At 39.3% G+C, this 288,358-nt stretch overlaps 1 protein-coding gene, 1 non-coding gene and 1 pseudogene across 3 annotated transcripts; 1 reads left to right on the top strand and 2 right to left on the bottom strand.

Annotated features, from left to right (window-relative positions):
- Positions 1 to 15,964: 15,964 nt before the first annotated feature.
- LOC100138612 (large ribosomal subunit protein uL4-like) lies at positions 15,965 to 17,783 on the bottom strand (annotated as a pseudogene).
- A 28,339-nt stretch (positions 17,784 to 46,122) lies between these two features.
- Positions 46,123 to 46,229, bottom strand: LOC112445289 (U6 spliceosomal RNA). The gene has a single exon (XR_003033646.1). It is a non-coding gene; the product is annotated as a U6 spliceosomal RNA (small nuclear RNA).
- Positions 46,230 to 64,473: 18,244 nt separating this feature from the next.
- Positions 64,474 to 272,966, top strand: GLRA2 (glycine receptor alpha 2). Of its 2 annotated transcripts, none has more exons than XM_005228450.5 (9): positions 64,474 to 65,335; positions 67,434 to 67,567; positions 108,223 to 108,290; positions 116,868 to 117,091; positions 136,618 to 136,700; positions 141,081 to 141,218; positions 143,126 to 143,340; positions 236,735 to 236,884; positions 271,410 to 272,966. In XM_005228450.5, the coding sequence occupies exons 1-9, from the start codon at positions 65,268 to 65,270 to the stop codon at positions 271,686 to 271,688; spliced, it is 1,359 nt and encodes a 452-aa protein (XP_005228507.1). In that variant the 5' UTR covers positions 64,474 to 65,267; the 3' UTR covers positions 271,689 to 272,966. The 2 variants fall into 2 exon arrangements, with proteins under 2 accessions (XP_005228507.1, NP_001179843.1); NM_001192914.1 differs by lacking the exon at positions 108,223 to 108,290 and adding an exon at positions 108,386 to 108,453 and having other exon boundaries at positions 64,899 to 65,335; positions 271,410 to 271,802.
- Positions 272,967 to 288,358: the final 15,392 nt, after the last annotated feature.

Here is a 288,358-nt window from a genome sequence, read left to right as displayed (position 1 = left end):
TATATTAAACAAGAGCAGTTTTTTGTACATCATTTATACCTCAATGAAGCTGTCAAAGAAAAGAAAAGATAAAATCAAGTCATCCTCTAATGAAGTGAGATGCTCACAAATTAAGATTCCATTACTGTAATGATTTTTAACCTTTTGGGGAAAGGTGGAGAAGGCAATGGTACCCCACTCCAGTACTCTTGACTGGAAAATCCCATGGATGGAGGAGCCTGGTGGGCTGTAGTCCATGGGGTCTCTAGGAGTCAGACACGACTGAGCAACTTCACTTTCACTTTTCACTTTCAAGCACTGGAGAAGGAAATGGCAACCCACTCCAGTGTTCTTGCCTGGAGAATCCCAGGGACGGGAAGCCTGGTGGGCTGCCGTCTATGGGGTCGCACAGAGTCAGACACGACTGAAGTGACTTAGCAGCAGCAGCAGCAGGGAAGACAAAGATTCCTTTAGGAACCTGATGAAAGCAACTGAGCCTTCTCCACAGATAAAAGCACACAATTCGTTCACATGAATTGTTGCGCCTAATCCCAGAGGTTCTGCATCCCAGCTATGGCCTATTCACTGACCTCATTAAAGAACACCAGAATTGTCGCTTGCTCTCAGGGTTGTTCCAGGTTTCCTCTGATCCCTAATAGGTGTATAAGGTGGTACCTTTGTGTTGTGAACATCTCTGTGTCTTGTCACTTTCTCCACATGCAACTTATCTCTCATTCAACAGTTTTCCACATCTACTTTAGAATGATAAACCAGCTGGCTCAGACTTCATTTCTGTACACAGGGGAATGTGCAGGGATATGATTTCCTTTTTTATGTGACCAATACAGATATTTGTGGATATTATGAAAGGAAACTGTTTAAGATTTTAAAAGGAAAACTTTCCAAATTGAAGGAAATATGGAAGAGAGATTCCCGTTTTTTCCCTTCACATTTGATGGCATGATAAGGAGTACAGAGTGAAGGGAAATTGCCACTGGAGCTTATCTGGTTGTTTCCTGCTGCTCTGTTACATAGGAACACATTTTATGAATGGTTTTGCACAGGATCCAGATGGGTAATAAAACACTGAAACAATTCTTCACAACACATGGACTGTAGCTCACCAGGCTCCTCTGTCAATGGAATTCTTCAGGCAAGAACACTGGAGTGGATAGCCATTCCCTTCTCCAGGGAATCTTCCCCAACCCAGAAATTGAGCCCGGGTCTCCTACACTGCAGGCAGATTCTTTACCATCTGAGCCATCAGGGAAACCCAATTATATCTTCTAAACATGCATAGTTTTCTTAATAAAAATAGCCCAAAACAATCCTTCAGCCAAAGAGGCTATGTATTTACAATGAGTGCCTTCATTACAGCAGTCAGTCTGGAATTTTTGTGCTGTACCATCTATTATGCATTCATTGAGTCTGATCTCATCATTAGACCATCTAATTTCCCAGTTCAGCAGGCTCTTCTTGAGTCATTTCACTCTTTCATGAATGACCAGATAGACAGACTCTAATTACTCTACCAGGCAGAGATTTCTTGGTGGTTATCCTGCAGCCTGGGCTTCCCATGTGGCACTAGTGGTAAAGAACCCACTTGCCAATACAGGAGACATAAGAGATGTGGGTTCAATTCCTAGGTTGGGAAGATCCCCTGGAGGAGGGCATGGCAACCCACTCTAGTATTCTTGCCTGGAGAATCCCATGGACAGAGGAGCCTTGTGAGCTACAGTCCATAGGGTCACAAAGAGTTGGACATGACTGCAGCCTATAAAGCTTAATCTGACTTAACATAGTTTGCACCTCAGGCTGTCATGTGTAATGGTGCAGCTTGTGTCCTCCACAGACTGTTGGGCTTGTGGGCTTGAATAATGAAGGACTGTTTCCAACTAGAGATTACTGTCTAGGTGGCTCATTGCTGTGCTTAGTCACTCAGTCATGTCTAGCTCTTTGCAATGCTTTGGACTGAAGCCCGCCAGGCTCCTCTGTCCATGGGGATTCTCCAGGAAAGAATACTGGAGTGGGTTGCTATGCCCTCCTCTAGGGGATCTTCGAAACCCAGGGATCGAACCCAAGTCTCCTGCATTGTAGGTGGATTCTTTACTGTCTGAGCCACCAGGAAAGCCCATTAGGTGGCTCATGAGTCTTCATCAAATACCCAAATACTTCAAACCTTGGTGGTTTAAAACAGTAACCATTATTTTTGCTCATTATTATAGATTGGCAATCTGGGTTGGGCTCAGTTGGGTGGTTCTTCTAGGCTTGGCTGATCTTGGCTAGCTTGCTTCTTCACCTATAGTCAGTTAATGAATGGGCTGGAGCTGGCTGGTTTAGGATGGCCTCAACTGGGATGGCTGGGATGACTGAGACCTCTCCCCTTATAGACACTCACCATCCCCCTGGCTAACCTGGATGGACTCTGCATGGTAGGAAAAGTTACTGACAGCAGCAAGAGGGTAAACTCCAATGTATAAACCTTTTTCAAGTCTCTGCTTGCCTCATGTTTGCTGATGTCCTGGTGGCCAAATCAAGTTTTAACAACAGTCCAGAACTAGTGGGGAAGGGCAGCATCAAAGAGTATGGGTAGAAAGAATGTTCTGTGTCCCACACAGAACTATGGTGGTGGTGTCAGAGCCTATATTAATATGGAGGAAGGGACAAGTCTTTCTAGGTGGTCCACCCATTAGGTGTGTTTTCCTAGTTCATTTACCCAGCATAGGTACCCCTTTTTACTACTCACAGAGGCACTATACGTGCTGGCAGAGACTCTGATTGGCCCAGTATATTTGTTCTTGCTAACTGAATTGTAAGTGGCAAATAATATCCCCAGGGATATTTTAGCCTTTTTGTCTTTTGCAGACTTTCCAAATCAGGCAGGCCCAACAATAAAGACTGCTTCTTTTTTTATGTCTTTGAGGGAAGAATCCAGGTCTAATTTAACTTTACACACTCCACAACCTTTAGCCTATCTTTAATTGGGACTCAAAAATATTTACTCTGAACTGTTCATTTTTTTCATTAATGTCAGTTACAATGTCTACCCTAGAAACTTGTTGTTCAAAATGGATCTGCAGACCACCTGAATCAGAATCACCTAGGGCACTGGTTAAAATGCAGATTCCTGGGTCCATCTCAGGTCTAGTGTACTACATTCTCTGCCTGGGGTCTGGAAATTCATCTTTAACACACTTGGGTACTTCTTATGTACATTAAAATTTAAGAATCACTGTCTTAGTCATAGGGTAAGGGGAGGGGTGAGGGAAGGATGTATTGGGAATTTGGGATTAGCAGATACAAACATATATAGGATGGATAAACAACAAGCGCAGGGAACAAGATTCAATATCCTGTGATAAAACATAATGGAAAGGATTATGAAAAAGAATATATATATATATATAAATCTATTTGCTGTATAGCAGAAATGAACACAACAGTGTAAAAAACTATACTTCAATAAAATATATTTTAAAAAAAGAGAATCTCTGTCTTAGAAAAGTGGCTTTTGTAACATTTTGACCTTTATCCAAGATAATAAATATTTTTTACTGCACACACACATACATACATATACACAAAGAGAGACGACTAAAAAGAAGGTTTTGAGAAGAAAATACTCTAAATTCAATAGATGTTTTCTAATCAAGTTTTCTACATGCTGATCCATGACTCAGATATATTCATGACCCAACAATGTGTTAATGACCTGGCTTTAAAAATCAGAACTCTAGGGAATATGCATTTATTCAAACATTTTTGTTTCTCCTCCTATCCATACCTGGAAAATATATAATGTTTCTCCCTCCATGCTCAATAAAATGCCTCTTTTTTTTTATAATGAGAAAGATTCACTTTCTTTTATACACATCTCCTCAGTTTGGGCTCATCCAAATGAAGGAACAGTCCATGAAACTTGGTGGATGCTGTGGTAGAGGGAAGCAGCTCTAAATGTTATCATGAAATATTCAACCCCAAAGGGATTCATATAACTTCCCCTTACAACTCATTGGCCCAAATTAGTCAGATGGCGAACACAATGGGGCCAGGAAGAACAATCTCGCTAGAAACCTGGTATACTGAGAGGCATCTGGTTTCTATCCCAACTACCCCCCTAGATTTGTCATCACCAATGACAAATCAAGTGAACAATATACATGCCTCTTCATAACCATTCACCTGGAGTACCTGTTAAAAATCACAACTTTCTGAGTCCCACCCCCAGAGCTTCTGATTCAGCAAGACAGGGACAAGGCTAAGAAATTGCATTTCTAACAAGTTGGCAGACTGATGCTGCTCCTTTGAGAACCACTGCCCTATATATTCCAATCTCTTTTATTTGGTCCACAAGTCCTAAGAAATCCCCAAGTTCCCTGACTGATTTTTATTACTGCTTTCTAACCACATTCACCCCATTTCCTGATTTTTTTTTTTTATTACTGCTTTCCAACTACATTTACTTCAGCTGGGTTTCCACTTGCTCAGATTTTGCTTGCATTGTGTAATGAACATATTGGATTCAGCTGGCGTTTCCCTAAAGCCTGCCAAGTGCACTCCAACCATTGTCTTACTGGCAGGTTTCCTGACTGCGATTCTAAAGCTGTTCTTTTAGTTCCTCCATTTTTTCAGAATGCACTAAGATGGCTCAAGTCCCAGTCTAGTGGTGCTGTTTGTTCTGTAAAGTTAGATTATTGTTGTCTCAGAGATAGGAGATCAGCTTCTCAAGGATGTCATTCTGATACTATTAATCATTTTTTCCTCCAAGGGTCTGCTAGGTCTCAGTCTGAATCTATTGGCCTGTTTATTACTGTGCCTTGTGCTTTTGGAAATTTCACTACAAGCACAGAGTGAAACAGTTTTGGGTATTTTATACGTTTGGTGGGAACTGGACAAAGGACAAGTTATTGATGTATTACCTTCTTTCCTCCCCGTGCATTAATGTGACTTCTATCCAGTTTGTTTTTTGGCTGTAAAGAAAGAGGAAGGGGGACACAGATAAGTCTGGACCTCCCTGAAAATTCTGTTGTCACCCATGGTAGGAATGAACCAGCTTTGACTGTTTTACTATATGGGGATAGGGGACTGACTCATTCCTATCCTAAGAATGCTGCATTCTGGCCCAACTATACACAATTGCCATCTCTTGGTTACTATAAGCTGATTTAACACTTATGTCATGAATGCTTTCAAGGGAAAGATATTTGGGAATCTGATGTCATCACATGTTTTCTCTCTATCACCTGTGACCCACACAGTCCTTGGGACCACAAGGCTGCTCTGGTGCTCATGGCAGTTGACCCTAACACCTTTCTAGTAAAACTTTCATAGTCAAAATCTCTCCTATATCCTATAATCTGTTTATCTGAGGTATGGATGGAATCTCTGAGTTCTCATGCAGGATTCAGGGTGGATTTTAAATTCTGTTCTGAGAAAAAATTGGACTCTGTGCTCAAGTCCATCTGAGGCCCATTTCCATTTAAGTTCAGTTCAGTTCAGTCGCTCAGTCACATACGACTCTTTGTGACCCCATGGACTGCAGCACGCCAGGCCTCCCTGTCCATCACCAACTCCCGGAGTTTGCCCAAACTCATGTCCATTGAGTTGGTGATGCCATTCAACCATCTCATCCTCTGTCGTCCCCTTCTCCTCCTGCCTTCAATCTTTCCCAGCATCAGGGTCTTTTCCAATGAGTTAGCTCTTCACATCAGGTGGCCAAAGTATTGGAATTTCAGCTTCAAAATCAGCCCTTCCAATGAACACTCAGGACTGATCTCATTTAGGATGGACTAGTTGGATCTCCTTGCAGTCCAAGGGACTCTCAAGAGTCTTCTCCAACACCACAGTTCAAAACCATCAATTCTTCGGCACTCAGCTTTCTTTATAGTCCGACTCTCACATCCATACATGACCACTGGAAAAACCATAGCCTTGACTAGACAGACCTTTGTTGGCAAAGTAATGTCTGTGCTTTTTAATATGCTGTCTAAGTTGGTCATAACTTTCCTTCCAAGGAGTGTCTTAATTTCATGGCTGCAGTCACCATCTGCAGTGATTTTGGAGCCCCCAAAAAATAAAATCAGCCACTGTTTCCACTGTCTCCCCATCTATTTGCCATGAAGTGATGGGGCCAGATGCCACGATCTTAGTTTTCTGAATGTTGAGCTTAAAGCCAACTTTTTCACTCCTTCTTTCACTTTCATCAAGAGGCTCTTTACTTCTTCACTTTCTGCCATAAGGGTGGTGTCATCTGCATATCTGAGGTTATCGATATTTTTCCCAGCAATCTTGATTCCGGCTTGTGCTTCATCCAGCCCAGCATTTTTCATGATGTACTCTGCATATAAGTTAAATAAGCAGGGTGACAATATACAGCCTTGATGTAGTCCTTTTCCTATTTGGAACCAGTCTGTTGTTCCATGGCCACTTCTAACTGTTGCTTCCTGACCTGCATACAGGTTTCTCAAGAGGCAGGTCAGGTGGTCTGGTATTTCCATCTCTTTCAGAATTTCCCACAGTTTGTTGTGGTCCACACAGTCAAAGGCTTTGGCATAGTCAACAAAGCAGAAATAGATGTTTTTCTGGAACTCTCTTGCTTTTTCAATTATCCAGCAGATGCTGGCAATTTGATCTCTGGTTCCTCTGCCTTTTCTCAATCCAGCTTGAACATCTGGAAGTTCATGGCTCATGTACTGTTGAAGCCTGGCTTGGAGAATTTTGAGCATGCCTTTACTAGCATGTGACATGAGTGCAATTGTGTGGTAGTTTGAACATTCTTTGGCATTGCCTTTCTTTGGGATTAGAATGAAAACCGACCTCTTCCAGGCCTGTGGCCACAGCTGAGTTTTCCAAATTTGCTGGCATATTGAGTGCAGCACTTTCACAGCATCATCTTTTAGGATTTGAAATAGCTCAACTGGAATTCCATTACCTCCACTAGCTTTGTTTGTAGTGATGCTTCTAAGCCCCACTTGACTTAGAATACCAGGATGTCTGCCTCTAGGTGAGTCGTCACACCATTGTGGTTATCTTGGTCGTGAAGATCTTTTTTGTACAGTTCTTCTGTGTATTCTTGCCACCTCTTCTTGCTATCTTCTGCTTCTGTTAGGTCCCTACCATTTCTGTCCTTTATCGAGCCCATCTTTGCATGAAATGTTCCCTTGGTATCTCTAATTTTCTTGAAGACATCTCTAGTCTTTTCCATTCTATTGTTTTCCTCTGTTTCTTTGCACTGATCACTGAGGAAGGCTTTCTTATCTCCCCTTGCTATTCTTTGGAACTCTGCATTCAAATGGGTATGTCTTTCCTTTTCTCCTTTGCTTTTGGCTTCTCTTGTTTTCTCAGCTGTTTGTAAGGCCTCCTCAGACAACCATTTTGCTTTTCTGCATTTCTTTTTCTTGGTAATGGTCTTGATCACTGCTTCCTGTACAATGCCATGAACCTCTGTCCATAGTTCATCAGGCACTCTATCAGATCTAGTCCCTTAAATCTATTTGTCACTTCCACTGTATAATCACAAGGGATTTGATTTAGGTCATGCCTGAATGTTCTAGTGGTTTTCCCTACTTTCTTCAATTTAAGTCTGAATTTTGAAATAAGAAATTCATGATCTGAGCCACAGTCAGCTCCCAGTCTTGTTTTTGCTGACTGTATAGAGCTTCTCCATCTTTGGCTGCAAAGAATATAATCAATCTGATTTCGGTGTTGACCATCTGGTGATGTCATGTGCAGAGTCTTCTCTTGTGTTGCTGGAAGAGGGTGTTTAAAGGTAGGATGAAATGAACTTATTTACAAAACAGAAATAGTGTCACATATGTAGAAAACAATCTTATGCTTACCAGAGTAGAAAGGGGGGTTGGGATGAATTGGGAGATTAGGATTAACAGATACATTCTACTATAATAAAATAGATAACTAATAATGACCTACGGTATAGCATAGGGAACTGTACTCAATACCCTGTGATGACCTATATCAGAAAAGAATCTCAAAAAGAGTAGATCTATGTATATGTATAACTGATTCACTGTACTACACAGCAGAAAGTAATACAACATTACAAATTAACTATGCTCCAATAAAAATTTTTAAAAATTAAAAAAAATAAAGGTAGGATGACTTTTTATCTCAGTGAGAATACAAACCAGGTTCTTCAATTAAAAAAATAATGTTTATTTAAATTTTCCACATAGTCATTTGAAAGCAAGATCATAGGGTCTGTTTCTTTAAAAAACAGAATGTGTATACCTATCAGACGCCCATTGATAAGCTTATTTTTGTAAATATGCTGTGGCTAAAATCATGGGTTGGGAAGGGTTATACTTGCAAGAGGTGATCTGTTTTCCACCAGTAATTCTAGGATCTCTTGCTTCTAGCCATGTGTTAAGTGTTCCATCCACTGAAAGCAATGAATTCAATAATATTATCTTGCCTGCCACAGAATCCTTCCTTCAGGACACCCACTCCCACCTGAAAGGTAAGAGTAGTCCCCTAGCAACCATTTTCTCTGATATGGCCTTGGCTTCCTGTGCTGTTGACTGGTCCAGACTTGAATGTCTGACTAAACAAAATAGAGCACGTTCTCTGAAAATTTGGAATTTGGATTGAGATTCCAGTTTCCACCAGGATGTCTTATTTAAAAGGAGACGATATAAACCCATGATTGGTGGGGGGGGGGCAAAATTAAAAAACAGAGGATCCCAAGAAGAGGAGAGAGATACAGAAACTTTGAGAAAAAGAGAAAGAAATGAGGAAGACTTGCAGAATGGGTAGCGATGAGAAAGGCATAGAATGTAGATGGTGTCTTTAGCTTTCATTCTAATCTATCACCAAGGCCTTTGAGGTCCATATTATTGTATCTTAATAATAAATGATGGCTTTTAGTTTATATTAGTTTGGGTCACTTGATTCCATTTTTGCTATATAGCCAAAGTTGTTGTAAGCAGGACTAGAGCCTTCTCTGAACTACTATCTCACGTTCTCTCTCAGCTAGGATCAGAATTCTTACAGAAAAGATATCCACATTTTGTATAGAGATATAAAGTAGCCCCTGTTGTATTGCTAGTTGGATGAAAAATGCTCACATTGACTTATATCTTATTTGTGTGAATGTGTTTGTCTGCATGTGAATGTGGTCTGGGTGTTTCTGTGTTACATTTTCTCCATGAAACTGTTCATCTTCTTTCAGTTATCTGACAAATGTTTACTGAGTACCTACTATGTGTCAAACATTATGATAAGAGCTGGCTTTTTAAAAAATGACAATTTCTTCTATTAGGGGTGGCAATTTTATGATCTTTAATGTTTCCCTAATTACCTTGCCTGCCAGGTAAATTACATGTTATGGTGACTATTTCATTTCATTATTTTATTCCTAGTATAGTCTCAGTTTCTTTACATGATTCCTGATCATAATTTAAATTCCTTTTGCCTAGCCTGGATTCAAGTGTCTATGCATTTTTATTTTAAGTTGACCCCAGTACTTTTTTGAGAAGGTGGGGCACAGATTATTTGGAATTCATACTAAGAAATTTGGCTCCATGTGGGTTGGTCTTTGCAATAGAGATATTAACTTAGGAGTTAAGTCATGATATGGTTATGTTACATGGATGGGGAGGAGAGCATATCAGTCAAGAGAGAGACAGACAGAGAGAGAGAAAACATAATAGTGAGAGAAGACAGAAGTAGGCATGCAGGAAAACAGATAGACAAAGCGGAGGATGTAACACTAAACTGGCCTTTCAACACTCACATTCATTCTTTCAGTTATCCTCCAGAGATTTATTGGGTGCTTAGAGGGAAGTATGCCAAGTACCAAATATCAGAGACAGAGTTTGTTCTCAGTTTTTACACCACTGAGGGATCATCATTTAAAAATCTTCTTTAACTGAATCAGATTTAATATTGCTATATCCAGGAAGGTTTTTTTGTTTGTTTGTTTCCAGACTAGTTTCCAGTGCATCTTCTGGCTTTACTTCTGACCTGTGTTGCTGGATTCCACTCTTCACCTACTGGCCTAACTGATGCCTGGGTGGGCTCTCCTAACCTCAACTAAGCCCTCAGTATTTGCTGTACACCCCAAAGCCAGGGATAAGTCAGTATTAGGCCCACGTCCGACGGTTTATCTCACTGAGGTCAATGACGAGTCATGAGACAGAGATGAACACTTGATACTGGGAGCTGGCAGTGCATGCAAGCTAGCAATTTAGAGTGAAAATCCAGCTGCCTGTCCCTCACGCTCGTTCACATCTTAACAATGGAGGTTTACTGGCAGGGGAAGTGAGGCCTATGCAGAAAGAAAAATTTAAAGACAGAAAATCACCCAATCTTCATCACTAAAATTAAAGCTATATTACTTCTCCCCACTATACACTCTAATATGCTGATCTGGAGAGATTTTCCTACACGCTGTGACTGTAAATGAATTACATGAGATCCACAAAAATAGTCTCATCATTTTAGACTCTGAAGAGTGATGACAATGTTTGGGCATAAAAATAACACACACACACATGCACACCCTCTTAGTGGTGAATTTTTCTTCCAATTCAATGAAATTTGGTCCTATTTATAAGTCTGCATTTTAGCCCCCTCTCGTATCTAAGAATACACTGTAAATATTGCTTTGGAGAGATGAAAGAAAAAAAAGTAACTAAATCCTTCTTTTTTATAGAATTGAATACAAATAAAATGCTTATATATGCACACAATAGCAAGTAGGACTAACCATTTGGTTTAATTATATATTTCAGATTTTTTAAAATGTGCTTTAACTTTCAATTAGTATTCTAGAATCTGAGAGCATACTTCCTGTGATAGTGAATGGAAGGAATTCTGGAATCCGAAGAAGCCTTTCTTGACGTCTCATCTCTAATCACAAAGAACACATAATGCTCAGTGAACACAATTATAAACTAACTTAGATAAAGAATGTCCAGGGAATTATTTATTGAAAATCAGTGTGCCTGGTTACAGTGGACAATACCGATTGGAAGTAGATCTATGTATAGCATGTATAATGAATTAGGTGAGATATTCCATTTACAGGCAACATTATCACACTATTTCTTTTATCTCCAGAAATGTTCTAATCTGTTTACAAGATTGTTCAGAATCATGTTCTATAAATTCTAATACTCGGGCAGAGGGGGCAGTGGTGGAGGGGTAAAGAAACTTTCATCTAAACAAAAATCCTCTCACCCAGTTTTGCTCAACTCCAGTTAGGGTAATTGGTAAAATTTTCTTTTAAATGCTTTTATAAGATCTCAGAGAGATGGCAGAGATTAAGCATGTGGAAGTCATTAATGGATGATAGAAGAACTGACTGAAGGATAATTTCTATATTATAAATATTATATTCATAAGCAAAATACATAGAACATCTCACCTCAGTGTCCTAAAATTTAAGATTCTAAAATCTGGCAGAGGAACCAGAGATCAAATTGCCAACATCCGTTGGATCATAGAAAAAGCAAGAGAATTCCAGAAAAACATCTACTTCTGCTTCACTGACCATGCTAAAGCCTTTGACTATGTGGATCACAACAAACTGTGGATAATTCTTCAAGAGATGGGAACACCAGACCACCTTACCTGCCTCCTGTGAAATCTGTATGTGGGTCAAGAAGCAACAGTTAGAACCGGACATGGAACAACGAACTGGTTCCAAACTGAGAAAGGAGTACATCAAGGATGTATATCGTCACCCTGCTTATTTAGCTTATATGCAGAGTACATCATGCGAAATGTCAGACTGGATGAGGCACAAACTGGTATCAAGATTACCAGGAGAAATATAAATAATCTCAGATATGCCGATGACACCACCCTTATGGCAGAAAGTGAAGAGGAATTAAAGAGCCTCTTGATGAAGGTGAAAGAGGAGAGTGAAAAAGCTGGCATAAAACTCAACATTCAAAAAATGAAGATCATGGCATCCGGTCCCATCACTTCATGGCAAATAGATGGGGAAACAATGGAAACAGTGACAGACTTTATTTTGGGGGGCTCCAACATCACTGCAGATGGTGACTGCAGCCATGAAATTAAAAGATGCTTGCTCCTTGGAAGAAAAGCTATGACCAACCTAGACCGCATATTAAAAAGCAGAGACATCACTTTGCCGACAAAGGTCCATCTAGTCAAAGCTATGGCTTTTCCAGTGGTCTTGTATGGATGTGAGAGTTGGACTGTGAAGAAAGCTGAGTGCCGAAGAATTATGTATGGATGTGAGAGTTGTATGTAAAGTAAACAGTTGGATGTAAAGAAAACAGCGCTGAAGAATTGATGCTTTTGAACTGTGGTGTTGGAGAAGACTCTTGAGAGTTCCTGGGACTGCAAGGAGATCAAATCAGTCAATTCTAAAGGAAATTTGTCCTGAATGTTCATTGGAAGGACTGATGCTGAGGTTGAAACTCCAATACTTTGGCCACCTGATGCAAAGAACTGACTCATTGAAAAAGACCCTGATGCTGGGAAAGGTTGAAGGCAGGAGGAGAAGGGGATGACAGAGGATGAGATGGTTGGATGGCATCATGGACTCAAAGGACATGAATTTGAGCAGGCTCTGGGAATTGGTGATGGACAGAGAAGCCTGGCATGCTGCAGTCCATGGGGTTGCAAAGAGTTGGACATGACTGAGGTCGATGTGATAAGTTTGATTAGCTTTCTGTGACTGTGGTTTTCATTCTGTCTGCCCTCTGATAGAGAAAGACAAGAGGCTTATGGAAGCTTCCTGATGGGAGAGACTAACTGTGGGGGAAACTGGGTCTTGTTCTGATGGGTACGGCCATGCTCAGTAAATCTTTAATCCCATTTTCTGTTGATCTCTGGTGGCTCAGAGGGTAAAGCGTCTGCCTACAATGCGGGAGACCCAGGGTCAATCCCTGGGTCAGGAAGATATCCTGGAGAAGGAAATGGCAACCCACTCTACTACTTTTGCCTGGAAAATCTCATGTACAGAGGAGCCTGGTAGGCTACAGTCCATGGGGTTGCAAACAGTCAGACACAACTGAGCGACTTCACTTTTCTGTTGATGGGCGGGGCTGTGTTCCCTCCCTGTCGTTAGACCTGAGACCAAACTATGGTGGAGGTAATGAAGAAAATGGCGACCTCCTTCAAAAGGTGTGTCTGAACTGACTGAAAATTGAGCCTGCCATCAGCAAAGAGAGTTTTATCATCATCACCATCACTATCATCATTATCATCTTGATTGTCGTTATCATGGAGTATTTTTTTATGTGCCAGGCATAAAGTTAAGCATTTTACTCTCAATAGCTCATTTAATACTTACAAAGACCCTATAAGGTAGATACCATTATTCTCCTTTTACAAGGGACCAAACTAAGTCTTAGAGCAGCTAAATATATACCACTAAACTCCAAATTGTGCTATTTATCCAGTTATCTGCCACTATGGAGCAAGCAACCTTCAGTGTTTTTAATGTGGCATTCTTCCTAAGATAACACATCTAAGGTTTGAAGCATGCAAGAAACATTTGTAGGCTGAAGGGCAACCCTCTTCCAACACAGAACATGAAAGAGATATCCAAATGTGATTTAAGATCCTTTTACCACTACTTGACTAGTCAAGAAGCAACTATTTTTACATTATCATGACTCCTGCTTTCCAAATTTGTAGAAGTGGTGCACAGACAGACCAGGGCACAAAATAAAAAGTTCTCTCTTTTCACCCACCCTTTGTTACTACAGTAAGTGGTAAAGTTGATTTTCCCACTTTGACATCAAAATGGTAAAACAACACAGAGGTTGTGATGCAGATTCTGAAACAGAATTTCTTCAGTTCTTCTAGATCCCAGCTATACCACTTGCTACCTGTATGCCTTGGGAAGTTACTTAACCTGACTGTACCTTTTCCCTGACTGCAAAACGGTGATACAAATAATATCCTACTTCATAGGGTTGTAGTAGAGATTAAAGGAGATGTTACATGGAACACAGAGAACTATGCAATAAATCTGAGTGTGTATTATTATCTGATTAATAGCATTCATTTCTTATTCACCAAGAAACTGTCCCCTGGAAGTGATCATTGGGCCTTTGCTGTCTTTAAAACCACTGGCTTCCAACTCTATCTCCCCATGATAATAAACTCCTTAATGGTGGGGGCCATTTTCTATCTTTTTATACCTCCTAGTCCCTGGCACAATTGCCTTTTAATGTAAAATAACTCCATAATGTCTTATTCCATTAAGAAGGTACCAGTGACAGGGAGGACCTTTTATTTTGTACCCTGATCATCTTTATACTAGTTTTACAAGTTTCAAAGGCTAGAGTCATGACAATATAAACATAACTATTGTACTTGACTGATGATGCAAGTTGAAAAGGATCTTCAAATCACTTTAAAGCATCTTATATACTTGGTGTTACCTTGAAGGAAAGATTTTGTTTCAATCTAGTCAATGTTTACTGCTAATTAACATCTTGCATTTTTAAAAATGTCTTAAAAATAACACCCAAGTTAAGAACACAATGTTGCTGACCTTATATTAGCAATTAACCCAACTGAATGGAGAATAGAATCTGGGCATAATTATATGAGTCTTTAGGGATATGAGTGATGACAGGTACAGGATGCATGAGAGTGACCCAGAGGAATGTAGTTCTTGACCAAGTCTTTTGTTTACACATGTATTATAAACACAAGAAAGGAGAAAGCATGGATTCTGTAGAAACCACACATTAATTTGGTGTTCATAATGTTAACCTGAAAACAAATGCCTGGTCCTGGCTTTGCAGACTGAGATGTGTGGGGAGATACTGTGTCAAGCTGGTGACGGGTCTGTCATCTCTGAAAGTCACCTAGTCAATGAGGTCATATCAAAACATCCATCTTAAAGGGCTAATACAATCAGAAAAACATTTGGAAAGCCTTTCACTGGTCAGCAGCAGAAAATAGTGGTCAACTTGGTAAATACCTAAGCTTTCTTCCAAGGGGCTCAAAAGTTCTATTTATATCCAGATAACACAGAAATCTCAAAGCTCTCTACTGTAAACATTCACCCTCAGGCACACGCTAAAATAGCACTTGGTTTTTTTTTTTTGTTTTTTTTTTTTAAAGTCCTGTTGGAAGCCACATTATTATAGTGACTCTTGTTTACTCTGATTATTTCCTAAGATGGGCATCATTGTCTGTGCCCATCAAATGCCTAAGAATCAAGGCTTACAGACATCACTCTTCCACCACCACTCCATTATCAGGCAAGCATTACTCAGGGTTACCACTTAAGTGTGAGGGTATCTCTACCTTTAACGAACTGGGATGTCCTTTATGTCTATGTCCCATGAGGGAGAGAGAGGGACTATGTGTTAAACAAAAAACATGCACACACATATTTATACACGTGTGTGTATGTGTGTGTATGTGTATGAAAGTGAAGTTGCTCGGTCATGTCCAACTCTTTGCCACGCTGTGGACTGTAGATCTCCAGGCTCCTCTGTCCATGGGGTTTTCCAGGTAAGAATACTGGAGTGGGTTGCCATTTCCTTCTCCCAGGGATCTTCCCAACTCAAGGACAGAACTCTGGTCTCCCGCATTGCAGGCAGACTCTTTACCGTCTGAGCCTCCAGGAAATACACACACACACACACACACACTCACACACTCACACACATATATATATCATGTCCTAAACCTGTACTAGGCACTGCGTGTGTGTGTGTAGCTTATGTATATTCCATATATGTGATATATACAGTATATATATGTATATATATAATATATCCTTACAATTGCTCAGCCAAAAAATTAATGTATCATTTTTTTTAAAAACTGAAGTAGAGTTCATTTACAATGTAGTGTTAGTTTCTTTTTTTTTTCTTTCTCACAGGCGGGAGGCAAAGTCCCTCTCCGAGCCCAGGGGAGCAGAGTGACTCACGCGCTTGGTGCCCGCCTCTCGTGCCGCGCGCCTCTCGCGCCGCGCGCCCCTCGCGCCGCCCGCCCCCTGTAGTGTTAGTTTCAAGTGTACAGCAAAGTGATTCAGTTATACACACATACATATATATACATATATATATTCTCTTTCAGATTCTTTTTCATTAAAGTTATTATATTTTTTCTTACTGCCTCTTTGATCAGGTCTTTATTCAAAATCAGCTGTCCAAAATGATTTGACCTTTACATGATAAACAAATTGAAGTTTATGCAGCAGCCTTCTTTTCCTCTATGGTGGGTTTCTTTCCTGTGGGCTTCTTTTTAGCTTCTGGTTTCTCGGTCCTTGCAGCTTTTATACCCACCTGTCTTCTTCCCCTCCTTAATGCCAACAGCCTTCTTTCCTGTGTTTCCCACTACAAGCTTCTTGCCTCGAACCCTCCTCTTATCTGATTTGGCTTCTAGTGCTGCTGCTGTCCTATTCATCCAAATTTTGTGGTTCTTGGCATGATTTTTGCATATGGAGTTAGCTTCAACATGATTGTCAGGTTTTTCAGTGGCTTCTTCTTTAGGACTCTGTGATGAATCTTATTGCATGGTGTTTGGAGGGCTCTTTAGATTTCTGGCTTTTCAAGATCCTGCTAAGGTCTATATTGAGCATCTTGTGCATGGGGGAGGTTGTGGTGACTCTTGAGGGAGGCTGCTTTATGTCAAGTGTCACACAGCTCATCTAACTTGCAGAAAGCATTTCCTGTCCAAATGCAGAAACATCCCACATGACTACCAGGAGCAAGTTTCAAAATGTTCAGTTTGCTTGCATTAAGCAGAGTAACTCCAGGGACATTTCTGAAGGCCTTGATGATACCACCATCCTCATTATCAGTGATGGAAGGTCCTGTGTGCTGGATATGGTGATGGTTTTTCATCTAACCTTTGGCAGCTTTCATTCTCTGAGAGGCATAGAGCTTTTTTATATCATTTCAGACCTTAAGTCTCTTGAGACACAAAACAGCCTCCATGGTTTTCTTGTAGCCTTCAACCACCAAAGAAAGTTCGGGAGCTTCCTCTAGATGATAACCTTTAGCCATGACCAGCATTGATAAGGCACTCGCAGCCAGTGCAGAGCAAGTGGCATATCACTTCTGTGCTGTATTCACTCTGAGGTGCCAACATCACCAGGTCTTGGTTGGCACAAACATGCAATCCCCACAACACCTGTTTCCAAAAGCACCCTAGCCAGAACAGTGAATCCTGCTACCTCGAACCCTGGGGATTTGAGCCACAGATCTGCCAGTACCCCAAGAATCAGCACTGATTTGATCACCTGATAATTCACAGACAGCATAGGGCTGTTTGTTATTTTTGCACACGTTAGTGTGGACAAAGTTAACAATATCTGGTCAAATGAGAGCCTTGAACACAGCAGGCAAAATGACTTTTTTGCCAGAGGACTCTTCCCTTTCGGAGTACACTGATATCCGTGGATGAGCACACACCATGGTGAGGAGAGGAGAAGGCCACACTCCTCTCAATCTGGTGGCTCCCACAGGAAAAGCAGGTTATCATAACATATTGAGTACAGTTCCAGGTGCTAAAACACTAGGTCCTTGTAGTTTATCTATTTTATATGTAGTGGTGTGTATCTGTTACTCCCAAGCTCCATATTCATCCCTCCTCCTCTTCCCCTTTGGTAACCATAAGTTTGTTTTTGAAGCCTATGAGTCTGTTACTGTTTTGTACATAAGTTCATTTGTATCATTTTCTTAGATTCCACATATAAGTGATATATGATATTTACCTTTGTCTTTATATTTATCTTACTTCACTTAGTATAATAATCTCTAGGTCCATCCATGTTGTTGCAAATGGCATTATTTCATTCTTTTTTTTTTTTTTTTTTTACTAATGCATCATTCTTGATAACTCTCTTCTTCTTTTGATGCCTCTCCTATCTTATACCTCACAATGGATTCATCAGAAAGTATGATCAGCCTGGTCTTCATAATATACCTGGAATCTGACCACATGTCTCTACATTTACTGCTTCCACTCTGGTCTTATCTGCTATCTTCTCTCACCTGGTTTGTCTTCCTGCTTCCACTCTTGCCTCACAAAGGTTTATTCTCAGTTAAGCTCCAGAGTGATACTTTGAAGACATAAGCTAGGTCACGTCACTTGAAAATCTTCTAGTGGCTTTCATCTCACTCCCAAATTGGCATTTCTATGATTTCATCTCTTGCTCTTCTCTATGCCTCACTGAAGAGAATGTGAAGCATTCTGCTTTGAATTTTAAAAGTAAATGGAAGTATAGATCGGTTGTTATTTTCTGTCTGGTTCCTTTATTTCAGCATTGTAGTAATTAAGAGATGGCTGTATTGTCTCAGGAGTAGACAAACAGACCAGTGGAACAGAAGGTAGTGTCTGGAATTATGCCCACATACACAAAGGAGAGATGAAAAGATACACGGAAAGATGAAGAGAGATGAAAGCTACATGAAAAGAGAGGGCCTAGAATCGGCCCACTTAAACAAGAGTTGGCATGAAAGATAAGTAAGCAAACAATCCACCTATTCAATAACTAATAGTAGAATAGCTATCCCTAAGGAAAGAAATGAATTTGTATCCCCATTTTATATCATAAATAAAATCAGATCGATCAAAGACATAAAGGCAAACAGAAAACTAAAACAAAGAAGAAAATATAAGAGAAAGATGTTACAACCTTGGCAGTGGGGAGGATATTTTAACAATAACAAATGCACAAGCAAAGGAAATATATGCTAAAGTTAACCACATTGAAATTAAGAATTCCGGTTTAGTAAATAGACCATAAAATAAAAAGACAATCCATAAATAGGGAGAAGATATTTGCAGTATATATGACTGGCAAATGGTTAATATCTAGAATGCACAGAAATTTTGGTAAAAACATACCAAAAAACTAAGGGAACAATGAACAGAAAATTTAGGATAATAGTTAGCTCTGGAGGTGTGATGGGATACAAAGGGATTGGGCCGGGGAGGGGCACTTGGGGAACTTCAGAGGTTTGGGTAATATTCTCTTTCTTAGGAAGGGTTGGAGGGCATGTGAATTATTTCAATATTATTTAAACTGTATACATTATATATTCTTTTATGTCTATGATATATTTCATAAGAATATAGCACTCATGAATAAAACAGTTCTTCTATAACTGTGTGTTACAATATGGTCATCTCTAGATACATTTGGCTATTTAAAATCAAATTACTTCAAATGAAATAAGATTAAACATTTCATGCCTCAGCCATACTGCCACATTTCAAATGCTTAGTAATCACACATGGCTGCTAGCTACCATATTGGAAAGTATAGCATACTGGGCAATACTGTTCTAGAACGTTCTTGTCTCCTTAGAGTTAGACACTGCTTTTATCCATTTTAATAAAAAGAGGCAATTCATTGCTTTTCTGCAAAAAATGAAAAGGTCTCCATAATTCTTTCAATAACAGCAGTAGGAGAGGAAGCAAAGATTTACTTCCTACAGATTTTGTTTCTCCTCTTGATTGAAGGAAATTCCATGAACAAATTTGTCAGACTTCATACTTCAGTTCACTTAACTCATCAAATGCCAGCATGAGCCTGATTATTTCTTTTGCTTCAGGAAGTCAAAGACTGTTTCCATGCAGTTTCTTGTGCCATTAGGGTTGTGAGCCGATTTCATCTGCCAAAAAATTTCATTGTGTGATTTCCAAAGTTAGGTATCCTCTGGGGTGGAGTTCATAAGAGGACAGTGGCCTTCTAGAATGAGAAAGGAGATCTCTTCCTTCTTCCTGTCTATTCTGTAGGTCCTCTCCAAAGCATGTGTTGCTAATCTGAGTGGCTGAGACTCTGATACCTCAGTGTGCGTTTCACCCTGTGTGTTAGAGGGTCAGAAATACAGGTGTACTTCTCTTTTTTGCCTCCATGGAGGAGAATCTGGCTTTGGGCTCTGGCTTCCTTTCCTTTTTTTTGTTTCTATCTCACATACAGCTGGATATTCTAAACCCTGGCCTTACTTTCCTAATACAGTTTCCATATGGGTGGTAAAATATTACAGTGTGCTTTGCAATTAGAGGAAGGTTGAGCTCTCAACCCCCAGCCCGGGTCTAAGTCATGGATTTTTGTCTAGCTACCTAGAAAGCTCTGCACTGGAGTTTCAGGCACAGGCTCACTGAAAAGAAAGAAAGCCTTTCTGCCCTTGCCCTTGTCCACGGTGGGCAGAGTGACCTTAAGGACTTGAAGGAGAAGAGAACGGACGGACCAAGATAAGATTCAGGTGATACTTTATCCTTGGCTCAAGATTCCATTTAATGGCACTTGAAGCCCCATCTTCATCCTCAGAGATCCCAGATGGGGATTCATGATTCAGAGTTGAATGAGGAGGTAGAGAAGTAGGAGTCGTGAGCCTGCTCTTAGCTGTAACACTGCTCTGTGAGGAGCCGCCATCCCTCTTTAAGTAGGTGTCTCTCTCACTTTATAGGTAATCGTCATTGCATCAACACTAGAGGCAGTACAGTAGGAGGCATCAAGTTACCTTCTATCCTTGATCAGGACACTTGGGACATTCCTATCCTTCCTGGAAGTTATATCTCAAAGCCATGAATGTTTCCATGCTCTGTACTCCTGAATCCCTGAAGATAAAACCATCTTTAAAAACCATTTTAATAGCTAAAATCTACTTCTAAAGAAGTCTTATTTTTATCTGATTTCTCTACTAATATAGTTCGATTACCTCAAAGCAACAAGTACCCCTAAATTCACCACAGATACTCAGGGTAGTAACAAGAATTATCACAAAATAATTTCCCATTTACCAATCAAAGTAATTCTAATTTCAGAACCAATAGAAATCTGCTTCTTTCTGTTTTACTTATAAGTCAAGGTTTGTTTTTTCCCCCATCATTTATTTTTTGTATTTATTCATTCATTTGTTTATTTAATAGTATTTGTTGTCTAAGTCATTGCTTTCAAATCTGTGCACTGTGGACGCTCAGGAACTTTGACTGCTCTGTGAAAGGACCTTTAATCCTTCTGCTCACCAAGTATTGACTACATAATGAATAAAAATAGATGTTCCAATATATTGACTACTACTTTCAAAGGTCTTCAGGTCTTGTTACTGATCAAGTAAGAATCATTTAAAATTGTTTTTGAAATGATAGCCACTTCTTTTCCTAGTACAAGCATTTGCTCCATCAACTAATACTAGAAACATAGGTAAAATTATATGATGACTTGGAAATTTTCCTGATGGTATAAAGGGTTCCTCAAATTCATAAGAATTAGCAAACTCTGGTCTAAGACATGCAAATCTGGCTCCTCCCCCATTTAGAATTAACATCTGCAAATGGACTTTCCGAATCCTTGATCAACAGAAGCCAGTTCTGATCCCTGATGACATTACAATATTGTTGGAGCAGAATCTGAGACAGATGTCTGTAATGTTAAAGGAAAATGAGCAAAACCCTCTCACAACCAAAGGAAAAAAACCCCTTTGCTGATATAAAGTGATTGTTTCCTTCTTCTTTCTGAAAAATCCTTTAACACCACAATTTCTTTTCAAATGGAAGGGAAGAATAGCACTTGGGGGGAACACGATGAGAAATAAAGGGACCCCAGAACCTGACCATTGAGTCTCTCCTACAAGCACGCCCTTGTCCTGTTTTGGACTTCCCTAGGTGTTCCCAGATGGAGGCAGTGCCCAGTTAATGTGTTAGCCAGCACCGTCACTTTTCAAATAATCTGGCTCTTTCTCAGGCTACTCATTGGCCTGAGATTCAAGCTGTAGGCAGATGAGTAGTCAGTTATGATTCCTTCAGACGCAGCACGTGCAATGTGCCAAATAGCTCTGTGGTTCTGGTTAAACAGTCACTATCTTCAGCAAGCTGCAGCTGAAGTCCAGGGGGCAGAGTAAGCACTAAAACCGCTGGTGAACCTGAGCTCCAGTCCCCAGCTCAAGAGAGAAGATGCCATGATTAATTCACTTCTGTTGGATTTTTTCATAGGGACATTAATTGGAAAAACAGATACAAGAATTATATGATATGTATCTTTTGCTTGAAGTTCAAACAGCAGGAACTGATAATTCTCAAAAAAAAAAAATAAATTCCTTCTGGATAATAACACTTCTTTTAGCTCGTGTCCACCCTTTACCCCTCGTATTTCACTTCGTCAGCTTGCAAAAGGTGTGTTTTTTGTTGGAAGAGGGAGGGTGAATGTTCATGGCTGGATGAAACAGAAACAATGGAAGTGCCCCTGATGCTGACTCAGTACTAACAGCTTCCTGTGGAAGAAAACATAACTCAGTAAGGGGTGGGGAGATTGCAGAGGAGTCGAGGAAGAGTACAGAAGGAAAGAAGAAACCTTCTTTGCCTTCTATTGCCTACATGGGTTTGGTGGGCATTTTATAAGGCTAGCTGAGCATACTTCCAAATTGGTAGCATACTTCCAAACTGGTATAATGATGGCTGGCTTCAGCATGAAGCACACATTCCACACATAATAAGCACCCAATAAATATTTATTAACAGCATCTGACCAATTCGAGACCAATTTAGAAGACTGCGTCTGTCTTTTTTTTTTTTTTTTGCCAGCTTCCCATGCTATCTCTACTTGATTTCAGCTCTCAGAATTCTTTTAACAAGGCTCAAGACTGAGAATCAAGTTTGAATTACTCTAAAACTTGCTCACTTTGCCCTGGTCTTATGCTCAGAAAATAATTTCTTTCCTGAGGGAAGTACACCACCAATAGCTTTGCTTGTTTTCCTGTTTTCTGAATATTATTTTTTAAAACATGAATTATAAGAGAAATAAACTGTCTTTGTTTTAAAATTACTTTATTGTGGGCATTTACTCTAAAACAGTTTAAAAATAAGTTTTTTTTTTTTTACCTACATTGCACAATAATATTTTGCCACCTATAAGTGTAAAAGGAGTGCCTCATACTCTCCTGTAAGCTGACAGTTTTGCTAACTGCTATTACTGAAGTCATTTTAGTTCTTCTTTTAGGTTTAGGGAAGCCTGGCCCTAAAAGAGTAATAAACCAACACTCAGAAATTTGAAAATATTGGGAGAGGCATCTCATTTCCTCTTACCAACTTTTAAATTCAGCTTTGTGATAAGTATAAGTGAATAAGCAGTGATTCTTGAACTTTAGAATGCAAAGAGTACAATGGAAAGCTTGTTCAAATCCATATTCCTGTGCCCACCATCAAAGATCTTATTCAGCAGTGGTTGCCTGGACACTGGGGTTTCTAATAGGCTTCCAGGAAATGCTGACACTGCTGGTCTGCAGGAACACTTTGAGTAGCATTATCCTTATGGCCTGGATGAGTACATACAGCCATTTGAAACACTCAACATCCTGCTAGAGGATTATGTGTGGGTTCAAGTAATCCTGCCTAATAAACTAGAATGGATAGCAATATTTGGGCATCTTAAGTCATAAGCTTTGGCTATACCAGAAACAGTATGTTTTGAGACCAGCTCCAGTTTGACAAATGTGTTGCCACCATCATGACCCGTGCCTACCAATTCTGTTGTTAAGGCAGCCTAAGAAGCAGGGGAAAGCCTGCTTCCCTACCTTGAGAACTACTGAGTCAAACCAAACATGAGATCATTACAATAGAACTGTGGAAAAGGGAGAAAGCGCCTAAGCAGATCCAGTTACTTTCTATGATAGCAGTTTAAAACACCATAAGCAGAGAAAAATGGAACTGGAGGAATCAACCTACCTGACTTCAGGCTCTACTACAAAGCCACAGTTATCAAGACAGTATGGTACTGGCACAAAGACGGAAATATAGATCAATGGAACAAAATAGAAAGCCCAGAGATAAATCCACGCACATATGGACACCTTATCTTTGACAAAGGAGGCAAGAATATACAATGGATTAAAGACAATCTCTTTAACAAGTGGTGCTGGGAAATCTGGTCAACCACTTGTAAAAGAATGAAACTAGAACACTTTCTAACACCATACACAAAAATAAACTCAAAATGGATTAAAGATCTCAACGTAAGACCAGAAACTATAAAACTCCTAGAGGAGAACATAGGCAAAACACTCTCTGACATACATCACAGCAGGATCCTCTATGACCCACCTCCCAGAATATTGGAAATAAAAGCAAAAATAAACAAATGGGACCTAATTAAACTTAAAAGCTTCTGCACATCAAAGGAAACTATTAGCAAGGTGAAAAGACAGCCTTCAGAATGGGAGAAAATAATAGCAAATGAAGCAACCGACAAACAACTAATCTCAAAAATATACAAGCAACTCCTACAGCTCAACTCCAGAAAAATAAATGACCCAATCAAAAAATGGGCCAAAGATCTAAATAGACGTTTCTCCAAAGAAGACATACAGATGGCTAACAAACACATGAAAAGATGCTCAACATCACTCATTATCAGAGAAATGCAAATCAAAACCACTATGAGGTACCATTTCACACCAGTCAGAATGGCTGCGATCCAAAAGTCTACAAATAATAAATGCTGGAGAGGGTGTGGAGAAAAGGGAACCCTCTTACACTGTTGGTGGGAATGCAAACTAGTACAGCCACTATGGAGAACAGTGTGGAGATTCCTTAAAAAACTGGAAATAGAACTGCCTTATGATCCAGCAATCCCACTGCTGGGCATACACACTGAGGAAACCAGAAGGGAAAGAGACACTTGTACCCCAATGTTCATCGCAGCACTGTTTATAATAGCCAGGACATGGAAGCAACCTAGATGTCCATCAGCAGATGGATGGATAAGAAAGCTGTGGTACATATACACAATGGAGTATTACTCAGCCATTAAAAAGAATACATTTGAATCAGTTCTAATGAGGTGGATGAAACTGGAGCCTATTATACAGAGTGAAGTAAGCCAGAAGGAAAAACACCAATACAGTATACTAACGCATATATATGGAATTTAGAAAGATGGTAACGATAACCCTGTATACGAGACAGCAAAAGAGACACTGATGTATAGAACAGGCTTATGGACTCTGTGGGAGAGGGAGAGGGTGGGAAGATTTGGGAGAATGGCATTGAAACATGTGAAATGTCATGTATGAAACGAGATGCCAGTCCAGGTTCAATGCATGATGCTGGATGCTTGGGGCTGGTGCACTGGGACGACCCAGAGGGATGGTATGGGGAGGGAGGAGGGAGGAGGGTTCAGGATGGGGAACACATGAGAAATAAAGGAATAAAAAATTTAAAAAAAAATAAAAAAATAAAAACTATTTCCAGCCTAAAAAAAAAAAAAAAAAAACAACACCATAAGCAAAGGGGAATAGGTGAACTTGCTTCTGTGGGAAGCAAAATGGGGGTGACAATCAGAAAAGTGTGGAGTACATTTAAAATTAACTCACACCAGTTCTTTTGCCCACTTGAATTTTGTAGGAACTTATCATATAGAACAGCAGGCTCTCAACAAACTGGCAGACATGATTCAAAGGATAATAGGTGTCCTTGAGTGTCGTTGAGATGTGTTTATATCATCTGGAGTCCTCGTGCTGTTAATGGTCCATTTATTTGCTGTGCTGGCTGTGAGACTAACAGAAAGCACATTCTCTGAAGCATATAATAAATTAAATTCAAAAGATATTGAGGACTTCTGATCTGGTTGAAATGAAGGAAGCACAATTCACCCTATCCTCCCATGAATTACAACTAAAAATACATAAAGTAACTCTCTGAGAATTGCAAGTAAACACACAGAAGTATGGTCAACAACATTAATCATTAAGGAAATGTAAATGGAAACCACAATAAGAAATCATTGCAAGAGTATCAGAATGGCTTATAAAGTAACCTGACAATACCAACTGCCAATGAGGATGCAGAGCAACACGAACTCTAATATATTCCTCATGGGAACTCAAAATGGGACAGTCATTGCAGAAAACAAATTTGCTGTTTCTTATAAAGGCCAACAAAATACCAAATAAACCATTCCTAAGTGATTATCCTAGAGAAATGAAAGTTATATTCACACACAAACCTGTATGTGAATGTTTATAGAAGCCTTAAAAAGAAAAAAAAAAAAATGTCTTTCAACAAATGGATGAACTAACAAATTGTGATCCAAATAATGGAACAGTACTCAGTAAATAATCTGAATGCAGAGTTCCAAAGAATAGCAAGAAGAGATAAGACAGCCTTCCTCAGTAATCAATGCAAAGAAATAGAGGGAAAAAACGGAATGGGAAAGACTAGAGATCTCTTAAAAAATTAGAGATACCAAGGGAACATTTCATGCAAAGATGGGCTCAATAAAGGACAGAAATGGTAGGGACCTAACAGAAGCAGAAGATATTAAGAAGAAGTGGCAAGAATACACAGAAGAACTGTACAAAAAAGATCTTCATGACCAAGATAATCAAGATGGTGTGATCACTCACCTAGAGCCAGACATCCTGGCATGTGAAGTCAAGTGGGCCTTAGAAAGCATCTCTACGAACAAAGCTAGTGGAGGTGATGGAATTCCAGTGGAGCTATTTCAAATCCTGAAAGATGATGCTGTGAAAGTGCTGCATTCAATATGTCAGCAAATCTGGAAAACTCAGCAGTGGCCACAGGACTGTAAAAGGTCAGTTTTCATTCCAATCCCAAACAAAGGCAATGCCAAAGAATGCTTAAACTACCGCACAATTGCACTCATCTCACACGCTAGTAAAGGAATGCTCAAAATTCTCCAAGTCAGGCTTCAGCAATACGTGAACCATGAACTTCCAGATGTTCAAGCTGGATTGAGAAAAGGCAGAGGAACCAGAGATCAAATTGCCAACATCCACTGAATCATCAAAAAAGCAAGAGAGTTCCAGAAAAACATCTATTTCTGCTTTATTGACTATGCCAAAGCCTTTGACTGTGTGGATCACAATAAACTGTGGAAAATTCTGCAAGAGATGGGAATACAAGACCCCCTGACCTGCCACTTGAGAAACCTGTATGCAGGTCAGGAAGCAACAGTTAGAACTGGACATGGAACAACAGACTGGTTAAAAATAGGAAAAGGAGTACGTCAAGGCTGTATATTGTCACCCTGCTTATTTAACTTATATGCAGAGTACATCATGAGAAATGCTGGGCTGGAAGAAGCACAAGCTGGAATCAAGATTGCCAGGAGAAATATCAATAACCTCAGATATGCAGATGACACCACCCGTATGGCAGAAAGTGAAGAGGAACTAAAAAGCCTCTTGATGAAAGTGATAGAGGAGAGTGAAAAAGTTGGCTTTAAGCTCAACATTCAGAAAACGAAGATCATGGCATCTGGTCCCATCACTTCATGGGAAATAGATGGGGAAACAGTGGAAACAGTGTCAGACTTTATTTTTTGGGGCCCCAAAATCACTGCAGATGGTGATTGCAGCCATGAACTTAAAAGATGCTTACTCCTTGGAAGAAAAGTTATGACCAACCTAGATAGCATATTCAAAAGCAGAGACATTACTTTGCCAACAAAGGTCCGTCTAGTCAAGGCTATGGTTTTTCCAGTGGTCATGTATGGATGTGAGAGTTGGACTGTGAAGAAAGCTGAGCACCAAAGAATTGATGCTTTTGAACTGTGGTGTTGGAGAAGACTCTTGAGAGTCCCTTGGACTGCAAGGAGATCCAACCAGTCCATTCTGAAGGAGATCAGCCCTGGGATTTCTTTGGAAGGAATGATGCTAAAGCTGAAACTCCAGTACTTTGGCCACCTCATGCGAAGAGTTGACTCATTGGAAAAGACTCTGATGCTGGGAGGGATTGGGGGCAGGAGGAGAAGGGGACGACAGAGGATGAGATGGCTGGATGGCATCACCAACTCGATGGATGTGGGTGTGAGTAAACTCCGGGAGTTGGTGATGGACAGGGAGGCCTGGCGTGCTGTAATTCATGGGGTCGCAAAGAGTCGAAGAAGACTGAGTGACTGAACTGAACTGAATAATCCTAAAGGAAATCAATCCTGAATATTCATTGGAAGGACTGATGCTGAAGCTGAAGCTCCAATACTTTGGCCACCTGATGGGAAGAACTGACTCACTGGAAAAGACCCTGATGCTGGGAAAGACTGAAGGCAGGAGAAGGGGACGAGAGAGGATAAGATGGTTGGAGGGCATCACTGACTTGATGGACATGAGTTTGAGCTAGCTCCGGGAGTTGGTGATGGACAGGGAAACCTGGCATGCGGCAGTCTATGGGGTCACAAGGAGTCGGACACAACTGAGCAACTGAACTGAACTGACCCAGTAATAAAAAGGATTGAATTAAGACTTTACAGTGAAGGACAGGGAAGCCTGGTGTGCCGCAGTCATGGAGTTCCAAAGAGTCAGACATGACTGAGTGACTGAACAACAATATAAACAAATGAATCTCAAATACATTGCACTGAATAAACCAGTCTAAAAGGGGTTACATACTGCATATTTCCATTTATTAAAAAAACAAACAAACAAACAAAACTTTTAGAGTGATCAGTGGTTTGTCAGGGGAAAGTGTAGGTTAAGGGTTGACTATAAAGGAGCAGCATGATGGAATTTGGGGGGATTTTTTGCTGTTTATTCCTGATTGTAGTGGTTATAAGAGTCTATTCATTTAGAACTTCATGCCAAAACAAAAGTGAATTTCACTGTATGTAAACTTAAAAATAAAAAACAATTGTACTAACGCTGAACGTATGCATATTCCAGGATCCAAACATTCTACTTTTTGGTTTATAGCCAACATTTATTCACCCAAAGACATGCATGAAAGTGTTTGTTGTAATACTATTCACCATAGTTCAAATCTTAAAAAACGATACAAATGAATTTATTTACAAAAGAGAAATAGACTCACAAACATAGAAAGCAAACTTATGGTTAACAGAGGGGAAAGAGAGGGGAGGAGGGATAAACTAGGCGTTTGGGATTAACATATACACTCTGATATATACATATATAAAATAGATAAACAAGGAACTACTCTATAGCACAGGGAACTATACTCAAAATCTTATAATAACCTATGATGGAAAGGAATCTGAAAAAGTATAGATTTCTATGTATATATAACTGAATCACTTTGTTGTATATCTGAGACTAACACAACATTGTAAATCAACTATATTTCAAATTAATTAATTAAAAAATAGCCAACAATGTAATGGATAAATAAAATGTTGCATGTTAATCTAATGGGAGTTAATGAATTGCAACTACACATAATAATGTGGTCTACTCTCACAAATATAACACTGAATTTTAAGAAGGCAAATATTAAAGTGTGCATACTAGAAGGTTTCATTTATATGAAATCCTAAAGCAGGCAAACACTAAGGTGTTAGAAGTTGTGGTTAACATTTACCCTTGGTGGGCTCATGACTGAAAGGGGACACAAGTCCTATTGGGGTGATGGTAGTGCCCTACTTTCTTTCTTTCTTTTTGTTTTTTGGTAATGCTTTATTCTTTATCTGGGTGCTGTTGATATGGGTCTGCTGAGTTTGTAAAAATTCATCAAGCTGTGACCTTTTGATTAGTATACTTTATCTATGTTATACTTCAATATAACGGGAATATACATAGGGTGGGATGTATGGAGAGAGTAACATGTAAACATGTACATTACCATATGTAAAGTAGATAGCCAATGGGAATTAGCTGTATGACTCAGGGATCTCAAACCTGGGCTTAGTAACAACCTAGAGAGCTGTGATGGGGAGGGAGATGGGAGGGATGTTCAAGTGGGAGAGGACATAGGTAAACCTATGGCTGATCCAATGCTGATATTTGGTAAAAACAAACACAATACTGTAAAGCAATTATCCTTCAATTAAAAAGAAATTAAACAAAAGAATATCCCTGGTGTTCTGAGGATGAGGGTCACCGAAGCACCCGGCTTTAATCAGTCCTCTGTATGATCTCTCTTTTCATCTCCCACACTAGGTACAGGGACTTGGTTTCCTGTGTCACTTCAGCTGGCTGCAATTTCAGCGGTGATTTCAGGACAAGTGATTAAATGAATGTTGTTCAGAGTCCTTGCTGGTGGATCAGATGTAGTCAAGGCAATCATGTGTCACTGTACAATGCGTTCCCTAATGCCCAGAGAGCAGGCACAAATGGCCCTGGGGGAGGGCTTTCAGTGTGGTGCTTTTTCTCCAGAACTGTGAGTTTTGAAGTTTTTCTCTTGTAACAGGTAAACATCACTTAAAAATATTCTAAGACAATAAAAACTTGTCTCCCTAAGATAGGACCAAGACACGCTTCCTTTTTAAAAAATAGGTGGTCTCTTTGCCTTATTTCATAACCATGCTTTTTGCACTTGTGATTAACAAATGATCTCAGCATGGGGTAGAGGAACAGACACAGTGGTTGGAGTCTCTAAAATTGTAGAAAATTATAATGCAGACTACTGGACATTACAGGCTAGCGGGCATGTTTTACTTTTTAACATGGTTTTAAACCTCCTCCAAAGGAATACATCTACAAGTGGATTTTGTTAGGTGATGTAGGGTCCAACTCTAGCCTCTGGAAAAGCTGCCATGATTGGTACAAGAGCTAGAAAAAGGGCAGAGAGAGAATATAGTTGATAACAAGCTTGCTGCTGCTGCTGCTGCTGCTGCTAAGTCACTTCAGTCGTGTCCGACTCTGTGCGACCCCATAGACAGCAGCCCACCAGGCTCCCCCGCCCCTGGGATTCTCCAGGCAAGAACACTGGAGTGGGTTGCCATTTCCTTCTCCAATGCATGAAAGTGAAAAGTGCAAGTGAAGTCGCTCCATCGTGTCCGACCCTCAGCGACCCCATGTACTGTAGCCTACCAGGCTCCTCCGTCCATAGGATTTTCCAGGCAAGAGTACTGGAGTGGGGTGCCATTGCCTTCTCCAAAAACAAGCTTACCGAGCACTGAATACTTATAAAATTCCTGACTGTGTGTGTTGTGTACCTATATAGATATCTGACCATATATGTCTGTTTCCAAGTCTATATCTGTTATCCTTACACATATATACACATATAAGGATACATATGTACACATTTATTACATATATCCTTATTTAATCTTCTCAACAACCTTTGAGTATATTATGATCTGTTTTAAACATGATAATCTAAGAGTGAGATGAAGTAATTTGCCTTAGGTATGCACAGAAAACAACAGAGAAAAGATTTGAAGCCAGTTCGTCTTGGTTCCTGGTGATATATCAGGGGCTTTATGACCCATGTGGGCCTGGGAAATGAAACAATCCATTTTACAAAGGAGCACTTGAGCTGGGGTTTTCAGGATAATTTTGTTTCAGATCATTCAATAGGACTATGAAAAAAGGTAAAAGGCTGAAAACTGTGAGCCTTGATGTTTGCAACTGTGAAGACTTCAGTATGTTTGGGGGGGGGGCGGGGAGAAATAAATCAACATGAGCAAAGCGCAAGGTCTGCCTGTGGTGATGGTGATGGGAAAAGGGAGATGCCCAGATTCCAGGGGGGAGGAGAGCAGGCTTGAACCCCAGCTAAGGCATATTGGCTCAGATGACCCCAATTTCCACCTTGGCATTGATAGAGGTGACTGAAACCCAAACGAAGCCATTTTATATTCTATTTGTGGTGCTATATACCTTTATCCCGAGCTTCTACCCTTTGAAGTGACAGACTTCTCTAAAATTAGCCAAATTAAATGTGAGTAAATCCCATATATGTGTATTGACCTCAGACATCATAACTCAGGTAGTTTTTGAATACTTGGATTCATTTTCCCCTCAATATTCAATGTATTTTTCACTACTTTCCATCCTTGAGATGTGTCCAGACAGTCATCGCAGCTAGAAGGCAAGCATAGATACTGATACTACTGTATTTGTCTTAGAATCTTGGAAATCAGTGATTGAACTGATCCTGCTTCCCAACATTATCTGCATGTCAGCACCAAATTATCATAAATCCAACATATTTCCCAAGTACATTTAGTTTGAAGGATTCAAACTGTTTTCTGGATTCTTTATTAACCCTCACAATATATACAGGAGGTACCCGCTCTCAAATGTCAGGCCCATTTTACAGATGGAGGATTTGAGCAGCTTAACCAAAGATGTGTCAGCTGCATACTCAAAGGAGTGCAGATCCAGCCCAGCCATGAGCCTGGGCCTGTTCATTCCTGGTTGTTGCTCTTTTTATTATTGAACGTGGCTTCTCTGGGTTTCACTCTGGTGCTGGTCTTTGGATGGTTACTAGGCAACTTGAGCTGTCACAGCCTGGCTGGTTCGAAATACCAGAGCATCAAAGTCCTATAAAAATGAGGCAAAATCTTCTCATTGTACACACATTAAATTTAGTTTAGTACAATGCCATTCCAGTGAGGATAGGCCAGGAAAAATGAAAAGCTTTGAGGAGCAACCAAACAGTGTGCATCTGATGGATTGGATTAATTTTGGGCTGATAATTATTACAGGTGTCAGCACACAGGAGAGATGAAAAGAAAGTAGAGCTGCTTGCTGTAGAGAACATCAAGCCCAAGGCACTCAAATAAATACTTATACCACATGGAAAGATGATGTAAAGGGGATGGTGAGGGGTCAAGGTGGAAGACAGAAATCATCCAATAACCCAGGTGACTTGATTTTGCCTGCTCTGAGCTTGCCTGGTGATTTCAAAACAGTGAAGCAAAAAGGTGAGTAAGAGGAGGAAAACAAGCTCTGTGCAGTCGTGTAGATCCACACAGGCCTGGTTATGGGAAGTGGGTTTTGTCTTTGGGGAAAGAGGAGGGTGTGAGACATGGTCCTGGGCCTTGCAAACAACAGCAGACCACAGGCCGGCAGCACAGTCCTTACATGTAGGCAGGGAGGGGTCGACTGAACCTCCAGCTTCCCATCGGCTCTGCATATGTTGCTGGCAGTGTTTTCACTCCAGTCTGTTTAAAGAGGGGGCATTTTGACCAGACCTCACAAGTAAGAAGTTCAAATTTTCTAAATTTGTAAAAGTGTGTCTACTCAAGTCTTATTATAAAACTATACTAATCAAGACAATGTGGTATGAGTGGAAACAATGAAAAAAAAACTATCCATGAAAAAACATATAGATTCAAGAAATATACTCAGACATCTATAGATGACTGATTTGCAACAGGGGTGCACAGAGAAAGAATAATCTTTTTCAGCAAAAGTTGCTGAAACAATTGGAAATCTGTATGCAAATATGTGAACTTTGAACAAGGCTTCACACCATCCCCTAAATTCACACAAAATACAGCATAGAGCTAAATGAAAAGTCTAAAACTATGAAAGTGCTAGAGGAAAATATACAACAAAAGTCCATGTGAGCATGGGTTCAACAAAGATTTCAGAGATATGACACCAAATAAATTTATAAAATAAAAATTAGATAAATTTCATTTCACCAAAATTAAAAACTTCTGCTCTTATTGTCAGAGAAGGCCCCATGGACGGAGGAGCTTGGTGGGTTGCAGTCCATGGGGTCGCTAAGAGCCAGGCACGACTGAGAGACTTCACTTTCACTTTTCACTTTTCACTTTCATGCATTGGAGAAGGAAATGGCAACCCATTCCAGTGTTCTTGCCTGGAGAATCCAGGGATGGGGGAGCCTGGTGGGCTGTCGTCTACGGGGTTGCACAGAGTCGAACACGACTGAAGCGATTTAGCAGCAGCAGCAGCAGCAGCTCTTATTGTATGTTAACTATACTTCAATAAAGCTGTTTAAAATAATTTTAAAAATTGTGTGGGACAATCAGTCCCTGAGATGTAATTCACGCCTGCCCGTGTGCTCCCTTCCCCAGCCCCACTCAACCTCACAGATAGGCAGAACTCTGTCAAAATGTGTCCGTTAAAACCCCTCTGATTCCATGTGGTTCTGCCCAGGGAGGCACTCTGACTATGCAATATCATCCTGATATCCTGCTGACAGACTGCAGAAGGGATTACAGACAAAGTAACTGCTGTCACAATTACAACTCATAAATAATAGCCAGTAGCTTATGCTTGCTCAAGAAAGAAACGCTGCTATTTTTCATTTCTTCAGAGTTCTAGCTAATGCAATAAGCCTTAAAAAGTAAAGAAAGTCAAAGTGAAGTCGCTCAGTCGTGTCTGACTCTTTGTGACCCCGTGGAGTGTAGCCTATCAGACTCCTCCGTCCATGGGATTTTCCAGGCAAGAGTGCTGGAATGGATTGCCATTTCCTTCTCCAGGGGATCTTCCTGACCCAGGAATCGAACCCGGGTCTCCTGCATTGTGGGCAGACGCTTTACCGTCTGAGCCACCAGTGTGGTAGTCATACTACCCTGATTTGCAAATGATATGATCATTTCCTAGAAAAACATCAGGCACAATTAAAAGTAAATTATTGGATTGCAGGTAAAATAATTTAGTAAGGTACTGGTTACCAGGACAAATATTTTAAAAATCAATTCATTTACTAGTAGAAACCAGATAGAAATGAAAATGGGAAAAAAAATCCCATATTACATGTATTGTTAATACATCCTATTAACAATAGAGACAAAAGCTACAAAATATACAGGGGAAAATTTAACAAAGAAATGTAAGATTTATTTGAGAGAGAGTTATAAATTTTATTGAGCAACATAAAACAAGACCTGAATATAGAGATATACCATGCTCCTGGATAGAAAGTCATAATGTAATAAAAATGTTAATCCTTTTCAAATAAATATATCAATTTCATATAATTTCAATCATAAACAAAACAGGCTTTCTTTTTAAATTTAAAATAATTTAAGAATGTATAGGAGCTTCCCAGGTGGCGCTAGTGGTAAAGAACCTGCCTGCCAGTGCAGGAGACATAAGAAAGAAGGGTTCGATCACTGGGTTGGGAAGATGCCCTGGAGAAGGACATAGCAACCCACTCCAGTATTCTTGTCTGGAGAATCTCATGGATGGAGGAGCCTGGCGTACTGCAGACTGTGGGGTTGCAAAGAGTTGGACACGCAAAAAGAATGCATTTAATAAAATAAAGTATGCAATTTGCCAAGAATGTTTTTGAGACGGTAGTAAATAAGGAGAGATGTATCCTCCCTATTATTAAAAATTATTGTAATCCAGAATCTTCTTCTCAGGGTTTGCTTCTGGGGAACCCAACATGATACAGTTATGAACAGTCTGTCCCTCAACCATATTTTAATGGGGATGCCAGAATTCAATTTCAACACTGGCTTTTATACAGGTAAGAGAGCATGAAAGGAAAGTGAGTTTAAGCTTTTTAAAGCTATGTCATTGGCCAACTGGGTCTCAGATGGGCTATGGACCCAGGAAGCAGTCCCTATGATCCCTTTCCCGTTGTCTTTTACCTGGGCTCTGCTTTTTAAACATTTGCCTTTGTGACCTGGTCCTCTTTCTTGGCTGGATCACTTGGCTTGTTTCTCATCCAGCACAGCTCCTCCCCATTTTGTTTGTAATTCTGTGAGCTGGCACCCCTCCTGGTGCTTTGTTCTAGCTTGGCCACCTTTATGTCCCACTTGGTTCTGGCCCAAGATCCAGCACTTTTTCTCCCTTGCCCCATTCCTACAGGCAGTTCCAAAATTCTAGATTTAGTCACAGACTCATTCACAATCTTCCTCCTCCTTCCCTGGAGAAAACTGCCTCCAGTGGATTCTGACAGGTGGCTAGACTCTGAGTGATTTGGAGTCTGGGGCCATGTCTTATTTAGCTGTCAGGCACTGGTACTGTTAGTATCACTATAGTTGTATTACCTTGTTACTACCACGGTCTAAGTGGCTTAAACAACAGAAATTCATTTCCTCATGTTTCTGAAAGGTAGAGGTCCAAGATCAAGCTGTCAGCAGGTGTGGTTTCTTCTGAGAGCTTCTCTCCTGGGCTAATAGACGGCCATCTTCTCCTGTGTCTTCACGTGGTCTTTCCTCTGTGCATGTCAGTGTCTTCTCTGACACTGACATCTTCTCTTCTTATAGGGACACCAGTCATACTGGACTATGGCTAACCCCAATGATCTCATGGAACCTTAATTACCTCTTTAAAGATGCTATCTTCAAGTAGTTCCATTCATAGTTTCTTCAGTGATGCTTACTGTCTAGCCAGTAAAGATATAGGGTGGTAAGAGAGGAGTTCAGTGAATGACCTGCTGACTTAAGCAGTTGACAGGAATGTTCTAATTCCTGAAATCCTCTGGAAAGGAAAGGATTCCAAGCATGAGCCTCCTGAAGGAGCTTCTCCATCACTCCATTTGCTGAATGATTAGTATCTCTTTCCAGTGGGTACCACAATCAGGGTATGACACTCCTGAAGTCCAAGCTATCTAGCATGTCAGCGTGTCCTGTGTATTATGTGTCTCCCAGGAAATGCTTGCAACTGACTTACATGGAACTAGCACTCTCCCTCTTGCTCAATTCCTGGATGCAACGCTTTCCTTCTCTTGTGTGGCCGTGACTCACCTACTTTCAGTATTATCTGCAGTGCCAACAGCCGGCATTCTGCAAGGAGACAGCGTGGGGGCAATGCACCCATCTCTGATCTGGGCTTTGTTCTCCTCCATTCTGCCACTGAACTTGAAAACAGGGGTTCTGGACACCGGCTGTGCATGAAAACCACCGGGGGGAGGCTTTTTAAAAAACCATCAGTGTGATTCAATATCCACAAATCAATCAACACTCTATACCACATTAACAAAATGAAAAAAAAATCACTCGATCATCTCAATAGATGCAGAAAAGGCATTTGACAGAATTCAACATCCATTTATGATTAAAACTGACCAAAAAGTGAGTATAAAGGGAACATACCTCAACCTAATATAGGCCATATATGACAAACCCACAGGTAACATAACACTCAATTGTGAAAAGCTGAAAGCTTTTCCTCTAAGATCAGGAACAAGACAAAAATATCCACTATTGCCACTTTTCTTCAACATAGTATTGGAGGACCTAGCCATAGCGATCAGACCAAGCAGAGAGAGAGAGAAAAGAAAAGGCATCCAAAAAAAAAAATAAATAAAAATAAAAAAAATAAAAAAAATAAAAGGCATCCAAATAGGAAAGGAAGAAGCAAAGTTGCCACTATTTGCAGATGACATTATACTATATACAGAAAATCCTAAAGATTCCACCAAAAAGCTATTAGAACTAATAAATGAATTCAGTAAATTTGTAGGATACAAAATCAATATATGGAAACCTGTTGCATATCTATACACTAATAGCAAACTATCAGAAATTAAGAAAGCAATATCATTTATGATTATATCAAAAAGAATAAAATAACTAATAGCAGAATAAGATATTTGCAAATGATATGTCCAATAAGGAGTCAATATCCAAAATATATAGAGAACTCATACAACTCAAAATAAAAACCCCAAACAATTCAATTAAACATGAGCAGAGGACCTGAATAAACATTTATCCAAGGAAGACATACAGGGAACCAACAGGCATGTGAAAAGATTCTCAACATCACTAAATCATCAAGGAAATACAAATCAAAACCACAAAGAGATATCACCTCACACCTGTCAGAATGGCTCTTATCAAAAGATAAAAATAACAAGAGATAGAGAGGGTGTGAAGAAAGGGGAACCCTCATGTACTGCTTCTGGGAATGTAAACTGGTACAGCTATTAATACTATGGAACCATAATACTATAGAAAACAGTGTGATCGTTCCTCAAAAAATTAAAAATAGAACTACCACACAATCTGGCAGTTCCACTTCTGGGTATTTATCCGAAGAAAAGGAAAACTAACTATAATTCAAAAAGATACATGCACCCCTATGTTCATAGCAGCACTGTTCACAGCAGCCAAGACATGGGAACAACCTAAATGCCCACCGATAGATGAATGGATACAGATGTGGTACATACATACAATGGACTACTACTTGGCCATAAATAATAATGAAATAACGTCATTTGCAGCAACATGGATGGACCTAGGGGGTATTATGCTAAGTGAAATAACTTGGCTATACAAAGACAAATACCATATGATTTCATTTACATGTGGAATCTAAAAAACAAATAAAACAAAATAGGAAAAGACTCATAGATACAGAGAACAAACTGGTGGTTGCCAGAGGTGAAGGGGTCAGGGGTTGGGCAAATTAGGTGAAGAGGATTTAGAGGTACAAACTTTCAGTTACAAAATAAGTCACAAGGATGTAATTTATAGCAAAAGGAATACAGTCAATAATACTATAATAACTTTGTATGGTGACAGATGATCACTAGACTTATTGTGATCAATTCATAACATATTTAAATGTTAAGATATGGTGTACACCTGAAACTAATATAATATCATACGTGGACTATACTTGAACCAAATTTTTTAAAATAACAATAAAAGTTATCAATGTCAGGCTACATCCCTGATCAATCAGGTTGGCTTTAGAGGTGGGGCACAGACACCCCTGTTTTCTCAAGCTCTCAGCGAGATTTCATGTGCAGCAGAGTGGAGAATCATCACTTTGATCTGGATCTCACTTTCCTCATCTGTAGAAAAAGATGTTGGAATCTGATGACTCCCAACACAGTGTGCTACGAGCTACAATCCTAAACTCTATTTCAAAATTACCAGGGCACATCCCCCTCCAATATTTCTTCCACTGTTATAGCTACTAAGATTTTCTTCCCTATGGCATGATTACAACATCACTGATGTCTCTCTCACTATTTAAGGCTTGGTATAAAGTGAAGTGATTTTTCCCTCTAAAGAAACTAAAAGTGAAAGGGCAAAAATATAACTCTGTGTTTACTGAATGGGAAGAAAACTACTATGATCTCTCACATGCTAGCTGAACTTGAACACTCTATGGTGTGAAGTTCAATGCCATTTCATGTCTCTAATCGCATCCCTTGAGCACAGAGGTCTGAGTAGCATCACTGCAGCTGGAGAGAGCAGGAAACACACAGAATTGAGCCAAACCAGTTTTTTGTTTTTTGAAAAAGAACATGTCTGGGACTCAAAAAAATAGTTCAGATCAGAATCTACCAAGTAAGCCTAGAATAGATACGAGTAGGCAGATGAGCAGAGCAGAGGCCACAAGGTTCTCCCCGCAGGCCAAACGCTGAGCACTTTGGTGGAGTTATCAAATAAGATGCTAAAATTCCATGCTCGAGTTACTTAATAAAATCCTCCTTGGATGATATGTAACAGGTCTTCTTAAGGTAAAACTAAGTGGTGAGAATAATTTAGATATACTGATCAACAGTGGTCTGAAGAGACTCTTTCTAACTATTTGAAAAATGAATTAAAAGAAAATTATCCTCTGCTAATCTGATAGGTCCAAGCACTCAGGTCATGGACTGCATGAGGGATAAAATCTGTAGTTGACCTCCATCAGCCGAGATACAGTGTTTTCCAAAATTGTCAGTACTGAAGAGAAAAGCTGATGGAATGAAGCTCTGACAAAAGTCTGTGTGTGGGTCTAAGATCTTCCAGAATGTATGAGAAGCTTAACAGACTGATTAGGAAAATAGCCAGCAGTTATTGCAATTTGCATGGACAGCAAATGGCACTCAGTGACATCTTCAATGATTCCATGTGATCAGACCCCAGAGGGGAAAATAAAATCAAGGCTAGATAGAGGGTTTTGTCCACGACAGACAGAAGCAAGCAGACAGAATGCATCTATCTGAGTAAGAATCAGAAAGCTTGGGATCAGAAGGCATAATTGAGAAAGCTAGGCTCAAAGACCGGGCTCCAAAGGTTGAAGGACTCTGTGAGACTCTAAAGTGAGATAGAAACTTACTCAGGATTCTAGCAACAAAAAGAGAGCGGTTGGTAAAGAAACATCTGGGCATCAGGGGCTTTCTGATAGGGTGACCAACTGTCCTGGTTTGTCTTGGACTTTCTCAGTTTTAGCACTGAGTCCTACATCCAGGGCAATCTCTCAGACTGAGGATAATGGGGACAGTATAATACCCTATGGAGAAGGCAATGGCACCCCACTGCAGTACTCTTGCCTGGAAAATCCCATGGGCAGAGGAGCCTGGTGGGCTGCAATCTGTGGGGTTGCAGAGTCGGACACAACTGAGTGACTTCACTTTCACTTTTCACTTTCCTGCATTGGAGAAGGAAATGGCAACCCACTCCAGCGTTCTTGCCTGGAGAATCCCAGGGACAGGGGAGCCTGGTGGGCTGCTGTCTATGGGGTCACACAGAGTCGGACACGACTGAAGTGACTTAGCAGCTGCATAATACCCTACAGCTGTATAATACTGAGCCCAAACCAGTGGTTTTCTGAGTAAAAGGCGGCCTATTTTACAGAAGATGTAAAACGACTCAGCTGATTTCAAGGCAAATGTCATAGAAGGGCTAGGGGATCAAGAATGCTCCTTATAGCTACCATACCAGACCATGGGGCCTTTTAATCCTTTCATCTCTTTGGATTTCAGTTTCTTTATCAGCAAAATGATTACTTGGCTTTCAATCATTTTTATTTTCCTCTTTTAAGAGCAGCAGAATCATTTCTTCAAATGAAATCTTAGCTAGAAAGGAATATATCCGGGAGCTAATGCAGAGCCACTGAGTTGGAAGTCAGGTTGGGGACCTATAACTCTGACCACTTTTCTCTACACTCAACCTTACCCACTTTTTACCAGACAGCCCCTGATACATCTGTGTGGAACCTATACTGCTCTGAAGAACAGACCTTTAAAATCACCAACTGGATGAGCATCAAGTTCTCTCTGGGTCAGAAATTCCATGATGCCTTGGCCACCTGCAACATTATCACTGTTTTTCAGAACTGGATTAGCTGCCCCTCTTTTTCAGAGTCCTGGCCTCAATATCTCTTTCTCTCCAACACATACACTAGTCAGAACACAGTCAAGGAATCAGCTCAGTTGGGCTTTGCTTATTCTCCAAGTCAAATAGTGTACAGAAAAGATCATGTCTGGATTGCAGGAATATGGGCAGCTGATTGCTTGTGGTGTGTCTGTATGTGTGCATGTGTGAGAGTGCCTTTCTATATTTTCTATAACTTGAATGTAATACTTATCTCTGGGGCTCGGACATGTTTTCACGTGGGCTATTACATTTGACCTACTATCTCCCCCTGCTCAGAGACTTTTTCCTTGGCCCCTCCCCTTTGTCTTACATCCCTACTTTGACAATGCACTTTCCTACTTTAGCTTGCAATGTGAGTTTCTATTATTAGCTTCAATGTCCCCTGCTTTCAGGGGACTGATCCAGCCCTAAGACACCACACTTGCTTTCCAGTGGGTATCTCCAGGTGCTAATAACCTGGTGAAGTCCTCTTGTTTACCTGAAAATAGCTTAGCAGTCACTCCCAGCCATAGGGGGTGACCTACTCCCAGTTCTGTTGTGTTTTACTGTAAAGAGGATGTTCTGATGAAGAGGAGACAAGTTCTTCAATTTGTGGACTCTAAATAGTACACTATTTGGTCTCCCTGAGGATAAAGACCCTTCAATTGAACCTCTAACGGTGCCAAAGGATGTGTTCTTCCCTCTGCCATGTAAAGTGTTGTGGATAGATGTTGATGACCTTATTGCCTTAAAAGAACCAGGACCACTGAGTTATAGTGAGATCCAGATAGTATGTTGGAAGGTGGTAGAATAATCAGGTGACAGCTGTTAATAAGTTTCTTTTTTACTGGGGTAGCTGCTTATGAGGAACATTCCATACCCTGGCAGCCAACTCAGTTTCAATCATTCTTATCTTCAGTCACCTAGTACCTGACTCATGTCTGACCTGGTTCTCCTGGTCTTTTGCTTCCAGTATTATAAGTAACAATAGTTTATTATAAGTAATAAAAATTTATTATTATAAGTAATAATAAATTATTATTATAAATTTACTTCCAATTTATGCCCTTGGCCTATTGGATCCAATCCTTCTTGGTGTCATTATCTGTCAATAACCCTTGCATATTACAAACTATCCAACCTTGCTCCATGCTGATCCTTAAGGAAAGATGGTGGTGGACAGATGTGACTCAGGAAGAAATATTTCACCAATGATTGATTTTGAGACTTTCAGCCTATAACCTAAACTCTCTAAACCTCATTTTCCATATGCAAAACAGAAAAGAAGAACTGCCGCATAGGATTGTTGTGAAGACTAAATTTTGATATTTATCAAATATTTGGCATAATGCCTACCCACGAAAAGGTGTTACCTATTATATAGAACAGGGCTAATGAAACTGCGATTTATGGACCAGGGCTAGTTTTTTCATTGCTGGTCTGTGATGGAAAAAGGAGTACAAAAATTGAGAGTTACCATTCAGAAACTTTTAGACTAGAAAATTCCTTTTTAAAAATGATTCAATTTCCAAGTCTATTTAGAGAAGCCCTGATACAAACAAGACCTCAGTTGAAGAAATATCTGATGTACAGTTTCGCATACTGCCGGCCAATTACCTTCATGGTATTGTTGATCCTTGAAAGTCCTCCTGTAACACCATTACATTTGCGAAGAACTTTTTTCCCTTTTCTGCTCATTTGTTGGTGTCTGTTAAAAAAACACAAATGAACATTAACATTTGTTCAAAACATAACTCAGAAAATCTGTTTCAAAGCATGCAGGACGCATTCCAAGGCCGATTGGCATTTCTGATTTGTGTTACCCATGCCATTTCCCAAAGCTGTCAGGGGATAATTAAAAGTCAGAGGGGAAATTTAATTCTCTTCATATTAAGGTATAGTGGCGGTAGTAGAGAGAAAGCATTAACGTTTCCAAGGCAGGAGGAGAGGAGAGCTTGATTAAATCCAAAGCAAACAATCAATCCTAGGCGTGTGCTGTGGTCACTTTATCCATTGGCTTCAGGACAAGAGTGGCATTCGGAGCACAGTCTTTTTCAAGGCATTGGCACCAGGCCATTCCTGAAGCACAGTCATTATGGAGACATTTAATTAGTGCATTTTGCATGATTGCCTATGGCCACAGGCGGGACAATGTGCCATCTAGCCCTTTTTAGGGTCAACTGATGGCTGGAGAGGGGGCTAGCCTCCAAAGTCATGGTAAATTTGGTGAGGTTAGAGACTCCATATTACTCCCAGTTTTTAAAATATATTCCATGTCCAGAATAGAGCCTGGAACATAGTAGGCACTCAATAAAATATTTGTTGGATGAATACATAACTCCAAGGTCGCCAAAGCTAGAATCCCTCCAGAAATCTGGTTCCACCCACCATGTCTGGTTCGAATAAATGACTGAAACAGGATTCAAACATAACCATAGAGTTCAAGGCTCATTCTACTATAGCATGCGGCAGAGATGACATCAGAAACAATTGCCATGCCCTCCATAAATGCTGTGGCCCCACAATGCCCCCCTCCCCAGACTCCATGGGACTGAGTTACCCCTTACTGCTCTCACTCTTCCCTAAAGCGGGGGATATAGTGGTGCCTCTTAAGCTTATTACCATGAGAATAGAATTGGACCCTTCTCCTATGGGCAAATAGGTCCTCCCTCTATCTTCCTCTACAGAATGTGTTCTGGCCATGTCTTGAAGAACCTAAGCTGACTCTCAGGAGTACGAAAGGAGACATTACTGCAATAGATTGAAGTATAAAGCCAAAGTGGAATCTGGTACTAAAAATCCATTCCAGTCTCATCTTTATCCTCCCTGTTTCAACAGCCTCATGTACTATATGACCCTTGAGCATCTTTCACTTGAATTTTTTAAAATACAGCAAGAGAACTAACAACAGTGTTTAGTTTAAGTAAACATGAAAGCACTTTCCAAGTAAGTTGACCTCCTTTCTTTGATCAGCCAAAAAGAATGTCTAAGATGAGCTCTATGCTGTACCCTGAAGGTTGAAAAATTCAGACTTTGTTATACTGAGAAAGCAAAGGACTTGCAGACTCATAAACTCTGAGTCCTTTTGTTTGTCATCAATAATCTAATTTAGTGGCTTTAGAAAGGGATGCTGAGGACTTAAAGGGTTAAGAATTGGGTTCAGGAGAAAAATAGGGATGAAAGCATTGGTTAAGATTGGAAGAAAATAAGAAAGGCTAGAAAGGAAAAGAAGCAAATCAAGAAATAATGAGCTAAAATTTCAAATCTTGCTCCTAACTAATGCCTCTTTCTGGACTAAAAGCTATGAAAAGTATAAAGAATGAATTTCTCTGTCATCTTTACATGCAATATGTCTTACACCTAATTAAATAATATTAATTTAAAATCAAGTGCAAAGTCATAATACAGCATAGAAAACATGTACTAAAGCTGATAAGGAAGAAGAGCAAGTACCTTGCAAAACAGTTCCCAGGAACTCTGTGTGTGTGTGTTTGAGTGTGTATGTGTGTGTGTGTATGTGTGTGTGTCCTTTCTGTTCATGTACTTTAACTGATATAAATGATACATTTTTCTTCATCTGCAATTTTTATGTTATGATTTTTAATTTTTTAGTCTTTCCTCTTTTGTTTATCCATATTTTTTGTTTTGTGCTATAAAAGTTTGGTTTGCAACTTTTCTATCCATTTCTTATTGAGGTATACTTAACATACAACTATGTGTCCAACTTCATGTGTCCAACATAATAATTCAATATTTACACACACTGTGAAATGATCACCACAATAAGTCTAGGTAACATCTTTTACCATACATAGTTACAACATTTTTTTCTTATCATGGGAATTTTTAAGATCCACCCTCTTAGCAACTTGCAATACAGTATTATTATTATAATAGCAAATATGTAATATACTAGTGTTAACTATAGACACCTTGCTGTATATTTTATCCCCATGACTTATTTATTTTATAACTGGAAGCTTGTAGTTTTGACCTCCTTCACCCATTGCCTCCTCCCCCCACTTCTGGAAACCACCAATCTATTCTCTGTATTCATGAACTCGTTTTTTTTTTAATTCCACATGTAAGTGACATCATATGGTATTTGTCTTTCTCTGTCTGACATTTCACGTAGCATAATGCCTTCAAGGTCCATCCTTATTGCTGCAAATGGTAAGATTTCATTCTTCTTTATGCCTGAATAATATTCCATTGTATATTTTCTATCCATTTTCAATTGAGATATAAATCACACATCATAAAATTCACCCTTTTGATATACACAATTAAATGGCCTTAGCATATTTGCAAAGTGTTGCAACTATCACTACTATCCAACTCAAGAATATTTTTAGCACTCACCAAAGCCCCATGGTGATGGACAGGGAGGCCTGGCGTGCTGCGATTCATGGGGTCACAAAGAGTCGGACACGACTGAGCGACTGAACTGAACTGAACTGAACTGAAAGCCCCATATGCATTAGCAATCACTCCCCATTTTCCTCTCTCCTAAGTTGCTGGGAAACACTCATCTATTTTCTATCTCTTTGAATTTGGCTTCAAAAAAAAAAAAAGCCACTAGCAAATTTCTGCTCAGTTTGGAGGGGGCTGATGGAATAAATATTCCAACTCACTTTGCTTCCCAACTCCGATCTCCTGCTGATGCCTATTGGCTGAAATCACCTGGAAACCAGTTGTCAATAAAACCTAATTTGTGTAGCCCATTGTCAACAGTCTCCAGAAGCTGGAGGGACACACAAGGAAAAGAGAGTGCCCAATGGCCCTATAGATTCTTGATGAGGAGATACTGGGAAGAGAATGGATTGCCAGACGGAAATGGAAAGTAGGTGTATGAAATCCTGGTGCAAAAAGCTATGACTCCATGGTGAAAGGACATGCCCCTGAGGATAATAGGTCTGTTCAACACAGTGGAATCAAGGGGTCTTAAGTCCACATTAAGATTGCTTTCAATGTCCTTATATATTAAATATTAAAAGATTAATCATGGCAGCCTTTCATTTCAATTTTTAAGTGGCTTCTGGAGACCAAAGAAAATGATTTACCATCCATTATTCACATTTTATTTTCATTTTTATCTGTATCAATGTGACTTTGTATACATGACACTGACAATTGCATTTACCCTTTCTTTATGGTAACCTATAAATAAACAGAAAAGCTTATTTTCTAAATATATGATGGGAGCCTGTGCAACTAGATTTTTCTAGTATTTACTTAAAAACTGATTTAGTTTTACAATATAATTTGGCCTTATCTTGAAAGCACTGCATTCCATAACAAAAACAGTTTTCCTTAAAAGGAGAAAGAAAAATGGTTACTCAATTGTTTCCATCTCTTTAGTTGATTACATTTCTTGGTGTGCTGGTCAAGAAGCAAACACAACTCAGTATTTTCCAGAGTCAGTCTTATGATTACATTAAATTATCTCTAGCTCTCTTCACAAATTTTTCTCTGACAAGAAAATCTTTCCTTTGTGTCAATTTTTTTAAAAAAATATGGAACGCTTGACGAATTTGCGTGTCATCCTTGCGCAGGGGCCATGCTAATCTTCTCTGTATCGTTCCAATTTTAGTATATGTGCTGCTGAAGCAAGCACCCTTTGTGTCAATTTAATTCTCCCCTCATTCATATTTAGCAATTGATCCAAGTCATTTGGCATGATTATTCAACATGCTTTTATTATTAAAGTTAGGAACTTTAAAGTTGAATTAGGTTTTCTTTTCAGAAGCTCATATGATAATTTCCCATCTGAAAAATAATAGGATCTTGCTTTCTTCACCTACAAATATTTTGTATACACTATCCATCATCAATGAAAAATATCTTTTTTTCCATGTTTTCCTAAACTAATGTGAAACACTGAATACAAATTATAATCCTCTCCTTGTGCTCAGTTGCTCAGTCATCCGACTCTTTGAGACCCCACGGACTATAGCCAGCCGGGCTCCTCTGTCCATGGGATTCTCCAGGCAAGGATACTGGAGTGGGTTGCCATTTCCTTCTCCAGGGGATTTTCCCCTGACAGAGAGGTTGAACTCACATCTCCTGAATTGGCAGGCAGATTCTTTACCACTGAGCCACCTGGGAAGGCCACCATCCTCTCCTCAGAATTAAGTAAACTATTATATATAAATGGCCTCATGTGACTGTGATAGTGGAAGCATTTATTCAAGAATAACAATAGCTTACATAGCTGGAGTCCTCAAAGTTTATATGGCCCACTAACCCAAACAGGGGTGGTAGACAAGGAAGGTGACACATCTCCTATTTTATTGAATGGAAAATGGAGTGCAGAGTAATTTGTCTATGATTTTAGAGCTAGTAAGCAGGAACTAGAATTTGGATATCCATCTTCTCAATTCTCAATATCACGTGCCATAAATGTACAAGCCTGGAGGGAAATAAGGTTTATGACTGACCCACATGTTTTTTTGAAGGTTCTCTTAATGGAGACTCCATCCATTTTTTCCATCCAATTTACCAGGATTTCCCATCATTTATGTATCCTAGATCCATCCATGGCTACTATATGACTGTCCTAAAACACAGAGATAAACCATCTCTGGCATATTTTAGACAACAGACTTTATATTCTTGAGGGCAAGAATTACATCGTCCTTTTACATTCTTATATGAAGTGAACTAATTCCAGCATCTTGGTCTCTGAGAACCTGGAGTTAAGTGGTGGAGTGGGGTGAGAGGAGGAAGAGAGGGAAAAGGGAAGGATGATGAGGAGGAGGAGGTGAAGAGAAACTTTTGATGACTATGTTGAATACATTAATCCTATTTAACTTTTTTCCCCCTAGCATTTAATAACTTGTCAGGATGCCCCTCTGACTTTCTACTTCCTTTATTAACTCTGCTCGTCTTCATCTTAAATTTTCTTTCTGTTCTATTCCAGTGGGGTGTCATAGTGTAGCTTTAATCCAGATGATATGGGTACTATTCCTGGCTCTCTGTAGTAAGATTTTTTTTCACTTTAAAACTTACTTTTGTCTCAAATTAACATTTGTTGTTGTTGTTGTTCAGTCACTAAGTCGTGTCTGATTCTCTGTGACCCCATGGACTGCAGCATGCCAGGCTATCGTGTCCTTCACTATCTCTTGGAGTTTGCGAAAATTCATGTCCCTTGAGTCAGTGATACTATCAAACCATCCCATCCTCTGTCACCCCCTGTTCCTCCTGTCTTCAATCTTTCCCAGTGTCAGGGTCTTTTTTATGAGTCAGTTCTTCATGTCAGGTGGCCAAAGGATTAGAACTTCAGCATCAGTCCTTCCAATGAATGTTCAGGGTTGATTTCCTTTTGGATTGACTGGTTTGATCTTCTTGCTGTCTAAGGGACTCTCAAGAGTCTTCTCCAGCACCACAACTTGAAAGCATCAATTCTTCAGTGCTCTTCAGCCTTCTTTATGATCCAACTCTCACATCTGTACTGGAACAACAATAGTTTTCATTATATGGACTTTTGTTGGCCAAGTGATGTATGGCCTAGAGGTTTTCCCTACTTTCTTCAATTTAGGTCTGAATTTTGCAATAAGGAGTTCATGATCTGAGCCACAGTCAGCTCCTGGTCTTGTTTTTGCTGACTGCATAGAGCATCTCCATCTTTAGCTGCAAATAATATAGTCAGATTTCGGTATGACCATCTGGTGATGTCCATGTGTAGAGTCGTCTGGGTGTTTGTTATGACCAGTGTGTTCTCTTGACAAAACTCTGTTAGCCATTGCCCAGACTAACTCTGTTAGCCTGTTACTCCAGGTAGCTCCTGACTTCCTACTTTTGTATTCCAATCGCCTATGATGAAAAGATAATCATTCAGTTGTGTACGACTCTTTGCGAAAACACAGACTGTAGCCTGCCCGGTTCCTCTGTCCATGGAATTCTCCAGGCAAGAGTACTGGAATGAGTTGCCATTTCCTTCTCCAGAAGATCTTCCCTACCCAGGGATCAAACCCAGGTCTCCTGAATTGCAGGCAGATTCTTTACCAACTGAGACACTGGGAAATCCCATCTATGATGAAAAAGGACATCTTTTTTTGGTGTTAGTTCTAGAAGGTCATGTAGGTCTGGATAAAACTGGTACTGATATTATTTATTCATATTTACCAATCTATATAGCAATTTCTATGTTCACTACTTTTACTTGTATCTTATACCTTCCTTCTGCAGTCATTTTCTCTTTTTTTGAAATACTATTTACCTCTACATTTTACTTCTCTTTTATCTCTTTTTTAAATACACACACACACACACACATTTGGCTGACTGGGTCTTCAGTACAGTTCAGTTTGTTGCATCAGTCGTGTTTGACTCCTTGTGACCCCATGGACTGCAGCACGCCAGGCTTCCCTGTCCATCACCAACTCGTGGAGCTTGCTCAAACTCATGTCCATCGAGTCGGTGATGCCATCCAACCACCTCATCCTCTGTCGTCCCCTTCTCCTCCCACCTTCAATCCTTCCCAGCATCAGGGTCTTTTCCAACGAGTCAGTTCTCTGCATCAGGTGGCCAAAGTACTGGAGTTTCACCTTCAGCATCAGTCCTTCCAATGAATATTCAGGACTGATTTCCTTTAGGATGGACTGGTTTGATCTACTTGCTGTCCAAGGGACTCTCAAGAGTCTTCTCCAACACCACAGTTCAAGAGCATCAGTTCTTCAGTGCTAGTTTTTTTTTTTTCTTTTAATTTTTATTTTTAAACTTTACATAATTGTATTAGTTTTGCCAAATATCAAAATGAATCCGCCACAGGTATACATGTGTTCCCCATCCTGAACCCTCCTCCCTCCTCCCTCCCTATACCATCCCTCTGGGTCGTCCCAGTGCTCTAGCCCCAAGCATCCAGTATCGTGCATCAAACCTGGACTGGCATCTCATTTCCTACATGATATTTTACATGTTTCAATGTCATTCTCCCAAATCTTCCCACCCTCTCCCTCTCCCACAGAGTCCATAAGACTGATCTATACATCAGTGTCTCTTTTGCTGTCTCGTACACAGGGTTATTGTTACCATCTTTCTAAATCCCAGTGCTAGTTTTTTTTGTGGTCCAACTCTCACATTCATACATGACCACTGGAAAAACAATAGCCTTGACTAGATGGACCTTTGTTGGCAAAGTGATGTCTCTGCTTTTTAATATGCTGTCTAGGTTGGTCATAACTTTCCTTCCAAGGAGCAAGTGTCTTTTAATTTCATGGCTGCAATCACCATCTGCAGTGATTTTGGAGCCCCAAAAAATAAAGTCTGACACTGTTTCCACTGTTTCCCCATCTATTTCCCATGAAGTAATGGGACCAGATATCATGATCTTAGTTTTCTGAATGTTGAGCTTTCAGCCAACTTATTCACTCTCCTCTTTCCCTTTCATCAATAGGCTTTTTAGTTCCTCTTCACTTTCTGCCATAAGGGTGGTGTCATCTGCATATCTGAGGTTATTGATATTCCTGGCTTGGAAAATTTTGAGCATTACTTTGCTGGTGTGTGAGATGAGTGCAATTGTGCAGTAGTTTGAGCATTCTATGGCATTGCCTTTCTTTGGGATTGGAATGAAAACTGACCTTTTCCAGTCTTGTGGCCATTGCTGAGTTTTCCAAATTTTCTGGCATGTTGAGTGCAGCACTTTAACAGCATCATCTTTTAGGATTTGAAATAGCTCAACTCGAGTTCCATCACCTCCACTAGCTTTGTTTGTAGTGATGCTTCCTAAGGCCCACTTGACTTCACATTCCAGGATGTCTGGTTCTAGGTGAGTGATCACACCATCGTGATAATCTGGGTTGTGAAACTCTTTTTTGTACAGTTCTTCTGTGTTTTCTTGCCACCTCTTCTTGCTATCTTCTGCTTCTGTTAGGTCCCTACCATTTCTGTCCTTTATCGAGCCCATCTTTGCATGAAATGTTCCCTTGGTATCTCTAATTTTCTTGAAGAGATCTCTAGTCTTTCCCTTTCTGTTGTTTTCCTCTATTTCTTTGCATTGATCGCTGAGGAAGGCTTTCTTATCTCTCCTTGCTATTCTTTGGAACTCTGCATTCAGATGCTTATATCTTTCCTTTTCCCCTTTACTTTTTGCTTCTCTTCTTTTCACAGCTATTTGTAAGACCTCCTCTGACAGCCATTTTGCTTTTTTGCATTTCTTTTTGATGGGGATGGTCTTGATCCGTCTCCTGTACAATGTCACGAACCTCCGTCCATAGTTCATTAGGCACTCTGTCTTATCAGATCTAGTCCCTTAAATCTATTTCTGTGGTGGATTCATTTTGATATTTGGCAAAACTAATACAATTATGTAAAGTTTAAAAATAAAATAAAATTAATTAAAAAAAATCTATTTCTCACTTCCACTGTATAATCATAGGGATTTGATTTAGGTCATACCTGAATAGTCTAGTGGTTTCCCCTACTTTCTTCAATTTAAGTCTGAATTTGGCAATAAGGAGTTCCCGTATACATATATCCCCTCCCTCTCGAACCTCCCTCCCATCTCTCTCCCCATCCCACCCCTCTAGATTGATACACAGCCCCTGTTTGAGTTTCCTGAGACATACAGCAAGTTCCCATTGGTTATCTATTTTACATAAGTGTAAGTTTCCATGTTTCTCTCTATATACATCTCACCCTCTCCTCCCCTCTCCCTGTGTTATAAGTCTGTTCTCTATGTCTGTTTCTCCATTGCTGCCCTGCAAATAAATTCTTTGGTGCCATCTTTCTAGATTCTGTATATATGCATTAGTATACGATATTTATCTTTCTCTTTCTGACTCACTTCACTCTGTGTAATAGGCTCTAGATTCATCCACCTCATTAGAACTGACTCAAATGGGTTCCTTTTTATGACTGAGTAATATTCCATTGTGTATATGTACCACAACTTCTTTATCCATTACTAATAGCTATTTTAAACCATAAAAGTTTGGGGGTACATATTATACAATCACACATTATCAGAACAACATTTAAGTCTTTTTTGGATTAGCAGCCATTTTATCTTTTTAAGTGCCTTTGCAAAATTGGGCTATGATGTGCTATGCTAATATCATAGGACATTTTAATTTCCAAATCCTTAGAAGGACAGCATCCAATTTCTGTTTTCATATATGATCTACACCCATCAATTAACAACTAAATGTGCATGACAGTCACATAGACAATTAAAATAGACAACATTTGCTCTAGGTATTAATTATTTTAAGTGTGCATAACATTAGAAACTTAGAAGATAATAGAAGAACACATCTGCATTATCACAATATTGATACTTGTAAGCCAAAAATAACAAAAAGCATAAGGGGAATATTAATAAATTTATATTAGTAATACAATAACCCCTTCATAGATCACAGGCTTGTCATGGCAAAAGGGCTTGCACAACTCAGTGAAGCTATGAGCCATACCATGCAGGGCCATAAAGGTTAACGGAGTTTTATCAAGAGAACACACTTTTTTCCACAAACCCAAGAAACAACTCCACACAAGGACATCACCAGGTGGTAAATACCGAAATAAGATTGTTTATATTCTTTGTAGCCAAAGATGGAGAAGCTCTATACATTCTGCAAAAACAAGACCTGGAGCTGACTGCAGCTCAGATCAGCTCATTATTGCAAAATTCAAGCTTAAGCTGAAGAAAGTAGGCAAAATCAGTAGGCCATTCAGGTATGATCTAAATCAAATCCCTTATGATTATATAGTAGAGAAGATGAATAAATTCAAAGGGTTAGATCTGGTGAAAGAAATAATTGCTCAGTCATGTCCAACTCTTTGCAGCCCCATGGACTGTAGCCTCCAACATCCATGGGATTTTCCAAGCAAGAATACTGAAATGGGTTGCCATTTCCTTCTCCAGGGGATCTTCCTGACCCAGGGATCATACCCGGATCTCCCACATTGCAGGCAGACTCTACCATCTGAGCCACCACGGAAGCCTTAGGTCTGGTAGACAGAGTGCTTAAAGATCTATGGATGGAGGTTTATAACACTGTAAAAGAGGTGGTGACCAAAACCATCTCCAAGAAAAAGAAATGCAAGAAGACAAAGTGGTTGTCTGAGGAGGCTTTACAAATAGTGGAGAAAAGAAGAGAAGTGAAAGGCAAGGGAGAAAGGGAAAGATGTATCCAACTGAATGTAGAGATCCAGAGAATAGCAAGGAGAGATAAGAAAGACTTGTTAAGTGAACTATGCAAAGAAATAGAGGAAAACAACAAAATGGGAATGACTAGAGATCTCTTCAAGAAAATTGGAGCTATCAGGGAACATTTAATGCAAGGATGGGCATGATACAGGACAGAAAGAGAAAGGACCTAATAGAAGCAGAAGAGGTTAAGAAGAGTGGCAAGAATACACAGAAGAACTATACACAAAAAAGATTTAATGACCTGGATAACCATGATGGTGTGGTCACTCACCTAGAGCCAGATATCCTGGAGTGTGACGTCAAGTGGCCCTTAAGAAGCATTACTATGAACAAAGCTGGTGGAAGTGATGAAATTCCACATGAGCTATTTAATTTCATAAAAGATGATGACTGTTTAAGTGCTACACAAAATATGTCAGCAAATTTGGAAAACTCAGCAGTGAGCCACAGGACTGGAAAAGGTCAGTTTTCATTCCAGTCCTAAAGAATGTTCAAACTACCATACAATTGTGCTCATTTAACATGCTAGTGTAGTTATGCTCAAAATCCTTCAAGTTAGGTTTCAGCAGTTTGTGAACCAAGAACTTCCAGATGTACAAGTTAGGTTTACAAAAGGCAGAAGAACAAGAGATCAAATTGCCAACATTTATTGGATCATAGAGAAAGGGAGAAAATTCCAGAAATTCTTCTGATTCATTGGCTACACTAAAGCCTTTGACTATGTGGATCACAACAAACTGTGGAACATTCTTAAAGAATTGGGAGTACCAGACCACCTTACCTGTCTTCTAAGAAACCTGTATTCAGGTCAAGAAGCAACAGTTAGAACCAGACATGGAACAATGGACTGGTTCCAAATTGGGAAAGGAGTATGTCAAGGCTGTATATTGTCACCCTGCTTGTTTAACTTATATACAGGGTACATCATGCAAAATGCCAGGCTGGATGATGACAAGCTGGAATCAAGATTTCCAGGAAAAATATTAACAACCTCAGACATGCAGATGATACCACTCTAATAGCAGAAAGTGAAAAGGAACTAAAGGGCATATTAAAAAGCAAATACATTACTTTGCTGACAAAGGTTCATCTAATCAAAGCTATGGTTTTTCCAGTAGTCATGTATGGATGTGAGTTCACTTCAGTTCAGTCACTCAGTCATGTCCAACTCTTTGCAACCTCATGGACTGCAGCACACCAGGCCTTCCTGTCCATCACCAATTCCCGGAGTTTACCCAAACTCATGTCCATTGAGTCAGTGATGCGACCAACCATCTCATCTTCTGTCATCCCCTTCTCTTCCTGCCTTCAATCTTTCCCAGCACAGGGTCTTTTCAAATGAATCAGCTCTTCACATCAGGTGACCAAAGGATTGGAGTTTCAGCTTCAACATCAGTCCTTCCAATGAACACCCAGGACTGATCGTGAGAGTTGGAGTATAAAGAAAGCTGAGCACTGAAGAATTGATGTTTTTGAACTGTGGTGTTGGAGAATACTCTTGAGAGTGCCTTGGATTGCAAGGAGATCAAACCAGTCAATCCTAAAGGAAATAAGTCCTGAATATTCATTGGAAGGACTGATGTTAAAGCTGAAGCTCCAATATTCTGGCCACCTGATGTGAAGAACTGACTCATTGGAAAAGACACTGATGCTGGGAAGGATTGAAGACAGGTGAAGGGGATGACAGAGGATGAGATGGTTGGATGGCATCACCCACTCAACATGAGTTTGAGCAAGCTCTGGGAGTTGGTGATGGACAGGGAAGTCTGGCATGCTTCAGTCCAAGGGGTCACAAGGACTTGGACATGACTGAGTGACTGAACTGAACTGAACTGATGAGGGTGAAAGAGGAGAGTGGAAAAGCTGGCTTGAAACTCAACATTAAAAAAACTAAGATCATGGCATCAGGTCCCATCACGTCACAGAAAATAGAAGAGTTAAAAAGGGGGAAACAGTGACAGATTTTATTTTCTTGGGCTCCAAAATCACTGCAGATGGTGACTACAGCCATGAAATTAAAATCCACTTGCTCCTTGGAAGGGACGCTATGACAAACCTAGACATCATATTAAAAAGCAGAGACATCACTTTGTGACCAAGGTCTGTCTAGTCAAAGCTATAGTTTTTCCAGTAGTCATGTATGTATGTGAGAGTTGGACCATAAAGAATATTGACAGGTGAAGAACTCATGCTTTCTAATTATAGTGCTGGAGAAGACTCCTGAGAGTCCCTTGGACAGCAAGGAGATCAAACCAGTCAATCCTAAAGGATATCAACCCTGAATATCCATCGGAAGGACTGTTGCTGAAGCAGAAACTTTAATACTTTGGCCATCTGATGCAAAGAGCTGACTCGTTGGAAAAGACTCTGATGGTGGTAAAGATTGAGGGCATGAGGACATGGGGGTGGCAGAGGATAAGATGGTTGGATAACATCACCAACTCAATGGACATGAATTTGTGCAAACTCCAGGAGATGGTGAAGAATAGGCCAGCCTGGTATGTTGCAGTCCATGGGGTCACAAAGAGTCAGACACAACTTGATGACTGAACAACAACAACAGTGCAATAAATGTGAAAAGCCAGAAACTGGAAAAAGGTATCTGTAAATATTTGGCAAAACTAATGCAATTATGTAAAGTTTAAAAATAAAATAAAATTTAAGAAATTTAAAAAAAGATATCTGTAACATATATTACTAGCAAAAGATTGCTAGAAAATAGATTTTACACGTAAATAAGGAAAAAGAAACAACCTAATTGAATAGTTTTCAAAAGAAAGAAACAGATTTTTCATAGATATAACACAAATGGTCAGTAAACATATTGAAAAGGTATTCAGGCTCATTAATAATTAGATAAATAAACATATACAGACTAAAAGCACAATGAGATGCTATTTAACATTGGCAGAAATTAAGAAGTCTGACAATGCCAAATGTTGCTGAGCATATAAAGAAACCAGAAACTTTCTCTCCTATGGTGAGAGTACCAATTATTAGAACACTGTAAGAGACAACGTGGTATCAGCCAATGAAATGAAGTTGTGTGTACCTTAGGATTCAGTAACTCTCCCTCCAAATATGCACATGTACGGGAAAAGAAGTGAAGAAGAATATTACACAGCAGTATTTATCATAGCAAAGCACCTGGCAACAACCCAAAAGCCCATCCATCAGCAGTGGAACGGATGAATAAATTGTGAAACGCTCAGAGAACAGAGCAATATGGTGTGAAAATGAATGACTTCTTGCTACGTGCAATAACATAATATGGACCAAACAAAATAAGTCACAGAAAAATACAATCTCATTCAATTTACGTATGCATCAAAACATGAGAAACTACACAATATGTGTGTATGTGTGTGTTAGATAATAAAGCAAAGCAAGAATATGATGAGATCTTAGATTAGCATTCAGGGGGCTTCAGAAGTTTTGGTTTTCTATGTCTTACACCATATGTGGTTACATAGAAATTTGTTTTATCATTATTCTGCATATTCTATGAATATTTCACATACATATTTTAATAAAAATGTAATACTTCATAATATACCATTTTCAAAAAGCAACTTAAAGTATTAATCAGCCTGGCCTATGAGTGAGAGCTCAGTCGCATCCAACTCTTTGTGACCCCATGGAGTGAAGCCTGCCAGGGTCCTCTGTTCATATTTCCCAGGCAAGAATACTGGAATGAGTTGCCATTTACTCCTCCAGGGGATCTTCGCAATCCAGGGATCGAACCTGCATCTCCTGCATTGGCAGGTGGATTCTTTACCACTGCGCCAGCTGGAAAGCCCTATTAATTAGCAGTGGAGTTGATTAGAAACAGAGCATGAAAAAGAGTAGTCTGAGAGCTTGAGATGTCTCCATCAGTCTATTTGAGATAGGATCTACTCAACTTTTTCACATTTCAACCATATGGTAGAGATCCTATACCTCTAATATCTCTAATTTCTGGTTTATCCCTGTTTATCATGAAACTTTCCAGGCAAAGTGCACACAAGAAGCTTACACATCACTCAGTCCACATGGGTTACGTGGCAGCCTGATAGCAACATTTTCATTCTATGTGGTTTCTATGTCAGGTTTATATTATATACAGTTAGTACGTCACATCCTAACATACTTGGGGCACAGAAAAGATTAATCTTGTGAACCAGCCAAGCTAATAACCAAAGTTTAAACTGATGAATCCATAGGCGAATGCCACATTTTGAAGCTCTTAGGTGTCAGTAAGCTGATCTCTGCAGATGATACCCTGACCTAGAGACCCGATTCCATAGTATTTATTTTTCTTACCTTCACATATGGATCATAAGTCTCTAGAGGATCAAAATACTGTTGTATTACTTTGCCTCATCTTCAGAGAAATACACAGTATTTTGTATATAGTAAATGCTTGATTAATATTTGTTGACTGGTTGATTGACAGAACTGTTGATTACCTATATTCTTTACTGTCAGTATCTATACTACACTTTACAACAATAATAAAAATGCCATCATTGAATACAATGAATGGAACTCCATTTCAACTACTAAGTGCTAGATTACTTGCAAATGTAAAACTATTGCTATTGTCCAACTGAAAATAATTCACTCTTTCAAAATCAGCTTCTTTTCAGTCTTCTGTGAACTTAGATGAGGCATTTTATATGGGTGGGGGCAAGCATCATCAAGTCAATAATGAAAAGTTAAAGCCTGAGAACTCCCCAAAAGAAAATTTCAGCAAGAGTATAATAATAACTAAGGTGATGTCGAAGTGGTTTTTGCATCAGTTGCAGAACCAAACTTAGGAAAGTCTAAGACAAGTGATACTGCAGCAGTCAATCTTATTGTTATTCATTATTTTCATTTTTAGAATTGTACCAGAGAAGGAACCTTTCTAATACATTCAAGAGGGACTATATTTGATTTATCCTCCAAATTATTGTTTGCCTTCTTCATGTTTATGAAAAGAAATGCTGTATTTTTCACATTAGCCAACAGAGAAGCAATCATTTGTATGAATCATCACTGGAAATAGAAATTGTTTCAAGTGCTGGACACATTTGTGGTCTGTAAACATTGAGCACTAATAAGCAGAAGAATTCCAATCATAAAATGATTTTTCTGACTTCTAAGTCATTTTATCCAGAAATGCTCTGGACAGACATCCAATTGTCTGCATGGAACCAAGAGCAGTGATTTCACATTTACACTTCATGGTCTTGAAGCCTGCCTCTCTGTATGTGGGGCATCTTTATTCATACCACAAGATTAAGAAGAGAGAATTTAGCTGGATTTCTAAAAATTAAAAAGAATAAATGTAGGGTGACATCAGCTCTTTAGGCATCCTTGCTCTGTAGACAATGTTGGACATTAAAAACAGCTTTAAAGTCCTGAATACTAGTAGCAGTGCGAACTATGCTTCATTTTTTTACCTCCATGCTAAAATTCCAGCCCTCCTATCAATTTATTTAACCCAATGCAATGGGCTCTACAGTGTGCCTTTGATTTCCGATATAACCACTGCAAGGGGATGAAGGACATAAAGGGCCAGTGAAGGACCATGCGAGTTGAAAGCCAGTTGCTGACTCTGCAGTGGTAGCTTAGAGATCTAAGATTTAAGAGACAGACTCTCTATCTGATCCCTGAGATATTACATATAGCACCCCCCCTCCCCCCCCAAAAAATGGCAGGAGCTTCCCTGGTGGCTCAGTAGTAAAGAATCCGCCTGCCAATGCAGGAGACACAGGTTTGATCCCTGGTCCAGGAAGATCCCATCTAAGATGCCACAGGGCATCTAAGCCTGTGGGCCACAACTATTGAGCCCATCCTCTGGAGCCCAGGAGTCAAAAGTACTGAGTCCACGTGCCATACTACTGAAGGCTGCGCTTTAGAGCCTGTGCTCCACAACAAGAGAAGCCTCCGCAATGAGAAGTCCATGCACCGCACTCCCCGCAACTAGAGAAACACCTGCGCAGCAACTAAGACCCAGCTCAGCCAAAATAAAGAAAGAAAAATTGTTTTAAATGGCAATCACTAATCATTGATCTCACAAGCTATACATTTTAACAAGTATCATAATAACCATGCAGGCTCATGTCAAAAGATTTTCTCACTCAGAAATCTATTCTAACCTAGGGCCCTCTAGTGAGGTCTTTTGGATACAGAAGAATTTCTCCTGAAATTCAGAAGGTGCATTTTATCAAAGTGAAATTGGCTTTATCATTTTCTGTGAGGAAGCATCCTTAAGCAACTAAAGATTTGGTAAAACAACTTCTTGCCCTAATTTACCTCAAACCTCTGCTTCTCAGTTGGTGTCAATTATAAATTAATGATTCCTTTCTTAATCACTACATCATCTTTTCAATGGAAGACAGGATGCTCATATTTGAGAAGGACCATGTCTCTTCATGAAGACCTGTAAGAGTTCATGAGGCAACCTGATGCAGGACATTGATCTATTAGACATCTTTCAACTCTTTTCCTAAGGAAATAGACTTTGAAACTCTTAATAATGGGTTTTTCATTTGACATTCGTGTGTATGAATTTAATGGAGACCAAAATTCCATCAAGAAAGGGGCATTACTGCAATGGAATTATAAACATAGTTTTAAAATAGTTGGGTATATAGTAGCTTCTCAGTGACTTGAAAAATATGATAAGAAATAAGTCTGTTCTCTGGATAGGGAATATAGAAAGGATGACTTTGTCACTTAACAGTCATGTGGACTTGGGAGAATTGATCAACTTACATGAGCTTTACAGGGAAGCCCAGCATGCTGCAGTCCATGGGGTCACAGAGTCAGACACAACTGAGAGAATGAACAACAACAACAAATTCCTCACTGGAAAAAATAGTGAGAAATCATTGTTCTGCCTACACATGGTATGTATGTTTGTGTGCTACAAAGCACTATGTATGTTAGAAATGTATCAATGTCTGTAAACAATACTTATGTTCAAATGATACTGATGTTCATAAGAAACATCTCTTTGTTTACATCTATTTAGAATCTTTAAACATGTAGTATCATATAGACCAAATACTGTGTATTGATCCTTATGATGTTATAGGAAGGGTCAGAATCTTCTCATTTCTCTGATGAGTACAAAATGAGGGTGCCACATGCCTTAACCAGCTGTGATTTAGTGAATTAGAACCATAGGTGGATTTGACTTCAGGATTCCATTGCATTGCAAATATGACCTTTTTCAAACTCCAGAGACTTACTCTCCTTGAAAGTGGAATTGTCCAAGGGACAGAGTGAAAACATGAATTTTAGCAGTCAATAGATGCTAAGAACTGAGATTAAGAACCCAAAACACACAGTCAGCTATGATTTCATAAGACTTTCAAGAGTATTCTATATTTTATATAGCAATATTATCATCCATATTTTATATATTATGACAGTGAAGCTCAAATGACTTGCCTAAGGTCATGTAACTGATCAGTGTTAGAGGTGGTACCTAAATTAAGGACATCCGGTTCATAGTCTCCTACTTGTATTTTCATTTCATGCTATAGACCCCCGAGCCACTGAGCTGGCTTTTCTTTCAAATAATTATATTCTCAACTTGTTAATCCCTTAACAAGTAATTTTTGACAGAATGATACATATTTAAGTATATTGGTTTTTTCAAGCAGCACTTTTGGGTGCTTTCAAAAAACTACATTCTAATCACCATCGATACCATTATGATTCCTGTCATTAACATTGAATGGATGGATATACTATGGTAGGAAAAAAACCAGAGGCCCTCCCCTCCCCCATCCATTACAAAGCTCACTGAGAAAATGAAAGTTGCTCAGTCGTGTCCGACTCTTTCTGACCCTATGGACTATACAAGTCCATGGAATTTTCCAGGCCAGAATACTGGAGTGGGTAGCCTTTCCCTTCTCCAGGGGATCTTCCTAACTCAGGGATCGAACCCAGGTCTCCCACATCACAGGCAGATTCTTTACCAGCTGAGCTATCAGGGAAGCCCCACAAAGCTCATTATCTAAGCAATAATTGTACACATGTATACATGCAATGGTGACAAGCTCTTTGAATCAAAGTTGCTGAGTAGTAAAGAAATCTGTAATAGGGAGAGTTGACAGAGTCATGCAGGTTAGGAAAGCCCTTCTTGAGGAAATGACATTTGAAAAGAGATTTGAGAAATAAGATATGCAAAAAAGACAAAATGAGAGGCATGAGCACTCTCTGGGATTATGCAAAATGGCAAATGTGAGGGACTAAAAAAAGACCAATATGGTTAGAAGAGAAGGAATAAGATGAAGGACAATGTGCTGCTGCTGCTGCTGCTGCAAGTCGCTTCAGTCGTGTCCGACTCTGTGCGACCCCATAGACGGCAGCCCACTAGGCTCCCCCGTCTCTGGGATTCTCCAGGCAAGAACACTGGAGTGGGTTGCCATTTCCTTCTCCAATGCATGAAAGGGAAAAGTGAAAGTGAAGTCACTCAGTCATGTCTGACTCTTAGCGACCCCATGGACTGCAGCCTACCAGGCTCTTCCATCCATGGAATTTTCCAGGCAAGACTACTGGAGTGGGGTGCCATTGCCTTCTCCGGAAGGAAAATGTAGGCATGGGCCAGACCATGTGGCACTTTCAGATCACGTTAAGTACTTTACTTGTTCTGCCCAAATATCAATAGAGAGTCATCATGTTAATCAGAGGGCATGACATAATCAGATTTTGATTTCTGAATAATTGTTCTGGCTGCAGTGTAATAATGAAGTGGTGGAGGATCTGCTGTTGGTGCGGGTAGAGAAGTAAGGTAACTATTGCTGCAATCCAAGCAAGAGATAGGATAGCTCTACTAGGGTCATGGAGGCTGAGACAGAAAGAAGTGGACAGACTTGGTAAATATTTGAGAGAGAAAATCAATAGGGCTAGGTAAAGACTGAATACGGTAGGTGATGGAGAGAGAGTCTTAGAGTTGATGCCTTAGCTTTTGTTTGGTGATAATGAAATAGGAGCAGCAGAACAGAAACAGGATTTGAAGGAAGTATTAAAACCTTGGTTTGGACATGTGGACTTTATGGAACCTTTGAGACATTCAATGGGAATTGTTTAGGAAGAAGTTGGATGTGTAGGTCTGCATGAAAGTGAAAGTGAAAGTGAAGTCGCTCAGTCGTGTCCGAGTCTTTGAGACCCCATGGACTGTAGCCTACCGGGCTCCTCCGTCCATGGGATTCTCCAGGCAAGAATACTGGAGTGGGTTGCCATTTCCTTCTCCAGGGGATCTTCCCAACCCAGGGATCGAACCCAGGTCTCCTGCATTGCAGGCAGACGCTTTAACCTCTTAGCCAATATATTTGTGTGTCATCTGCATAAAAGGAAAATGCAAATTATAGATGTATATAGTATTGTCTAAGAGAGTGTAGAATGAGAAGATGAGAGGACCTAGAATACAAACTTTAGAAAATCCAACTAATATAACCCAGGAGGATGAGGAAACGCTTGCCAAGGAGACAATACACTAGGCAAGCCAGGGGTGTACTGTGTCACAGGGTCTAGAGAAGAAAGCCATTGAAGACAACAGAATGGTGGCTGCTAGGGGTGGAGGACAGGGAGAAATGAGGAGCTGCTAATCACTGGGTATAGTTTCAGTGATAATAAGATGAATAAGTTCTAGAGATGCACTGTATAGTTCTGAGCCTACAGTTAAGAACATTGTACTTTACACTAAAAAATCTGTTGAGAGAATAAATTTCAAGCAAAGAGCTCTTTCCACAATGAAATAAATATAAATTTAAATAAAAGAAGGGAAAAGAGATGTTAAGTGCCATGGAAATGTCAAGCAAGATGACAACAGAAAAAATATCCTTCGGCCTTAGTTACAAGGAATTCATTGGCAAACTCAGGGAGAGCCGTTTCTATAGATTGACAGAGCTGGAATCCAAATTGAGGAGAGCTGAGAAGTATAATGAGGAGGTTACATTAGGTCTTCTCCAAAGTTCCCTCCAACTCTAAAATAATATATACTTTGATTTCATGCTGCTAGCCAGAGTCTCCCTTTGTCACAGGTTTCCCTACTCACTCTACTCTCGGTTACTAACATTGAAAGAAATGACTGGCAAAGACTTTATTACTTGAAGCATCATTACAACCTCAAAAGCTTTTTGGATAAATAATTTTCCTATACTTTTACATATATAGTTTCGCTTTTGGAAAGAATCTTGAGCACAAAAAAAATCTTGTATGATTTTTCCATAGCACCAACTGAAGAAATATATTTCCAGGAATTGATTTTATTTTTTGGGTCAGGACTGCAGGGATAAAATCAGGTCTAGAGTTTCCATGTGGATGAATTTGGAAGTGAACAGATTCAAACTGCAGTCCAGGGATGTCTCACTTTACACTAGACTGTTTTTCTTTTAAACTGAATCAGTTTTTCTGGGTTTTGTGAGTTAAGAAAACACTTTCAAAGAACTGATTTTGTATGTAAACAGAATGCTTGCGCACTGCTGCTTTTCATCTAAAGAAAGGTCCTATATTCTCACTGTCTTGGTGAGATAGAAATCTGATAAAAGGGCATACATAACATTGCCACTCAAAGTGTGATCAGTGGGGCCAGCACCATCAACATCAGCCAGGAACTTGTTAGAAATGCAGAATCTCAGGCACCACCTCAGACCTACCAGATCAGAATATGCATTTCAATAAGACCATCGTGATTTATGTTAAGATTAAAAGGTAAAAAGAATGTGCATTTTTTCTTAGAATTTCCTTTTTGAAATCACAGAATTCCTTGTTACTCTGCTATGATATTTAAACTTATCCATGCACATATTAGTCATTTATGGAATAAAAATTAATCATCTTATTTTATTTTAAAATCAAGACCTGCAGTGGAGTGCCAAGGAGACGGACAAAGTATATTTTGCAGACAAACAGTAGGTTACTCACCCAGCTCATGGCAGAACATGAATTTTTCATCTCCCCTTGCCAGAAGTTGATAATTACTTACATTGAACTATTTATCCTTCCTCTTTTTTATTAATAATATTTGTAAGTTTAATTTGAAATAGCAAGGTTACCTGTCATGCTTTTTGTACAGGATTTATAAACTTGCACTATTTTCTGTCTCTTTAGCCAATTTAGGAGAAGAACATTTATACTTTATGACTCATCCCTGGTGATTAACATCTGTAATGGGCAGAAGAAACTCAACCTGCAGTCTCACCCTTCCTTGCTCCAGCTCTTACTGGGAGCCCTAGTCTAACCTTTAACCAGGGCAGGAAAAGATTGCTACTGCCCCCTGCCGGCCCATTTTGTTTTTTCTTTATTACAAATCCGTGACTTGAAGAGGATGCCCAAGGATTTTGAGCCGCTAAAGAAAGCTCAGCGAAGGGGCTTTCCCTAGTAAAGAAGTAGAGAGATTCTTTGGGAACAGGCAGCTAAAATCAAATGAAAACACTCAAGGGGCGAGGAAGGTATAAAGGGCTTATAAATTAAATTATCGATCCTCAAGAATCATTTTCTGCATATGGGTTTCTCTATGCCAAGGAAATGTCCCCTCCTTTCAGCACAGGATTCCTCTTTTGCCTCTAGGTTCCACTGATAAGGAGTAGACTACCCACTCCCCTACTGTAATTTCAGTACTATCGATTCTGTTCTCTGCTTCGCCCAATTTTCTTTTCCCACGCCTAGATCGTATTCCCTTCTTTTTTCAGCCTCAAACTCCCGTCCCGCCCACCCACCAACAGACTCGCATTTCCAGGAGCTCAGACCCTAGCCTCCTTCACCCTCTCCATCTATCCTGACCTCTGCTCCTCTCTGGTCATCACCGCACCCCTTCAGCAACCCTTCGCTGAACAGCCAGTCACTCCCTGCCTTCAAATAGCAGGCATGTCCGCTCTGGAATGCCTCTCCCCGACCCCCGCCCCAAGCGACTGAAAAAGGAAACATGCGCACTTCAGAGCTAGGAGCTGTCCGAGTGCTGAAATTTATCGGCTGGGTAAGATCACGTCTCCGTTTCTGTAGCCCTCATTCCAGCACAGGATCTCAGCAATTTTGCCCTCTTCTTCCTACCCACTCTAGCACGCAGAGTCCTTTCTTATCCCTCATTTGCAACTTCTTTTAAAAAGAGAACATTTTCTAGAGAAAAGAGATTCGCTAAATAGAAAGGACATAAAACAAAAGCCACTGCAACCGACTTCCAGCATGGCATTGTCACCAGCCCCCTTTGCATGGTGATGTGATTAAGGTAGCAGCATTTTTATTATTCAAGAAAAGCAGCTGGGGATCCATCAGTTCTAAGGCTTTGTCTCTCCTGGGTTAACTGATGGTCCTAAGCCCCCGTTTGACCTGACCATGATGCCTAGTACTGGCACTTTTTGTTTTTTCTCAGCAAACTGTACAAACCCAAATCTCTTTTTGATTTTCAAGGAAACTAGATTCCTGCCAAATTTTGAGTCTGGACAATAAATAGATACTTTGTCCTAGCTTCTTTCTGGAATCATTTCGGGAATATTTTCCACAAGCATCACAGATACAGGAATGAACCGGCAGCTAGTGAGCATTTTGACAACCTTGTTTGCATTTTTCTTAGAGACAAACCACTTCAGGTAGGTGAAACGACTTTGCATGCTGATATTTTCCACATGAAAACTGTTTGAAAGAGAATGTGCCATGTAATTTTTATCTATTTTCCTATGTCCTGGACCATATTATGCTAATTTTATAAAGGAGAGTTAGAGTTCTTTTGTTCTTTTAAAAAGCTTAATTATGGTGGGAAGGTGGTAAATTTTCACAAAGGCAAGTTTTACGATGCATAATCCTACTTTATGCACTTGAATGCTTTTTCACAGCCAATGTGGTATTAAGATACTCTGATGAGTTGCATGCTCTTTATATTTCTATATAATGGTGATTTTTTTTGTTTTCAAATTCTTCTGCAAGTCATTTAAAGGGATTATTGAATGCAATGCTTTTCATATGGTGCAACTGATTGAATTAATTTGCTAGGAGCATGCTCATTTTATAGAAAATATAAAAGAACCCAAATTCTTAGCCAACTTGGGACTTCTATTGTATTTCAATAACTAGATGCATACTATGAGAACTACAATTCAGGAAATTTCTTGAAACATCAAAAACATTTAAAAACTCATGCTATCACTGTAGTCTACTGTTCAATAAATTCAGAAATGTTATTGCCTATCAAAACTAAATTAATATGACATCTTTGTATTTATCCATGCATGAGAAATGGACTATGCATAATTAAAATAAGCAAGAAATCATTATTTGCATGCTTGCATTTTCTACTTAATTTATAAATCATTTAATCAATTGATACCTCAAAATATCAGATTATTAGCAGTAAGTGAAATAGCCATCCTAATAGCTAAGAGGTTCTGAGACAAGATAGAGATAAGAGATGTTCGTACAACAAAGTATAGGACTCTTCATTTAATTTTCACCAAATTTTATGGTATTTTTTCACAGAACCAAGAGAAATGGAACATATAGCAATAATGCTATGAGTACTGGGAAAACCCTCTATGTTCCTTTCAGGTTCACACCTCCTACTATGATTAAGAAAAATCGTAGGCTGGGTTTTATTAGAATCACCATCATCATCATCTTCATCACCACCATCACCATTATAATCAAATAATACTTGATTAATCAGATGAATCTGCTTATGGGAATGTGAGTATTTCTAGGTGATTGTATCAATTTTAACTTTTACCAAATGTCTGTATCATCTTTGCACTTATATTTAATATTACTTCTTTGAAAAACTGTCAAGAATGTGGTATTTTCTTAGTGATAAGAATTAACAAGATTATTTGTTAAACTATTGAAAATAAAGCTTGAAAATACATACTTTGTCGAAGAAATCAACATTCAGTCAACAACTATGTATTGTGAAAGAATTCATTACATTACAAACCAAATATGCTCTTTTTATAAGCCTTTTAAGGAAAATAGAAATCTGAGAAGTTGTCCAATTACCATTTAGTGTCTTAACAATGCAAAAGACAAACTGATTTAGAAGTTCTTTTTCATGAACACTTTACTAGAAAGTCAACAATTTAAATGCTAATATATAAATAACAATGATAAAATAGAAGTACAGACATGCTCACTGTTGACCTATTTTAGAAAGAAGTTAAATTTACAAGTGAAGATTTTCTTTTAGACAACACATTGAAAATAGCTGAAAGTTGGAACAGAATCTAGCAGGTGAGAAAATAAGCAATGGGATAATTAGTTCACGGTTTACTTTGTTCTGCCCATCTTATTATATATATGTAGAGGACTTACATTAGGGGCTGAAATGCTGGAAGAATATTTTGAAAGTCATGGGGAAAGGAGACAATCACATAAATTTTAGAAATTATCATTATTTCCCTGATGACACTAGAAAGAGCTTTATATATCCATAAAACGTATAACCTAAAGCTATGCATGCTGTGTCATCTTAAACATCTTATGGCAAAGTTTGGTAACTTAGGAAATATGACTCAGGATTTATACCACTTAAAGTTACCTCAAGACCATATACAAGTTAGGAAGTTGACCAAAAAGTTTATAATTTTTTTCTTATTAACATATCAAATATATTTATAAAACACAATGTCAAACATTGTGTGAACATTAGTTCTCAGGTGATAAGAATGGAATTGTTGCTAAAAGAGTTAATGATGTGTTTAGGGCGGCTTTCTGCAAAGACCATGACTCCAGGTCTGGAAAACAACCTTCACAGACCCTATCTCCTTCAGATTTCTTGGACAAATTAATGGGAAGGACATCAGGATATGATGCAAGAATCAGGCCAAATTTTAAAGGTAGGTTCCACTTAAACTTATGTTAATTAAGTCTATGGGAAGTCCAGATGCTTGAATACACTGAAAACAAGTTTTCAGGACTTTTTATTACGAAATGAAAACAAAAAGCACAGTATTCATTTCATTTTCCCATTCTTTCAAACTAGTTGATTTAATAGCTTAAATTTTATGTGTTGTTTGCACACAAACACATAAACTTGCAAAAACTTTCCTCATTTGTGTTATGTTCCACAAGGAAAACTAAAACCTGAGATTATTGCCACATTCCCTATGTTATCTTGAGTGGGAGTGTGACCAGAAACGAATATAAGAGCAAATGATGGATGTGATTCATATGAACGACTACACCAAGGTCTTTGGTTTGGGTTTTAAATACCTACTCCTAAAATGAAGTTTAAAATTCAATATATAACATGCCATTATATATACTTTCAAGCCCTCATTTTTAAACTTTGTAAGAAAAGGCTCTAATTGAATATATTACAAACTATTGGGTCCTCTTGTTTAAGCATTCTCATTGTTTATTTGAAATTATTTATCAGAAATTAACAAAGAAGATCATAGAATTGTAAAGTGCATATGTCAAAGATGGTGGATACTGTCTTTGTTTGATTAGAAACAAACCAAAAACTTTGGTGTTTTTGTATGTTTAGCATTACAAAAATGTAATTAATAGTCTGCAAAAATTACTTTTGATATATTTGATTAATTTTTATTCTGAATCAGAAAAATACTGAAATAAGAAAGAACCAGTTATTTATTGAATTGTTTTGATGTTTTAATTTTAAAACATATTTTAAATAAGTGCGTTTTATTTTGTAATTTAATTTAAAATAATGCTGTGTGAAATATTTATAATATTTTATAAAATGATAAACCTATCTAGGTATTATGTCATAATTCATGCATTGCTTTGGTTTTGCTTATTAACTATTTAATTGGATTGCTTTCCTTGAGGGTTAATTAATTTTTATTATTGGCAAATATGAGCATGAAAACTAAATTCTAAATTCCTACCTTTTTTAAATGTTGCACCTCTGAATATACCCAGTGAAGGGCACATTACTTAAAGAAACATGTAAGATTTTTGACAAAACATTTTGATTTATAGATTAAATATAAAAAAGAGACAACAGAACTTAGTTCAAAGCTCAATTTTCCTAAAAATTTTCATGTTCACCCCATTTCATATTAATTTTATGGTTACTGGAAGTCAATATTTGAAATGAAATCCTATGAGTAACTAGTTGAGAATCAGCTTTGTCAATGAGACTGCTCACTCATACATTTATTCACTGAGCCATCTAATAACTTTTTAATCTGAACTACATACAAAAAACTACTGCATGCTTTGAAAACTTGAGAGATGTAACAGGTTTGGATGCTACCACCACAAATTTCAGTGGAGAGAGCAGATGTTACATAAATACATGTATAATAATATAATACATAATACTAGATAGAAAGAGATATTAGGAAGTACAGAGAAAATACTACAGGATTCCAACAAAAAGAAAGATGATTTTCTATTAAGCTATTCATGGAAAATTTCATAGAGAAAGACCAGAGATGGAACTGTTTCAAGTTCATGAGAATCCTGTTTAATAGTAGTTATTAACATTATTTTCCAGAAATAATTTTTTGAAAGGGAAGAAAAGTACAAAGAGTAATAAAACAAACACCCATGTTGCTAGTGCTACTTTCAGTTCAGTTCAGTTCAGTTCAGTCGCTCAGCTATGACCGACTCTGCGACTCCATGGACTGCAGCGCGCCAGGCTTCCCTGTCCATCACCAACTCCCGGAGTTTACTCAAACTCATGTCCATGGAGTCGCTGATGCCATCCAACCATCTCATCTTCTGCCGTCCCCTTCTCCTCCCACCTTCAATCTTTCCCAGCATCAGGATCTTTTCTAGTGAGTCAGTTCTTTGCATCTACTTTAAGTGACCACAGAGAATAAGCAATACTTTCCACACCGTTTTTTTCTGGTTCTTTTGGGGATGTCACTCTTTGGAAATGACATTTCTCATGATTCTAAAGAATAAAGAAATGAGGAGAATATCAAGTATAGCAAAGCATGGCCATATTTTTTAGATCTGTCCTAAAGACCCAAGTACAGGATGTTTCAAAGACTTATCAAAGGGAAATAGGTAAATATAACTTAGGACTCTTAACATTAATGAACTTTACTGACTTTTCTCTCCCTTTCCCTTTAACTCTCACTTCAATGAACCCTGATACTCTTTCCTAAATGTTACTTAGATGGACTGTTTATATCAGAACAATTATAGAACAGCTCCCACAATTCTCTTTACTGTGAGGATTTTGGTTTTTCCTGGATGTAAAACATTCCCCACTATTTTAGACAGATGTGATCTTCCCTCATTAGTGTTCCCATGGAAGTTTATATGTCTAATATAGTTCTATTGCATATTTATGATTTATCAACCCATTGCCATACCACACCTTATTTTATATATATATATATATATATATATATATATATATATATATATATATATATAAAGAAACCCTCCTTTTCTCCAGAATGAGGAAATAAGGACCAAGAAAGAAAGGAAAATGCAGATCAATTTTTGAAAATTAGTGCTTACAATAAATTGTAGTAGAAGTTGAGGGCGGAGGGAACCTTTTTAAGAAATGAAGTATAATTCACTCATGGTATTTGTTAGTTTTAGGTGTACAGCATAGTGATTCAGGTTTTTTTGCAGATTACATTCCATTATAGGTTACTATCAGATATAGGTTACTATCAGATATTGGCAAGGGGTGGGAACTTCTGAGGAACCTACCAGTGGTTCTAGTGGCCAGCAAAGATGATTTTAGCTGAGTTGAGGAGAAAGAAATAAAATAGATAATAAGGAACTTGTAGCAATAAGGAGACTAGGAAAACAATAGTACTTACTATAGCTGATTAGCAATGTATCAATGAGAAATTTTATATAGTAGATAGATAGATATGAAAGGTGATTAGGAAATGTGATTGTATCTGGAATAGTGATAGACTCCCTGTAAATGCCCAAACCAAACTATGATCACAATAAACATGGTGACAATGAAGACAATGATACTGAAAATAACAATAATGATGATTAATAAGAATACAAAAGGGCAAAATCTGACCACAAGAATACAAGCAAAAGCCAAATATGGGCTGTTGAGGAAAAGGGAATGGCTTTTCTAGAAGCTGTAAGAAATAACAGCATATGTCTCTGTTTTCTTTGATGCCATGTACTGGCATGGGAAAAAAAGTGTATATGCACAATTTTTCTTATTGGAAGAAATTTTTCCTGCATACTTTCAAGTCAGTAAAATACTTCATGTCTATTCCATATCCCTAATGGGCTCTGAAAGATGTCATAATGGGCATATATACAAGAAAGGAAGATGGATGTATGCTAGAAAAGGGAGCCAGAAATGATTCAGACTTAGACTCTGTAATTGAGAGCCATTCTTAGAAACTATCAAAAAAAAAAAATAGCTTTTCTGATGTGCTGAAGCATAGTGTATAAACAAAGTCATGAGTCAGAGCTGCCAATTGCATTCCATCTATGAGATCCACAGAGACTTGGGTCAGATCTCGTCAAAACATAAATTTTGAAAATCCTCACTTCAGATAAAAACACAAGCTATATCTACTCACAGTTACCTGTGTTGAAACCATGGTAAATGTTGATTCTGTGTCAACAGAGAAGCCCTTTTCCCCACTTGGGTGATTTGTCTCATTCTCAGTTGATTTATCATGGTGTTATTCCATCATCCTATCAGATATTCCTTTGTCAGTATTATTGTATCTTGAAAATGCCACTTTAAACATTAAGCTTTTCAAGAAGCCAAATGAAATGCTCAAACCTGGGCAAAATGCATTAGTTCTGATTTTCTCTCTTTGAAACAAAGCCTTTATCTATTTTAACAAAATTTTCTTTGAAAAGAAAATTAACTTAGAGTTATATCCTAAGTTTCATCCCAATGTGAATAAATGCATTTCACCAGAACATTCATTTTGGGATAGGATCTGGAATAGATAATGCCAGGAGATAATTATTCCCTCCACTTTTTTGTTCATGCCATGCACACTGATTTTTTCCCCATATCTGGAGACCTAAATTTGAAAGTGTGATGTGTGACATTAAAACCTACATTTGCATGCAATATGGTTTCCTTTATTTCCCAAGGAGTTATCAGCTCAAAAGGTGTTTCAGATGCAAGTAAGAAACAGATTCACTTCCAAAAACCTCGAGGTCTTCAGGTTTCTCCCCTTGAAAAGTCTCTTGTCTGTAGCCAACAGGAGCTCACATCATGTGTTGTGCTTATCAACCCCTGTAGGGCATGGCCTGAGCATAAATGTCCAGCAGGGACACTTGGAAAGAGTGATTCTCTCAGATGGTGGTAATGAAGCCCTAGCACAATCATTTCTTTGATCACCCTGGTAGATGCAGGCATCAGATATTACCATGGATTCTGAGAAAAAGAATAGAATGCTTACAAGCATCAGAAATATTTTTTGCAGAAGTATTTGACTTGAATGCAGAAAGCAATCAAAACCTTCAGACACCTAAAAGGGTACAGCCATATTAGAATCACACAACAGGAGATAAAAGGGGGAACTGGTTACTGAAAGGAAAGTCTGGCTGTATCAAAGAGAAATTTATATATGATAGTTTTATTCAGGTATGATGTACATGAAGATTTTTGAATATCCAAAATCTACTAGCCGTGTCACAATTTAGTTTAGCTTCATTTGTATATACTACCCAGAGAAGGCAATGGCACCCCACTCCAGTACTCTTGCCTGAAAAATCCCATGGATAGAGGAGCCTGGTAGGCTGCAGTCCACGGGGTCGCTGGGAGTCAGACACGACTGAGCGAGTTCACTTTCACTTTTCACTTTCATGCATTGGAGAAGGAAATGGCAACCCACTCCAGTGTTCTTGCCTGGAGAATCCCAGGGATGGGGGAGGCTGGTGGGCTGCCATCCACGGGGTCGGGTCGCACAAAGTCGGACACGACTAAAGCGACTTAGCAGCAGCAGCAGTATGGGCCTCCAAGGTGCTTGTCAGGAATTTGAGGTAACATCAAGAAGGAGGCATCTACAGTATTCTAACACACTCAGGCAATGTCTACTCCAAAGTATAAGTTCATTTATTGAAGTATGTCTTCCATTCCATGGTGACAGAGTAGTAGAGTGGGAGGGGTCTTGGACTTGGATCCAGAAAACCCAGGTACATGTCCTGGTTCAGCCACTTTGGAGAAGAGATGTCTCCATCTCTCTGTGACTCAGGTTTTATTCTGACTTTGCTCGCCTCATTTGGGTTGTTCTGAACATCCAAAGAAATCATAAATCTGAATGCTTTGCTTCTAACTATTAAAATTATAACAAGTAATTTGTATTATTATTACCAGTCTTCCATTTCTCTTTTATAACTGACACTGACTATGTATTCTCAAAACTTACCCTTCATGGTGATTGGGTCCTTAAAAGTTGTTTGAATTTGTTTTAAATGGGGGAAAAAAAAGAGTCAAAGAAGTTCTAGCATTTTAGAGTCCTACCACAGTAACCAGGATGTAGATGTCATATGTCTCAGCTGGTTCTTTTTTTTACTAGTCCAGTGGGAATATTTTCAACCTGAGAGGGCTATTGCATATTCCTAAATATGAAACAAAGAGGGAGCCATTTGTGTGAAGGAATTATCTTTATCAAATCTTTATTCAAATCTTATCCTTTATTATTTTCTTAGATTCATTTTTTAAATGAACCAAGTAAAAGACATAGAACCAATTTTGCTTGGTCTAGAAAGGACTCTGATGAATTTGATGCAAGATATGTGACTGTCCTTTCTGATGTATTTTCTTGTCCAGTTACTGCAGTTGCAAGGGTCACTGCACAAACGTGCTGAATTGATTTCCAATTTTAGAATAAGTATTTTAAACAGAACATTTAGTCTCTGCAACATGGCAGGTTAAGAGCACTGGAAATGGAAGCCCATAATTTAGTTTTTGAGAATGTATTGCTCCTTGGTTGATTCTGTGTGACTTCATATCCTTAATTTTCATTATTGAAAGAGCCTAAACATTTTATCCTGAGTTCTATAGTGCTTTCTGTTACTCCCCATGCTGAAGAACAATCAGTCCATTTTGTTGATAATCTGAGACCTTGTTTTAAGAAATAATGGCATATATATCAGGGTGTCTCAGTACTTAAAATGTGGACATTATAATGTGTCTAGTTGATATAATCAGGTTTAGAGAAAAATAGTTATCACCTTGTTCTTGGTGCTGTTGGATCAGACATGTTTGGTCTTAAAAATGAAAATATAGTTGATTAAGCCTCATTATAAGGTCTTTGGAAGCATTCTGTGTTCTCCTCGGAGTTAACACCTAAGAGGCTGTCTTGACTGTAGGAGGCAACGTTTTCTCATTGACTTTTTTCTTGAGAGGACTACTCTGAACACTTGTCACTGATTGCAGATACTTTAAGCCATGTGAAGCTCACTACAAGAGGGACATGAGTAAAAAGAATAGGTCTCTAAACTGGTGTTCTTAACTGTGAAGGACCTGTAGGAATAAAGTAACTAGATCTCCATTTTGGAGTTCTAGTCTGGCTAGCCAACCAAATGTGGTCGGGGGCAAGTACAAGAGGGAAACTGGACACTCTCTCTGACTCATGTCCTGGCTTATGCACCCTCCACTCCTTTATAAAGTACATGAGTACACAAAACGGTGGCTCTGTTCCATTAACATATCCATCCAAGAGGGAAAAATCAAATCCCGGGTCACGTCAAAATGTGGAAACCGAATAGGCAGTTACCATGAATGTGACTGAATAAGTCTTGTTTTCTATTTTTTTTTTTCTGTTGGGAGATGGCTCATACTTTCTTGAGGAAAAATAAGCTACACCTGCCCATGCATTGTCAAAGCAACAGAATAAATTTGCAGCAAGGGAGCACAAAAAATTACATGTAAAGGTTTTCCATCTTTATATTTCTATCTAAACACACAATTCTTTTGTTTATTCCTTTAATAAATAAGCAGTGAGCAGTATCTATGTGCCAGGAACCATGTTCCTTGCTAAGTATACAGTGGTAAACAGAAAGTTAAGCTTTTAAATGTCAGTTCTCACTTTTGTAAAAGCTGGAATATAATTTGTAAGTTTAATGCTGTACCATCCAGGATCTTTGCAGGAAAGAGACGGCACATTCCAACTGGGTGTGGGAGAGTTTGGAAAAAACCAATCCCTAAAGGGAGAATGTAGTACTCTGGGACTGTCAACAGTAGACCTGAAGAGGCAAGAAAGGGAGTAGCTGCCAGAACCTCGAGAAAGTGGCTCGAAAGAGAAGCCACGCAGTGAGATCGAAGGCGCAATGGAGCCAGTCTGTGCTGGCTTAGCAAGGAGGAAGCTGTGGATAAATATTCTGACCTCACTCTCCTCCTGCATTCCATTTTCTTGTGGACCCTCTCGTTGGCCAAATCCAACTAGAAGTCTGAAGGCAAGGGAGCTCAATGATGCCAACCCAGAAGGTCAGCTTCCCAGAGTACAGAGAAGAACAAAAAAGAGAAGACAGAATCTCGAGATGGGTGGGGAGTGGAAGGTAATCAGCATGAAGTCAGCTTATGAGCAAAGCCACCCTTCAACTTCGGGTGACCAAACAGACAGTTCCCAAACTGACAATAGGTTTAATAAGCCTTCCTTTGTCACTCTCGGGAAAGGATGGAAATGAAAACGGGATGCCACCTGGACATATTATCCCGATAGATACATGATACCTCCAAAAGCAGAGAAGAGAGAGGAAGATAATGGAACGTGATAGTTCTATTTCCTAAACAGATGAGTTAAAGAGGCGCAAAGGGGTGGTGGCAAAGAGGGAAAAAGGGAGGAGAGAGAGGTCTTCCTGTGGAATATACAAAAATAATTAATATTGTTTCCTTTCTCTCTGATTTGACATGTTTATATGTTTGCTAATATTGTTGTGTTTGCCCCTCAGTAATCCGCCCCCCTCCCCTGCCCCAGGCTTCCCACGCTGGAATGTGTTGTGGGCTTAGATTTGAAGCACAAGATTTAAATGCCAAGTCTCTTGGGGCAGCATTTCTGAGACACAGCCTTTCCTCCTTGCTCTTCTGTCTGTACAGAGCTGAAGAAGAAGTGTTAGATGCCTAGGGGCAGAGAAGTGTGTATTCTGAGGAAATGGTGGGTCTAAGGGACAGTTGCTTGTTTTCCACTCTTGGTTGGTTTGATTACTGCACCTGAAATACAGCTACTTATCATGGCAATTCTAACTACTTTAGGAAAACCTCAGAACCACTTTACCACCTAATTTTTCTTTCACTTTTAAAACCCAAGTGTACATAGAAGATAATATAATCTATCTTCTTCTGATTTATTTACATTTAAATACTTCAAGATGTGGGTTTCTAAGAACAAATTCACGCCCGACAAGGCAGCTGAGATTTCTTTTATCAGGCTTTCTCTTAGCAATAGATAAAGCACCCTTCCCCCTTAAATGTATTCAGAAAACAAGGAGTCTGTTTATTTAGCTTTGAATCTCCAAGTCTGAAAAGTGAAGGATACACACATTTGGTAAACCACACTGTAACAACCCCAGTAGGATGATAATTCAGGATAATTTATACATATACTGGAGTTCTCACAGTGAATTTCTCATATTCTACTTTTTCTTTTGAATTAACTGTGGTTTTAATACGTGAATGTTTTATAGAGTATGCCAAGTCAAATGACTTAGGATTTAATGCTAAACCAAACTGGCAACCAGTCAGATGTGTTTCTCAAACCACGCTTTTCAGAACACCTGCTTTAGAGCCCTGTGAGTACTGTTAAAAGGGCACATGGCTGGTCCCACCTTTCCAACTCTACCTCTCTAGAATCAACGAATGATGGGATGTTTAAACACCCACTTTAACAAATTCATTACTCCCTATAGTTTAAGAACTACAGGTCCAGAGTGAGAAATTTTGCTCCCGTAGCTGAAGAATAATATCTTCCTTATAGTATTTTCCCCCAAGATACTGTGTGCCAGTATTGCCTTACCAAATAAAGGTGGGGGACATCCTACAAGAAAAAAAATCTAAACTGAGACTCATGATGCCTTGTTTTAATTACAGTTTTGCCTGCTGTGACCTAGAGCATTGCCACCCAACCTCTCTGGGATTAATTCTTGTCATCTCCAAAATAAAAGACTTGGACCAAGATGTCTGTTTCACTTCTAATTTGGATAGTCCCTAGTCTTTACAGTCTAAGTGAATATTTTTGAGTATGTCCCTTTCTAAATTATTGATTCACCCACAGAAGAGCTTGGATGCAACCAATCTTCCCAGAGAACTGGTCTCTGAGAAATTGTTCTGCCCAGAATTCTTTACAGTTGCTTATATCTTATTTCAACTCGCAATACTTCAAGGATGATCATTATTCTCCAGAAGACTCTGGAAGCTTCCAAGAGGATTAGTGAAGGAATCAGCCATTCACAACTTTTTTTCTTGCTCTTAAAAGGTTTGCATGTAGCAAATTCATGTACAGAGGCTGCTTCTAGGAAAAGTAGCTATCGTGTTTCTTTAGTTCAGCATCTGGTCAAAGATGTTTCTCAAGACACTAGTTCCATGAAATGTTCTCAGATATAAGGTTTAAAATGTAAAATAAGAATGGAAATTCTGCAAAACATCCTCTAAGAGACTCTAATATTCATTAGCATGTTAAAATGTTTTGAAAAAAAGCTACAGTAAAAATATACAAATAAATATTTTAAAAACTTTTATTTGTAACACAAGGGCTTATCCTTCACTTATTTGATCATAGATTCCTTAAATGAGTAACATTCTCAGGAACTAGTGTTTTACAGACTGTACTTTGGAAAATGTGGTCTTGGTAAAAACTATGGGACCAACTGAAATTTTTTTTAACATGAAAATAGCTGCTGCTGATGGGAAACCTACTTATATATATATATAAAATATGATTATCTGCTAGAAAGATAATATTCATAAGAGTAGGAAGGCCCCAGAATTCAGTAAACATGGCTTTTGTTTTGATACATGGTCAACATTAGCATTCCGATGCCACAAGAGAATTACGATACAAGTTAGATTATTATTGCAGACTATTTATCTCCTGCTTCATTTACATGAATAAATAAGCAAACAGTAGCATTTTGAAAAAACAAACATTGAAAACAAAAGAAAAGACATTTGTCAGTACAGCAAAATACTTTGATCTGATAATCACCTTCTGTTTTAGTCTTTATGATTCTTAAATGCTGAGTGACAAATATACACTTAAATAAGTGACCTTTAACCTTGAACTAAAGACTTTTTTTTCAGCAGAACATAACAAAATTTCATGGCTACATGGAAAATTTCCTTTTGGATTGCCATTCTCTTTCAGGCAGTTTTCCAAGATGAATAAATCTCGTATGATTTCCATTCCACTGTTTGTTAAGAATTTTTTTCCCTATTACTTCTTTGAAATTAAAAAAATTTGAATGCATACTATAAAAAAACTTCTTTTAACAATTGAAATTATGCAGTATTTATCTCAATGTGTGTAGATTTAGGGTTAAGGTATTCATAGTACTAAAATATATTCTAAGTTGGTCTGCTCAAAATTGATGCTTCATGTGCTGCTGCTGCTGCTGCTAAGTCACTTCAGTCGTGTCCAACTCTGTGCGACCCATAGATGGCAGCCCACCAGGCTTCCCGTCCCTGGGATTCTCCAGGCAAGAACACTGGTGTGGGTTGCCATTTCCTTCTCCGATGCATCAAAGTGAAAAGTGAAAGTGAAGTCGCTCAGTCGTGTCCGACTCTAGCGACCCCATGGACTGCAGCCTACCCGGCTCCTCCATCCATGGGATTTTCTAGGCAAAAGTACTGGAGTGGGGTGCCATTGCCTTCTCCGGATGCTTCATGTAGTTAGATATAAATTCCCAGGAAGAACTATTGAAAATTGTTTTCAAAGAAGATAGATGCAGAAAGAGAAATGTCTTTGAAATATCACTAAATGTCTTGAGAAAAGAGTTACCTATATATAAAAGTTTTTAATTACTAGTTCTTCCCTTATACTTTCTCTGAATTTGTCAAATAAACAACTGATTTTTTTCTTCCTGTTTCTTATTTCAAGGTCTTAGTAAAATTTGGAAAACAAAGTAGGGGGTGGGAAAATACTAAACCTGTGCATGTGTGCTCAGGCATATCTGACTCTGCGACCGCCAGGCTCCTCTGTTCATGGAATTTTCCAGGCAAGAATACTGCAGTGGGTTGCCATTTCATACTCCAGGGGATCTTCCCAATCCAGGGATGGAACTCACATTTCTTGCATTGGCAGGTGGATTCTTTACCATTAAGCCACCAGGGAAGCCCAATACTAAAGCTCCCTTAGCCTGAATGGCTCCTGATCCACATCATTTACAATTGACTCTTGAACAATGTGGGGCTGGGGTGCCAAATCCCAGCAGTTGAAAGTCCATGTGTAACTTTACAGTGGGCCCTCTGTTATTCAAGTTCTGCATGGGTGGATTCAACCAAAGAGAGTGGGTTGTATACCACTAGTAGGCTTTTATTGAAAAAATATTGCATATAAGTGGGTCCATATAGTTCAAACTCATCTTGTTCAAGGGTCAACTGTATCTCATACAGTAGATGAAGACACATTGATGATGGAACTGCTACACATTCTATAGCAAACAAGCCCCTTATTTGAAACATTGCTTCAAGGTATCCATGTAATGGCATTGGTGCTGATATTCCACTGTACAACCCACAGATAATGGAACAGCAATTTTTCAGCTTTTCTGGTCATTGAGGGCTTCCCTCATAGCTCAGTTGGTAAAAAATCCACCTGCAATGCAGGAGACCCCGGTTTGATTTCTGTGTTGGGAAGATCCACTGGACAAGGGATAGGCTACCCATTCCAGTATTCTTGGGCTTCCCTTGTGGCTCAGCTGGTTAAGAATCCGCCTGCAATGCGGGAGACCTGGGTTTGATCCGTGGGTTGGGAAGATCTCCTGGAGAAGGGAAAGGCTACCTACTCCAGTATTCTGGCCTGGAGAATTCCATGGACTGTATAGTCCATGGGGTTGCAAAGAGTCAGAAACGACTGAGCAACTAGCAATTTTTCAGCTTTACTGGTCATTGAAGGTTGGTATAAATTGGACCTAGCAGAGGAACTGAGTGAAGATGAAGTATAAAGAAGTGATTTAGCACACACACAGCTTGCTTGCTCTGTCTTCAGATTTTGTATCATATAGCCTGAGTGCCTGACTCAGATTCATTGCTATCATTTGCTTCCAGTATCAATGCAGCTTCTACATTTCTAGGAGGCAGATAGTGGCATTATACTGGGGGATGAGGAGATGGCTTTGCTGAATCCTAGTTATAGAAGTCATGGGATATGAAGATACGGATAACATTTTCCCTAGTATTTTCTGAAACTTGATAGTAAAATGATGTATGTAGTGTCTTCTCAAAGTATAAAAATTTAAGAAGAGATCATCTCTGTTTGAAAAGAAATGTCACAGAGGTCCAATGCCACACCTTGTGAATAGAAAGCCCTGGCACCACAATTTCTATTTTTTTCAGGAAGGTGTTTTTTTAATAGATAAAATGCCACTCTGCTTGTTCTCTCTAAAATTTGAGGTCATAGCTTGTTAACAATAAGGTTGCTATACTACTCAGCATTTATTTTCTCTGGAATATTCCTATTTTATTTTCTTGAGTTAGTGACCTCTCTGTGACCAGTGGCATACTTGACCTGACCCTTGCTAGACTAATCCTATATTATCAGACATGTTTCTCTAGTTCGAAATAGGAGGAATTACCCACAGTCTGGGATATGTATTCCTTTTATTTCCCCCAAGCACCTACATTTCCGATATTCACATTTGTTTATTGTGCACATATGCCTCATTTAAGCTCATCCTTTATTCAAATCTTCAGAGCAAATATTCCCACTTAAAACTCAGCAGGCAGCTTCCTGTTCCACAGATTTGATGCCAACCAAGTTTGTAACATGGAGGGCTTTCAGCAAAATGTATAAATCTCTGACTTGGGGCAAATATCCCAAAGCCCATAAAAAAAGAATTTCCTCAGCAAGAGAATACACTTGTCTCAAGGGGAAAAATTCCACATTTCTACTTGTCAACAAGACTTTGCAAATGGCATAATCACATACACACACAGACACACACACAGACACATTTTTTATTTCCTGCCTATGGCAAACGGGGCTTGCAGGAGCCCCTGGGTGAAAAGGCTTCTTTAGCACCCATTTGCCTCAACTGTATTCATTTAAGAGATGTCAGTGTACAATTAACAGCAATATGGCTTGTGTGAAGGAATCTTGGAAGAACTCAGTGGAAGTGGATGAACATGTGAGGTGTCCATGGCTGAGTTATGTGTCCTTTACCATGAGACCTTCCTCACTCCTCCATACATTGAAAGAGCATAATTATTACATAAGAATCTGAAACCAGATGCTAATAACATCTGCCACAATAAACTGCATATGTAAAGTCTCAAGGAAGCAAGTATCACCTCAGTGTCTAACTTTCCACATACATGTCGGAACAAATTATCTGCTTCAGTGATGAAGCAAAGCAGTTGAAGGTATTAACAAAAAGTATCCATTAGTGACATCATGCAAAATTCCATATAAATCACAGAATAATGCCTCTGAAAAAAGTCACAGACTTTTGAGGGAGATGTGGCAGGTGCAAATAAAGCAAAGAATTATAGCATGAATAATAAATAGATTCTTAAGGAAAGCTAAGATCAGAAATAAACTCTTATACTTTTTTTAGAAAATCCATAGTGCAGCTGCTCTGGGGTGCCTGATTGGCTATGTCTCTATCTGAATGCATAGGAAAAGCAAGCTGAACTGTCATTCGAGGGAGTAAAGAGCTCAAAATACTAGTATCCTTGAATTTCTAGACCCTTCCATGACTCTTAAAACTCTCCTGGGACTTCTCATCACTTCCAGATAAAGTCTATACACCTGTACATGGCTTACTGGGGTTTTCACGGTTAGAGTTTAGACTACATCTGTTTGAGGTTGGGTTTCTGAGAAGCAGATGCTGTGTGGAAGTGATTTATTAAGGACAACTGAGCAAGGGAGACATATAAGAGAGTGATGAAATTAGACAACAACGGGCGGTAAAAACCCAGTTAAGAGCATGATCTCAAGCCAAGCCCAATAGTAGGTGAGTGTGACCTGATCCCTCAAGGGAACTCTGAAGTGTAAGATATACCCCAGAGTTGTTCTGACTAGAGATAAGAGAGCTGACTATTCATATCCCCTCTGTTAGTTATTGGGTAAAGATGGCTCTCAGGATGCGTATGGGTGGGTGGGGAGAGTAAATTCCCAGATAGAAGGTGGGTAAAGTGAGCTTCCCTGGTGGCTCAGAGGTTAAAGCATCTGCCTGGAATGCGGGAGACCTGGATTCGATCCCTGGGTCGGAAAGATCCCCTGGAGAAGGAAATGGCAACCCACTCCAGTACTCTTGCCTGGAGAATCCCATGGAGGGAGGAGCCTGATAGGCTACAGTCCATGGGAGTCTGACAGGACTGAGCGACTTCACTTTCACTTTCAAAGTGAGTTCCAATAGCTCTGGAACAGCCCTCTGTAAGAAACCACATGTTCTGGCTGCTGCTGCTAAGTCGCTTCAGTCGTGTCCGACTCTGTGCGACCCCATAGACGGCAGCCCACCAGGCTCCCCTGTCCCTGGGATTCTCCAGGCAAGAACACTGGAGTGGGTTGCCATTTCCTTCTCCAGTGCTTGAAAGTGAAAAGTGAAAGTGAACTCTCTCAGTCGTGTCCGACTCTGTGCGACCCCATAGACGGCAGCCCACCAGGCTCCCCCGTCCCTGGGATTCTCCAGGCAAGAACACTGGAGTGGGTTGCCATTTCCTTCTCCAATGCATGAAAGTGAAAAGTGAATGTGAAGTCGCTCAGTCGTGTCCGACTCTTCATGACCCCATGGACTGTAGCCTACCAGGCTCCTCCGTCAATGGGATTCTCCAGGCAAGAGTACATGTTCTGGCTACTGGAAGCAAAAGCATGACATTTTGCCACATGCAGCAACATGGATGGACTTGGAGGGTATTGTGCTTAGATAACTCAAACAGAGAAAGACAAATAGTGTATGATATGACTTACATGTGGAATCTAAAAAATACAACAAACTGAGGAATATATAAAAAAAGAAGCAGACTCACAGATCTAGAGAACAAACTCTTGGTTGCCAGTGGGAAGAGGGAACAGTAAAGGGGTAATATAGGCATAGTGGATTAAGAGAAACAAACTATTATGTAGAAAATAAACTACAAGGATATACTATACAACATGAGGAATACAGCCAACATTTTTAATAACTGTAAATGGAATATAACCTTAAAAAATTGTGGAATCCTATATTGCACACCTGTGCGTGCATGCATGCTCAGTTGCTCAGTCGTCTGCGACTCTTTGTGACCCTATGGGCAGTAGCCTGCCAGGCTCCTGTGTTCATGGGATTCTCCGTGGGTTGCCTTGCCCTCGTCCAGGGGATCTTCCTGACCTAGGGGTCAAATCCCGACCTCTTATGTCTCCTGCATTGGCAGGCGGGTTCTTTATCACTGGCACTGCCTGGGAAGCCCTGTACACCGTAACTAATATTTTACATCAACTCTACTTCAATTTTCCAGAAAAAGCATACCGAGGTGAGGGGTGCACAATGATACATGGGATCCAAGGGCCTTGGGGGAGTATCAATATCATCCTCTTCAACGTCATTATTCCGCATCCCAAGCCATGCCTTCCCACTCTGTTCCAACCTTAATACCCTGTTTCCTGTTCCTCACACTTTTCATTGTTGTGCTTGGCACTTTCGTTTCCCTTTACCATGCCTGCCTTTTCACCAGTCTAATTCTTACTCATCCTACAGACTTCAGCATCAGTTCCATTTCCTCTAGAAAGCTCCCTTTAAACTGCTCAGTCCACCCTCTCTTACATGCGCAGTCTACAGTCTCTCTTGTGACTGGCTGCTTCCTTGTCCCTTCCCCTCCTAGACCAGGTCAAGGAGGCCATAGACTGGGCTTATCTCATTCTTCATTGTTTACCTCCAATACATGACAGTAGATAAGGAGCCAATAAACAAGTATCAAATGAATATAAGAATTCATAACACCTATTATTAATCCCAGAATCTGAAGAGGTGGCTGGGTGTGAGCAACGGAACTAAAATAATAAGTTATTATCTAACATTTGTGATTCTTTCAAAATGCATGAAGTCTTTTCCCATATATTATCTCATTTCATTCCTTAGGCATTTCTCATAATGGAAAGCAGCTGTAATTTTGCTCATCATTCTTGCTATTTAGTCGGGGGTGGGGGTGGGGGTTATCTTATTGCCAGACAGGATTTAGATCAACACTGCTCTCCAGATACATAAAGCCTAACCTGGAGAGGAATATCAATGACACTCGTTCTTGACCTGCAATACTTTATTGAATGTATTTGTAACACAGATGTCCCCCCTTTTCTATATTACAGAATGATTCTAATTTATCTTCAAAGCTGCAGGGTTTTGTGTATTTCCTGTCTTTGTAGGAGTTTAACAAATGTTTAATCCTGAATGAATGGATTCATTCGCATATAGATACATATCAAGCATTTACTACACACATGGCATTGTACTAGGTATGAAGTAAAGGAGAATTAAGAATTGTTAATGTACCAGCATTCTTATCCCCAGCCTTTCTATCCAACCCCTTCTACTTTACCACTATTCCAGGACCAACATCCCATGTATAAAAAGCTTTATTTCCTATAACCAATACTGAATAGGGATGTATGGTGGCATTAAGGTTACCCAAATAGAATCCACTGGCAACTCTCCTCTTCAGTGCTAGAAATGTTTAGTAAATAAAATCAATATAACCAATTGTTAATTTCCAACTGCTAAAGTAATGCTTGATGAGGGTGAAAGAGGAGAGTGAAAAAGCTGGCTTAAAACTTAGCATTCAAAAAACTAAGAGAATGGCACCCAGTCCCATCACTTCATGGCAACTAGATGGGGAAAAAGTGGAAACAGTAAACGGAAAAAACAGAAAAAGTGGAAACAATAAATAAGACTTTATTTTGGGGGGCTCCAAAATCACTGCAGATGGTGACTACAGCCATGAAATTAAAAGACACTTATTCCTTGGAAGCAAAACCATGACAAACCTAGATAGCACATCAAAAAGAAGAGACATCTCTTTGCCAACAAAGGTCTGTACAGTCAAAGCTATAGTTTTTCCAGTAGTCATGTAGGGATTTGAGAGTTGGACCATAAAGAAGGCTGAGTGCCAAAGAATTGATGCTTTGGAACTGTGGTGCTGAAGACTCTTGAGAGTCCCTTGGACAGCAAGGAGATCAAATCGGTGGATCCTAAAGGAAATCAACCCTGTGTGTTCATTGTAAGGACCAATGCTGAAGCTGAAGCTCCAATACTCTGGCCACCTGATGCGAAGAGCTGACTTATTGGAAAAGACCCTGATGCTCGGAAAGATTGAGGGCAAGAAGACATGGGGGTGGCAGATGATGAGATGGTTAGATAATATCACTGATTCAATGGAAATGAGTTTGAGCAAACTCCAGGAGATAGGGGAGGACAGAGGAGTCTGGCATGCTGCATTCTATGGGGTTGCTAAGAGTCGGAAACAACTCAGCGACTGAACAACAACAACGCAATGCCAGATTTACTGGCATCGTGGTTATAACATTTAACTCCTTCCAACCAGTGAGCTTGTGGTTGATTCTTCTAAAGAATTCTCCTTTTGGGCTTCATCTGCCATTCTCATCAAAAATTGAAAAGTGGTTCTCAAGCTATGGGATTGTCCCAGATTATGTATTAATGAACCAAAAATCTTTATAAAATCTGGGAAGTCCAACTAAGGCAGCTTCCACTGATGATAATGTTAATATTTCTCTGGAGCCCTTTACATGTAAGAGCTCAATCTACAGAGGAGAAAAAGAAGTAGTTGTAGGCTTCATATACAAGGTGATGTTTTAATTGGGTCTTCAGAGATGAGTAGGCATTCAAGGAATGGAAAAGGGAACTTCAGGTAGGGAACTCTCATGTCTGGAAAGAATTTGGCTAGTTTGGGGGATAACAAAACATGAGTATACCCAAAGAAAGTAAAAGGAGGGAAGTCATAAAAAATGAGGCTAGAGAATAAAGCTAGTTAGAGCTAGAGGGTCAAGTTGATTATTAAGGCATTCAGATCTAACTGTAGGTAACAGGAAGGCACAGCAAGATTTTTAAGCAGAGAAGGGGTATGATTAGATGTAGATTAGATTCTAAGAAGATAATTCAAGATGCCTTTAGAAGGATATACTAGAAAGATGGTGGGTCAGTGTATCATGACAATCATTCACAAGAGAGAAATGATGAAAGTTCAGGCTTCAGCTGTGGGGTTGGAAAGGAGAGGCTAAATTAACAGGATAAAGTGAAAGTGAAGTCGCTCAGTCATGTCTGTCTCTTTACAACCCCATGGACTGTAGCCCTCCAGGTTTCTCTGTCCATGGGATTTTCCAGGCAAGAGTACTGGAGTGGGTTGCCATTTCCTTCTCCAGGGGATCTCTCCGACCCAGGGATCGAACTCAGGTCTCCCGCATTGCAGGCAGACACTTTACCATCTGAGCCACCAGGGAAGCTAATTAACAAGATAAATGGAAGTTAAAATGCATTAAAAAGGATATAGAGGGTACAAGAGGAAGAGTAATGTTTGACTCAAGGTTCCAAGTTAGGCAACTGAGCAGATGATGCTCTCATTTGCTCAAAGAAGAGATGTTAAAGGAGGAAAATGCTGAGGAAGATAATGAGTTCAGTTTTGAGCATGTTTTTCAGATGACCGCCACAAATTCATGTGTCTAATCTGCTGTTGAAAATATTAATCTAGAACTAAAAACAGATGTTGGGGCTATCAATGCAGGGATGGAGTCATCAGATCATGATAGTATTAATTCAGATCACTCAGTGCAAATGTGTAGAATGAAGAGGGGAGTAAGGATGAGACTTCCATGAACATGACCATTGATGGCATGGGGACGAAAGAAGGACTGGACAAGAAATACGAACACATGGTCAGAACATCTGGAAGAGAATCAGGAAAAGATGTAGTCATTGATGTCAAGGAAAGAGAAAGCTTTTGGGTAAGGAAATCAAACCTGCCAAATGCAGCAGGAATGCTGAACAGAAAGAGGTAAGGAAATGGGCAACTGGATTTGGTCAGTGGGACATTTTTAACCTTAGTGAGGGTGATATCTCTAGAGCAGTGAGCCCAAAGCCCAGATTGTAGCTGGTTATAGAGTGAATGAGATCAGAGAAAGTGGGAGGAAGTGTGTGTGTAGATTCCTCATTTAAAAGACTAATGCCAGCCAGAAAAAGGGAGATTAGATATTAATTTACAAAGTTTGAGGGAAGGGAAGTTTTTTGTTTTGTTTTTGTTTTTAATATTAAATGGCCTCTTTTCTTGGTGAAGCAGTGCTCTGTCATCTAGCACAGATGGGCAACCACCACCAGCTGGGCTGGCTGGTCCTGAGTACAGTAAGCATGAAGCTAAAAAAGCGCTAGGCCCTTGGTCGGAGAAGGCAATGGCACCCCACTCCAGTACTCTTGCCTGGAAAATCCCATGGATGGAGGGGCCTGGTAGGCTGCAGTCCATGGGGTCGCTAGGAGTCGGATACGACTGAGCGACTTCACTTTAACTTTTCACTTTCATGCATTGGAGAAGGAAATGGCAACCCACTCCAGTGTTCTTGCCTGGAGAATCCCAGGGATGGGGAGCCTGGTGGGCTGCCGTCTATGGGGTCGCACAGAGTCGGATACGACTGAAGCGACTTAGCAGCAGCAGCAGCAGGCCCTTGGTGCTTTGTCTTGATGTCCTTCTTTACCATCAGGACAGACCACCCAGACATTCAGGAAACACTTGTAAAATTTAAATACATCATAAAATAGAGTTTTCTATGAAAATGTACTTCTCAGTAAGCTTCTTGAGTAGGAAGAATTTTTTCATGTATTTTAAATGTAAGACTCACAAGATGAAGACAGAAGTATCAGATGCAATACTCAAACAGAAGATGAGGGGAAGTAAAGGGGCTCAGGGTCCAAGTTATCCATCATCTTCCTTCTTGACCAACACTTCACTACATCCGTCCATATACTTTGTACCATTTTAATTGTAGAAGCTCAGAAAGCATTAATAATAACGTTATTTATTTATATTATTTGAGTCCTTACCATGTGTTAAGCATTCTTCTAAGTACTTTGCATATTAATTCATTTAATCCTCCCAATAACTTTACAGAGAAGTACATGCATGTTATTATTATCTCTGCTTTAGAGATAAAGAAACTGGTAAAAGAGAGCCGATGTGTTTGCTCATGATTATGTGGGTAATAAGGGTGCAGAGCTAGCTTTCAATTCCAGGCCATCTGGCAGGAGTCCATCCAGTTACCAGTGGTAAAGGCCTAGAAGATTTGTCTATTGTACACCAAGTTCATGAGTTCGCCTTATATCTGTTTCTTAATTACAGAGCTATGCTAGGAGCTACGAGTCTGGAGGCCTGCAAGAGCCTTTGAACATTTTGCTTCAGAATCTGTTTATTATTCAAATTTGCATCCTCAGATTCAAGCACATTATTCATCCTCCATAAATGTTTGATGAATAATTAAATGAATGAGAAAAGCTGATTCCTCTCCAATCACCCAACAGCTTTCTACTTGGAATGTATTGGAACCAGCTTGTAGATCGTTTGAGGGAGAATGGGGGAGGCAGTTAGTGGCTGAGCAAAGGAGATGGGATACAGCAACTGCTACCTTGATGGGTTACACATTCTGTGATTCTGTCTCTGACTAATGGCATTTTGTAATCATTTACATCTCCTTTCAGTACAAATGTGTGAGGCATTTAAATATATTTCAGGAAAATGCTGACTATGACATACCAAAAGCATGTCCTTCCATCTGGCATTTTTCTCTAGTCCTATAGTCTGCTTCCTAGCGCAGTTTACTATCTGGGCTCTAGGAATGTTTTCATTTAATAATCTCAGTCGTTTGGGTGTAGTGGGAGAAAATGCTAAGTCTGAGACCAGAAGCTTGCAATTTGATTCTCTTTATGATTACTTTCCAACATATATGAGGAGTCCAAGCCTGCCAAGGAAGAGAGGAGGGAATGTTCTGAGTGCAGCTTACTTGCTAGGATAGCAGTGTTAAAGAATTGAGACTGTTACCGGAAACAATGTAAATGGCTGTTTCTCAAACAGAGGGAGTACTCACTGCTTATGTACAAAGTCAAGTTTACTTTGTAGCAAGCTACAAATGAACCACAAAGTTTTGTGCCTAATTTACAGGGGCTTTGGGAACTTACTGAAAGCAGTATCAGACAACCCCAGTCTTCTAGCAATGTGATGTCTTGTGGAGCAAATGAAATTGCACACAGAAAACAAGTCTGAGCAACATAAGCCAATTCTTGTTGTATAAACAGGCAGCTACATAGGGAATGATGCCATGGAAACTAGGAGTTCTATGTAAGTGGAGTTCATGGCTCAAGTATAAGGAAGAGGTAGGAAACAAGTGAGGGTGTGAAGTGCAGGTGGGGTTTACAGAGACAACGGCGTGCATCATGACGTGCCAAGTAAATGTTAAGTGTGTTACACGCACGATCTCATTTATTCCTGACAAAATTGCAAAGTACCACTGTTATCAGTTCCTTTCTTCTAAATCTACACACTGATGCTCAGAATCCTTACATCTGGCACAGCTGTGAGAGGCAGAGCAGCCAGTCAAATCCAGGCTATTTGGGGCTGCAGCCTTCACACTTATCCACCACTCTTCCTTGTGGTGGTCTAGGCAGGCTACCACTGTCTGTGCGTGCACATGCACAGAACATCTGCCTGGAAGGGAACATTTATAGAGAGGTGTGTGTTGACTCAGGCTAAACCTCAGAAAGAAGACCTAGAAGGGTGGATGGAGGGAAGGGAGGGAGGCTCATGAGGGATGGGATGTATATATAATTATGACTGATTCATGTTGTTGTATAGCAACAGAAAGCAACAGAACATTGTAATTTACCTCCAATTAAAAATCAATTTATAAAAAAGAAAAGAAAAAAAGAAGACTCTCTTAGAAAGATTCTTGCCTTTTAACTTGAGGGACATGCTCTCTTCCTTCCCTGAGAGTTTGAAAATGGGGCCATTTCTCATCAAGTGATTTTCTTTGCTACAAAACTGCTCTATTGTGTTTGGTACAACACACCAAATTAGAACTTTTTTAGAAGCCTCAACAAATCTTGTCTCTAGTGTGAAAGGATTATGAGTACAAACCCCATTCTGTTTGTACCCCCATTCAAACTCCCATGTCTTCAAATTGTAAGCCTCTTGAGGTCCCAAGGGGATGATGCAGCCCATTGTCATGAGCCCATAAGAAGTGTTGGCATCTTGTAGGAAAAAGGCATTTTTCACTTTAAGCATAAACTCAGCTGTGCTAAATGCAAGGAGGCCACTTAGCTTCTTGACTCTTGGAGGGACAGCTCTACTCAGCTCAGTATCAGAAATCCTGTCACACTGAGATGGAGGTGGAAATATATGATATTAAAATCCAGACATAGGAAAGTTTCCCCACAACTTAAAAAAATCTCTAACAGCAAAATTTGAGGATCTTTGAATTTCAAGGAAGATATGCAAAACAAAGATTAATAACACAGGTAAAACTTTCAATGGCTGATTACACTTTCCTTGTGATATGTACTTTTTATAAAATAGAGCCATATCTCTGTCCTCCTTTGTATAAAGAAATTCATCAACATCCCTACAAAGATTCTCTCTTCTTCTCTCCCTTTCTCCTCTTCCCCTGCACAATTCATTGCCTCTTCTGCGACAGTTTTTTAACATGTTAGACATTACCATGTTACATCATAATTAGTCTAATTCATGTCTTTCTGCCATGACAGATTGTGAGCTTATTGAATTCAAGGATCATGTACATGTTGGTATTCCCAACACCACAGACACACTACCGTTTGCACTCAACCTATATCCCCAACCCCTTCACATACCATGGTACTATCTGACTTCCCAACTCCATCACTTCAATTTCTTTGCTTGAGGGCTTTCTCCCACCTAAGCCACTTTGCCCACCCTTGTGACCAGCCAGAAGTGAAGATGAATTAATGCCCCCAAGAATATTCCTGTCTAATGACTGATGGGTGTTGATACAGAATAGCTTAGAAGAATGTGTCTGCCAGAGCTACTTATGGGATAAAGCTTCATGTGCCTTTGGGAGATAATGGATTCACTAAAGCACCTTTCCTTGGCTTCTTTCCCAACTCTGAATCTCTTCCCTACATCCCAGCTGGTGCATTATTTACCTCCTTTATAAACTACTTTTACCCAAATCCCTGATTCCAGGGTAACCCAAACTAGGTAAGCACCCCATATACAGAAAAAGTCCATTAAATATCATTTTAATTAAACTGAGTTACAAAGCTGGCTAGTATAGCATGAGATAAGAGAGATGGAAGCCTCTGCTACATAAATGCAAAGGGCCCATCAGTCAAATATGAGCACACAGACAGACAAGCACCACGATTTCAGGGCTTCCCTCTGCAGTAAGGAAGTGGCTGTCCTAGTTGTTAGTAGAGAAGAGTGCATGTCAGGAACTCTGGTTTCTATTTTTAGATAGCTTGCTGACATAGAAAACTTCTGTTTCCTCCCAATACAATGGTGACCTTCCTACCTCCGAGAAATGGTGCAGAATGCCTAATAAGGAAACAAGTTCCCATTTGTGAAAGTCACAGATGAGCAGAGGAGGGGTGGGAGAGCTTAGGTACTATTCATTGGCAGACACGGTGTTCTAAGATCTCTTTTGACTGTGGAACAGGAAGTCCTGGGTTGCCTGGCACTGTCATGTCCTTGAGCAGGATTTTGGTCTTTAAGTTTCCACAGCCTGGCTCTGAGTCTAACAATTCCAAAGGGTGATAATGTTCCTAAAAATTCACATAAAAAGATGATTTTCAAAAAAAAAGATAAAATCATAACTCTTGTGCAGATATAAAATGAATACGTGTTAAATATTTTAACTCATTAATCAATGAGAGAACCAGGCAGATGGCATAACCAGTTCAAAATAAAAACCTAAGAAATAGACACATTTATAGATGAAGAATATTGGCCTGAATGTGCAAACAGAGGCAAAAACCAGATGCTTTCACAGTGGAGGAGGGCAGTCACTTGAACTTCTTTGGGACAGCACATGGCAGGATTTGCATGTCTCTAAGCAAGCAATGGCAACCCACTCCAGTGTTCTTGCCTGGAGAATCCCAGGGACGGGGGAGCCTGGTGGGCTGCCGTCTATGGCGTCGCACAGAGTCGGACACGACTGAAGCGACTTAGCAGCAGCAGCAGCAGCAGCAAGCAAGCAATATTTCCCATTGCTATCAGTTATACAATTTAAATAGTTGTAAAATAGCTCCCAGAGAATGAGAAGCAGATGAGAGGAAGGGGTATACTATAGACAATCCACAGTTTTTTCTTAAAGCACAATTTTCCCCTACACTCATGATTGTAAGATTCAGTAATATACTCCATCTCCAAAAAGAAGAGCTCTCTTTTTTTTGCTAGAGATTATTTCAAATCCAGGTATTTTTCTTAACACAGTGAGTAGGGGTGAGCACAATAAAATGTAAAGCAGAGAGATGGTGCTTGAGAAAAGTACATCTGATTGTTAAATAAAGGGGAAAATCTCAAGGTTTAAGAGGGAGACCCTTCCTTGGTAGGGGAAGGAGATGGAAAGAGGAAAGAAGAAGGTGGCATATCACACACAGTATCAGATTCAGTCCTCCCAACAAACCTGTGATTTAGGCAAAGATTTTTTCTTTTATAGATGAGGAAGTTAGGGCCCAGAGTGATTAAATAGCCTACAGAGAGTTACACAAGTAGTAAAAAGCAGAGCCAGGTTTTAAATCCAGTTCTAGCTCTGAAGTTTATGATTTTTTCCCCCATTATTCCATGCTGTACTGGTGAGGGATGTCAGGAGGGAGGGCAACAGGCTAGAAGTTTCCCTAGCCCAACCTCAAACATGGCAGCTCAATAGTAGTTTCAAAGGGCCATGTTGTACTGCTACTTGTTGGTGACTGTGATGTTTTTGTCATAATTTTCTCATTTTGTTGAGTGCTTTGGAAAGACAGTAAACAAAATTCACTTTTGATTTCACAGGCTGAGATGAAATTATTGATTTAAATGAAAGACTTTTTGAATGAACTCCCCTTTGGAGCTGAAAGGATGGAGGCCAACTGATGGGGTTAAAATGCCTTGTGTTGAAAGTAGCTCTGAAATGGAATGGGAATGCAGATTTGTTGGCATGCCACGGGCATCTACTTATACAAAAAGGCTTATATTCTGCTCAACAGCATTCACTGAGAATTTATTGAATGCCTACTACATGCTGAGTACTATAGAAATGCCTTGAGAAACATTACAGTGTATCAGATTTGAATCATACTCTGTCTAGAGCATACTAGAAAGAATTAGACAAGGGTGAAAAAAATTGACTATATTACAATATGGTAAGGGTTATGGGGCTCTAGAAGTTCCCAGAAAGATGACATTAAAGTGTGGAGAATCATGGGAAAATTCACTGAGTAGGTATTAATTGAAGAATAAGAAGATTTGAACATATGAACATATATGTATATATGCGTAAATTACACCCACCAATTTCATTATCGTAACCTCAAACAGAGCATACTTCCTTCTTCAAAAATTAACTAATGCAAAACAAATCTATTTTCAATTTGTCAGGCCCTAACAAGTTGATGAACTTGCTATTCATTTTGCAAAGTAGTAGAGGATTCAATTAATGAGAGAAAGTCCTCTTTAATTCTATTTTTGTTACTTCCTAAAATGAAAGGAAATATCATTTGGGTTGATGAGAAATTCTCAGATCTCCTCATTTCAAAACTAATTCCAAATGGCATTTAAAATTGTCTTCTTCTAAGGCTAAATGGGCCTTTATTTATTATCTACCCTAATCCCCAGATAGCAAGAACCTTGTGTTTTCCAGCAATTCTCCATCTGATGACATTTTATTTATAGCATAAACAGAAATATATGTAGATTACACTTACAAATTATTCCCAACATGAAGGTTTCCACTTAGTATCTGAGATCTTTAAAATAGAAAATGAACCTTGTCACCACAAGCAAAGTGCCCTAAATCTCCCAGAACATAAACTGCTCACTTTAAGGGCACTATGATCCTGCAAAGAACAAAAAAGCAGCAGTTCACTTGTATTAGAAAGAGGCTTAACAAAAATGCCCTCTCTGTGATGCTTGGTTGAGCACACACTTTTTGTTTCATCTGACATTTCTTGCAGAATGACTCAAGGGCTTTTCAGCAAATTGTTTCTGACTTGTCCTTAATGCCCAATTTTCTTATATTTTGTCCCACAATTCACCACCTAAATGTAAAGGATAATTAGTACAAGACCAGCATATAATGGATACTCAATAAATGGTTGCTGATTGAGTGAGTGATGAAGAGGTGTAAGATGGAAATGCACAGAATTTAGCAAATGCCTGCAGAGAGGCACCAAATTTAATTTCTTGATGAACACACCCAACAAAGGAGTACAAGTTGCGTAATACTGCCATGTGTTCATCCAAAGTATGTTTAAATATTTTTTAAAATCCACATTCTTGGTTGAAACACATGAGAAAGATGACTTTCTCATCAGAAAGTCATATGACCAAAAATATAATACATCCCTAGCATTTGCTTGGCTATGCAGCAGAATACTCTGAAGCTCCTTTCATTGTTATATAATAAGTATTCTTGTTAAGTAGCCTTTCCACTAATCCTGCATTTTTACCTGACTTTTATAATCTAGTAGTTCTCAACCAGGAGTGATTTTGTACCCCCTCCCAGGGAGGGGGCACTTGGCAATATCTGGACATGTTTTTGGTTGTCACAGCAGGGGCTGTGGGAGGGGGGGTGCTGCTGGTATCTAGTGACTAGAGACCCAAGATGCTGCTCAACATCCTACAATGCACAGGACAAACTCCCACAACAGAGAAAGATCTGTCCCCAAATGCCAATGGTCCTTGGGTTGAAAAACCCTATCTTAAATAAGGAAGCTAGCAGGAATGACCCCAAGTCTATAGTGCTGTTTAGTAGTCCAGATGCAAAGAATGCTTATGCATAATTCCTGGAAGCAAGCTACAATTTATTTAACAACTATTATGGGCTTTCCTTACATCACTACTAATTCTCATAATTAACATCAAAGTAAGCACCATTATTCCAATTTTACAGAATTAACAAACCCAGAGAGTTTCTATACTCTTTAAAGTTCACAGGTGATAATAAGCAAAGCTAGTGGCAAAAACAAGACAGACTGGTAGTTACCATACTTCATATATTGGCTCCTGTCTTATTCCTTCTTTTTTAATCATGGAGAAATCCACAGTATGCAAAGATAGAAACTTGTCAGCATTCTCAAAGCCCTCTGACATGGATCTGAGCTATGTGCACATATGTCCACTCACTCATCCTTGTGTGAAAGCAGGTGACAACTGGTAGCCATTAGTGGGAAGGCCTCACAGGATCTGCCATTTGCTTCTCTATATTCAAGCTACCTTAGTGGCTAATTAATTGCTTTGTCTGGCAGTTCTAACCTTTTATCAACAAGGCTGGTCCAAAGCAAATGGTTTGCTAGACTATCTCATCAGGCTGTGGGAATCAGCACAGACCTGGATGTCAGCAACCAAACTGAATGCAGGGGAACTGATAAAATCATTCTGACCATGTGTTGGGCAGAAGAATCAACAGTATATAATTTATTAGTGATGAATTTTCAAGAAGATTTTAAAAATGCAATGAGTTAATTTGTGTGACTGTTTCTAATTAATGTCATGATGTTAAAAGAAAAAAATCTTTCTCCATTCTTTGAATTAGATGCCACAAATTACCCCTCACAAAGGGAGTGCCACCATGAAAAGCCATTCCCTCCCTTTGCAACTCTCTCATCCTCCAAGACTCTCTCTTTCATGGGCATCAAAGCACCATACAACACAGGAAGCTGTCATAAGAAACACTGCTTCCCTGTGTTCAAATAAGTCTCTGACCGTTAACTATACATCTTCTTGATTTCTCTATGTGCTTTATTTTTCCTTTATCACTTGAGCTAATGGTGAGACTCTTTTTGCTAGATAAAAATCTTCTTATTCCAAAAGAAATTTAATTTCTATAGATATCAAGCACATAGAGTTACTACTGCATTCCCACCCAGGGGCCCCACGCTAAGTCAACTGTGATACTTGAGGACACATTAAATTATTTAAAAGGAATAAAATGCAAAATCAAAATGTCATTCTTGTCTATTTGTGACAAGAGAGAAAAAATCACATTTTCATCTTAGAACTGAAAGAATGCTGGTTCTCAAGTCTTTTGCCCTAAAATGATGTTGGAAAATAACATAACTGAGGCAAAACTAATGAATAGTGACTAGTTGTTTTGGTGTTACAGAGATCCTCTACTCTTTTCTAGTTCTTATTTTTTACCTATGCTGTGGCCCTCATTTAAATTTTTTCAAGCTTTATTGAGATAAAATTGATATATAATACTGTGTAAATTTAGGGTGTACAATGTGTGGAGCTTATATATTGCAAAATTATTACCATGTAGTATTAGCTAACACCTCTATTATATCACATAATTACAATTTCTTTTTTATAGTGAGAACATTTAATATTTACTCACTTAGCACTTTCAAGTATATAATACAGTACTGTTAACTATAGCCACCACCACTAATACTGTACCTTAGGTCCCCAGAACTTACTTATCTTATAACTGTGTGTATCCTTTGACCAACACCTCCCTATTTCCCCTCCTCCAGCCTCTGGTAACCACCACTCTAATTTCTGTTTCTATGAATTTGGCTTTTTAGAGTTTACAAATAAGTGACATCACACAATATGTGTCTCTGGTGATTATTTTTAAATAGAATCCATCACAAAGCTTTAAAAACAGTATGTATTGTTAATTTAGAAAGCTTTGTTCAATATGAATATATATAATCTTATTTTAATATAGTCACTATGAATAATAGATAAACCTTTCATTACCATGGTAGAAGTTATAAAAATCAGTTCCAGGTTTTAAATATGCAGGATACAGAGTGCTCTTTTCATTGATTCATTTTTATGAGCAAGTCTGAGTCATATTAAATATAATTGCTGAGTCAAATATTTGTTATCCACGTGATCTGTCCTGGCCTCACTTTTCTTCCACACTGCCTCCTAGCTTTTGTGACAACGCAGTGGTCTGACTGGAAATTGATGGTTTTCATCTGGGACCGCTACAGTGCAGCTGGCCCAAAGAATACCATTTCCCATAAATCCTTTCTGCTAAAGTGGATTTTACTCATTCATGCCACAATGCACAATATAAAACTATTTACTCACATAAATAGTTCTACGGACAGTCCCTATGATCCTCCATGTCCATGGCCAGTCCTCACTTACAGGTATGGAAAGATTATGGAATTCCGGGACAATTTCTGTTTCTCCTAATCTCCGACTCTGAAAGTTCAGAGGAAGGCCCAGCAAACTTGTTGTTGTTCAGTTGCCAAGTCGTGTCTGATTCTTTGTGACCCCATGGACTGCAGCATGCCAGGCTTTCCTGTCCTCCGCTATCTCCCAGAGTTTGCTCAAACTCATGTCCATTGACTCAGTGATGCCATCCAACCATCTCATGTTCTCCCACCTCCATCTCCTCTTACTCTAAATCTTTGTCAGTATCAGGGTCTTTTCCAACGAGTTGGCTCTTCATGTGAGGTGGCCCAAGTACCGGAGCAAACTTAGCCAAATCTAGTTCACCACTTGTTTTATGAATAAAGTTTTACAGTAACACAGCCACATTCATTTATTTACATACTCTTTATGGCTACTTTCACTACAAAGACAGAACTGAGTAATTGTAACAGAGACCTTTGTGGCCCACAAAGCTTAAAATATTTACCATCTGGCCCTTTACAAAAAAAAATGCTGCTGACCTGTCATTTAGCTCACTGAGTTTTTAAGAGAACTCATCTAGAAATTAATACATTTATAAAATCTGATTATAAGAAGAGTTTGTGACTTGCATCCCTGAATTACACTCCTAGACTACAGGACCATTACATAAATTGAGAGTCTTAGGCAAATACCTGGAAAAGATTAAGCTGATCTTTATTGATTCTTTGTTCCTCTTCCATTACTTCCTCATCCCAGGCACTGACGCTGCAGCCCCCAGTACAACATTCCCTCCTTGTAGGATCACAGGGTTTGATAAAAACCTCTACAATTGTCTTTAGTCTTATTATTATTATCTAATATATTTATTGTTCAATAAGAATTTGTTAATTGAATTAATACATAAATTACTGTAGGTCAACATTTTCGAATGATGTTTTGAAGAATGCGTGTCATCTTCGAAATGTGCTCCATGAATGGGATGGCTTATTCTACATACAGAACAGACTTGTGCTTGCCAGAGGAAGAGGGGTTGAGGAGGGTTGGATTAGAAGTTTGGGACAAGCAGAGGCAAACCATCATACAGAGAATGGATAAACAACAAGATGCTACTATATATAGCACAGGGAACGACATTAAATATCCTGTGACAAGCCATAATGGAAAAGAACATGAAAAACAGTGTGTGTGTGTGTGTGTGTGTGTGTGTGTGTGTGTGTGTGTATATAAAACTGAATCACTTTGCTGTACACCAGAAACTGACACAACATTGTAAACCAACTATACTTCCAATTTTTTTTAAAGGATGATCTATTTCAAAAAAAAACATAAAGTCTCCTATGTTCAAATCAAGTTGGGAAACAACAACACATACTTTGTTCTCCTTTAGAAGCACCATGATTCACATGAATGCATTAAAGTTTTGGGGAGGAAAAAGTTGACATCAACAAAACAGCAGAACAGGCAGCTCCAAGCTCTTGTTCCCCCACAGAAGTGTCAAAAAGTAAGTAAGACCTGTCAGAACTAATTTTGTTAGAGTTCTGGAAAATAGTCATAAGTCTATAGCAACCAAGAAACTACTGAATCAAGAAAAAGCTAACTTGAAAATGGCAGGAAAGTTTTGTGGTGTCTTTACTTGTCTTTGTCCCCTCCCCTCCCCAGTGGTGATTTTATTTTTGAATCAATGGCAACCTACATTTCCAGTGTGGAACCCTGGTCCCTCATTGTGGAGAGGGCAAAGTAAACAAGCAAACATTATTCACAAATTATTCTGTCTGTCTATTCTAACCTGTCTGTGTGCTACCAGAAGGACATATGCAAAAAGCTTGTATTAGTTTGCTAGGACTTTCATAACAAAATAACACAGGCTAGGTAACCTGAACAATAGAAATGGACTTTCTCACAATTTTTTAGGCTAGAAATCCAAGATCTATGTAATAGCAGTATTGGTTTCGCCCAAGGACTCTCTCCCTGGCTTGCAGATTGCTACATCCTCACTGCGTCCTTGTATGGTTTTTCCTCTATGCACACACATCTCTGATATCTCTTTTCCCCTCTTCTTTTAAGGACCTCATTCATGTCAGATTAGGAACTACCTTCATGACCTCATTTACCCTTAATTATCTCTTTAAAGACCTTCACTCCAAATACACGTACATTCTGAGGTACTGGTGGTTAGCACTTCAACATATAAAATTTGAAGGAACACAATTCAGCCTACAACAGTGCTCATCTTTGTTCCACCTAATCCAGTAGAACTCAGGATAGAAAAGCAGTAGATATTGATCAAACACACTGCAAGAAACACTAAAAACATTCAGATACCTGGAGTAAAAGATTATAGTTGAAACATACAATAGACCATTTAAAGGCCTGAGAGCAAAAGCTGAGAAGTTTCTTAGGGAAATCAGGAAATTCAAAATCAGCCATGCATGCAGGAGAATTTAAAAAGCCACAGGCATTCTCAGGGCAAGATGAATACTCAGAAAGGATCTGAGCAGATTCTAAGAGTTCACCTTGGGCTGATCGCTAGATTCAGTTCAAGGCTGTCTAAGTATCAAAGGAGTGCCCCCAGAATAGAGACAATGAATAAAAACTGGGAGAGGTATTTTTTGTTTGTTTGTTTGATTTTTTTTAGCCCTTGGTGTTTAAGAAAATTTCCATCAAAATCCTAGTACAGTACAAGCTGAGAAACAGACTATAATGGCCACACAAAAGTTAAGAAACATAGTCTTTGCAAAAATGGTGTTAGATAGTCACCAAATGGATGGCTTACAATAGCTTTCAACAACAACGTCAAAAGCATCCAGAAAACTCTGGCAAAGGGGAAAAATCTACTTTCCCCTTCTCCCCTTGAGTTACCAGTTATAAAAGTCAAAGGTCTAGTTATCAACAAAAATCACAAAGCATACAAAAAAACAGGAAAATATGTCCCATTTGAAGGTAAAAAATAAATGGACAATAATCATCCCTGAGGAAGTTAACACACCGGACTTACTAGATAAATTCTGTAAAGCAACTGTCTTAAATATGCTTAAAGATCTAAAGGAAAACAAGGACAAATAATAAAAGGAAATTAGGAGATTGGTATATGAATAAAATGAAAATATCAGTAAAGAGCTACAAATTATAAGAAGGAACCAAAAAGAAGTTCTAGAGCTGAAATGTGAAAAAACAGAAATGGAAAATTCACCAAAGGAATTTAATAGTATATTTGAACAGGCAGAAGAAAGAATCTGTGAATGTGATGATTGGGTAAGTGAATTATTGAGTTTGAGGAACATAAAAGAAAAAGAATAAAGAAAACTAAACTGAATCTAAAGGACCAATGGAACACCAACAGACCAACATACACATTCTGAGAGTGAGAGAGGGGTAGGAAGAATCTTTGAATAGAATATTTGAAGAAATAATGGCGTCTCAAATTTGATGAAAGATAGAAATCTACAAATCCACAATCTTCAATGAACATCAAGTAGGGAAGCCCAAAGAGATTCACACTGAGAAACTTTATAATCAAACTACTGAAAGCCAAAGACAATGAGAGAATATTTAAAACAGCAAGAAAAAAACCAAATCATTACTCACACGGGATGTACAATAAAATCATTAGCCAATCCCTCGGAAGAAGCCTGGGAAGCCAGACTACAAGAGACGATATATTTAAAATGCTGAAATTAAAAAAAAAATTGTAGCTAAAAATTTATATCCAGGAAAATTATCTTTCATCAATGAAAGATAAATTAAGACATTCAGAGATAAACAAAGGCTGAGAGAGTTCATTAGAACTAGACTTACCCTACAGGAAATGATAAAGGGAGTCTTTCAGGTTGAAATGCAAGGATGCTGGACAGTAACTTGAAGCCTAACAAAGAAATAAAGTTCTATGCTATTCGATGTATAATAAATAAAGATACTATTTGTGACAAGAAAAACCTAAAAGGAGGATGATGTAACTGTATAAGAGTAGAGTTTTATATGTTATAGAAGTTCAGTTGGTATCAATTTAAACTAGATTGTTATAAATTCAGGATCTTAAATGTAATCCCCACAGTAACCACAAAGAAACTATCTAAAAAGTATATCTCTTTGAAATAAAAGAGAATCAAAATAGTTAACTAAAAGAAAAAATCAACTAAATACAAAAGAGGATGGCAATAGACAAAGGGAAAAAAAATGCTGTAAAATATAGAGATCAAATACCAAATGGCAGAAGTCATTCCTTACATAAGTAATTACTTTGCATGTAAATGCACTAAACTCTTTCACACAAAGGATAGAGATAGGAAGACTGTATAAAACAAACTATGATCCAATTATATGCTGTCTATAGGAGACTCACTTTAGATCCAAAGACATGAGTAGTTTGTGAAAGGATGGAAAAAGATATTCGATGTAAATAGTAACCAAAAGAGAGTGGAGGACTTATGCTAACATAAGTCAAAATCTCTTAAAAGAGACAAAGAATGACAATATACATTGATAAAAGAGTCAAATCATCAAGATGATATTACAGTCCTAGAAACACATGTACCAAACAACAGAATCCCAAAATAATGACGTAAACCTTAATAAAACTGATAGAAAAAATAATACTTTTCCAGTAATAGTTGGAAACTTTAATACACCATTTCAGTAATAGATAGAACATCAATACAGAGATTGGTATGGATATATAGGATATGAACAACACTAAAAACAAACTAGACCTAACAAACATATAAAGAATACACCACCCAACAACAGGAGATACACAGTCTTCTCAAGTGTACATGCAACATTCTCTAGGATAGATCACATATTGGGTTACAAAGTAAATATTAATAAAATTTAAAAGATTAAAATTATAAAAATATCTTTTCCAAATATAGTCAAATGAAGCTAAAAATCAATAATAAAAGGAAAACCAGGGACTTCCCTGGTGGTCCAGTGGTTAAGACTCCATACTTTCACTGTAGGGGGTATGGGTTCAATAATGGTCAGGGAACACAGATTCTGAATGCTGCATGGCACAGCCACAAGAATTTTTAAAAAAATTTTAAAAACAGGAAACTCAGAAAATTCACAAATATTTGGAAAATAACACACTCTTGTATAACCAACAGGTTATAGAAAAAAATCACAAGGGAAATTAAAGAATGGAAACAAAGATGCAACATACCAAAACTTATGGGATGCACTGATAGTGTTCAGAGGGAAATTTTTAAGGTAAATGCCTACACTAAAAAAGAAGAAAGATACCAAATCAATAACGTAATATCACATCTTGAGGAACTAGAAAAAGAAGAGCAAACTAAACACAAAGCTAGCAGAGGAAATAAATAATAAAGATCAAAGTAGAGAAAAAAATAGAAAAGCAATAAGAGAAGCAATACAACCAAAATCTGGCTCTTCTAAAAGATCAACAAAAATCACAAACCTTTACCTAGACTGACAAAGAAAAAAAAGACTCAAATAACTAAAATCAGAAATGCAAGTGGGGGTATTACTACTGACCTCACAGAAGTAAAAAGAATTATAAAAGAAGATTGTAAACAAATTAGATAACCTAAATAAAACTCAACATTCTGAAAACTAAGATCATGGCTTCTGGTCCCATCACTTCATGGCAAACAGATGTGAAAACAATGGAAACAGTGAGAGACTTTATTTTTTTAGGCTCCAAAATCACTGCAGATGGTGACTGCAGCCATGACATTAAAAGATGTTTGCTCCTTGGAAGAAAAACTGTTATCAACATAGACAGCATATTAAAAGGCACAGACATTACTTTGCCAACAAAGGTCCATCTAGTCAAAGCTATGGTTTTCCCAGTAGTCATGTATGGATGTGAGAGTTGGACTATAAAGAAAGCTGAGCACCAAAGAATTGATGCTTTTGAATTGTGGTGTTGGAGAAGACTCTTTGAGAGTCCCTTGGACCACAAGGAGATCAAACCAGTCCGTCCTAAAGGAAATCCGTCCTGAATATTCATTGGAAGGACTGATGTTGAAGCTGAAACTCCAACACTTTAGTCACCTGATGCAAAGAACTGACTCATTGGAAAAAACCCTGATGCTGGGAAAGATTGAAGGTGGGGGAGAAGGGAACAACAGAGGATGAGATGGTTGGATGGCATCACTGACTCGATGGATGTGAGTTTGAGCAAGCTCCGGGAGTTGGTGATGGACAAGGAAGCCTGGCATGCTGCAGTCCATGGGGTCACAATGAGTTGGACACGACTGAGCGACTGAACTGACCTGACTGAGATAAAATGGACAAATATCTAGAAATACATAATTTACCTAAACTGACTCAAGATGAAACAGAAAAATCTTGGACCTATAAGAAGTAAATAAATCTATTGAAAACTCAAAACCTTTCAACAAAGTTTAGGACCAGATGGCTTCACTGGTGAATTCTTACAACACATAAGGAAGAAATAACACCAACCCTTCTCAAACTCTTCCAAGAAATAAAAGAGAAAAGAATACTTCCTAACTCATTCTATGAGGCCAAAATTACTTTGACACCAAAGACAGATAAATATACCACAGGAAAATAAAATTAAGGACAAATAACCTTTGTGGATATAGATGCAAAAATCTACAACAAAATAGTATCAAAACAAATTCAACAGCATAGTAAAAGGATTATGCATCATGGCCAATTGAGGTTTATCCCATTAGAGGAAGTTTGTAAAGTTTGTTGATCTTTTAAGATAGTCAACTTTTGGTTCTGTTGAGGGAAGGAGGGAGGAAGGAAGGAGAGAATAGTGATATGAGTGATTAGATGTCTATATAATTCTTCTTCCCAGTCAAATTCTCATCAAATTCACTTTGGAGTATCTTTGCTGATAAACCAATTAGATGAGTTTAACTACTGTTAACTCTTTCTGCAGTTTATACAACACATTTGTTTGCTGGTGCTCATATCTAAGAATGTGTTACTGTTAATTAGAACACCTTAGTAAAACACAGATGGAAGGTTGTGTTGGCACATGTCAGGATAACTCTTAACAGTGAAAAACAATTCTATTATTCAACCCAAAGAACTTGCAGACATTGTCCCATATTCAGGTAACTTCTATTCTCAGAGTGATTTTATTGGCCTCAGGCATTTTATCCTTCTAGTTAAAAAAGGTGTCCCTAAAGTTAGGCAATTTCTGCCTCTTACAAACTCTGTGACCTTGGGAAAATCAATGAATTTCCTTTGTGCCTCAGTTTCCTCATCTATAAAATGGGAGACTTTCAGTTCAGTTCATCAGTTCAGTCGTGTCCAACTCTTTGCAACCCCATGGACTGCAGCATGCCAGGCCTCCCTGTCCATCACCAACTCCCAGAGCTTGCTCAAACTCATGTCCATCGAGTCGGTGATGCCATCCAACCATCTCATCTTCTGTCATCCCCTTCTCCTCCTGCCTTCAGTCTTTCCCAGCATCAGGGTCTTTTCCAATAAGTCAGTTCTTTGCATCAGGTGGCCAAAGGATTGGAGTTTCGGCTTCAACATCAGTCCTTCCAGTGAATATTCAGGATGGATTTCCTTTAGGACTGACTGGTTGGATCTCCTTGCAGTCCAAGGGACTCTCAAGAGTCTTCTCCAACACCACAGTTCAAAAGCATCAATTCTTCAGTGCTAGCTTTCTTTATAGTCCAACTCTCACATCCATACATGACCACTGGAAAAGCCATAGCTTTGACTAGATGGACCTTTGTCAGCAAAAGTAATGTCTCTGCTTTTTAACATGATGCCTAGGTTGGTCATAACTTTTCTTTCAAGGAGCAAGCGTCTTTTAATTTCAAGGCTGCAGTCACCATCTGCAGTGATTTTGGAGCCCAAGAAAAGAAACTCTCTCACTGTTTCCATTGTTTTTCCATCTGTTTGCCATGGAGTGATGGGACTGGATGTCATGATCTTAGTTTTTTGAATGTTGAGTTTCAAGCCAGCTTTTTCAATCTCCCCTTTCACTTTCATCAAGAGGCTTTTTAGTTCCTCTTCGCTTTCTGCCATCAGGGTGGTGTCATCTGTGTATCTGAGGTTATTGATATTTCACCCTGCAATCTTGATTCCAGCTTGTACTTCATCCAGCCCGGCATTTTGCTGGGAATGGGAATGGGAGACATGGTAGCATGTAATTATTGAAGAATAAAATAAGGCACTTATTGGCATAGAGCAAGGTTTTAATATATGTGAGCTCATTATTAATACATGCATGTGAAAGTTACTTCTTTTTTCATTTCCAAGGTTTTATATCCAAATGCAAATGATTCTTAAGGCAGTGTCCAATGAAATGATCAGATGTAAAGGATCAAATTATCCCAGAAGTATATAAACCAATGAAAAATAACATGGTTTGCAGGTCAGAGGATATTATGCAATGAATCTAGTGCAGCAAAGTGATTGAAAATTTAGGATTTTGGAATCAGAATGATGAGACCTTGAGTCTCAGCTTCTTTAATTACTGTGGCATGACTTTAAGCAAGTTACTTAATTTTTCTAACCCCCAGTTTCCTCATCTGAAAATGTTTATTGGAGCACTAAAACAATTCCTTTTTTGTGAGGATTAAAACAGACAATTTTTTAAATGTGCTCAGTACAGTGTGTCAGTATGTGGTAACTTAAAAATTATTTTGAATTCTAGCAGTATACTCACACTGCCATGTACTGGGAAGGATAAAAACAGATGTATGATGGTATGGCCCAGCTTTCTAATTGGTTCCAAGCCAGTTGGGGAGGCCAGACAATCAGATAATCTACAGTACAAGAAAACCTACATTTGGATTTTCAAATTCCTCCTTTTAAGATCACGTTTCTCTCTTTCCTGTTTCTTTTCCCACATTATTCATTTTCTATCTCATATACAAAAATCCATGAAAGTTTTCCACCCTGAATTGGACCATCTAAAACGAAATATCTTGTTGTGAAGAGAGGAAAAAAAGTAATTTTTTACACACAATTTCTCATGACTTGACTCTACCTTCTCTACTTTATCTCTTACACACAGAGTCGGACACGACTGAAGTGACTTAGCAGCAGTAGCAGCAGCATAAAAATATATTTGTTATAGAATAAAAATCTATGGACAAGAAACAGACTCTTTTTTTTTTTGCTGGTTTTTTTTTTTTTTTTTGAGTAACCTAAATAAGAAAACAAAATAAAGCAGAGCAGGAAGTGACCATGGAAAAGAAGTCATCTTAGCAGATGATGAATAACAAGGGGATAAACTAAAAAGACGTGGAATATTTCAAAGATGTAGGCTGAAAAATGTTTTGGTAATATGGTGATGTTTATGATCTGATGCCCAAAATCACTTTAAAAAAAACTATTTTTTCATTAAAAGCAGATAAGTTAGTTATATTAAAAAGAAAAACAGCTTACTACATCTCTTTTATCCAAATTCTTTGTTGCTTCTTTTATCAAAAGTTTCCTTGCCTGGAAATTTACATTAGCTGTTGAGCCCTTTTCTTTTTTTCATTTTGAGAACTCAACATGGACTTGAGAAGTAAAAATATGGCACTCAAGCATTGCTGCAGCTGTGTTTTACTATCAGCCTTTGAAGGAGGCTTCAAGCCAAACTCCTCCTCATTCAGATCCTACCTGCTTGTTGTGAACAGAGCCAACTGGGGTGTTGCTTGAACCAGGATACTGACACAGGAGAAAGCAATGAGTGAATAGATGGTTCATGGCAACATGAACCATTTCGTATCTTAGAAAGTATTATGTGGAAACCACATGAGGGCAATAAATACATTGCCTAGCATAACATGAAACTCGAAGTCATTGGAAAGTGATTCATCTATGGTCAGAGGGCAAAGAGTTTGTTGCTGTACCCTTTGAACGTGCCTGATTTTACCTGATCTCTGAAGCCAAACAGGGTCAGGCTGGTTAGTGCTTGCTTGGAGGAGAAACAAAGGGCAAGAGGAAAAGAGAGTTGTTCCCTATGTCTCTGGAGGGAAAAGCATGCTCTTTGTTCAAAGTACATCTAGGATTAATAAACCTCCATGGAATTTTCCAGGCAAGAATACTGGAGTGGGTAGTCATTCCCTTCTCCAGGGATCTTCGCAACCCAGGGATCAAACCCACGTCTCCTGTGTCTCCTGCATTGCAGGCAGATTCTTTACCGTCTGAGCCACCAGGGAAACTAAACCTTGCTTTCTACTACATTTATTGATGTAACAATCTGGACATTAAGTGACACTGCTGGGTTTCTTTCTTTTTAAAAAAAAAAAATTGTTTGTTTATTTTTTTACTTTACAATATTGTATTGGTTTTGCCATACATTGACATGAATCAGCCATGGGTGTACACGTGTTCCCCATCCTGAACCCCCCTCCCACCTCCCTCCCCATCCCATCCCTCTGGGTCATCCCAGTGCACCAGCCCTGAGCACCCTGTCTCATGCATAGAATTTGGACTGGCGATTCATTTCACATGTGATAATTTACATGTTTCAATGTCATTCTCCATATCATCCCGCCCTCGCCCTCTCCCACAGAGTCCAAAAGATTGTTCTATACATCTGTGTCTCTTTTGCTGTCTTGCATATGGTGAGCTAATTTTCTTTGGTTTTGTATTTCTATACATCATTTCTCATTAGGCAGTCACAGGGTATAAAGAAGGAATGGGGTAAATTCAGAGGTATCATGAAAATCAAACTAGACCCATTGATTTAAAGGGTATTCCATAAAACGAGGTGGATATTCCTGACCCATCCACCATTCAAAATGTAGCTCCATTTGAACTCATGAGCCAGGCTATTTCATCGTCATGTGTACCCACTGTTGACATCTACAAGGTTGATGAGCCTAAGGTCAAAGAAAGCCACTCATCCAAAAGGCAATTTTGATCACAACTATTGACAATGAATTCCATTTAATAGTCTTCAGCTTATATTTTCCAAGTCCAAAACTCTTCAGGGTAAGTTATCATTGCTTAACTGTCATTATTTGAAATGCTAGTGGGAATGTTATTACTGTGAACCTCTCTGGGTAAAACTTTCTCTTTTTTTTTTTTTGCAATCTCACCATCGTTTTAATTTTGTTTACATCTCTAGTCATTTGCACAGATGTTGATGGAGCTGTATTTTTGCTTCAATGTCTATTGCAACATTTTTATTGCGTTCTGCAGGTCCTCCAGTAAACGTTACTTGCAATATTTTTATCAACAGTTTTGGATCAGTCACAGAAACCACCATGGTAAGTGCTACAATGCCACTGGCAAGAGAAAAACATGACTTGATTATGCCATGAACACAACCTGTCAAATTTTCTATTTATTGTTCAACTTGCAGGACCTCCTGTAAATGTTACCTGCAACATATTTATCAACAGCTTTGGGTCAATAGCAGAAACTACAATGGTGAGTGGGACTGAGCATTGAAGCCATCGTGTGAAGGAATGGGATGTGTGATCAAAGAGCACTGTTGTACATTTGTGGGACATTTACTGAGTGCTAATTTCCAAGTTCATTCACCTCTAGAAAGCAATTAGTTATACTCTTTCACCTTAGGAATTCATTAGTCAAATATTCATTTGCTTAAAATTCAATAATCTTTCATCCATCATGCCAGAGAAATTTTGGAAACACTTGATGTTTGGTTATATTTAGGTAGAATTATCAGTAATGAGCTGGTGCATAATTAAGGATATTTAAATATTTGCATCTCCAATGTTTCAGAAATACAAATTTCAAAGTTTAGGAGATATTTTCATATAATGGGACACTTTAACATAATCAAGCTTCAGACATGCTACATTTAAGATATATGCCAAGAAGCTGACTGTAAAATGAACACACACACACACACACACACACACACCCCAATTTGATGACAGTAGAAAGTTGTTCCAAATCCACAGGAATTACATAACATGCATGACTCCCTCCCCCCAAAATAAACATAAAACTAATAAAACCCAATCATATTCTAAGTGCAGACATGTTTCACATACATGAAAAAGATTTCAGATACTTTAAAATTGAGATATTTTAAAACACTTTAAAATAAAGACTCTTTACTGGTGTCAAAGTGGTATTGTTGCCTGTGACACAGCCCATTAGATCAGTAACCTTAGAGTGCTAGGTACAGGGTGGAGATTACATTTTGAGTGAAATATTTTCTTAGCCTCTATATAATTTAAGTCCACTGACTGGTTCTGATTTTCATGACTATGTAAAAGTATGTTGTTGTATTAAGTCCCTTTAGTCATGTCCGCCTCTTTGCGACCCCATGGACTATAGCCTGCTAGGCTTTTCTGTCCATGGGATTTTCCAGGCAAGAATATTGGAGTGGGTTGCCATTTCCTCCTCCAGGGCATCTTCCCAACCCAGGAACTAAACCAGCGTCTCTTAGTTCTCCTGCATTGGCAGGCAGGTTCTTTACCACTAGCACCACCTGTATGTGTAAAGTACACAGCTGTATTATTGGATGAGATCAAAATAAAATACAGTTGAGTTTGACTAAGTACTATGGTGGCTGATGTCCTAGAAACACTCAAGAAATGAAATAATAAGCATAGTGCCATTGAGAAGTAAAAAACGGTGCTCCACTGTGTTTATGAATTCTCTTTTAGACTATAGGATTGTGTTTAACAAATTACTGTACTTCTTGATGTTCTTGATGTTAGAAAAGAATAATTTACCTCAACATTCATTTCCACTGGCAAGCCAGACATAATACAACTCCACCATCCATTTTAATATTATTCAGACACAGCATTGTCCAGAAAAGAAACTTTTGGGACTTCGACCATATGTAGTGCATTAAGAATTTTACTCAACTAAGATAGTTTTGATAGGATTAGTAATTAACTCATAAGAAAATCTCAACACGGAAACAAGACTCCAACTTTGGACTTGGCATTCAGTGTCTGTCCTCCCCTCTTGGTTTTATCTTGATAACAGAGGGGCAGATATTCCAGCCGCCCAAATCACTATCTCCAGCTTTACACGATGGCATTCAATGACAATACTTGCACGACCTAATGCTGATTGCATTAATTAGACCCCTAAGTTGCTTTGATTAAATTTCCTCATTGCATCTTATCCTCAATCAAAAATGTAAATATAAACCTTTTCAATGCTCATTAATGTAAGATAAAGCTAAACATTTAAGGAGATGAAAATGAAAACTATGGATATCCTTGTTTTCCTGTGTCTTTAAGAGCTACTGAAGGTGTTTAATAAATGGGCTGCCTAGGTGCTTCCTGGCCACTTACTAAAGTGTCCTTTGTCATGTTTCCTATGAGAAAACTTGGAAATCGTTGCCCAAGCGTAATATCAATGGCCTGTCTATTCTGCTGTATGAGATGTATTGAATCGCATGATCAGAAGAATGATGCCTATATGCTTCTTTTATTTTAATTCTTAGCTTCTGATGTAATAACAAACTGAATTTGGCTTTTAAAAAGTATCTTTATTTCCTTCAATCATGGCTCTTGTGTGAAACTAAAAAAAATTTTTGGAAACTCTACCACGCTTAAATCAAAGAATAAATTCTCATGTCATGTAGGGTAGGGACTAGCAAACATTCTCTAAAATGCCAGACAGTAAATACTTAAGACTTTGAGGACCAGACAATTTCTGTCACAACTACTTAATCCCACCCTTTCAGCATAAAAGCAGCCATAAACAACAGTAAGGAAATGGGTGTGGCTGTTCTCAAACAAAAACAAAAACAAAAACACTTTACTTATAAACACAGATTATGGCCAAATTTGGCCCACAGGCCATAGATTGTCAATTTTGGGATGTAAGGCATCATTATTTAACTAGACATTATGCAGGTGATCATAAGAACATGAGAATTGCTTCACCTTGAAAACATCTTACCTTTCCAGATCTTTTAGGCTCTGCCTAGGTATCTACCTGATGCACCCAGAGAGTGTCATCAGAGCCCAAGTTTCCCTTACCAAAACCCTGAGACTCTGTGCTCATGAATATACTCACAAAATATGGCTCAAAAGATGGTCAAAAAAAATTAAACAGAAACAAATTCTTCCTTTAACTCTTTAGTTGACAAGACATCAGACTCTTAGTTTTTATGCACAGTAATGCATGTAGTTACTGAGGATGTTGATTAGTGCTATGAATGGGGGGAGAATAACAGTTTTGCTTTCCCTATGTTTTCTGGAATGATTTTTTTCCAAGAATGTAGCAGAATTTTGAGTTTCTAAACATGTTGATTTCTCTCATATCCCACTCTTATCCCACAACACTTGGCAGCATTATTGAAGAATTTAGTTTGGATGTTTGTTTCTAAATAAAAGGCAATAAGTATCTGTTTTAAGAACTCAGTATGACTTTCTTTTGGTGCTGTCCAGTGTGCCCTATTATGCTTGATGAAATCCCACTAAATTACTGTTGTTACTTACTCCCTGCAAAGAACAGGCTCACACAGGGACTCATATTGCCTCTTACTCCTTTGGTATATTAGTGTTGAAGACATGCACTCATAGGACAATATATTTGTGTTATTCTAAGGAATATTTTTATGGATCATTGTGGTCATACACAGTATTTCAAAATATATACTTCTGTTCATTAAAAGTCACAGGGATCTGTTGATGGTCATTACTAGCTGACCCTGTGTTAAGAGTATTCAGTGGGACAATTATTTGTTGTTGTTTATGATTCCAAAAGACTCATTAGACCAGAAAGGGGTGTATGATGAGACAGGTTATAATTTAGTTTTGGTATGTAAGTTTACCATTTCCTTTTCTTTCTTTCCCCTTTTTCTTTAGCTAGTGATGGCAAGTTAATTTACTGGATGACGGGTGTATTTACAAGCCCCTCCTTCCTAACACAAAGGCATAGTTCGGGAATACTCATAGTGTCAGTAAAGGTCAAGAATATTTGCATGCCATCTGCATGCAGCTGTCCCCAAGGTTGGGCCATTAGAAAACGGAGAAGAGACAGTCTCCTCAAACCTTCCAAATAACTGCCTGGAAGGATGTGGGTGAACAGAATGTGGCTTGAACCTGTGAGTGCTGGAACATTCCCCATGCCAAAGCAGCAGGAAATAGATTGCAACAGCAGGGAGGGGGTAGAAAGAGCTGAAAGTGTACAAAATGTGTCTACTCAGAGAGTATCTCTAGAATATGATTCCAGCTCCCCAGAATCTTCCCCAAATTCCACATCTTCTGCTGGTTACTGCTGCAGGGTGAAGAGTTGTTTTATCTCCAACCTGAAATCATGTTCCCAAAGAACTGGATAAGATGTATGTAGATAGCCCCTTAGGAGATTGTATGGTTGCTGTAACTGCTGGAATGATGTTACAGGCTCCTTTTCATTCTACAGCTGCATATGCTAACTTACCAGGAATAGCAGGTACCTACATTCTTTATTTCTAACTTCTTAAGGGAGAACCAAGAATCAACCTAACATTTTGTTAATCTAAGATGCAAGGTGACCTGGTCTCTAAATTTAAAATGCAATGTTAAAACCTGAATTGATCATAAAGCAACTGCTCCTCCCATAATTTCAAATTCAAAGCTAACTTTCCATATTCAAAGCTAGCACAAACTTAAGATGATGAAAACATTACTGCAGGGTAGCTGGAAGTTAAAACCAAAATGCCATATAGGTCTATGAAAAATCCACAAAGCATATCTTTGCACTGGGATGACCCAGAGGGATGGTACGGGGAGGGAGGTGGGAGGTGGGTTCAAGATGGGGAACACGTGTACACCCGTGGTGGATTCATGTTGATGTATGGCAAAACCAATACAATATTGTAAAGTTATTAGCCTCCAATTAAAATAAATAAATTTAAATAAAAAAGAGAAAACTTTATGACATAATTGGACTGAAAAATATATACATATAAAATAAAGAGAGAAGTAGTGAAGTTCAGTATGAATGTGGATGAGATAGAGTTGCAATCCTCAAGTACAAACGCTAGACTAAATATAACAAAATAATTCAATTTAAGGAAACAATCTTTGTGGCATGGGCATAGAATTAGAAGGTACCAAAATAGTAAAACTTTAGAAATTCTAAATTTGATGTGAAGTAATAGTATGGAATATAGGTACCTGTATTACCTGTGCTAAGAATATATAAAGATTCTATGACTTAAACATAGCTTTTGAAAAATAAAAGATAAATGTATGCATTTACACACATACAGACATGCACACACACAAATAAATAAATAAATAAATAAATATATACACATACACACACACACATACACATACATTTTTAATTTAAATGTTTCCATTATCTAATCTAGTACCCAGGGAGTCAATCATAGAAAATCAAATTTTAATACAAGGAGATATGTCATTTACTTGAAGTAGAATCTGTCTCTGGAGAGACAAGGTAGTATAAAAGAAAGTTCAGTCTGCACTTAAGTATGTCTCTCAGTGTTTACTTCTCCTTTAATATTTCATTAAACCTAGAAGCAAAAATAAAGACAAAGAAAGGCTACAGAGCAATATAACTATCTTTGGTGGTTTGGAATATCTTGAGAGAAAAAACCTATCTGTAAATAAACAGAGGCAGTGCATGGATAAATCATGTGTCAAATTTGTACCCTATATTGAAAATGATAGTGTACTGAAAGAATTATACAGGCACAGCCCTGGAAGATCTTTTCTTTGGCTATCTACTTCTCTGTATCCTTGGGTGTTCTTTTCTATTCTTTAAAGTTTTAAGGGTTGCCATTTATTCTGGAATAATGTATCATCATCATGAACAAAATTAAGGAAAATTTTAATTCCTATACATTATAAAGAAAAAAATACTTCCAAAAGATCTAATAAAAGTCTTATTTTATATAATTCCTGTCACCATGGCATAAAATATATTTTCTCCTCTAACTTTTCCACTTATCCTTGCTTATGAACAGGCTAATTAATTTATTTTAAATTAACTCTTAGACATTAAGTGGTTCTATTGTGATAAGATAGATTCAGTGCTCTTTTTTATAGTTCTGATATTGGAAGAAAATTCAAAATAGAAAAGTAGGAAACACTGGAGAAGAAAACTTGTGGGAAAGACTTTTTTAAAAGATGTACATTAGCTGTGAAAATTTATATTGAGATTTTTTTAAAAAGGTCAATGTTTCATATTTTATGTCACTAATGTAATATTCTCTGAAATCTCTCAACATGCATATTTGAATCATTCTCAGGTTCAAAGGAGGACTATAGTGATGTTCTCCTGGTGATTTTGTTGCTGAATACTCACTCTCTGACTTTACATGGCCTCTCTCATTCTGTTTCCTTCCGGGGTAGGGGGTCTCCCTATGGCCTAAGAAATTTAACCCATTCATCTCTGTTATTTCCAGCTGTCATTACTTCCTATACTTAGAATTTTTCTACCTCCAGAATTGACTAAGAGATGACATCCTCTCTCTCCTACCTCCTGCTGAAACAATCTCATAAACCCTCACACAAAAATTTTTATTAAGGATAATTGGTTCCCACCCAAAGGAAAATAAAAGGGGTAGTTGTCACATAGTGGATACACTGCATTTTTTCCTTCAGGAAATCTTCAGAAAATATCACAGTTGGTCTATCTAGTACCTATTTATATGCAAATTGGATTATTTTATTTCCAACAGCCCCTGTTTTGGTTTTCCACAAATCACACATTTCCATTCTTTACTCACACAAAACTCCAAAGCTTCCAATAACTCCTGTTGCCAATGAAACACTGAAGTGGTCATCTATTTCCATTTACCATCCTCTGATTCCTTTCAGTTCAGTTCAGTCGCTCAGTCATGTCCGACTCTTTGCGACCCTATGAATCGCAGCATGCCAGTTTGGATAATTCCAAAAATGCAAAATATGTGATGGGGAGAACTTTTAAGATTTTGCCATTCTCTTGGTTCACTCTTGAAGGGAGGGGATAGCCAATGAGCAAATAGAATGGAAAAGAAGCTTCCCGGGGCCCACAACAGCACCCTCTTAGGGCTGGGAATTTGCTTCGCAGGTCTGGTATAAAGTAAAATGAAGTTTTTCAGTCGTGTTCGACTCTTTGCAACCCCATGGACTGTAGTCTGCCAGGTTCCTCTGTCCAATAATCCCAAATAAAAGTCAGCTGATAAAATTTTCCAAGTCAAAAAGTCCTTATGTTGTACAATAGAGAAACATACAGTCATTATTAAAAATATATTTCAGCTTTCCCTAAGAAGCTAGGCTTTGATGACTGATTTCCAGAAGTTAGTAACTATTTGATTATTAGCATTCTTTAAACCCACATGGGACACTCTTTCTAAGAACTGCCATTTCCAAAATACTCTACCAGCCTGATTGTCAAATGGCTGTATTACGGGGAGAAGTCATGAGAATTTGGAGAGTTTATTGATTAAGGAGAGGGAAATGGATTGACACTCTTTCATCCACCTTGATCTTTACAACCTAGTTGCGAGTTTTCTATTGGCTCTAAAGGGATTAACCGAAACAGACAATCCTGAGGTGGTCTCCATTGTAGATAGAAAAACCAACCATCCAAGTTTTGCCTATGCCTGAGTGGGTTCCCTGAATGTGGGACTTCTGAGGCTAAATTGGAAAAATTCTTAGGCAAACTAGGACATGTTGGTCACTGTTACAGAAAAGTAAGCAATGATCCAAAATCCAGATGCCAAAACACAGATGTGGAGACAAAGCAAATGAAGGTGGAAAAGGTAAAGAGAGTAAGATGGGATGAGTATATATCATCCCGAAAGCCCACAGGTGGCAGATGTGGACAAATGTGAGCTCTGAACCATAGTCCCGCTTAACTAGGGAATACTGTTGAAGCCTCTATTGGGTTTGCTCTGTCAAGCAAAGCAACAATTTCCATGAACCTAAAGACCTTTGAGTAAAAATCCTCTGAAGAGAAGTTACTGCCTCACGCTGATTCATTAGCACAGAAGAAAATTTCCAGGCCAAGTGGGAATGACATGGTGTACCTGAATTTCCACAGGGAGGAACACCTTTATCAAAAGGTACTCAGATTAGGAAAACATGAAAGAGATTTCTGTTTTGATGAAGCATCAAGTCGACTACCATATATACAACCCATTCAGAGAAATGATAAAATATTTAAGAGTTTCAAAAGTAAGTAGCTGTAAGGGAATTATCTTGTCAACATGAAACATCTTAATATTTATGTTGATGAATTTAAAAACTACTGCCCCATCATATCAGAGTTTTATAATAAGATTTCCACTACAAAATTACAGAGTGGCTTTTCTTCTGCCTAAAGCATCTGAGAAAGATTGAAAACAGAGATCATGTCATTTCTGATTTGGAAAATATATCCGTTTTATCTGATAATCTGCCATCAAAGACTGACTGCTGTACTTACCATTATCTTTTTCTACAGCTAAATCGGATGGTTGTTATTTGTTTAGTCGCTAAGTCGTGTCTGACTTTGCAACCCCATGGACTGTAGCCCACCAGGTTCCTCTGTCTGTGGGATTTCCCAGGCAAGAATACTGGAGTGGTTTGTCATTTCCTTCTCCAGGGGATCTTCCTGACCCAGGGATCAAACTCACATCTCCTGCATCGCAGGCAAATTCTTTCCACCCAGAATGATTAAATTAAGTAAGAATTCAACCAATTCAACTTGTTCCATTAGTGTTCTGGTTTGGTTGAGTCTTCTTTTTTTCTCCCCTCTGTTCCCACTCCTAATAGAATTGAGTGGTTTATTTTGACCAAGATATACACAGTCTGGTTTATTCAGATACCAATATGGCATGCATCAAATCAGGGAGAAGAGTGAGGGGAAAATATGTCAGAGTGGTTGATAGATAACTCTTATGCATGGCATTTCTGTAGGACTACCGAGTGAATATTTTTCTGAGACAACAGTGGAATGATTCACGGTTGGCATATAGCGAGTACCCTGATGATTCTCTGGACCTGGACCCATCGATGCTGGACTCCATTTGGAAACCAGATTTGTTCTTTGCCAATGAGAAGGGGGCCAACTTCCATGATGTTACCACTGACAACAAATTACTTCGCATTTCAAAAAATGGCAAAGTACTCTACAGTATCAGGTAAGCTTCCTTCAGCTACCCTTTGCTCCCTTCTCCATTCTTCTCCTGACTTAGAGCCACCTGACTCTGCAGGGCAAGATGGATATGAATATTATCCTTTGTGGTCTCTTGTTTATTATTTGAAATTAAAGTCATTGAGCATGCCAGTGGTTCTCATTGTCTCAGAACTGCAATCTTCCACAACCAAAATATATTTGGTAGGATGTTGGTTAGGTGGTGGTATCATATAAATGTCTGCACAAATATGTTTTTTGATTGATTCAATAAAGGAAGTGCAGGCCATTTAGTTCAATTACTACTGAGCAAAGCATACAAGTTTTTGTATGTTTCATTCAACATACATTTCATTTCAAATAATTATGCCATTCTATAGCATTTAACCACACACACACACACACAGATTCAATGGTTCAGTATGGTCACCGATGGCATACTTATGCTCAGTGAATGGAAAACTGGTTCTAATCCCAGCTCTACTTCTAATTAAACATCTGACCTTCATCTGTTAACTTTTCTTGGGCTTGAGTTTGGGACACAAAATTCCTCACATGCATTTTCACTTTTGTATTCAAATATAATCTTCTCCAGAATCTTTATCACCCTATGATCAAAATAATCTCTCTTTTCTGAACCCTAATAATAATTTTCTGTGACTCTATAAGGCTCTGACTTCTTCCTGCCCCATATTTTGGCTACTTCTATACACAAATATAGCATAAGAACACAGATTTTTGGAACCAGATAAATCTAGAATTAAATCCATGCTTTGCCACTTGCTAAGTTACATAAGCTATACCTTCAGTTACCTTAATTGGAAAATGGGAAAATCTGTATTTATCTGAGTATTCTTGTGAGAACAAATTATATACAGCAGAGGTCAGCAAATATTTTCTATAAGGGCAGATAGAAACTTTATTTAGTTTTGCAGGTCAGACTATCTCAACGCTGTCATAGCTACTCAACTCTGCCATTATAGCACAAAACAGTCATAGACAATACTCAAACAAATAGATGTGGCTGTGTTTCAATACAACTTTATTTATAAAAACAGATGATAGACTAGATTTAGCCCTTTGGCCATAGTTTGCCAACCCCTGATATACAGTATATACAAATACTTGCCACAGTTCTTGACACACATGGTATGTTCTCAATAAATGAAATGATGGCTTTTTATATTTTAAAATTAACATTCTTTCTAAATAATAAGTCCTTTAAAGTCAAGATATTTGGATTTTCCATCTTTTACACCCCCTCCCAAATGGCCAAGACTGTGTATTGTATAAGAGAGATATCAAATATATTGAATAAATATTGACATTTTAAAGATCACATTTTATATATTACATTATAGAATCTCCCTTTCTCTCTAATCTTACTACCAAAAAACAAAGTGGACAGCAAGTATCTCTGCAAATGATTTTCACAAGTTTGCAGACTCACCACTCACCACCACCAAAATTGTATTTCACAATTTTATATACAATTTAGTTCTGTACTGTACATTCCATTCTTAACCTAGTAATTTCGCAGCTTGCTGATAGTTGCAATATCTTTTGGAAGTAAAGAGGCTGCTCATTTGTAAAAAGTGGCAAAGTCACTGCTTTCACAAAGAATCAGGGAAACTTCCCCTACTTTATTTTTAAGGAATTTAACTTTATTTTTATAATTTTTTTTAAGGAAACAGAATATTCCACATAGTGATGCATTTGGTATAAGATGCAGTATTGGGCACAACTTAAGTTGATGTGACCTGATGAAATGGGACATACGTAGAGCATGGTGCTGGGAAGGAGAGTTATAAAAAGCAGCACAGAGTATCAGCTGCTCCAGCTAACCCTCTGGGCCTTGGGTGGCATTTGCTCTAGTAAATACCTGGCATCAGGCACTGCTGAAATAAAACTAGCTTTTTTCCCCCTTCTGTTCTATAAAGCCCTTGCATTCTAGAACCATGAAGAATATAATTTTCGTCAGACTAGATCCAAAGGCAATTCTTCTATCTCTGCTTCCCAGTAGGCTCTGAAATACCCCCCAACAATTGTTTTGGGTTGGGTGGAGTTTGTCCTGTGACAGACTAGTTTTGACCTTTCCCTCATGGTGGGTATTCTATGAAGTGAGGGGAAAGACCCTTGGTGTAAGAGAACTTAAGGAAACATAGCTTTAGGCAGATTTGAACTGCAGGAATCTAATTATTTGTCAGGAAGGGTTTTCAGTGAGCCAGACACCGTGCCGGGCCTAGAGATCCAGAGCTGAGAAAAATGTGGTCTCTGCCCTGGAAGGGCTCCAGCCGAACGAGGCAGGCACATATCAGATAATTTAAGTAGCAGGAATAAACAGGAACAAGGGAAAAAAAAGTGGCTCTAACTCTGCAAACAAATTCTGTGACTCAAATATTGTTAGAATTTGGGGGTTGGCACCTACACTCCTGCTTATTTGAGTCACCTGGCCCATCTTAACTAGAGGGTAAGGAGGAATTAGTGCTAATACACGCCCAGCTACAGGTCCAACTCAAGTTTAAAGATCAGTTTCTGATGTCTAAAAGGTGTGGAAAGTCCTTGCTGACATTCCATGAGGAAAGACTTTCTCTTAACTCTCAGGTTTACAATGCAAATACCCGCAGGAGAGGGAACATGTTGTCCTCAATTCATACTAAACTATAAAGAACTGACACAAAATTTTCTTTCAGATAGTAGGTTTAATGTCTGTGAAGAATAGTGGAACAAGCATGTTGGATGCCTGAGAGGAAAAATCAGATAGGATGAAGAGAGTTAAGAAAGATACAAGGAAGGGATACAACAGAAGCACCAAAGATAAACTCATGAATTGCCTCCATCTGACACATTCTAATAATTACTTCAACACTGGTCCACATTAAAAAAAAATGATGTCCTATGGGTATGCTTCGTATTTGAATTTTCCTGAAACCTGAAGCATATGGATAGAAGTGCTGCATCCAGGAAAAATTCTACACTTTCTTAATTTTGTAGGAGCAGAATTAACTCTGCATGGAGACCAAAGCCCAAGGCTTTGACGGCCAAACAAAACACAATGAGAACTATGCAGCCACTGACTTTATAACAAGCAAGATCACACTTCCCACAATGTAATCTATCTTGTTAGTCTGAAGACCAAAGTTTAAAAAAGGGAGTAACAGTAGACCAGAAATCCATAAGTGTCCTGCAGATTCAAATACCTGGAGTATCTGAGTAAAATTTAAGCAAATACACAGTGATGCAGGACATAGTCTCTGTTGGCAAAAAAGTGTCAAATTTGTTCCTGTCTACTTAACCTCTGATTTCTATTTTTTAATTATTCACTTCCCTGACATGTTTGATCTTACCCTGTTTTGAAGCTTTTTTGTTGACCCACCCCATTAAGTACTGACCATTCTTGACCAAAGTGTAAACAAGGACACACATCTTGCTTTGTACAGTCTCTTCAGAGACACTCAAATTCTAAATTTATATTACTTAAAAGGCCAAAATCCATAGTGAAAGAAAGAAGTGAGCCTTGAGTATCATACATATTATTGCTCAAATAATATTTACTGAATCAAGTATAGTAAATTGTAGTAGACGTTAGGACATCATAGCATATGGTGTACATTATGAAAGAAAAAAGGAGAGGGTGAGCATTTTTAAAGAGAAGCAACTGGTCTCAAATGTCCACAATGTCTTTGCTAATATCTGTTTTCTTCCCTTCCTTCTCATTGCTCCTGAGAATTTTCTGCCAGAATGCTGACTTTTATAGATGCATAGGATTTTTTTTTTTGAAGGTATTACCTTGCAAAATATCCTTATTTTACTGATAAGGAAGTGACTTCTTTCAAAAGTTAAATGAGTTAAAATAATGGAGCCCATAAATAGGAAAGCTCAGACCAACAATCAAAGCTCTTGACATATGTTTCAGAGCTAACATCTCCTACCTCACATTAATTCTTCATTTACTCCAATTCCATTTAAAGACACAAACAAATACAATTCAAAAGACATATGGTTTTGGAACCAGTCTTTTGGGGACTCAATTTTCAATGGACTATTAGAGGAAGGAGGTAAGATTTAAGATGTGGATATAAAGTATCTTTGAATTTCACAAATGACCAAAAAGACTGTTTAAATTCAAGATGCCACAGTTTCGATTTTGTGTTTGTGCTCACTTGTGTTCGATTCTCTGCGATCCCGTGGACTGTAGCCCGCCAGGCTCCTCTGTCCATGGGATTTACAGGCAAGAATACTGGAATGGGTTGCCATTTTCCACTCCAGGGGATCTTCCCTACTGAGGATTGAGTCTGAGTCTCTTGTGTCTCCTATATTGGCAGGTGGATTCTTTACCACTGAGCCACCTGGGAAGCCTTTCAAATAGGAAGCTCATTTGATAGTTTTATGTAGCATGTATAGTTTATATAGCTTGCCTGGAGAATTCCATGGACAGAGGAGCCTGGTGGGCTACAGTCCATGGGGTTGCAAAGAGTCAGACATGACTTAGTGACTAAATGACAACACAAAACAAAGTTATTAAGTAAACTCCTTACCTTCAGGCAACTTGTTGAGAACTTATTCTATTTTTAAAGACCATCAAAGAAGCAGATTTTATATAAGTTACTCTAATATTGTACATAAATTATTACTTTTAAATGTATTTATTAGTTTTTGGCTGTGCTGGGTCTTTGTGGCAGTGCACAGGCATTTTCTAGCTGCTTGCCACGGGCTCTAGAGCACATGGGCTCAGCAGTTTGGACTGTGGTCTTCTCTAGTGGTGGTGCGTGGACTTAGTTGTACCATGGCATGTGGGATCTTTGTTCCCCAAGCAGGGATCGTACTCATGCCCCTTGTATCGGAAGGCAGATTCTTAACCACTGGACCACCAGGGAAGCCTCCAGAACTTCTTCCTTCTATACCTTAAATCATATTTGCTACAACTTAAATTAGTCTCATTTTCCTACATTTGTTAACATGATAAACAAATGGTTACCATTTTTATAAGAATGGAGGGATTCCATCACTGATTTTGCTTTCATAAATTTTCATCCCCCCAGAGTTAGTGGACATATGTTTGGTCACCAATATTATGTTGCTGGTTTAATTTTACAGTGTGTAAAATCAGCACCAAGAAGTTCTTCATGTTGCAGTTTTCAGTTTGCTGCACAGTTTGAGGCCCCTACTCTGAATTTTGTGATATTGACTGCTATCTTGGTTCCTTCTAATATTATAGTCAACGAGGCTTTTAGAGTCAAATACCCTTGAGCTAGGGTCTCTGGCCTCAGAACTGTGTGACCTAGGTAAAATTTGTTCTCCCTCTGAACCTCTATTTCCTCAGCTTTGGAAAAGAGATGATTTGCTTAAAAGCTTTAGTGGAATACGCTATATGCATCAGTTCAGTTCAGTTCAGTCGCTCAGTCGTGTCCGACTTTTTGCAACCCCATGAATCACAGCACGCCAGGCCTCCCTGTCCATCACCAACTCCCAGAGTTCACTCAGACTCACGTCCATCGAGTCAGTGATGCCATCCAGCCATCTCATCCTCTGTTGTCCCCTTCTCCTCCTGCCCCCAATCCCTCCAAGATAGTCAAAAATGGCATTGCCCTCTGCTCTGGGGCCCTTGGTATTTTCTTGTAATTTCATGATTGTGCTTTCTGTCCCAGTCTGTAAGTCAAAGAGTAAACTGACCAGAATAGAGCCCCATGATTTCTGGACATGACTGTTTGCCTTCACTGTCTTCTTATTTGACTGATCAGGTAGCTGGGGGGGTCCTATGCTGTCTGCCAACTGCATAGAGTTCTCCAAACAATACATAGTTCTGCGATTCTTCCTCCATAACAGTATTCCATGTCACTCTCGTCATCAACTTAATCTGACCTGAAACTTACTCCTTTATGGTGTTAGAGGTGATTTCCTTGTTAATTTCTTTTGATTCGATTCATAAATCCAGGCATCGAGGATTCAGTGTCCCACCATCCCAGTAGTATCTGAGTTGCCATAGAGAACTCTTGGGGACTGACATGCCTTCTCTCTCTCTAATGATAGATTACAGGCAGCAATGAGAGTAGTTGAAGTGTAGATTTCTAGACAAGTATCCAACTGTGCTCGCCAAATAATCCTGTCTAATGACCTGTCTTTATCCACACACATAAAAGGTCAGCTTTTCTAACATCATCTCCTACTCTTGACTCATCCCTATGGCCTGATACAAGAACTTCAAAGATTCTAACTTCAGTTATAGAATGATTGTTATAGCAGAGGGAAAAAAAGAGCATGCTTTATTTAGATGTCAGAGCTGAAAATGGAGTGCACAGTGAACTAAGACCTGCCTAAATGTTACCAATGGTGATGCTTTGATTATCTTACTCTCAATTTTGATGAGACACATAAGCCCATATTTTCTATTAGAAGGCAGCTATGCAAAGCTGTGATTTCTTCTCTCTGTGCATATTTGGACCATGTTTATCTTTATATCCTATAATCCAGGCAAAATTACATTCTCATTTTCCAACTCTGTGTCCAAATCCTCATTAGTTTTGTGACTTGACTTAATGCAGTAATTTATGACTGTAACATAAGTGCCCACATCGGAATTAAGCAGTGAGGCTTCAGAGAAATGCTGGAAAATGCCATGGAAACCACGATTCCTTTCTTCCTAGAGGCAAGCAAGGTTAGGAGGCTGGGAGGCGCTGGCATGCATATGCGCTGGCGGCTTCAGCAGGAAACTGAGCTAAGTGGCGCAGAGGGGGTGCTTTTGGAGAGTGGGCCTCAAAAGAGGTGCTGCTGCTGCTAAGTCGCTTCAGTCATGTCTGCTCTGTGCGACCCCATAGACGGCAGCCCACCAGGCTCCGCCGTCCCTGGGATTCTCAAGGCAAGAACACTGGAGTGGGTTGCCATTTCCTGCTCCAATGCGTGAAAGTGAAAGTGAAACCGCTCAGTTGTGTCTGACTCTTAGTGACCCCATGGACTGCAGCCTACCAGGCTCCTCCGTCCATGGGATTTTCCAGGCAAGAGTACTGGAGTGGCAGCTGAGGGTAAAAGCATTAAAGTCTAGAAAGCATGTTCTGTACATGACAGATTCTCCTATAGCACAAGAAACTGCACTCCTGATTGCATTCAGAAATACACATACACTTAAGGGCATAATATTGGTTCAAACACAACAGAGTAAGGATCTTACCCTTGTTTGAAGGAAAAGAGGAATTATGCAATGAAATACAAGGCAGGCGGCATGACCACATGTCCTTGACTGTTGACCTGACTGGACTAGCAATAGCAACTGGTAGGGTATTCTCTTTTTGGAGGTAACTTTCCACTGCATTAATATTCATTAGAGTTTGCTCTGAAGGTGATGGAGCACCTTCAGAACAGAATACCAAGAAGGTAGCTTAGGGCACAGGAGCACCACACTTCCTTCCATCATTTACTGTATCCTCTAGGCTCAAAGACTAGCCTCTCTAAGCCCATCAGTTTATCATTCTGAGTCTCACTTTCCTTACTATAAAATGAGATTGAACCAGGAGATTAGATGAAGTCTGAGGCTCTGTCCTAAGTCTATAATAATTTTCAAAATGATCTCCTCTTTCCTAAACCACAAGATTCCTTTGGGATGAGGAAAAATGAGTGGGTTCTTCATGTTCCTTAGGGCTTGGGAGACAGAATTAGGAGATTCTGAATTGTGAGGCCTATCTCAAACTACTTTTGGATCTTTGAACCTTTTTCTCCCAAACTGAGTATCTAACTTCTGAGGAGAGGAACCTGACTTTGGAGTTGGGTAGGGAAGGTTGGACTACTTGCTGTTTAAGAGGCAGCCTTATATTCAACATATAGTTTGCACAGAGACTAATACTTAATTCTAAGCTCCCTACTGAGAAATTTCCCAGTCGCAAATTAGATCATGCATACTCTCTGATTCAACCAGCAGGAGTATCCAAGAGATATTATTTTAGAATGTGTTCATGAATTATGGGTTTATATACTTTTAGACAATTATACAAAGATGGTTGACTGAGATAATTATTATCTGGATAAATAGACTGAAGGAAATCACCTAGTAGATTTGAACCAGTAGAGTTCAAGGGCTAGTATGCCATTATTCATCACCTGAATTTTCTTATGACAGGAAACCAAAGGAAATTCAGAGGTCCTGGTGAGCCTGCTCAACTTCTGTTGATGTAGGCTTCTGCCTGGTCCATAGTGCTCCTTTTCAAAGGCTTCCTGGATGGCATTAATCCCAAAATAAACACACATAATATCACCATGATGCTCATGAGACACACAAATTACTTTAGTGCATTCTCATAGTACATAACCCAAAGGAAGGACATTCCCATTTTAAAATGGGAAAATATTGTCCAGCCACAAAAGTCAGCAGGCCCCTATGTTAGCTGCTTGTTAAGAGTCAACTAAGGAACTGTACTTGGTTCCAAAGTGTTATCTAATCAAGAATGGACTATCCTTCCATCTGACCAATACTTCATTCTCTCTCCAACCTTAGCCGTGGAGAAACAGTGGCCAACAACTTTCCATCAGTTACTACAACTGAAGTTGTAATGCAGAAAAATGCTAGCAAAGTAACACAATTTTGCTCTCAGCTGTCAGCAGATAAAAGTTACTTTGGTTTTCTTAAAATCACATTGGCAGTTCTTTTTATTTTTTGCCAAAAGTAAAATAATCCCAAATAAAACAGTAAGAGAATTGCTATACAATGCTATTCCCTCTTTTTTCAACTCAGCATCACCATTAAATAGCTGTGAACTCAGACAACAGAGTAACCATGGACAAGTTAGTTCTCATTAATTTAATGTGCAGGTTAATAGCATTTTATCTTCATGAATATTTGGTGTATAAATAAATAGTAGCTGTTAAATGACTGAAATTTAAAACGTAACTAAAATGTGGGCAGAATTGGTTATTTGAATCTTTGATCATCTGAGCTCTTCTTTCTGATGGTGTTCATTATAGCCCTCTCCTATTCAACACCTTGATAACATTTTCGTTCGGGAAGCATCAAAGCATTTGGAAAAGTTTTAGCTGCAGATTTATCTGTTGCTCTCCAAGTTGAATCCAATCCATATTTGGGCTTAATTAACATGGGCCCACCATATGTGTGCACATTTTCTGAAGGGACAAGGCACAGATGGGAGCAGATATTGTATTTTTGTCCTTCCCAGCTAGTATTGCTGAATGTATATGGGTATTTTCTGTGATGCCTTTATGTTTGGTAAACATAGACCTTCCTCGTCAGCCACTGGTATTTTAGTCAGGGGAGAGGAGTAGAACAGCTGATGAACCAGCACTGTTGCCACTGACTCCCTGCAAAGCCCAAGGTCAGCATGGAGAAACAGGTCTTAGGCTTATTTGGAATTAACTAAAAGGATAGACTCTAATAGCAAAGCTTACTACCAACCTTGGGTTTAGTTTCAATCTTAGATAAAATTGAAGAAATGATTTCTCACCAGTGTCCTGCTGCTGCTGCTGCGTTGCTTCAGTCATGTCTAACTCTGTGTGATCCCAGAGACAGCAGCCCACCAGGCTCCCCCGTCCCTGGGATTCTCCAGGCAAGAACACTGGAGGAGGTTGCCATTCCCTTCTCCAGTGCATGAAAGTGAAAAGTGAAAGTGAAGTCACTCAGTCATGTCTGACTCTTAGCGACCCCATGGACTGCAGCCTACCAGGCTCCTCCATCCATGGGATTTTCCAGGCAAGAGTACTGGAGTGGGGTGCCATTGCCTTCTCCACACCAGTGTCCTAGCCACATGATTTTGAGCCCTGTTATCCATCTAGCTTCATCCCTCCATTTGATACTCTCAGTATCAAAGTCTGCTCTTGGGGATACTGGTAAGGAACCTGAGAATCTATCAACTCACATACACAAAGGAGGAAATGACTAACAGTACTTGAAATACTACTCTCTCCCTAGATTTTCATCTTAGTAGTCAGGGAAGCCTTTAGCTAAATGTCTATTATCCCATTATGAAAGTGTTAGTAGCTCCGTCACGTCTGACTCTTTGCAACCCCATGGACTGGAGCCCACCAGGCTCCTCGGTCCATGGGATTCTCCAGGCAAGAATACTGGAGTGGGTTGCCATTCCCTTCTCCAGCAGATCTTCCCAACCCAGGGATAAGAGTTGGGAGGAGTTTGATCAGGAGCACGCACTGGAATCTTTCCAGAATCCTAATAATTTCCACACCATGACTTTTCAACCTTTACTTATATAAACAGTCTTACCAGGCAATGCCACATCTGCACCTGCCCGTGGATCAGGGGAACGGCTTAGGGCTGGAATGAGCAAGACCGTCTTTATGCTTTACATGATGTGCAAGGTCAAAGCAGCCATTTAATTACAGAGCTTTCAGAAGATGAGCTTAAAAACTTCATGCCTTACCTGCTTAGCCAAACTTGGACTGATTTACTTTTGTTCTCTGTGGACAAGGATCCTTTTGTGGGCACCTTGAGTTTTAACTCAAGATCGTCAAATATTTATTGTAAGTCATACTTCCCTGACAGACCCAAAGGGCCCTCTAAGGATCTAGATCTGTAAGGTAGGTTATCCACTCTACCCAACCAGTGTAATAAAAGGGAGTAATGAAAAGCCTTTTACTTGATTGAGTTCAGCTATGTCTGATTTACATAACCTGGAACATTCTTTAAATGAGAATTTGAAAACAACTTTAAAAAGATGAATAATAAATGCACAACTATTGGAATAGACTCCATAAAAAGAATGCATATATGTATACATATACACACACATATATATTAATATGTTAGTGATATTAAACTATGATCCCTTCCAAGAAACTGTTATTTCAGGTGTCTGATAAGCATGATGCCCAATAAATGCTTGCCAAAAATTGCTGAATGGATATACTAGATTATACCCCAGATGGAGTTCTGTTTAACAGGAATCCCTCCTGACTAAAGACATGGAGCTGGTCTCCCTCCATGCTCTGTCTTCATCCCTGACCAGTACCAGGGGTTTTTATAAATCTTTAGTTGGGGATCATCCAGTGAATGTTGCAGCCACCACCCCAACTCTCTTTAAAATTTCTCAATGGCTCTCGGGGATATTAGATTTTCTAGTCAGAGACCAGAGACAGTACTCTGACACACTGCTACTGCCCTGAGTAGAGTTCCACTGCCTACTTTTGCACACTTGTGTGTGCTAACAAGCATCTGCTTTGGGTTCTTCTCTGCTGCACCTTCCACTCTTCTTAGCAACTACCCCAGTTTTTTCTAGTCACACCTACCATATTCTTGGTTGCCAATGAATTGACCTTGTGTGTTCTGCCTTGACCTTAGCAACTTGCCTCTCCCTGGTGACTGAGGTTCATGACTAACCTCCCTCACTGTCTCACTACCCCTGATCCAGTCACTTAGAAGTCTTCTTGAGCCTAATTGTCCAGATAAGGTTTTTAGTAGAAAGTCTTATTTTCCAAAGAGAGTGCTAATGCCACTGAAAAAAACAGACCTCTTTCTCAATCCCTGCCTATTTCTCTTTCAAAATGTTCTCCTCTTATTCCATTACACGGACAGTAACTAAAGTCCTCCTTGGGACATGCTGAAGTAGGGCTTCTTAAAATGTGCTCCACAAGATCAGCCCAGCATTAACTGAGTTTCTCAGGAGGGCCTGAGAATCTGCATTCCTACCAAGCCCCTCAGATGATACCTACATCGACCAGAGTTTGAAACCCATTGTGCTAAAGAAGACCCTGACCAGCCAACTAGCCTAATGGTATCTTTTAATCCAATGGCCACTCTAACTCCTTTCCTCCATCTCCCCATATGTGTGGGTTGTATAAATGATGCATGTCTAACTTGACTTCTAACTTGCTCCAGGCTAATTTCACTTAAGAAGGACACTCTTGTTTAATACATGATGCATCCTGTCAGATCTCTCTGGCATTAGAATGTCACATGATTCAGAAATTTCCAAGTATACCTGAGAGGAAAGAGTCAACAGACCTATATGACCTACACTGTACAGTAAAGCTGTCCTTAACATTTTAGGAGAAAGAGTGAATAGTGTTCTAGGATGTGGTATGACAAAGCCCTACAGGGACAACAAATATAAACCCAGATTGCCAGAAAGTTCTAATTTTAAGAAGCATTATTATTTAAAATTAAGGCTTTCATCACATTCAAGAGTGGAAATTCACCTATAAGAGGAAATTTTTATGCTGATCACCTTCACTTGCAGTTTAGAATCATAGAAATTTTGAGTAGGATGGAGTTTTGGGTAAGGAATGAGGCTCAGAGATATAGTTAGGGTCAAACTGCTCTTTCTCTATAAGCCTGGTCCACCACCCAGGCCCCTGGATCCCCAGTCAATGATGCTTCTACTCTAGGAGGTGGCCAGGGGAGGCTAGAGGAGTTTTTAAAAGGAAAAGTCATGGGAAGCCTGGATAACTGCAGAAAATATGAAGACAACCAAGGTGTCTACAATCTATTCTTCTAGCTTTAAAGACAAAAGAAGATGATAAACTAGCAACAGATTCTAAGAAGGAACATTGTAGAGTAGAAAATAATAAACAAACTTTGACATCAATTAAAGTTGGGTTCAAATCTAACTTTGGTTGCTCACTGTTTTTGTGACTTTGGGGAAATGGTGTAACCTCTCTGAGCTCCAATGTGCTTATCTCAAAAACAGAGAATTCTCTCTGCCTCCTGGGATAGTACTCCACGACTGCAAAATAATGAGAGCACTCGAGCTACAGCAGGTGCTCACAGAATGATTATCAATACTATGGAAATCACTTGAAGTTTTCTTTTTCCTTATTAAGCATTTTAATCCTAAAAGAACATAGGTTCTATACCCTCTGCTATTTCCATGTACCACTGAAGGTTTGCAATATGCTGCACAGAGTGTGCTACGCATGGTCCCTGAGAGAGGAATGGCAGGAATATACCCGAGACTCTTGCTTTTCCTAAAACACAAAAGCATCCCTTTACCCTTCCTGTCCAAACAAGACAGACTACTATATCAGAATTTACTCTCTGTGAATGTTGGAAATCTTTTCTTTAGGCAAGAAGATCCCTCATGACAATTTGTAATTCCATCTGAAAATTTGTTTTCTCTTCAAATGGCTTTTTCTTCCCTCAAGAATCTTTTACTGGGAATGGTCTTCCACTTACATGGAATTCCTTATGAATGATGAGTAGTTGCTTTACAAGTCAAGAAACCTTCTGTCCAACATGAAATTATAAAGTGATTAATACGCATGCTTCTAGCAATATGAGAACAGTCCTGGCCATGGACCCAGCTACCTGATCAAGGCTAGAGGACAGGTGGACATGGCTTTCTGGCTTTCTTTCCATTTGGTTTGCCTTATTTCTAGTTCCCACTAGAAATGCTAGCAACTTACAGAGAGGGGCCAGGCAAGCTTTCTGGCTTCCTTTGCCAGTCTTGGAATTTGGCAACACCCCATGGGCTCTGGAGTGTTTTTATACGTATAATTATAATTACACATATGTACAATTATAACAATTACATATAATTATGATTTTACACTGTATAATTACGATTATACAGTGGAAGTGACAAATAGATTCAAGGGATTAGATCTGATAGACAGAGTGCCTGAAGAACTATGAACAGAGGTTTGTGACATTGTACAGGAGGGAGTGATCAAAACCATAACCAAGAAAAAGAAATGCAAACAGGCAAAAGGGCTGTCTGAGGAGGCCTTACAAATAGCTGTGAAAGGAAGAGAAGTGAAAGGCAAAGGAGAAAAGGAAACATATACCCATCTGAATGCTGAGTTCCAAAGAATAGCAGGAGAGATAAGAAAGCCTTCCTAAGGGATCAATGTAAAGAAATAGAGGAAAACAATAGAATGGGAAAGACTAGAGATCTCTTCAAGGAAATTAGAGATACCAAGGGAACATTTCATGAAAAGATGGGCACAATGAAGGACAGAAATTGTGTGGACCTAACAGAAGCAGAAAATATTAAGAGGTGGCAAGAATACACAGAAGAACTATACAAAAGAGATCTTAAAGACCCAGATAACCATGATGGTGTGATCACTCACCTAGAGCCAGACATCATGGAATGCAAAGTCAAGTGGGCCTTAGTAAGCATCACAATGAACAAAGCTAGTGGAGGTGATGGAATTCCAGCTGAGCAATTGCAAATCCTAAAAGATGATACTGTTAAAGTGCTGCACTCAATATGCTAGCAAATTTGGAAAACTCAGCAGTGGCCACAGGACTGGAACAGGTCAGTTTTCATTCCAATCCCAAAGAAAGGCATGCCAAAGAATGTTCAAACCACCACACAATTGCACTCATCTCACACGCTAGTAAAGCAATGCTCAAAATTCTCCAAGCTAGGCTTCAACAGTAAGTGAACCAAGAACTCCCAGATGTTCAAGCTGGATTTAGAAAAGGCAGAGGAACCAGAGATCAAATTGCCAACATCTGTTGGATCATACAAAAAGCAAGAGAATTCCAGAAAAAAAAAATCTACTTCTGCTTCATTGACTATGCTAAAGCCTTTGACTTTACAAAGTCAAAGTTTGTTGACTTCACAACAAACTATGGAAAGTTCTTCAACAGATAGGAATACCAGACCGCCTTACCTGCCTCCTGAGAGGCAGAAGGGGACGACAGAGGATGAGATGGTTGGATGGCATCACCGACTCAATGGATATGAGTTCAGCAAGCTCCAAGAGATGGTGAAGGACAGGGAAGCCTGACTTGCTGCAGTCCATGGGGTGGCAAAGAGTCAGACATGACTGAGCGACTGAATGACATGGGCTCTGATGATCCTCCTCTTCTAAATCCTTTGTGTTTTTCCATTTCTGCTGAATAAAAGCCTTACATTCTCCCACAGAGCTTGAGGATGCTGATTCATTCGTTCAACAAATGTTTATTGACTACCTACTCTGTTCAAGGCATTATTTTAGATGGTAAAAAGGAAAACTTGTAGCCTTTGTGGTTATTGCATAAGGGAAGAACCTTGCATAGGAGAGAAATAAGTAAATTTAAAAATTCATTTGATTTAAAAAACTGTAATATTAACGTGGTTTACAATGTCTGCATCTATCAGGCATTTAAACTTTAAGTAAGATATAAACCTAAGCTGGTATGATGAGCAAGGTAAACTAAATAGGAAAGTAGTAAGGAATGGAATGGGGGAAGCTGATTTCCTGTGCTTTGTCTTATCCTTTTGCTTTTAAAATAGAAATGTTCGCTCAGCCTTCTCACTCTGTATAAAGAAGCAGGGTCTCTATAAGGGAACTTTATTCTTTCTCTTGGGCAAACAGGAGCATGGGTGCTCTGAATACCTGCATGTCTTCACAATAACAGAGGGGGACATGTGATAATGCTTCAGTAAATGAGTTCTTTAAGAAAAATCAAATGGGTTGGGAAGATCCGCTGGAGAAGGGATAGGCTACCCACTCCAGTATTCTTGGGTTTCCCTGATGGCTCAGCTGTAAAAGAATCTGCCTGCAATGTGAGAGACCTGGGTTTGATCCCTGGGTTGGGAAGATCCCCTGGAGAAGGGAATGGCTACCCATTCCAGTATTCTGGCCTGGAGAATTCCATGGACTGCATATTCCATGAGGTTGCAAAGAGTCAGACACGACTGAGTGACTTTCACTTTTACCTAAAAAAGATGGAGAGCCAGAGTAAGGGAGATAAAAGATTGGTCACATTTTGGTATATGTTGTATGTGTCAGTCTTATCTGGTGCAATTTCTACATCTCTTGGGCTTCCCTGATAGCTCAGTGGGTAAATAATCTGCCTGCAATGCAGGAGACCCTGGTTCTATTCCTGGGTTGGGAAGATCCCCTGGAGAAGGGATAGGCTACCCACTCCAGTATTCTTGGGCTTCCCTTGTAGCTCAGCTGGTAAAGAATCCACCTGAAATGTGGGATACCTAGGTTCAATACCTAAGTTGGGAAGATCCACTGGAGAAGGGAAAGGTTACCCACTCCAGTATTCTGGCCTGGAGAATTCCATGGATGGTATAGTCCATGGGGTCGCAAATAGTTGGACATGACTGAGTGATTTTCACTTCACTCTGTATCTCTGTACAAAATAATATCAAGCTCACTTTTCTCCCAAGCCCATGTTTTTAAATTTAAAGATAGCTTTTAAAAATCAGTAGTGGTTACTTTGGAAGGTTCTTGACAGAAGAGAGCGCAAGGGAGTATTCTGCAGTGATGGGAATATTCTAAGTTTGGATCTTGGTGCTTGTTAAACAGGTGGGTATAGATGTAAAAAAGGTATCATGCTGTAACTTACGATTTGTGTATTTTTACTGTGTGTAACATATACTTCAGTGAAAAAGGAAAAAAATCTAAGTAAAACGCAAGTCTGTTTTAGGCCTGCAGATGTGTGGTAAACTAGACATCATAAATTATAGGCTCTGTGGTCCATGAAAGAACTGATTAGATCTTTCCAATTGCTTCCCATTTGCTCAGATGATGACATGATTTAGTAATGTGGGGAGCTGTTAACTTGCCTCCTTGTTATTGACACCCATTGGGTTCCCATACAAAACCTATCTAGAAAGGGAAATAGGAAAACAAGCAAGGAAGGAGGTAAACACACACGCAGTTCTCCGCTGAGACTGAGATTCAGAGAGTTTCATGCTCTTCGGGAATTTCACTCAGCGGGGCTTTTCCATGGTGTTAATAGTTTTGACCCCAAGAACTCTGTAGGATTGTTACATCTGCCACAAAGCCAGAAATATCATGTTTGAAACTTTTTTCCTTAAATGAATGTGAAAAGTTCATAAAAGAATCCAATTAAGCAAACCTATGATTAAGAATATTAAAACCAGGTCACTTCCAATAGCAAACAAAATACCACTGAATTCCTTGTTGCATGTTTTAAAACTATTCATTTCTGCTATTATTAGTTTTTAATTTCTCAAAAGTAAACTTTTCAAAATCATAATGAAATCTCCAGGTTTTCTGGTTTTGATTCAATTAAACTATGCACATGTCCTCTGATTATTTTTATATGATGGACATATTTTTGTTTGATGAAAATATTTCCTCTGTAAAAAATGAAAAAAATAGATTCTTACTCTGTTAATAACAATTTTAAACTCACAGATCTTTTTGAAATTCCCCTCCCTTAATAAAGTGTCAATTTTTTTAAAATTTCTGATTACTAGAAATTTTCATTTTGATTCTTTTACTCTTCCTTTTGTTAAAGAGTTCATGGCATTGATCTCAATAAAATAAAACCTCAAAAAAACAAAGTCTTTATGCTAGGAAGAAATTTAAATATATTTAACTATATTTATATTGATATCTGTAAATGAACTCTACAACTGACAAAAATCATTTTTCTTGTCTAAAATGTTATTTTAACTTGGATATTTAGAACTCAAAACTATTGCTTTTCCTTTAGAAACGTGGTATTTGTGTTCTCAGAATAGCTCACAGAGGTAGGTTATTTATCTAGCAATGAAGGTGAAATACTGTATGTTTGTGGAAAAAATTTTAACAATAATAATATAATTATAGTAATAGCAAAACATTACTGAATACAACATAATTTAATAATTTCACCTTTCAGCTATTGTTTGAAGAAAGGCATGCTTAATAACATAAAATTGATCATCTTCAAATAGCCTATACTTGTCAATATAAATAACACAGAATGAATAAAGAGTTAAAAAAATAGTATGAATCATCCCACAAACCAAAAATAACTACTCTTAATATAGTGCTGTGTTCACTTCTAATATTGAAAACATTTTCGCATGATTGGGAGTACGCTGTACTGTTTTTGTATCTTGCTTTTCCCTGTCATTGTTGTATTGTAATGATTTTGAAGACTGTCAGCATGGATTCTTTGTCTAATCTCACCTCAAATCCCAAATCTTTTCTTTCTTTAAAATAACTGGGCCACTCTTTTATTATTATTATTATTTTGCTTTGGATTGAATGGGTATAACACAAAGCTGAGAAAGGAAAGAAAAGGGAATCAGGAAGGGAGAGCATGACAGAAAGGAAGAGTTCAGGTAACAGTGCAAGAGTCAGAGGGGTCTATGGAGAGAAAAGATATTTGAGAGAAAACGAACAGAAACTTGGAACAGTGAACTTCAGAATAACATGGATTCTAGCATTAGAGCTAAATGGCAATAAGCACCATGTGATTCTACCCCATCATTTGATAGTGAAGTGAAAGTCACTCAGTTGTGTCCAATTCTTTGTGACCCCATGCCCTACACAATCCATGGAATTTTATAGGCCAGAATATTGGTGTGGGTAGCCGTTCCCTTCTCCAGGGGATCTTCCCAACCCAGGGATCGAACCCAGGTCTCCTGCATTGCAGGTGGATTCTTAAGGATGCATGTTTATCGAGTTTAATGTCTTGCTTTGGGGACAGGGACAGTTGGAGGCAGTTCTTGAAAGGGAACACAGATCTGCTGATTCTCAACCTTAATTTCCTTCTTTTAATCTCTGAGGTATAAAAAAACTGAAGAGCAAGAGGTGTGCAGCATTTCCTCGAGGACTAAGAAGGGAAATAGTGGAAAAGAGATGGTGAATTAATCAATATCCTGATAAAAGACTTGATCAGAGGTGGCTGGAGCCTGGAAAGTTAAGGAAAGGGAAACATAGTAGTCCCTCAAGGACGCAGAGAAGTGAAGACCATGTACAAGCTACGATCCTCAAATGGCATTTTCGATCCGGAATTACCCACTCCAGATTTGTGAAAATTCTAGAATGAATGCTATAATATACAAATGACCTGTCCATGTAGTTAGCAAATGAAAAGATAGTGAAGTATTTGCCCATTTGATGGAAGGAGAGCCAATACTTGCCACAACCAATTATGCTTATTACATCATTTTTTGTCCTTGAAGCAAAGCCCACCTGTCCAACTTCAAAGCATGATAAACTTTACATCTTTTGGACATCAGTGTGCATAAGAGCCCACTTTCCTGTTACATTATTTCTCAATGTTCTTCTTTATTTATTTAATCACCTAAATTATGTATGTATGTATTTATTTATGTAACTTTAAAGTTTTAGTATTGTAATCGGGGTATAGCCGATTAACAATGTGGTGGTAGTTCCAGATGAACAGCAAAGGGACTCAGCCATACACATACATTTAGCCATTCTCTCCCCAAACCCCTCCCATCCAGGCTGGCACATAATATTGAGCAGAATTCTGTGTGCTATATAATAGGTCTTTGTTGGTTATCCAGTTTTAATACAGCAGTGTGTACATGACCTTCACAAAATCCCTAACTATCCCTTCCCCCCAGAAACCTCTTCTTGATTCTAGAATAAACTTGAGACCAGTGCTGCTGGGGAGGTGACAGTCAGAGACTGGAAGATGGGAAATGGAGAGTAAGAGGTTACAGCAAAATTCTATAGTATTTTAAAAATTTACCAATGACTACTGCTCATTTGAAAATTAGAAAACATTGTCCTGAGTGACAGCTGAGATTTCATCATCTGTATCAGTGTCACTCTACTTAATACCAAATATATTTTTGGTTTGCTTTTCAAGAATCAGATCTCACAAATTAAAAACTTGTTTTCAATTTTCTTTTCTTTGCTAAGGCTCACCTTGACCTTATCCTGTCCCATGGACTTGAAGAATTTTCCAATGGATGTCCAGACTTGTACAATGCAGCTGGAGAGTTGTAAGTCATTACTACTTAAATAACCACCTGCTTGTTTTAAGCAATGACCTGGTTCTTTTCAGTGTGTTATTAAAGAGAAAAAAACCCCATAAGAGTCAATCTATACCTATTTAACAACTCCCGAGGTCCTAAGGGAAGGACAAGGAAAAGTGTGTGTGCATGACTTAAACCCAAGAGCACAAAGACCATTTTTCAAAGTAAAAAGCCAAATAACTTGACCTTCCTCAAAAAACAAGCCTGATTTAGTAAGCTTTTCTTTGAAATGAAAGTGTCTCCTGGGAAAATTGAGATTATTAGTCATTCAACCTCTATAATGAATCACTCTCTAGTCAGAAAATTGTATTTCCTTCTATCTTGTGCTTGTATAGACCTTCACTCCAAAGGAATTTTAGAAGGAAGGGATAACTGATTTGAGGACAAGATACAGGGGACTTAGTTCAGTTCAGTCGCTCAGTCGTGTCCGACTCTTTGCGACCCCATGAATCGCAGCATGCCAGGGCCTCCCTGTCCATCACCAACTCCTGGAGTTCACACAGACTCAGGTCCATCGAGTCGGTGATGCCATCCAGCCATCTCACCCTCTGGCGTCCCCTTCTCCTCCTGCCCCCAGTCCCTCCCAGCATCAGAGTCTTTTCCAATGAGTCAACTCTTTGCATGAGGTGGCCAAAATACTGGAGTTTCAGCTTTAGCATCATTCCTTCCAAAGAAATCCCAGGGCTGATCTCCTTCAGAATGGACTGGTTGGATCTCCTTGCAGTCCAAGGGGACTCTCAAGAGTCTTCTCCAACACCACAGTTCAAAAGCGTCAATTCTTCGGTGCTCAGCCTTCTTCACAGTCCAACTCTCACATCCATACATGACCACTGGAAAAACCATAGCCTTCACTAGACGGACCTTACTCCAAGGAGTAAGCGTCTTTTAATTTCATGGCTGCAGTCACCATCTGTAATGATTTTAGAGCCCCCCAAAAATACAGTCTGACACTGTTTCCACTGTTTCCCCATCTATTTCCCATGAAGGGATGGGACCAGATGCCATGATCTTCGTTTTCTGAATGTTGAGCTTTAAGCCAACTTTTTCACTCTCCACTTTCACTTTCATCAAGAGGCTTTTGAGTTCCTCTTCACTTTCTGCCATAAGGGTGGTGTCATCTGCATATCTGAGGTTATTGATATTTCTCCCGGCAATCTGGATTCCAGCTTGTGCTTCTTCCAGTGCAATGTTTCTCATGATGTATTCTGCATATAAGTTAAATAAGCAGGGTGACAGTATACAGACTTGACGTACTCCTTTTCCTATTTGGAACCAGTTGTTGTTCCATGGCCAGTTCTAACTGTTGCTTCCTGACCTACATATAGCTTTCTCAAGAGGCAGGTCAGGTGGTCTGGTATTCCCATCTCTTTCAGAATTTTCCACAGTTTATTGTGATCCACACAGTCAAAGGCTTTGGCATAGTCAATAAAGCAGAAATAGATGTTTTTCTGGAACTCTCTTGCTTTTTTGATGATCCAGCGGATGTTGGCAATTTGATCTCTGGTTCCTTTGCCTTCTCTAAAACCAGCTTGAACATCTGGAAGTTCACGGTTCACATATTGCTGAAGCCTGGCTTGGAGAATTTTGAGAATTACTTTACTAGCATGTGAGATGAGTACAATTGTGTGGTAGTTTGAGCATTCTTTGGAATTGCCTTTCTTTGGGATTGGAATGAAAACTGACCTTTTCCAGTCCTGTGGCCACTGCTGAGTTTTCCAGATTTGCTGGCATATTGAGTGCACCAATTTCACAGCATCATCTTTCAGGATTTGAAATAGCTCAACTGGAATTCCAGTGGCCTTATAGGAGGATGTAAAAATGAGGGGCATTGAGATGACATGGAATAAGGGGATCTCCCTTAGATGGGCAATGGACATACAAAAATAAGGTGAAGGAAATAGAGAAATGCTACTACTTTGTGCCCTTTATGTCCTGGCTCTGATGCCACTGAAATCTCTAACATGTGCCATAAGTTGCTGATGCCTCCAAGGTAACGGAATTTTCAGTCAGCAGACATGAAATTTTTTTCTGGCTTGCTCTGTCAGTTGCTCTGTTTGTAAATGCAGAGAATAGTAAGTGCTACTGACCTACAGGGATGTTAGGAGATTTAATGAGGCAGGGGCAAGAAAATACTTTTAACTTCTTGGTTTAGAAAAATAATAAATGTAAAAAGACACATCAACTATTATTTAAAAAGAGGCGGTGACAGGGATTTCTTCTGATCATTTAAAATCATTGTAGATTTCCCTTGAAACTTTCTACAAAAATAAACAAAATAATGAAACATCTTTGTTTGAAGAGGATGTCAGGGATAAAATGAGAATTTCTGATTTGCAATAGGCTTTATGTATTTATTTTTCCCCATTGCCCCTTCTCTTCAGAAGATAGTTAAGAAAAACTTTTTCTTATGTAATGATTCCTTCTTTGTGTCTTCTCTACTGCTCCAAACTCTCCCCTACCTCAACTTAATACTCAGTTTTTCTATAAAGCAGCAACCATAGCTATCATCTGAGGTTCCTCCAAAGCTTAGTCATGTCTGACTCTTTGCATGCCCATGGTCTATACAGTCCATGGAATTCTCCAGGCCAGAATACTGGAATGGGTAGCCATTCCTTTCTCCAGGGTATCTTACCAGCCCAGGGATCGTACCCAGGTCTCCCACATTGCAGGCAGATTCTTTAACAACTGAGCTACTAGGGAAGCCCCCTTCAAGGCTTAAAAACTCCAATTAGTAAATATGCTTGGTGCTTGCAGGATCTAGAAGTAATGAAATCAAAGAAGCAGTGATGTGTTTACCACTAACTTTGACTGTGAAGGATGGGAAGTGTCCTTTACTTTTCTACCCTCATATTATACCGTTCTCCCCCACATTTTTCCCTCTTCTATTTGACCCCAAGCTGCAGCTTCCAAGTGGCTGACAAGGACTATTACTGTAGCGGTCAGCAAGAAAAGGGTGCTTGGCAAGCCTCTAGTATTTGGTGGAGATATCCAAGAAGTCCTCATACAGTACTGATGTGGAAGAGATAGGGTTGACCGCTCTCTTTGTGGACCATCAATGCTTGTACAAAGCCCTCTTTGTGACTCCTTGCTTGGTTTTAATTTCTGGCTTTGAATGGAAAAGGTGGTCCAAAGAAAGAGGAAAGTAGATTCCAATTAATTTTGCAATTGATTTCTGGGTAGCTTTGGTGAGTCATTACCTTTCAGTAAACAAGAATAAGAATCTATAACCTTAATAAACACGCTGGGGTTACTGGCTAGCCAAAACCTCACATAATAACCCTTGTCTGCCTCACTCTCCTTTTAGAGTTTATATCATACATAAAGGAAGAGGAGAGAGAACTGATGCCTGAAAAAAGAGTAGCCTTCATTTCCAGGGTGCAAAAAGATCCAGGAGTACCTGACATAACAACCTAGTTAGCAGGAGCTTGGAGACTAAGAGCTGACTTTGGTTTACTAAACTGATAATAATCTTACTTCGAATGGTTCAAGAGTCATGTAACAATATGACTATATAACAGAGAATCTGCTTTACTTCGTATTCAGCATTGTGATGAGTAGGCCCCTTTAGCAAGAAACTAGCACTAATGAATATGCTTAATTTGCATATTCTACAACTTTCTCTTAGGTTACCTACCTACAGCCTTTCCCATTTGCTAAAGTAATTGAGGATTGACCATAAGGACTTGAACATAAATTTTCTGAAAACAAAGGTAATAGACCCAAAGAGAGGAGCCAAGTTTGTAATGCAAATATTTTAAGCAGGGCTGTGATGACTCCATGGAGAAGGAAATGGCAACCCACTCCAGTATTGTTGCCTGGGGAATCCCAGGGACGGAGGAGCCTGGTGGGCTGCCGTCTATGGGGTCCCAGAGTCGGACATGACTGAAGCGACTTAGCAGCAGTGATGAATCCAACCTCATTTTTTAAAAAATGCTTTTCATTTCTCATACTGAGACTGGTGCCATGAACTGCATTGTTTTATTGGATAACCACAGACACAGCTCTTTCAAGTAAAGACAATCTTCAAAGCATTTCTGTTTGTTTACTAGTTTGTTCTTCAGAAGATTTAGTGGATAAAGAAGGCAGAGGAAAAATGGACTTTATAGATCCCATTCTCTCATTATACAGAAAAAAATCATTCAGAAATAGCTTTTTATCTTCAATTTCTTTGGCTCCAATGACATGTAGTTGTCATGATGATCACAGCTCTTTCATTAAAAAATGCTCTTGAATTGACTGATTATGTCTGCTTTAGATGACCCCCTTGATTGTTTCTTTACCTGGCTAGACTTTCAAGCTTTCTTGGAAAGATGCATTCAATTTTTCACTATGATTTGTTTGCTCCAGTTGGGTACACAATGAATGACCTGATATTTGAGTGGTTAAGTGATGGTCCAGTTCAAGTTGCTGAAGGATTGACCCTGCCTCAATTTATTTTGAAAGAAGAGAAGGAACTCGGCTATTGCACAAAGCATTACAACACTGGTAAGTTTCCTTTCAGCTGCTAAACTCAAATGGGCTCCATCTGCAGCTTGGCATATATATCATATCACCCTATTTTCTGCATATTGATCAAGAAAGTGGAGCTACAAAGAACTGCCCTGGGCTTGGCTCAAAATCCCTTCAGCACATAAGATGCCTATACCCCTTGGAATGGGTCAGAGAGCACGACAGGTAATTTTTTCAAAAGAGAGAGAGAAGAAGAGAGACTTGGGAATCTTGTGCTATTCTCTTGCTGACCATCTACTATCAAATGACTTTGAGGAAAGATGTATACTTTGTAAGTGGTACAGGAAATGTATAAATTTTGGCCCATTCCCAGCATCCACTCTTGACATTGGCTCCTCAGATCAATTTGCACTTTCAGGACTTCCGTGGGCCAGTGGTTAAGAATTCACTTGCAATGCAGGGGTCAAGGGTTCGGTCCCTGGTCGGGGAACTAAGATCCCACATGCTGTGGAGCAACTAAGCCTGCGTGCCACAACTACTGAGCCTGTGTGCTCTGGAACCCGTGTGCCACAACTAGAGAGACCATGCACCACAACAAAAGATCCCACATGACACAGCGAAGATCCTGCTTGCCACAATTAAGACCTGAGGCAGCCAAATAAATTAATACATCAATTTTAAATTTGTACTCTGCCTTAGTGGAAGAGAGAAATTATAGGTCTTTGCAAACCCAGAAATACAGCTGTTGTACTCTCCAGTCCTAAACAGCGTGCATGAAAATCAGTTGGTGGGAAGCCAGCTGGCTCTAAAAGCCATGCACTGTCACTAGTGCTGACAGACACATGGTGCAAGGGGAGAGTCTGAGGTAGTAGCAACAAGTGGGCATGTTGTTACCAGGAAGATTATTCCCGCTCAGTAAAGTCGACGGCTTTTCCTGGGATTGTCCTGGTCTTTCATATCACACAAGCTGATCAAGGAGAAGCAATTGAGACATGATGGTTTGTTCAGTGACTGCTCAGGGAGTCACTGCTGAGTAAATGGTCCATGAACATTTGTTCTAGAAGTCAACAATGCTTTCTATGAAATAACGAAAATCTGATTCTAAGGTCTTCTTCCTGAGCAAGAAGAACCCAACCCTATCTCTTATCATTTGTGTGGGCTGAGCCAAATTACCTCTGGGCTTCTAATGCCAAGCCAATTAAAAAGGAAGGGAAGTGGTAAGGGGCAGGAACATCTGTCTCTTAATAGTGTGTTAAAAGTTGTAATGTCTGTACATGTACTCTATTTTAGAGGCAATGCAACACTGTAAACAGATTCTAGGTATATTCTAAATGTCCTCAAGTAATTACACAGCAGATTATGAAATTTTTACAGTGATCAGATTAAATTCACAGCTTCTAAAAATGTCTATTTTTCTCTTGCTATTGCTAACATGAAGACAGATATACAATTATCCAAATTATCCTTTAGGAGCCTCACATGAACTTCACTGCTTAGGAAGGCATGGTTTCAACTATTTCATGTTATATGTTATGTATTAAATGCCATATAGTGTATGGTACACATATACACTGTAGGTTACATATTGTATGCTATATATTACATGCCATAATTCTCACAAAACGTGAATAGTCTCTTTCCACTGAACAGTCTAGAAAATTCTGAAGCTCTGTCTAAACAATCACACTGCAAGAAGCACAGATTTGGAAACTAAATATGCCATATGGTTTTGAGCCAGTGACTCTTTAGATCACTCATTCTCACACTGTCATTTTCATTACTGGTTGAGTTGGAAAAGAGGTGAATTGGGTTTGTAGGGTCAGTGTTTTGTGCAATCTTTCAAATCCATCTTTAAGGTTCTTTTTTAATAAAAATAAAGTGGGAGGCTGGAATGGGAAAGATGATTTCAAATTGGCTTTTAAATCATCATTTCCTGTTTCCAGGAAAGTTTACCTGCATCGAGGTTAAGTTTCACCTGGAACGTCAGATGGGATATTATTTGATCCAGATGTACATCCCCAGTTTGTTGATAGTCATTTTGTCCTGGGTCTCTTTTTGGATAAACATGGATGCGGCCCCTGCCAGAGTTGCACTGGGCATAACGACAGTCTTAACAATGACCACCCAGAGTTCAGGCTCCAGGGCATCTCTGCCAAAGGTAAGAAATCTCCTCACTTGACAAGTGACCTGAGAAGTTTGTCAAAGGTGTTACGGGCTGGAGAATTCTGTGAAGACAGAAATGTTTGCTCCTGTGCGGCACTGCTGGAGCTGCAAATGTAGTAAGAGAATGGAAAGCTAAGTTTAAGAGCATTAGAGTTCTTAGAACAAGGGGGGATCTTTGCAATCAGATTAATTAGGGGAAAGGAGATTCAGGGTTGAGAGAAAAGAGGAATGAGTGGAGGAAGAAACATGGCTCAGGAATTCTCAGAAGCCCGTGAGTACTTTTGACCCCATGTTGTTTACGAGGCATGAAGCTTGCAGGAATTGGAGTAAGATTGATACAACTTATGTTGTATTGTCAAGTATTTATTGGGGAGGCTATTGTGATTCATATACTCAGTGAAGTCATTTACTGTAATAAAAGATTGAATTTGTTCTTGTTTAGTCACTGAGTTGCGTCTGACTCTTTTGTGAACCCATGGACTGTAATTAAGCTACTGCAAATTTACACAGAAAAGCCATATGCAATGAGTGTACATAGGAAATGAACGTGCAGTATTAGGGTGCAGCAAATCAGATATCTGTTTGTTCACTATGCCTTAATTTACCTTAATGGCTAATAACATTACTATTTTGAGTAACATAACAGAGTAACATAATAGAGAATAACAGTGGAGTCACTGAAGATGGTAAAAATTCTGGCAACTGTGGCAGGTTTACAAAGAAGTATGGAGTGGATATTAGGGGCAAAAAGACATTTTGAAGTACCTCGAATAATAAATCATAATGGTTGCCTAATCTATTTTTATGTAAGAGTGGCCGTCTGCACTTGTAAATATTTCTCAGGAAAATAATGATAAACATCCTGCTTGTGAAATGCCTCAGCACCTCAGAATGTTCCTATGTATATTTGCCCCTTTCACTGAGTACATTGAGTCATTAGCCTCAATTTTCCAGGACTGTGAGTTCAATTTAGTATTCAGTATACACTGTCTCATACTGGTTTAGCAGTTACTACAAAATCCAGTTCCAGAAAGTAACTGAGATGTAATCCTCTATCTTTGCCGGCTTGGGCTTATGTTTAGTTGTGCTGCAACTGACACGATAAGAAATGTTATATCATGTTCCACATTATCGCCTGTGTTGGAAGATAAGATGACATATGGAAGAGTTCTGTGGCTTTAATGGAGTTTGGTTGAATAGTGGGGAAATAGTTATACTAATTTTTCAAGTTTCATGCCTCCAAAGATAAATACTAGATAATGTATGCTAATAGAGAAAGGAATAGATCTGTCTCTGATACTTTTTTACTTTATAGGATAACAAATAGTACAAAATGCTTATGTCATATTTCTACTGGAATACAGATGTCAGAAATGGTAACAGCTTTTTTTTTCAGCTACATAATCACATATTAGTATTGCCTAACATAAATTTTAATCCAGTCTGTGCCTCCTCCCAAACAGGTTGATTTGTTTATTTCCCATTATTTATTAGTTACCGCCATCACTGTATGCCATGCCATTTAACGTTAGGACACACAAACATATCACACAATTTAATAGATAAAGTATTGGTGGTACACTGCAAACAGATAATGTCAAAACAAGATATTTAGCCTCCAACAACTCATTGATACAAAAAGAATAGTCATTTATTTCAAAATGGGAGCTTGAGATTTTATAAATTTGTTATTCATTCTTATTAGCCATTGTGATTTTACATCACGGTCAAAACTATTGCTATAAAGGAGACTAATCAAGATGGTAGAGTAGGAGGACATGGAAGTCATGATGTATTCATTTGCCATGAATACATCAAAAATACATTTGCATGTGGAACAATATTCATTGAAAACTAAATGGAAACTAGCAGAAAGACTCTTGTACAAGCAAGGCTAAGAAAGATACATATGGAATCGAGTAGGAACAGGAGAAAAACAAGTCAGGGCCCATGACCCTGGGAGGGCTCTCAGAGGAAAAGAGAGATTACATGAACAAACACCAACACCAGCTTTGGGGAGTGAGCAGTGAAAACCACGGACTGGATGCCCCAGTCCGGGGGTCATACACAGAGTAGATGAGCCCTCTTGGCTGCTTGGAGGACACTGGAACCAACAGGAGGTCTGTAGGAAGCCTGGTCTCTGCTCCTGAGGAGTGCTTGTGCGCTAGCTTGCCTCGGGGTAGGGCAGTGAAGATGGTTAGAGGACTGCTCCAGGGGCTGTTTCCCACAGCTGCTTGGTGTTTGCTCCAGCAAAGCTTACTACATGTCTCAGTGTAGTATGTGATCTAGGGCTGCCACAGCCAGGGATAAAGCTAGGCCAAGGGATACAGAGATGACCTAGTCCCAGGGCAAAGGATGGGTGACGCAGCAGTAACTACTGTTGGCACATACTCAAGCATCGTATCAGAAGCAGCCCAGAACTCTGAGGGCGGCTACTCCACCACAGCTGACCCGGATACACAAAGAGAGTACACACTGGCCCCTCCTGCCCTTCAGTGCAGCTCCACAAAAGGGCGGCAGGGGCACAGACTGGGGGAACTGATCAGCAGTGAGGGACAAGTGGGACTTGGACCTGAGGCTGCATCTAAGCAGATAGAAATAATTGCTGGCACCTGCACAGGCAGCACGGAGAAGGCGATGGCACTCCAATCCAGTACTCTTGCCTGGAAAATCCATGGACAGAGGAGCCTGGTGGGCTGCAGTCCATGGGGTCATGAAGAGTCGGACATGACTGAGCAACTTCACTTTCACTTTTCACTTTCATGCACTGGAGAAGGAAATGGAAACCCACTCCAGTGTTCTTGCCTGGAGAATCCCAGGGATGGGGGAGCCTGGTGGGCTGCCGTCTGTGGGGTCGCACAGAGTTGGACACGACTGAAGTGACTTAGCAGCAGCAGCAGCAGCACAGGCAGCACATTAGAAACAACTCAAACTTCTGTCTATGGCAAAAATGAGCTGAGAGGGCTCACATGGGCTTCCCTTCTTCTGCAATTTCCATCTCTGGGGCAAAAGTCCCAGTGCTGGGAAAGGGAAAAGCAGACACCTAAATGGAACAGAGCCAGCTCAGGTCCAACCCACAGGGCTTCTACTCCAGCTACTTGGAGGGCAGGCCTGGCCATTGAGTAGAAGGAAAGTCCCAACTCACACCCAGCTACAGCTCTAGCTCCTCTGTCTCCAGCCTCATATCAACATAATAGCTACCAACATAATAGCTACCAGCACAACTTGAGGAAAGACCTCGCTTATGTCCAGATCAAATCTGCTCTCTCTCCAAAGGCATTAGGCACACACAGTCTGCATAGGGATGCTTCCATATATGACACCTCTTCCAGACTGGAATAGATAACTGTTTCACTTGAATTCATACAGGCAAAGAAAGTTAAGGAAAACAATAAAGCATAGGAACTACTCTCAGTTGAAACAGTAAGAGAAAAACCACTGAAAATACATAATTCAGGTCAGGTCAGTTCAGTTCAGTTGCTCAGTCATGTCCAACTTTTTGCAGCCCCATGGACTGCAGCACGCCAGGCCTTCCTGTCCATCACCAACTCCTGGAGCTTACTCAAACTCATGCCCATTGAGTCGGTGATTCCATCCAACCATCTCATCCTCTGTCATCCCCTTCTCCTCCCGCCTTCAATCCTTCCCAGTATCATGGACTTTTCAAATGAGTCAGTTCTTTGCATCAGGTGGCCAAAGTATTGGAGCTTCAGCTTCAGCATCAGTCCTTCCAATGAATATTCAGGACTGACTTCCTTTCAGATAGAGTGGTTGGATCTCCTTGCAGTCCAAGGGACTCTCAAGAGTCTTCTCCAACACCACTTTCAAAAGCATCAATTCTTCAGTGCTCAGCCTTCTTTATAGTCCCAACTCTCACATCCATACATGACTACTGGAAAAACCATAGCCTTGACTAGATGGACTTTTGTTGGCAAAGTAATGTCGCTGCTTTTTAATATGCTGTCTAGGTTGGTCATAACTTTTCTTCCAAGGACCAAGCGTCTTTTAATTTCATGGCTGCAGTCACCATCTGCAGTGATTTTGGAGCCCCCCAAAATGAAATCTGTCACTGTTTCTGCTGTTTCCCCATCTATTTCCCATGAAGTGATGGGACAAGATGCCATGATCTTCATTTTTTGAATGTTGAGCTTTAAGACAACTTTTTCACTCTCCTCTTTCACTTTCATCAAGAGGCTCTTTAGTTCTTCGTTTTCTGCCATAAGGGTGATGTCATCTGCATATCTGAAGTTACTGATATTTCTCCAAGCAATCTTGATTCTAGCTTGTGCTTCACCCAGCCCAGCGTTTCTCATGATGTACTCTGCATATAAGTTAAATAAGCAGGGTGACAATATACAGCCTTGTCATACTCCTTTCCCAATTTGGAACCAGTCTGTTGTTCCATGTCTGGTTCTAACTGTTGCTTCCTGACCTGCATACAGATTTCTCAAGAGGCAGGTCAGGTGGTCTGGTATTCCCATCACTTTAAGAATTTTCCACAGTTTGTGGGGATCCACATAGTCAAAGGCTTTGGCATAGTCCATAAAGCAGACGTAGATGTTTTTCTGGAACTCTTCTGCTTTTTCAATAATCCAACAGATGTTGGCAATTTGATCTCTGGTTCCTTTGCCTTTTCTTAAACTAGCTTGAATGTCTGGAAGTTCATGGTTCACGTACTGTTGAAGCCTGGCTTGGAGAATTTTGAGCATTACTTTACTAGCGTGTGAGATGAGTGCAATTGTGTGGTAGTTTGAGCATTCTTTAGCTTTGCCTTTTTTGGGATTGGAATGAAAACTGACCTTTTCCAGTCCTGTGGCCACGGCTGAGTTTTCCAAATTTGCTGGCATATTGAGTGCAGCCCTTTCACAGCATCATCTTTCAGGATTTGGAATAGCTCAACTGGAATTCCATCACCTCCACTAGCTTTGTTCGTAGTGATGCTTTCTAAGGCCCACTTGACTTTGCATTCCAGGATGTGTGGCTCTAGGTGAGTGATCACACCATCGTGATTATCTGGGTCATGAAGATCTTTTTTGTATAGTCCTTCTGTGTATTCCTGCCACCTCTTCTTAATACCTTCTGTTTCTGTTAGGTCCATACCACTTCTATCTTTTTTGTGCCCATCTTTGCATGAAATGTTCCCTTGGTATCTCTAATTTTCTTGAAGAGATCTCTAGTCTTTCCCATTCTATTGTTTTCCTCTATTTCTTTGCACTGATCACTGAGGAAGGCTTTCTTATCTCTCCTTGCTATTCTTTGGAACTCTGCATTCAAATGAGTATATCTTTCCTTTTCTCCTTTGCTTTTGGCTTCTCTTCTTTTCACAGGTATTTGTAAGGCTTCCTCAGACAGCCATTTTGCTTTTTTCCATTTCCTTTTCTTGGGGATGGTCTTGATCCCTGTCTCCTGTACAATGTCACGATATTCCATCCATAGTTCATCAGGCATGCTGTCTATCAGATCTAATCTCTTGAATCTATTTCTCACTTCCACTGTATAATCATAAGGGATTTGATTTAGGTCATACCTGCATGGTCTAGTGGTTTTCCCTACTTTCTTCAATTTAAGTCTGAATTTGGCAATAAGGAGTTCATGATCTGAGCCACAGTCAGCTCCAAGTCTTGTTTTTGCTGACTGTATAGAGCTAGAGATACTCTTTTAATTATTAAAATACATAATTAAATAGAAATAAATAATTGACCTGATAAAGAATGCTGCTGCTGCTAAGTCACTTCAGTCATTTCTGACTCTGTGTGACCCCATAGACGGCAGCCCACCAGGCTCCCCCGTCCCTGGGGTTCTCCAGGCAAGAACACTGGAGTGGGTTGCCATTGCCTTCTCCAATGCATGAAAGTGAAAAGTGAAAGTGAAGTCGCTCCGTCGTGTCCGACTCTTAGCGACCCCATGGACTGCAGCCTACCAGGCTCCTCTGTCCATGGGATTTTCCAGGCAAGAGTACTGGAGTGGGGTGCCATTGCCTTCTCCGGATAAAGAATGCAAAGCATTGCTAATAAGAATGTTAACTGAATTGAGGAAAACAATAGATAAATATAATGAGAATGTTAATAAGGAACAAAGAATATAAAAAAAGACTCAATCAGAAATAAGGAATTCAATAATGGAAAATAAACACACTAGGAGGAATGAAAAGCAGACTGACACAGAAGAATGATAAGTGATCTGGAAAACAAAGTAATGGAAATCACATAAAAGAAAACAAATTTTTAAAAATGAGAACAGTTTATGAGATCTCTGTCTTAGCATTAATTGTACCAATATTCAAATTATAGGGTTCCCAGCAGGAGAAGAGAGAGAAGGAGATTGAAAATGTATTTGAGAAAATTATGGCTAAAGACCTCCCAAACTGGTGAAAAAGGAAAGAGATATCCAGGTACAGGAAGCACAGATAGTTCCAAATAGTATACAACTAGACAGATATATCATAATTAAAATGGCAAAACTTAAAGACAATTTTAAAGGCAGCAAGATAAAAACAGACTCATATACAAGGAAACTTCATATGGCTATAAGCTGATTTTTCTGCAGAAATATTGCAGGTAAGAAGAGAGTTGCATGATATATTCAAAGTGTTGAAATGGAAAAACCTGCAACCTAGGATACGCTACCCAGAAAGACTGCTATTAGCATCAAAGGAGATATAAAACTCCTCAGAAAAGCAAAAGCTAAGAGTTCATCAATACTAAACCTACTGTAAAAGAAATGTAGAAATGTTAAAGGGTTTTCTCTTTGAGGGAGATGGGAAAAATGTAAGAATCTATAGAAAATTGAAGTTCCAAAACGAAAGGAAAGGAAAATATATAGTAAGGATTGAGGATCTACCACTTAACTAAGCCAGTACAAATATTAAAAGACAAAAAATTGTAAAAGCAACTATAACTACAATAAAGAGTTAAAGGGATAAACATGAAGATGTAAAATATGACATTAAAACACAAAATGTTGGGGAGAGGTGTAAAAAATGATCTTTTAAATGTGTTTGAACTAAAATGCTTATCAGTTTAAAACAGGTAGATTTGGTTATAGGTCAACATATATGAACCCCATGAAAACCACAAATAAAAAACCTACAACAGAAACACAAAAACTAAAAAGAAAGAAACATAAGCATATTATTACCAAAGAAAATCATCAAACCACAAGGAAAAAAACAAATAGAAATAACCAGAAAAAACTATAAAAACAGCCAGAAAATAAGTAATAAAATGTCAATCAGTACATATCTATCAATAATTACTCTAAATGTTAAAGGACTAAATGTTTCACTCAAAAGACACAGAGTGGCTGATTGTATTTTTTTAAAAAAACAAGACCTATCTTCATGCTGCCCATAAAACTCAGTTCAGAACTAAAGACACACACAAGGCTGAAAGAGAGGAAATGGAAAAAGACATTTCACGTAAATGGAAATGACAAGAAAGGAGGCAGTAGTAATACTCATATCACACAAAATAAACTTTAAAACAAAGGCTATAACAAAAGACATAGAAAGACATTATAAAATGATAAAGTGATCAATACAAGAAGATATTACACACATTAACAAATATGCATCCAATAAGGGAACATCTATACACACAAAGAAATACTAACAGAAATAAAGGGAGAAATGGACAATCATACAATAAGAGTAGGGAACTTAAATGCCCCACTTACATCAATAAACAGATCATCCAGAAAGAAAATCAATAAGGCAATAGTCATCTTAAATGACATGATAGACTAGTTAGAGTGACTAGATATCTACAAGAAATTTCATGCCCAAACAGCAGAATACATATTGTTTTCAAGTGCACATGGACCTACTTCGAGGACAGATCACAAGCTAGGCCATAAAATAAGTCTCAACAAATTGAAAAGGACAGAAATTATTTCAAGCATCTTTTCTGACCACAACAGTGTGAAGTTGAAAATCTGTTACAGAAAGAAAAATGAGAAAAGAACAAACACGTGGAGACTGAAAAACATGCTACTAAAAAACTAATGGGTCAATGAAGAAATCAAAGAGCAAATGAGAAAAATGAATCAAGATAAATGAAAAGGGACACACAACTTTCCACCACAACTTTCCAAAATCTATGGGATGCAGCAAAAGCAGTTCTAAGAAATTTATACCAATACTGGCCTTCCTCCAGAAATCAGAAAAATCTCAAATAAAAAAACACAGTCTACCACGTAAAGGTATTAGAAAAAGAACAAAAAAGCCCAAATTCAGCAGAAGGAAGGAAATAATAAAGGTAAAAGGGGAAATAAAAATAGAGACCAAAAGAAAATATCAAAGAAAGTGAGAGCTGGTTTTTCAAAAAGATAAACTTGATAAACTTTTAGCTTGTTTCACCAAGAAGAAAAGAGAGAGGACCCAAATAAACGACACAATAAGTGAAAGAAGAGAAATAATGGACAATACCACACAGGTACAAAAATCGTAAGAGAATACTACCAACAGCATATGCCAACAAATAGTACCTCAAAGAAAGGACAAATTTCTAGAAGCATACACCTGCCAAGACTGAATCAAGGAGAAACAATTTGAAAAGACCAATAACGAGCAGAACCATTAAATTTGTAATTTTTAAAAAAACTAGCAAACAAAAGTCTAGGACCAGATGGCTTCACAGGAAAAATCTACCAAACATATAAAGAAGGGCTAATAATACCTATGCTTCTCAAACTATTCCCCAAAACTGAAGTCGACAGAACACTCCTAATTCAATCTATGAAGCCACCATTACCCTTGGTTCCAAAACCAGAAAAAGACACTGCAAAGGAAGAAAATTCCAGGCCAATATCACTGATGAACACAGATGCAAACATATTCAACAAAATATTAGCAAAATGAATCCAAAAATATATAAAAAGGATCATATAGCATGATCAAGTGGGATTTATCCCAGGGGCTTAAGGATATTTTAATACTTGCAAACTAATCAATGTGATACACCACATTAGCAAAAGGAAGAATAAAAATCATATAATCATCTCAAATAGCATTTGAAAAAATTCAATATCCATTCAGGATATTAATAAAAACTCTCATCAAGGTGGATATAGAAGGAATATATTTCAATATAATTAAAAACCATTTATGACAAACCCACAGGTAACAACATACTCAATGGTGAAAGATTAAAAACCTTTATTTTAAAATCAAAAATAACAACATTCATTTATGATTAAAAACCCTCCAGAAAGCAGGCATAGAAGGAACATACCTCAACATAATGAAAGCCATATATGATAAACCCACAGCAAATATTATCCTCGATGGTGAAAAATTGAAAGCATTTCCCCTAAAGTCAGGAACACGAAAAGGGTGCCCACTCTCACCACTACTATTCAACATAGTTTTGGAAGTTTTAGTCACTGCAATCAGAGAAGAAAAAGAAATAAAAGGTATCCAGATTGGAAAAGAAGAAGTAAAACTCTCATTGTTTGCAGATGACATGATCTTCTACATAGAAAACCATAAAGACTCCACCAGAAAACTACTAGAGCTAATCAGTGAATTAGTAAATTTTCAGGATATCAAATTAACACACAGAAATCCTTTGCATTCCTATACACTAACAATGAGAAAACAGAAAGAGAAATTAAGGAAACAATTCCAATCACCATTGCAATGAAAAGAATAAAATACTTAGGAATAAATCTACCTAAAGAAACAAAAGACCTATATATAGAAAACTATAAAACACTGATGAAAGAAATCAAAGATGACACAAATAGATGCATGTCCTGATGAAAGTGAAAGTGGAGAGTGAAAAAGTTGGCTTAAAGCTCAACATTCAGAAAACAAAGATCATGGCATCTGGTCCCATCCCTTCATGGCAAATAGATGGGGAAACAGTGGAAACAGTGTCAGACTTTATTTTTTTGGGCTCCAAAATCACTGCAGATGGTGACTGCAGCCATGAAATTAAAAGATGCTTACTCCTTGGAAGGAAAGTTATGACCAACCTAGATAGCATATTCAAAAGCAGAGACATTACTTTGCCAACAAAGGTCCATCTAGTCAAGGCTATGGTTTTTCCTGTGGTCATGTATGCATGTGAGAGTTGGACTGTGAAGAAGGCTGAGTGCCGAAGAATTGATGCTTTTGAACTGTGGTGTTGGAGAAGACTCTTGAGACTCCCTTGGACTGCAAGGAGATCCAACCAGTCCATTCTGAAGGAGATCAGCCCTGGGATTTCTTTGGAAGGAATGATGCTAAAGCTGAAACTCCAGTACTTTGGCCATCTCATGTGAAGAGTTGACTCATTGGAAAAGACTCTGATGCTGGGAGGGATTGGGGGAAAGAGGAGAAGGGGACGACAAAGGATGAGATGGCTGGATGGTATCACTGACTCAATGTACGTGAGTCTGGGTGAACTCTGGGAGTTGGTGATGGACAGGGAGGCCTGGCGTGCTGCGATTCATGGGGTCACAAAGAGTTGGACACAACTGAGTGACTGAACTGAACTGAACCATGTTCATGGATTGGAAGAATCAATATAATGAAAAAGCAATCTATAGATTCAATGCAATCCCTTTCAAACTACCAACAGTATTTTTCAGAGGACTAGAACAAATAATTTCACAATTTGTATGGAAATACAAAAAACCTCGAAGAGCCAAAGCAATCTTGAGAAAGAATGGAACTGGAGGAATCAACCTGCCTGACTTCAGACTACACTATAAAGCTACAGTCATCCAAACAGTATGATACTGGCACAAAGACAGTAATAGAGATCAATAGAACAAAATAGAAAGCCCAGAGATAAGTCCATGCACCTATGGACACCTTATCTTTGACAAAGGAGGCAAGAATATACAATGGAGAAAAGACAATCTCTTTAACAAGTGGTGCTGGGAAAACTGGTCAACCACTTGTAAAAGAATGAAACTAAAACACTTTCTAACACCATACACAAAAATAAACCCAAAATGGATTAAAGATCTAAATGTAAGACCAAAAACTATAAAACTCCTAGAGGAAAATATGGCAAAACACTCTTAGATAAATTACAGCAGGATCCTCTATGACCCACCTTCCAGAGTAATGGAAATAAAAGCAAAAATAAACAAACGGGACCTAATTAAACTCAAAAGCTTTTGCACAATGAAGGAAATTATAAGCAAGGTGAAAAGACAGACTTCAGAATGAGAGAAAATAATAGCAAAGAAGCAACTGACAAAGAAATAATCTCAAAAATACACAAGCAGCTCATGCAGCTCAATTCCAGAAAAATAAATGACCCAATCAAAAAATGGGCCAAAGAACTAAACAGACATTTATCCAAAGAAGACATATAGATGGCTAACAAACACATGAAAAGATGCTCAACATCACTCATTATCACAAAAATGCAAATCAAAACCACAATGAGGTACTATATCATGCCAGTCAGAATGGCTACTATCAAAAAGTCTACAAACAATAAATGCTGGAGAGGGTGCAGAGAAAAGGGAACCCTCTTACACTGTTGGTGGGAATGCAAACTAGTACAGTCACTATGGAGAACAGTGTAGAGATTCCTTAAAAAACTGGACATAGAACTGCCATATGACCCAGCAATCCCACTGGGCATACACACCGAGGAAACCAGAATTGAAAGAGACACGTGTACCCTAATGTTCATCGCAGCACTGTTTACAATAGCCAATACATGGAAGCAACCTAGATGTCCATCGGCAGATGAGTGGATAAGAAAACTGTGGTAAATATACACACTGGAATATTACTCAGCTATTAAAAAGAATGCATTTGAATCAGTTCTAATGAGGTGGATGAAACTGGAGTCTATTATACAGAGTGAAGTAAGTCAGAAAGAAAAGCACCAATACAGTATATTAACACAGATATATGGAATTTAGAAAGATGGTAACGATGACCCTATATGTGAGACGGCAAAAGAGACTCAGATGTAAAGAACAGACTTTTGGACTCTGTGGGAGAAGACTAGGGTGGAATCATTTGAGAGAATCTCATTGAAACATGTATATTATCATATGTGAAATAGATCACCAGTCCAGGTTCAATGCATGAGACATGGTGTCAGGGCTGGTGCACTGGGATGACCCTGAGGGATGGGATGGGGAGGGAGGTGGGAGCAGGGTTCAGGATGGGGAACACATGTACAGCCATTGCTGATTCATGTCAATGTATGGCAAAAACCACTACAATATTATAAAGTAATTAGCTTCCAACTAAAATAAATAAAATTTTAAGAAAAGAACAAAACATCCCTGCTGCTATTTTGATCTGGGACGCTGAGCCTCCAGAACCATGAGAAAATAAATTGCTCCATTTAAGCTAAAAATAAAATAAAATAAAATCAGAAACAAGACAAGGATGCCCAGTCTCCTCACTTTTTTAAACATAGTATTGGAAGTGCTAGTAACAGTACTCAGATGGAAGGAAGCAAGAACAAGCATCCATTTTGGAAGGGGAAAAGTAAAACTGTCACTTTTTGCAGATTATATGGTACTTTATGCAGAAAATCCTAAAGTATCCACCAAAAAACTAGTAGAATAAAAAAATAAATTCAGAAAAGTTGTAGGATACAAGGTTAATATATAGAAACCTGTTGCTTTTCTATACACTAATAATGAACTATCAGAAAGATAAAGAAAAAATCCTATTTAAATCACATCAAAAAGAATAAAGCATCCAGAAATAAAGCTTAACAAAGGAAGTAAAAGACCTGTACTTTGAAAAGTATAAAACAATGATGAAGGAAACTGAGGATGATATAAAGGAATGGAAAGACATCCAAAAACAAATGCTGTGATATCATACTCCCTGATTTCATATAATATGACCAAGCTACAGTAAGCAAAACATCATGGCATTGGCACAAAAGCAGACACATAGATCTGTGGAACAGAATAAAAAGCTCACAAATAAACCCAACATACACAGTCAATTAATCTATGACAAAGTAGGCAAGAATGAACAATGGAGAAAACACAGTCTCTTTCATAAGTGGTGGTGGGAAAATTGTACAGCTACACATAAAAGAATGAGATTAAAACATTTCATCACATCATATGTAAAAATAAACTCAAAATGGATTAAAGTCCTAAATATAAGACCTGAAAACATAAAACTCCAAGAAGACTCCAAGGCAGAACACTCTTTGACATAAGGCATAGCATTATTTTTTTTGGATCTGTCTCCTAAGGCAAAAGAAATAAAAGCAAAAATAGACAAATGGAACCTGATTAAACTCAAAAAAGCTTTTTCACAGCAACAGAAACCATAAACAAAACAAAAAGATGACTTACTAAATAGAAGAAAATATTTGCAAGTGATATGATTGACAAGGGGTTAATATCCAAAGTAAATAAATAGCTCATATAACTCAAGATAAAAAACTAAAAAACACAATCCAAAAGTAGGCAAAATACCTACATAGACATTTTTGCAAAGAGGAAAAGCATATGGCCACCAGGCACATGAAAAGTTTTTCCACATCATTAATCATCAGGGAAATGCAAATCAAAGCCACAATCAAAACCTCACACCTGTCAGAATAGCTAGCATCAAGAAGCCTACACATAACAAATGTTGGCTGGTGAGGATGTGGGGAAAAGGGAACCCTCATACACAGTTGGTGGGAATGTAAATTTGTGCAGCCACTAGGAGAAACAATATAGGGCTTCCTCAAAAAACTAAAAATAGAACTACCATGATCCAGCAATTTCACTCTTAGGTGTATATCCAGAAAAAATTAGAAAACACTAATTCGAAAAGATACATGCACCCCAATGTTCATAGCAGCACTATTTGCAATAGGCAAGATATGGAAGTAACATAATTGTTCATCAATAGACAAATGGATAAAGAACATATTATTCAGTTGTATAAAAGAATGAAATTCTGCCATCTGCAGTAATGTGGATGGAGCTAGACAATATTATGTTTAGTGAAATAAGTTAGAGAAAGAAAGACAAACACTGTATGACATCACTTATGTTTGGAATCTTAAAAGTAAAACAAAGGAATGTATGTAGAACAGAAACGGTCTTACAGATATAGAGAACAAACTAGTGGTTATCAGTGGGGGGAGGGAAGTTGGTGGGGGAAGACAGAGTTATGGGATTAAGAGATTTAAAATACTATGTATAAAATCAAAAAGCAGCAAGAATACATCATACCTCACAGGGAATTCTAGTCGTTATGTTGTAATAACTTATAACGGAGTGTAATCTATAAAATATTGAATCACTATGCTGTACACATGAAACTAATATTTAAATCAAGTATATTTCAATTAAAAAAATGCTAAATAAGTGGTCACTGATTAGTCATCTTTGTATGAGAGGCAATCAGGAATTCAGATAAACCTAAACAGAGTATAATAAAAACAATTTTTCATTCGGCTCTGAACTCATCATGATTATCCTTTTGCTACCACAGGTTTATCTTTCTATGTGTATTTTTATTAGGCTATTATTAAACATGGTTGGCTCTCAACTGACTGTGGGGAGATGTGACTCATATGGATGACAGTGAGAAAGGAAAATGGGATAAAAAATGAATCATGGAAAACAAAGAATTACTTACATACACACGCTCATTCTAATTTATACACATAGCAGTCCCTGAGAAAGTGCTTCACTCTACTGATCGCACAATTCCTCCAGGGCCTATGGCAATGCCCTATACAGAAGAGGTATGTGCATTGCACTATCTTATCTATAACAAGTAAGACATGTTTGTTATAAATAAGACAGAAAACACAGAAAATATCATTGACATTAATGAACCAGTATATAACCATTAAGATTTAGATTTATGTCCTTCAAGTATATTTTTCCATGTACATTTGTAGCCAAACCTCACACACGCACAAACAGAAAATTTAGATCAAAGTTGTATACATTTCTATATATTAATATGTGCCACTTCAAATCGATCATGACTATATTTGCAGTAACTTAACAGTAAATGTGATGTATTCAGTTCAGTTCAGTAGCTCAGTTGTGTCTGATTCTTTGCGGCCCCATGAACTGCAGCACACCAGGCTTCCCTTTCCATCACCAACTCCCTGATCTTGCTCAAACTCATGTCCATCGAATCGGTGATGCCATCCAACCATTTCACCTCCTGTTGTCCCCTTCTCCTCCTGCCTTCAATTTTTCCCAGCATCAGGGTCTTTTCAAATGAATCAGTTCTTTGCATCAAGTGGCCAAAGTATTGGAGTTTCAGCTTCAGCATCAGTCCTTCCAATGAATATTCAGGACTGATTTCCTTTAGGATTGACTGGTTTCATTTCCTTGCAGTCCAAGGGACTCTCAAGAGTCTTCTCCAACACCACAGTTCAAAAGCATCAAACCTCCAACACTCAGTTTTCTTTATGGTCCAACTCTCACATCCATATATGACTACTGGAAAAACCATAGCTTTGACTATACCAACCTTTGTTGGCAAAAAGTGTCTCTGCTTTTTAGTACAATGTCTAGGTTTCTCATAGCTTTTCTTCCAAGAAATAACCTTTTATCATTTCATAGCTGCAGTCACCATCTGCAGTGATTTTGGAGCCCAAGAAAATAAAGTCTCTCACTGTTTTCATTGTTTCCCTATCTATTTGCCATGAAGTGATGACACCAGATGCCATGATCTTAGTTTTCTGAATGTTGACTTTTAAGCCAACTTTTTCACTCTCCTCTTTCACTTTCATCAAGAGGTTCTTTAGTTCTTCACTTTCTGCCATAAGGGTGGTGTTATCTGCATATCTGAAGTTATTGATATTTCTCCTGGCAATCTTGATTCCAGCTTGTGCTTCATCCAGCCCGGCATTTTGCATGATGTACTCTGCATATAAGTTAAATAAGCAGGGTGACAATATACAGCCTTGACATACTCCTTTCCCGATTTGGAACCAGTCTGTTGTTCCATGTCTGGTTCTAACTGTTGCTTCTTGACCTGCATTCAGATTCCTCAGGAGGCAGGTAAGGTGGTCTGGTATTCCTATCTCTTGAAGAATTTTCCACAGTTTGTTGTGAGCCACACAGTCAGAGGCTTTAGCATAGTCAATGAAGCAGAAGTAGACGCTTTTTTTTTTTTAATTCTCTTGCTTTTTCTATGATCCAATGATGTTTCCAATTTGATCTCTGGTTCTTCTGCCTTTTCTAAATCCAGCTTGAACATCTGGAAGTTCTTGGTTCACGTACTGTTGAAGTCTGGCTTGAAGAATTTTGAGCTTTGCTTTTTTTTTTTTTTTTTGAGCTAGCTTTGCTAGAGTGTGAGATGAGTGCAATTTTGTGGTATTTTGAACATTCTTTGGCTTTGCCTTTCTTTGGGACTGGAATGAAAACTGACCTTTTCCAGTCCTGTGGCCACTGCTGAGTTTTCCAAATTTGCTGGCATATTGAGTGCAGCACTTTCACAGCATCATCTTTCAGGATTTGAAATAGCTCAACTGGTACTCCATAATGTCCACTAGCTCTGTTCATAGTGATGCTTCCTAAGGCCCACTTGACGTTGCACTCTAGGATGTCTGGCTCTAGGTAAGTGATCACACCATCATGGTTATCTTGGTCATTAAGATCTTTTTTGTACAGTTCTTCTGTGTATTCTTGCCACCTCTTCTTAATACCTTCTGCTTCTGTTAAGTCCATACCATTTCTGTCCTTTATTGTGCCCATCTTTGCAAGAAAAGTTCCCTTGCTATCTCTAATTTTCTTGAAGAGAATAATCACCATTTATTTTAACATCTGGAATATTTAAGAGTTTCTTTCCTTTTTTTTTTTTTTTTTTTGCATTTCGCCATGATGCTATTTTTTTTTTAAATATTTAATCTGAAACTGGCTCTTTTACTCTCCTCCTTCACCCTCATCCAGAGGCTCTTTAGTTCCTCTTCACTTTCTGCCATTAGAGTGGTTATCACCCATATATATGAAGTTGTTGATATTTCTCCCAGCTATCTTGATTCCAGCTTGTAATTCATCCAGCCCCGGCATTTCTCATGATGTGCTTAGCATATAGGTTAAACAAACAGACAGCCCTGTCATACTGTTAGAAAGAAGTACTGGTGTTCATATTTTCATACAAAGCCCAAACTACTAAGGATACAAGACAGGTTCTCCTAGTAACTCTTACTGTCTGATCCCAGGGCAACTTGGAGTTTCAGCAGCTCAGCAGATATGACATGTGGAGGAGGTGCCAACCTCTTCCCTTACTGTGATAGGGGTGAACAACCTTTTCCTCTCTTCCCACCTTTAGAAGAGTAGGGAAAATGCCATAGCACTGTCAACATCCACAAATTCCATTATTTCAATTAATTCTTTTCAAATGTCTAGTCTTCCATATTACAGGGTGTCAGGTATAAAAGTCTCTAGATAGCAGTTCTTCTAGAAAGTCCTGCATCCTGAAAGCATATATGTAGATTCTCCCTTCACAGTGAGGCTTTCATAGAAATTCTGAAAAAATAAGCATCTCCAGCTCCAATGCTATTATCCTTATAAAATAAATAAATATGTTTAATTTTAGAGTTTTAGCCCTGTGAGGGCAAGGACTCTGTTGATTTGTCCATGTTTACATATCTACCATTTAGTACAACACCTGGCTCATAGGAGGTGCTCAGTAAAGAGTTGGTTAGTGAATGAATAAACAATGTTGAAAAGGCTTGCAGTCAAGAGGTATTCCAAGTATAATTTAATTGGTGGTTCATTCATCCATTCATTTATTCACCTTAACGTTTATCGAATATCTCCCCTGTGCTATTCACTGTGCTAGGGGCTGGGGAAACCAAAGATTAAAAAAGAAAAAAATAGTCCTTGCCCCTGCTCAGGGGCCTATAATCTGGTATGCCAAAGACAGATACGTGGAATGTTGGTTATTAAACAATGTGGAATACAGGACATCAGTGAAAATGCCTAACTTATTAAATGGAGGAGGATGAAACAGAGAGAGAAGAGGGAAGGAGATGAGGGGAAGGGAGCCAGAGAAGAGGGAAGGTGCAGTACTAGGAACATGACCTGAAGGAGGGATACTTAACTGAATCTATGAAGCCAACTAAATAGGTGAAGTAGGAGGAGGTAAAGGTCATTCCAGGCAATGAGGTCTTTACTATTCATAATATTTGGGCTACAGTTATAAAACAAGCTTTCTGAGAAGACAATCTGGGCAGGTTTCCAACATGCTTCACGAATTTTAAACACATTTCAAGTAAGAAATTGTGTTTATTGAATCCAAGTTAATTTCCTGCCTTTCTGCCAACCAAAGCTTTTTGTAGTTTTTATTTAATTTGGTGTTTAGAAGTTCAGTCTCCTCCCTCAAAAAAGAAAAATGAAATAATGGCATGATATCTGTTCCATAGGTACTTTGCCATTTGAAACTATAAAATTGGTTTTTGAAATATACATTTTTTTTTTTTACCAACCTCCAAGAAGAAGTTCTGCTGGTTATGTTCTAACAGTTCAGAGCATAGAACCCCTAGAGGCAGACTAAAGGCTGGGTATATTGTTGTCTTTTTGACCCACAGGAAAATATCAGGATGAACTGAATAGAAGGCTGTGAGACATCAGGCAGGCTTTGAGTGTGGCCAAGTGGAGTTAAACAATTCTTTTCCTTTATGCTGTTTGTTATTACAGCTAAATGATTTGCAGCCACTTGTAAGCATGTCTTGAGTCTAATTTGTGGCTACAGCCAAGAGGCTATAGAGCTGAGAGAAAGCACTGATAGGGGACAGTTGGGATGCAGCGTGCAGGTGACTCTGACAGGTCCATAACCATCTCCTTGGGGCAAAGTTCCAGAGGCATTATCCTTAGCCATTATTAATCAAGATGCCCTATTTCCTATATAAGGAAATTTTGCCTTACTTTTCAGCCATCTGGTCAACTAAGACCAGCTGGGCCATTTCAAGAAGCTGCCAAACCCAGGCAGCTTGGAATTTAAAACAAGAGTCCTGCCATGTTTGGTCATGCTTTATTCCCCATAAGAATGTTTCTATCAAGAGACTATAGCAAGAGAAACTATGAAAGCAGCAAGATTGATACCTACAAAAGTTTTGAGATAATGAGTTTTGGAGGATGTCTGTTTTAACTTAAAAAATAAAGATGAATGCTCCTAATCCCAAGCTAATTGGAAGGAATTTCCTAGGTCACATTGGTATTTCTGAAAGAGGCGGGGAACAATTCTGTTTTGAGAAATCAGGATTTTACTGAGCTCTTGGATAAAATATTGAAAAGTAACAAAGCCAAGCTTTGGCATATTGACCTTTGGGCCTGCTTGCTTCAGCCAGATGTCTGCATATATGGGAGATTTCATAAACTTTCCCTTCTGACATTTCCTGAGCCACAGCAAACTGAAGAATTGATGTAGTGAGTGTGTGATAAAAATATGCAAAGAGATGACGTGTGCAAATTCTCTTGGGAGAGAGCTGGAGCACTACTGGTACTTTAATTCAGGAATGTCACTGGGAGCCTTTACAGGGAGTTGACAGTAGGAGAAGCTATCCAGGCTGTGCCTCTGCTCACCTCCTGGTGAGGCTTATAAATATTTGGGGGACAGTATTTTGAGGTTCAGGATTATTTTGAATTCTCTTTCCATCTCACTAAAATGGGAACTCTATCTGGGTCATTTAACCTAAGTGACTTCAGTTCTTAAAAATGCCACACAGTGAGGAAAAGCTGAACTATTACGGAGCATGTACTATACACTCAGGATATAGACATGAAGAAACAGACTGATACATACATAAATTGGAGATTATAATTCAGTAAAGTAAGGGCAATGAGATAGAATTTTAACAAATATGGTTATAATAATCCCCTCTCTGTATCCATACCCTTTGAGTAATAGCCCCCTCCCACACTGACTGCCAACTTGGCCATGTGACTTGTCTCAGTCAAAGGAACAATGGCAGATGTGACATAAGCAGAGACTTGAAAAATGCTTGCACATTGTGGCTAGCTTTCTCCTACTGCTCGTAGGACCCTATGAATACCACCATGTGAATAAAGCCAGGCTAGCCTGCTGAATGATGAGAGACAGACGAGCCAGTTATTCAACTACCAAGATGGCAGCCAGCTAACCACCAACTTTCCTGCTCACTACTCCAGGCACACTAGCCTCCTTGCTGTTTTCCAAATACGCTAGGTACATGCTGTCATCCCTGGGCCTTTGCAGTGACTGTTCTCTGTGCCTGGAACACTCTGGCCCCAGATACTCACATGAGTAACTTCTCTACCTTTTCCAAGTCTTTATTCAAATCTTATCTTCTGACCTGTTCTAGCCATTATAAGAATGACTAGATGCCCTAGTCATTCACCCATGCCCTCATCAACACCTTGACCCAACTCTATTTTTTGATTTGTTCCCCCTGTATTTTATCATTTTAGAGCAACACAGATTTGTATCAAATTCTGTTATGTTGTCTTTATTGTATATTATCTGTTTCATTTAGCTTGAATATGAGCTCCATGAAAACAAAGGTCTTTATCTGGCTTGCTCCCTATAATAGCACCTATTTTGTGTGTGCTCAGTTGTGTCCCACTCTTTGTGACCCCGTGGACTGTAGCCCGCCAGGCTCCTTTGTCCATGGGATTTTCCAGGCAAGAATACTGGAGTAGGTTGCCATTTCCTACTCCAGGAGATCTTCCTGACCCAGGGATCAAACCCGTGTCTCTTGCGTCTCCTGCATTGGCAGGCAGATTCTACTAGTACCACTTGGGCAGGTGGATTCTTTACCAGCTAAGCCACAAGGGAAGCCCAAGAATACTGGAGTGGGTAGCCTATCCCTTCTGCAATGGATCTTCCCAACCCAGGAATAGAACCAGGGTCTCCTGCATTGCAGATTCTTTATCAACTGAGCTATCAGGGAAGCCATTATAATAGCACCTAGCTTATAGTATATGTTCAATAAATGTATGTTGATTGAATTAATTAATATATATAATACATCTCTAAAGTCTAGTAACTGAGAAGAATTCATCTATCCTTTCTCTAGGAGATAGAATAAAAGGGAAATCACATAACCAGGGGCCCATCTTTCCTTAACCAACTATTCTTCACCACTGAGAATCTTGGCTAACTACATGATGTCACACCAACATAATAATATTTTTATAAAGTTTTGCTTCTCTCATGGATTGTATCAAGTAGTGGTATATTCATTTTTCTTTGATAGCTGTTTCTTATAGAATAAAGTAACTAAAGAAACACTAATGAAGCAGCAATGGTTTATGTGAGAGGGTACACAGATGGGCTATTTTTATCTCCATTTTGTTTGCTTCCTCAGTACTATCTCAACCGATCTGGAGGTTTTTCAATGTGTTGATGCAAGGGTTCATCTCTGCTTCTAGCTCCTCCAATTTTCTGAATGCAAAGATATTCTTTGAATTCTGATAAAGGCATCCAGGGATCTCCTCCCCTGAACTGTCTACAGTCACTCTGGGCCAGAGGTGCAGCCCCCACACTCTTCCATAGGGGTCCTATCATCAGAAAACACCTCCTTTTCTTTACTGAACAAGAACCAAGTGGGTTTTTGTTTTCCTCTGATTTTAATGTGTCATTAAACAGTATCTGTGCATCTGAACCTAAGCATTGCTTTGGACTGTATCATCATCTAGGTCTTAAGAATCCATGAGCTCCAATCTGAAGTAAACTGCATGATATACCTAAAGCAAACCTAATCCATCCCTAATGAAAAAAGGGGGATGATCTAACTCGAATATCCAAATATTTTCAAAACTACATATGAACTGATAAAATCTTAAACTTTTGTGTTGTTAACAGAAAAGGGGGCCCCAGCAATCTAGTTAGGGATAGGAAAACTGATGGCTAGGAGGTTAATTTACTTCTCATTTAAGATCTCCTTGAATTAGATGCCACTTCTTACATGAAGCCCTCATAGATCTCCATCAGATACAAATGGCCTCTCTCTCTTCCTTGCCTCCATGGAACTTTGTGTCTTACATGACACGCTGCATTCAAACTTGTGGCTTAGTGATTCGAGCCCTATGTACTTGTTCTAATGTTTTATAAACTCTTTGCAGAAAGGAACAAGTATCATTCAACTCCGCATGACCTTACATAGAAGAGTCCCTCAGTAGTTATTATTTTGTGGGAACTGTGTTCAATGATTCCTAATTTTCTGTGATCAGAGTAAGTGCAGGTCTGATAAGGAAGTATCAGTAAAGCGAGTGTGTCAACCTCTGTTGCACATTTGAATCAGCAGAGATTTTAAAGTTATCCCAGACTCCACCACAGATAAATTAAATCAAACTATCTTGCAGTTGGGTCTAGGCATCAGCATTTTTTGAAGCTGTCCAGGTTATTTTAATGTGTAGCCAGGGATGAGAACCATGGCTCTAAATTTGTTGTCTTGGGAAGTATATTCACTGTGCTTATAATTTGTCAGAACATAGACACATTTAAACTTAAAACACTATGAACTACATATCATTATTATCCTCACTTTGTAGATGAGGATATAAGGTGCAGAGGAGTAAAGTAAGTGGCTCAAGTTCCTATAGAGCTAGACCTTGAATCTGGGCAGTTGAGTCTGAGTTGGTATAATTCATCACTATGCCATACCAACTGTCACAGTTATTGTGTTTCTTCAACATGCCCTGCACCATGCTAAACCCTTTACATAGTTTATCCCACAGCAAATATATGAGATAAGCACTATTTCACATCACCAATTTATAGGTAGGGAAAATGGAAACATCAAGAGGTTAAGCAATTTGCCCACAGTTATGCTGCTAGCAAGTGAAGAACTAATATTCAAACCACTGGTCGATTCAAATCCTCCCAGAGGAAGAACTAAGAATTTTAAGTGTCATCACATGGTCTGTACCAGGCTAATTACAGGTGGAAGCTTTAGAGTGTGAGGTACATTCTTTTCTAGGCTCTGCAGTCCCTGTCTGTTGGCTATGCAGACTGCATTCACAGTTCATTACATGCAGTTGGCAACTTTGTTTATCATTTTGATGAAGAGACAATGTTTGCCTGATTTCCCTTTCTCTTTCATATTAAGAATAACTTACAATGATTCCTGAAGCTTCTGTTACATGTTCATCCTCATCAGACTTTCTAACTGAACTCAGTTGCTGTCTATTGCTTGTGTTAGCTGTAGTCATTTGAACCTTCATGTTCATCAGTGTGATTGTGTTAAGAGCCCAACCTGGTAGAAACTATTATCTGTCATTTAATGTCAACTAAAAGGTTGAACAAAAGTAGGTTGGATGACCATGACAAATAAAATGGTTAAATAAATTGTGACCTACTCATACAGAGAAATACTAGATGGAAATAAAAATGTCAGAACTGCAGTCACACATAACAGAGATTAATCTCTCAAATCTAACATTGAGGAAAAGTTAACAATCACAAAAAAATATTCACGGGCAAAATTCTTCTACAGTGCCCAAACTAGAATTTTGACGGGATTTGGGAAGTAGAGTTGGACTAATGATTGAGAGGGACAATGAGGGCCTGAGCTTCATGGGGGCCAGAAATATTTTATTTCTTGACCTGGGTGGCAATTAGATGGGCGTGTTCATTTTGTGGTGATTCACTGAACTGGACAGTTGTGATTCTGGTCCTTTTTTGTCCAATATGAATGGGACATTGTGTTTATAAAAAGATGAATAAAGGCTAGTTGGTAAAGCAAAGAAATATAGGTTCCCCAAGTAAGCTTAGGGGAACATTTTAGTACAAGCCCATTCTTTCTCTTCTTTTGATCCTGGTACTTTTAAATATTTTAATAAAGAAGTAAAAAAAATCCAGATTGCACCAATAATGAATAAATAATAGAGGATACGCATACACTTTAGGCAGTTTCCTCTTCTCCCTTTTTCAGAATGAAAATAGCAAAAGCTGATACTAATTGACTCTATGTTCCAGATTGCTATTAAGTGCTTTTCATTTGTGCATTATTTAATCTTCTCAACAATCCTATGAGCTAGATGTTATTGGTCCCATTTTCTGATAAGTAAATTTAGCCTCAAGGTTATATAACTAATAATTACCAAAGCCAGAATTCAAACTAAGTGGCACCCTCCTCTCTATTCTTGTCTTACTGTGCTACTCTCCTTCTCACTCTATAATATAAACTCACGTCCCTTCAGCCTTTAAAATGGATGGCCTTTATGCCTCTTATAGTTTATATGCTTGAAATTTGATCAATGGTGCTCAAAAGATTCAGTAACCTAGAGATTCCTTCCATATCCCTAAGTTGTGGTTCAGTTTGGAGTAATCACAGTGAATCTTCCATATAGTTCTGACTTCTCCCTGGAAGAGTTCCACCTTTGATTTTGCTTTCCACTGCTGTTTTCTGCTCACTTTCTAAACAATCCTTTCTTATAAAAATAGAAATTAGCACCTCTCTGTCATTGGAGAGAAAATGAAGATACAAGATATTAAATAGGAATTTGTATCTATTAGTGTTTCTTGCCCCACGTAACCCTAAATAAAAGAGAAATTTGCAAAGGGAATTAACATTTTGTAACTGGTTCATGTAGAAAACCATTCCCCATAAACCATAAATTTTATTGTTGGTTCTAAATCATATGCATAGATTACTCTTTTGGGGAGACTCCAGAAAAAGTATGCTCTGCAAATACAGTAATATGTGTTATAGGATTAGTTTTTACCCATTCATTCAGTCTATTTACTTATTCATGGTATATATTATAAGACGCTTTCTTCCCCTATTTTCACAGTTCTGAGACTGGATTGTAGCCTAACTGAAGGCAAGTCAGAGTTTAACTGGAGATGGTTTTCTTTCTTAGTGGCATGTAAAATAACAGTGCATTGTACAGTCACTAACATCTTAGATTTAATGAACTCCCATATTGAACTTCTTCTAGAGGCAGCCATTATGCTTGACACTGGGCATAGAGAAGCCAGTGAAACAGACATGCTCCCTGGCCTCATATCTCACTGGAGTCACAAATATTGAGCATGTAATTAGCTGAAGATGCGTTATTAAGAAGGGGCTTCCCAGGTGGCTGAGTGGTAAAGAATCTGCCTGCCAATGAAGGAGATGTAAGAGATGTGGGTTTGATCCCTGGGTCTGGAAGATCCCCTGGAGGAGGAAATGGCAACCCACTCCAGTATTCTTGCCTGGAGAATTCCATGGACAGAGGAGCCTGGCGAGCTACAGTCCATGGGGTCAGAAAGAGTCAAATATGACTGAGCACGCATGCATACATATTAAGAAGTAATCCTGAGTGCCATGAGAGCATGCAATAAGGAAATGGGTGCTTTTCTGAGTCTCAGAGAATACTTTTCCCAAGGAGGTAAAGTCTGAGTGGGACTTGGAGGCTAAGTAAGAGATGCCTAGATGAAGGTGACAGAGGATAATCCCAGGGAGGGAAAGAGCTGGTCTGCAGGTTTTGAGGTTGAAAAGAGCCAGTGAACTTCAGGGAATTAGAAAGAAAACATAGTAGAATGTAGAAAAGTAAAACAAAGTGGCAAACACAAAGCCACCCAGGTCAGTCAGAGCCTTGCAGGCACCAGTAAGATGTTTGAGTTTTCTTCCTGTAGGGCTGTGACATGATCTATCTTTTTAAAAGGGCCATGATGACCACTCTGTAGAGTGAGCTTTGAGAGGGGCCAGGGTGGATGCAGGGAGACTAGTTGGGGAATGACAACAATGGCAATGGAGAGGTAGCTTGGATAGGAATAAAGAGATATGATATACTTGAGATAAATTTTGGAGGTAAAATTCGACATAGTAAGAAACACATGACTATATGTAAGGAACTGGGGGAGACAGAAATGGAAACAAAGTCAACAACTGGAGGAAAACTCATCCTAAGGGAATTAAAAATGAGGGCCTAGAGGCTTGAGCCAAGGAAAACATCTCAGGATTGGAAGAAGTAGGTTTTTGAGTACAGCCTGGGATTTGTAACTCAGACATGAGTCCTAGGGAAGGAAAGCTATGAGAAACCATGGAAAGCCTCCTCCACAAAGTGGTGGGAACACAGGCAGCACTGACTTGCAGCTTACATATCAAAGAGTAGTGTCACTGGGTGCCAGAGCGTACTTCCCAGTTCAGGGTTATCATCAGAGTACCGCGGATTGAGTACCGCTTGTCTGAACCAAAGAGGTGGGAGAGTCCTTGGCCTACTGTTTGGCATCAACAAGAAACAATAACTGCATCCCCACTTCTGTGATGACACCAACCTGTCGGGTTCATGACCATTAGTCCTTAGCAGAAAACCCTACCAGGGGTTCTTAATTGGAGTGCTTAGAATATTTACATTTAATATGATTATTGATATGGTGGTGGTGGTTTAGTCACTAAGTCGTGTCTGACTCTTGCGATCCCATGGACAGAGGAGACTGGCAGGCTACAGTCCATGGGATTCTCCAGGCAAGAATACTGGAGTGGGTTGCCATTTTCTTCTCCAGGGGATCTTCCCAACCCAGGAATCGAACCCAGGTCTCCTGCATTATAGGACTCTTTACCAACTGAGATTCATTTCACTATTTGTCTTTTATTTGTCCCATATATTCTTTAAACTTTTCCCTCTTTCCCTCCCTTCTTGTGGACACAATACCTTAGAGGCTTGTTATGTGATATCTTTTGTTGGCCTATTGTCCATGCTCTTTTTGTATTATTTTTGTTGTTGTTTTAATGTTTATAGTATAAATGTTTAACTCATCAAAGTCTACCTTCAACTAATATTATATCCCTTCTTATATAGTACAAGAGCCCTACAAAGCAAACTTCCATTTCATCTCTCACAGCTTTTGCCCTACTGTCATATTTTTATTTCAAAATATATTATAAAGCATTATTTTTGTCTACAGTCAATTATGTTTTACATGATTCTAATAATTTGAAAAATGTCTTGTATATTCACCTTTAGAGTTACCATTTCCAGTGTGCTTCATTCCTTAGGTAGATACATGATTCCATCTGGTATCATTTTTCTTTTACCTATGGGACTTTTTTTAAACATTTCTTGTAGTGCAAATCTGCCAGTGATGAATACTTTCAGCTTTTGTACGTCTGAAAAGTCTTTTATTTTGCATTTGTTTTGGAAAGATACTTTTACTGAATATAAAATACTATTTTCGTACTTTAAAGATGTTGCTCCACTGTCTCATTCCTTGCCCTGTTTCTAGTTTAAAAATCTGCTGTAATCTTATTTTTTCCTGTGTATATGTCCTTTTTCTTCTGACCATCTTAACTATTTTCTTTCAATTCCTACTTTTGAACAATTTGATTATGATGTGCCTCAATGTTGTCTCCTTAATTTTTCTTGGGGTTTATCAAGCTTCCCACATTTGTAGATTCACAGTTTTAACCAATTTTGAAAACATTTATCCATTCGTTTTTCAAATAATTTTTCTATACCTCTCTGTCTTCTCTTCAGAGAATGAAATTACATGTATATTAGGCCACTTGATCTCGTTCAACAGCTCACTGAACCTCTGTTCTTTTTGTAACCTTTTCTGTTCCATTTTAGTTTCTCTTGTCATAGTTTTAAATTCAATAATCATTTCTTCTTCAAAGTATCATCTGCCATGAATCCAAATATACTATATTTTTTTATCTCAGGCATTATATTTTGTCTCTAGAAGTTCATTTGGGTCTTTGTTTTCACATCTTCCATGTCTCTTATTACCCTGTCCAGTCTTTTCTCCAGGTTTTTGAATAGACAGAATACAATTACAATGACTTTTAATGTTCTTATCCTCTAATTCTAACATCTATGTCAATTCTGGTTGCATGCCTAGTAATTTTGTATTAGATGCCAGGCATTGTGGTTTTTATTTTGTTGGGTGCTGCATTTCCCTCTTCCACAGAAATTACTGAGCTGGTGAGACACAATTAAGTTACTTGGCAACAACTTGACCCTTTTGATTTTGCTTTTAAGATTTGTTAGGTAGGCTCAGAGCAGCAATTTAGTTAAGGCAAAGCCCTTCTGAATACACTGTCTAACCCCCCATGCATAATCAAATGCTCTAATCTGGCTTGTGGGAATAACAAGCACTATTATCAGGCTTGTGAGAACTCCAAGTGCTTCTTCCTCTAGCGTTTGTTTGTGTGTGCGTGCATGTGGTTCTTTTCTTGGCCCTGGCTACCTTCCTCACATGTATGCACTTATCACTACTGTGCTGACTGGTCCAAAGAAACCCTCTTCACACTTCTGAAAAGGGCCAGACAGTAAAATCTTTAGGTGTTGTGGGCCATAAGGTCTCTGTCACAACTACTCACCTCTGCAGATGCAGTGCAAAGGCAGCAATAGACAATGCATAAACAAATGAGTGCGGCTGTGATCCAATAAAACTCTTGTTCTAATGGGAAGAAGATGAGAAATACATCAAAAATATATGTATTAAAATGATAACCAAAAGTAAGCCCTATGGAATGTCAAAGAAGGGAGATTTATGTCTTAATAGGCGGTTTGTAAAAACAATGAATGATTTAATAGAAGCAGCAATATTTGAATTGCTGTATTAAGATTAGATAGAACTACAATAAGCAGAAGTGATAGGGGAAGATCTGAAATAAACATTATAGATGAGTAAGCACTGGAGATCTTACAGAAGTAACTTGTCCTGTTTATCTGGGATGTTAATCATTCTCAGGAGTAAGGTAGGAAAGTAAGAGACTGTAAGGCCTTTGGATGTCCCCATTCCAGACAGAAAGAATGTCTTCCTCCTCTAGACTGGTCTGAAAGGTGCTTAGTCATGTCCAGCTCTTCGTGACCCCATGGACTATATCAGATCAGATCAGATCAGATCAGTCACTCAGTCATGTCCGACTCTTTGGGACTCCACGAATCGCAGCACGCCAGGCCTCCCTGTCCATCACCGACTCCCGGAGTTCACTCAGACTCAAGTCCATCAAGTCAGCGATGCCATCCAGCCATCTCATCCTCTGTCGTCCCCTTCTCCTCCTGCCCCCAATCCCTCCCAGCATCAGAGTCTTTTCTAATGAGTCAACTCTTCACATGAGGTGGCCAGACTACTGGAGTTTCAGCTGTAGCATCATTCCTTCCAAAGAAATCCAGGGCTGATCTCCTTCAGAATGGACTGGTTGGATATCCTTGCAGTCCAAGGGACTCTCAAGAGTCTTCTCCAACACCACAGTTCAAAAGCGTCAATTCTTTGGCGCTCAGCCTTCTTCACAGTCCAACTCTCACATCCATACATGACCACTGGAAAAACCATAGCCTTGACTAGATGGACCTTTGTTGGCAAAGTAATGTCTCTGCTTTTGAATATGCTATCTAGGTTGGTCATAACTTTCCTTCCAAGGAGTAAGCGTCTTTTAATTTCATGGCTGCAGTCACCATCTGTAGTGATTTTGGAGCCCCAAAAAACAAAGTCTGACACTGTTTCCACTGTTTCCCCATCTATTTCCCATGAAGTGATGGGACCGGATGCCATGATCTTCGTTTTCTGAATGTTGAGCTTTAAGCCAACTTTTTCACTCTCCACTTTCACTTTCATCAAGAGGCTTTTTAGTTCCTCTTCACTTTCTGCCATAAGGGTGGTGTCATCTGCATATCTGAGGTTATTGATATTTCTCCTGGCAATCTCGATTCCAGGTTGTGCTTCTTCCAGTCCAGCATTTCTCATGATGTACTCTGCATATAAGTTAAATAAACAGGGTGACAATATATAGCCTTGACAAACTCCTTTTCCTATTTGGAACCAGTCTATTGTTCCATGTCCAGTTCTAACTGTTGCTTCCTGACCTGCATACAGGTTTCTCAAGAGGCAGGTCAGGTGGTCTGGTATTCCCATCTCTTTCAGAATTTTCCACAGTTTATTGTGATCCACACAGTCAAAGGCTGTGGCATAGTCAATAAGGCAGAAATAGATGCTTTTCTGGAACTCTCTTGCTTTTTCTATGATCCAGCGGATGTTGGCAATTTGATCTCTGGTTCCTCTGCCTTTTCTAAAACCAGCTTGAACATCAGGAAGTTCACGGTTCACATATTGCTAAAGCCTGGCTTGGAGAATTTTGAGCATTACTTTACTAGCGTGTGAGATGAGTGCAATTGTGCTAAGTTTGAGCATTCTTTGGAATTGCCTTTCTTTGGGATTGGAATGAAAACTGACCTTTTCCAGTCCTGTGGCCACGGCTGAGTTTTCCAAATTTGCTGGTGTATTGAGTGCAGCCCTTTCACAGCATCATCTTTCAGGATTTGGAATAGTTCAACTGGAATTCCTTCACCTCCACTAGCTTTGTTCGTAGTGATGCTTTCTAAGGCCCACTTGACTTCACATTCCAGGATGTCTGGCTCTAGGTCAGTGATCACACCATTGTGATTATCTGGGTCACATGGAATTCTCCAGGCCAGAATACTCGAGCGGGTAGCCTATCCCTTCTTCAGGGGATCTTCCCAACCCAGGGATCAAACCCAGGTCTCCCACAGTGCAGGCGGATTCTTTACCAGCTGAGCCACAAGGGAAGCCCAAGAATACTGGAATGGGTAGCCTATCCCTTCTTTAGCAGATCTTCCCAACCCAGGAATCAAACTGGGGTCTCCTGCATTGTGAGTGGATTCTTTACCAACTGAGCTATCAGGGAAGCCCAGACTGGTTTAGTTCCTCTCTTTAGCTCATGATCTTATTCTGCCTTACAGTATAGTGGTTTTGGGACTTCTTTTTGTTTCTCTACTAGACAATCTTCACCTTTAGGGTGAGGATTATATATTGCTCATAAATACATGTTGCTCATCTTTGAAACACCACTGTTTCTAGCACAGAGATGGAACCCAGCAGCAGAGCAAAAGTATCTATGTGATTAATGAAAGAAACCATCCACTGCAGCCCAAACCACCTGGACTTACAAGAAACTGAGGCTCTGCAGAAAGAGTTTAAAAACTAGGTGGCTGACAAAGAGTGAAAATATTCACTCATTATCATGTAGCACCTTGATTTTTCAAGTTTTGGTAAGACAGTTTGCAATTGTGCATGGGTTAATTCCTTTAATTCCTCCATCATGTATATTTGACCATAATTAGTAGTCACTTGAAATACAGCTTTTAAGTTGCAATTCTCCACAGTCTATTTCAAGGGAAAAATCCATATAGATAAGTACTGGGCTTTTATTTTTTAATCAAAAGGTTAATTAAGTGAATTAATCTTTATGTTTGAATACATTTTTGCATGAAATTTGAAATAATTTAAATGGGTTAAAATCAAATCAGTGTGGTATTAAAATGAATAATAAAGCTAAGGGAATGAGTAAAAACCTTATGCATTCTATTAATTATGCAACAGCAGACAAAACTGCCTCTGGCAAGTTTAACCTGAAAAGACAGAAAAGCTGATAAAGATTCTCAAATTCTCTTGCAGTGGCTAGTATTCCTATAGAAATCATCTTGCAAAATGTATAGCATTTCACAAAGACATAGCTTGTTAGCAGTTCTTTCAAGAAAAACATGAGGCGGTTAGCATTTAAATGGACCTTCTGAACTGCACCAAGAGTAAATAACTGCAGAATTATAAATCGACTTTGTCATGTAAACTGAGAAAATGAAGACAGACAGCAAAAATGGAATCTGACTACACACGGATGGCTGAGAGAAAAGAGGGCCCAGAGCCATTTATGGAAATTTTTCTAGGAGCAAATAGTGACACCGTCCATCAGCAGGATCTGTTTATATAACACCTGTGTCTGTGAGAGTACATAGGTTGTAGCTTATGAGTTGGAACCTTCTTTGTTAGTAAATATCACCAAATAAGCAAATAAGTTAAGAGAAATATGAGGGCTGCAGTCTGTGTCACTATTCTGAAGGAAATAGAAGGATATATGTATAAGAAGGATATAATGTACACTTCATACACTTCACAATATGAGAATGTAAGACAATTTCTGTCACTCTCTTTGGGGGCCTCCAGAGAATTGTTAATATGTTCTTTATGTGAAATTAATTTGGTCACGTGAAACATGTATCTCATGTTCTCTACTGGAAACTCTAGGAAGGAGATTTGGGTACTGTACATGTCTCCTAGCCCCAAGACATGGGGAATCAAATATCACAGTTTTAATTGAGAGCAAAGATATAGTCTCCCTCACGCCCAAGTAGAATCACCGCTTCCCTGGTCATTCTGAGATTGGGATAAAGAAGAAAAGAAAAAAAAAATGAGAATAGAGGTATGTCAAAGGGACACAAGAGTTAACTGAATGAGTTCCCAGTGGCCAAAGCTAGAATATCATAAGCAACAAAATAAAGTAGTATTGGATTATAACCCATATTATAAAATATATGTCCAGGAGTCTGTGCATGCTTGTGCTCAGTTGTGTCCAACTCTTTGTGACCCCATGGACTGTAGCCCACCAGGCTCCTCTGTCCATGTGATTCTCCAGGCAAGAATACTGGAGTGGGTTGCAATTCCCTTCTCCAGGGGATCTTCCCGACCCAGGGATCAAACCCAGGTCTCCTACATTGGCAGGTGGATTCTTTACCATTGAGCCACCTGGGAAGCCCATCCAGGAGCCCATACTGATATAAATAAATGACTGGATAAAATAGTTGAGGGATAGTAGGCAAATCTCCCATGCAGAAGAATTCCAAATAATTTATGTAGATATTCTACCCTCAAGGAGGTGCAGCATAGTTCTCCACTAATCTTAAATGTGGGCTCTGTATAGTGACTTCTTTCTAAAGATGACAATATGGGAAGAGGAATAAATAGGAGAGGAGAAACCTGACAGCCAGATGATCAAGGTCAACATCAATAGCGAGAAGTCATATTGATAGTATGAACCTTTGATATGATGTGATGAGAAGGGAACTTGCCCTCTGTTGTCTTTCTTCCCCAAACCCATAACCCTGGTCATATTCGGAGAAAAACATCAGATAGTTTCCAGCTGAGGGGCATTCTACAAAATGCCTAACCAGTACTCCTCAAAACTGCCAAGGTCATAAAAGCAAGAAAAGTAAGAAACTGTCAAAGCCAAAGAGAGCCTAAGGCAAGAGCTAAATACAACTTAGCACCTTGGATTAATCCTTGAACAACAACAACAACAAATTAGGCAAAAACTAAGCTATCCATAGTGGTTTCTTAGGCACAATAAATGTACCATACCAAAGTAAGATGTTAATATCAGAGAAAACTGGGTATATAGAACTTCTCTGTGTTATCTTGGCAACTTTCTATAAGTCTAAATTTATTCTAAACTTCTTAAAGTTTATTTTTGAGATGTGATACCTATTTTGCAACAACTGAAATATCCTATAAATCTAACAACTGATGTGCACTTGGGCATCCAAACTGGACTGGGGGATGAAAAGGACTAGGAGAAACCTCTTTGCTGCTGCCACTGCTGCTAAGTCACTTCAGTCGTGTCTGACTCTGTGCGACCCCATAGACTGCAGCCCACTAGGCTCCTCTGTCCCTGGGATTCTCCAGGCAAGAACACTGGAGTGGGTTGCCATTTCCCTCTCCAATGCATGAAAGTGAAAAGGGAAAGTGAAGTCGCTCAGTCGTGCCTTTGGCTGTCTCTAAATAAGAGATGTGATTTGTTCTCTTCCTCACTTGTCTCTTATTTGCACAGGGTACAGAGCCTGGCTATAGATTGTGCTAGGATGTTCATTTTTGTAATTTGAGGCACCTAAAGAGGGACTGTTATTTCTCTTGGGTCCAGTCCCAGGTTCCCAAAGGTCATCGGCTGTGGCACAGGAATCCACCTGTTTCCAGTAGTTGTGATAGGCAGGGTCAGGGAAAGGACTCTGACTACCCTGGCAGCTCTGGTTGTCTGTTCACTCCAGACAATCAATTATCATCAAAGAAATAGTTACATGTATGTACATGGTTGCTCAGAGACCCCTGCAGATAGTAGCGAGCCATGGGGAGGTGGGACAAGGAAGAGGAGTTTCTCACAGGGTGGAGAGCAGTGGGGATGGCAGGGTAACTCCCTCCAAATAAAGAATGGCCATAAGCACATAAGATTTGGTGGGGAGCAGACTTAATATAAAATATAAATACTTAGCACCTCTGAAAATATACAGGTCCAAAACCCCTATCCACACTTCTGAAACCCTCAAAGCTCTGCAAACCAAATGTTTTCCATAGCTCATTTGGCAGCAAACCTGTCCTGAACTGATGGGAGGCTAATTATAGGCTCTACAGATCCCATTTAGTGTGAATATTCATACCACTTGCCAAAGAAATATTAATGTGTTTGATTACAGGATTGTCCCTAAGCTCTACTAGAAGTAATATATAATAAATTGTATATGTTACAGTATTACCTTAATAAAATCTAAAAACCTCTGAATTACAGTGCTTAATTGCTCCCATGAGCTTCATTTAAGGGATACACATATAATAGAACATATACTGAAGAACATAAATGTCAATTGCCATGTAGCTCTGAAAATAAGAGCTACAAAAATAAAAACCATAGAAGAAAACAAAGAAAAAAAACTTTAAACATTGAAAGAAAAGTACACAGTATCTATGCTTGTTTTGGAGGACAGGCTAACTCTGTTATCAAGAATAATTCTTAGTCTTCAAATCTGTTATTTTTTTAATCGTCAAAACAAGTTTGACATAAACAGGGCAGATACTATTGACATTATTGCCTTTTATGGATAAGAGAGTGGTACCTAGAGAAGACTTTACTATGAAAAGGATAGGGTCTCAGCTGCATGCCTTCTAATCGCTAATCCAGCACCCTTAAATTCTAGCACTCTGTGTCTCAGATGGAAAGGAGTTATTGAATTGGCATTTTCAGCATGTAGGTAAAAGCATACCAAAGCTACTTAATATGCAGTTTCTTTGATGCTTGAGGACTATGAAAAGGAAGGTTTGCCAAGGATCCTTGGGAAGGTTGGTAGTGAGGTAGCTTTCTGTACTAGGATAAAATATCTAGGGTTCCTATTTCCTTGGATCTAAATCCGTTATCAGCCACAAGTGCCCTTGACCAAGCTACCTCTTCAGGCTACTGTGGGCTCTCACATGACATTTTATAAATAAAGTGTCACATGGTGTATTCCATAAAAGATAGTTTTTTCTCCCTCAAACTCCTTTTTCTGGAAGTCACCCAAACTTCCCTTCCCAGGTGAATCTTAATGGGAATCATATCCTCAATGCTGAGAAATACGAGACTGTAGACCATACACATCATGAAAGCAGAGACCCATTGTGTACCCAGCATAACACAGAGCTTGGTATGAAGCAGGTGCTCAATTTATATTTGTTGAATGAATAACTAGAGGAAGACTGGGAATTGCTCATTGGATGAAATTTCACATCAGCATAAGGAAATCCTCAACAGTCAGTCAAATTAGGTGATTTAACACTCAGAATAAATTCCCTCCTGCACTGCAGTTATTTATGGTTTTCACTATTCAGTGACAATGCTTTTCTCGTTCAGTGTCAGTGTGGGAACCCTGGACTTCTCAGGGGGGTCAGTGGATAAAGAATCCGCCTGCAGTGCAGGAGATGTGGGATCAATCCCTGGATCGGGAAGGTCCCCTGGAGGAGGGCATGGCAACCCACTCTAGTATTCTTGCCTAGAGAATCCCACGGACAGAGGAGCCTGGCGGGCTACAGTCCACGGGGTCGCAAAGAGTCGGAAGCAAATGAGCACATGGGAATCCCAGGAATGATTGCTAGTCAGCTCCTCAGTTTTGGGCCCTGTGCCCCTCTGCTTTCTACTCAAGTGCTCCCCATCAATAGCAATTCTGAGACTTGTGTTGCCTCTGTAAGATTCTAAACTCTTACAAGAGCCTAAAAAAATCCACAAAAGAACTGAAATCTATTGAAACTTGAGAACTTAATCTTATTTAAATAAGCCTCCATTTATTTGAGACATTTGCTCCTTTTATTTTTCATGGGAATGTTTTCATATAACTTTAAAAAACTTGTATTATTTAAATATTTGTAGTAATTATGAGAATTACTATAACAGATGTCAAAATAGCCATAGTAAAAAAAAAAGTTTTTTCATGATATATAGAACAAATATGGGCTTTGCAGGTGGCACAGTGGTAAAGAATCCATCCACCCAGAAGAAGATTTAAGAGACATGTGTTTGATCCCTAGGTCAGAAGGATCCCCTGGAGTAGGAAATGGCAACCCATTCCAGTATGCTTGGCTGGAAAATTCCATGGACAGAGGAGCCTGGTGGTCAACAGTCCATGGGGTCACAAAGTTGGACACGACTGAGCACACACACACAGACACAGAACAAGTATATCTTATATGGAAATTTCATACATTTGGTGATCCAATCAGTATTTTAATATGGAAATTCAATTTTAATTCCTAATTGGAAGAATATTTTATAATTCTTTTTTACATATCATTGCACAGTTTCTTCCTCTTTGCATGGCCATAGTAGAGTGACACCCAACCCAGACCACAGCATGTGGGCATATATTTTAAATGGATATAAATTTTTTAATGTTTGCTTCCCTTAAAGATTTGTGCTTGTGGTTACAAATCTTTAAATCTAAAAAAAGAAAAGTAGCCCATTTCTTTATCAAGACATAGGCAAAATATAGCAGGCATTTTTAAGGAAGAAAAATTGCAATGCCTCAACAAATCTGCTTGAAGGATGCCTAGAATAAACTCATCAAAATATTCAGGGTCTCCTGTAAAGTAAACATACTGTAAAGTGTGCCCCTCTTGGAGTCATTCAGTTGGAAAAGGACCTGATTAAAGGATTAACAAGTAATCAAATTCCAATGAGGGTGAAATGCAGCTGCTCCTGACACATTAGTTACCCCATAAATTCCTTGTCCCACAGCCTCACATTTTTCAGGCTCAGAGGAGGAAGAAAAAAAAATATTAATTTCTTTTTTTCTCAAGAAAATCTTCCAGAGAAAAGGAATGTGGTCATCTTTAACTTTGCTGAAGCCCCTCTGAAGCAACTCTTTCTACTAGATTTTTAGGAAGACTAGAAAGACAAGTAGCCATGGCTGAAATGTAGCTTTGTAATAGTTAAACTTTTTACAAGCTTTTGGTGCCCTTTCTCTCACAGATGCCCAGGGACCTCATGCAAAAAAAAAAAAAGAAAGAAAAATAATCGAGTATTGCACCACGAGGGAAGGAATATCATGCAAATGAAAAGGAAATGAAAAAGTGCTAAAACGCCCTGTCTAACCACATGTAAAAAAATTTCCCAGGCACAAATCTTTTCCTTTTTTCTGGAGTTGAAAAAATACATAAATTAAAATGCCCTGAAATAAAGTGAATATAATGAATCTTAACATGTATACACATTTCAGATCAAAATAGAGAATATTTCCAGTACTTCAGATAGTTTTAGTTCCCCTTCACAGTCAACACCTCCCCTCAGAAGTAACTACTGTTCTGACTTATTTAACTATTGATTAGTCTTTCCACATCTCGAATTTCATATTCGTGGAATTTTACAGTATGTATTCTTTTATGACTGGCTTCTTTCACAGAATGTAATGTTTGTGGAATGTTCGCATGTTCATGTAGCTATAATTTCTTCCTCTTTGTTGTCCATTTTCCTGTTGACGGCATCACTTCCAGGTTTTAGTTTAAGTGTTAAATCTGTTATGAACACTTGATATATAACTTTTGATGGATATACACATTCATTCATTTTAAGACTATATCTATGAATGGAATTGCTGGGCCACAGGGTATGAATACGCTTGGCTCCAGTATATATTGAGTTTTGCCAACTAGTTGAAGCAATTCACATTTCCCCAGTAATATATGAGAGATCCAGTTGTTCCACATCTGTGTCAACACTCATGAATGTCAGTCTTTTTTCATTTTGTCCATTCAGATGGTCTTTAGAAGTACTTCATTGTAGTTTTAACTTGTGTGTATGCTCAGTCGTTCAGTCGTGTCTGACTCTTTGCAACCCCATGGACTGTAGCCCATCAGGCTCCTCTATGCATGAGATTTTTCAGGCAAGAATACTGGAGTGGGTTGCCATTTCCTCCGGTAGGGGATCTTCCCTACCCAGGGATCGAATCCACATCACCTGCATTGTAGGTGAATTCTTTTGCCACTGAGCCACCTGGGAAACCCAGTTTTAACTTGCATGCCCCTAATGACTAACGATGAGGAGCACCTCTTCATATGCCTAGTGGTCATTTATATTCTTTTGTGAAGTGCTTAAGCCAAGTTTTTGTATGTTGTCTTATTGCCTAACCATAATCTTTGAGTTTAACTCAATTATCTGAGTATACCATGCTGAGTTCTACATAATTTTAGTAAACCAATCTAATAAGGTTTTTCAGAGGTAAGACCTTTTACCTTTTAAGAAGTTCTCTATGGTGGTTTTCAAAATCCAATTTCAAAATGACTATTTTTTAAAGTGTAGAATTCTATATGATAGGGTTCTTATCCTATATATATTATTAGAAGTGAGAAAAAATCCTGCACAGTTTAGTAGTTCAGAGCATAGATTCTGAAGCCAAGATGCCTAGATTCAGGTCATATGATGTTGGTTGTACTTATATGCTTCTGACACCTCATCTGTATAATGGGTATCATGACAGCACTTGCCTCATAGTGGAGATGATTTGGGTTAACCCCTATAAAGCTCTTAAGAGTATGTGCAGTGTACAGCATTATTGATAACATTACTGGGAGTGGGGGGTTCAGATTATGCCCTCAGTGTGTCTGTTCAATCAAAAGAAGGCTGAAACATCATCCAGTGAATTGAGGACGCACTCACACGTGGATCTGGACCACTCAAACAAAAACTGTGAGATTGGATGTGATTCTGCAGAACTGGCTGTGTGAAACGACCACTGAAATGATCACTGAAGCCTGTTGAAAATGTTCTTTCTGGTCCATTTGGCTTTGAGGACCCAACATATGCCTAATGGCTTCATTGGTGTATGAGTTAGGAGGACCTAGGCCAAATTATACATATTCATGACTTGTAAATTGCTCAGTCTGGCTCTGAATAGGAAATAAAAGATTTAGGAGAAAAAGAACAGCTCCTCTTTCAGGCAGCCCAAGACACAGGAGCACTGTAATAAAATGAGAACTTGGGTTTCACAAGACTAAATTTCTAAAATCTATAATACACTTCTCTAAAGGTTATATATTCAAGGATATCCAAGTAGCCAGAGAACACAAGTCAAATGTGGCAGGGGAGAAACTGCCTCAGTAAGAGCACTTCCTCTCTGTCAGTAACATAAAGAGGGCCATGAGCTTTTCCTTTCATTAAGTCCATCTGTCTAGGCTAGGTGCCTGGCAGTTCTTCTGCTAATGAGACTCTGCTCTTCCTGATACTGGAAGAAATAAGTCTTCCTCTCTACTCCTTTGCATGTGCCAGCATGATGTCAGGAACAATTTTTTAGAAAAGAGACATTTCAACATACAACATACATACAGTGACCAAGCTCCTCAGTCACTTGATGCGATTTAGACAGAGGACAGTGTTGACTATCCTTCCTCTGAGAACTCAATAAATTCTGAGGGGAATCACACCATTTATTATCAATACCATCAGGATGTTAGCTTCCCATAAACACTCATGTAAGAATGTGCAATGATCTGCACTTGGTCATAATTTTTTCCTTTTGTACAATTCAAGTTATAACTACATGGATTTCTTGTTATCAGTATGTCCACTGAGCAGATAGTTATTTTTATCTTGTTTTTTTTTTTTTAAAAAAAAAAAACCCTAAGACTTCATGGATTTTAATAAAATGACTTTTGAGAATTATTTGGTTCAAAGGAAAGATAGTCTTGGGACCCTGTATCACATGTTCTTTGGCCCAGTGTGGTAGTGAAAATTCTAAAAATGCCCTTTCCCACCACGACTCCATGCCCCTTTCCCCCAGAAAATGTGCATGTGATGAGATATCACTGCTATGACTATCTTGTGATGTATGGCAAAGTTGACCCTAACATAGTAGATAATCCAGGTGGGCCAGATCTAATCACATGAGCCCTTAAAAGCAGAAACCTTTCTCTGGCTGGTTGTGAAAAGTCCGAGTTTTGAAGCACACAGAATATTCAACTCTGGCTTAAAGACAGAGTAGAGAAGGTCACAAGAGGAGGAGTGTGGGCAGCCTTAAGGAGCTGAGAGAGTCACCTGGCTGACAGAGATCAAGGGAATAGGTAACTCAGTCTACAACTACAAAGAATTGAATTCTGCCAATAATAGGAATGAGCTTGGAAGAGCACTCCAAGTTCCAGATGAGGACACAGCTGACTGACACCTCGACTTCAGCCTTGTGAGACCCTAAGCAAACAACCTAGCCATGCTGAGCCTGACTTCCAACCTACAGAAATCAGTTAATAAATGGGTGTTATTTAAAAGCCACTGAATTAGTGGTGGCATGTTACAGAGCAATTAAACAACTAATAGTTCTAGTTTCTTCTCTTTGCATTCTTTTAAAAGGCCAAGCAAGGACTGTGTAGAGAAAATTAAAAGGCCTGAGAAACATGCAAAGATTAACATAGGTTATTAGAGATCATGGGGTCATTTCAAGAAGAGGAGGCTCCAGTTGACACCATCTTTATAGTAATTATCACAATTCAATTGGGGCAAGGAAAAGAATATTGAGTATTCTAGTGGAAATATAAGAGAGTTCACCAAGTGCTGGATTTGAAAGTCATTTTTCCTCAAATTTGAATCATACCAGGCTTCTTGCCCTTCTCTTTCTTCTTCAACTTAGAAGCGCTCTTTCTCATTCCCCTAGCAACATGGCCAAGATCAGGAATGCCTTGACAGTTCCACCAATGAAATGGGAACATGCTGACATCATGTGTCATCATCACAAAATCCACTATTAAAGCCTACAGAGCATAGGTGTCACAATAAATAGATTAGGAGTATGCATCCTATGTGTGTTTAACACAGAGCAAAAGTAAAAGCCACTTCTCTAACCCCCACAACCTTCTAGTGGTTCTAAACTGTTTAAACTATTGTTCTGTCCTTAAATATTCTTACTAGTCAAATTAAATGCTGATTTGAGGAAAAGGAACTAATAGGAGAAGATACTTCAGTTCAGTATTGGCTTTTGGCTTTAAAGTTTGATAAAAGCAATTTCTTGCTTGCTTGTTTATCCTATACCTTTCTAGTGCTAACCTCTAGGACTCATCACAGCATTTTAAAGGGTATTGTAAACAGTGTCCATTGTTCAATCTCTGAAACATATTAATGCTTAAGCCTCCATCTTCATATGAAGAATTTTGATCAAGGTGTAAATAAAATGGCCTGAACAACTTTATTCTATGAGCATTAATGAGAAACATCGATTTTATATCACAGATATGACTTCTGTGATCCACAGTAATGGCATAGGCAGGTAAAGGTGAACAGCAAATCCCATTCTTGCTTTGTCCATGGTTTGATTACTCAGCTTGAGTAGATAAAAGATAATTGCAAGGTGAAGGATGTATATTTTAGTTGATGTGAGTCATAGACTCTTTATACCTACAGATCAAAGTGTCTAATAAATATTCTTCCTTTTCTTGCACTAAAGTAAAGGTGAACATAATTGATGCCTTCATTTTTCTCTTCTCTGTTCCTGATGGCTGTACATGCTCCATTTTCCTACTGGGTTATATTTTCCTGTCTCTTCCTCTGGGACAAGAATTAAGTTATACTCTTAGGAATAGAAAACAGAAAAATATGGAGAAATAATTGTAAACTCTATTTCTTCGACTTTTCTTCTTTGAGCCCATAATAACACACTGTGCACAAATATGTGTGCAAATGACAGAATCATTTTTCAAAGAAAAATGCTTAGAACATAGATCTAAACAAAACACGGCTCTCAACCCATTATCTTGCCTCTTTGTAATTAATCTAAAGGAAAGACTAGAGCAAGAATTCATCACAGCTTTTGGAACAGAGTCCACCTGGGGCCTGCTGAAATTGGTGCAGTATTAGATGGCTGGTTTTCCCACAGTGTGAGATGATAGATGTGCTTTGAAAAATACTTAAAGGGCTTTTATTTGTTGGGTTAATTAAAACTGCTCATTTGCTTGCTTGTTCCCTTGCTTGTCTTCCTTGTACAATACCTCAGTTGATCCTCTGTGAGTTGAGAAGTATCACAATTCAAGTTTATGCAAAAATGAATCTTCTACCACCTGACCTGACTTTATGAATATACAATGAAAGCCATCCCTCTGGAATAAATAGAAACATTTGAACAGTGCTCTAGAGACTAGTCATCTAAGAAAAAAAAAAGTATCCAATTCAAATGCATGTTTATGTACCAAGCATGGTGCTAAAAGTTATTTGTTTGATAATACATGTTATTTAATGCTTAACATCTATGTGGTGAAGATTTTATTATTAGAGATGAAGAAATTCAGCCTACAAAGATTAATTATTTAGACTTAGATTGTGTGACCAAGAAATGGCAGAAAGAAGATTTGAATCTAGACAGTTAAAGGTGAGAAGCCATATGATTTATGGCTCTGTTTTAGGTGCAATTCAGTTAATAGGCATATAGCACTTGTACTGACTGCTTACTTGGTACTGGAAACTTTAATGAATCTTTTGTGTGATTAACTCATTAAACCCTTTAACTGACTCATTTAATCCAACAAGGGATTTGATTTAGGTCATACCTGAATGTTCTAATGGTTTTCCCCACTTTCTTCAATTTACGTCTGAATTTGGCAATAAGGAGTTCATGATCTGAGCCACAGTCAGCTCCTGGTCTTGTTTTTGCTGACTGTATAGAGCTTCTCAATCTTTGGCTGCAAAGAATATAATCAGTCTGATTTCGGTGTTGACCATCTGGTGATGTCCATGTGCAGAGTCTTCTCTTGTGTTGTTAGAAGAGAGCGTTTGTTATGACCAGTGCATTCTCTTGGCAAAACTCTATTAGCCTTTGCCCTGCTTCATTCCGCATTCCAAGGCCAAATTTGCCTGTTACTCCAGGTGTTTCTTGACTTCCTACTTTTGCATTCCAGTCCCCTATAATGAAAAGGACATCTTTTTTGGGTGTTAGTTCTAAAAGGTCTTGTAGGTCTTCATAGAACTGTTCAACTTCAGCTTCTTCAGTGTTACTGGTTGGGGCATAGACTTGGATTACTGTGGTATTGAATGGTTTGCCTTGGAAACAAAGATATCATTCTGTCATTTTTGAGACTGCATCCAAGTGCTGCATTTTGGACTCTTTTGTTGACCATGATGGCTACTCCATTTCTCCTAAGGGATTCCTGCCCACAGTAGTAGATATAATGGTCATCTGAGTTAAACTCACCCATTCCAGTCCATTTTAGTTTGCTGATTCCTAGAATGTCGATGTTCACTCTTGCCATCTCCTGTTTGACCACTTCAGTTTGCCTTGATTCATGGACCTAACATTCCAGATTCCTGTGCAATATTGTTCTTTATAGCATCGGACCTTGCTTCTATCACCAGTCACATCCACAACTGGGTATTGTTTTTGCTTTGGCTCCATCCCTTCATTCTTTTTGGAGTTATTTCTCCACTGATCTCCAGTAGCATATTGGGCACCTACTGACCCAGGGAGTTCCCCTTTCAGTATCCTATCATTTTGCCTTTTCATACTGTTTAGGGGTTCTCAAGGCAAGAATACTGAATCCCTTTGCCAGTGGACCACATTCTGTCAGACCACTCCACCATGGCCCTCCCGTCTTGGGTGGCCCCATACAGCATGGCTTAGTTTCATTGAGTTAGACAAGGCTGTGGTCCATGTGATCAGATTGACTAGTTTTCTGTGAGTATGGTTACAGTGTGTCTGCCCTCTGATGTTCTCTCGCCTATGGACAGAGGTTTGTGACACTGTACAGGAGACAGGGATCAGGACCATCCCCATGGAAAAGAAAAGCAAAAAAGCAAAATGGCTGTCTGAGAAGGCCTTACAAATAGCTGTGAAAAGAAGAGAAGTGAAAAGCAAAGAAGAAAAGGAAAGATAGAAGCATCTGAATGCAGAGTTCCAAAGAATAGCAAAGAGAGATAAGAAAGCCTTCCTCAGTGATCAATGCAAAGAAATAGAGGAAAACAACAGAATGGGATAGACTAGAGATCTCTTCAAGAAAATTAGAGATACCAGGGGAACATTCCATGCAAAGATGGGCTCGATAAAGGACAGAAATGGTATGGACCTAACAGAAGCAGAGGATATTAAGAAGAGGTGGCAAGAATACACAGAAGAACTGTACAAAAAAGATCTTCACAACTGAGATAATCACGATGGTGTGATCACTGACCTAGAGCCACACATCCTGGAATGTGAAGTCAAATGGGCCTTAGAAAGCATCACTATGAACAAAGCTAGTGGAGGTGATGGAATTCCAGTTGAGCTATTTCAAATCCTGAAAGACGATGCTGTGAAAGTGCTGCACTCAATATGCCAGCAAACTTGGAAAACTCAGCAGTGGCCACAGGACTGGAAAAGGTCAGTTTTTATTCCAATCCCAAAGAAAAGCAATGCCAAAGAATGCTCAAACTACCGCACAATTGCACTCATCTCACACGCTAGTAAAGGAATGCTCAAAATTCTCCAAGCCAGGCTTCAGCAGTACGTGAACCGTGAGCTTGAACATTCAAGCTGGTTTTAGAAAAGGCAGATGAACCAGAGATCAAATTGCCAACATCTGCTGGATCATCGAAAAAGCAAGAGAGTTCCAGAAAAACATCTATTTCTGCTTTATTGACTATGCCAAAGCCTTTGACTGTGTGGATCACAATAAACTGTGGAAAATTCTGAAAGAGATGGGAATACCAGACCACCTGACCTGCCTCTTGAGAAATCTGTATGCAGGTCAGGAAGCAACAGTTAGAACTGGACATGGAACAACAGACTGGTTCCAAATAGGAAAAGGAGTACGTCAAGGCTGTATATTGTCACCCTGTTTATTTAACTTCTATGCAGAGTACATCATGAGAAACACTGGGCTGGAAGAAACACAAGCTGGAATCAAGATTGCCAGGAGAAATATCAATAACCTCAGATATGCAGATGACACCACCCGTATGGCAGAAAGTGAAGGGGAACTAAAAAGCCTCTTGATGAAAGTGAAAGTGGAGAGTGAAAAAGTTGGCTTAAAGCTCAACATTCAGAAAACGAAGATCATGGCATCTGGTCCCATCACTTCATGGGAAATAGATGGGGAAACAGTGGAAACAGTGTCAGACTTTGTTTTTTGGGGCTCCAAAATCACTGCAGATGGTGATTGCAGCCATGAAATTAAAAGACGCTTACTCCTTGGAAGGAAAGTTATGACCAACCTAGATAGCATATTCAAAAGCAGAGACATTACTTTGCCAACAAAGGTCCATCTAGTCAAGGCTATGTTTTTTTCCAGTAGTCACGTATGGATGTGAAAGTTGGACTGTGAAGAAAGCTGAGTGCTGAAGAACTGATGCTTTTGAACTGTGGTGTTGGAGAAGACTCTTGAGAGTTCCTTGGACTGCAAGAAGATCCAACCTGTCCATCCTAAAGGAGATCAGTCCTGGGTGTTCATTGGAAGTACTGATGCTAAAGCTGAAACTTCAGTCCTTTGGCCACCTCATGCGAAGAGTTGACTCATTGGAAAAGACTCTGATGTTGGGAGGGATTGGGGGCAGGAGGAGAAGGGGATGGCAGAGGATTAGATGGCTGCATGGCATCACCGACTCGATGGACATGAATTTGAGTGAACTTCAGGAGTTGGTGATGGACAGGGAGGCCTGGAGTGCTGTGATTCATGGGGTTGCAAAGAGTCGGACACTACTGAGCATTTGAACTGAACTGAATCTAACAAGGAGTGAGGTAGGGACTCTCAGCAGCCCATTTTACAATTTTGTAAACTAAGGCAAGAGAAGTTCAAGAACTTGCAATCAATATAAAGAGAGTATGGGAAAGCTGGAATTTGAACTCAGAAAATCTTGCACCAGAGACTATGCTTTTAACCATGGCCTCTCCTTGTGTCATTAAATAACTAATAACTTGAACCTTCCCCATGAGGAGTCAGGAAAGAAAACTTAATTTGGGGAACTTGACTCAGTCTCAGATCAATCCAGAGGGCTTAGAAGAAGATAATTGGGATGTGCAGGTGGACATGTGACAGAAATGACCAAGGGTGATAACGTCCAGAGGGGAAGGTTTAATTAGAGTGGAAGGGTCCATTGGTCAAGGAAGGTGGGCACCCAAGTTGCAATAACCTCACAGTTAGTTTTGCGTAGGGAGGCACAATCCTTTGCTGGTGCTGAAAATATGAAAGTGAAGGTGAAAGTTGCTCAGTTGTGTCTGACTCTTTGCTACCCCATGGACTGTAGCTCACCAGGCTCCTCTGTCCATGAGATTCTCCAGGCAAGAATACTGGAGTGGGTAGCCATTCCCTTCTCCAGGAGATCTTCCCAACCCAGGAATTGAACCTGGATCTCCTGCATTGCAGGCAGATACTTTACTGTCTGAGCCACCAGGGAAGCCCTGGTGAAAACAGGAAAGGACTGTTTACTCTGGGTTGAAGCTTTCGTTTCCTGCCATCTGGATCCCTGGCCCTCATAAAAAACAATGACAGCCACATTTGGGCCAGGCTTCCCAACTACAACAACCTGAGTAAAACAGGCAAAATAAGTCATCATTCTCCTTCACATTAGCTAGAGAAAGCCTGTCAGGAGGAAGCATACACAGATGTTGAGCATCATCCAGAGGGATCCAAAAATGTCTAATTAAACACAAAGCAAAACAGAGGGAGGAACAAGAGGGTGGTGTTCAGGGCCCACCGTGGCCACAGGGAGGCTCAAGAATTACGGGCCATTTTGAGGAAATGCCATAAATACACTTCCCCTAAAACACTTCTCCCAAACACATCTGACTTCAACTGTGGGAGCTGAAAGATGCATGGAGTCAAGCTAAATGTTGATTTCAATAATAGCCATAATAGCCTACATTTGTGTAGCATGTTAAATTTACAAGTGACTTTCAACCCATTGTATCATTTAATTTCTGGAGCAGTGTTCAAAGGGAGGCAGGTCTAGATCTCCTTCACAAAGGAGACAATTAAGGGCTCAAGTCCCACTACCACTGTCTGACAAAGCTAGAGTTGGATCCAGATCTCATGACTCTTGGTCTGAGGATATATGAGGTTGAACGGGACTACTTGGAGGGAGGAACAGCTGGGGAGCAAGGGAAACCCATGAATCAAGGAGAGCCACAGCCAGGACATAGGTACCAAGAGAAAAATGGTCTAAAGCTAAGGACAAACACCATCTATTTTAATTAAGGTAAGAAAGATGGAGGTGCGTGGTTGTGTAAGTGAAGGAGCAGTCACATTTAGCTGGTCGTTTACCTGGTCAGATCATGGGAAGGTACAGTGAAGTATTGGCTTTTGAGATGAGTAGGATATTCTCAAGCAGAGATGGACTGGAAGAATTTTAAGGTGGAAAAGATGACTTGTATGAATGTGAAGAGGCAGAAATCAAGGGCATAAATGAAGAATAATAAATTGCCCAGTGCAATGGTTCCATTGGCTATGTGAAAGGGGAAAGCAGAAGACAAAGCTAGAAAGGATGGGGGGAATAATATCCGAGGCAGTTTTTAATATTAAGCTAAATAGTTTGATCTTAATTCATTAGGCTTTGGAGAACCAACAACAGTTTGTAAACATGGAGGTAATACAATGCCTGTCTCGCGAGTTTCTTGTAAGATGTTGGTGAAGTACGGATACTAAAGTGCTTTGTAAAAATATGATTTAAGGAATAAATATTAAATAATTGCATTCTTTCATTTATTCATTCATCCATTCATTTCACAAGTATTATTTGAAGGCCTATTATATATCAGGCATAGTCTAGGCACTTGGTATTCATAAATGAGTAAGACTTATCACTATGCACTGAAGCTCACGGTCTAGTGGGGAAAACAAACATTTATATAATTGCAATTAAGTGCTCTGAGGTAAATGTCCATATGGTTCTGTGAAAGTACAGAAGGAAGGTTTGATGAACTCTTCCTCGAAGAGTCACAAGGAAAGTGATACCTGAACTGAATCTTGAATATCCATAAATCTAAAAATGTAGGAGTTAAAATTATTAAACTTTAATAAAGCACAGGAGAAAATCTGAGATATTGGATTAGACAAAGTTCTCTCAGACAAATCACAAAAAGCACAAACCATAAAATTAAAAGTGCTAACATGGACCTTATTAAATTGAAATTGGCGTTTAAGAAAATGAGAAATGCAAGACACAGAATGGGAGAAAATATTTGCAAGACATATAACTAAAGAGAAAGCTTATATCCAAAATATAAAAACAGCTGTACACGTCAATAATAACAAGAGATACAACCCAATAAAATGGTGGGCCAAAAAGTTTTAACAGACACTACAAAGAAGATATGCAAACAGTCAATACACACAACAAAAGATTCTTGACACCATTAGTCATTAAGGTGATGCAAAATCAAATCACGAGACACCATTATACATCTCTGGAATACTTACAGTTAATGAGACTGGTTATACTAATGTTGGTAGGAATGTGGAAGAACTGAAATCGTCATGTATTGCTGCCAGGAATGCAAAATGTGAAAGCCTATTTGACAATAATATGGCAGTGTATGATAAAGAGACACTTACCATATAACATAACAATCCCACTCCTAGGCATTTAGGCAAGAGAGTAAGACATAAATCCACATAGAGACTTGCATGTAAGTGTTTCAGCTCAGTTCAGTTCAGTTGCTCAGTCGTGTCCGACTCTTTGTGATACAGTAGTATTATTCATGATATTCTAAAACTGAACACAACCAAAATGTCCATCAATAGTTGAATGAATAAGCTCACTGTAGTATAACTATACCATGAACTTTAAGAGTATAAGGAATGATGGTCCTTATTTATTTGCAGACCTAAAACTAAATTAAGGCCATAAAGGACAAAATATAGTACATAATGGCTTTATGCTTTGACAGTGTAGATACAGCACAGCTAGCAAAAATTAGAGGACTGTAAGTTCACTGCCTAATGATTTTAAAATATTTAAGCAACTTCAAATAAACGTTTTTAATGCAAAAGGACTAACATAACTTTTAAAGCAAATAAAGTTCAAGATGCAATATGTCATCTTTCTCCCTAATATTTGAGTTCTCCAACTTGTCTCATCTGATTCCAAACATGTATTCCTGTTTAAGTCGTTTTCTCTATCAAGTCAGGGATACATGGATTTTGATCACTTACTCTTAAAAAAAGAAAAAAACTAGAGCTAAAAAATGTTATAACTGGTGATTTCCAAAAAGTTGATCTTTACAATTCTTTACCACTGTATTAAATTAGTTACTTGACAAATATGTAATGTAATGACTGTTCAATGCAAGAATTCTGTTGTTTTTTAGTTGCTAAGTCGTGTCTGACTCTTTGCAACTACATGCACTGTCGTCTGCGAGGCTACTCTGTCTATGGGATTTCCTAAGCGAGAATACTGGAGTGGGTTGCCATTTCCTTCTCCAGGGGATCTTCCCACATTTCCTGCATTGGCAGGCAAATTCTTTACTGCTGAGCCATCAGGGAAGCCCACAAAAATTCTACATAAGACAAATAAAACATCAAGTTATAGATTCATATGAAACATCATCTGCCAACCCAAGGAACATTATACTGTACTACTAAAGCATAATAGGAATATTTCAGTTTCTAATTATCACAGGACTCCTGCACTAATCACCTTCAAGAACTAATCAAACATTGGCACAGGGAAAACAAAATCTAAACACACCATCATGACTATAGGGAAATCTCTGATGAAATATTAATATATATAATAAATGGCAATTTTGAAACCTTTCTCAAACTCTGTTTTACTCATGTTTGTCTCCATTAAGCCTCTAAGTTAATTAAATAGGCAAACCGACTTGAGACAAGGAAATTGATTTTTTGCATAGGCCATTCTAAACAGAGTAGCAGACGAAAGAAAAAGGATCAATTTTTCTTCATGGTGTGCAAATTAAGCTCTGTTCAGGAAAAAAAAATTAACAAAATCCCTGTTCCCTTGTTGCCTTGTGTTCTTTTATTCTTTACTGACATGTTAATCAAGTAAATATGGCAAGAAGGGAAAATACATCAGAATGTTCTTGTACCTTTGACCTTTGGGAAAACAATAAAGTCTCCTGGCTCATTAAAGAGTGCCTCCAACCACTCCTTTCAGCCTCCTCCTTAATGAAGCCTGAGCTTGAAACCTAAGGGTGAATCCCAGCTCTTTCCCACTCACCAAGGAATTCTAATAGCTGTCTATGCAGCATGGGCCAAAAAAAGAAAACGTGGCTTGTACATTGCATGTCTTTATTATAATAGAGGCAACTTACTCCTTTGCCTTCTATTTCATTACAATTTCATCTTCACCCCAATGCCCTCAAGTGCACAAGGATCTCATTTTCATTTGCATCCTCAAAAGAAACCCCAGAAAGACCCACATTTCCTGTATTTTTAAGGCTACAGAAAACTTAACTATGACAACCCAAGCTTGGCAAGCACTTTGATAAGCGATTTTATTGCTTTAGTGACTTCATAAATATCCACTTATAATCCGGAATAAGTGCCATGCTGTTTAACTAAAAAATCAAAAGAATGTTTTGTGAATGTGGGTGCTGAGAAGTGTGCTCTTGGATGGAAGGTAGAAGGACGGATTTTTTCCTACATCCTTTTGATTATCTACATAATGATATTAGTAAAACTCTGTGTATTCCAGATGTTTTTCTGGAACTCTCTTGCCTTTTTGATGATCCAACAGATGTTGGCAATTTGATCTCTGGTTCCTCTGCCTTTTCTAAATCTAGCTTGAACATCTGGAAGTTCATGGTTCACTTACTGTTGAAGCCTGGCTTGGAGAATTTTGAGCATTTCTTTGCTAGCATGTGAGATGAGTGCAATTGTGTGGTAGTTTGAGCATTCTTTGGCATTGCCTTTCTTTGGCATTGGAATGAAAACTAACCTTTTCCAGTCCTGTGGCCACTGCTGAGTTTTCCAAGTTTGCTGGCATATTGAGTGCAGCACTTTCATAGCATCATCTTTCAGGATTTGAAATAGCTCAACTGGAATTCCATCACCTCCACTAGCTTTGTTCATAGTGATGCTATGGGGTCACAAAGAGTCAGACACAACTGAGCAACTGAACTGAACTGCTTTCAGAAGATGTGTGTCAACAGTTCAACTATCATAGTGGAGTAGTCACTACAGAGCATGTCATCTCTGAAATAACTGTGTGCAAACTTGAATATATTCTTTATTCTTCTCCTGTTGAATTTGAATAACACTTAGACCATAATCATTTGTGAAAGTGGTATTGTTCATGAGGGAAGAATCTGCCTATAAATGAAGTTCAAGCAGTAGCTTTTAAGTTCAGTGGACTCTTGAACAACATTGGTTGGAACCACACAGGTCCACTTATACGTGGCTTTTTTCTGATAGTAAATACTAAAGTACTACATGATATGAAGCTGGTTGAATGCACAGATGCAGAACCAAGGGTATGGAGGGCCGATTGTAAAGTGGCACTCAGATTTTTGACCACATGGAGGGTCAATGCCCCTAACTCCCAACACTGTTCAAGGGTCAGCTGTAAGTCTTCACCACTGTTTATCCCACACTTTGTAATTCCAAACCTTTGGATGGGGAGCAACGTGCTTTTTTCAGATGTGAAGATCTGAGTGTTGAGAGATTTCAAAGTAAAACTAGGCCTGATATTATATTGTATATTGTAATATAACATTCTATAATTTTAAATTTAAAATATATTATTATATCAAAGTATACATATATATCACACAATTATAGCTTAATTCCATGTTATTGTATTCAGATGTTCCACAGTAAAATCAGGTTTGTTGAAAAGTAATGCTCCAAGGAACCAGCCTAACTTAGAACACAGGCAACTACCTTTGCTTTGCCTGCTTTCTCAAGGCTGTCATCTAGTCAGTGCTTAGCCTGACTGAGCAGAAATCAAATTAGGGATGTAAAATGAAGGCAGAGAGTCATCCTGATGTCCTTGAGGTGGGAGAAGAACACTGCTTTGGTCTCCCTCTCCAAGCTCACTCTCCACACATAGTTAGCATGTGAGTGTTTCTTTCCCTTAATGCATTTGTAGTCCCTGAAATCAGCATCCATCTCTGGTAAGCTAAGCATGACAGATCCTGAACATACTTAGGGATGAAAGGTGTGGCACGTTAGATTTTTCAAGGTATTCTGAGATGTAGTAGAGAAGAGCTGTTTGGATAGACACCAATAAGACAGGTTTCATTTTGGAAATAGGAGATGCCAGATAAAAACAAACCAGGAGAGATCAGAGCTAGGCTGGGTTGTGCGGTGCATCTGTGAGCAGGAAGTGTTGCCTGCCAGAGCTCTCTATTACTCTCGCAGTGATGAGGACCCCTTCTTCCTCTATACTCTGGCCAAGGACATCTGGACTGAGCCTCACTTCATTTTCTCTTCAGCCATCCCTGATTTACTCCCTGTTGTAGATCTGTAAGGTCTTCCCAGGTGGCACTAGCAGTAAAGAACCTGCCTGCCAATGCAGGAGATGTAAGAGATGTGGGTTCGATCCCTGGATCCAGAAGCTCCTCTGGAAGAGGAAATGTCAACCTACTCCAGTATTCTTGTCTGGAGAATTCCATGGACAGAGGAGCCTGGTGGGCTACAGTCCAAGGAGTCACACAGAGCCAGACACAACTGAAGCAACTTAGCATGGCAGCACGGTAGATCTGGAAAGGTAATGACCAGATCAGATTCCCATGAGACATCTGTTATTTTGGTGAAAATAATCCAAACTGAAGGTTCCTATGTAAACCCCCTCTGACCCTTCAATGGCCACTATTCCCTGAAGGAATCTGCAGTCAGCTTCTGCAGCTGTACTTTTAAATTTGTTCTATTCTCAGAACCTGTCCAGAAGGTTTCCATAGCTTGGTACTTATTTTCTGTTCTTAGGATTTTTTTTCATTAAAAACATTTTTTTAATGAACTACAGTTGATTTACAATATTGTGCTAGTTTCAAGTGTACAACACTGACTCAGTTATACACATGTGTGCGTGTATATATATATATTCTTTTCCATTATACTTTATTACAAGATATTGAATATAGTTCCCTGTGCTATACAATAAACCCTAAAATCCTTTAGGATATTTTCTTAATTGCTTCCCTCTACATGCTCCTAATATGTGTGGGCTGAGTTGCTTGTATTTGCACATTGTTGTTTTTCAATTTTTCCCCAAATATAAGGGAACTTCACTGTGAAATATGTAGTCTATGCCATGTATCCATCTTTGTTATAGCATGCATGCATGCTTAGTCACTCAGTCATGTCTGACTCTTTGCAACCCCATGGACTGTAGCCCACCAGGCTCCTCTGTCCATGGGATTCTCCAGGAAAGAATACTCGAGTGAAAAAAAAAAGAATACTGGAATGGGTTGTCATGCTCTCCTCCAGGGGATCTTCCCAACCCAGGGATCGAACCCAGGTCTCCTGCACTGCAGGCAGATTCTTTACCATCTGAGTCACCAGGGAAGCCCAAGTTATAGCATGGTTCTATGCAAATCTATTTCATAACAATATAAAGACATTATTTTCTAACATAGATCACTTCCTGTACTCAGAAACCTCCGTACTGTGGTCAAGGACCAGTAGTATGGGCATCAGCCAGAAGCTTGTTAGAAATGTAGGCTCTCAGGCTCTGTCCCAGACTTACCTCATCATCTGCAATTTAACAAGGTCCTTGGGTGATTCATGTGCACATTAGCAGTGGCTTTTGAGGCAGGGACAGTACATCAGTCACATGGAGAACTCTAAAAAATTACCAAAGTTGGGTCCCACTCCTATAGATTCTACATTTAATTAGTTTGAGGAATAGCCCCAACATAAAGTTTAAATTTCACATTTAATTTAAAGGGCAGTCACAAATGAAAAACACTTCTCTAGCATAAACAACAGAGAAGGCAATGGCACCCCACTCCAGTACTCTTGCCTGGAAAATCCCATGGATGGAGGAGCCTGGTAGGCTGCAGTCCATGGGGTCCTGAAGAGCCGGACACGACTGAGCAACTTCACTTTCACTTTTCACTTTCATTCATTGGAGAAGGAAATGGCAACCCACTCCAGTGTTCTTGCCTGGAGAATCCCAGGGACAGCAGAGCCTGGTGGGCTGCCGTCTATGGGGTCACACAGAGTTGGACACGACTGAAGCGACTTAGCAGCAGCAGCAGCAGCATAAACAACATCAGGTAAAATCTGTATGGTTAAAAGCCATACATGATGTGTATTCAATGTTAGATTGGAAGATCCTTGAGGGTCAAATCCACCTCTTCTATTTTTTAGGTGTCCTCCAAATTGCCTTTTGTACAGTGCTTAACATATGGTGGTTACTCATATGTTCATGCTTGAGGAGGTATTACAGCAAAAGGTTAAGGTTCATGTCCTGGTTTTGCACGATATGATATCTTTGACCTCGAGCAGCCCCCTAAACTTGTCGGGAAGTCAATTTTTTATCAGTCAAATATGAATGATTTTATATTAGTTATTAGTCATTCATCCAGTTGCCAAATATTTATGAGCACCTATTCTGTTCTAGGTGCTGTTCCAGGCACTGAGGATACATGCTTAAATAACAAAGACGAGAAAAGCTCTTGTCCTCTTACAACTCACATTATAATGAGATATGAATAACAAGCAAATAAAAAATAGAATGCAGAATAGAGGCATAGATAGTTGTAAGCACTAATAAAAATGAAGCATAGTAAAGTATTGGAGAGTAGTACATTGTTAGGTGAGAATGGGAAAAGCTAACTCAGCTGGGTCATCGGAGAACTCTGAGGAGGGGACATTTGAGCAGAGATCAGAATGACGAAGAAGCCAGCCAAGCAAACACAGCCTGAGATCCTGTAAGAATAAAAACCCTGTGGCAGAAAAAAGCTAGGAGAGGTCAAGGAGGAGACAGAGGGCAAGAGTCATTGCAGCAGGATTCTTTGTAATTGTCTCTAGTCTATGACTTAAGGAATCAGATAGATTTCTTTCTTTAAGTCTTGAAACTATCAAACCTTTAAGTGCATTTATGAGGAACATAAACTACTTGAAGGCAAAATTAGCTCATACTTGGGACAGCAGAAAAGTAACAGAAAACCAGAACATCATCATCATTGGCTCAACCTCTCTACTCAGTATAACATTCTGCTTTGGGATCTGCAGGAGTCTTCTCCCCAAACCATCACTGCCCTAGGCAGTGCCTTGAGTTCAGTGGATTTACTCCTGCTCTCTTGGATGATGAAAGGTCCATTTAGGTACTCTCTTGCTTCTGTCTCTTCTTCTCCGATTTATAGAAACTCTGTGAAGGGTTCAGAAAATCAGAATCAGGAGAAAGCCAACCCTCTGGGCCTGGAGTCCATGGCTCTGGTTCCAGAGTTCATGAGTCTCTTGTCCCAGCCAAGATATGGAACATCATTATTCGAACTGTGGTGCTGGAGAAGATTCCTGAGAGTCTCTTGGACAGCAAGGAGAACAAACCAGTCAATCTTATGGGAAATCAACTCCGAATCCTTGTTGGAAGGACTGACATTGAAGCTGTAACTCCAGTATTTTGTTCATCTGATGTGAACAGCTGACTTATTGGAAAAGTCCCTGATCCTGGGAAGGATTGAGAGCAGAAGGAGAAGAGGGCATCAGTGGATGAGATGGCTGGATGGCATCACTGATGCAATGGACATGAACTTGGGCAAATTCTAGGAGATGGTGAGGGACAGGGAGGCCTGGTGTGCTGCAGTCCATGGGGTCACAAAGAGTCGGACACAACTGAGCAAATGAACAACAGCTTGCTTCTTAAACTACTTACCCCACACAGATGTCATGGTTTTATTTCTACAGTTCAACTGCCAAAATCCATCTAGGTTTCAGAGACTTATGTCCCAATTATAGAAGTCCTAACTGCACAATCCTCAAGTCAGAAATATAAGCTCCCAAAGAAACAGTGTTTGATGATGATGATTTGTGATGATGATAATGACTAATGTATCCATGATGGGTGTCTCCTTTTCCACATGCTATTTGTCTCTAGTAAAGCAGGTTAAATATACATAATTACAACAACATTGACCAATATAAGATAAACTTAACTGCTTCATTTCCCTTCTAAGCACCTCACATGCGTTATCAAATTAGATCCCCACAATCTTCTTATGCATTAGTTACTATCATCTTCACTCCCAGGAATCTGAGTCACACAGAGATTGGACAACTTATCCAAAGGCCAACAAGAAGTTACTGAACCAGGTCTGAAACTCCAGATTTTCTGATTCCAAAGCCTGAGCTCATAAACTAGCTTATAAAATTCAACTTAAGAGTCTACTCTCTATGTAGCATTCCCTTCTCTCCCCCTCATCAGGTATAAATACTAGAAGTAAAACTACATAATTCCCATTTTTTAATTCTTATTCTGTGTCAGGCTCTGAGCTTAGTGCTATACTTATGTAACTGTTATAAAGTTAGGCTGCCTCCTGGATAAGCAATAAAATGATTGTACTTCAAGTCCTATGCTGTAAAATTAAATTGTAGTTATAGTCTTCATTGCATACTCTAGAAACTCCAGAAAGAGAATTACATTCATAATACAGAGCAATACTTCTTAGGATCATTCTTTCCCTCCTTCACCACCCCCGCCATGCACCCTCCAGCCTACAAAGCAGTGCACGAGAGCTTCCTCCAATAACCCACTTCTTTCAAACTTCTAAAACTCTCCCCCTGAAATCCATCCCAGTATGGTTTTTGTTCTCCTGCCTCCTTCCTCATCCTTTCCAAATCCAGTTTTTTTTTTTTTTTTTTCTTGAGTAGCTTTGTACCCTTCCCAATATAAACAAGTCTACTATATTTTAGGCTTCTTTTGTCTGGGTTCTACACAGCCAATACGATGAATGCTGAATCAACTGACCTCACCACAGAGGCAGAAGATCAACTAAAACCTTCCTCTTACAAGAAAAACGGAGGACACAATGGCCATCCATATGCTTATATTTTGCCCTTGTCATATACAGTCTCTCAACTTATTATCACCACTCGGAGACGGGTTTAAATTTTTGCTATTTTAAGATTTTTAACATGAAGGTTAGCTCATATACTTAACCAGATAGGTTAAATTAATGCGGAGTTAGAATTTGAATCCAGTCTGAGTAGATTAAAAATCCTTGAGTTTAGCCATTGGGTATGTGACCTCGTCCCTTCAACCTCCCTTCAGTGCTCCAGGGTCCTCTAGACCTGAGGTCAACAAGGGATGGCCCATGGGCTAAATTCAGCTTACTCTTTTTGTAAATAAAGTTTTACTGGAAGGCAATCACAGTCATTTATTTGCATAGTGTTTATAGCTGCTTTTGCACTACAAAGGCAGAATTGAATAGTTTTAACAGCTAATGTGGGCTTCCCTCGGAGGAGGCAATTGCACCCCACTCCAGTACTCTTGCCTGGAAAATCCCATGGATGGAGGAGCCTGGTAGGCTGCGGTCCATTGGGTCGCAAAGAGTCGGACACAGCTGAGCGACTTCACTTTCACTTTTCACTTTCATTCATTGGAGAAGGAAATGGCAACCCACTCCAGTGTTCTTGCCTGAAGAATCCTAGGGACGGGGGAGCCTGTTGGGCTGCCGTCTATGGGGTCGCACAGAGTCGGACACGACTGAAGTGACTTAGCAGCAGCAGCAGTGGGCTTCCCTGGTAGCTCAGCTGGTAAAGAATCCGCCTGCAATGCAGGAGACTCCGGTTCAATTCCTGGGTCATGAAGATCCCCTGGAGAATGGATAGGCTACCCACTCCAGTATTCTTAGGCTTCCCTGGTGGCTCAGATGGTAAAGAATCCTCCTGCAATGCAGGAGACCTGGGTTCAATCCCTGGGTTGGGAAGATCCCTGGAGGAGGACATGGCAACCCACTCCACTATTCTTGCCTGGAGAATTCCCATGGACAGAGGAGCCTAGTGGGCTACAGTCCTTGGGGTTATAAAGAGTCAGACATGACTGAGCAACCAAGCATACACACAAACACACAACAGCGAATGCATGGCCCACAAAACCTAAAATAATCACCATGTGGCGATATCTGTAATCACTTTACAGATAAAGTCTGCTGACTCCTGCTCAAGTAGATGACCCTCACAGCATGTCTAGCAATTAACTGGAAACAGCAATTCATCACAAATAGTTTTTAAATAATTTGGTAATTTGATAGGTTTGTTAAATATGGTAAACTGGTCATTCAATAAATGTATTTGTTATGAATTGGGTTCTGGAAAACTATGTCAAGCAAATTCATTCAAGAAATATTTATGGAGTATCTACTATCTACTATGTGCCCGATTCTCTTGGGATTTGTGAATAAAAAAGACTGTCTGTACTCTTACAGGTTTCATTCCTGCAGGAGGAGACAGATAACAAGCAATACATACAGTTGATAAGTAAACAATATGGTACTTCAGAGTAATATGTGCTTCAGGGAGAGGGGAGGAAAAGTCGAGGGGAGATGGAGAGGACAAATGAAGGGATGTAATTTTTAAAAGTGTGGTCAGAATTGATTTCATTGAGAAGATGATACTGTGTGTGTGTGTGTGTGCGCGCTAGCCACTCAGTCGTGTCCAACTCTTTGAGACCCCATGGACTGTAGCCTGCCAGGTTCCTCTGTCCATGGATTTCTCTAGGCAAGAATACTGGAGTGGGTTGCCATTTCCTACTGAGCAAGGACTAAATGGAGTGAAGAGAAAGGCACATTGATATCTAGGAAAGAACATTCCAGGCAGCGGAAAGACTGCAAAGACTCTAAGGCAGGAACAACAAAGAAGACTGCTTCTGGAGTAGAAAGTAAAAGGGATAGTAGATGAGGTCAAAGTGATTATGGTCCATGGTCCATGTAGATTCTTGTTGACCACTGGAAGGATTCCAGTTTATATTCTAAGTGAAATACAGGCCATGGAAGGTTTGAATAGAGAAGCAACAAGATGATTTATGTTCTAAAAAGGTTACTACCGCTGCTTTGTTGATTATAGACTCTGGAAGACCAAGGAAGGGAGTGGGGATACAAGTGAGGAGTCTGTTACAGTCATTCAAATGAGATGTTAGAGATTGCACCCAGTGGCTGCAGTGGGGAGATGAAAAATGGTCACGTTCTGGTGGATGTATATTGAAGAAAAACCAACATCTTCCTGATAGGTGGGATATGGAATTTAAATGAAAGAAAGTAGTATAGCATCTAGAATGATGGAGTTACCAACCAACATGACTGTGAGAAAGATGGCAGGTACAATGGGTTACTACATATGCCCACTAGACATAAAAGTAGAATTATTCAAGTGGCATTGGATATACAGTTCAGTTCAGTTCAGTCGCTCAGTCGTGTCTGACTCTTTGTGACCCCATGAATTGCAGCACGCCAGGCCTCCCTGTATATCACCAACTCCCGGAGTTCACCCAAACTCATGTCCATCGAGTCGGCGATGCCATCCAGCCATCTCATCCTCTGTCGTCCCCTTCTCCTCCTGCCCCCAATCCCTCCCAGCATCAGAGTCTTTTCCAATGAGTCAATTCTTTGCATGAGGTGGCCAAAGTATTGGAGTTTCAGCTTCAGCATCAGTCCTTCCAAAGAACACCCAGGACTGATCTCCTTTAGAATGGACTGGTTGGATCTCCTTGCAGTCCAAGGGACTCTCAAGAGTCTTCTCCAACACCATAGTTCAAAAGCATCAGTTCTTCAGCACTCAGCTTTCTTCACAGTCCAACTCTTGCATCCATACATGACCACTGGAAAAACCATAGCCTTGACTAGATGGACCTTTGTTGGCAAAGTAATGTCTCTGCTTTTCAATATGCTATCTAGATTGGTCATAACTTTCCTTCCAAGGAGTAAGCGTCTTTTAATTTCATGGCTGCAGTCACCATCTGCAGTGATTCTGGAGCCCAAAAAATAAAGTCTGACACTGTTTCCACTGTTTCCCCATCTATTTCCCATGAAGTGATGGGACCAGGTGCCATGATCTTCGTTTTCTGAATGTTGAGCTTTAAGCCAACTTTTGTATGGAGTTAATACAAGGTTCGGTTTAGAGATGCAAATTTCATTGATTTTTATTGATCACTGTATTTCACTGATGTTCAAAAATGCTACAGGAATGAATGAATGAATAGATGAAAAGACAGATACTTTCACGAGACTGATTTATGCACTTTAAGAAAAGAGTACTTTCAATCTGTGCAAGAACGAAGACCTCAAATTGTCTCATTTACCTTTAATGATACTTAGGAAGACATGTTCAAGTAGGTCATGTAAAGGATCAAATACAACCTTAAAACTTGGCAGTATACTGTCTTTCTCATAATTTTAGTTGTATTATGAGATAATACATTGACAGTCCCAGTTCTTATTATTCCTGTCATAAGAGAATGGTTCATATCGATCAAAGAAGGGTTGCTGATTTCTGGGCAAGCAAGATGATCAAAGAAATTGAATTCCAAAGAAAAAAGGCCAAAAATGAATTCATCTGGGAAAAACTTATAGCTGAATGTTACTCCAAGAGAAAAAATAAATTCTAGGAATATTTAGCTCACTTAATTTTAAAATAGAAAAAACTTATCAACATCATCCAATCTAAGGATTACATACATTTTCAGAGATTATTAATAATTTTTGAGCTGAATAATATTAAGCCTATGATTTATTAAAATTTACAACTCTGTCCAAATAAGTGTAATAATAATATAAATAGTTCATCATTTTTAATTTCCATATCATATCTGAGAGAGGAGGTAGGTGGAAAGAAATGAAGTGCCAGGACATCTGGGATTTATTACTTTCCTGGATACTCATTAGTTTGTCACTATAATTCTATTTGGTGACTTCAGACAAATAAAGGGTGAATTATACATTATAAAATTGCTCTCTTTAAATTCATGAAGCAGAACAAAACACACACTTGTGCATGTATACACAAACACACACACTTACACTCAAAGACCTATTAAATAAAATTCATGATCAACAAGCCAATTTTACTTAAAGGGACAGATTTACCTTGATTTCAGAGATCCAGAAAGCTCAGTTCAGATTTTTTCACATTAACTTCAAGTTATATATTACTGCACAGAAAGATGAACAACACAATTCACTTAAACTAACTCAGTTTCAAAACTATATTTTAGGTGTGAATAATGATTTAAAAATAGAGAAATTATCTTGGTAAGAATGCCAGGGTTTAGATGTTTAATTGCACCTAACTTAATATTTACTTATTTTTCTGAACAGGTAATACACTTGCATGAATGCCTATATAAGGTAATTTTTTAAAAAGTCTCCCCCAATCCCATCTTCCACAGGCACAGGTCCTAAGTTTGTATCCCTCTCAACAGGTCAACATTTCATCTATTTATGAGGAACACATTATAGTCACAAATTTAACACATAAAAGGATTAAAACTTAAATAATATTGTACATCCTACACAAGTACATGGAATGTCTTCTCATTTGTTCAAATCAACTTTTGCATTCTTATGTATCTCCTATTCAGTTTAGTTCAGTCGCTCAGTCATGTCCGGCTCTTTGCGACCCCATGGACTGCAGCACTCCAGGCTTCCCTGTTCATCACCAACTCCCAGAGCTTACTCAGACTCATGTCCATCAAGTTGGTGATGCCATCCAATCATCTCATCCTCTATTGTCTCCTTCTCCTCCTGCCTTCAATCCTTCCCAGCATCAGGGTCTTTTCAAATGAGTCAGTTTTTTGCATCAGGTGGCCAAAGTATTGGAGTTTCAGCTTCAGCATCAGTCCTTCCAATGAATATTCAGGACTGATTTTCTTTAGGATAGACTGGTTGGATCTCCTTGCTGTCCAAGGGACTCTCAAGAGTCTTCTCCAACACCACAGCTCAAAAGCATCAATTCTTCGGCGCTCAGCTTTCTTTATAGCCCAACTCTCACATCTATACATGACTAATGGAAAAACCATAGCTTTGACTAGACAGACCTTTGTTGACAAAGTAATGTCTCTGCTTTTTAATATGCTGTCCAGATTGGTCATAACTTTTCTCCCAAGGAGCAAGAGTCTTTTAATTTCCTGTTAAGTTTGCTGAAATACTTTATTATTTTTCTATTGTTAATATTTTTATTTTATATGAATAAAAGTTTTTTATTCTATATATTAATTTTATACTTTGCTATAATAGAGAGAATTATACTGAATTCTCTTAATTCTTATAGATTTATCAGTTGATTCTCTTGTGTTTTCCAGGTAGACTGTTCTATAATTCACAAGTAGTTATATTACCACCACCTTTGCATTTTTTTATACCTCTAGATAAGTTCTTTTGTTTAACTGCTTTAATATTTACCTCTAGTACAATGTTACATGATAATGTTAACGTTGGCATCCCTGTCTTGTTCCTAATACTACTTGTAATTCTACCAGCCTTTCCCCGTTAAACGCAGTTCTGGCTTTTGCATACATATTTTCTATAAATTAGTACTATTAAATATTTCATTAAGATTTTATGTTGAATTTCCTCAAATACCTGCTTATCATGTTATCAGTAAATTGTCTTACAGTTTTTCATATTAGATGTCACAAGTCCAGATGGTTTCACAGAGGACTTCTAGTATACCTTGAAAGAATAAATAATTCTACTCTGTTTTGTCTATTACAGAACCTAGTACATGAAAGAAAAACTTCTAAACCATAAAGCAAACCTAAGAGTGATGTCAAAATTCCCCAAGAAGATTAGACACACACACACATACACGTACACACACACACATACACACATGCATGCAGACACACACACATGATAACTGGAGGCAAGTCTTACCTAGGAAAATGAGTGTAATAATTTTGGGTGGCAAACAATTTGGTAAGGTATTAAAAATAGTAAGTTATTACCAAGTGGGATGTATTCAAGAATGCAATAATTTGCTATAAGCAAATCTAATACTAAAATAGTTCATACGATCACATGGTTATCTATATGTTGAAAAAGCCCTTGAAGCACCTGAAGAAATGTCTCTATTTCTTCCAGGGAAATGGTCTACTTAGATTTTTTTTTTTTCTTCTGAGATCACTTTCAGTAAATTGCATTTTTCTACAACATTGTCCATTTCATCCAGGTTTTGAAATACATATGTTAAGCTGAACAAAGTAGTCTAAGTCTTAATTTTCTTTTTGTTTTATTCCCCATTATCATGTCCTATTTTATATAGTTATGTTAGTCTAGTTATCAGTTTTTTGTTATTTTACATAAAAAGCTAGTTTTTCATTTATTTTTCAAATAATTTTTTTCTAAATCATTACTTCCTGCTTTTATCTTTGTAATTCCTTCCTTCTACTTTCCTATACTCTATTATCAATGTTAAAATATTAAATACAAATATTCAGAGTCAGCTCTAAATATGTCTTTCAAATTTTAATACATAGTTTTATTACAATTTTCTAGATACTGTGCAATTTCAGTTTATACCTCCTCTTTGATTCAAGGATGAAGAGAAATTCCTTTTCCCCCCAGAATGTAAGGACTTTTTATATTCTGAGCACTGCTATTCTTTATTTTGTTATTTCTAGTTTTGCCATATTATCATGAGAAAATGTTTGCTGGGCTATTTCCAATTTTTGCAACTTATTCAGGTTGTCTATGTAGTCTAACACATGGTTGATTTTTGTGAGCATTCTGTGGATATTTGCAAATAAGCCATATTCTCTACAGAGTTAGAAAATATCAGATAGATATTAATTCATTGATTACAGTATGAGGTCTTCCATTTGTACCTGCTTCAGGTTTCCACTTACTGAACATTTCCTCTAAGACATGTTTTCAAACCAGGTACACCCTAAGCCTAGATAAGTTCTTTGTCTATCTGCTCATCTAGCACCTGTACTTCCTGCTATTTTAACAATTCTTGTGCTGAATTATAATTACTTATTTACTTGTCAATGAATTCAAGGTCCTTAAGAACAGAAAGCATGTCTCATTCACTGTTGTATTCTCAGAACCTGACAGCTCCTGGCACACAGAGGGCCTCATAATCATAAGCATGTCTCATTCACTGTTGTATTCTCAGAACCTGACAGCTCCTGGCACACAGAGGGCCTCATAATCATTTGGTGAATGAATGGATGAATATTTCCCTAACTTTCCATTCTTTAGGATTCCTCTTAGATCCAGAGACTGGAGAAAAGGAGTGAGACACTGGGAAGAAAATATTAAGGATAGATTGGAGGTGTCTGGCAAGTAGGTAGTCTTCCAAACAAGTCCTATGATTTCCCATCCAGACGTTGGCAGTCTACCATATTGGTACTCAGATGTGATCCATAGCACATCATCCGCAAAAGTGAACTAGGAAAAATTGCAAAGTGGCCAGTGTCTATCATCAGCATTTTCTTTCTTTTTAAAAAAAACTTTGTATTTTATACTGGAATACGGTGGTGGTGGTGGTTTAGTCGCTCAGTCATGTCTGACTTTTGCGATCCCATGGACTGTAGCCTGCCAGGCTTCTCTGTCCATAGCATTCTCCAGGCAAGAATACTGGAGTGGGTTGCCATTTCCTTCTCTAATATAGTCGATTAATAATGTTGTGAAACTTTCAGGTACACAGCAGCGTGACTCAGCCATATATATACATGCACCTATTCTCCCCCAAATTTCCCTCCCATCCAGGCTGCCAAGAGCTCCATGTGCTATACATTAGGTCCTTGTTGGTTATCCATTTTATTACCAGCATTTTATACATCCCTTATTCTGTACCCTGCCCCTGAAGCAGCAACTACTCTCATAAGACTGCTCTGGTTCCAACATTCAGAAACCTCCTCAGTCGTTTTTTCACTTCTACAATGGAAATTCCAGGCAATTAGGTTGGTCTCGGTTGAGTATTGGTTTTATTAAAGTAATCTGCTATGAGTTGTGACTGACTCTATAAACTTCATTTTTCATCCCCAAATGGGAGCTTGCTAATCTGTATCCTGTGGCTACTTATCTCTTCCGAATATCCCCTCCCCCACCATGCTTAATTATGCTTTCAAAATGCATGGAATCTGCAGAGTTTAAAGCAGGCAGACATATAAAATCTCGCCCTTTTCTTTCATTTTCCTCATCTGAAAAATGATGGAATTCAATTAATTGATTTAGAAAGTTGTCTCGGTTCTAAATTTCTATGATTAGTGTTCTGTCATCTACCCTTTACAAATTACTCTGAATAGATTCAATCACCACTGGAGAATTAATAAGGACAAGCAAGGTAAATATTTAATTCTACAGATCCTCAAATTAGGGGAGAGGTCTATAGTCAGTCTTTGACCATCCACACAATGATGCATGGCAAAAATCATCTTAACACTGAATAAAATAGCCATTCCCTTCTCCAGGGGATTTTCTCAACCCAGGGATTGAACCCAGGTCTCCTGCATTGCAGGCAGATTCTTTACCATCTGAGCCACCAGGGAAGTCCAAAAAATCTGTTATCAATTACCAAAAACAAATAAAAGAATGGGGAAGGGTCTAAGAGAATATCTGGTTCAAACCCTTTTCACAGGCATAAATTACCTGGCAATAGGTATTGTAAGAAGCATTCCAGTTAACAAAATATTCTGATTAATAGATCTAAGACATTAGGATATAAAATATTGAAAAAATTACAATATTTACAAGAAAAATGTTTCAAGTGTTAAAATTAGAATAAATAGGTGATGTTACAGTAGAAATATGATTAGAGCAAGATTAGACCTTTGATCTTAACTGGTTTTTTGACATTAGGAAAATCTTTCAAGCTCTCTGAACTAAATATCTGCACAACTGTAGTCTGTGGAGACAGAATGAATTATGAAAGTGGAAATGTTAGTCACTCAGTCATATCTTGGAGAAGGCAATGGCACCCCACTCCAGTACTCCTGTCAGGAAAATCCCATGGATGGAGGAGCCTGGAAGGCTGCAGTCCATGGGGTTGCTGAGGGTCAGACACGACTGAGCAACTTCACTTTCACTTTTCACTTTGATGAATTGGAGAAGGAAATGGCGACCCACTCCAGTGTTCTTGCCTGGAGAATCCCAGGGACAGGGAAGCCTGGTGGGCTGCCGTCTATGGGGTCACACAGAGTCGGACACGACTGAAGTGACTTAGCAGTAGCAGTAGCAACAGTCATATCTGATTCTTTGCAACCCCATGGACTATAGCCCACCAAGCTCCTCTTCCGTCCATGGAATTCTCCAGGCAAGAATACTGGAGTGGGTTGCCATTCCCTTCTCCAGGAGACCTTCCCAACCCAGTCTCCTGCATTGCAGGCAGATTCTTTACCAGGCATCTAAGCCACCAGGAAAGAATGTATTATATATTGAAATATTTTTGAAAGATCAATGTACCTTACACAACATACATAATACTAATTATGTATGCTGACAATACACTTCAGAATGTTAGAGAAAACTGGACAAAGTTGAAAATCCCATAGGCAGAGGAGCCTGGTAGGCTCCATGGGGTCACAAAGAGTTGGACATGACTGAGTGACTAACATAAACATGCAAATGTATTGTTTTCATGATGTTATTTATAAACTAAATACCTTCAATATTACCACCATGAGTCATAATATTGGATAAAACTCAACCAAAGTTCATATAAAAGATCAAATTCAATTATGAATTATAAAAACATTTGCAAAATAGGATTTGACAGAACATACAGTATGCATCCTTTTTATCTAGAATTCCACAGCAATAATTTTTCCCAGTTCTCAGAAAATTCAGTTTGGAACTTAAACTGAGCCATTTCAGGGCAAAGGGTAACTTTAAAACAAGAACATAGCAGAAAAATTAGCCCCTCAATGATAGCATTGATTTCAAGATACAGCAGTTGCTCGAAATCTCTTAAGTGCTTCCATCCAGAAAGAAGTCATGCAAGGCTGGCTCCCACATTTAACTTCAATGAAGATCCTAAATTGGATAAAACTATTAATTAATCTAACTAATTTGCAATACTCAAGGCATTGACTCTAATGACAGGACATGAGTTCAAGAGGTCAACTCCACCATGATGATGAGAGCTGACATGTTTGAACATTTGCAAGGTACGAGACCGAGTTCTAAGCACTACACCTTTGTTATTTCATGTGTATTTCGATCCTTAGAGCAGATTCATGAGAGGGGCTTCATTATTGTCCCCATTTTTCAGCTGAGTCTGAGGCACAGAGAGATTAAGTATCTTGTCCAAAGTGTACAGCTAGGAAGAGGAAAGATCTGATTTGGACTCTCAAAGTCGAACACTGGTGCTAATGGATTTTACCATCACATCTGGCAAACAGAGGAAACAGTGACAGACTTTATCTTTTGGGGCTCCAAAATCACTGCAGATGGTGACTGCATGCAGCCATGAAATTAAAAGACCCTTGCTCCTTGGAAGAAAAATTATGACAAATCTAGACAGAATATTACAAAGCAGAGACATTACTTGGCCAAAAAAGGTCCATCTAGTCAAAGCTATGATTTTTGCATTAGTCATGTGAGAGTTGGACTATAAAGAAAGCTGAGCACTAAAGAATTGATGCTTTTGAACTGTGGTGCTGGAGAAGACTCTTGAGAGTACCTTGGACTGCAAGGAGAGCCAACCAGTCCATCCTAAAGGAAATCAGTCCTGAATATTTATTCGAAGGACTGATGCTGAAGCTGAAACTCCAATCCTTTGGCCACCAGGTGCAAAGAACTGACTTATTTGAAAAGACCCTGATGGTGGGCAAGATTGAAGGCGAGAGGAGAAGGGAACAACAGAGGATGAAATTGTTGGATGGCATCACCAACTCAATGGACATGAGTTTGAGCAAACTCGATGAGATAATAAAGGAGAGAGAAGCCTGGGGTGCTGCAGTCCATGGGGTCACAAAGTCGGACACGACTGAGCAACTGAACTGAATAAACCAGGGTTGCCAGAGCACATGCCCATCATCTATTTTCTTATCTTTCTCTACTTTTAGAAAGCAGGTTTCTGAAAGGAAAAAAACAAATATTAAATAATTTGTATAAGTCTCAGCATTTCATACATGGGGAACAGTTTACAATCATTTGTGGACTGACTGCTAAAAATATGCAACTTATTTTGGGATCCTATATCTGTATTGGCAAACACAAAATTGAGAGAGAATGTAAGTGATTCCAGAAATAAAAACCCTACAGGGGAGTTCTGGATTATGAATTGTCCAGTTTTATTTTCTATGTCAACCAAAGTATACAGAAAATTTATTAATTTGGACTACCTTGGATAGTGGTTACCTTAAACCATAATGTATGATTAGATTGGGAGATCACTAAAAAAATGTTCTGTAAAGGACTAGATGGCTTTCTGGGCTGTACGATCCCAACTGTAACTATTCAACTCTTTAAGTAGAGAATAGAGAGCTACAGACAATGTGTAAAAGAATGAGCATGGCTTTATTTATAAAAGAAGGCAGCAAGACTGATTTAAGTCATGGGCAACAGTTGGCCAATCCCTGGACTCCAGGATAGGTAAATTAATTTTGTTTTGGGTGGCATTTTTTTGGTAAATTTATTTTAATAACTACTTGATACATGTTTAAGCATGTATCTTATTTGAATGAATACATTTAAAAATAATGCTGATGAAAGAAATTGAAGAAGACATAAACAATGAAAAGATATACCATGTTGATGGGTTTGAAGAATCAATATTGTCAAAATGACTATACTATCTAAGGCAATCTACAGATTCAGCGCAATTCCTATCAACTTACTAAAGGCATTTTTCACAGATCTAGAACAAAAAAAAACTCAAAATGTATACAGAGAAACAAAAGACCCTGAAGAGCCAAAGCAATATTGAAAAATAAAAATGGAGCTGGAGGAATCAGGTCCCCTGATCTCAGACTATACTACAAAGCTATAGTCACCAAAACAGTATGGTACTGGCACAAAAAAAAGAAATACAGATCAATGGAACAGGCCAGAAAACCCAGAAACAAGCCCATGCACCTATGGTAAATTAATCTATGACAAAGGAGGCAAGACTACACAATGTTGGAAAGACAGTCTCTTCAATAAATGGTGCTAGGGAAACTGGACAGCCATACGTAAAAAAAATGAAATTAGATCATTAACTCCATACACAAAAATAAGCTCAAAATGGATTAAAAACCTAAATATGAGACACTATAAAACTTCTAGAGGAAAACATAGGCAGAACACTCTGACATAAATCACAGCAACATCTTTTTTGATTCATCTCCCAGAATAATGGAAATAAAAACAAAAATGAACAAATGAGAACTATTTAAACTCAAAAGCTTTTGCACAGCAAGGAAACAATAAAATGAAAAGACAACTCAGAGATTGGGAGAAAATATTTGCAAACGATGTGACCAATAAGGGAATAGTCTCTAAAATATATAAACAGTTTATGACACTTAACAGCTTCAAAACAAACAACTCACTCAAAAAATGAGCAGAAGACCTGAATAGATATTTCTCTGAAGAGGACACACAGATGGCCAATAGACACATGAAAAGATGTTTGATATTGCTAGTTATTAGAGAAATGCAAATCAAAACTACAATGAGATATTACCTCACACCGGTCAGAATGGCTATCATCAAAAAAATCCATAAACAACAAATGCTAGAGAGGGTGTGGAGAGAAGGGAACCCTCCCACACTGTTGGCAGGAATGCAAATTGGTACAGCCATTATGTAGAATAGTATGGAGGTTCCTTAATAAACTAAAAACAGAGCTAACATATAACCCTGCAATCCCATTCCTAGGCATATATCCAGAGAAAAACATGATCTGAAAGGATGCATGCACCCCAATGTTCATTGCAGCACTGTTTATAATAGCCAAGATATGGAAGCAATCTAAATGTCCATCAACAGAGGGATGGATAAAGAAGATGTGATACATATATACAATGGAATATTACTCAGCCATTAAAAAGAATGAAATCAGACCATTTGCAGCAACATGGATGGACCTAGAGAGTGTCATACTGAGTGAACTAAGTCAGTCAGAGAAGGAGAAATGCCGTATGACATCCCTTATAGGTGGAATCTAAAAAGAAATGATACAAATGAACTTACTTACAAAACAGAAAGAGAATCAAAGACTTAGAAAATGAACTTATGGTTGCTGAGGGAAGGGACAGTTAGGGACTTTGGGAAGGTCATGTACATACTGCTATATTTATTTTTTTTTTAATTTTATTTTCTTCTTTTTTTATTTTCTTCTTTTTTATTTTATTTTTTAACTTTACAATATTGTATTGGTTTTGCCATATATCAAAATGAATCTGCCACAGGTATACACGTGTTCCCCATCCTGAACCCTCCTCCCTCCTCCCTCCCCATACCATCCCTCTGGGTCGTCCCAGTGCACCAGCCCCAAGCATCCAGTATCGTGCATCAAGCCTGGACTGGTGACTCGTTTCATACATGATATTATACATGTTTCAATGCCATTCTCCCAAATCATCCCACCCTCTCCCTCTCCCACAGAGTCCAAAAGACTGTTCTATACATCAGTGTCTCTTTTGCTGTCTACTATACAGGGTTATTGTTACCATCTTTCTAAATTCCATATATATGCGTTAGTATACTGTATTGGTGTTTTTCTTTCTGGCTTACTTCACTCTGTATAATAGGCTCCAGTTCCATCCACCTCATTAGAACTGATTCAAATGTATTCTTTTTAATGGCTGAGTAATACTCCATTGTGTATATGTACCACAGCTTTCTTATCCATTCATCTGCTGATGGACATCTAGGTTGCTTCCATGTCCTGGCTATTATAAATAGTGCTGCGATGAACATTGAGGTACACGTGTCTCTTTCCCTTCTGGTTTCCTCAGTGTGTATGCCCAGCAGTGGGATTGCTGGATCATAAGGCAGTTCTATTTCCAGTTTTTTAAGGAATCTCCACACTGTTCTCCATAGTGGCTGTACTAGTCTGCATTCCCACCAACAGTGTAAGAGGGTTCCCTTTTCTCCACACCCTCTCCAGCATTTTTTGCTTGTAGACTTTTGGATCGCAGCCATTCTGACTGGCATGAAATGGTACCTCATAGTGGTTTTGATTTGCATTTCTCTGATAATGAGTGATGTTGAGCATCTTTTCATGTGTTTGTTAGCCATCTGTATGTCTTCTTTGGAGAAATGTCTATTTAGATCTTTGGCCCATTTTTTGATTGGGTCATTTATTTTTCTGGAGTTGAGCTGTAGGAGTTGCTCGTATATTTTTGAGATTAGTTGTTTGTCCGTTGCTTCATTTGCTATTATTTTCTCCCATTCTGAAGGCTGTCTTTTCACCTTGCTTATAGTTTCCTTTGTTGTGCAGAAGCTTTTAAGTTTAATTAGGTCCCATTTGTTTATTTTTGCTTTTATTTCCAATATTCTGGGAGGTGGGTCATAGAGGATCCTGCTGTGATGTATGTCGGAGAGTGTTTTGCCTATGTTCTCCTCTAGGAGTTTTATAGTTTCAGTCTTATGTTTAGATCTTTAATCCATTTTGAGTTTATTTTTGTGTATGGTGTTAGAAAGTGTTCCAGTTTCATTCTCTTACAAGTGGTTGACCAGTTTTCTCAGCACCACTTGTTAAAGAGATTGTCTTTAATCCATTGTACATTCTTGCCTCCTTTGTCAAAGATAAGGTGTCCATATGTGCGTGGATTTATCTCTGGGCTTTCTATTTTGTTCCATTGATCTATATTTCTGTCTTTGTGCCAGTACCATACTGTCTTGATGACTGTGGCTTTGTAGTAGAGCCTGAAGTCAGGCAGATTGATTCCTCCAGTTCCATTCTTCTTTCTCAAGATTGCTTTGGCTATTCGAGGTTTTTTGTACTTCCATACAAATTGTGAAATTATTTGTTCTATCTCTGTGAAGAATACCATTGCAAGGACCTATTGTATAGGACATGCAACTCTCCTCAATATTATATGCCAGCCTTGATGGGAGGGTGGTTGGGGGGAGAATGCATACATGTATACTTATGGCTGAGTCCCTTCACTGTTCATATGAAACTACCACAACATTGTTAATTAGCTACACCCCAATACAAAATAAAATGTTAAAAAAATTTTCCCAAGGACTATTTTAGTTCAAAAGTAAATACACACACACACACACATATATTATGGTTCTTGTTCTCTTATATCAATTATACTCACAGATATCTCACTAGTTTTCTTATTTAAATTTTTCCTCTTTAAATAATCCAAAATAAACCATCAAGTCTTACCAAATTCTAGATTCATCAGGTCAAAAGTAAACAATTTATCTCTCTTCTCTCTTCCACCCTCTCCTAATGACACCATCTATAAATTACCTACTGCTGCCTAACTAATTCCCACCTGCCCCAACTTAGAAGCTTAAACAACAAAATTTTTTCTCCGTTTCCATGGGTCAGGAATCCAGGCACAACAGAGCTGAGATCTCTGTTTCAAAGTCTCTCAGGAGACTAAAATCAAGGTGTCAGCTAGGACAGCAGTCTCACATTAAGGCCCAACTAGAAAAAGATTCACTTTCAAGCTTATTCAAGTAGTTGTTGGCAAGATTCAGTTCCTCCTGGGCTGTTGGACTGAAGCCTCAATTCCTCACTGAGTATTGACTGAATGCCACACTCAGTTCCTTTCCAGGCAACCCTCTCCATCATGGCAAGCAGTGAGGAGAGCCAGAGAGAATTCCAGCAAGAAAAAAGTGCAAGAAAGATGAAACTCAATCTTTTACAACCTTATCATGAAAGTAAATTCCTGGCATTTTTGCCATGTTGTATGTCAGAAGCAAGTTGCTAGGTCCAGCCCACAGTCAAGTGGAGGGGGTTAGCCAAGAATATGAATACCAGGAGGCAAGAGTCACTGGGGTCTATTTTACAAGGCTGCCTACCACATGATAGTAAAACCAAGTTTTCATTGGTCTTTCAGTGTAATGCCATTAACATTTTTAACTGATGTCCTGACAATCAGAGTGTATGGCTGTTAGCCCAAGTGAGGCCATCTTGGGCCCTTAGTTTCTTCTGTCCTTTCACTGATCATACCCAGAACTATATTATGCAGTAAGGCTCTTTTCTGTCAAGGAAATTTTGTAATTAACTGCTATTGTTCAGTCGCTAAGTTGTGTCTGACTCTTTGTGACCCCATGGACTGCAGCACACCAGGCTTCCCCGTCCTTCACTGTCTCCTGGAGTTTGCTCAGATTCATGTCCATTAAGACGGTGATGCTATCTAACCATCTCATTCTTTGTTGCCCCCTTCTCCTTTTGCCTTCCATCTTTCCCAGCATCAGGGTCTTTTCCAATGAGTCGGCTCTTTGCATCAGGTGGTCAAAATATTGGAGCTTCAGCATCAGTCCTTCCAATTAATATTCAGGGTTGATTGATTTCCTTTAGGACTTAGTGGTTTGATCTCCTTGCAGTCCAAGGGACTCTCAAGAGTCTTATCCAACAATTGTTTAATAATCATTAGAACCCAGATGGCCTTTATGGTCTATTAGTCCCAAATTATAATGAAAATTTTTGCTGACATATTCCTGGCACCCACCAGACTAGTTACCCTTTCATGAATTCTGACTTAGGATGGCATGGCTATTTCCAAGCTCCTACCCCTATACTCTAGATTAACTATAAAACTGTACCAGTAGCCCCCTGGCCATGTGGAGTGCAGTTGCAGATGCTTCCAGTTCATTGTCTGCCTGATTCTGATCTCACTCTGTGAGTATGCTACCCTACAATAAACTGATTCATTAATAATATGGAGTTGCCCCCCTCATTTTTTGGTCTCAAGATGCCTTCTCAGTTCTGTGGGCACTTTTCATTCCCTCCATTCTCCAACGAGGAGTAATTTGCACCTTCATAATAGCTACAGCCCGTGGCTGATTCATGTCGATGTATGGCAAAAACCACTATAATATTGTAAAGTAATTAGCCTCCAATTAAAATAAATTAATTTAAAAAAAAAAATAGCTACATCCTTTTGGGCTCAAAATATAACTGTGATTCAATCTCCCTAACAAACTCCATACCTAGCATGGAACAGTTTCTATGATGTTTCTACAAATAAGCTACTCTCATTATTTCCCTGGCCCCAGGAGGGTTGGTATATGCAGAATTGCATAGTAGTAGATTGGAAATTAGTTTTTGTTATAGTTACACAATTCTAATTTTGTCAATTTAAAACTAGCTGTGAAGAGCAAAAGGGGATGTAATGGTTGTTAAATTGCATAGGTAATATAGATCCCAAATTGATTTGATGCTTACTTCTCCAGATTGGTTTCTGAACTGTGTTGACATTCCATTCTCATTGATGATGAGCAAACCAGCCAGGTATAGGGCTTTTGTGAATGGGAAAGGAATTTTCAGGAGGACCTGCGGTTTGTTTGCTAATCTGGTTCTAAACAGTGCATGATATGACAGGCATCACTTTCACATCAGGTTTCCTTGATTTAATTGTAGGTTTGTGCCACTTGCTTTAGAAAACTACAGCTCACATAACAAGTGTTGGATGTTACTTGCATAACAAGTGTTTGGGAGGCAGTCTCAGGAAAGGGCTAGTGAGAGAGCATGGAGAGTAAACAAGGAAAGGAGAAAAGCCAATAAAGTCTATTACTGATCACTTACCATGAACAGCAAGTACAATTCAATCCTGCTGGGGATCCTTTGAAAATCATATAGAATTCTTATCAGATTTATCCCACCAAGTAACCAGAAATTCAGTCTTTATCAATTCCTATCCTTCCATGGTTTACAGCTTCTTTGTATGCAAGTTGAGAGTTATTAAAGTGCTCCCCCCAAAAAATCTCTTAGGCAAAAAAGCAGCAAGGTTCAAGAGCTTAAAGTAAGTTGTTAATGATTTATAGGAGATTTTCTCACTAAACTTGCAGATGAATTCGTAGCACATTTGCTCCACACAGTCTTATGCAGATAAATGTTTTTATCAATACAATTTCTTTCTGAACAAGGAATTTACCATTTTAGACAGGTGCTGCCTAGAACATTGAGGTGCTCAATGAATACACATTACTGGATGACATTGAATGTGGTTAGATGGCAGAGCAGAGAGCCTGGAGGCTGGTTCTAGTATTCATGGCCCCTATTACCTTGAGATTGGGACCCCATCCTGCTACTGACTTGGTTTCCTCTCTCATCACTTTCTCTTTCCCTTGAGTCATAGATTATCAGAAACCTTAGAGATAATCATCCAACACTTTATATTTCCAAGAAGGAACCTGAGGCCCAGAAGGGTGAAATAACGTGGTCATGTTTGCAATGTCAGCCAGTGGCAAAGCCAAGACTTGCATCCCTGGCATCTTCTCATTGTTCTCTCCATCACAGCCCTGATCCCTTTTCTTAGCTTTTGTAATGCTACAGGATTGATTTCCACCAAAGGAGTAGGACTCATTTAAACTGTGTGAAGCAGATACATGCAGCTCACATATCAGAAACTGATGTGCTCAATAAGCCCAACCCAAATCTTTCCATATTCCCATTTTTTCTTTCTTCTTTTTTAGCATTCTGTACACTTAACATATGGAAATATTAAAATGCCTCCTGATAGCATGGCCTTTTAAATTTTGTCAAAGAGCTTGCTTATCTGTGTCATTTTATTCAAGAGGCTGTAGGATTTCTTTTGAATTACAAACAGACTCCTGTAGGCTCATATCCAGTGTAAGTAAGTCTAATTTTTAGTGGGTAGTTTGCAAAACTTCTCATTTTGTGGTGAGGAGAAAGGCATGGAACTGACTTGCATCAAAATGCTGCTCAGGAAATGGACAGAGTAAAGACCAGCTCTTTGGTAATTTACAGTAACAAAAAGTGAGATCACCAGCCCAGCCAGAGACTCTTGTAGCACGTTAATTCCCAGCCTCTGCCTGACTTGGAGCTCTTTTTCTTGTTTTCTTCTCCCCATATGTAAACTTGAATGTGATGAGGGCCTGGAATATTTCCATGTCAGGTTCATTTTGAATGCTACTGAGACAGTAGGTAGCTGATTCGATTCAGGAGCTTGAGGTTGGCATGCCTCAGGCACGAGTGCCCAGGGTCCCAAGGCAAGAAGGGAAGGTTTCTGTCAAGGCGGCTCCTGTGGAGCCATCCTCACTGGTCTGCTGCCTGCATCATGAGCTCACAGTAAAGTACAGAGCTGATGCTAAGCCAGGTCATAGGCCAAGGGGTAGGTGCAAAGCTTCTTGGCTACCACCGACTGCCGTTCAATTGATACTGCTATCTCAGTTGTGACACGCTCTGGTCCTCTACCAAAGGAACACTCGTCCTCATCCACAGGCAGCGGCATCCCAGTGCTCAGAGAATTCAGGTGCATCGTGGGGAAGTCCAGCACCCGGAGAGGCCTCTTTGTACCCCAGAGTCATCACAGGATCCCAGATGTTCTTGAGGAAATGACTCTATCAGTGCAGGTTGAAATGGGCTTCTCAGACTGCCATGGTTCTGTAGTCCAGAATCATCTATTGCCCATCTATCTCACCAACCCCAAGCATCTCAGAAATTTGCTTGCATCAGAAGTCTACCACCATGTTTGCTCTGGGATGATACAGAGCCTGTGCATGTCCCACAGTGGCCCACTCACTCACTCTGCTAAGGTTCAGGGTTTCAGAAATGGTTGGGGGTGAGAGATTTGGCCTGTGCTGTCTTCCTGATCTGGCCTACTCCAGGAAGCACAGGCAACTTGGAAATCACAAATCAATGAGCCCAGTCTCGGGGGTGAGACTGCTCAGCTTCTCCAGATTTCCTCTCCTTTCCAGCCTCCTCTCTGGGGAACACCGGATGGAGGGCAGGAGAAAACATTTGTCATCACTGCAAAACCTACCCACCATTCCAAGGCCTTTCACTCAGGCTGAGTCCAAAGAAGGAGACTGGACAGCTTTTTTTATTTTGCCACACTTCTCTCCTCTGCTTCCTTGTTCACAAGTATGAAATTTGAACCTGGGGTGAGGTGGGTGGTAGAGTAAACAAAGATGTAGGAAAAGCACTCATGGCTGAGAAAGAAAATGGTTCATCTTTCAACATTTCTTTTCATGGGAACTACATGGCTGCAGGTGTGACGCTGCTCTTCTGTACTCACCCAGCCCATTGCCTGGATTCTCTTACCTCTTTTACATGAGATGTTGTCCTCTGGTGAAATCACAGTCTATAATGCTCCTGACTCACTCCTTGGGGACAGAGGTTTCCACAGGGGTCAGGGAACCAGAAAACCCCTGAGGGTACAGTCAAGCCACAGTTCATGTGAATGGCAGCTCATCCACTTTTCTGCTGTGTGATCTTGGTAAAGTTAAGGAGTAACTCAGTTTTCCTATCTTTGTCTCAGAGATAACTTATAGAGTTGTGTGCTTGCAAGCGTTTCACTGATGATGGTGGTGAAAGTTTGTTGTTTGGTTTTCGTAACAGCACATTTCAGCTCTCCTGACATGTATGAGTACTCACTACAATGAGGTGCCATTTTACATGAACTTAGCTTATGTGAATTTGAAATAGGGCAGTATAAAAATACTAATAAAGTCTCACTGCATGCACAGAACATGAAATACAACAAATTTACATTTATACCTCCAGGGAAAACTGTCTTGAATTATGCAAGTTTTGAATTATGTAATGTCTTCCAGAACACATCCCTGGCAAACCAATGTGACTGAGGGTCTACAATCTGCCAATTAAGCGTTAAGATTTACCTAAAGTGTCTTATTCAATCTCTCAATGACACTGGAATCCTTGGGTCCCTAGTTTAATATGAGAAACTTGAGATTCCAAAATGTTCATTGGTCATTCAGCTAGGATTCAATCCAAGGTGGCCTGGCTCCAAAGCTCTTTATTACCTTCCTTCTTTTCCCATCTTCGTATTCTCCCCAATTTTCCTCCTCTCTCTCTCTAACACACACACACACACACACACACACACACACACACGCACACTGACTACACAGATATCTCTTCAGTGGAGCATCATCTCATTATCGAGCAAAACCCTGTGGTTGTCTTTCCAAAACTGAGATCATCCAATTGGCTCTTCTCTTCACTGCAGTTATTCTTACACTGTTGGGCAATTTGCTCCCAACTCCCTCCTCATTTCTTCCCTTGCTTAAGAAGCAATGTATTGCACTTCTTTTGTCATTGAAGGTACACCCATACGAAGTAGACTATGGAAGGAGTCACTATTCCTGCCTATCAGCTGAGAATATGGTGAGCTACGTGGCAGACACAAGCACAAGGAAGAAGATCTCCCCTAGTCCTGCTTCCTCCCCTTCTTCAGATGCCACTCCCTTCTCACCTTGGCTCCCTCATCCAGATGCCCACAGTTGCTGAGCCTTGGGGGTGCCTTTTTCTAGGGTGTCAATTTGTTGTTGTTTAGCCGCTAAGTCATGTCCAGCTCTTTGCGACCTCATGGACTATAGCCTGCCAGGCTCCTCTGTTCAGGGGATTCTTCAGGCAAGAATACTGGAGTGAGTTTCCATTTCCTTCTCCAGGAGATCTTCCCAACCCAGAGACTGAATGGGCATCTCCTGCATTGGCAGGCAGATTCTTTACTGCTGGGCTGCCAGGGAAGCCACGGTGTTGCTATGATGCCTCTAACAGCAGGTGTCACCTAGGATTACTTGTGCGTTCTAGGGCTGGCCGTTCTGCCCTTCTCCTACCTCTCCACTCACAAAATTCACATGAATAGTGTGCTTTGCTTTGAACGGTTTTCTGACTACCATAATGAAACTTATTCATCTTTGGAAATAATACCAGCTAACGAGACTTGTGTGCCACTCAACACCAAAATTATCTGGTCCCTGAATGATGTTCAAATCCTGTCCTGATGATCTAAGGAGTATCGTTGGTAACTAGTTGGTTCCTGCAGGTACCAGGCTTGGAGGCACTGCCACCTAATGGCTGTTTCTACAAACAGCACTCTCACAAGAGTTTTCGTTTATTCAGTACTCTACCCAGAACCCAGCAAGAGCTTAAGACATGGAGAGAAAATGGGGTGGGGTGGTTACACTGGAACAGGCCAGGTAGTCAGTGCTGCCACCATCCTTCTCTGCCAAGGAAATCTGATTTTCCTGGCATCAAACAGCAGATGTGAGCTCTTTAATTAGGCAATAAAAATGGCAACTTGACAGCAAAATTGTAAAGATAAAAATGTACAACACCATGAATCTTTGGCACTAGGATTAATTCGACTGTCTATATTTTTCCTGATGATATTTTTTACCATGACTGAATGTAGGTAAGAGACAAAACAAAAAGTCAAAGCCAGAATTCTCATTTTCATCTTTGTTGATTGCTACCTGTATAAGGGTTAGACATGCATTTAATAAACTTATTTTTCTCCCCATAAAATAAGGATGGAGAGGGTGGTGTATACTTCATAGCACTCAATAAAAGACAAATTTATTGAAGCTACCAAAATCTTTTTTCCACGTAATGGAAGTACAAGTCAGGCTACTGTGACCAATAGGTATCCATTTCAACAGCTGCATTAATCAGGGTTAATTAAAATTTTTCTTTCTAAATTGGATAAAAATAAACTGTACTGTACAGAGCAGAAAAGCTTCTATTCCAGTTTAGCAAGGGCTTGTATGCATACTTTGAGAATAATTAAACATTGACTCAAGCAGATGGGTGTGAGACATCATTCCACTTAAAGCAAGAAAAATATCTTAGTATTTTGAGATTGCCCTATAAATTCCATTTTGGATCTTTTCTATTAAAATAATATTTGGTTTACCACAATCACTTGTGATTTTTCTCTATTGTAGAGAACTTCTATCCATTCTTGTTCACAACCCATCCTCCTTGACTGGCTACTGGAGGAATGTCACAGTTCTCTGGGGTCAGCCTAGGGGCTGGGAATGCGGATATATTTTAGTTGGCACACTGACAAATAGGAGTGCTTGCTCATGATGGATGGAGAAGACACACACGCTGTAAGCACATTTAGGCAATTTTTATACAACAAGCCACTCTTCTATGCTGCCAATAAACATTGGGTAGAAAACGGCCCAACTCATGAATAACTGGCTTCATGACACAAGAAATAGACACAACAAATTATGGGACTAAAGTAAATACATTCGTGGCTTGATTCTCCATTTTGAATCTAATCTGAATATATAATAAATGAAAAGATTTCCTCAAGAAAAACGGCCAAGGTTTTTAAAAATACCTAGACAGAGTTGGGAAAAAAAAAAAAAAACACTAAAAAAAAAAATCTCTAAGAAATGTTAATATGATGCTAAAGTAACTGAGCAATGAACTAAACTGTACCAACTAACTAATCTGTTCAAATATCAGATAAATGCCTATTTAGTGTCATGAAAACCTAAAAAACTTCATTGACTCTACTGTTTCACCAGATATATTTGTAAAGTACATGAATTGTAAGTTCAACAGAGTAAGTATTCTTCTTTCCCTTAGTGAAAATAAATCTAGAGTAATCTCAGTATCATCAGTTATTGGCTTTAAAAGATGTAAGATAATTTTATCCCTTTAGTGATTGTGAAAGGAATCTGAATTTATATGCAGCTTGAATAACTTGCCAACGAACAGAAACTATGAGGCACTTAAAGAACAAAGCCTTGTCCTTGGTGGTACAGATAGAAAAGACATCCCTGAGTCTTTATCCCCCAGGAATCCTATACTTTAGTTGGACACAATACATGCAAACATTTAGCAAACTCTCAACTATCTGATCCTCACTGTAAGTGTATTACAAATGCTAAAGATGAGCAAGGCTATTGTGGCCTAGATTAGGCAGAAAAAGCATGGGGATGGACTTTGAGCTAAACAGACAGAGAAAGCAGGAAAAGGGAGGAAGAACTTCCATGCTAGAAGAGTGTAGACCAAATTTCTCAGACCTTAACACTACTAACATTTGAAGCTGTATAATTCTTTGTCATGGGGGATTAAACCTGGGTCCCCCGCAGTAAAAGCACAGATTCGTAACCACTGGACCACCAGGGAATTGCCTGGGCCTTTTAAAATTAGTACAAGAATGCTGGTGAGTGATCAGGGCTGAGTGACGGGCTTGAGAGTGTGGGAAACACAGAACCCTGAAATCTCCATGGCTTAATAGAATAAAAATTAATTTCTCTCTCACATTACATTACACTGTGAACTGAGTGGCCCCGCGTCTTTTAAAGCAGTGTGTATTATTTCTTCCCACATTTCACTGGGGATTCAGCTGAACTGGAAATTCTAGTTTACTAGTATCCTAAGTTCAGTTCTTTTAGAACTGACTGGTTGGATCTCCTTGCAGTCCAAGGGACTCTCAAGAGTCTTCTCCAACACCACAGTGCAAAAGCATCAGTTCTTCAGTGCTCAGCTTTCTTTCTAGTCCAACTCTCACATTCATACATGGCTACTGGAAAAATCATAGCTTTGACTAGACAGACCTTTGTTGGCAAAGTAATGTCTCTGCATTTTAATATGCTGTCTAGGTTGGTCATAATTTTTCTTCCAAAAACCAAGCGTCTTTTAATTTCATGGCTGCAGTCACCATCTGCAGTGATTTTGGAGCCCAAGAAAATAAACTCTCTCACTGTTTCCCCATCTATTTGCCATGAAGTGATGGGACCAGATGCCATGATCTTCATTTTTTGAATGTTGAACATTAATCCAACTTTTTCACTCTCGTCTTTCACTTTCATCAAGAGGCTCTTTAGTTCTTCTTCACATTCTGCCATAAGGGTGGTGTCATCTGCATATCTGAGGTTATTGATATTCCTCCCAGCAATCTTGATTCCAGCTTGTGCTTCATCCAGCCCAGCATTTCGCATAATGTACTCTGCATATAAGTTAAATAAACAGGGTGACAATATACAGCTTTGATGTATTCCTTTCCAGATTTGGAACCAACTGTTGTTCTATGTCCAGTTCTAACTGTTGCTTCCTGACCTGCATACAGATTTCTCAGGAGGCAGGTCAGGTGGTCTGGTATTCACATCTCCTTCAGCATTTTCCATAGTTAGTTGTGATCCACACAGTCAAAGGCTTTGGCATAGTCAATAAAGCAAAAGTAGATGTTTTTCTGGAACTCTCTTGCTTTTTCGATGATCCAGCAGATGTTGGCAATTTGATCTCTGGTTCCTCTGCCTTTTCTAAATCCAGCTTGAACATCTGGAATTTCATGGTTCAAGTGTTGCTGAAGCCTGGCTTGGAGAATTTTGAGCATTACTTTACTAGAGTGTGAGATAAGTGCAATTGTGTGTTAGTTTGAACATTCTTTGGCATTGCCTTTCTTTGGGATTGGAATGAAAACTGACCTTTTCCAGTCCTGTGGCCACTGCTAAATTTTCCAGATTTGCTGACATATTGAGTGCAGCACTTTCACAGCATCAACTTTTAGGATTTGAAATAGCTCAACTGAAATTCCATCACCTCCACTAGTTTTGTTCGTAGTGATGCTTCCTAAGGCCCACTTGACTTTACATTCTAGGATGTGTGGCTCTAGGTGAGTGATCACACCATCATGGTTATCTGGGTCATTAAGATCTTTTTTTTATTTTTTATTTTAGTAGTTCTGTGTATTCTTGACTGATGTCCTAGAAAAAGGAAATCGGATTCACAAGTACTTGGCCAATCTCTGCTATAGGACACACACACACACACACACACAGAGCGCTAAAGGAGTGAATGAATTTATTGAGGACCTGAAAATACAGGGAAAACTGAAGAGGTAAGAGTTCAAGGACTACAGATAAATCAAAGAAGATTCAGCAAAGGATTCAGATATGCTGTTAGAAAGCTTGGAAGAGAACCAGCCGTGTGTAGAGTTGAGAGTGTCAAGAGGAGAGAAGGCAAATTTCTATAAGGAGGGAAAATGTCCACTTGTGCTAAGACTCTTGCTTTTACGACAAAGAAATTCAAGCTAATTAGAAAAGGACTTACACATCTATACCCCACCTCAAAACCATCCTTAGCTTGTATTTACCGGCACTCTAAAGCCCATATGCCTCTGCTTGGCCTTCAGTGTGCTGCTCCAGCCTGTTGTCTACACCTGACCTTGCACTTCTCACGTACGCAGCATGTCCTGTCACTGGATTGTTCACCATCCTCAAGCCCACCTACCCTCTCCCACCTTCATGGTTTTGCTTTCACAGCTTCTTCCACTCATCAGTCGTGGCTTTCCTCAAGCCCTAAGTAATATGCCATGACGTTCAGTAATGAACCCATTTCTGATTTTCCCTGTCAACGTGGAACTCCCCATCGTCCCATCACCTTCTGGTTTTTCCTCTATTTTGGCACATGAGACCATCTGCTTTATATCAGTTTTATGTTCACCAAAATGTCTCCCTCAGGAGACTATGGTTTTCTCAAGTACCAAGCAGGACTACCAAGATGTACATCCCCAGGACAAACGAGAGAGAGAGCCCACCTTTACATTTCATGCAAAGATGGGTTCAATAAAGAACAGAAATGATATGGACCTAACAGAAGCAGAAGATATTAAGAAGAAGTGGGAAGAATACACAGAAGAACTGTACAAAAAAGATCTTCATGACCCAGATAATCATGATGGTGTGATCACTCACCTAGAGCCAGACATCCTGGAATGTGAAGTCAAGTGGGCCTTAGGAAGCATCACTACGAACAAAGCTAGTGGAGGTGATGGAATTCCAGTGGAGCTATTTCAAATCCTAAAAGATGATGTTGTGAAAGTGCTGCACTCAATATGCCAGCAAATTTGGAAAACTCAGCAGTGGCCACAAGACTGGAAAAGGTCAGTTTTCATTCTTATCCCAAACAAAGGCAATGCCAAAGAATGCTCATACTACTGCACAATTGTACTCATCTCACACGCTAGCAAAGGAATGCTTGAAATTCTCCAAGCTAGGCTTCAAGAGTACATGAACCATGAACTTCCAGATGTTCAAGCTGGATTTAGAAAAGGCAGAGGAACCAGAGATCAAATTGCCAACATTGCTGGATCATCAAAAAAGCAAGAGAGTTCCATAAAAACATCTATTTCTGCTTTATTGACTATGTGAAAGCCTTTGACTATGTGGATCACAATAAACTGTGGAAAATGCTGAAGGAGATGTGAACACCAGACCACCTTACCTGCCTCTTGAGAAATCTGTATGCAGGTCAGGAAGCAACAGTTAGAGTTGGACATCGAACACAGAATGGTTCCAAATTGGGAGAGGAGTACATCAGGCTGTATATTGTCACCTGGCTTATTTAACTTCTATGCAGAGTACATCATGAGAAATGCTGGGCTGGATGAAGCACAAGCTGGAATCAAGATTGCTGGGAGAAATATCAATAACCTCAGATATGCAGATGACACCACCCTTATGGCAGAAAGTAAAGAAGAAGGAAAGAACCTCTTGATGAAAGTGAAAGAGGAGAGTGAAAAAGTCGGCTTAATGCTCAACATTCAAAAAAAAAAGAAGATTATGGCATCTGGTCCCATCACTTCATGGCAAAGAGATGGGGAAACAGTGGAAACAGTGAGAGAGTTTATTTTCTTGGGCTCCAAAATCACTTCAGATGGTGACTGCAGCCATGAAATTAAAAGACATGTGCTCCTTGGAAGGAAGGTTATAACCAACATAGACAGCGTATTAAAAGCAGAGACATTACTTTGCCAACAAAGGTCTGTTTAGCCAAGGCTATGGTTTTTCCAGTAGTCACATATAGATGTGAGAGTTGGACTATAAAGAAAGCTGAGTGCTGAAGAATTGATGCTTTTGAACTTGGTGTTGGAGAAGACCCTTGAGAGTCCCTTGGATTGCAAGGAGATCCAACCAGTCCATCGTAAAGGAGATCAGTCCTGAGTGTTCATTGGAAGGATTGATGTTGAAGCTGAAACTCCAGTCCTTTGGCCACCTGATGTGAAGAGCTGACTCATTTGAAAAGATCCTGATGCTGGGCAAGATTGAAGGTTGGAAGAGAAGAGGACAAGAGAGGATGAGATGGTTGGATGGCATTACAGACTCGATGCACATGAGTTTGAGTAAACTCCAGGAGTTGGTGATGGACAGGGAGGCCTGGCGTGCTGCAGTCCATGGGGTCACAAAGAGTCAGACACGACTGAGCGACTGCACTGAACTGACCTGTGTGAATGACATTTTCTGGAGCACCATGTGAACAGGTTCCCCAGAGTCTCATCTGGGGAGTCCTGAGAAGAATAGGTGTGCATGTTAGTTATTGTCATGTCTTCTGCCCCGTCTTCCATTCAGCACCTACTACAGTGCCTTTCACATAGGAGCCCTTTAATGTTTATGTTTCTGAATTAAATACACCTGGAAAACTAACAATTCAGTGAATCATAATAGCATTTTGAGAATTTCATTAATATAAAAAGTACTTTGCAAGATTGTAGTAAAGTAGTTCAGGAATGGCTCATGTAAGCCCCCAAATCATAAAGAATGTGACAGGGAAAAATGTGAGCTAAAAACATGTAAGAATTAGCAAAGAGAGAGAATGTGACATCAGAGCTGGATAAAAGTAACAAAAAGGCATTTGAGTCCTGAGAGAGCAGCACTGAAGGACATCCCATCATATGTAATAGTTGTCTCACAGTACCTTTTACATCCGTGTGAATAATGCATTTAATACCAGCACTTCAATGCTCGAAAGATGATCATGATTTGGAGGAAATTTGGAGACCAACCAAAATGATTAAGAGATGAGAAGGATTCATTTATGAGCAGTTATAAAAGAAGCCATTTATGTGCCTGGTCTGCTGATGGCTAGAAGCGGGGTGGGGGGCTAGGTTTACAAATGACTGAATGCTGTAAACATCAGGAAGGGGAGGAGTGATGGTGAATTCTACTGGACTTTCTTCATATGGACATCTAAGAGGCATTGACAAATTCTTCTCATTATTAGGTCTTAAAACATTTAAAGGCCATCTGAATAATATATAACCGGGAATGCTGTGATTGGAAATATTCTATTATTACAGGAGAATAGGACTGCTCCAGAACAGCAAATACAAAAAAATTTATATTGCTTAGTAAGGAAAGAAATATTCCAGGAATGCTTGGTGAACAGAGAGACTTAAACTGCACTAACAGTCCACTCTCAGAAATATTCAATATGTGCAATTGTGGGCAATGTTATATAGTGAAGAATTGTTGAAATTACAGGACAAAAATGGAAAGACAATGAGGTATTTCCTTCATTCCTTCTTCTGTCATTCAACCATCTGTTTATTCATCCATCCCACATCCAATGTTTACTCACTATTTGCCAGGTCCTGGACTGGTGATACAAACAGTAATACTATATAGGATCTTTCTTTAAAAAGTTTACGGTCTAGTGAGTCTAGTGGTGGGGTAGGGAAGCTGGTGGACTAAAAAGAAACAGACAGGTTCAACAGAGAGTTATAAGGGAGCAAAAAAAGTGGTCCCCAACCCAGATGAGAAAAAAGTAGGAGGAATCTTACTCTTACATGTACGTAGGAGGCTTCCCGGAGGAGCTGGTATCCGAGCCAACTCATGAAGGATTCTGAGTCAATGGTTAATCAGAAAGACTGAGAATAAGCATCCCAGGTGCTGTACCACTTTGTCACAACATATGTGGGACTGACAAGTAGTTCAGATTGATGGAGACAAATAGTGTAAGGCAAGTGGTAACCTTAAAAATAATAATTGGACGATACTGGATGCTTGGGGCTAGTGCACTGGGACGACCCAGAGGGATGGTATGGGGAGGGAGGAGGGAGGAGGGTTCAGGATGGGGAACACATGTATACCTGTGGCGGATTCATTTTGATATTTGGCAAAACTAATACAATTATGTAAAATTTAAAAATAAAATAAAATTAGAAAAAAAAATAATTGGAATATACTAGGACTGTAGGTGATTTTTCTTTTCCTTCTTTTTTTTCTGTCTCTCCCAAGATTTTTCTTTAACAAAATCACACCTTTATGTAGTCAAATAATTGCCAACATTTACATAGCACTTACTCTGTGCCAAACACTACTCTAAGCATTCTGCATACATTAAGTGATTTTATCCACATAACTCTATGAACTAGCTACTATTATTTGCCTTTATACAGATGAGGAGAGGAGGTAAAGAGAGGTTAAACAACCTGGCAAAGTCAGAGTAAGGAATAGAGTAGTGTTTCTTAACTTCAGGCATCTTATTCTAGAGTTTCTGCTTTTACATCTTCTATGTTCCTAATAACTTTCTAGGTCAGAAGCCTATTTTATTACAATTTACTCCCATTGTCCCAAGTCTAAAAGCTGACCTAGCAAATAAACAGAAACACAGTCAAATATTAGGGGAAGGATATTCATAGCCCCCAAATTTATAGTAGCATAAACTAAAACTAAAAATCACCTAAATATCCTATCATACAGAACAATTAATGATGGTTTAGAAAATTACACAAGCACTGGAAATTATGATTTAGAAGAAAGTTAAATGACATGGGAAATGCTTACTATAAAGATCAAAGAGAAACCAATGCAAAATACAAAGGGTATAATCCTAGTAGTATGTTTGTGTATGTTCAGAAAGGAGAATCACCAGTCAGACTGAGTTCCAGTTCCAATCTTAGCTCTGCCATCTTTTAGCTTTCTGATCTTCAGTAATAATTTAAACTCTCTGTAACCCAGTTTCCTCATCACAAAGTGGGGGTAATACAGTTGCTATACTGGTTAGAAAATTAATATATATAAAATGCTTAAAATTCTGGCTGGCAAACATTCAGTGTCAGCTATCAAAACTGTGGAAACCCTATTTAAATTTGGAACTAGATAGTACACATTCACGGACTTCCCTGGTGGCTCAGATGGTAAAAAATCTGCCTGCAATGCAGGAGACCTGGGTTCGATCCCTGGGTTGGAAAGATCCCCTGGAGGAGGACACGGCAACCTACTCTAGTATTCTTGCCTGGAGAATCCCCTGGACAGAGGAGCCTGGTGGGCTACAGTCCATGGGGTAGCAAAGAGTTGGACACAACTGAACGACTAAGCCCAGCACAGCACAGTACACATTCACACAGACAGCTGAATAAGAATCCTTTGTAGTCTGTTGTCCAATATATTACAACTTTATCTAGCTATTTTTCCCCTTATATTTTAAAAAATAATTGGGAGGAGGGAGGTGGGTTCAGGATGGGGAACACGTGTATACCTGTGGTGGATTCATTTTGATATTTGGCAAAACTAATACAATTATGTAAAGTTTAAAAATTAAATAAAATTTTTAAAAAAATTGGAAGTTGAGTGACATGAGGGGAAATTTGTATTGCAAGTAAAAGTATTTGCTTTCAGATTCTGCTTTATCAAATTCTAAGATATATGAAATATTCAGCCAATCACCAAAGGGTTATGAAAGTTTCCTTTTTAACCAGATACCTTCCCAAGGCCCAGAACACTGATATTTTATTTTGGTTAAATATTCCTGAATTGTGATAGCTTAAAAACATTTAACTTCAACATAATAAAAGCTGTATACGACAAACTGACAGCTAATATACTCAATGGTGAAAAGCTGAAAGCATTTCCTCCAAGATCAGGAACAAGATAAGGTTGCCGAGTCTCATTTTATTTAACATGGTATTAAAACTCCTAGACATAGTAATCGGACAAGAAGAAATAAAAGGAATCCAAATCGAAAAAGAAGAAGTAAAACTGTCACTGTTTACACATGATACTATAAATAGAAAATCATAAAGATGCCACCCAGTACTAGTAGAGCTCATCAAGGAATTCAGTAAAGTTGCAGGAAACTAAAAAAATTACTAAAACTAAAAAAAAAAAAAAAAACACACAGAAATCTATTGCATTTCTATATACTCACAATGAATATTCAGAAAGAGAAATTAAGGAAACAATCCCACTTACCACCACATCAAAAAGAATCAAATACCTAGGAATAAACTTACCTAAGGAGGTAGAAGACTTGTACTTTGTAAACTATAAAACATTGATAAAAGAAACGGAAGATGACACAAATAGATGGGCAGATATATCATGTTCTTGGATTGGAAGAATTAATATTGTTAAAATGATCATACCACCCAAAGCAAACTACACACTTAATGAAATCCCTATCAAAATTTGGCATTATGCTAAGTGAAATAAGTCTGACAGAGAAAGACAATTACTGCATGATATCACATACATGTGGATCACTTACATGTGGAATATAAAAAATGAAACAAACTAGTGACTATAACATAAAAGAACCAGAACCACAGATATACAGAACAAATGAGTGGTTTACCAGTGGGGAGAGGGAAGGAGAAAGAGGCAAGTTAGGGGTAGGTGATTAAGAGGTACAAATTAATAGGTATAAAATAAGCTAAAATGTACAACACAGGGAATATAGCCAGTATTTTACAATAACTACAAACAGAGGTGGTGTTGTTCAGTCGTGTCCGATTCTTTGCTACCCAATGCATTGCAGCACCCCAGGCTTCTCTCTCCTTTATGATCTCATTGAGTTTGCTCAAACTCATGTCCATTGAGTCGGTGATGCCATCCAACCATCTCATCCTCTGTCGTCCCCTTTTCCTCCTGCCTTCAATCTTTCCCAGCATCAGGGTCTTTTCCAATGAGTCAGATCTTCGCATCAGGTGGCCAAAGTATTGGAGTTTCAGCTTTAGCATCAGTCCTTCCAATGAATATTCAGGGTTGACTTCCTTTAGGATTGACTGGTTTGATCTCCTGGCTGTCCAAGGGACTCTCAAGAGTCTTTTCCAGCACCACAGTTCAAAAGCATCAATTCTTCAGCACTCATCGTTTATGGTCCAACTCTCACATCCGTACATGACTACTAGAAAAACCATAGCTTTGACTATCTGTTCATTTGTCAGCAAAGTGATGTCTCTGCTTGTTAATATGCTGTCTAGGTTTGTCATAGCTTTTCTTCCAAGGAGCAAGTGTCTTAATTTCATGGCTGCAGTCACCATCTACAGTGATTTTGGAGTCCACGAAAATAAAATCCACCACTGATACCATTTTCTCCCTTTCTATTTGCCATGAAGTGATAGAGCCGGATGTCATCATCTTAACTTTTTGCATGCTAAGTTTTAAGCCAGTTTTTTCACTTTCACCATTATCAACAGGCTCTTTAGTTCCTTTTCACTTTTTTCTATTAGAGTGGTATTATCTGCAGCATCTGAAGTTGCTGATATTTCTCCCAGCAATCTTTATTTCAGCTTGTGATTCATCCAACCTGGCATTTCGCATTATGTACTCTGCATAGACGGAGAAGGCAATGGCACCCCACTCCAATATTCTTGCCTGGAAAATCCCATGGATGGAGGAGCCTGGTAGGCTGCAGTCCATGGGGTCACTAAGAGTCGGACACTACTGAGTGACTTCCCTTTCATTTTTCACTTTCATGCACTGGAGAAGGAAATGGCAACCCACTCCAGTGTTCTTGCCTGGAGAATCCCAGGGACGGGGGAGCCTGGTGGGCTTCCGTCTATGGGGTCACACAGAGCCGGACACGACTGAAGCGACTTAGCAGCAGCAGCAGCAGCACTCTGCATAGAAGTTAAATAAACAAGATAACAATATACAGCCTTGTCATACTCCTTCCCCAATTCTGAACCAATCCATTGCTCCATGTCCAGTTCTAGCTATTGCTTCTTGACCTGCATACAGGTTTCTTAGGATACAGGTAAAGCGGTCTGATATCTCCATCTCTTTAAGAATTGTCAACAGTTTGTTATTTGTCAACAGTTTGTTGTGATCCACAGTCAAAGGTTTTAGCATAGACGATGAAGCAAAAGTACGATATGCCAGTCCAGGTTCAATGCACGATACTGGATGCTTGGGGCTAGTGCACTGGGACGACCCAGAGGGATGGTATGGGGAGGGAGGAGGGAGGAGGGTTCAGGATGGGGAACACATGTATACCTGTGGCGGATTCATTTTGATATTTGGCAAAACTAATACAATTATGTAAAGTTTAAAAATAAAATAAAATTAAAAAAAAAAGAATAAAAAAAAAAAAAGTAGATGTTTTCCTGGAATTCTCTTGCTCTCTCTATGATCCAACAGATGTTTGCAATTTAATCTCTGATTTATCTGCAGTTTCTAAATCCAGCTTGTACATCTGGAATTTCTCAGTTCATGTAATGCTGAAGCCTAGCTTGACAGATTTTTGAGGATTATCTTGCTGGAAAGTGAAATGAGTGCAATTATATGGTAGTTTGAATATTCTTTGGCATTGCCCTTCTTTGGGATTGGAATGAAAACTGGCCTTTTCCAGTTCTGTGGCCACTGCTGAGTTTTCCAAATTTGCTAACATATTCAGTGCAGCACTTTGACAGCATCATCTTTCAGGATTTGAAACAGCTCTGCTGGAATTCCATCACCTCCACTAGCTTTGTTCTCAGTGATGCTTCTTAAGGCCCACTTGACTTCACACTCCAGGATGTCTGGCTTGAGGTGAATGACCACACCATTGTGGTTATCTGAGTCCTTAAGCCCTTTTTTGTATAATTCTGTGTATTCTTGCCACCTCTTCTTAGTCTCTTCTGATTCTGTTAGGTTCATACTGTTTCTGTCCTTTATTGTGCCCATCCTTGAATGAAATTTTTCCTTGATATTTCTAATTTTCTTGATGAGATCTCTGATCTTTCCCATTCTATTGTTTTCTTCTATTTCTTTGCATTGTTCACTTATGAAGGTCTTCTTATCTCTCCCTGCTCTGCTGTTCTCTGGAACTCTGCATTCAGTTGGGTATATCTTTGTTTCTCTCCTTTGCCTTTCACTTCTCTTCTTTTCTCAGCTATTTGTAAGGCCTCCTCAGGCAACCACTTTGCCTTTTTGCATTTCTTTTTCTTTGTGATGGTTTTGGTCACTGCCTGCTATACAATGTTATGAACCTCTGTCCATAGTTCTTCAGGCACTCTGTCTACCAGATCTAATCTCTTGAATCTATTCTTTATGTCCACTGTATAATCATAAGGGATTTGATTTAGGTCATACTTGAATGGCCTAGTGGCTTTCCCTACTTTCAAATTTAAACCTGAATTTGGCAATAAGGAGTTCATGATCTGAGCCACAGTCAGCTTCAGCTCTTGTTTTTGCTGACTGCATAGAGTTTCTCCATCTTCAGCTACAAAGAATACAATCAATCTGATTTCAGAATTGACCATCTGGTGATGTCCATGTGTATAGTGGTCCGTTGGGTTTTTGGAAAAGGGGTTTGCTATGACTGGGATGTTCTCTTGAGAAAACTCTGTAGGCCTTTGCCCTTCTTCATTTTGTATTGCAAGGCCAAATTTGCCTGTTACTCCAGGTATCTCTTGACTTCCTGCTTTTGCATTCCATTCTCCTATGATGAAAAGGATGTCTTTTTTGTTGTTGTTATTGTAGAAAGTCTTGTAGGTCTTCACAGAACTGTTCAACTTCAGCTTCTTCAGCATCAGTGGTTGAGGCATAGACTTGGATTACTGTGATGTTGAATGGTTTGCCTTGGAAACGAACCAACAGATGGAGCACAACCTTTAAAAATTGTGAATAACTGTATTGTACACCTGTAATCTATATTATTGTACACCTCAAAAAAAAAAAAGAAAAATATGTGCTTCCACATCAGTTAGGATCAATAGTTGAATGGAAATTATGAACTGGTTTTTAAAGGACCCAAGGCCCATATAGTTTATTTCTCATCTGAGTTTTAGAATTATCTTAATTAAAAGATGCTTACTCCTTGGAAGGAAAGTTATGACCAACCTAGATAGCATATTCAAAAGCAGAGATATTACTTTGCCAACAAAGGTCCGTCTAGTCAAGGCTATGGTTTTTCCAGTGGTCATGTATGGATGTGAGAGTTGGACTGTGAAGAAAGCCGAGCACTGAAGAATGGATGCTTTTGAACTGTGGTGTTGGAGAAGACTCTTGAGAGTCCCTTGGACTGCAAGGAGATACAACCAGTCCATTCTAAAGGAGATCAGTCCTGGGTGTTCATTGGAAGGAATGGTGCTGAAGCTGAAGCTCCAGTACTCTGGCCACAAAGTACTGAAGAGTTGACTCATTGGAAAAGACCCTGATGTTGGGAGGGATTTGGGGCAGGAGGAGAAGGGGACGACAGAGGCTGGATGGCATCACCGACTTGATGGACATGAGTTTGGGTAAACTCTGGGAGTTAGTGATGGACAGGGAGTCCTGGCGTGCTGCAGTTCATGGGGTTGCAAAGAGTCAGACATGACTGAGTGACTGAACTAAATGAACTAACTAACTAATGTGTTTTTAAATGTTAAGAAAAATATAAGGAAACGAGCAGTTTCAAGAGTAACCCTGACTCAGTTTTACCTCAAAGTTTTGTTTTTCTTCCTTTTTTTTTTTCATGAAGGCAATTCTTATAGTTATCTTTGGGGCTGGTCTCAGGGGCTACTTGAGCAGGTGGACTATACTGAGAAAGATAGAACAAGGTCCTGGGGCGGGGGGTGGAGAGGGGGCTGTAATGTTCACTGCTCTGCTCAGAATCTGCAAAGTGGGATGGAAAATGCTTAAGTATTTTCTTAAGGAAAGTCTAGAAAATAATCCTTGTTGAAGGGAACTGAGATTTGTCTGCTGCTCACACCATAAGGAACCTGGTTTCCCCAGCAGTTTTCATGGTGCTTCTCTCTCTCCCTTTCTGTCAGGTGTCCTACGTAAAAGCGATTGACATCTGGATGGCGGTGTGCCTTCTGTTTGTGTTTGCAGCCTTACTGGAATATGCAGCAGTGAACTTTGTCTCCAGGCAGCACAAGGAGTTTCTGAGGCTCCGGAGAAGACAGAAGAGGCAAAATAAGGTACTGTTGACTCTGAGTGCAGACAAAGTCAGGTAGAGTTCGAGGTGTTTAACCAGTCAATGTAATTTAGAAAATAGAACAACACATAGTGAGCAAGAAGCTGAAGTTAATTTTTGTCCTGATTCATCCTACTATACTGAATTACTGCTCAGGTTGGTCCTTTAAAATTGGGGCAGAGTTGTCACATTTAGCAAAAAAAAATTCATCAAGAGATGAATGGATAAAACAGATGTGGTATACATATACAATGGAATATTACTCAGCCATAAAAAGAATGGAATAATGCCATTTGGAGCAATATGGATGGACCTAGAGATTATCATACTAAGTGAAGTAAGTCAGAGAAAGACAAATATCATATGATACCATATGATATTCATATAGGTGGAATATACAAAATGATACAAATGAACTTATTTATAAAACAGAAATAGAGTCACAGACATAGAAAACAAACTTATGGTTACCAAAGGGCAAAGGGAGAGGGGGGATAAATTAGGAGATTGGGAATAACATGTACACACTACTCACTATGGAGAACAGTGTGGAGATTTCCTTAAAAACTAGGAATAAAACCACCATATGACCCAGCAATCCCACTACTGGGCATATACCCTAAAAGTGAAAGTGAAGTCGCTCTGTCGTGTCCAACTCTTTGCGACCCCACGAACTGTAGCTCACCAGGCTCCTCCATCTATGGGATTTTCCAGGCAAGAGTTCTGGAGTGGGTTGCCATTTCCTTCTCCGGAGGATCTTCCTGACCCAGGGATTGAACCTGGGTCTCCTGCATCATATACCCTGAGAAAACCATAATTCAAAAAGACACAGGTACCCCAATGTTCATTGCAGCACTATTTACAATAGCTAGGACATGGAAGCAACCTAGATGTCCATCAACAGATGAATGGATAAAGTTATGGTATATATATATAATGGAATATTACTCAGCCATAAAAAGGAACAAATTTGAGTCAGTTCTAGTGATGTGGATGAACCTAGAGCCTGTTATACAGAGTGAGAAAAACAAATATCATATATTAACACATTATATATGGAATCTAGAAAATTGTACTGATGAATCTATTTACAGGGCAGGAAGAGACACAGACATAGCGAACAGACTGGTGGGCACAATGGGGTAAGGGGAGGGTGGTGCAAATTGAGAGAGCAGCCCTGAAACATCTACATTAGCATATTTAGATTAGATAGCTAGTGAGAAGTGACTTTAAAACACAAGGAGCTCAAATTAGTACTCTGTGACAACCTAGAGGGGTAGGATCAGGTTGGGGGTGGGAGGGAGGCTCACTAGAGAGGGGACATACATATATTTATGACTGATTCACACAGTTGTATGGCAGAAACCAATACAACATTGTAAAGCAATTATCCTCCAATTAATAATTTAAAAAAAGGCCAAAAATCATATATATATACTACTATATAAAATAGGTAAATGACGAAGGACCTACTGTATAGCACAGGGAACTTTAATCAGTATCTTATAATAGCTGATAATGGAAAAGAATCTGAACAAGATTGCATATATATACACACATATATATGACTGAATCTCTTTGCTGCACACCTGAAACTAACACAACATTGTAAATTAACTATACTTCAATTAAAAAATATACAGGGCACACAAGCCTGAATTTCAGATAAATGATAAACAATATTTAGTATAAGTACATCCCAGATGTTGCATGGAACAGACTTATATTAATACATTATTCCTTGTCTATCTGAAATTAAAATCTAACTGAGAGCCTTGTGTTCTGCTACAGCCTAGCAACTATAGTTGGAGATATATATTCATCTGACAAAATTACTTTAAAACCTTGTTGTTTTGAACATTAGTAATTTGTGTGGCTTTGAGCACAAAACTACTTTGACTTTTTCATGAATTGCTTGGCTTTATGTAAATAAGGTCCCTAATCATGTTGATTTCAACCTGATAAATCCAATTAGACTGATTTCATTGTCTCAACTTAAATTTTAATGCAGAAACCCCAAATTTACATTACCTAGAAGTTTGAAGTTGGAAATACATGGCTCAAAATCTCCACTTCAGTGGTTCCCAAACTTGCCTGCACATTAGAATAGCCTGGAGATCTTTCAAAAATCCCAAACCTTGGTCATACCTCATACCCATTAATCTCAGTCTCGGAAGGGGGCACAGGAGTATCTCTGAAGCTCCTCAGGTAATTCCAAGTGCAGATGCATTTGGGAAGCAGTGGTCTGGTTTATAATTCAATTTCATTTAGCACTCCAGAAGCCTTGCACTTATTTTCAGCTTCAGATTCCAGAAGAGAAACATGCTCTTTGGTATGTAGAACATTAGTGCCTGTAACAATATCACTAGAGAACTGAAGTTAAAGTTTTACACACAGGAGATGAAAGATAGTTTTCAAAATCTCCTCCCCCTAAAAAATGATAAATTGAACCTGTTGGTAAAGCCATAATTACATACTACTCTGTCGGAGCAAAAACAAAAATGTTTCATTGTCAATTTTAATGCTTCCAAATACCTAGATGTAAAGCTGAACATTGTAAGGTATGCTATTTTTTAAATTTTTATTTATTAATTATTGGTTGCACTAGGTCTTCCTTGCTGCTGAAGGGCTTTCTCTAGATGCAGAGAGTGGGGGTTACTCTCTAGTTGCGGTACACGGGCTTTTCATTGCAGTAGCTTCTCTACTGGCAGAGCATGGGCTTAGGTGCCCTGTGGCATGTGGACTCTTCCTGGACCAGGGATCAAACCTATGTCCCATGCATTGGCAGGCATATTCTTAACCACTGGACCACCAAGGAAGTCCGAACATTGCAATTTAGATGTTGCTTACATTGACAAGCTTTTATGTGTAAAAACTGAGTCATTACAGCATGTGCCAAAATGTTTCCTTCGCATACTCTGGGCTGGTATCCTGTGTGCTGCCCCCTTTCCCTCTTTCCCTCATCCCAGCAAACAATACACACAGGTACACGCCCTTTGCTGCACATTGCTCAATATCAAGCCTCTCTCAATTTTCACCTCCCTGTTGGTGCTAACCATTTCTTGAACCTCTTCCACAGGTGTCTAGCACAAAGTGGCAGAAGTTTGAGGTCACATGTGCCACTCAGGAAATATTACTAGAATGTAAAGCTATTACAGTTACATTAATTGTATTCTCAGAATTCCCTGGTTTAGCTTAGTAATTACCCACTGACTGTATGCTCTCCCAGACCAGAAATAGAAAAGGAGTTTCATTTTGCTCTCTGATTCTGAATAACTGGGAATACTTTCATGGAATGCTGTGTGGAGGATTCTTAGGCTGTATCTGTATCTTATCATAAGATACCCGGAATGCTTGTTAAGAATAGAGAGAGTGTCACACCCCAAATCTTGTGAAACAGAGTCTGCAGGGAGGTCCCTGAGAATTACTACTTTTCACAAGTGTCCCAGTGAGTCCTACAATAAGGTTGTTTGGGGGAAACGTGGGCAGTATTAGAGCAGGTGGTAGAGAATGAGAAAGATAAAAGAGTAGGAAATGAGGTTGGAGGAATGGTAATTTCAACTTCATATAAGACTTTGTAGACCAGTATGAAAGAATAGATTTTATTCTGATTGGATTAGAATCACTGGCTAGATTCAACATAGCAAATATCAGGATGTTGAGTGGGTAGTTCATGAGAAGCAGCAGCAGATTAGTCAGGAGGCTATCACAGAAATATGGGGACATGTTGCTGGCATAGACTGTGGTACTGGTCATCGAAGTGGTCAGAGTCAAGATTCATTCATTCATTCCAAAAATATTTGATTCATATTGTATGCCAGGAGCTACGTACATCATTAGAATATATAATTGAACAGTACAGACAAATGCAATTCCATGATGAAACTTAGATTCTAGTGATTATTCTTTTGGGGTAAAACCAACAGGTCATGCTGATGCATTTGATGTGGGGAGGTGAGGAAAAGAGAGGAATATGTCTCAGATTCTTGGCTTCAGCAACTTGTTAGGTAGTGTTTAAGATGGGGACTACTGCAGACTTGGGGTAGAACTCAGGTCATTTTGATGCCATTAAATTTAGATGCCTGTAAGACATGCCAGTTGGAGAAGGAAATGGCAACCCATTCCAGTGTTCCTGCCTGGAGAATCCCAGGGGCGGGGAAGTCTGGTGGGCTGCCGTCTATGGGGTCGCACATAGTCGGACACGACTGAAGTGACTTAGCAGCAGCAGCAGCAGCAAGACATGCCAGTAGGGTTAGCAAGTAATTATATAGATAAACACACCTAAGGGAGAGAAGAAATCTGAAAAAGGATCTTTGAGAGTAACCAGCAAACAATGTTTTAAATCCACACAACTGGGTAAGATCACCTCCTAAGTGTAAATTCACAAAAAAGGTAACCATGTGAGGTGATGGATATGTTAATTAGTTTGATGGTGGTAATCATTTCACAGTGTACGCTTATAGCAAAACCTCACACTGTACATCTTAAATACACTCAACTGTTATTTGTCAATTATAAAGTTTGGGGGGTTAACTTAATTACAACATTGAGTACTGAAATCATTCCTCAAAGAAAAGAAAAAAAAAAAGCTCTGAGAATGGAACACTCCACCATTTAAAAATCCTGTCAGGAACAAAGGAAATGATGGCAGAGTTTAGACTTCACTTCCATTTGCCTTTGCTGTGCAGGACAGCCTAGAAGATAGCATGGAAGATAATGTGGAATAATGGGAGGGACCTTTTTTCAAAATGGAAGATAAAAGAACATGTTTAACAATAGGAATACTGTAGCAAAAAGGGAAAAATCAACACTGCAGTGAAAGAACACCAGAATTTCAAGGGGAAAAAAAAACCACCTTGAGAAGAAAGGGTGACAATTCAGAGCCAAGGGTCAGGGTTCGCCTTACATGGGGACAGATATTTCAGCCATTTCAATAATGACTTAAATTAGGGTTAGCTCATTCAGGAGGATACCAAAGCAGTTAAATCATTTGCCCATGCTCATGAGCCACGAAGTAGCACAGCAAGATCTGAAGTGTGAGACTGTCTCCAGAGACCATGTGCTTTACCACTGTACAGACAAGAGGGGAGAATGACAGTGGTGCTGACCCACTGGTAGTTTGATGATGGTACAATGTAGGGACTCCTAATCGCTCCTATCATTTTCAAGGATTATCAGGGAAGTTATAAGCTGAAAATGGGATGGAAAGAAGGGATACAGAAAGTTTAAGGAGGAAAGAGAGATGATATTAAACAGTAGTTTGGGAGAGTAAAAAACCAATGCTCTCAAGAGAGAGATGGGGTCAGGATGCTGAGGCAAATGTAGTGGGAGACTGCATCTGAGGTCTATGGTTATGAATTTAAAGTTTAAGCTGAAATTTAAAACTTTAATTAAAACAGCAAGCAGGTGTGTGTCCCTTTGTAGTCAAGGCTCTTACTACCATTGACAATTAAATTTGGGGGAAAAAAAAAAGGCATTTCCAATTATTTATCCCTTAGGAAATGACATCTTTCCAAGCCAGTGCTTTTCACATTTTTTGAGTCTAAACTATGTTAACAAAAAATGGTAACAAGAACTTGCAGTGATTGAGGGCTTACTATAAACCAGGCACTAATCTAGGTACTTTCCATACAGGAATTGATTTAATCCCCACAACTGTGAGTGCCGTGATCATACAGCCAGCTTACTACAGAAAGTCCTAGTTCTGCCTATTTTTCTGATGTCCTGTGTAATTTGGCATTTGTCCTGAATTATTAGTTCTAAAGTAAAACACCTATTAATAGTTGCATTAAAATAAACTGAGATGGGTTTGGTAGACCCTTACTCTGTATACATCTGCTTTCTGTCATGGTGTGATCTTCTGGGGTGGGGGCCTACAGGTGCAGTACACAAGTTCTCACTTCAACATGTGCTGAAATCTAAAAAAAAAAAAAAAAAAAAAAATCACCACCTGTGGCCTCTGCTCTGGAACCTTTCCAAAAGCAATGTCAGAGTTAACACTCTTTCCAGGATAACTGGAACAGAAGTTGCTGATAAAATGAAGTGCACTCAGACAAAAGAGGCTGGGGATAAATAAATCTTTCATTTGGTCTGTCAGTGGTGAGATACTGCTGTCCTGCTAACAAGCATTTGGGGCACCAGCCTTGGCCCACGACATGGCATGCAAAACCCATTAAGCCCCTAGGCAACTACTTGGTGGGGTCAGTGGAAAACACGGGAAAATCATAGGTTCAGTGAACATGAGACCATCATCATACAGGCTGAGCAGTCTTGCTGTGGGCATCTGAATGCTCATGATTGAATGGCTTTGTGATTTTCTGATCATTTAAATCTGTAATTGCCTTATTATTTGATAATTACTGCAAAATAAAAAAAAGCATCATCATTATAGAGCTGGATGGTCCGTGCCACTTTCCACTATCAAAACTGTCCTTGTTTGGATAAAATGTGGTCATCCTGTCAATAATGAAGGCAGTATTCTTATCTCCATCCTACAGATGACAAGAGGAAAGCACTGAGAGGTTAAGTAAAACAACCAAAGCCACACATGCAGGCAACTTGCTTCAGTGTCCCTGACCTCAGCCGCTGCTGTGCACAGTTCATGTTTTACACTTACATTCTGATCCAGTATCTCTCGCTCACTCACACACTTAAACATCTCTGCTGCTGCTGCTGTTAAGTCGCTTCAGTCATGTCCGACTCTGTTCAACCCCATAGACGGCAGCCCACCAGGCTCCCCCGTCCCTGGGATTCTCCAGGCAAGAACACTGGAGTGGGTTGCCATTTCCTTCTCCGATGCATGAAAGTGAAAAGTGAAAGTGAAGGCGCTCAGTCGTGCCCGACTCTTCGCGACCCCAAGGACTGCAGCCCACCAGGCTCCTCCATCCATGGGATTTTCCAGACAAGAGTACTGGAGTGGGGTGCCATTGCCTTCTCCAAACATCTCTAATGTACCCTAATATGTACCCTAATATTTTCTACTATGTTTTTTTAAGGCTGGTCCATCAGGGATGAGGTTGGAGTGAGGCAAGTGCAATTAGTCATATGAGTACAGGGTCAGATCTTGTTTTTATTTAAATCTGGTATTTTTTTTCACCACGGATTTTTGCATTAATAAGGAATTTTTCAAATATTGCATTAAAATAATGCTTTGAAGTACTGGGGTTTTGGCACCCCTTACATTTTGCACCCGAGACCTTACTCACCTTGCCCTAGTTTCAGCCCAGCTGGTGATGAACTATTAAATTTTCATAGACCCTACTAGGTTGTACCCTGAATATAAAACAAAAACAAGCCACCATTTTTAAATGTTCAATGTTTCCAATGAAAAGAGCATCTCTTTAGTTTCCCACTAGGAAACTGACCTCCCCAGCACAATGCAGTAGATTCTTTAGACAGTGTAAGAATATCCAAGAACAGATTACTTCCCAAAGTGACCCTGGCATAATGAGTTATTCAAGGAAGGTGTTTATGGAGGGAGCCCCTGAGACTACAATTACTTATGTGGGCAGAGTATGTGCAGCGCTTACTGAACAAGTTATGAAATGGGGTCACTTTCAAGGAGGGGCCAGGCAATTTGCAACCAGGTGCATTCGCTTTTCCTTTTCTACATCTCAAAAAGCAGCCAATTTTATCAAAGCTGGGTTTCTCAGTAACAATCAAGCCAAGATCTTCACTGACAGATCCTGCAAATCCCTATGATTGGGCCAACCTTGGTCTATTAGAAGTTGATGCCCAGGGTCTATGTAGTAAAATCCTATTTTTATGTTATAGCCTCAGCTCCAGTAAGTCTTCACACCATGTGGTAGTTTAACAACTGTCCCACAAGAACTTTAAAGCCTCACTTGCACCTCACTCACCCTGTATTTTTATATTTGGCCACACCACTCCTGACTTTGGCATTGTGCCTGATTTCAGAGGTTTCCAGTTACCCACAGAGCCCTGACTTCTTTATTTTCAGTAACTAAACAGAAATTGAAGCTCTTTGAGAACACGGTTATGGCTTCTAAGCCACTTAAGGCTGAGCTGCCTTTTAAAGGGAATGTTGCAAACACACTGTTTAGACTTCAGTCTCCCCAGAAGAAAATAAGAGGTCTCAACCTAATTGGACAACAGGGTGACAATGTGAGGCCCTGATCAAAATGTCTCACATGAAAGTAACTTGGGAAAGTACTCATTCTTTGCAGTTTTCTCTTTCCCTCCCTTTATTTATCAGTCCTTCAATTCAATTTCTCAAAAGATAACTTATTAATTTGAAATATGTATACATATAACTGAGTCACTTTGCTGGACACCTGAAACTAATACAATCTTTTAAGTCAACTATGCTTCAATTAAAAAAATAATTTCCTGACCCTATAGGGCTAAAAGGATGCCATTCTTTCAAGCATCCATATTACCTAATTTGTTCCTTTTATAAAGTGTCAGTTTCTGCCCATTTGTTGCATGTTTTACAGAAGAATATAAAATTGACATGTATTGTGGGTATTATTTAGGACACTGTACCTAGAAGTACCTGAGTCTTGCTCTCAACCAATCATCTTCCCATTGACCTATTAGAGGAGAATAAACCTACAAGCACAGTAACTATTTTACTATTATCCAGGCTTTAGCCTTGGAGAAGGCAATGGCACCCCACTCCAGTACTCTTGCCTGGAAAATCCCATGGACGGAGGAGCCTGGTGCGCTGCAGTCCATGGGGTCGCTAAGAGTCGGACACGACTGAGCGACTTCACTTTCGATTTCCACTTTCATGCATTGGAGAAGGAAATGGCAACCCACTCCACTGTTCTTGCCTGGAGAATCCCAGGGACGGGGGAGCCTGGTGGGCTGCTGTCTATGGGATCGCACAGAGTCGGACACGACTGACGTGACTTAGCAGCAGCAGGCTTTAGCCTCAAATCCCAGGGCCATGCCTCAGGAGGAGAACACCTTAGAAGAAGCCCTGTCCCTCCACTCAGTAGGTCCAGAAGCTCTGTGCTATTTCCACCCCAATGTTTCAGAGTCCTTAGATCTCCCATCCCAGTGGGACCCAAGCCCCACTGCTGAAGGCCATAAGACAAGGACCCAGAGCAGATGTTCATCCAGGAGTGGCTTTTTCACACCCATGGGGTCCTGGAATGTCCCCAGTCAGACCAATACTCCTCCTTAAGGACCAAAGTCTCCTTCCTCTCTTCCTGGGGACATCCCTTTAAACACTTAAACATGGTGAACTGGAAGGCCTTTTCAAAGTTTCTGGGCTAAACTGACCAAGTCCTTCCTATGATACAGCTTATAGCTCCTCAGCATACTGGCCACCCTTTCTGTAGTTTGATAGTGACATCTTGAAGTATGAGTCACAGAATGTGACAGCCCAGACATGATCAGGATGTAACAGAGAAAACCAGCAATATCCCCCTGTTTATCTGCACTTTTCATAGAACATTAAATTACAGTAGTGCTTTTCAGTAGTCATATTCCACATTTGACTCATTTTGATGTTGCTAATGTTTGTTCATTTCCCAAGTCTTTTTTCCTATTAATACAAATAGCTGTCAAGTTATCTGTTCTTAATTATGTGCTTGATTTTTTCCAAACCTAAACAAAGGACTTTATATTTATTGTTACAAATTTTTACCTCATTGAATTTGGCCCATTTTTTAGATGGCATTAATCTTCTTCATAGTGATTTAGTCATCTGGAAAATTAGCTACCACATCTAGCTCTTTAACACTGACAAATAGGTGCCAATGCCCTTCAAGCAAAGGCCACCAGGAACAAGCCAGTAGTTAAGTTAGGCTTACTGTTCTTTGCAGCAAGGAAGAACGTGTACTATAGACAGGACTCTAAACTGGGCGATTTGGGAAGAAAGTCTAAGGAAGCAGAGGTCTGCTCTAGACTGGATGCTGTCAGAAAGCAGGGGAAATTCTAGGATTAGGTATCTCAATAAATCTTATTTATCGGATGGCAGACTAGAATTAGAATAAAATTTTATTTGGTAAAGAAGAAGGAATCACTCATTTTAACTGAAAAATGTTGAGTGTTTTCTGAGTGTCATAGTGATCTTGTTCTCATCTGTGCTTAGTTAACATTATGAAGTGACCTTGTTTTGTTTCACTACTCTGATCATAGTCTCAGAGTAACCCTGAGGATGGTATTCTGCAAGATGATTTGAACCACCAACATACAAACAGACGCTCTGTAATTTACCAGTTATGTGACTTTGGCAGGTCACTTTTAAAAAGAGTCTCTGTGCCTCTGTTTTCTCATCTGTAAATAGAGTTAAAATGTATTTATCTTATATGACTGTGGTGAAAATGAGTTTCCATAGGTAAAGTTCCTACAACAGGCCCTGGCATGTGCTAAGTTCTATGTATAGTGAGTGCTTGTTTGAGTATCTGCTTTCTTCACCTCTAAGGTATGCGTATCCTTTATGAACAGGATCATAAAGGTTTTGCTCAATTTATGAGAGAACATATTCTATACAGTGGGCTTCCCACGTGACACAGTGGTAAAGAATCTGCCTGCTATTAGCAGGAGGCATGGGTTCGATCCCTGAGTCAGTAAGGTCCACTAGAGTAGGAAATGGCAACCCAATCCAGTATTCTTGCCTGGAAGATTCCATGGACAAAGGATACTGACAGGCTACAGTCCATGGAGTTGCAAAGAGTCAGACACAACTGAGCTACTGAGTGTGCACACACACACACATTCTACAGATTAAAATCAACTATCTTAGAATACAGCAATAGGCTGCCAACATGCCCCCTCCCCTATTTTTATTCCTCTTATCTTTCTTTCACAAAGGGAAGTTATATTGCACAGCAAGATGTCACCCATATACAGCTATTTTTATAATCATAGAGTTGAAATAATGAATTTGTGCTTTTATTCTACAGTGTCTACACAAGAGAAGCAGAAAGATTAAGGACAACCTGAATTCTTCCATTTTACCTCCCACTGCTAAGATGTAGTTTAGCCACAGTCAGTCTGCACAAGACCACTTTTCTCAAAGTCAGAGAGCCCATTAAGATGCTGCCAACTCCATCCTCAAGTCTGCTTGCTTGTAAGCCTCATAAGCATCCTATTCTAATAAATCACTTCTTATCTACAAAAAAAAAAAAAGACCCTGCCAATCCAATTAGAATGTAAATGGACTTTAAAAGAAGGCTGCTGAAATGCAGACGTCACTACCACTAAGCCTAACTGCCAAACAAATCTAAGCAAATGGGGAATTCATTGAACTATAATTAGAGTAGGGTCATCCTTTGAGAATCTTGCTTTTTAAGGTCTCTCACCTTTCTCTTAGTCGGACAACTATGCAACTGAACTGAATTGAACACCTTTCTCTGCCTCTCCAAAGGCTTGTTGTTGTTCAGTCACTCAGTCGTGACCATCTCTTTGCGACCCCATTGACTGCAGCACGCCAGTCTTCACCATCCTTCCCTATCTCCTGGAGTTTGCTCAAATTCATGTTCATTGAGTCGGTGATGCTATCCAACCATCTTATCCTCTGTTGCCCTCTTCTCCTCCTGCCCTCAATCTTTCCCAGCATCAGGGTCTTTTCAAGTGAGTCAGCTCTTCACTGTAGCCAAAGTGTTGGAGCTTCAGCTTTAGCATCAGTCCTTCCAATGAACATTCAGGGTTGATTTCCTTTAGGATGGACTGGTTGGATCTCCTTGCTGTCCAAAGGACTCTCAAGAGTTCTCCAGCACCACAGTTGGAAAGCATCATTTCTTCGGCACTCAGCCTTCTTTATGGTCCAGCTCTCACATCCATACATGACTACTAGAAAACCATAGCTTTGACTATAAAGACCTTTGTCTGCAAATATGCTGTCTAGGTTGGTCATAGCTTTTCTTCCAAGGAGCAAGCGTCTTTTAATTTCATGGCTGCAATCACTGTCTGCAGTGATTTTGGAGCCCAAGAAAATAAAGTCTGTCACTGTTTCCATTGTTTCCCCATCTATTTGCCATGAAGTGATGGGACTGGATGCCATGATCTTTGTTTTTTGAATGCTGAGTTTTAAGCCAGCTTTTTCACTCTCCTCTTTCACCTTCATCAAGAGACTGTACAGTAGGACCTTGTTGTTTATCCATCCAATATATATAATAGTTTGCATCTGCTAATCCCAAACTCCCACTCTTGGAATCCCTGGGAGCCAGTGTAGAACAGGCCTCAGAGGGAACAAGAAGTTGGGATGTTTACCCCCTGCCCTCAAGTGTTATTAACAGAGGGCTGTTTCTGGAGTAAGTCCTCAGTATTGCCAACTTGCCCTGCAAAACTTGAGCATGCGTTTGGGGCCTAAGACACTCCCCTTTTTCTCACAACAAGGTAGAGCAGAGCTTGTAGCAGAAAACCATGACTGTACAGTGAGTGCTGTAGGGATATGGGTGAGGCATCCAGTGTTTACATACAGCCTCTATCATGATATCACGACAGCCTCTATCATATGTACATAGACTACTGAGCAGACATTTTCTGTCTCTCCCTGGACTGTAAGCATCTCAAGGGTGAACTTTGAGGATGGCTTATAGAAGGTATGCAATACATCTAAACTGGGTCTATGAATGAATGAATCAATAAAATAGTCTCAAAGTAAAGGAAAACAATAAATTTTGAAGAGAAGAAAATCAGAGTCAGATATGACCCAGTAGGAAGGTAGTAAAGAAAATATAGACAATGGGAAATAGCCTGAGATAAAAGAATTAGAGGAAAACAGTAAAAAGACAGGGATTTAATTTGCAAGCCTGCTTCTGCAAGTCACTTTTCTTTTTGCAAAAGGGAATTCCATATTGCATGCCCGAAAGTGAAAGTGAAGTCACTCAGTCGTGTCTGACTCTTTGCAACCCCATGGACTGTAGCCTACCAGGCTCCTCGGTCCATGGAGTTTTCCAGGCATGAATACTGGAGTGGGTTGCCATTTCCTTCCCCAGAGGATCTTCCTGACCCAGGGATCAAACCTGGGTCTCCCACATTGTAGGCAGATGCTTTACTGTCTGAGCTACCAGGAATGATCATGCATGCCCTAAAAGAACAGTCAATCATAATAACTAACAAAATGGAAAAAACTTGGAACATCTGAGAAATATTTTAGGACTATATACCTCTGACAAGCACCAGCTTTTTACCTTGATGAAACAGGGAAATTACAAAGTACCATGACATTTATTTTTTCTTGCTGGCTTTCACAATTAAGTCCAAACTCCTAATCCACTCAGGTCTGTTAAAGTGGCATCTAAACCCCTCAACCTTTAAGACAAAAAATAAACATGCTGCCTACCTCCCAGGCAAATCATTAACAACCTCTTCAAAATCCTGCTTGCTAAGGAAGCAGTTGTTACCTTAATTAATGATCTATGAAATCCTCTTTAAATACTTTGTGCAAACCTGTGGCAGAATATGGAAAAAATGCTAAATGACTGAAGAGAACATGCATTGTTTTACTGTCTTCATCTTGAAAGAAGAAAATTTCCATCCAAGGACCAAAAAAAAGGAGCCTTGCATTTTCAATCTAAAAATATCTTTATAAAGTATTTTATGTTTGTTAATCTTTCAATGGCTAGTTTCCCAACATGGAATCTGTGGGGTTAATGTCCTTGACATGACTATGCACACATTTATAGCAAAGGTGTGAGGCAAACATGGCATTTTATTACTGAAAGGCATTTTAGAAATTCTCTGGAACCTCATTACCCAATGTATGGGTCTCTGGACTAGCAGCATCAGCATTACCTTGCATGCAATTGTTGGAAAAGTCTCAGGCTCTGACCTACTAAGTCATAATCTCTTGGGCTGGGGCCTGGGAATTGGTATGTTATCTAGGCCTCAAATGATGCTCATGTGCATCAAAGTTGGAGAATTATTGATCTAAAGCAGGACAGTCAAGATGGAGTCCATACACCAGCAACTCCAGTGAGTTGTTAATTACAGTCTGCAACTGGAAAAGTGCATTTGTTATTGGTTATTCTCAATTCCTGCGCTAGTATAAGGAGTGAGGATTCCTATGTATTCTCCCAGTTTGAGTAACAAGCCCAGGGTAGAAATACCTTTCTGAAGCCATGTACTCCATGGAATTAAAAGATGCTTGCTCCTTGGAAGGAAAGCTATGACAAACCTAGATAGTGTATTAAAAAGCAAAGACATCATTTTGCCAACAAAGGTCCATATAGTCAAAGCCACGTTTTTTTCCAGTAGTCATGTATAGATGTGAGAGTTGGACCATAAAGAAGGCTGGGCACTGAAGACATGATGCTTTTGAATTGTGGTGTTGGAAAAGACTTTTGAGAGTCCCTTGGACAGCAAGGAGATCAACCCAGTCAATCATATAGGAAATCAAACCTGAATATTCATTGGAAGGACTGATGCTGAAGCTGAAGCTCCAACACTTTGGCCACCTTCTGTGAAGAGCTGACTCATTTGAAAAGACCCTGATGCTGGGAAAGATTGAGGGCAGGAGGAGAAGAGGGCGACAGAGGATGAGATAGTTGGATAGCATCACTGACTCAATGGACGTGAATCTGAGCAAATTGCAGGACATAGTCGAGGACAGGGGAGCCTGGTGTGCTGCAGTCCACGGGGTTGCAAAGAGTCAGACATCACTTTAGGACTTAGCAACAATAAAGATTATGCACGGGGCTTCCCTGATAGCTCACTTGGTAAAGAATCTGCCTTGCAATACAGGAGACCCTGGTTTGATTCCTGGGTTGGGAAGATCTGCTGGAGAAGAGATAGGCTACCTACTTCAGTATTCTTGGGCTTCCCTTGTGGCTCAGCTGGTAAAGAATCCGCCTGCAATGCAGAAGACCTGGATTTGATCCCTGGGCTGGGAGGATCCCCTGGAGAAGGGAAAGGCTACCCACTCCAGTATTCTGGCCTGGAGAATTCCATGGACTGTATAGTCCATAGGGTCTCAAAGAGTCGGACACGACTGAGAGACTTTCACTTTTCACATGCAAACCACAGTGTCTTACACACAGCCAACACTCATCAGATATTTCCTTTCTCTTCCTTTGTCTGTTTTGCTTCGCTTTAAGCCCACAAGAAAAGGTCATCAGCAATCTTCTAAACAGCAGAGGCTATCATTCATCTTTCAATCTGAAGAGCCTGTCACATTGTCTAGTACATACTAGGTTCTTGAGAAATGTTGAATGAATTGCTGGTTTCAACTCAGGGCTCCTTGCTCAGTGGCCTGAAGGTGGGAAACCAGTGAGCAATAAGTCATTAGAAGTCATGTCATTTCTTATGCAGGGCATTTTAAAGATCCAAAATTATGTCTTCACAAGAATCCAGCCCACTGGCATCTGACTTCTAGCCCCATACAAAAATCTATGGGGAAAGGAATAGACAGTTACCTGGAATAGTATAATTGAGTTCTTGATGTAAAAGTATCTCCACATGCTCCTCTGACTCTTGAAAACAATCTTGCATATTATTTTGATTAATTTCACTGCTTACTGTTCAGTGCGTAAGAGGCTCACATCTATATCATTCAACTCCAACCTAAAAAAGGGAAGCATTTAGAGAGAATAGGGAAAAGGTGTGGCTACTGCTAGAAGGAGCAGGAGGAAGTGCCCCTGGGAGGGAGCTATCATTCTCCAGCTAAGGATGGAAGGTTGAATTGTCATTCAGCAGGCAGACAAGTGAAAGAGAAGAGGACTTGGGAAGGCCCAGGGAGAAAGAAAAGTCTGGGTTATTGAGGGAACAGAGAGTTTGTAAAACAAAGGGTATGTCATGAGAAACAATGGAAAATGAAACTCAAACAGTCTGTTAGGGCCTGATTATAAAGGGCCTGGCAATCTGTGCCAACAGGATATGGATGTTTATCCTGGAGGGAAACTATCAGAAAAGTGAATTCAGAAACTTTCATCACTGGATCTTATTTCTTGTAACAAAAAGTTGCTTCCTCCAAGAAGTTCTTGAAAACTTGGAAGCATTTACTGCTACCTCATTGGTAAAATCAAACAAAAGCTGTATATAGGTAGAGTCTAGGGCTCAGCAGAAGTGTCAGGGCCTACCACCACGCCTGATCACAGCAGGCTGTCTCCCAGTCTCCCTGTGAAACCTCAGCACCTTTTCAAGCATGACAGACGACAGAGGCTATGTGTTTAAACAGAACATGTGATTCTTGGTCAGGACTCTTCCGTGGATCTGAAAGCCTCTCTTAAATTTTCCTATGACAAGCATGTACCTATCATAGCACACGCCTATCATACAGCAGATACTCAGTAAAGATGTGATAAATGAATAATGATAGCAAAGAAACCAACCAAGGCCATTAAACATACTACTTTTCGAATTGTGGGCTGTGAGTGACTTGTGGGTCATTAAATCAGTTCAGTGGCTTACCACTAGCTTCCTGGCAAAATAAAAATTAGAAAAAAACTAGAAAATGTCAGAGTGCATCCTGTTTTGGAAAATTAAATATCACTTTGCAAACCTCTTGTTTCTGTTAGATATATCAATGTGTTTGGGATGTGTGTGCATGTCCTGGCTGGTAATGGAAAATATGTGCTCTATCTTGGGTCACAGCAAAGAAGTGACTTCGGGGTACAGAAGGTTAGGTAAACAAGTTCATCTGAGCTTTTGTGGATTAAACCTTCTCAAATACCCTTAAGACTCAGTCACAAGTTCCAATAGCACAGGGTCCTTATTTGGTTGCTATGACGACAGGGACAGCCGGCTTATCTTGCACTCACTTTTGCGCCTTGCCACAAAGCACTGAGCCCCTTGCCCTACTTACTAGCCCCCATCCACACCCCACCTGATGACTGTGGTGCCCAAGACCCTGTGGGTTCACCAGGAAGTAACCTGTGTCTGTAGCATGGAAGCTGTGTCATAAGGAGGCATACGCTGGGGGAAAGAGATACATCTACTCAGGATTTCAATCTGTTTTCTATGAAAATGTATCTTCTTATCACCACTTAAGTTTTCCTCTTTGACTCTGCTTGTAACTATTGTGTTGGCATCTTTGAAAAGGAGAAGGAGGCTGAGTCTCCATTACATGCCATGTCCTATGCTACCTACCTTCACATACACTCTCTTAATTAGAAACTTGACTGGTGGACAATTAGATCAACGGATTCCGGTATTATTTTCAAATTGTGCCCAATCTCTGTCTTCTGAGTTTACTGCAATAAATCTTCCCTCTGGGCCTACAGACAATTTTCTGCCTGAAATCTCAGATCTGGTAACCATAGTAATGAAAGAGAAGGAGGGGACATCTTGGAAATGTAGCACAGATACTTAAAAAAAAAAAAAAAAACTTGTTATTTTCCATTTTCCTTTTCCTAATTTTTTTCTGCAAGAGTTGCTTACAAGAAGCTACAGTTGAAGTGCTAGTGAATAAATGGTTTCAGGGAAGGATGAAGAAAGCTGAGGCACAGATGATCTACAGAAGTAAACAATCATCCAGAAGAATGGAGCATAGACTGTGTTTCTGGTTCACTTCACTGCCTTGCATGTCCTTGGAAGAAGCAACAGGAAAGTGCCTCCTGATGGTTTACAGTCTTCATTTGCTACTAATTTTAACACAGAACCTATACTCAACAGAGTAGACCTAGCTTATGAGGATCATTCAAATTCAAAAAAAAAAAATATATGATCAGCCACAGAAAGTAGGTTTACAGTTCTTCACCTGGAGAAAACGTGTTAGTTCTGCAACTGTGCAAAGCAATGAAGTGATGGCCCAGGGAGGTCTCTTTTTTCAGGATACACCTCACTGCCCCTTTGTCAAACCTTCCTAAGGCTTCTCCAAGTCACACCTGGGTGATTTCATCATGATGTTAACCTGCCTCTTCAAAGTTGGGAGGAAGGGATCAAGGGCAAGACTAAATATAGGTCCAATTCTGTGGATAGAGTTCTCAGTTTTTGAGTTTATTGAGCTCCCTGCAGAAATGAACAGTTTGCCAAACTTTGACAGCCAACAGCACTGACTGCTCTCCCACTGAGCAGCTTTCAGCAGAAATGGAGCAGTGGGAGGGAAGAGGAGAAAGAAAGAAGTGGCTATTTGGAAGGGTGTTGTTATAGTATGGAGCCTGTAGGCTGTCAAAACTGGCTATGACAAAGAGAGACTGCCACAAACATGTTGTATAGACCTCTAAAAATGCATCCCTTCTGTGCCTAGTTTACATAATAAGAAGTTACACATTACTATTTACAGTTTTTTAATTATTCCATATTATATATTTTATATATTTTGAGAAGGAAATGGCTACCCACTCCAGTATTCTTGTCTGGAGAATCTCATGGACAGAGGGACTGGTAGGCTACAGTCCATGGGGTTGCAAAGAGTTGGACACAACTGAACAACTAACACACACATATTACATATTATAATCTTCTTCAACATTATAACAGCAGCAAGGGACTTGCTGCTTAACTGAAACCCTTAGAAATGATGACATAGAGTAGTATGCAAGTCAAAGATAATCAAAAGAGAAAATACACCAGAACCAAACTGTTGCTGTGTGCTGATTATATTAGAGCAGAATTTCTCAAATGGGATCAGAATGACCAGAAACTTCTGGGAGATAATGAGGGTCATAGCAGGCACAGCTTACTAAGTACATCTTTCCAGCACTTGGGTCAGCACCTTCAATGTGGTTTGCCCTCCTGTACCTCTTAGCAATTTTCATATACAACCAGAGACTCTCATAATCAGAAGGTATATAAGTAGTCATCTCGTCCCCTAACCCACATCGATACCCAACATTGCCAATAAATGATCAAACACTTGAATATCTCTAACAACAAGAAATTCATTACCTTCCAAGATGTTGTGCTCCATGTTCAGGCACAGAGTTGTTTAAAGTTCTTCCACATGTTGAGTTGAATTCTGTCTCCCTGTAATGTCAACCAATTGTTTTTGATAAGTGACCTTGGAATCATTAGTACAAAGAGTCTTCTCTTTTCTGAAAACACCTGTTATATGAGCCAGGCTCACTTGTTTTCAAGGCCAGCCTCTCTTGTTCCCGCTGCTGCTGCTGCTGCCGCCGCTGCTAAGTTGCTTCAGTCGTGTTCGACTCTGTGAGACCCCATAGATGGCAGCCTACGAGACTCCTCCATCCCTGGGATTCTCCAGGCAAGAACACTGGAGTGGGTTGCCATTTCCTTCTCCAATGCATGAAAGTAAAAAGTGAAAGTGAAGTCGCTCAGTCGTGTCCGACTCTTCGCAACCCCACAGATTGCAGCCTACCAGGTTCCTCCGTCCATGGGATTTTCCAGGCAAGAGTACTGGAGTGGGATCCCATCGCCTTCTCTGCTTGTTCCTGCTATGGTTCCTCATTTGGTATGCTTTCAGGAACATTTAGCATCCTGGAAAGGTTCCCTTGCCCCCTACCCTGCACTCAGTCTGTCCTATCTATATCTCTTACCCCTTTTCCTATTCAATGATTCAAGGACAACAGTCCATCAACTGGGATATCAAAACAGTTTCTCTTTCAAGATTTTGAGTGGTCTAATTATGGCAAAGGCACCCCACTCCAGTACTCTTGCCTGGAAAATCCCATGGATGGAGGAGCCTGGTGGGCTGCAGTCCATGGGGTCGCTGAGGGTCGGACACGACTGACAGACTTCACTTTCACTTTTCACTTTCATGCATTGGAGAAGGAAATGGCAACCCACTCCAGTGTTCTTGCCTGGAGAATCCCAGGGACAGGGCATCCTGGTGGGCTGCTGTCTATGGGGTCGCACAGAGTTGGACACGACTGAAGTGACTCAGCAGCAATTATAGTAAAGACTTGCACTGAAAAGGTTCCCGTAGAGTTGAAGTTGGGGTGGCTCAGTCGAAATATGCATAAGTAAGGGAAGCTGAAAGAAGAAAAGCAGAAATATGGGAGAATGACCGCCCTAAGAAAATGTGAATAAATCTCACTTCCTGACATGGTCACTAGAGTTCCTGGACTGAGTAGCCCTGCTGACACCTTCATCAATATCACCCTTCTTGTTAACATTTATTGAGTACATATTATACACCAGCACTGATATAAGCCTTTCATGTGCATTAGCTCACTGAATCCTTTCAAAAACTCTCAAAGGAAAATGCCATTATTCCCCTTTATATTGCAGAGGAGACTGAGGCACATACAGATCTGAGTAACTGATCCAGCTCCCACAATGGTTAGTAACAGAGCCAAGGGTGGAAACCAGGAGTACTGGATCTGGAATCCAGGTTTCTTACATTTCCAGGGCATTAGAGCCTCTTCAGATTTTCTTACAATATTTTTAGAGTTATTTCTTAAAGAAATTCCCCATTTAAGTTGTCATGAGGAGCTTTCTGTCCTTTGTAACAAATCCTTAATTATTAAGATACAAAAAGATTATAATCTACTTAAGTTAAAATATACTGAATATATAGTTATAATATACTGAAGTTCAGTTCAGTCGATCAGTCGTGTATGACTCTTTGCGACTGCATAGACTGCAGCATGCCACGCCTCCCTGTCCTTCACCATCACCTGGAGTTTGCTCAAACTCGTTTCCATTGAGTCAATGATGCCATCTGACCATCTCATCCTATGTTGTCCCCTTCTTCTCCCGCCTTCAATCTTTCCCAGCATCAGAGTCTTTTCAAATGAGTCAGTTCTTCGCATCAGGTGGCCAAAGTATTGGAGCTTCAGCTTCAGCATCAGTCCTTCCAATGAATATTCAGGACTGATTTCCTTTAGGATAGACTGGTTGGATCTCCTTGCAGTCCAAGGGACTCTCAAGAGTCTTCTCTAACACCACAGTTGAAAAGCATCAATTTTTCAGTGCTCAGCTTTCTTCATGGTCGAACTCTCACATCCATACATTATTACTGGAAAAATCATAGCTTTGACTAGATGGTCCTTTGTTGGCAAAGTAATGTTTCTGCTTTTTAATATGCTGTCTAGGTTGGTCATAACTTTTCTTCCAAGGACCAAGTATCTTTTAATTTCATGGCTGTAGTCCCCATCTGCAGTGATTTTGGAGCCCCCAAAAATAAAGTCTGACACTGTTTCCACTGTTTCCCCATATATTTCCCATGAAGTGATGGGATCAGATGCCTTGATCTTAGTTTTCTGAATGTTGAGTTTTAAGCCAACTTTTTCACTCTCCTCTTTCACTTTCATCACGATGCTCTTCAGTTCTTCGCTTTTGGCCATAAGGGTGGTGGCATCTGAATATCTGAGGTTGTTGATATTTCTCCCAGCAATCTTGATGCCAGCTTGTGCTTCATCCAGCCCAGCGTTTTTCATTATGTACTGTGCACATAAGTTAAACAAGCAGGGTGACAATATACAGCCTTGATGTACTCCTTTCCCAATGTTGAATCAGTCTGTTGTTCCATGTCCAGTTCTAACTGTTGCTTCCTGACCTGCATATAGGTTTCTCAAGAGGCAGATCAGGTGCTCTGGTATTCCCATCTCTTTCAGTATTTTCCACAGTTTATTGTGATCCACACAGTCAAAGGCTTTGGCATAGGCAATAAAGCAGAAGTAGATGTTTTTCTGGAACTCTCTTGCTTTTTCAATGATCCAGTGGATGTTGGCAATTTGATCTCTGGTTCCTCTTCCTTTTCTAAATCCAGCTTGAACATCTGGAATTTCATGGTTCATGTACTGTTGAAGCCTTGCCTGGAGAATTTTGAGCATTACTTTGCTAGCGTGTGAGATGAGTGCAATTGTGCGGTTTGAGCATTCATTGGCATTGCCTTTCTTTGGGATTGGAATGAAAACTGACCTTTTCCAGTCCTGTGGCCACTGCTGAGTTTTCCAAGTTTGCTGGCATATTGAGTGCAGCACCTTCATGGCATCATCTTTTATGATTTGAAATGGCTTAGCTGGAATTCCATGACCTCCACTAGCTTTGTTCACAGTGATGCTTCCTAAGGCCCACTTGACTTCGCATTCCAGGATGTCTGGCTCTAGGTGAGTGATCACACCATCGTGGTTATCTGGGTAATGAAGATCTTTTTTGTACAGTTCTTCTGTGTATTCTTGCCACCTCTTCATAATATCTTCTGCTTCTGTTAGGTCCATACCATTTCTGTCCTTTATAGTGCCCATCTTTCCATGAAATGTTCCCTTGGTATCTCTAGTTTTCTTGAAGAGATCTCTAGTCTTTCCCATTCTATTGTTTTCCTCTATTTCTTTGCACTGATCAATGGGGAAGGCTTTCTTATGTCTCCTTGCTATTCTTTCAAATTCTGTATTCAAATGGGTATATCTTTCCTTTTCTCCTTTGTCTTTTGCTTCTCTTCTTTTCTCAGCTATTTGTAAGGCCTCCTCAGACAACCATTTTGCCTTTTTGCATTTCTTTTTCTTGGGGATGGTCTTGATCCCTACCTCCTGTACAATGTCACGAACCTCCTGTCCATAGTTCTTTAGGCACTCTGTCTATCAGATCTAATCCCTTGAATCTATTTCTCACTTCCACTGTATAATTGTAAGGGATTTGATTTAGGTCATACCTGAATGGTCTAGTGGTTTTCCCTACTTTCTTCAATTTAAGTCTAAGTTTGGCAATAAGGAGTTCATGATCTGAGCCACAGTCAGCTCACCTGGCTAAACAGCACAGAGAAGTGTCTCTGAGCTGCTCTTTAGTTGCACTAAAAACCAGGGTCAGTGAACCAAATGACAGTGCTTTTACATTCTATAACATATCTGTGATATTCATGTATTCTTCCAGAAGCAGTGCATTCCAGGGTACTATTAAAGAAAAAGCCTGCCATCTAACTTTCCTTTAATTACTCTAGCCTAACATCACCTCTTCTATAGTATCTTGTGGCCTGTACGTTCCTTTACCAGGTAGCAGATACCACATTATATTGGAATCATTTGTCTGTATCATAGTTTCCCAGCCTCAGCAGTATTGGCATTGGAAGCTAGATAATTCATGCTTTGTTGTGAGGTGCTGTCCTGTGTACTGCAGGCTGTGTAGCAGTGTTCTAGCCTCTACCCACTACATGCCAAAAGCACCAACCTCTGCTCCACTGTGACAACCAAAAATGTCTCCAGACGTTGTGTAATGTCCCCTGGGGGGTAGGGGGCAAAACCACTCTTGGTTGAAAGCCACTGGTCCACATATTCTAGACCTCTTTGACCAATCCCACAATGACTTCAAGGGCAGGACTGTCTTTTGTACCCTTATTTCTTTCCAGTGCTTGGTACATTCTGATGCTCAATAAATCTTAATTGAAGAAAACTATAGTAACTTGCATCAAGATGGCTGGAAGCCTAGATTACCTATATATCTATATCTGGCTGGGTTTAGTCAGGAAAACAGAGACACCATACATACTACTAGGATAAGGGGTTTACTGTAGAAATTACAACTTATATAAATATGAAAGTAACTGGGGAAAGGAATGTCTGGAAGGCTACAGTCAGAAGACAGAATTTTAAGCTGAACTTCTTGTGAGGTAAGCAGGTATTCACAGGAAAATCTGAGAAGCTACCATATTTTGCCTCCAAAGCAGGATCGTAAAATTGGAGCCCATAGAAAGGTGTGGAATGCCACTTTATCCAACAAGTCAGCCTCATCTGACCCCCAAACACTCCCCAAAATAATGGCATCTCCTTCCCTTCTACTTTCCACATCTCCCAAATTCCTCTCACTGGCAAACCCTTACCTGGAACCAATCAAGGAGGGAATTCTGGGAAATGCAGTTTTTTCCAGCTGTAGGCAGGCACTTCTACAGGAGTGGAAGTGCCAGGTAAATAACAGATAATCTCACACAGTAACCACTTTTTGACACCAAGTGTGCATGTTACATATAGAGATCAAACCATGACAATAGTCGGAAGAATCTGGCAGTCACAGTCATTCACATTAGAAAGCAAGTGAGTGTGTGATACGATGGGTTGTTTCTATTGTTATTGCCTTTGGTTTGGCAGTGGACTCACCCTCTGATCACCTGTCCCCTCCAGTCTGTGCTGTGTAGACAGTCTCAACACTCACTTTGCTTACACCTTGCACAGATGGCAAACTATGTTAATAATTGAACAGCTCACACTCCAGATGGAAGATGTTCACCTTCATGCTTCTTAGACTTTAGTGTGTCTTCTGAGCATTCTGGCCAGACCAGAATTGACAGAGACTACTGGAAAAGAACTTCCATATGCAAGGCATTGCTTCCCTCTTGAGGCATTGAAACATCACAACCACGTTATTGATTCCTAAACTACTTTCTAAGACTGCAGCTGACATTAAGTGAAAATATTTCTGCTTTATAGATTTTGAGTCAAAAGTCAATTATTTTTAAATAATTACTTCCAGTCTATTAAAAACAATAGAGTGCTGGAGGTGAGGTGTGGTCCAAAGTGGAGTGAAGTATATAGCTCACTTTAGAAAATTAGATTCAAAATATGCATTAAATGGACCTATATCTTCAGGATAGCCCATGAAGTCTAACATATTTACACCTGGCCCTTTAAGGAAAATGTTTGCTGACACCTGGACTAGAGGGAAAGCAACAAGAGCTGAGCCCTGAGAAGTAAATGGGACATTACAAAGAGTTGTATTTTACTGAAGTGAGAGCCACTGGAGGTTTGAGCTCATGAAGATCTGACCTGACTCACATTTTAACAGGATTCCTCTAGTTGCTGCATTAAGAATAGACATTTTTATTGGGAGGGAGGGTCTAGAAGCCAGGGGATCAGGTAGAAGATGATCACTGTGATTCTGGCAGAAATGATTCTGATGAATCACTGTATGGTGGCTCAGTCCACATGGAGTGGACGAGCTGGTAAGAGGTGCCTAGCAATGGCACCCCACTCCAGTACTCTTGCCTGGAAAATCCCATGGACAGAGGAGCCTGGTGGGCTGCAGTCCATGGGGTTGCTAAGAGTTGGACACGACTGAGCGACTTCACTTTCACTTTTCACTTTCCTGCATTGGAGAAGGAAATGGCAACCCACTCCAGTGTTCTTGCCTGGAGAATCCCAGGGACGGTGGGGCCTGGTGGGCTGCCGTCTATGGGGTCGTACAGAGTCGGACACGACTGAAGCGATTTAGCAGCAGCAGCAGCTCTGGTCTGGAGATTGAGCTGGTTAGACTTCCCGGTACTAGATATGTTACATGCCCTGCCCCTGCCATGTGCAGGGGAGGCTAGATACAGTTGTGCACATGTACAACCAACTAAAGCAGAGCTTTTTGAGTAGGCACAATGTTGCCCCCCAAGGGACATTTGGCAATGTCAAGAGACATTTTTCATTGTCACAACGGCAGCGGAAGTATGTTACTTCTAGCAGGTAGAGACCAGGGATGCTGCTAAATATCCTAAAATATACAACACAGTTCTCTACCACAAAAATAATTACTTGGCCCCAAATGTCAACAGTGCCATGAGTAAGGAACCTTGACCTCAAGAAAGGCCCACTAATGGAAGAAAAAATAAAGATGGGTTTTCATGGATAACTAGGAGTCTTAGCCCAGCTCAACTGCCAGTGCCCTAACTCCTGCAAGGCATCTGCAGGCTGTGGCAACAGCAATTTTGGAGTCCCAGCTCATACCAAACCTGAATCCTGCTTGTCCTCTCTTGCCCACATATCTTTCCCCAGTTATTGGAAGTGAGCTTTGTCCCAAATAAGGAACTCTGCTGCCTTTTGTGTGTGTGTGTGTGTGTGTGTGTATATATACACACACACATACAGAAGCTTTTAAAAATAACATGTGTGATTGAGATGATGAAAGAGATTTTGTGTAATGACAGGCAAATGGTGCAGAGCACTACAGTGCAGGTATTAATTTGTTTAAAGAGATTTTTGAAGAAAAATGTTCTATTAATTAAAATTTCAAGACTTAAAACTTAAAGATGTTTGGTGATGACTGTAGATCTACAAGAATTTTACTCTCTTCATCAAACCCAAATGGACTGCATATGAATTCAAATACCCTTAATATTGTGCAAATATTCCTTAGTCTTTGCTATGGGTAATAACTGATAAGGTCTCATTTATTTGGTGAAATACTTGCATGTATATAAAACATAGTGGCTTTTCATTTACCTAGCTTTATTATTTTGATTTGTGAGTAGCTGCATAAATGAAAAACTATTCCTTCGTGTTCTGGCTTGTCTATTCCATTTATTTTCTTTGCAAAGAAGTATGCATTTTTTGCTAAGATTGTTAATAAGATGGATCTAATTTTATATATTTTCACAGTATCTGGTCTACTCACTAGCTTAACACTGGGAAAAAATGGGCAGTGTTTCAAATATAGATCATAAATACCTCAGCTCTTGAGTGGCACTGTGGAGTTTAGGTTTGCCCTAATTTTCTATAAATTCAATATGTAAAAACAGACCATGTGATAAGTAAGCTAGAAAAGCATTTTTCATACCATGAAAGACTTTTCCAACATTCATCTAAGAAGTATTTATCTTATATACGTGCTTAGTCGTTCAGTCGTGTCTGACTCTCTGTGACCCCATGGACTGTAGCCCGCTAGGGCTTTGTCCACGGGGATTCTCCAGGTAAGAATACTGAAGTGGGTTGCCATGCTCTCCTCCGGGGATCTACCCAACTCAGGATTGAACCCAGGTCTCCCACATTGCAGGTGGATTCTTTACCAACTGAGCAACAAGGGAAGCCCAAGAATACTGGAGTCAGTAGCTTATCCCTTCTCCAAGGGATCTTCCAGACCCAGGAATCGAATCAGGGTCTCCCGCATTTCAGGGAGATTCTTTACCAGCTGAGCTACCAATAGTATTCAACACAGGCAGCTTTAGCCCCGTATTGTTCTACGTACTGGGGCATTCAAGGTATGCAAAACTGGGTCCTTACACTTGAAGGTCACATAAAAGAGGCTGACATATAAGCAGCTAAGTTTAACATATGATGCAGCAGGTTCCATTATGGGGTCAGCTTCAGTGCTACAGACCCATGGCCCAGGCGCAGGGGTCAAGAAAAGGCATCCTGAATGAGATGAGTAGAATCTTGAAGAACATGCAGGAGCTCACCAGGTAGAGGGAGGTGAGGACTATTCTATGCAAAAAAATAAAGCCAAAGACCATGAAACACCATGAGAGAAGCAAGTATAAGGCAAGATATAGTGGGTCCTTGAAAATCACGAAGGAGCTTGGGAGTGGTCATTAAGGAGATGAGAAACTGTTGAAAAGTATTAAGCCAGGAATGGAAGCAATGTGCATTCCTTCAGTTTCACTAGAGCAGAAAGTAGGGCTGGCTTCAAAATCTGTGGGACCTGGTACAAAATGAAAACGTGGGGTGCTTGTTCAAAAACCATTACGAACTTCAAGATGGCTACAGCAAAGCATTAAACCAAGTATAGGACCCTTCAAAGCATTGGGGTGTGTGTGACTGCACATATGCCTGCCCACAAGGCCGACTCTACCAGAAGGCATCAGGGCAGAGGGAGGAAGAAGAGATTAAGACCTTTGTTTGCATACTGTCCAGTCTGTAGTTGAGAAGAAAAGTCTTAAGCATATCAACCAGCTAGAGATTAGTCTCGAGGCAATATACTAGACAGCATTATAGTCCCATACTCAAACTCAGAAAATGGCCAAATGGCTGATTTCTTCATTTTAAAGAGGAAATAGGAGACCAAACATGTTGAGAGACTGAGGGAATTCAATCCGAGCCTTTTAGATTCTATCCCAGTGTCTCCTCCTCCTCTTCAATGTCAAGGCAGTGAATCTGCAGTGAAAGGGATAGGATGGAAGTTCTTTGGGCAAGACTGATCCAGAGGCTGCAGAAAGGACTGCAAGTGACCAAGAAATGGAAATCAGCTAGGAGACAACTGCTGTCCCCTCCCTTCTCCCAGGGAGCACATCCTTTCTGAGACCTTTCTCAGAATCAAGAGGATCTTTCCAAGCACAATTTTAGAATATCTCATGGGCCTAGCATTGTGCCAGGGAAGAAGGGTACAGAAATGACTCAGGCACACTCTCAAGAGGTTATCCTTTGGTGAATGAAGACAGTAGTGGGAATCCGCTATCACAATCCACAGACTCTGTCTACCTATTCTTTAATATGATTGGGAAGCAAAAATTTTAAATAATAAAAAAGAAAATTGGAAACGAATTCTAAACATCAATAGGTAGCTACAGAGTTTTTTTTTCAGATTCAGGGGAGTATAGATGATTTGTAGATTGCCTTGTATATCTCTCAGTAATATTACCATCCATACCCTCACCAACTCTAAAGGCTTCAGGCTCACCTGAGCCCCAATAAACCTTTGTACATATCTCAAGAATCTCTCTCATATCATTCTCTTCAGTTCTCCTGACCCCCTGAAAACCTAAGGTCTTATTCATTTTTTCCTTCTCTTGGTTCTTAATATAAGGCTTTAAACCAGCACCATGGCTTGCAAGGTTCTATATGATCCAGTCCTTGGTCATTTCTGAAACTTTGTCTCACCCCACTTTCTTTCTGCATTCCATGGGCCATTCTACCATCTCTCAACTGCAGGAAACTTTCCTATCTCCAACATCTCCCAACTCTGCTGTCCCTTCTTTAATGCTTCTCATTTTTTCAAACCTCTAATGAAATATCACTTCCCCAAGGAAAAGCTTCTCTTATCTGATCTGGCAGATAAGAGGACCACTATTCATAAGCTCTCATAGCACCCTATACTTTTCCTTCAGAGCCCTATCATAGTTAGTAATTCTGTATTCATGTGATTCTTTCATAAATGCTTGTCTTCACCTCAAGGCTGGGAACTACCTGAAGGCATGAGTCTGATCTGGTTTGCTCGTCACTGGCTTCCTGGCAAATGGCACAGTGCCTGGCATGTCCTCGGGACTTTTATGACCATTTAATCTAAAACATCCATTTCTCTGCCTTCCATCTCTCTTAGGTGTATTACCTTGATTGTTTTATTTCAAGGCATTCATCATTATCTCTGCGTGTGTGTGTGTGTGTGCACACAAATATGTGGGAGTGTCCTAACTGTGTATATGTGTGTGTATATATATATATATATATATATGTATAAATATGTGTTTATGTGTGTACACATGATTTCTCTACTTGTTACTTGTTTTCTCCAATAGCAATGTAAACTCCAAAAAAGAAGAGACTTCACCTCCTTGTTCACTGCTGTATCCTCACCACATACCTGGCACATAATAGGTGCTCGAGGAATTATTTGCTGGAAATATGAATACATAAATGGCAAGTGCTCAAGAAATGAACACCAGAGTTCATTCTCCTTCAAAAATCAATAGTAATAGGAGGAATGGAGAGAGTAGCATGGAAACATATACACTACCATATATAAAATAGGTAGCCAGTGGAAATTTGCTGTATGACTCAGGGAATTCAAACGTAGAGGGATGGGATGGGATGAGATGGGAGGTGGGAAGGAGGTTCAAGAGGGAGGTTATAGAAACCAATCCAATATTGTAAAGCAATTATCCTCAAATTAAAAATAAATTAAAAAGAAAAATCAATAATAATGATATCCTGCATTGAAAAAGAGATGATCCACTGATAATGGCTTTCTTTTGGGGAAAAAATGCTATTCACTGTCTACCCCCAAATGACACTGTAAGAGTTTTAATTCATTTCGCCACATCATTAAGCAACAAGGGATTATATTTGGCTTACTTTATTTTAGATCAGTTGTTCCACAAATTTCGATTGGATTCTTCATCTATAATCTTGAATGGAAGTCATTTGGGGCCTGATAGAGACAAATTCATAAAACCCAGAAACTTCCAGAGTGTTCAGAATCAGAGAGTTTGGAGATCTGACAAATCAGATTTGAATTTCAGCTTCCATATTTATTAGCAATATAACTTCAGGAAGCCACATAACTTCTCTCAGTCTCAGTTTCCTCTGAAACCTTGTGACTTGTAGGGACAGTTTGGTGATAGGATTGACTGTGGTTTTAAGTGCATGGTTTATAATTATAATCAATATATGGTATCTATTATTCATATCTACTCCCAAGTCCCCGTGATACAGAAAAGAAAACTGAGGCCGTAAGAATTGGGAATTTCTCAAAGCCATCCCTCTTCTCCAAGTCTAGGTGATAGAAATCAGCAGGTCTACAACTAAGCACCACCTAGAATTGGGCTTCCCTGATGGCTCAGCAGGTAAAGAACCCACCAGCTGTGCAGGAGACACAGGAGATGTGGGTTCAGTCTCAGATCCGGGAAGATCCCCTGGAGAAGGAAATGGCAACCCACTCCAGTATGCTTGCCTGGAGAATCCCATGGCCTGAGAAGGCCTACAGTCCAAAGGGTCACAAAGAGTCTGACACGACTGAGCAACATAGCACGCACGCAAGGCTTCATTTGCTCAGGGGACTTTTTTGGGGAAAACCTGCTTGTGTTTGGACTCACACTGTTTGCAAAGCAGCGCTGAAGACTCCATTATGTCCTTGCATTGACTGAAGCTCAGTGCAACTTTCACTTCCAACTGGGCCATATCCTGGCCCAAAAGACTGAAGATTCAATCAAAGAATCTGGGTGAGAAATGGAATGGAGTTTTTCCCCACCTCAGTTTATAGGAGTCCTTTTATTTCCTCCTTTTTAGGACATAAAAGAAAAATTAGAAATACTGGTCCCACTGAAATCTTTCACTGCATAAATCCCATAATCTTTAATTATATTGAAATTATTTGCTTATAACAAACAATTCAGTACCATGCAATTCTGCTGAGTTTTAGGTTCAATTTCACATCTAGACAAGAGTTCCAAACACAGGAATGGGTAAATCTTATAATAAGTAAAACAAATGGCTAAGATAAGTAAAATAAGGTGATAAGTCTCCAACAAATTGCATAGTGCCATGGCAGTTTTTCCTATGTAGACAGGATTTAAGGAGATTTTATCAAAGTGGGATACAGAAATTGAATGTATTGAAACTTTGACTGGATGATTCATTTTCTATGAAATTGAGTCAGTGAATAACAAAACAGAGTGAGCTACAAGTATTCACTACTCAAAGATACTGAAGATGGTAGGTCAGCAGCAATAATTAAGTAATTAGTTTTCTGGCTAATTATAAGAAATGGAGAATATATGCCTGAAATTCTTTCCTCACTGAGAGAATCACACCAACTCTCCCGGTGAATACATTCAACTAAGCTGTGCCTTCAGATTGTTCTTTATTTCAGCTTTAGTTTATCCATGACTCAAGCTCATCTCCATTTTGCCTTCATATAGGAATCCTGCCATATTACCATAGCATTTTATTCTGAACCTGCTATAAAGGCAATTAGTCATTCATTATAACACCAAAATTCAAAGTGGTTGCAATTATGTTTTCTGAATCAAGCCCTTTGATGTGGGTAATTTAAGGTTCTATATTTAAAATGCATTCAATGAGTCATAATGGTAAATAAGAATACCCTTAAACTAGCATTCATATCTCCTGCACATGAAAAATTAAATGGATAATTTCTACCTACAACAGATTTATTTTGTGGTGGATAATTTTAAAGAATTGATTTAATTAGTTGTAACTATGCTCAGAAGTATAATTTGAAATACCATTGAATGGAAAGGGAAAGTATTTTCAAGCAGAGAGAAAACTCTCTTAAAATTTCCTTTGTTCACTAGTCAATGAACGTTTATTAAGCACCTACAGTTTGCACAGCAATGTACGACACAATAACCTAGTCCGGCATAATTCTATTCTAGTTCTGCTAGTTAATTGAATGAGTTAACCTCTTTAGTTGTCCATTCACAGTATGCCAATAGACAACAGGAATTAAATGAATGAGTCAATCTGAGAAAAAACATGGATGTATTTAGGATTCCTTTTGTTTCATGTGCTAAAAACCAGTTACCAGCTAACTACTCTTTTTTATTTCTTCAGAGACCCAGGAATTTTAAAAGAATCTTATTTCACTCAGGCAGTGAACTATACACTTAGTCATAACTTTCTAAGTGTTGATACAGAACAGCAATTTGTAAGATTCTACAGATATGGAAAGGAAAAACAGCACAGTAATTTTAGGCAGATAAGGGGAAATATATTTTGAGGGCTGATTTTCACTTAAAAAATTATCTTAGACTTAATAACATAGACTAGGTTCAGCATTTTAGAGCTGGACATTAGAGCTGATCTAGGCCACTGGTTTCTAACCATTTGTATTAGAGACATTGGATTTTTTAAAAAAAATATGGATTCTCCATTCTCATTCCCAGAGATTGTGATTCACTTGGTCTGGAAGAGGCTAGGAGGGGAAGCAGGCAGAAATATAACTTGTAAAACTTCCCTTGCATCCAAAGCTGAGACCCACAGACCTAGTCAAGCCTCAATATTTTGGCATGGGGTCTCCAAGCCTTGAAAGAATAAATATCCTGCCTAAGGAAAAACACAGCTTATAACCCTTGGAGCCACGCTTAGAACCCAAACAGCCAAATTCCTAGTCTATATCTATTTACTAAACCAATTGACAGCATTTCTATTTCTCTCACACACTGGTTCAGATCTAATTACAAGTTAGTAGGTAGGAAGAATAAGACTGCTTATAACTCATAACTAACACATTCCCTCCTCCTAGAGACCTGTGTGTTTCTTTACTTGCTAACTAATGAGTCTTCCAATGATGCTGTAATGATTAATATATCTGTTTATTTCACATTTGTAAATACTTATTTGAAACTTTTGCACCTATAAAATATATCATTCCCATTTTAAGGCAAAGAAAGTAGATTTACTATTTGAATCTGAGTCCAGTTGAAGTCTCTACTATAGAGCTTATAGAGCTGAGCACATAGCAGTACTCAAATATCCAGCTGGGTTTTCTTAGCCACGTCCCTTACATGAAAATGTCTTTAGTTTGGCCACTTCCACTGAGTTCTAAAAGCTCCATGCAGGTAGGGCTCTTGTCCAACTTCATCACCTGTCTCCCAGCATCTAGCAAAACGCTTGCCATAAACTCAACACTCAACAACTAATTGTTGAATGAAAAATCCTACTTACATTTTGTTAAGAAATGAGACAGAGTATCCTGAACCAACTTGTGAAAGACAGTCTCAAATACAAAAAAGTATTGGGAAGATGGTTTTATAAAGGAGTAGTTTTACAATTATTTTATTAGAAGAGCTTTGGCCTGACTTTCCTCACATAAATTTGTCTTTGTTGTACCATTTGGGTTACAGTTGGGCTTTCCCTCACTAATATTATGTTAACAGTCCTTCATTCAAATGATACAAATGAACTTACTTATAAAACAGAAATACACTCACAGATTTCAAAAACAAATTTACAGTTACCAAAGGAGAAATGTGGACGGGCAGGGATAAATTAGGAGCTTGGGATTAACATATACACACTACTATGTATAAAATAGGAAACCAACAAGGACCTACTGCATAGTACAGGGAACTCTACTCAATATTCTGTAATAACCTATGTGGGTAAAAAGTCTGAAAAAGAATGGATATACATATATGTATAACTGAGTCACTTTGCTCTACACCTAAAACTAATATAACATTGTAAATCAACTAAACTCCAATAAAATTTTTAAGAAGTCCTTCATTTAGTATACCTTTTATATGCGTGAAAGCGCAACTGACATGCAATAAATAGTGATGAAATAAAATACCGAATTTTACTGTCTTTTGGGAAAATATAACCAAATTAATTAACATAATATTATTCTCTGGAAAGATAAAAGAGTGCGATATCTTTGGTGAGTCAAAAGGGTGGCACAGTATTATAGAAAGCACTAATCTAGTTGCAGAAGATGATTCAATCGATGACTATTTAGAATTAAATTTTTATTAAGCAGATCATTTCAATCCTACCTTTTCAACCCAACCACACACCCAAATTCCATACTTTTGTCTCTATGAAGGGTATTTTCTCTTTACCCAGAGGTTATGACTTTGCAGTCTTTTATCTGATTCATGTAGAAATGAGGTACTGACATGAGCTAAAATGACATATGTTTAAATATGATAGAGATGAATAGCCAAAGAAGCAATGTAAAAAACTGACAGTATAAAAATTAGCCATGGTAGAAATATTGAACACCAAACAATGAATATTTAATCTCTGATATCCAACTGAGATGAACTAGAGGGTTGGAGGGGGGGAAAGGTATACATTGAAGGAGTTAATCTTAAATCTAACACTAATATTAAAGCCAAGGTTAATGGAAGGAACTGGGCTGTGAATGGGCCACAACAGCTCAGGAACATGATGAGGATTCAGTAAATGCTTTATTGAATGAATGAATGGGTAAATGAATGATTAAGTGAATGAGTGTATGAATGAACTGTCCTCTTTAGAAATCTAGAGTATAGTACTTGGATTTGAAGACTTGGCTTTAAAAACAAATCTATCCAAAGCTGTGGATTAATAAACTAGATTTCGGGAAAGTCAGTGCTGGATATAATATAGGTGTTTCTATTTTTCATTTAATTAAAATGACCACAGAGTCATTATTCTTACCCTTAATTTCTGAGTCTTAAAAAGTTAATGAACTATATCTGTTCCATGAATAACTGAGTTGAACTTGAAAGACAACTTCCCATTCCAAAAGCTTCCCACACTACCAGTTAACTGTGATTTACCCTTTTCCTTCTGAAGAATTTTAAGCATCTTCCATCTGATTTGACTGACAACCAATCTGTACTTCCTCTGTCTTTATTCTCCCAGGAAGAAGATGTTACTCGTGAAAGTCGTTTTAATTTCAGTGGTTATGGAATGGGTCAATGCCTTCAAGTGAAAGATGGAACAGCTGTCAAGGCCACACCTGCCAACCAGCTCCCACAGCCCCCCAAAGATGCAGATGCCATCAAGAAGAAGTTTGTGGACCGGGCAAAAAGGATTGACACGATTTCTCGAGCTGCCTTCCCATTGGCCTTCCTCATTTTCAACATCTTTTACTGGATCACATACAAGATCATTCGGCATGAAGATATCCATAAGAAATAGATGTGCTCTTCAGATCCTGGGACCTTCTTGCCTAACTGCTGTGCTTGTAAATACACAGTGAAATTGTCTTCATATCACTTTGACAGAGGAGAAGACTGGGGGAGGGGGGAGGGAGGATCATGGGGGTGGGTTTCCTGGCACCTACATGAATAAAGATAAGTTATCCGGGCGATGAAGGAAAATGTTTGCACAAAATTAAGGTTTTGCAGAATCACGTGAGCATAATTACATTCATAGTCTTTAGCATTGCTCTTTCAGATGATGCATTAATTAGACATGATATGCAAGGTCAAGTACTTGAGGGCTATTTGTTTTTTGGTTTGGTTTGAACTAATTCTGGAACTGAAAAGATAGTTTGAACACATGTGTGTGCACGCACGCACGTGCGCACACACACACACACACACACACACAAGGAAAATGCTTACCATCTGACCATAGTGACTAGTCTATAGTGAGTTGAGGACCAAACTTTTTCAGGAAAATGCTGCCTTGTTTTTAAAACAGCCTCCTGAGCTATGTTCTTTACAATGTCTGTAATTAGTGTTTCACCTGAGAAATCCTTTTGTGGTCATAAATAATTTCTACTTATTGAGAAAACAACAACAACAATACATACCAATCACAAAGAACAGGTTTCTACTTTATTGTCTGTGTAAGTGTGCATTTTAATATTCTTTTTCTTTCCTAGATGCAATTTGGGGATTTGAATTGTATATTGTGAAACTGATTTGATCATATACCCTCTTGAAAATGAATGCCCATTTTCTTTTAGATCCAAGTTAGCACACAACAGTTTTTTTCTGCTTTGCCTATATTTACGTGCAATTAAGTGCTCAAGCGTGACCTAGCCATTGCAGCCTCTCAGCCACAGTATTTATGAAGATGATGTGTCCTGAACGATGTAGCTCATATTAGCCTGAATTTCCCATTTCTGCTTTCATTGTAGGTGTAACTCTTAATCTTAATGTCAACTGACCCATGATTTCTACTGTCAATCCAAGTGAATATTGTTTGAAATATCTTTAACTAATTTGAAGAATTTTAAAGTTGTACTGTGATTTTCATAACCTGTTTCCTTTTTGGTACCAGAGATATGTGGTTTGAATCCTGGCTACATGTTTTAAGTAAGAAAAAAAAAAAAGACGTATTTTTGCTTACTCAGATAAAAGACAACCTGTAAAAAAATATAATGAAAAAATTAAATTTTACATGTGCTGTAAAAGGGGTTATTAAAAATATTTGTTCAATTTCAATAAAGCTAAGTGTGCCACAGAAGCTAAGTCTTTTCACTTTTGCATTACAATGTAAATAATTGAGATGAGAATGGTAACTTAGATTTTTGTTTCTGGTCTTCCTCATAAACTTGAAGTATTTACATAGCTATTATACTTTTGTTGTAATATAAAAATGTAGCTCATAGTACCCCCATGAAGAAAGAAAAAATACATCATTCTCATTGTAGAAACAGGGAAATGGAGATAAGGAAGTATTAGTAGTCATTGTAAACAGAAGCTAATACTGGACATGAGATACAGAACACTTCCAAGAGCACTTAGGAATCATAAAATACCAAACTGAAAAGAAATTTAAAATATCAACCTGTCCACCTATCCATCCTGCTTTTGTCAGGAATAGAGTTCCATGATGAAAAATAATTCTGAGAACCCCAGTGAAATAGACGTAACTCATCTTGGCCCTTGTAGATAAAGTGAAGTCGCTCAGTCGCGTCCAACTCTTTGCGACCCCATGGACTGTAGCCTATCAGGCTCCTCCGTCCATGGGATTTTCCAGGCAAGAGTGCTGGAGTGGATTGCCATTTCCTTCTCCAGGGGATCTTCCCGACCCAGGAATCGAACCCGGGTCTTCCGCATTGCAGGCGGACGCTTTACCGTCTGAGCCACCAGGGAGGCCCTTTTCTTAACTAAAGGTATCCATCATAAAATTTTCAGGAAGACGTGGATTCCTAAGCTGATGTTTATGGCCTTTTAAACCTATTCAAATATTGAATCATTTCCATAGAAAGGAATATTGCAGAACGGCTAAAAGCATGAATTTTAGAGTTAGACAGACTAGCTCAGCCACCTATCAACAGGGTTACCGTAGATAAGTTATCTGCTTTTTCTGAGTAGCTCCTATTTCAGAGACTTTTAAGAGGATAAACTGAGAAAAATGCAAGTAAAACCATTAACTTGGTGTCTAGCAGATAGTAAATTCTCAATAACTAACAGATAATAATAAAATTAGTATTATTATTATGAATTGTACTATACTGGGTAAGAAGCTACACAATTCCTAGCTCGGCTAGATTAATGCCATGCTTTTTGCCTTTTTCCCAAAACACTATTTCTGTCTTATTGCTCACTCCTTCCCAAACAAATAAGGCAAAGTCTTTGATTGGTCTCACATCTTTTGCTCCCATGGAAAAGTAGTAAAATTGAGGCTTACTCAAATCTCTTGCTCCCATGGAAAAGTAGTAAAATTGAGGCTTAAAATGCCTCCCAAAGATGGGCCTGACCCCGTAAGTGTACTAGGAAGAGCCCTGAGGCTACATATGATGGGATGGGGAGGCACCTTGGTGGAAAATCCAAAGCTAAACAATCATGTCTAATCAAAGTGTATACTGGCTGTATAATTTTCAGAGGGAGGGTGTAGTCCCCACATTAGAAAAAATGTTTGAATATTCACCTCTAAATGTATCTGCCAGCCACACAAGTAGGTAAAGACATCCTAGATGACAAGTAGTGTTCTTGACTTTTCTCTAATTATAGTCCACATTCAGTGGGAAGACCTTTTTTAAAAATTAAGTATAGTTGATTTATAATGTTGTGCCAATCTCTGATGTAGAGCAAAGTGACTCAGTTATATACATATATATATATTCATTTTCATATTCTTTTTCATTATGGTTTATTACAAGATATTGAATACAGCTCCCTGTGTTATACATTAGAACCTTGTTGTTTATCCACCCTATATAAAATAGTTTGCATCTACCAACCTCAAACTCCCAGTTCTTCTCTCTCCCTCCTCCCCTCCTCCTTGGCAACCACAAATCTGTTATCTATATCTGTGAGTCTGTTTTTGTTTCATCTATAGGTTCATTTGTGCTGTATTTTAGATTCCACCCATAAGTTACATCATATGGAATTCGTCTTTCATTAGAAATCACTCTTGAATTTAGGTTTATAAATAAAATCTCAAGGGAAAGATTTTTAAGCACCACATATTCTGACAAAATACATAATTCCCTTATAATGGAGGAATTGAGGACATTTTTTCTTTCACAATAGTACAAGAAAATAGTTCAAAAGTAAAATCATGGCTCTGAGGAAAAGAATTTACCACTAGTTTTCACTAGACTGGAAGCTTCTGGAAGAAAATGGTTATGTTTCTAAGGGTTTTCTGCACTGCCTGCCAAAGCTGGAATGCTCAATGAGTATTATTACTATCATTAAGTAAAAAGTTGGTGAAGGAGGCTATGCTGTGCCTGTTGGACAAAGTTTACATAAGTTTTTTTCCACTCAAGCAATGAGAAGTAACCAACTACTGCTACCACTTTTCAAATAATGGATTACTTGGGGATTTGACTTTTAAACATTTTTCAATTCCTACCACTTGGTTTTACGAACAGACTGAGATGATTCAAGGCTTAAGACTCTTTACGGCACTCTCAAACACCTTGGTCCAAAACAGATTCTACAAACCAGACTGGCTGCTGATTTTTAAAAATCCTTCCAAACAGTATTAGCACTAAGCTCCTCATCTATGGACAGAGAAGCCTGGAAGGGTACAGTCCGTGGTGTCACAAAGAGTCGGACGTAACTGAGCCTACACACACGTGCTGCATCTATGCCACTGCAAAAAACCTGTCAAATTCTGAAAGCAAATTTTCCAATAAACATTAAATGAATGTCACTTTACATTTTGCTTACTCCTTTAATATCAAATATGTAGGTTCTAACCAAAACACAGCATAAAATTCCATATCATATGATTCACCACTTTGGAAAAAGAAAAAAAAAAACACTTCGGAATATTTTTTAGGATTTTTGCATCTCCTAGTTTAAGCCTGAAGCCAATTTGTCGAATGAATATAAGCCGTATATCTGCCAAATGCTCTTTTTAAATTCCTTTTAACTTCCGCTTTAAACTTTTTCTTATTTTCACCAGTTTGGGTTTGGCTTTTTTCTTTTTTTTTCAGTATAGACTGAATGATTCAAGTAATGTATGCTCTTCACAGATCACAAAGTATAAAATAGCACCACAACTTCATATTCATATAGTGTTTTCAACATATCAACATGATTTTATGTCTACAACAGCATTCAATTCTAATAATAATCCAAGGTAGCCAGATCACAAAGAATTGATAAATAAACAGAAGCTCCATGAATCATATACCTCACTCAAGTCATCTATCATATTAGAAGTTGAACATCTGCCATGTTTGTTTCCTAACTCCTCAGACTATTTCCTTTTACTATATCCATGGGCTTCCCTTGTGACTCAACTGGTAAAGAATCCGCCTGCAATGCGGGAGACCTGGGTTCGATCCCTGGGTTGGGAAGATCCACTGGAGACCACACTGTCTAAGAAAATAAAAGCCTGGAAAGTAAAAAGTCATTGTCCAATGATCCATATTCATGGATAACTAAATAAATTGGTAAAGGACAGCATACAATATTTCTGTTGAAAATGCCTAAGAGAGGTAGTTCAAATGGTGCATATAGTATTAAGAACATGTTCACTGAGAGTATATGTCTTGTGTTACTGAATGATCCAAAACACACTGGAGTTGAAAAAAAGACCAATGGAATTTAGTTTACAAGTTATTTATTCCCATTTTTGAAGGAGGGAAAATTACCCTTACACTGTCACACATGTCCTCACTAAAGAAAAGATACAATATTACTACTTTGGTGAAAATGCATCTCAAAAATAATAAGCAATTCAGCTTCCTCCAAGGTGAGGGTAATGTGTATTAGATGTTTTTGGACCATGAGCCAGAATTTAGAAAGTTCATTATTCAGTTCACTTCAGTTCAGTCACTCAGTCTGTCTGTGTCTTTGCGACCCCATGAATCATAGCACACCAGGCCTCCCTGTCCATCACCAACTCCCAGAGTTCACTCAGACTCACATCCATCAAGTCAGCGATGCCATCCAGCCATCTCAGCCTCTGTTGTCCCCTTCTCCTCCTGCCCCCAATCTCTCCCAGCATCAGGGTCTTTTCCAATGAGTCAACTCCTTGCATTTGGTGGCCAAAGTACTGGAGTTTCAGCTTTAGCATCATTCCTTCCAAAGAACACCCAGGACTGATCTCCTTTAGAATGGACTGGTTGGATCTCCTTGCAGTCCAAGGGACTCTCAAAAGTCTTCTCCAACACCACAGTTCAAAAGCATCAATTCTTTGGCACTCAGCTTTCTTCACAGTCCAAATCTCACATCCATACATGACCACTGGAAAAACCATGGCCTTGACTAGACGGACCTTTGTTGGCAAAGTAATGTCTCTGCTTTTCAATATGTTATCTAGGTTGGTCATAACTTTCCTTCCAAGGAGTAAGCGTCTTTTAATTTCATGGCTGCAATCACCATCTGCAGTGATTTTGGAGCCCAGAAAAATAAAGTCTGACACTGTTTCCCCACCTATTTCCCATGAAGTGATGGGACCAGAAGCCATGATCTTCGTTTTCTGAATGTTGAGCTTTAAGCGAACTTTTTCACTCTCCTCTTTCACTTTCCTCAAGAGGCTTTTTAGTTCCTCTTCACTTTCTGCCATAGGGGTGGTGTCATCTGCATATCTGAGGTTATTGATATTTCTCCCGGCAATCTTCATGCCAGCTTGTGCTCTTCCAGCCCAGCGTTTCTCATGATGTATTCTGCATATAAGTTAAATAAGCAAGGTGACAATATACAGCCTTGACGTACTCCTTTTCCTATTTGGAACCAGTCTGTTGTTCCATGTCCAGTTCTAACTGTTGCTTCCTGACCTGCATATAGGTTTCTCAAGAGGCAGGTCAGGTGGTCTGGTATTTCCATCTCTTTAAGAATTTTCATTATTAATTTGGCATAAATGATTCATAAATAGGTGAATGTGTCTTCAAAGAGGAGAGCAAAGCTCTGGGTTGCTCTTTGTGTAGTGCGTGCTACACCAGCCTTTTCCCAGTAGGACTGGTCATGGAGTAGACAGTTCGGTCAGTCCTCACACACACTGAAGTCTCATCAGAAGTTCCCGGTCCTCAAAAATGATAGAATCAAGAGCTAGGAGACTCTTCACATGCAAGGATTGGAACTAACCAAGGCTGCATCCCTTCTATGGCTAATCATTTCTTAAGCTAGCCCTACTTTCTGAGGAGAAGGCTTTAATGGCAGGGTAGGGAGAAAGGCAGAAGAGATAAAAGGAAGACAGTTCAAGAAAGCTCCTTTCCAGGCATAAATCAGATCATGCCACTCTACATTCAACCTCCAATGGCGTCCCATCTTACTCAGAGAATAAGTCAGAACCTTCACTGTGGCCATGTGATCTGACCTCCCCCACCAACCCTCTTCCGATCTGACCCCCACCCCAACCCTTTTCCACCCCTCCCTCCAGGAATAGTGCCCAGCGCTTAAACATGCCAACCACACTTCTACCGCAGAGCATTTGCTGGTGCTATTTCTTCTGCCTGGCACTCTTTCCCTAGACCAGGAGTGGTCAAACTTTTTAAGGCCAGATAGTAAAATGGTTAGGCTTTGTAGGCCATACCGTCTCTGCTAAAATTACTCAACCCTGCTCTTATGGAGAAGGCAATGGCACCCCACTCCAGTACTCTTGCCTGGAAAATCCCACAGACGGAGGAGCCTGGTAGGCTGCAGTCCATGGGGTCACTCAGAGTCGGACACAACTGAAGCGACTTAGCAGCAGCAGCAGCTCTTATGGTATGAAAACAAAGACAATATGTAAACAAATGGAGGCTTCAACAATACATGAACCATGAACTTCCAGATGTTCAAGCTGGATTTAGAAAAGACAGAGGAACCAGAGATCAAACTGCCAACATCCATTGGATCAATGAAAAAGCAAGAGAGTTCCAGAAAAACATCAACTTCTGCTTTATTTACTATGCCAAAGCCTTTGACTGTGTGGATCACAACAAACTGTGGAAAATTCTTCAAGAGATGGGAATACCAGACCACCTGACCTGCCTCCTGAGGAATCTGTATGCAGGTAAGAAGCAACAGTTAGAACTGGACATGGAACAACAGATTGGTGCCAAATCAGGAAAGGAGTACATCAAGGCTATATATTGTCACCCTGCTTATTTAACTTCTATGCAGAGTACATCATGAGAAACGCTGGACTGGATGAAGCACAAGTTGGAAACAAGATTGCTGGGAGAAATATCAATAACCTCAGATATGCAGATGACACCACCCTTATGGCAGAAGGTAAAGAAAAACTAAAGAGCCTCTTGATGAAAGTCAAAGAAGAGAGTGAAAAAGTTGGCTTAAAACTCAACATTCAGAAAACTAAGATCATGGCATCCAATCCCATCACTTCATGGCAAATAGATGGGGAAACAATGAAAACAGTGACAAGCTTTATTTGGGGGGCTCCAAAATCACTGCAGATGGGGACTGCAGCCATGAAATTAAAAGACCTTTGCTCCTTGGAAGAAAAGTTATGACCAACTTAGACAGCATATTAAAAAGCAGAGACATTACTTTGCCAACAAAGAATCCATATAGTCAAAGCTATGGTTTTTCCAGTGGTCATGTATGGATGTGAGAGTTGGACTATAAAGAAAGGTGAGTGCAGCAGAATTGATGCTTTTGAACTGTGGTGTTGGAGAAGACTCTTGAGAGTCCCTTGGACTGCAAGGAGATACAACCAGTCCATCCTGAGGGAAATCAATCCTGAATATTCATTGGAAGGACTGATGCTGAAGCTGAAGCTCCAATACTTTGGCCACCCGATGCGAAGAACTGACTCATTGGGAAAGACCCTGATGCTGGGAAAGATTGAAGGCAGGAGGAGAAGGGGATGACAGAAGATGAGGTGGTTGTATGGCATCACTGACTCTATGGACATGAGTTTGAGTATGCTCCAGGAGTTGGTGATGGACAGGGAAGCCTGGCATGCCGCAGTCCATGGGATATGACTGAGTGACTGAACTGAACTGAACTGAACTGGACAGCACCAAGACATGTAGCATTAGTGACATGCCTCATACCACACAGCATATAGGTGTAACTTTGGGCTCAGAAAGCAAAATCCCCTGAATACTATCTTGGTTCCTTTCTAAATATCCCACCAGCTTTTTCCACATATCCCAGGTAGAAACAGAAATGGAACTTTTTCTCCTTCAAATGATTTTACCTCTATATAATTATTTGCCCATTCTTTTGGAAGGCAGGTGGCATTGTTGTATAGGCATAGTTTGTGGAGTGAGAACTGAGTTCAAATTCTCCCTTTGTCTCATTTTTGTCAGGGTGACCTTTGGCAAAGTTTTAACGTCTCTAAGTCACAGTATTGAAGATATTGTAAAATATATATAACATAATAATATCTACTTATACAACTGTAGGTAAGAGCTAAATTAATTGGTACCTGAATAAATAGTAATTCTAATTTCCCTCTACATCTACCTTTATTTTATGTTTTATTTCACTTAGGACATCATTCAGAATCTATCACCTGTGAATGAAATCTATTCTTGTGTGGTCTACTGTAACTCTTACAATTTTAAATTATCATCTAAACATCAAAAAGCCTGCCTAAAAGTGAAAAGACCCTTTCTATAGACAGTCTGAACAAATATCTTTGGTAAAAGGGAGAAATAGAATTCTTATTGTTTCACTTTGACCTAATACAGAGAGGAGACTATTTTCCTGATTGAAGTGTTGAAAATGTTTCAGTTGGCATACCAGGTTCAGTGGGAGAAAGTTATTAGGACTTTTGCTGTATTTAACTAACATTTGTGCAGCACCAGGACAGTTTACAAATAGCTTTCACAAAAAATTCTGCCAGATCATCCTGTGATCACAGGCATGGTAGCCTTGGGCAAGTTTCTCTTGTAGCCTCCGTTTATTCTCCTGTAAACTAGAGAAGAGTGTTTTCCCATCAGAGATCCTAGCCTGATCTATGCATGTGGTGCATGACAACCATCGTCATCACTGCCATTATCATTCTAGGGATAAAGAAACGGAAACAACACTATGTTTTAGCATGGGACACTAGGCAATGTCTGCAGAATGATGAAGATATTTGCCTCACCTGCCCACCTTTCAAGGATGCTGTGAGACTAAAATGAAACCACAGATGTCAAAAGTATCTGAAAACTTTTAGGGATGCGGAAAGTAGGGCACAGGGAGGTAAAGTAACTTGCCAAGAGCACAAAGTTTACAAATGAAATGTCACAGCCGAGATTCAGATTCAGTCACTCTTTCTGCATAATCTGTGCTCTTAGTCATGTTATTTTGCATCTTAAATATAAAAATGATCTTGATATACATTTATATACATTATATATACAATTGGAGAAGGCAATGGCACCCCACTCCAGTACTCTTGCCTGGAAAATCCCATGGGTGGAGGAGCCTGGTGGGCTGCAATCCGTGGGGTTGCGAAGAGTCTGACACGACTGAGCGACTTCACTTTCACTTTTCACTTTCATGCATTGGAGAAGGAAATGGCAACTCACTCCAGTGTTCTTGCCTGGAGAATCCCAGGGACGGGGAAGCCTGGTGGGCTGCTGTCTATGGGGTTGCACAGAGTCGGACACGACTGAAGTGACTTAGCAGCATATATACAATTATCATGATGAGTATAGTATATTTATTTTGGGCAGATTTCATGTCATTTAAAATTATTTATTTCCTTATCCATTTCCCCTACAGTCTCTGAGACTTTCAAGGGCACTCTATCAGGGATGCTATAACAAATTATCACAAACTAGGTGGCTTAATTTATTAAGAGAGAAATTTATTCTCTCACAATTCTGGAGGTCAGAAACATGAAATCCAGGTATGAACAGGGCCACATTTCTTCTGAAGGTTCTAGGGAAGAATCCTTCCTTGCCTCATGGCTTCTGGTGACTGGCACTCCTTGGCTTGTAGCTGCATCACTCCAATTTCTGCCTGCATCTTCATATGGCTGTGTTACCTCTGCATCTCTCTCTCTCTCCAAAACTCTGTCTGCTTATGAGAACACCATACAGGGGCCACCTTAATCCAGTATGAGCTCATCTTTTTTAAAAAATCAAAGTATAGTCAACTTATAATATTATGCTACTTTGGAGTGTTCAGCATATTGATTACATACTTTTATAGCTATACACCATTAAAAGTTACTGCAAAATAACAGCTAGAATTCCCTGTGCTGTACAACATAACTGTGTTGCTTACCTATTTTATACATAGTAGTCTGTATCTCTTAATCCTATATCCCTATATTACCCTTCCCCTCTTCCTCTCCCCACTGATAACCATTACTTTGTTTTCTGTATCTATGAGTCTGTTTCTGTTTTGCTACATACATATTCATTTATTTTTTAGATTCCACACATAACTGATGTCATATGGTATTTGATATCTCACTAAGCATAATATTCTCAGGTCCACCCATGTTGCTACAAATGGCAGAATTTCATTCCTTTTTATGGGTGAGTAGTAATCTATTGTGTGTGTGTGTGTGTGTGTGTGTGTGTACATACCACATCTTCTTTATCCATTCATCTGTTGATGGACACTTAGGTTGCTTCCATATCTTGGCAACTGTAAATAACACCACTAGGAACACTGGGGGGCATGCATCTTTTCAAAATAGTGTGTTCATTTTTTTTTCAGATATATGGTAGTTCTGTTTTCAGTTTTTTTGAGCAGCATCCATACTGTTTTCCATTGGCTGCATCAATTTACATTCAGTGTACAAGGGTTCCCTTTCTCCACATCCTCACCAACATATGTTGTTTTTGATGACAGCCATTCTCACAGGTATGAGGTGATATCTCATTGTGGTTTTGATGTGCATTTCTCTAAGAATTAGCAATGTTGAACATCTTTTCCTGTGCCTGTTATCCATTTGTATGTATTCTTTGAAAAATGCCCATTCAGGTCTTTGGCCCCCCCCCCTTTTTTTTTGATTGGGTTGTTTGTTTTTTTGATGTTGAGTTGTATGAGCTGTTTATATGTTTTGAATATTAACCTCCTATAGGCCATATCATTTGCAAATATTTTCTCTCATTCCATAAGTTGTCTTTTTGTTTCATCAGTGGTGTCCTCTGCTGTGAAAAAGCCTTTAAGTTTAATTAGGTCCCATTTGTTTATTTGATCTTGCTTCTATTTCTTTGGCCCTAGGAGATAGCTCCAAAAAATATTGCTACAACTTATGTCAAAGAGTGTTCTGCCTATGTTCTATTCTAGGAGTTTTATTATTTCCAGTCTTAGATTTAGGTCTTTAATCCATTTTTAGTTTATTTTTGTATATGGTGTGAGAGAATGTTGGAATTTCATTCTTTTATGGGTAGCTGTCTGGTTTTCCCAGCAGCACTAATGAAGAAATTGTCTTTTCTCCAGTGTAGTAGATTAGATGCCTGGGTTTATTTCTGGGTTCTCTATTCTGTTCCACTAATCTATAAGTCTGTTTTTGTGCCAGTACCATACTACTTTGATTACTATAGCTTTGTAGTATAATCTGAAGTCATGACAGATAATACCTCCAGCTTTCTTCTTTTTCCTCAAGATTGCTTTGGCAAGTTAGAGTCTTCTGTGATTCCATGTATTTTAAAAAATTATTTGTTCTAGTTCTCTGAAAAATGTCATGGGTATTTTGACAGGGAGTGCATTACATCTGTAGATTGCTTTGGGTAGTATGGCCATTTTAGCAATATTAATTCTTCTAATCCAACAGTACAGAATGTCTATTTCTTTACATTCTTTTCAATTTTCTTCATCAGTGTTATATAGTTTTCAGAGTATAGGTCAGTATGACCTCATCTTAACTAATTATATCTACAAAGATCCAATTTCAAAACAAGGTCACAATCTGAGGTTCTGAGTGGACATGAATTTGGGGGAAACACTACTCAACCCAGTATATGCACCAATTGTGTTTAATTTTTTACAACCTTCTATGCATGTAGCAGTGTAAGGTACATACAGATTCAGCCAGATATAGCTTAGTGGTTGGGCATGCAGGTGCTAGAGTGAGACCGCCTAGGATCAAATCTTAGTTCTGCCTTTACTAGCTGTGAGCCTTTGGGCAAAGGTTTCAAACTCTACGTGCATTGGAGTTCTAATGTGAAAACAGTACTTATTTCATGAGTTCTAATGCGATTTAAATTTGTCAATTCACATCAAGTATTTAGAAAAACCATTAGCCCATAACAAGTGCTTAACAAATAGTATTAGCATTATTTTTAGAGGAAAAAAACACAGCATTTGCTAAATAAAATAATGAAATCAAGGAGTGTCAGAGAGCACTGAAAACAGCTTATGTTCAAGCTGTTGATATTATAAAATATTGTCACATTAGCCCTTTCTCTGTGCATGGTCTTTTTAGAGCATGAATGAACATTCAATTTAAAAAAGAGAAGGGCTATAGGAGCAAAGACAGTGAAAAGAAAAGCTTGCTTTTCCTTCTCCCTCAAGGGGAAAAAAATTCAACAGAGCCATGAAGAAGCAGTAATATTTCTAAAAGACCAATGCTAGGAAAATGGAATTGCTTTTCTGAAAGAAAAGAGATTAATACCTGGAGGGTCTAAAATGTAATTATGGTATTGATCTCAAGAAAGCCTTGGCTGGATCTATATTTTTTTCCCCTTTTTTGCTCTCCAGTGTCATTAAAATGGGCTCATATGTAAGAGTCTGCAGAATGCAAATATCAGAACATCACACATCAAGACAGGTTAAGAAAAAAGTCTGTTAGTGAATTCTGGGAGATATCAAAGTGACATTCAATATGCTCAATCCATGGTGCTCCTATTGGTTCCCTCTTACCAGGAATTTTCTTATTGGCTTTGGTGACTGGTTTAACAAGCTGTTAATGAAGTGGCAAGACAACACCAGGCTACATATCAACCTTAAGTTACTGTGTCCTGGCTCTATCCAGTCTGTTGGTTGACTGCAGGGGTAATAGAACTCTAAACCTCAGATTAAAAATGAATTAAGGTTGACTTAATAGTCCCACTTTCCTTTCTAGTCCCACTGAGGATATGATTTTTTCTTGATTCCAGCTATATATTCTCAGCTTCTTGGCCTTCCAAAGTATTCAGAATCCAACAGTGACATTCACCTTTCCCATTTAGCTGGACAAACACACAATCCGATGTTTTGCTGGGAGCGTATGGTCACTTCTAAACACAATAAAAGCCTTGAAACTGATAATTGAGGACTCTGGATTTTTAAGAAACAGTCTTAACTAATTATTAATATTTTAGGGGTACTTTTGGGCACTTAGTGGGCAAGTTGGAGCTGTATTTGAGACCTTTTGGGGATCTGATTCTATGGTTATATTTTTACTAAATTATTCAGTGTTCACTATTAGTGTTCCACATCCTCCTTCATAGAGAAATTATGCCAGCCGCAGATAACATAAAATGGCTGGCTCTTATTCTGGAATGGGAATAAGAAATAAGCCTAGAAAAAAAAAAGCAGGGATGAAAAATATAAAGTTGCATGCCTGGTTAAGGACCTTGGGATTTCTCTTGTAAGTAATGGTATGCCATTATAAGGTTTTAAGCAGGGGAGGAACAAGATTGATTTTGCATTTCAGAACATAATTTTGGCTGCAGAGTATAAAGGAGATCAGACAAAGATGAAAGACAGGTGATCTCTAAAGTTTTTAAATTAAATATTCCTGTTGTAACCTGATAAGATTCATCTACTGCTGAACATGACCTAAGCAAAGGAGGAAAACTTCTGGCCTAGACAAAGACATAAACAAAATCGATCCTAGAAATGCAGATACAATTTTTTACTAGTTAAAATTTGTCTAAATTTACCATGTTATCAGCTAAAAATTCAGCAACATTTCACTTCTGGTTACAATCAAGATTTAAGTATTTTATGCAAAACAATACAGTATTATCACTCTGTGGCTATAGGATTTAGCATTGGATAGGACTGGGTTCAAGTCTCAAATGTGTCATTCTCTGCCCCTTTTTGTCCCAGGTCCTTTGATGTGTTGCTTAATCTCTTACAGTCTCAGATTCCCCCATCTGTAATGGCAATAATGATAGCAACACCTGATTTGCAACACCATTGTGAGATTCATGTTTGTAAAGTGTTAGAACTATAGGATTTGTAGCAAGGGTCTTGTCTCCCAAACTCAGGGGCTTTCTTTACATGTGGAGAGATCTTACTGGGGTATTTCTTCTGGCCTCTCTCAGCTCCTTCCTAGAAAAGTGACTGAATCTGATTGGGAAGTTTGAAAGTGTTTTCCTGCTTGCTCCTCTCTCCTTTCTCTTGGGGAATGGCTGATCTTCCAAAATTACATGTTGTGCTCTGGTCTTGCCATATGCTTTCAACATAATGGAAATGTTTCCCATAAAGGAAATGTTTTCAACATTTCCCTTTAGGGAAAGCCCATGGTTCTTCAGCATGATGTATGACTCAATAGATAAGTCTGAATAATTCTACAGAGCAGAGTTTTAGAGCCTGCTCACCCACAGATGTAAATCACATTTTCCAATATCAGCACTATTTGCAAAAAAAGTGACACAGGTAGATACCACACAGAATGTATCTTTGGTTAATGTTTTCTCAGGAAAATGTCTCTTGGTTATTAATATCGAAATTTCACCTGAATACTTCACAGCGGAATGAGGGTTGTATTAAAAAATTACATTTATGCCTTAAAAATCAATACAACCTTTTTAACAAAAGAGTGGGTGAGAAATGTTCTCAAGTTTCACTCCTAATACAATTGGCATTTAGAATAAATCAAGTTTGGATGAATCAGAAGCATGCAGAGACACTGTGACATTCTCCACAGTGTCAACAGAGGGCTAGGATGTTGCTGACACTAAGAGGTGACTGTGACAAAGCAACTGCTTGTTAACAATCATATTAACTATTGGCGTCAAGGAAGCCATGTTTTAAGCATTTTACCTCATGATATGACAGTTTGCTCTTACATATGGGCATTTTAATGTGCTTTAGTTGGTTGGGGGCATGGGTTGATTTGTAATACATAATATTTTTTCCCACTTAAAATAATTGCAAAAGGGCTCCTTTAGAATTTGTGTGCAGAACATATAATTTAACTAACAGAAAACCAGTATTAAGCAAGAGATGTCTGCATTTGGCCTTCCCACCTGCCTTACCTATCTGTCTGACTTTTCAATTAGTTTACAATTCAATGGTAAAAGCAGACAGCTCTTTGCTGGTCTCCACTAATAAATTAAATACGGCAAAAGGGACAGGTGTAATCTGGGGTCAGATTACAAAAGATTGTGATTTCTGTCTTGCTCTCTCTCCTCTTATTATTTACTTGCTCTGAAGAAGCAAGCTCCATATTGTGAACTGCCTACAGAAAGGCTTATGTGGCAAGGAACTGAGGGAGGTCTCTGGTCAACACCCAGCAAGAAACTGAATCCCTTCAGACCCTATGAGGCCTATAAGAAACTGAAGGCTGTCAACAATCATATAAATGGTCTTGGGAACAAATCCTCCACTGTTTGAGCCTTGAGTTGATTGTAGTCCTGGCTGACACTTTGCTTCCAGCTTTCTAAGAGACTCTGAGCCACGGAGCCCAGTTAAGCCCTGTACAGATTCCTCATCCAAAGAAACTGGGCAAAAATATATGTTAGTTGTATTAAGTTGCTACATTCTAAGGAAATTTGTTTGCAGCAATAGATAACTAATACAATCAGTAAATGCATGCTGAAGAAAGATTAAATGCATGACAAATTATTCCCCAAAGAGATCAACTGATTTGAATCCTTAGGTACTTACTGCTAGGAAATGAACCAAGACTTTCTGAATCTGCTCTGGTGTTTATAGAAAACTAAACAGGGCATGAGCCCCAAAATTGGCTGGATCCAATCAGTGTCAATCAAGCCTAAATTCAGAGAATTTCTTTCTGGAAAGGAACTTTGAGGTCATCAGCCAAATGCCATCATTTTATAGAAATGGAAACTGAGGCTCAGAAGCACTATGTGACTTGCCCAGGACCACAAAGTCCTTGGAAGTGTCAGAGTAGATCCAGGACTTCTGGTCCCTTCTCCAGGGCTCTTCTGCAGCATCCCACAGCAGTGTTTAGAGGACAGGAATATGAGAAGGGCTGCAGAAACTCTGATTATAGAAACTAAGGCTCATGCAGGGCTAGGAAGAGTAGATTGGATGAGGGAAGGCATTACATACCAGGGGCGTAAGACAGATGGGACGGCACCTCATGAGAATTAAAATCTTCATGGTTTGGTCAATTAACTTGAAAATCATGTGAAAGCTAAGGGTGGGAAGGCCTTACAAAGAAATTGTACCTATAAGGAAGAGAAGTCAGCAGAGAAAAAAGGACAAATCTTGATGGACAGACAAACCAAGGAAGGAATATTCACATGAGACTATAGCATGCAGCCAGAGTGAATCTGGAAGTAAGAAAAATGGGTAGGCAGTGGAGGCGGAACTGGATAAAAGGCAGTCAAAAAGCACAAACTTCAGTAATAAGATAAATAAATACTGAGA

This window comes from Bos taurus, chromosome X, assembly GCF_002263795.3.
Source record: "Bos taurus isolate L1 Dominette 01449 registration number 42190680 breed Hereford chromosome X, ARS-UCD2.0, whole genome shotgun sequence".
NCBI classification, from domain to species: domain Eukaryota; kingdom Metazoa; phylum Chordata; class Mammalia; order Artiodactyla; family Bovidae; genus Bos; species Bos taurus.
Note: the sequence above shows the minus strand (reverse complement) of the source record. Positions and strands in the feature narration are given on the sequence as shown.

Bases quoted from the DNA above. Each gene is read 5' to 3' on its own strand.
- GLRA2 (XM_005228450.5), top strand. From the start codon at position 65,268: ATGAACCGGCAGCTAGTGAGCATTTTGACAACCTTGTTTGCATTTTTC. The intron at 117,092-136,617 runs GTAAGCTTCCTT...TTCTTTGCTAAG, and splicing joins AAAGTACTCTACAGTATCAG to GCTCACCTTGACCTTATCCT. The intron at 143,341-236,734 runs GTAAGAAATCTC...CCTTTCTGTCAG, and splicing joins CCAGGGCATCTCTGCCAAAG to GTGTCCTACGTAAAAGCGAT.